This window comes from Dipodomys merriami, unplaced genomic scaffold (genome assembly GCF_024711535.1).
Source record: "Dipodomys merriami isolate MVZ:Mamm:240054 unplaced genomic scaffold, mDipMer1.0.p SCAF_617, whole genome shotgun sequence".
NCBI classification, from domain to species: Eukaryota; Metazoa; Chordata; class Mammalia; order Rodentia; family Heteromyidae; genus Dipodomys; species Dipodomys merriami.
In genome coordinates this window covers 50245-252705 of record NW_027206199.1, presented here as the reverse complement: position 1 = coordinate 252705, position 202461 = coordinate 50245, and the positions used below count along the sequence as shown (strand labels likewise).

General features: G+C 45.6%; 6 protein-coding genes, 2 non-coding genes and 1 pseudogene across 17 annotated transcripts; 5 read left to right on the top strand and 4 right to left on the bottom strand.

The window, feature by feature from the left end:
* The first annotated feature begins 11053 nt into the window (after nucleotides 1–11053).
* Nucleotides 11054–25921, top strand: LOC138814851 (galectin-12-like). Of its 5 annotated transcripts, XM_070003932.1 has the most exons (10): nucleotides 11277–11359; nucleotides 12403–12530; nucleotides 13763–13851; nucleotides 14030–14243; nucleotides 15917–16036; nucleotides 16808–16846; nucleotides 17385–17411; nucleotides 18368–18456; nucleotides 22932–23082; nucleotides 23525–25921. In XM_070003932.1, exons 3-10 carry the CDS (start codon nucleotides 13811–13813, stop codon nucleotides 23669–23671), a joined length of 828 nt encoding a protein of 275 aa, XP_069860033.1. In that variant the 5' UTR covers nucleotides 11277–11359; nucleotides 12403–12530; nucleotides 13763–13810; the 3' UTR covers nucleotides 23672–25921. The 5 variants fall into 5 exon arrangements, with proteins under 5 accessions (XP_069860034.1, XP_069860032.1, XP_069860029.1 ...); XM_070003933.1 differs by lacking the exon at nucleotides 12403–12530 and having other exon boundaries at nucleotides 11054–11359; XM_070003931.1 differs by lacking the exon at nucleotides 12403–12530 and having other exon boundaries at nucleotides 11202–11359; nucleotides 23511–23647.
* Nucleotides 25922–29089: 3168 nt separating this feature from the next.
* LOC138814863 (R3H domain-containing protein 4-like) lies at nucleotides 29090–30394 on the top strand. The gene is made up of 2 exons (XM_070003955.1): nucleotides 29090–29122; nucleotides 29313–30394. The coding sequence occupies exons 1-2, from the start codon at nucleotides 29090–29092 to the stop codon at nucleotides 29886–29888; spliced, it is 609 nt and encodes a 202-aa protein (XP_069860056.1). The 3' UTR covers nucleotides 29889–30394.
* A 1063-nt stretch (nucleotides 30395–31457) lies between these two features.
* LOC138814850 (phospholipase A and acyltransferase 3) lies at nucleotides 31458–52989 on the bottom strand. 2 transcript variants are annotated; one of them, XM_070003927.1, is made up of 5 exons: nucleotides 52884–52989; nucleotides 52423–52504; nucleotides 40170–40272; nucleotides 35919–36187; nucleotides 31458–31705 (listed from the first exon to the last, which is right to left on the bottom strand). In XM_070003927.1, exons 2-5 carry the CDS (start codon nucleotides 52438–52440, stop codon nucleotides 31604–31606), a joined length of 492 nt encoding a protein of 163 aa, XP_069860028.1. In that variant the 5' UTR covers nucleotides 52441–52504; nucleotides 52884–52989; the 3' UTR covers nucleotides 31458–31603. The 2 variants fall into 2 exon arrangements, with proteins under 2 accessions (XP_069860028.1, XP_069860027.1); XM_070003926.1 differs by lacking the exon at nucleotides 52884–52989 and adding an exon at nucleotides 52656–52826.
* Nucleotides 52990–60349: 7360 nt separating this feature from the next.
* LOC138814849 (atlastin-3) lies at nucleotides 60350–136390 on the bottom strand. Of its 4 annotated transcripts, XM_070003924.1 has the most exons (14): nucleotides 122603–122671; nucleotides 122306–122457; nucleotides 103953–104167; nucleotides 102527–102670; nucleotides 96428–96532; nucleotides 95715–95765; nucleotides 85082–85138; nucleotides 80496–80588; nucleotides 79428–79566; nucleotides 71155–71282; nucleotides 70499–70555; nucleotides 67780–67851; nucleotides 66939–67370; nucleotides 60350–65502 (listed from the first exon to the last, which is right to left on the bottom strand). In XM_070003924.1, exons 2-14 carry the CDS (start codon nucleotides 122349–122351, stop codon nucleotides 65416–65418), a joined length of 1626 nt encoding a protein of 541 aa, XP_069860025.1. In that variant the 5' UTR covers nucleotides 122352–122457; nucleotides 122603–122671; the 3' UTR covers nucleotides 60350–65415. The 4 variants fall into 4 exon arrangements, with proteins under 4 accessions (XP_069860025.1, XP_069860026.1, XP_069860024.1 ...); XM_070003925.1 differs by lacking the exons at nucleotides 122306–122457; nucleotides 122603–122671 and adding an exon at nucleotides 136263–136390; XM_070003923.1 differs by lacking the exon at nucleotides 122306–122457 and having other exon boundaries at nucleotides 60350–65472; nucleotides 122603–122861.
* LOC138814867 (U6 spliceosomal RNA) lies at nucleotides 83410–83511 on the top strand. Its single transcript, XR_011368110.1, has one exon. It is a non-coding gene; the product is annotated as a U6 spliceosomal RNA (small nuclear RNA).
* Nucleotides 84186–84292, top strand: LOC138814866 (U6 spliceosomal RNA). The gene has a single exon (XR_011368109.1). It is a non-coding gene; the product is annotated as a U6 spliceosomal RNA (small nuclear RNA).
* Nucleotides 90356–93840, bottom strand: LOC138814846 (etoposide-induced protein 2.4 homolog; annotated as a pseudogene).
* Nucleotides 136391–136967: 577 nt separating the features above from the next.
* Nucleotides 136968–188939, top strand: LOC138814848 (reticulon-3). 2 transcript variants are annotated; one of them, XM_070003920.1, is made up of 9 exons: nucleotides 136968–137307; nucleotides 150574–150630; nucleotides 161590–163722; nucleotides 182404–182611; nucleotides 185565–185703; nucleotides 185929–185998; nucleotides 186397–186443; nucleotides 187544–187602; nucleotides 188803–188939. In XM_070003920.1, the coding sequence occupies exons 1-9, from the start codon at nucleotides 137163–137165 to the stop codon at nucleotides 188846–188848; spliced, it is 2904 nt and encodes a 967-aa protein (XP_069860021.1). In that variant the 5' UTR covers nucleotides 136968–137162; the 3' UTR covers nucleotides 188849–188939. The 2 variants fall into 2 exon arrangements, with proteins under 2 accessions (XP_069860021.1, XP_069860022.1); XM_070003921.1 differs by lacking the exons at nucleotides 150574–150630; nucleotides 161590–163722 and having other exon boundaries at nucleotides 136969–137307.
* Nucleotides 188940–191782: 2843 nt separating this feature from the next.
* On the bottom strand, nucleotides 191783–199757 carry LOC138814847 (zinc finger translocation-associated protein-like). Its single transcript, XM_070003918.1, has 5 exons — nucleotides 199616–199757; nucleotides 196932–197426; nucleotides 196093–196488; nucleotides 195261–195797; nucleotides 191783–195000 (listed from the first exon to the last, which is right to left on the bottom strand). The coding sequence occupies exons 1-5, from the start codon at nucleotides 199755–199757 to the stop codon at nucleotides 194513–194515; spliced, it is 2058 nt and encodes a 685-aa protein (XP_069860019.1). The 3' UTR covers nucleotides 191783–194512.
* Nucleotides 199758–202461: the final 2704 nt, after the last annotated feature.

Here is a 202461-nt window from a genome sequence, read left to right as displayed (position 1 = left end):
GCGGCGGGGGAGGTAGTGAGCGGGGCCGGGCGTGCAGAGGGAGGCCAGAGCGTGCTGTGGGGCCGGGACGCGCGGAGCGGCGGTTTGGCTTGCGTAGGTCCTCCTGCTGAAAGCATCCAGGAACTTCGAGCAGGAAGGGAGCCTGCGGTTCCTGGCTGCTCCCCCGTCCCCAAAGTTACCAAGCATGACAATAAAATTAGGCCTAAGTGCACCACGCTCCCCAGTGTGACACGCACACGCGCACGCGCACGCGCGGCAGGGGCGGCGGCGCCGGGCGTTCAGAGACCGACCCTGGCTGGAGAAGCGCTCGCTGCAAAGCGCGCAGGCGCCGTTTGCTTCTAGCCTTACCACCTCCCCGGAACGCAGTTTAATGGAAAGGAAAAAAAAGGAAAAGGAAGCTCTGTTCCGCCACGGTTGTCCGTGGGCACAGTTAATTAGAGTGCTCCTTAAACTGAGTAAGAATGTCTTCATTTAAAAAGAAAAGAAAAATAAAAAGGAAAAAAATCCTGGAGAACTCTGGGCACCAGTGTTTGCAAAGGAAATACTCATCTCACATCTGCACACCTGTCTTGAAGGAGCCTCTGGCAGAGCTCATGCTTTCTATAAACAGATGCCCAAACGTCTATAACCCAGTAGCCCAAAGTTGAAGGGAGAACAACTTTAAAATCTTTTTTCCCCAATATTTCCCAATATTGAGGCTTGAACTTTACCCTTCTCACTTGGCTTTCTCACTCCAGGCTCACAGAAAAGAGACCGCCAGGGTTCTGGCAGAAGAGGGCTTATTGGGGGAAAGAGCATATTGTTGGGCTGCACCGGGCAAGAGGGAGCAGGAGGTTCAAGTGTCACTGGATAGACTCGGGAAAATGAGGTATGCTCAGCTAATAGCAACTACAGGAGATATTCCTTCGCGAACTTCCCTTAAGATTGAGGTAACAAGTCATTTTGGGGGAAATGAAGCAGATAACATGGAAGCGGAGGCCCGGTGCGGGGAGCTCAGAAGTATGTTACCTAAAAACTTAGAAATGCTTTCTTTGCTTCAAATAAAGGCAACTGAATGCATTCTTTCCCAAGGAGTGCATTTCTCACCCAAGAATTCACAACTGCCTGATAGGATGCCCCAAAATACAGATAGCAGGGTGTCTCCTCCTTTCAATGATAAGGATCTGTTTTATGGCAGGATGCATTCTTACCTGGAACACCAGATGTCCTTAAAGCAAAGACAAAGCACCTAGCTTTGCATAACTTAAAGCCAGACTCCCTTTCCCCCCCACCTTTCCCCTATAAATACTCAACAGCCCAAGGAGCTGGTGTCTCTCTGGGTGTCTCCTTATCTGTGTCTGTGTCTTTATGTCCCTATGAGAGCACCCACACTCTGCTAGAGGGCGCCCCTACCCTTCTGTTTGTCTGCTTTTTTGTCTATTTCCTTGTTTACTTAATAAAGCTCTGCCAAGTTTTCTTACCATTGTGACTTGTCCAGAAATTCTTATTCTGCAATTGAAGTCAAGAACCCTAAGTGAAGAGTTCCCATATTTAAAGGGAAGCTTCACTAAACTTCACCTCTGTCTGGTGACACAAGGAATGTAGGGGAAGTGAAAAGCGGGGTGGGGGTGGGGGGACTAAGGATGGGTGGTGTAGGGGGCAGGGAGGAGGTGTGGGAAGGAGTTGCTGCAGCTTGACCTCAGGGCCTGGGAGACCTCCCACTGCTTCCAGGTGCCAGTCAGGAGGCTTGCAAGTTCTGGGCGGGACTTTTTGGAAAGGGCCACTTGTACAACATGGGAGAACAAAGGGAAGAAGCCATTTTTCCTGGGTAGACCTAACATTCCAGCCTTTTGATAGTTATAAAGGGTGCTGATTTTCTCTTGCTACTTCCTGCAGGCAAGGGACGTTGACATTAGAGGTAAGGCAGCAGTTAAGAGTTCCTTGGTCATGAACATCGTTATGGGTGAAATTTATAAAAGAAGCCTTAGGAGCAGGGGCTGAGCAATAAGAAAAACTATTATTAGAGGGCACACAAAAGGCAGAAGGAAGAGTTCAGAACTAGTTCCTGTTGGCTCATGTCCCTACTTATAACTGATTAACATCTGGCATGTAGGTATGGGAGCATTGGACTAGTTAAGAAAAACTGGTCAGGGATGGGAAGGTGGCTTAGTGGTAGAGTGCTTGCCTTGCATGCATGAGGCCCTGGGTTCAATTCCTCAGCACCACATAAGCAGAAAAAGCCAGAAGTGGCACTGTGGCTAAAGTAGTAGGACACTAACTAGCCTTGTGCTGAAGAGCTGAGGGACAGTGCCCAGGCCCTGAGTTCAGTCCCCGCAACCGACAAAAAAAGAATAACTAGTCAGGGCTGGGAAGGTGGCTCAGTGGTAGAGTGCTTGCCTTGCATGTATGAGGCCCTGGGTTCGATTCCTCAACACCACATAAGAGAAAAAGCTGGAAGTGGCTGTGTGGCTCAAGTGGTAGAGCACTAGCCTTGAGCTGAATAACTGAGGGACGGCGCCCAGACCCAAGTTCAGGCCCCATGACCCACAAAAAAAAAAAAAAAAACTAGTCAGAAGCTGGAGCTGGATTGGAGTGGTTAAGGGACTAGTAGGAGGCCTTGAACATTTCCTGTAGCTGGACTATAGATGTTTGGACTATGGAGTATGTATGGGAGACCCAGGAAGGTACCAAGACACTTAGAAGAAAAACAGGTATGAACATTAGATAGGCATGCTTATTAACTATTTTCTTTTGACTCTTGGCTCTGGTTAATTTTGAAAGGCTAGCACAAAGTGATTTCATTTAAGATCTGACACATCCCCTCTTAACTCCTGTCCATTATCCCTTGTCACCAGGACTAGCTTGTCCCAGGGGTCTAGGTGCTTGTTGCTAGGGAGCTTGACCCAGTTGGCATTTCTTTTGTCAGTTACTGGCCTGAATTCAGGGCCTGGGCACTGTCCCTGAGCTCTTTTGCTCAAGGCTAGCACTCTACCACTTTGAGCCACAGCACCACTTCAACATTCTACTGGTTAGGGAGAGATAAGAATCTCACAGGGACCTTTCTGCCCCGGCCAGGCTGGCTTCAAACCTCAAATCTCAGATCAAAGAAGTCTTTTTGCCACAAGACACTTTTTATTTTCAATTGGAGCAACAAGGAGATTAGTAGAAATAGTTTTTAACCAAGCTTACTTGGAACTTGTTAAAAATAGAAATTTGATCAACAAATACTTGGAAAAGTTATTTATGGAGTTGGGAAGGTAGCTCAGTGGTAGAGTGCTTGCCTTGCATGCATGAGGCCCTCGGTTCAATTCCTCAGCATCACATAAGCAGAAAAAGCCAGAAGTGGGGCTGAGGCTCAAGTGGTAGAGTGCTAGTCTACAGCTGAAGAGCTGAGGGACAGTGCCCAGGCCCAGAGTTCAGGCCCCACAACTGACAAAAAAAAAAAAAAGAAAGAAGAAAGAAAAGTTATTTATACCTCTGTGTGTCTGACTAAATGATGCAGAGGATAAAATTTGTAATGACAAAACTCAATAGTAGATATGATGAGAGTTTTGAAACAGCAACTGATTAACTGAATGCAGTACTTTAAGATATTACTCAAGATTGAAACCATTGTCAGTTCTGTATCCAAGGTGGCTTACATACTTGGGAAACAGACATTTAGACACATTTATCCACACCCAAATCTGATGAGCATCTTTGCGGCTTGAGTTTAAAACAGCCCTTTTTTTTTTTACTTGTGGCCTGTAGAGCCAATTATCGGAAAACATTTAAAATAATTTTGGTGAGAGGACACATTAGCATACAAATTGACCTTTGAATGGTTGTTAGAGGAGTAGGGGGACACAAGAAAACCCACCACATGGCCAAGATGGTGAATTTCTAGAAAAGTCACAATAGTAAGAAAACTTGGTGGAGCTTTACTATGTAAACAAGAAAGCAAACAAACAGACAGACAAGCAGAAAGGCTGGGGTACACTCTAGCAGAGTGTGGGTACCCTGAAGAATAGACAGACAGACAGACAGACAGACAGACAGACAGACAGACAGACAGACAGACAGTTATAGCCAACAGAATTCCAGTCCAGGACAGCTAGTCTTAGAGAGAGAACCTAAAGGGGGTCCCTAGGACCCAGCCTGCATCTCACTCTCAAGGGTACAAGCAGAAAGGCAGGGGGCGGGGGGGGGGGCCAGGAAGGCAGGCAGGCAGGCAGGCAGGCAAGCAAGCAGGCAGGGAAATAGAACATGTGACATAGATACACCATAGGAAGACAATATTTCAATCTTTTCAGTGGACTAAATAGGAAGAATGGGGCCCTTGAAAAATGCTAATGGTGGGTGTCTTTTCTGTTCCTGGTATGGACAGGCACCAAAGATTTAGTGCCACATCCTTACTTTCTCCTTCTTCTGTCCTTTTTACTTCTTTTGTAGCCCCTTACTCCCACTTCAGGTTTTGGTTTATCAGCTTTTCCTGCCATCTGCAAGTTGTACAGACCTTAATTCCCTGCCTGTCTGCTTTTCTACGAACTATCATTTTTTTGTTTCTGTTTTAAGCTTACTCACATCCTTCCTAGATGTTCAAAACCAGAGCTTTTGAAAAAGAAAAAGGCAATCCAATATCTTTCTTTCTTAAACTACAAGCTGTTGAAATAAACTTGGCATTTGGGGAAAAAAGAAGTTTAAAAAATCTTCTATTTTATTTTTCAAGTTTTAGCATGGATTTATTTGGGTAAAACAGGGTTAAAATAGGGAGAAATAGTGAAGAAAGAGTAACATATCCCACTTCTCCATGCAGGAAATTAACGATTCTTAGTTATTCTTGTATTCAAGGCAGAATTGTGACCCTCCAAAAATTATGTGCTAAATCCTCACTGTTTTATATATATATATATATATATATATATATATATATATATATATATGTGTGTGTGTGTACTCTCCAAGAACCACCAGAGTCACAACAACAGACACAAAACAGAATTGTCTCAGCAAGGCAAAATTACTTCTACAGAAAGGTGCGCCACCAGCCAAACTTTTGGCAGGAAAGCACCCAGAGCAGGCAAGCTATTCTCTTTTTATCTCTAACTCAGCAGGCTCCGCCCCTCTGCTCTCATTGGCCCTGCTCATGTTCACAATCTGCTCAAGACTGGCCAGTTGGAAGGAGGTAAGATGCATTTACATAAGGTAACCAAAAGATTAAGATTAACCTTACACAGCAATCTCAAAGCATATCCACAGCCTCGGCTCTTTTTTGAACAATCTGAGGTGTGTCTTTCTACAGTCTCAAGAGTCAGCTTGCCAGTTAGGTCCCCACCCTATGTCCCTACCTGTTTACAAAAAGGTTGCATTTCTATCTCCCCACTGCTATACTGTTTCCCTGGCGTGACCTACAAAATCCTGTCCCCGTTCCAACAGTGTCAGTACACTCCTTTTCCAAACGTGACTCCGCCAATTCCCGTAGTCCATGTAGCACTTCCTTCTCAGAGCTGACTTTCCCTCCAGTTCCTGCAGCCTACCTAACGTAATCTATGACCACCCCCTAAACTTTGTTTACATTTCACTGTCCACTGCTGCTGCCTCCATTCCCACTTGGAACAGCCCGGCAAGTCTGTACCCATAAATCTTGAGCTCCTATCAGTTGCTCCCCTCTCATTTCTTTTTTGTTTTTCTTCTTTTCCATATATATTTTTTTTTAATTGTAAAAATCCCTCTCATTTCTTAGTCTTCTGAGGTATGTCACATTTCCACCTAGGACCCATCAGTTCAGTTAAGATAAAAAACCTTCTACTTCAAAACTCCTTCCTGATCCCAAAGCATTTCCTCTTTTCCTTTCTTGCAGAATAAACAAGAACCAAGCCATCAGGTCAAAGCAAGAACTTTTAAGCAACCTACTTTGATAGAAAAGATGGCTTTTCTTACATCCAAATACATGAGTCCACCAATCCTTACATAAGAAGAGAGAAGCTCACTGTAAAGGTCACTGAAAGGAAACTGCCACTTGGTTCACTTCATGCAGAAAAGAGTTTATTGGGGGAGAGCAAACTGCCAGCATCCGCAAGATGGAGGCCTATGGAGAGCGAAGGGAAGAAAAGAGGGAGGGCCCTGTGTTGAGCGTGATCATATAGGGAAGGTGGGAGGCAGGACCACAGCGCATGTGGAAGTGATCTCAGAGCCTGGGGAACTTCTCATTGTCAGAAGGAGGCGTGGCCAGTGCAGTTCAGGAACTGACCTCAGCAGATGAGGAAATGACCTCAGAGTCTGGGGTTCTTTGCTGACTCACAGTCAGGTGTTTGACAGTCAGGTGATTAGTGGTTTTAGGCAGGTGAAGAGGAATGGGGGAGGGGGCTGTTCTCCTGGCAGACCTACCACTCACAAATACAAAGACCAGAAGCCAGGCACCTGTGGCTCAAGCCTGTAATCCTAGCTACTCAGGAGGCTGAGATCTGAGGACTGTGTTTCAAAGCTAGCCAGGGCAGGAAAGTCTGTGACACTCTGATCTCCAATTAATCATTGAAAAAGCCAGAAAGTGGGGCTGTGGCTCAAGTGGTAGAGTGCTAGCCTTGAGCAAAGGATCTCAGAGACAGCGCCAGACCCAGAGTTCAAGCCCCAGAACTGGCAAAAAGAAAAACACCAGAGACAACCACATCAGGGCACAAAGTGAGCCTTCTGCAAGCCCAAGAAGAGGCCTCGGGGAAATCCAAACCTGCCAGTGCCTTCATCCTGGGCTTCTGCCTCCAGAATAGTGAGAAAACAGATCTCTGCTGCTGTTTCCCTGTGGTCCTCAGTTAAGGCAAGCCTTGCACAGGTACTCCCCTTCCCTTACAGCCCTTGCAGGGCCAGGTCTGAGTAGGGGGCATCACAGGCCTCAGGCCACAGATCTGCCCAGCTCTGGGACTGGGAAGGGCCCCTGATCTAATCCCAGTGCAAGCTTCACACCCCTGCTCAACTGGTCTCTCCACTTTTGGTTTCTCTACTGCCACCCCTACTTAGATTACTCTTCCTAAGCAAGTTACCCTTCACAAGCACCTTATACCACCCAGCTCCATCTACCCAGCAGAATCTCAACAACCGTGGCTCAGCAACCAGTTATGAACTAAGTCAGAGTTTCTCACACATTCTCATTCATCAGCATGTCTGGAGAGCATGTGTAAAGGTAGATTCCTGGTCCTCATCCACAGAGAGCCCTTCTTCCATAGGTAGAGACTCAATTCATATTTTCTTTTCTTTTTTTTTTTTTTTGCCGGTCGTGACCTGAACTCTGGGCCTGGGCGCTGTCCCTCAGCTCTTCAGCTCAAGGCAAGCGCTCTACCGCTTGAGCCACAGTGCCACTTCTGGCTTTTTCTGTTTATGTGATGCTGAGGAATCGAACCCAGGACCTCATGCATGCAAGGCAAGCAGTCTACTACTGAGCCACCTTCCCAGCCCTTCCTTTTTTTTTTGTAATTTTTATTTTGTTGTTGTTATTATAAAGGTGATGTACAGAAGAGTTACAGTTATATAAGTCAGATAATGAGTGCATTTCTTTTTGGACAATGTCACTCCAAACAAATAAATGCAAGGCATTTACTTTACCAGCAATAATTAGTTAGTAGAATACAAAACAAAACCCATAAAACATTTAAAAGAAGTGCAGCCAGGTGCTGGTGGCTCATGCCTGTAATCCTAGTTACTCAGGCAGCTGTCTGAGAATCGTTGATTCAAAGCCAGCCAGGGCAGGAAAGCTGGTGAGACTCCTATCTCCAATTAACCACCAAAAAGCCAGAAGTAGAACTGTGGCTGAAGTGGTAGAGCACTATCCTTGAGCACAAAAGCTCAGGGACATAGCCCTGGCCCTGAGTTTAAGCTCTCTAGGACTGGCACCAAAAAATAAGGAAAAAGAGGTACACTTGAAAATGAGGCCTAGTGAAAGCAACTCAGAAAGAAGGTATTTAGAAACAGAAGCACTATCTTTGCTTCAAAGAGAGACAACAGGACGCATTTCTTCCTCAGAGATGTGTTTCTCACCCCAAGAATTAACATTTGTTTGGCACCATGTATCCCTTCCTGAGAGAAATGTTCCCCCAAAGTAACCTTAGGGTTGACCCAAAATGTAAACAGCTAGAATGGTAAACAAGACCAGGAACTTAGTAAGTGTAACAATGCAAAGTATCTTTTCTTTTTTTGTTTGTTTGTTTGTTTGTTTTTGTTTTTGTTTTTTTGGGTCTGGTTGTGGGGCCTGAACTCTGGGTCTGGGCGCTGTCCCTCAGCTCTTCAGCTCAAGGCTAGCACTCTACCACTTGAGCCACAGCGCCACTTCCAGCTTTTTTCTTTTTGCTTATGTGGTGCTGAGGAATCGAACCCAGGGCCTCAGGCATGCAAGGCAAGCGCTCTACCACTGAGCCACCTTCCCAGCCCCAAAGTATCTTTTCCTATCTTTAAGTCAGACTGAAGTAGGAGATCAAGTCTGGGCTGCCATCTTGACCACAGAGTGGATGGTAGGATCTGTTATCTTGTCTCCATATTGGGGAAAGTTGAGGCCCCACTTCCCAGGTGATGGGCAAGCCCAAATCCCTGAAGGCAGGGGTGGAGACTTGTATGATAGGTTACTAAAGCTGTCAGTCCAATGCCTGGGACTTGAGTTTCCTTTGACCCTGCCCCCTGACTTGACCCTATTAGGTCAGGACAAGCCACATGTCTTTGCGTTTATGTCCGTCTCCTATCTTCTCTGCTCACCACTTCAGCTCTCCATTGGAGCTGAATTGGTTTGTTTGTATTTTTTTGTTGTTCTTTCTTTCCTCTCTGTCCTTCATGGGTTAGTTTCCCACCAGTGTTACATGTATTTGCTGGCTGCTGGTCTTTGAGACAGGAGGAGTCCACCAGCCCTTAATAAAGACTCGAAGATTCGATCCTTCAAAAAGATGGCTTCTCTGTTTTCTCCACATATGGCAAGACCCCTCCCTGCCTTTACCATATAAATACCCCTGAGAGCCAAACAGCTAGGCCTTTCTCTGAAAACTTCCACACTCTGTTAGAGTGTCTCTTCTCCCTTATCTATCCCAAACCCACCTATACTCTCAAATTATGTGTTCCCATTTCCAAATACATACATGGAATTGAATGTCTGTATTCACTCACCTGAGGAACACCTGTCTGACCCTGGTTATGTTGTAGGGATAGAAAAGGGCACCCGAGGCAAAGGCCAATATGGCCAGCTGCAATGGAATAGTACAGATCACCTGTTTTATTCCCATCAGGCTCTGAACAGTGGGTTCTAAAACCTGTACCTATGTGCCTACTGCCCAGACACACAGGAAGGAAAGACTTTCCCACTTCCGCCCTTGGATTCCAAGATGGGAGGAGATTCAATCCACTGTGACCGTGGAACAGCGTGACACAGGGTACAAGCCAAAGAAATGAAAAATGATAGGAACGGTGGGGCGGGAAGTTACAGGTAGGTACTAGGGCATCTATCTAGTGGTTACAACCATTTAGATAAGGTATAGCTTGTGTACAAAGCGATAATTGACTCTCTTATTTTTAGGGAGTCATTGGGGAGCAGAAAGAAGCAATAAACATTGCAACTGTAACACAGACATCCACCTTAGCTCCAAGGTCTTAAGCTTTTAGTGTCCAAACAGCCCTCAGTTAAACACACTCGGGGTAGTAACTTATACCTCTATCTTGCCTGGACTGAGCCTTCTAGGGCTCAGTGCTCATGCTGTTAGAGATGGCTTTCCAAGCTCGTAACCCTTTCCAGGTCTCACAGATCAGCTCTAGAATCCTTCACACTTCCTTGCTCAGATGACCCAAGCAAAAGCTAGGAAAGGCCAAGTAGAAGGCAAACCCTCACCTCTGCCCTTCTGTTCCAAGGTAGGAAGAGTCCAATAAGACAAGAACTTCTGTGCTTGGGGTCCCAGACGGAAGGCATCCGAAGACACTTTCCCCACAAGAATCCAAGGAGGAGAGGACTAATATCTAACAGAACCAGACAAAGATGGGGAGGGAGTTTTCCCTTCACCAGGAAATCCATTCTCAGAGATCTGCTCCCTTAAGCGCTTCTTTCCTTTCACTCTCAAATAAGCTTGCTTTGTTTACTTTCCATCCTTCTTTTGTCCTTTAATTGGCAGTGAAAATGAACCTGAACTCTAGAGATTACCTCCTGCCTCTTTCCATTCATCTGCCCCCCTCCTGTCCCTGAACCTCTCCTGACAAATCACATTTCCGCTTCCTTGGTATTTGTTTTGTTAAGCTTTCTCGTTGGCATTCCTGATTCCTCATTCCAGGACCTTCATACACTCTCGCCTGCATTGACCGTGTGCCCAGCCTGCTCCCTGCCAAGTCCAACAGCATGGTCAGATCCAGAGACCTCCCAAACCCAGGCCAGAGTTGAGAAGTTGTACAACTTTCAAAGACAAAGCCTCACTGGAGCTGGAACCAGAACTGCAAGGACTCTCCCAAGACTCTGATCTTACCCCACTCTCAGCCACAGACCTCCTGAAAGACGTTGTTATGGTTACCCTCTCCACGTGGAGCTACACCAAGGAGGCCAAAGGAGGGAAGCGGCTTGTCCAAGAGTACAAAGTTCATTCAAGCAGAGGCTGAGCATGCCAGCATCCGGGTCTCTTTCCTCTGAAGCCCAGTGATCCCACGGCCCATGGCTTGCCTCTTCTGAGCCTCAGGGGACCCTCCAACCCCCTTTCTGCTCATTCCAGTTTCTTGTGATGCCAGCTGGGCCCTGACATTTCCAACTAATGCTGAAATGGAGCTTCCGGGAACACAAGACAAGAAGGAAGAGGAGGAGGAGGGAAAGGGGAAGGTGACAGGGAAATGAGACAGATTAATGTGAGTAGGAGGATCCCAGAAGCTGGAGGTGTGGTAGTATTTCTCCAGCTCTGACCTACACCACCCCCTGCTCTGATGGGGGGAGGGGGGGGGTCAGGGAAGCCTCTGGAAACACAAATCCCCCTGGCCTTCTGAGGAGCCGGCCCCTGGCTTCCTCCTGCTTTGGCCATGTGCTTCAGTCCCAGAGGAGCCAGTTGGATGGCCAGGGCCAGTGACACGCCCCTGAACACAGAGTTTCTGGAAAGAGCGCCAGTCTCCCCGGAGCTGCTTGCACCCCCGCAGCTGGGGCCTTCCTTGTGTGGGCCTGAGGTGGCAGCTCCCCTCCCAGGTCTCCCGCAAACAGCATTAGGAGCCTTCAGGGCACAGGTCAGGCTAACAGCTGGCAGAGCTGCGCGGGGCGGAGGAGGCTGGCTGGGAAAGGGCGAGTCCAGTGCACGCAGAGCTCCTGGAATTGAGATCCGCAGCCCGAGGCGCAGCTGCCCCACCCCTCATGGCACCTGGAGAAGCCCTGGACCCAATTCCTGACAGCTTCATCCTGCAGCCGCCCGTCTTCCACCCGGTGAGCCGCTGACCCTGCGCTGGGACCCTGAACTGTCTCAGGGCACCCCCCCCTCCGGCCCACAACTTCCTGGGACAGAGACCACTTGAGTCTTGGACCCTGCATTCCTAGGGCTTGCCTGGGGCTCTAGATGATTCTTTTTGAGTTTAGCAAAGTGGCTGATCCGCAAATCCCCACTTAGGTGTGCCTGGATCCTTGGATGTTATTTCATTTTTTCTTTTGTCAGTCATGGGGCTTGAACTCTGGGCCTGGGTGCTGTCCTTGCGCTCCTCAGCTCAAGGATAGTGCTCTACCACTTGAACCACTGCGCCTCTTCCAGGTTTCTGGTGGTTTATTGGAGATAAGAGACTCAGGGACTGACCTGCCCAGGCTGGCTTTGAACCCTGATCCTCAGATCTCAGCCTCCTGAGTAGTTAGGATGACAGGCGTGAGCCACCAGTGCCTGGCTGGGTCCTTGAATTTTATTTAGCCTTAGAAAGAAATCCAGTGCTGTGCTCCTACTACTTTGGGTGGCTGGAAAAATGGGGTTTGGGGTAAGGGGGGTCATTGAGGGGGAACACTGATTATTAAGAAAAGCAGTTTCATCTCTAGCCTGGGAGGGAGGCTTGGGGGAGCCTTCTGATCAGGGATGGGGGAGGGGGTCCACTCTCCCTCCTCCTGTTCTAGTACCTGGGAGATATTCTGAAGGTACAGAGGCTTTACAGAGTACTAAACTCCCAGCACTAGTTCCGCAACTAGTGAGCACTGAAGATCCCTTTCCCTTACTTGGCCCTCTGCTCCCAGAGGCTGCATGAGCCCAGTCAATCACATACTCCGCAAGGAGCAGGGGTGTGGGAAGGGAAAGCCAGGAGCTGCACTGACATATGGAAACCCTAGCCTGGAACCTTTAAGGTTCCTCCTGAAATGCCCTTAGGCCAGGAAAGGTGGATCGGTCTAGTGGGGAGAGAAGGTTCAGGAATCAAGATCCCTAAGAAGGTTCAGGAATCAAGATCCCTGCTGGAAGCTCTCCTGGAAGGCGATGCTGAGATCTCCGTTCTTTCCAGGTGATCTTGGGCTTCTGATTGCCACTGCAGCTTGGCAAGCTTGTGATCCTGTCCAAAGTGTATGTGCTGTTCTACTTACATTCCTTCTGCAAACATCTCCACCAAGCCCATGCTGTGTCAACTGACAGGTGCTGAGCCTACCAAAGGGGAAAAGCAAAGCTCAACCCTTTTTTTTTTTTCAATTTTTAAAAAATCAGTCATGGATTTTGAACTCTAGGCCTGGGCAACTGTCTCTCAGCTCTTCAGCTCAAGGCGAGTGCTCTACCACTTGAGCCACAGAGCCACTTCCAATTTTCTGGTGGTTCATCGGAGCTAAGAGTCTCATGGACGTTCCTGCTTAGACTGGCTTTGAACCATGTGATCCTCCGATCTCAGCCTCTTGAGTAGCTAGGATTATAAGCATGAGCCACCAGCACTGGGCTTTTTAACATTTTTATGTTGTGCTTTTTGCCGGTACTCAGGCTTGAACTCAGGGCCAGTACTCTTGCTTAGCTTTTTGCTCAAGGTTGGTACCCTACCACTTACTTGAGCCACAACTCCACTTCTGGCTTTTTGATAGTTGATTGGTGATAAGACTCTCATGGACTTTCCTGCTCAGGCTGGCTTTAAAGGACGATCCTCAGATCTCAGCCTCCTTCCTGGGTAGTGAGTTCTAGCTTTGAGAGGCAGGTGATCTCACAGGGAAAACAGCCAGCCAGCCCTTCTCTACTGAGGTTCAGGAAAGAGAAGAAAGGTGGGCCAGGTGGGTAGCTGATCAGTGCTAGGTATTTCTCCAAGAGTCCCAGTCAAGGCCAGCTCTCAGTTCCCAGATCCTGATTCTTAAACAGGCCTCAGGAAGCCTCCACACCAAGCCTGTAGGGGACCAGTGTCGCATCCAGGCCGTGCCCGCCTCACTGGCTCACACAGCCCATTGTGCCTAGGACTCGGGAGAGCCAATTGGCTGGCGCTCTAAGCAGGCAGTGGGGATGAACCATGCGTCCTCAGGGCTTTGATATGTGTACATCCCAAAGAAAGGTAATAGGCTGGAGGGGCTGGGAAGGTGGCTCAGTGGTAGAGTGCTTGCCTTGCATGCCAGAGGCCCTGGGTTTGATTCCTCAGCACCACATAAGTGAAAAAAAGAAAGAAAAAAAAAAAAGAAAGGTAATAGGCTGGAGAGACTATCCCAGGGAAAACTGATTTTTTTACATGGTTTATTAAAAAAAAAAATTTCTAATGAAATCCTAGTTTGCATTTTCTTTTTCTTTTTCTATTTGGGGTGAGGACATTGAGTTTCTTGTTCTTCCCTTTCCACATCCCAAACAGCTAGGCCGTGGGTTCTCTCTCCGGCCTGCATGTGGAGGTTTCATTCCTTTTTGTTCAGGTAATTCCTTATGTCACCACAATCTTTGGCGGTCTGTATGCAGGCAAGATGGTCATGCTTCAGGGTGTGGTCCCTCTGCACGCCCGCAGGTAAGGGGGGGTCGCGGGGAAGGGGGATGCGGGGAAGGGAGTGCGGGGAAGGGGGGTGCAGGTGGGCAGTGCTGGAACTCAAAGTGAGAGGGTTTGGGCTGAGGGCTGATCTTTGCCTTGGGGATCTCTGTGGGTTATGAGCAGAGTGGCACAGCCAGATGCCACTCACTGACCCTAGGTTTCAGGTGGACTTTCAGTGTGGCTGCAGCCTGAGTCCCCGGCCAGACATTGCCATCCACTTCAACCCTCGCTTCCACACCACCACGCCCCATGTCATCTGCAACAGCCTGCACAGTGGACAGTGGCAGGCAGAGGTCCGCTGGCCTGGCCTGGACCTGCAGAGAGGGGCCAGCTTCGTCATCCTCTTTCTCTTTGAGAACGAGGAGATGAAGGTGAGTAGACACCATCATTGTTGACTAATCAAGAACTTGAACCCCTCTTCTCTCCCTTCCCTTGGACCATTCAGCTTTGTAGGGAGAGAACCAAGGACCTGCCATACCTTGTTCCAGGCTGGCAGCAAAAGAGCTCTCTGGCTGGGCGCTGGTGGCTCACATCTGTAATCCTAGCTACTCAGGAGACTGAGATCTGAGGATCACAGTTCAAAGCCAGCCTGAAAGAAAGTTCATGAGACTTTTTCCAATTAACCAGCAAAAAGCCAGATGTGGAGCTATGGCTAAAGTGGTAGAGTATTAACCTTGAGCACAAAAGCTCAGGGACAGTGCCCGGGCCCTGAGTTCAAGACCCAGGACTGGTATGTGTGTGTGTGGGCACACACAAAGAGAACTCTATAGTGCTTGACTCTAGAGAGAGATCTAATGTCTTAGTGGTAACAAGCGCTCAGGGTACCTGCCAGTCACTGTTTTAAACCCTTTGCATGCATCAGCTCATTTAGTTCTTACTACACCCTCCAAGGCAGGTGCTCTCATGATTATCTGCCAGCTGAGGCTACAGGGGTCAGAGAAAGAGAACTTGACCTCAACACTCTGACTTCTGATACGAACGTATCAGACATGATGGGACCTTCTGACAGCTCCAGAGGACCAGGCAGCTGGTGAGGGGCCGGCCGGGGGTCTGAGTGAGCCCTCAGCCTCTCGGGCCTCGGTTTCCTCATCTGTAGGTGGGATGATGGGAATGCTTCATGTCTGCTAAGTAAAAGCAATGCTTTGTCATAGATAAAAGGAGGACATGGAGCTGGGTGACTCATGCCTATAATCCCAGCCACTAGGAGGCTGAGATCTGAGGATCCTGGTTCAAAGCCAGATGAGATTCTTATCTCAATTAACCACCAAAAATGCCAGAAGAGGTGCTGTGGCTCAAGTGGTAGAGGGATAGCCATAAGCAAAAATGCTCAAGGAGAGTGCCCAGGCTCTGAGTTCAAGCCCTAGAACAACATTTGCTACCTTAGGTTATTTTTTTAAATGTATTTTTTATTTTATTTTTTTTTATTTTTTTTGTCAGTCATGGGGCTTGAACTCTGGGCCTGGGCGCTGTCCCTACACTCTTCAGCTCAAGGTGAGCACTCTACCACTTGAGCCACAGCACCACTTCCAGTTTTCTAGTGGTTTATTGGAGATAAGAGTCTCACAGGGCTGGGAAGGTGGCTCAGTGGTAGAGCACTTGCCTTGCATGCCTGAGGCCCTGGGTTTGATTCCTCAGCACCACATAAGCAAAAAGAAAAAAGCCGGTAGTGGCACTGTGGCTCAAGTGGTAGAGTGCTAGCCTTGAGCTGAAAAGCTGAGGGACAGCACCCAGGCCCAGAGTTCAGGCCCCACAACCGTACCCAAAAAAAAAAAAAAAGTCTCACAGACTTTCCTGCCCGGGCTGGCTTTGAACCGTGATCCTCAGATCTCAGCCTCCTGAGTAGCTAGGATTACAGTGAGCCAGGAGGGCGGGGGTGGGGGTGAGGTCGCCCAGCTACCTTAGGTTAGTTACTTAAGCTCATCATATGTTTGGTATGAAGCGAAATAGGTACAAAGCCAGGGAGTCATGTTCACTGATGCCTGGCATGAGCTAATGGATCCAGTGAACACTAGACTCCATCAAGCCAAGCCCTCTGCCTCTCCAGGTGAGCGTAAATGGAAAGCACTTTCTCCACTTCCGCTACCGGCTCCCGCTGTGCCGGGTAAATACTCTGGGTATCTATGGCGACATCTTGGTGAAAGCGGTTGGATTCCTTAACATCAATGTAAGTTGGCTTGCGTGCTAATGGCCTTTGACTTCGCCTGATCCCCACACAAGCCTGGGGCCCAATCACCCACCACAGACCACGAGACAAAGGAAACCTTGGACACTAGTAATCACCTAAGAGGAAGAGCCACAGAAGTGTCAGAAGTGAATCGGGGGAGGAGGGAGGCAAGGTGACAGCAGAAAGGTGTGCAGGAGCCACAGGCAGGAGTCTGTCCTGGCTGCAGGGGGGCTGGACAACTTGGAGGAGCTATGGCCAGCCAGGGAAGGACTTGGCTTATTAAAGCCCATGTAGCAAGCTGGGCACCAGTGGCTCACATCTGTCATCCTAGCTACTCAGGAAGCTGAGATCTGAGGATTGCGGTTCAAAGCCAGCCCCAGAGTCAGTAAGACTTTTATCTCCAATTAACCCCCAGAAAAGCGGAAGTAGCTCTGTGGCTCAAAGTAGTAGAGCATTAGCAAAAGTACTCAGTGCCTAGGCCCTGAGTTCAAGCCTCACAATGGACAAAATAAATAAAGCCACATAGCTCCAGCAAGCTGGCTAAGAAAATCCTTCCAAGTTCGGGCGTTTGAGTCAGCCCCTGGAGGTTGTGGTTTGTCCTGTCAGAGACAAGGCCAGGAATCCATAGTTTCAAAATTCCAGATTTAGGACCCACGACAAGCTGTGTGGGCTGGAGGAAGGGAAGGCCAGGGTCAAATAAATGGCTCGTAAGGCTTCCAATAATCCTGAATATTGCCAGTGCTTGTCTTTGTTTTTCCTCTTCCCAAACAGCCATTTGCAGAGGGCAGCAAAGAATATCCAGCCGGACATGTGAGTTTCCTGGCAGCAAGGCTGGTCCTTGCCGTTGAGCATTGGACAACCACACTATTGGGACAGGCGGGTTCTTCTGCCCCTCCACTCTCAGCACCGGGCTCGGCTGACCCTTCTCTCTCTGCTCACATGGCCATGGATCTGCCCAGCTCCCATCAGCCCCTAGAGAACCTGCATTTACCTCTCCCAGCCCCTGTCTGGGACCAGCTTGGGAAAGTAGATGAGGGTGGCTCCCAGAATCTGTGAGTCCCATCAGAAGATGCGTTTCTGTTGGAGTTTGTGGTTCTCAGAACAGCCCTGTACACATGGGTAGATTGGTCTCACCGAAGGGGAGATGAGGCACATGCCCCCCCCCCCACGATGTAATCCAGAGATGTTGGGTCTCTGCATTTAAGAGGACCCTACTGGGGCCCCAAGGACTCTCTCGTTGCTATAAGAAGCTCACACCCCAAGTTTCCCCAGTATGTAAGAATGGCATGAGGAAGTTTTCCCCAAGCAAACACCAATAGCCTCATCCTGCTTCCTTCTTTCCCGACAGCCCTTTCTGCTGTACAGTGCTCGGCTGGTAAGTGACGTTCCTGTGGTCCACTCGTGGCTCCCTCTGTCCCCATGGTTTTCTTTTTTGCTGGTCCTGGGCACTGTCCCTGAGCTTTTGTGCTCAAGACTAGCATGCTACCACTTGAGCCACAGCTGCACTTCTGGCTTAAAAAAAATTATCTTTAAATAGTTAGACAAAGGATTTGCTATTTAACAAAGCAGTTTATGAATAGAGTATATCCTGAACAATGTCACCCCTTTCCCTATACTCACGCATTCCTCCTCTGCCTACCCCTTCCCTCACTCTTCTTAATTTTGTAGGCAATACATTAAATTCTTGTTTGCATTTCCCCCTGCTCCTCTTCATTCATTTTCCCTTTGACCACACCTGACTCCTTTTAAGTACCTGCTTTCTGGTTTTTCACTTCCAACCTTTTGCTGGAAATAAGAGTCTCACCCACTTTCCTGTCTGAACTGGCTTCCAACCATGATCCTCAGATCTCAGCCTCCTGAGCAGCTTGTATTACAGGCATGAGCCACCAGTGCTCAGCAGTTTCCCTTTCTTTTTGGAATACTGCTGCTGTGGGTGGGCTGCACAGCTCCAGGCTCAAGCCCCAAGCAGCCTCAGTTTACCTTCTCTCCATTTACCCTGTGCACAGACCCAGGACCAGGTATTAGAACAGAGGGACACGCCAGCCCTGGCCCTGTAGCTACTCACAGGCTGGGGGAGGGTAAGCCACTGAATAGTTCTGACAATTCAGAGAGCAGTCATGGTGCTCACATACTGAGCTCAGCATGAATGGTTAGAGGGAGCTTCCTGCAGGCATGCAGCAGGTGCTTAAGAGGGCAGAGCTGAATCTCCTAGCTTCAAGCAAACAGGTAAATTTGCCTGCCCTGGTGCTAGCCAGGTCCCCAAGGGTAGCTGGTGGAGCCCATCCTGAACACCTGTAACCGCCCTACTCGGTGATCTCCTATTTTCTCCAGGAATTGCCCTGCTCACGTGCTCTTTCTCGAGGTCTCTGGCCTGGACAAGTCATCATAGTTCGAGGACTGGTCATTCAAGAGCCGAAGGAGTAAGTTATTCAATGAAACATTCCCTTCTTTTCATTTCCCAGCACACCATCTAACTTCTTACAGAAGAGAAAACAAAGCCAGGTGCCAGTGCTCACGCTTGTAATCCTAGCTACTCAGGAGGCTGAGATCTGAGGATCATGGTTCAATTATCTCCAATTAACCACCAGAAAACCAGAAATGGTGCTGTGGCTCAAGTGGTAGAGTGATTGCCTTGAACTGAAGAGCTGAGGGACAGTACCCCTCAAGCCCCATGACTGACCAAAAAAGAAAAAAACAGAAGAGAAAACAGAAAGAAGTACTTTGCCTAAAGTCACAGAGCTTATGAAAGTCAGGCTGAGATTGGGATTAGTAGCTGATCTCTCCTCAGACCAACGAGGCCCACATCCCAGATCCCAGGAAAGAGTTTTGCGGGCACAGGGTGAGGCCCAGAGAGGGTACTGACTTCCTACCATGCTTAATTTAGGGAACAGCCCTAGGGTGAAGGGGCTGGTACCTGGACAATTACTAAATGGGTACTACCTGACGTCTCCTCCAGGGGGTGCTAAAACCAAGACCTGTGGATGAAATCCTGTTAGACCAGATTGCCCCACTGCCTCCTGCTACTTTGTTTTTTGTTTTTTGTTTTTGTTTTTTTTTTGGTCCGGTCATGGGGCCTGAACTCTGGGCCTGGGCGCTGTCCCTCAGCTCTTCAGCTCAAGGCTAGCGCTCTACCACTTGAGCCACAGCGCCACTTCTGGCTTTTTTCTTTTTGCTTATGTGGTGCTGAGGAATCAAACCCAGGGCCTCAAGCATGCAAGGCAAGCGCTCTACCACTGAGCCACCTTCCCAGCCCCCCTCCTGCTACTTTAAAGAAAACTAGTGGACTTTTTTTTTTTTTTCCTTATCTAGGCTAAGTTGACTGGGTTGTCATCTGCTCAGGAAATGTACTGATCTGGGCAACCTGAGGGTAATTGCTTTTCTTCTTTGTGCCTGGGCTTCCTTATCTGAACATTAATGATAATGCTTGTTGGGGGGTGGGAGGTAGTACTCAGGATAGTACCTGGCGGTACACAGTAAGTACTCCACAGTGGGGTGGTATCAGAATTATCTCAGAGAAGACAGGAGAGGAGAGAGTGGGAACAGCACTATGTTCTTCCTGTTTTTGTGTTTTTTTTGCCGGTCCTGGGCCTTGAACTCTGGACCTGGGAGCTGTCCTTTGGCTAAAGGCTAGCATTCTACCACTTGAGCTACAACACCACTTCTGACTTTTTCTGTGATTAATTGGAGATAAGAGTCTCAGGGACTTTTCCTGCCCAGGCTGGCTTCAAACCTGGGTCCTCAGATCTCAGCCTCCTGAGTAGCTAGGATTTCAGGCGTGAGCCAATGGTGCCCGGCACTTTGTTTTGTTTTGTTTGAATGTTTAAGTCACTGACCTCTCTACCCTTTGACTGATCCCTTGTGTGAATTCTGGGGGCAGGCATGAAGCACAGACCTGGATAGCATGATCCTCCAAAACCAGGCATGACTGGTTAGATTCTTGATTTCTTGTAAACTTCACCTGTCTGAGCAAGTGTGGAAGGAGCCATCACATCCATCCCAGGGGACCATGTGGAGGCAGGGAGGCACAGGACAAGATTATTACAAGGTTTATTAGAGGAGCCATACTCCCTCGGAGAGAGAGCGCATGGTGCCCTCTACTATCTAGGTAGCAGCAGGGTCTGGGGGTTGGAAGTGAGGTAGGTGGAAGTTCAGGTGGGTCTGGGCGGAGAGAGGGAGGGGCCAGCTGTATGGCAGGAACTCCTGGGCAGGGAGGAGCTCAGGTCTGGGTGGAGCTGAGCAGCAAAGGTGGGCTTAATGCTTACAAAGTCATGAGGTCTCTCTAAAAGTCTATTTCTGTTTCTCTGTTGGAAAAAGAAATAGGAAAGTAATCCCAATCTGATAAGGGGAAATGAAGAGATGCCAGTGATCAAAAGAACACTTCCCTGCCCTTGTAGCTCAGTGGCATAGTTCACAACGAGGGAATACACACGAACTCAGAGACCACACAGCTCACAGAAATGCTGAGGTGCCAAGTTGGGAAGAAAGAATATTTCCCTGAGTCTGGTCATGTCCCATCGTCTGGTTCTTGTTTGTGCCTGGGTGTTATCCCTGAGCTTTTGTACTTAAGGTTCTGCTCTTTGGTGGTACATTGGAGATAAGTCTCAGACATTCCTCTGGGGTTGACTTTGAACTTTGATTACAGGATTACAGGCAGGAGCCACCAGTGGTTGGCAATTTTTGAAAGAGAAGTTGAAGCCCGGTACTGGTGGCTCACGCCTGTAATCCTAGCTACTCAGGAGGCTGAGATCTGAGGATCTCAGTTCAAGCCAGGGCAGGAAAGTCCGTGAGACTGTTATCTCCAATAAACCACCAGAAAACTGGAAGTGGTGCTGTGGCTCAAGTGGTATTGCGCTCGCCTTGAGCTGAAGAGCTGAGGGACAGTGCCCAGGCCCAGAGTTCAAGCCCCACAACCAACCAAAAAATAAAGAAATAAGAGAGAAGTTGAAAACCATCCTTTAATAACTCAGCTTTTGAATCTGGTGTTGAGATTGAACAGTATTCCTATAGGCCAGTTCAGCTGTGGGCCACAGGCCTGCAGACGCAGCACAATGCCTGGCACTTGGCGAGGCACACCATGAATGCTGCTGCTGTTTTCAGAAACAATACATTGGACTGAGAAAACAAAAGCGGGCTCCCTGGAGCTCATTGGCAGTGCGGGTCTGTCCCTCCCTCCCATTCTAGCCTGAGTGGGACGCCTGGCCACAACCTCCAAGAGCTGCACAGAGTCTGTAGAGCATCTAGAGGGAGTCTTTAGCCAGTCCTGCGGAGTGAGGTGAGGGAGACACTGGGACTGCTCAGAGCTCCCAGGCTGGTGGGAAGACTGTAAGCCCTGTCTGGGATGGGTGCCTGGTGGGACAGGAAGCTGGAGACAGGCCCAGCCACAGTGTAGAAGCCCCGTATGTTCTTATGCATATCCATCTCCATGCATATCCATTCTCCCACAGCCTTACCTTCCAACCTTCCTTCCTACCTGAAAGTCTTGCGGTCTGTCTCCTTTCCAGTGCCGGAAGGGATCCATAGGAGCCACTGAAACCCCCCCCCCCCCACCAGAGTGGGCTTCCCCTCCACTTGGCCCCACTATCTGCATCCTCTGTCTCCACTTATCCTCAGCTGCCTCAAAGAAGGTATCGAGAAGCTTCTGAGACACAGAACAGAGTCTAGGGACCCTACTTGAGAGGTGGATGCCAGGCAGTAGAAAGACCTCCCTCCGTCTAGTCATGAATCTTGGCTCACACACTAGGACAAGCTATTGAGAATAGCAGAAGAAATCATTTAACTTCCTGCCTTCATTAGTTAAATGAGCTGATAAACTTCATGACACCTGAGGTTTTCTGTGAGGATTAAGGATCCTGATTTCTATAACACCCTTATTGTGCACTGGATCCTTCCTATCTTTCACTCCCATTAACTCCTTCATTCCTATTTTTTCCTTGTGGTGGGGGGGCTGGCTTTATAAGATACATATTGCATTATTTTTTAGACACAAGTAGCATCTGTGTGCTTATGATGTCCCAAGCACTGTCCTGCCCAATCACTTTATTTGTACTAATTCATTTAACAACAACCCCACAAGAGAGATGTTGTACTGTTATTACCCCTCAATGACAGCTGAGGAAACCAACACAGAGAAATTAAGTGATTTTTCCCCCCCAGGGTCACAGCAAGTAGCAGAGCCAGAGTCAAACCCTTGGAATCTGATTCTAACCTTTAAATGATGTACAAAATAGTTAAGGCAATATAGTTATCACTTAGTAAATGTTAGCTTAATCATAGCATTCCAGAGGCTGGAGCCAGTCAGCCTGGACTACAAAGTGAAAGAAAGAGAGGGAGGGAGGGAGAGAGGGAAGGAGAAAGAGAGAAAGAAAGAAAAGGAAAAGAAAGAAAGAAAAGAGAGGGAGAGAAAGAAAGAAAGAGAAAGGGAGGGAGGGAGAGAAAGAAAGGGAAGGAGGAAGGACAGAAGGAAGAAAAGAAGAGAGGAAAGGAGAGGAGGGAAGGAGGACAGAAGGAAGAAAGGGAGGGAGAGAGGAAGCGAGGGAGGGAAGAATGGGGCAAGGAAGGAGGGAAGGAGGGGTTAGCTACTATTATCAATATCACAGTTTTCCCTTTCAGGAAGAGAAACTGAGGCTTCAGCTAGATAATGGCCTCCACCATGAGCCTCCAGCCAGCGACACTTGCTCTTTCCACTTCTCTGAGCTAGTATGTGTCCAAGCACCTACCTAGAGCACCTGACTTAGGTGCTGACTTCTCAGGACTTAGGTGCTCCTAAGGACTTAGCACCTAAGTCATTAGCGCTTGGAAACTGCCAGTCCTCCAGCTGCTGTTCTACCTCCCTTGGGCTGTGCACGGGCCGGAGGACAGTGGAGGCTGATCCTCTTCTCTGGCCTGCTTTCTGTAGTTTCACCTTGAGCCTGAGAGATGAGGCTGCCCGCGTGCCTGTGACCCTGAGGGCTTCCTTCGCAGACCGGACGCTGGCCTGGATCTCCTACTGGGGACGCAAGAAGCTCATCCCAGCCCCTTTCCTCTTTTACCCCCAGCGATTCTTCGAGGTAGGCCACATCCTGGGAGAGAGTGCACAGCAGAGTCCCATATTGATCTGGAAGACCAGGGAGCATATCTGGGGAAGGGTGAGCGGGGAAGATGGTATGAAGCTGGATGCCAAAGGGAGCAGAGATCGTCCAGGCATTGGCCCTCAAACCTCCATGTTGATGAAACCCAAGCATAATTAAATGAAGTGGGGGCTCAAGCATCAGCTTTATTATAAAGCTCCCCTATTATAAAGCTCCTATGTACAGCCACTTTCTAATGGGAAGCAACCCCAGTTGCAGGTAAGGAAACTGAGGCCTGCCTGGGGCTGGGAAGATTCAAAGGCCACTGTGGGACCTCTCTCTGTGTCCTCTACGGGGAGGAGGGTCTCCATGAGTAGCACATCAGGCAGTCAGAGGGAGATATGTGTGAAAGCTTGTCACCTCTTCAGACTCTCCTCGCCAGGTGCTGCTTCTATGCCAGGAAGGAGGACTGAAACTGGCACTCAATGGGCAGGGGCTGGGAGCCACCAGCTTGGACCAGCAAGTGCTAGAGCGATTACGGGAGCTCCGAATCAGTGGAAGTGTCCAGCTCTACTGTGTCCACATCTGAGGAAGGGGAGTCCGGCGCTACTCCAACCAGGCAAAAGAAAAACCAGTCTGTGCCAGAACTCCACTGTACAGCCCTAGTCCATTGGCCTTCGTTGAACCACCAACCTGTCTCAGGGCCCAGGTCACTTGTGGGTCACAATCCTGAGGCTGCAGGGAGGTTGGGTCCACACAACAGAGGGAAGATAGCAGGTCCAAAAGTTGCTCCAACTCTTGAGTCCTACTAGGAATGTGGCGTTTATCTGTGCCAACCTTCATGGACCCAGGCTGCACTCACAGGGCCAGCAGGCTGTGTAGGCTGCAGGTGGTATGTGAAAGAACAGCACAGAACTTGCCCTCTGGCTAAAAAGGAAAATGTGCCAATAAGCCCCTCTCCAGTAGGCACTGTGTGACCTCAGTGAAATGCATGACCAACTTCCCAACTGGCTCATAATTTCATAAAGACCCAGAAAGAAAGGATTGCAAGCAACAATGGACTCTTAAGACCTCTCCCTGCTCTGCAAGTATTTCTTTGCTTTTCTTTCTACATATACAAACTTCAGTATTTTGCTCTCACACTTCATCACTGGTGTTTTTGTTTTTTTGGGGGTCCAGTCATGGGGTCTGAACTCTGGACCTGGGCGCTGTCCCTCAGCTCTTCAGCTCAAGGCTAGCGCTCTACCACTTGAGCCATAGCACCACTTCCGGCTTTTTTTCTTTTTGCTTATGTGGTGCTTAGGAATCAAACCCAGGGCCTCAGGCATGCAAGGCAAGCGCTCTACCACTAAGCCACCTTCCCAGCCCCTCACCGGTGATTTTTCATTCATGGAATTCTACAAGACAAAGGATTCTAAACAATACCTGAGCTGAACTGAATCAGTTTGAGACTGAGATAGTTTGTGGCCTTGAAAACAAGAACCAATCATGGCTCAAGGAGACTTGGGACAGACTTGGTCCTCTGGAGTATTTGCTGTCAGACCCATTGAGGGACAACTTTTACAAGTACTTATTTGTCAGACTTAGCTTTTTAATCTTAATGGGCTCTAGGTAAACCCTGCTTAGGAGCTATTTCTAATTGATTTCCCTGTTGCTTGAAATGTCTTATTGGCAGACAGAGTCCCTGACTAGTTACTTCCCTCCAATATGGAATCAGACCAACTGGTTGGGAAATCTTATGTAGCAAAAAGCAAGAATGCCAACTGGGACATTATTCCAGCAACAAGGAGAGAAACAGTGAACTGACTGTTTAGCTAGAGAGGGGTGAAAAAGGGCAGCTGAGGCAAAGGCCAATCTGGTGGGAACAACAGAGCAGCACAAAATACCTTACTTGTTCCTGGTGGGCCTCGGACCATGGGTTCCAAGACTGGAACAGGTGTTAACAAGATACAAAGTGGAACGCGAAGCTGGGTGCTGGTGGCTCATGCCTATAATCCTAGCTACTCAGGAGGCTGAGATCTGAGAATCAAGGTTTAAAGCCAGCCCGGACAGGAAACTCCATGAGACTTTTTTTTTTTTTTTTTTTTGCTGGTTGTGGGGCCTAAACTCTGGGCCTGGGCACTGTCCCTCAGCTCTTCAGCTCAAGGCTAGCACTCTACCACTTGAGCCATAGCACCACTTCCAGCTTTTTCTGCTTATATGGTGCTGAGGAATCGAGCCCAGGGCCTAATGCATACAAGGCAAGCACTCTACCACTGAGCTACCTTCCCAGCCCATCCATGAGACTCTTATCTCCAATAAACCACTCAGAAAACTAGAAGTGGGGCTAAGGCTCAAGTGGTAGAGTGTTTGCCTTGAACTGAAGAGCTGAGGATAGCGCCCAGGCCCAGAGTTCAAGCCCCACAACCAACAAAAACAAAAACAAAAACAAGCTCTCCTGTTTTGAGGTGGAAGGGATCCAATCAGAAGGACCCCTTGCTCAGGAGATCCAATTAGAAAGTGTTTTACAAAGGCCAAGCAGCAGACAAGCCCGCCCCCTTCTCGATTTCTGCTACAAGGTGAGAAAAGTCCAATCAGAAATTTATACCTCTGGTTGGGGGGTGGGGTGGGGGGGATCCAATCAGAAAGTTCTCCAGCAACAAGTGACCACTGCTTACCCAGTCCAACCAAGATACAATCCCCAGGAGGAAGGGTCTATGGACCCAATAGCACAACCAGATAAAAACTCCTTGGTGTTTTCCCCTAGAAAATTCCCCTCTCCATTCTCAGATAGTGTGCTTCCCCCAACTTTTCTTTCTTTCCTTTCACTTTCAAATAAATTTGCACTATTTACTTCAAATATTTTGCTGCCTTTTTTTTTCTTGGTGCCAGTCCTGGAGCTTGATCTCTGGGCCTGGGGCATTGTCCTTAAGCTTTTTTGCTCAAGGCTAGCACTCTTACCACTTGAGCCACAGCACCACTTCCAACTTGTTATTGGCATTTAATTGGAGGAAAGAGGTTTCATGTAGTTTTCTGTGCTAGCTGGCTTCAAACCATGCTCCTCAGATCTCAACCTCCCAGGTAATTAGAATTACAGGCATGCACCACAAGGATAGGCTGCCATGCCTTTTTGTTCTTAAATTGGCAGAGAAAATGAAAATACCCCCAGATAGCATCAACTCTTTTGTCCAAATTACAAAAGACCATAGTCTCTGAGGAATGAGAGGTCTACTTACTGAAAGATCAATTTATACTGATTACTGGCCAGAGATTGGCCTCCCTACCCATCAACGTCATTCTCTGGGGCCATTTCAGAAAACTCTCTTTGTCAGGGAGCTTAGTAGAAATACAATACAGAAAATGATGAGAAACTGCCATAGTAGTAAAAGCTACTGTTATCTCCTGAACTCCAGATATCATGGTTGTAAAACGGAACCTCCGGTGGCTGTAAATTCCTACTGTATGTGTGTTTGTGTGTGCAAGCACACATGCGCATGTACCTGGGGCTTGAACTCAGGGCCTGGGCACTGTCCCTGAGCACTTTTGCTTAAGGCTAGTGCTCTACCACTTGAGTCACAGCTCTGCTTCAGCTTGTTTAGTGTTTAATTGGAGATGAGTCTCAAGTGCTTTCCTGCCCAGGCTGGCTTCAAACCATGATTCTCAGATCTCAACCTCCTGAAGAACTAGGATTACAGGCAAGCGCCACTCGCTCTCAGCCCTGCTGTTGTCTTTTGACCCAGAGTCTGACATGATTTCCCAGAAACTGTGATTGTTGATCCAGCCACAGCCTACATGGCTGCCCTGCTCCTGTATCCTGTAAACCCCTGTCCCAACTGCAGCCTACTTGACTACCCCACATCTACACCCTCCCCAACTTAAACTTGTCTATTAAATCCCTGTGTTTACATCAATGCTCTCTCATTGGAAAGGAACTCCTCTCTGTCCACCAACATCTGGCATGAAATAAACCTGAGTTACTTCTACTATTCCAACTATTTTGCTTGGTTTGTCCATAGTCTGTTCACATTTCCATGATACCTTAGCCTCCACTGGGAAATGGGCCTGACACCACAGAGTGATTCGCTTAATGGGCTGATTGTAAGCAGCTTGTGGCTAAACAGGCTTTCAGATGGACACAACCATGAGATTTGGAGGCTAGGAACCAGTCAAGGCTTAAGGATTTCTGAGTCACTTAACCCCCAAAGGCTGCCAGTACAGGTGGCTGAGATATTGGAGGCAACAATTTCTGCCTGCTGGATCACACAACAGAGGCATCAGTAGACCCAGCCGGGACCCTGAAGGCAAAGGAGTGAGGCAGCTGTCTGTGGCTCCACTCTTTCAGGCTTAAAAAAAAAAAAAAAATCACTTCAAATGACAGGGCCTTTGGGCCCTGTCCAGGGCCTCCCCCACCCCTCCACCCTCTACCCCCCACTGTATGTGCTAACTGCTGAGGGATCTCCCCACCACAGATTAAAATCATGTGATCTCCACAGCCTGCACCCAGCAGAGAAGAGTATGTAAAGATGTACAGAAACACACAGAAAAATCAAACATCTCACATTGTTATTCTTAGGAAAATGGAGGAGAAAGGAAGGAAACAGGCTGGGCTCGATCTTCCACAGGCAAGGACTGTTGAGATAAAGCAGCCTTCCTGGGAGCTTGGAAACTATAAAGAGGTGGGACAGGAGCTGGGTTTCTATGGTCTGAGCAAGGAGGCAGAGGTTAACGAAGAAGCCTTGGGTCTGGGAGGTGGGAGCTGCGGTCTAGGGGGCCTGGGACCTATTGCCGTTTTATTGGTGAATTGGTTAAATCAGTAAGAATTTTAAAACCAAAGTTTCCAAATCTAGGCCAAGGGTGACCATTGTTTAAATGATAGTGAGGCCAGATTGCAGTAGACAAACATGTCAGGTTCTTTTTGTTTTGTTTTTGTTTTTACTGCAAATCAATCAGCCGGAGAGCCTTAAGATTAGACCACAGGCAAGACAATGGGATGTCTCTGGGAACAGACAATTTAGAGTGCATTTTGGAAAATTTGGTAGGACTATGGAGTGGCCTGTCCTGTCGCTTTGGGAAGGCAAATGAACAGACCCTAATAATTAGGAGAAGGCGGGCTGGGAAGGTGGCTCAGTGGTAGAGCACTTACCTTGTATGCATGAGGCCCTGGGTTTGATTCCTCAGCACCACATAAGCAGAAAAAGCCGGAAGTAGTACTGTGGCTCAAGTGGTAGAGAGCTAGCCTTGAGCTGAAGAGCTGAGGGACAGCGCCCAGGCCCAGAGTTCAGGCCCCACGACCGACAAAAATAAAATAAATTCAAAATAATAAAATAATTAGAAGAGGGCATCCCCAGAGTCTTTTTGTTCTTCTCTTTTTTCTTTTGTCAGCTCTTCAGCTAAAGGCTAGTGCTCTGCCGCTTGAGCCACAGGCCCCACGTCCGGTTATCTGGTAGTTAATTGGAGATAAGAGTCTCACAGACTTTCCTGCCCAGGCTGGCTTTGAACCTTGATCCTCAGATCTTAGCCTCCTGATTAGTTAGGATTACAGGCGTGAGCCCCCGGCGCCCGGCTCCCAAAGTCTTAAAAGGTGTCAAGGGGTCAGCAAAGTGTGAGAGGCTCTTGGGAGTCTCGGGGGATCCCCACAGGGAGTGGGGGACTTCTCAGGAGTCCCCCGGTCTGTGTTGGGGTCCCTCCACCACAGACCACAGCTGGTTACCTTTTGGGTGGTGGATGGACTCAGTCATCAAATGGCAAAGAGCCTCCTGCCTGGAGATCGGGAGTCCGGGGTCAAAAGGGAGGTAATAGTAAGAGGAAGATGGAGGGAAAGAGGCACGGGGAGCTCTGTGCTCCCAGTGGAGAGAGGCCTGGGGAAGAGAGTGAGGTGAACGGCTTGATGAGACGCAGGTGGAGGGGCCCAGTTCCTCCTGGCACTTCTTCCCTCTGGGGTTTAGGAAAATGGAGGAGAAAGGAAGGAAACACTAAGTGGCAACTTTTGCACCAAGAGGCTGGGCCAAAGGCACAGCTGATCGGCCTAATGGAAGTCACCTCCCTCAAAGGCAGCCACTGGGTAGGCTGAGCCAGGTAGTACACTGAGCCAATCAAGATTCTCAGAGATAGGCCGGGCGCGGCAGGCCCAGCCGGGCGCAGCTGCGCGGCTGCCCGGGCGGTGATCGCCCTGGAGGACCCGAGGGCGGCCCGGAGGCGGCGGCGGGGGCCCGGCCGGGGCGGCCCGCGGAGGGCCTGTCCCCACTAACCAGCTCCCAGGTGAAGAGACGTCCAGCAAACTCCAGGCGCAAGCAACGAGCCATCAACCAGGCTGTGCGGAATTCAGGCCTTGTGCCCAAAGCCAAGCGGCGGAGAAGCCTGAAGCGCTTGGAGAACGCTCAGCACCTCTCGACCCGGTGGAACCAGATGGAGGTCCACCGGGTCTGGAGGACGGGGACCTGCACCCCCTGCAGCCCCGGGCATCCTTGCCACCCATGTGGAGGCCTGACTTCGTGAACCCACCGCTCAGCGGAGAGCAGGACGAGGGCCAGCGCGAGCCCAGGAGGAGGGGCCGGGCCGCGGGGGGGACCCAGCACACACACCCGAGCGAGATCCGCTTCCCCATGGAGACACTGGAGAGCTGGGAGGAGGCTGCTGACGGCCTTCTCTGTGTCCCCCAGGCTGTATACACAGCCATGCTGGACAGTAGCTTTGAGAGGCTCCTGCTCCGTGCCGTCTGCCAGGACATGGACCTCATCTCAGCCAGTGCTGACCTGGAGGGCCGGCGACACATGAAGGTCAGCAACCGGCATCTGGACTTCCCGCCACCAGGGCTGGAGCAGCAGTGATGTCAGTTCCCTGGTGCCCTGTCTGCTGCCGCCCAGGACCCCCAACATCTCCCACACCATCTGCTCCCATCTTTGATGTTTTTAAAATTTGTCCTTGGAAACCTGTTCTTCCCCTGGGTGGGTTCTTACCCTGGTCCCCTCCGTGCCCAGCTCGCACAGATCAATCCTGGCAGCTGGGACTGCCCAGACTGTCCTTGTACATAGCTTCCCACTCTGGGACTTGTATCTGGGTGGGGAGACCTCACCTGGGCATGTTTCTTTATTCATTGTTTAGCTTGTGTGTGGGGGGAGGGGGTAGCTCAGGTGAGGAGGGGATAGCCTACGGGTTTTTAATCTCTCTTAATGTATTCAGCATGATTTGTTGTAGATTTTTAAACTTCCCCTTTGAAGAGGGAAAAAAAAACCCCACAAACAACCCCCAAACTTGCCCTGCTGGTAAAGCATGGGGCTTCCTGACAGCCTTGGTTTGATCCCTCCCAATTTTTACGTCTGATGGGAGTGGGTGTCCTTTGGGACTCAGACCCTTGTCCCAAGATCATTTTGTCTTGTGCATGTAGGGGTGTGTGTGTGTGTGTGTGTGTGTGTGTGTGTGTGTGTGTGTGTGTGTGTGTGTGTGTGTGTGTGTGTGTGTGTGTGTGTGTGTGTCTTGTGCATGTAGGGGTGTGTGTGTGTGTGTGTGTGTGTGTGTGTGTGTGTGTACGCACATATGTGGGTCCACTACACAGGACAAGCTTCATCTCAAGGGCTGGTTTTATGCTTTTAGTTATGCGTGTCTTGTGGTCTCCCTCCCCCAGCCTGCTCTCCACTTGACCTCCTTCTCCCCCTCTAGCCCTTCTATTCCCTCCCTTTATATGGGGGATCCGGGACTTCCAGCCAGAAGCCTCTGACCTCTGTTACCCCATCCCTTGTGTCCCCAGCCTGGCTCCGACTGCCCTGCTAAGGTGCGGGGGTCCTGTATGGAGAACAGGCCTGCTTGGTGTGCTTGGGGGATGGAAAGTGCTTTAGAAATTCCTGATGCTCTGGCAAAAAAAAAAAAAAAATCTCAGAAATAGAGTTAAGGACAAAGAGAGGATGGAGTTGAGAAGAACAGGTGGGAATGTGGGTTCAGAGACATGGAGTTGTAGCACACAGAAGTGGTAAAGAAGCAGCATGAAGAGAGGGAACATATAAGGCAGAAGACAGACATGGATTAGCAAACTTTTTAGAAAGTTTGGCCAAAGCAAATACTGAATTTATTTATGGCAGAGGATTTTTTTTTCCCAACTCCACTGAATATCTACACACATGAACTTTAGAATCTCAGGCACCTTGATGGATTAAGTTCCATGCCAACAGCCCTTGTTATCTGATGGTTTCTTTTTCCATATACATGGACTGCCTGTCTCCCTGGTGGCCCCAGACATATGCTAATAACCAGAACAGTCTTAAGATAATTTGAGATGACTGGAGTTAGACTCTGTTTTCTGCAGTACAAAGTACACAAACTAGTAAGAGGTTGCGGGGAAGGGGGGGGAGGGGGGGTCACCAGGTACACAGTCTAGTTCCCTTCACAAACATCACACCAGGCAGTTTGTGCTGCATTTCCCCTAATAAAGGCCTCTCTTATTGTGCTTTATTTTATTCTGTGAAAATAAGGCTTATCACAAAACATAATGAAACTTTTTAGCAAAAGAGCCTTCCCACCTCCCCATCAACAAAGATGTCCTTGACAGGATCTATTGCTTTTGCTTCTTGTTTCTTGAGAACATGGCTCCAATGAGGCCCAAGGTGGCCAAACCCAGTCCTGTTATACCTGCAGCCATGATGACATCTCTGACCTGCAATCAAGAAGGCACGGAGTCATACTCTATATCAGGAATCTGAGAACACGCTGTACATTCGGCAGGATCACTGAGCTCAGGATGCCTCCCATGCCTCTTGGCCTCCCCTGGCCAACCTCAGTCAATACATATTGGCAGGGAAGTATGGAGGAGAGGGCTAAATTTGGAAAAGATTCACAGCATGAAGCCATCTGGCCTGGAATTTACATGATGCAACCATAATCCAGGGAAAATGGATTCACCCTGTGGCTATTTAAAGCATGTAACACTCTTAAAGGGCGACCTTGGAAAGAATGGGACAATGATGGCAGGATGGTCAAGATTCTGGGCCAGCCAATGGGAAAGCGTGAAGTCAGGGAGATGTTATTGAGAACTCCATTAGGTGTGATCTCCATGAGAGCAGTGACTCAACTCCTCACTGTACAACCCGCCCCATCCCTCCAGTCATGCTGGGCTCTCTTTGCAGGGATTCTGTTTTGCCATTGTTGTTTTGTTTGTCTTTTGTTTTGGGTTTGGGTTGGGTTGTTTTGTTCTATGCCCATCTTGGGGCTTGAATTCAGGGCATGAGCACTCTCCCTGAGCTTTTTTGCTCTAAGCTAGCCTTTTTTTGGGGGGGATGGGTCCAGTTGGGGGGCCTGAACTCTAGGCCTGGGCACTGTCCTTCAGCTCTTCAGCTCAAGGCTAGCGCTCTACCACTTGAGCCACAGCGCCACTTCCGGCTTTTTTTTCTTTTTTGCTTATGTGGTGCTGGGGAATCAAACCCAGGGCCTCATGCATGCAAGGCAAGTGCTCTACCACTGAGCCACCTTCCCAGCCCTCTAAACTAGCCTTCTACCACTTCTTTTTTTGGGGGGGGGTCCAGTCATGGGGCCTGAACTCTGGGCCTGGGGGCTGTCCCTCAGCTCTTCAGCTCAAGGCTGACACTCTACCACTTGAGCCACAGCCCCACTTCTGGCTTTTTTTTCTTTTTGCTTATGTGGTACTGAGGAATCGAACCCAGGGCCTCAGAGGCATGTGAGGCAAGCGCTCTACCACTGAGCCACCTTCCCAGCTCTACCACTTCTGGTTATAGCTCCACTTCTGGCTTTTTGATATTAGTTGGAGATTAGTTGGAGATAAGCCTGGACTTTCCTGTCCAGGCTAGCTTCTAACCATGATCCTCAGATATCAATCTCCTGAGTAGCTAAGATTGCAGGCATGAGACACTGGCACCTGGCAGGTTTTGTATTTTAAGGATTTTCTGACACAAGATCTCACTAGAGAGCCCAGGCTGACCTTGAACTCATGATCCTCCTGCCCAAAACTTCTCAGTACTAGAATGACAGGTGTGCACCATCACACCTAGATTTCTCTTGGGTTCCCTTTGTGGGGTTTTTTGTTTTTGTTTTCAGTCATGGGGCTTCAACTCTGGGCCTGGGTGCTGTCCCTCAGCTCCAGTTCAAGACAAGCACTCTACCACTAGAGCAACAGAACTACTTCTGGTTTTCTGGTATTTAATTGGAGATAAGTCTCACAGACTTTCCTGCATGAGCTGGCTTTGAACTGTGATCCTCAGACTCAGCCTTCTGAGTAGCTAGGATTACAGGTGTGAGCCATCAGCATCCAGGCTCCCTTTGTGTTTGTTTGTTTGTCGGTCGTGGGGCTTAAACTCTGGGCCTGGATGCTGTCCTTCAGCTCCTCAGCTCAAGGCTAGCACTCTACCACTTGAGCTACAGTGCCACTTCTGGTTTTCTGGTGGTTTATTGGAGATAAGAGTCTCACGGACTTTTCCTGCCCAGGCTGGCTTTGAAACATGATCTTCAGATCTCAGCCTCCTGAGTAGCTAGGATTACAGGCGTGAGCCACCGGCGCCCGGCAGGAACTTTTTCTTAAGGGTTTCACAAAAGGTTCAGATTGATGACCCCAGGTACCTCTAGAAGTAGGACTGGAGGGAGAGCTGTAGTCAGATCCTTGAACCAATCCCTCACCCCAACAGAGTGAAATAGATTTGTGAGCCTACAAAGGGAGAAGGTATAGCAGACCCCAAACAAGAAAAAGTCTTTTAGACTTTTCTCTGTTCACAGAACTTTGCCCTGCCTACAAGAATCTGGTAGAGATTCTGGACATCTCATATAGAAACAAAAATACTAGGCACTGGATGGTCATATGATAAACTCTCCCTGGAACTAAAGTACCTATCTTCTGCATCTCATGCCCTCTTTCCTCACTTCCTCTCTTGTTTATCTGCAAGTTTGCTACTGGTAGCTAGCCTTAAACCTTCCTCTAAAAGGGAATTAGAAGCCAGGCACTGATGACTCACTCCTGTCATCCTAGCTACTCAGGAGGCTGAGATCTGAAGATCACAGTTCAAATCCAGCCTGAGCAGGAAAGTCCATGAGACCCTTGTCTCCAGTTAATCACTAGAAAACTGGAAGTGGAGCTATGACTCAAAGTTGTAGAGCACTAACCTTGAGCAAGGCATATGTCCTGAGTTCAAGCCTCACAACCAACAAATAAAAGGGGGGGGGATTACATAGGGTTTTGTAGTCAACATGTTGGGGCGGGTTACTCTCACTAGGAAACCTACATTAAGTCAGTGTATCCAGTGGTTTCCTTGCTAAGCTCTGTGGTAGGGTAGGGAAAATGGTACAGATAATGGAGGAGAAACAATATGGTCCTAGATCTTTACAGAACCTCACAGCATAAGAAAGAATGCTGAGCCCACTAGTTCACACAAAAGATACTTTGTCAAGGTAAACAATAATCACCTCATTGATGGTGGTCATGCTTTGTATGCAGTCAAAGAGGGCAATCAAATACAAGAAAATGGTATCTAGTTTCAGTCCTGATGGTACAAACTCTTGGGGATAAGCAATCTGTCCAAAAGTTAGTGCTAGCTTGGGAATCTTCTTGTTTTATAACTCATAGATCCAGGATCGCTTCTGTGCTTGTATTATAGGAATTCTGATGGTGAAAGTGGCTACATCATGTGCATCACAGATCTTAAATCAGAATATTGTGGAAAGGGGAAAAAAGTCATTCTTCATTAGAAATGCCAAACTAGGCACCAGAGGCTTATACCTGTAATCCTAACTACTCAAGAAGCTGAGGTGGGAAGATCACAGTTCCAAGCCAGCCAGCGAAAACAAATCCAAGAGACTCTTACCTCTCCACCAAAAAGCTGGAAGTAGAACTGTGACTGAAGTGATACAGCACCAACCTTGAGCAAAAAAGCTCAGGGACAGGTCTCATGTCCTGAGTTCAAGCCCCTGGACTGGCTTTTTTTTTTTAAACTGCAAATGAAAGAAGGGGTGTGCCAGGTGCTGGTGGCTCATACCTATAATCCTAGCTACGTAGGAGACTTAGATCTGAGAATCACAGTTCCAATCCAGGGAGGCAGACAAGTCCCCATGACTCTTATTTCCAATCTGGAAGTGGCACTGTGGCTCAAAGTGGTAGTACTAGCCTGGAGCAAAAGTGCTTAGAGACAGCACCCAGGCCCTGAATTCAAGCCCCACGACTGACAAAGAAGAAAGAAGAAGAAGCAGAAGCAGAAGAAGAAGCAGAAGGAGAAGGAGAAGAAGGAGGAGGAGGAGAAGGAGAAGGAGAAGGAGAAGAAGGAGAAGGAGAAGGAGAAGGAGAAGGAGAAGGAGAAGGAGAAGAAGAAGTGTATGACAAAAAAAATCAGACATAAATTAACAAACTACATTCCCCTGGGGGCTCTGGGATCACTTCTGGGGTCTTGGCAGGGCTGATGATGGTGCTGTTTGTAAACCCCAGAAGCTGGTCAAACACCTGGGCTTTAAATTCCATCTCTGTACTCAGCACAGCTGCGTCTGACACCCAGGAAATAACCAATATAGATGTGAAGGCCAAGATTTGTTGGAGGAAATGAATGGCCACAAATTGCTTCAACTCTGAAAGACTCTCTCAGGGGAGAGAGGGTAGAATAAAGCCTGTGTCCAGAGCCATTGATGGTCATCTAAGAGGTGAGTGGCCAAGGAAGGCTCAACAACAGGCTTGGTCATTGTGGTTGGCTGCCTTTTCTGGCCACTGCTGTGCTAAATACAGTGAGCTGTGCTTCCTCTGACATCCTGGAAGACAGGAAGTGCATCTCTCTACTGCTTTCTCTTGTTTATTCATGCTCTGTCTCCACCCTCACCATGTCTAGCCACTGTCAGGTGGGGGAATGGGCTGGTTCCTGGAAAGAGGACACAATCTGAGAACGTACCTGGTCACTGCGAGCAACTCCATAGCGCAGCCCATTGACAAAGTGCTCACAGTTCTCGCTGGTCAGTTTGTAGGGGACCTCCTGCCCCACTAGCTCCTCTGCCTGCTGGATGATTTTGCTGGGAGGCTGTGGGGTGTACTTGTCATCGTGTTTGTTATTGACCTGGTACTTGTCTCTCCCAGCCACATCACACAGCAGTTCCTTCTTCACAATAGCTTTCTCAGTCAGGGCAGACATGATACTGGTTGCACCAGCTCCTGCCATTTCACCTGTACATCCACAAAGAGAAAACAAAGGAATTGGTCCAGGGCACAGCCTGGGGCTCAGGGCTGTTTCCAGCAAGGTATCCAGCCTGAGTACCATCACAAGTCATTGCTGTGACACACACACACACACACACACACACACACACACACACACACACACACACACACACACACACACACACACACACACAGGTGTGCTCTGCAAATATCCTAGGTGTCTCTCAATCAGATGAAGTTAAAAAGATTATCTCAAAGATCCAATCTGGCTTTCCTTGGCCAATGTGGTAGTCAAAAGCTAGTCTTCCTTTTTTTTTTTTTTTTTTTTTGTTGGGGGGGGGGGTGTCTGGTCGTGGGGCCTGAACTCTGGCCCTGGGCACTGTCCTTCAGTTCTTCAGCTCAAAGCTAGCACTCTACCACTAGAGCCACAATGCCACTTCCGGCTTTTTTTTTCCTGCTTATATGGTGCTGAGGAATCGAACCCAGGGCCTCATGCATGCAAGGCAAGTGCTCTACCACTAAGCCACTTTCCCAGCCCCAAGCTAAGCTTCTTGAAGTCAGGCAAACCTTAGCCTGATCTGGGACCTGTCTTTTGCTAGGTGTATGAGCTTGGAGGATTTAGTCATCTCCCAACTTAGCAATATACAAACGGCATCAAAGGGATCTTGGGGATTTTCATGCATCTTTATGCCTGCATAAAGAACCAACTCAGAAATGAACTTGAGCAAGAAGTGTAAGGGGAAAAAAATAATATTAGTAAAGTTCTCTGATTTGTTGGTTTGTTGTTTTTTGGTTTTGTTTTTTTTTACCCTAGAGAAGCTGATCTACTGCACCCTGTGACACCTGTATCTTTCTTGATTGTGCAAATATAAGCCATGACTGCTTTCCTTAGACATGATGCACAGGAAATCTGAGAGATAGGCCAGCAGCCCTGACCAAGTCCCATTGGCTACAAGCAAGAACAGATATTTTAAATAAATAAATAAACAAACAAACAAAAAGACCTGGAGGTCTAGGAAGGTGGCTCGGTGGTAGAATGCTTGCCTTGCATGCATGAGGCCCTGGGTTCAATTCTTCAGCACCACATAAGCAGAAAAAGCTAGGAGTGGTCTGTGGCTCAAGTGGTAGAGCGCTAGCCTTGAGCTAAAGAGCTGAGGGACAGAGCCCAGGCCCAGAGTTCAGGCCCCATGACTGACAAGATAAACAAACAAACAAACAAACAAACAAACAAACCTGGAATAAAGGAAAAGGAGTCTGGGCTCCAAAGCAGGGCCAGGAGGGCAGTAAAGGAGAGCCAATGTCAGAACAAAGGCTGAGTCTCCCTCCCAGTCCACCTGCAGTCAAGGTAGAGCACATGATGTTTGAAATGGGTACTTAGAACATCATAAAAGAAGGTTCATTATCAGAGGGCCACTGTGCCCTGCCAGAATCAGGACACAGTACCCCAACAGTAATAGCACACCAACACATCAGGCAGGACCAGTCTTCAACTGTGACAGCCAGTAAGCAATGGCAGGGAGGTCAGATTCCAGATCCTGCTTTACCTGGCTTTCTGGAGAGGACTAAAGCCCTCTGCCTCTAGTTAGTTGGAGATATTAGAAAATCAGGGAATTCTGAGTTGCCAGTAATAGGGCTGGTGGTGCTTGACAGAATCATTGAAATAAAAGACAGGCATCCTCTTGTAAGGCCTAAATTCACAGAGTGAGTCCTGAGGCCCATCTACCTGCAGCCCTCAGATAGGGCAGGTGGCAAGGTTGGCCCTAGGGTGAGTCAAGCAAGTTGTCTAGGGCACAAAATTTAAGGACACACCAACTTGCAGCATTGTGCACATGCAGAGTCAACACCTAAGAGTAAGAGCTTCCTTAAGTCTGGTGGAAGGTGCACTGGGCTCAGGTTGACACTCAGAAGGTCAGGGCTCTGGTCATGATTTTATCATGGACCACCTGGAATGGTCCACACATGTCGCTCAACCTTGCTGAGCCAATACTGAAAAATACACATTTTCTTTCTTTTTCTTTTCTTTTTTCCTAGTGGTATTAGGACTTGGGACTCTGTTCTGGCTTGCTTTGGACAATGATTTTCCTACCTCCGCTTCCTAAATGGCAGGGATTACAAATGTGGATTACCATGCCCAACCTGAAATACACATAGTCTATCCAAGAAAATACAAAATACTGTAACCAATCATAGAAAGGACACATGGATATATCAGACAATTTATGATAACACTGGGAAATGTCAGACTAGGTGACAGTGCCATAGTTAAAGGCACAGAATCTATAGTTGGACTGCAGGGCATAAGTTCCCCTCCCCATAAATACACATCAAAAGTTAAGAACCACCCAGTATCAGTCTCATAGTAGTGTGTGTGGTTGTGTGTGTGTGTGTGTGCGCGTGCATGCACACGCATGTGCTGGATCTAGAGCTTGAACTCAGGTCCTGGGGACTATCTCTAAGCTTTCTTTTCCTTTTTCTTTTTCTTTTTGTCGGTCGTGGGGCCTGAACTCTGGGCCTGGGTGCTGTCCCTCAGCTCTTCAGCTCAAAGCTAGTGCTCTACCACTTGGGCCACAACACCACTTCCGGCTTTTTCTGCTTATATGGTGCTAAGGAATTGAACCCAGGGCCTCATGCATGCAAGGCAAGTACTCTACCACTAAACCACCTTCCCAGCCCATCTATGAGACTCTTATCTCCAATAAACCATTCAGAAAACCAGAAGTGGTGCTAAGGCTCAAGTGGTAGAGCGCTTGCCTTGAACTGAAGAGCTGAAGGACAGCACCCAAGTGCAGAGTGCAAGCCCCATAACCAACAACAGGAGGCTGAAATCTGAGGATTGCAAAGCCAGTTCAAAGCCAGTCTGGGCAGGAGAGTCTGTGAGACTCTTATCTCCAATTAACCATCAAAAAAGCCTTTATTGGAGCCGGGCGCTGGTGGCTCACGCCTGTAATCCTAGCTACTCAGGAGGCTGAGATCTGAGGATCGCGGTTCAAAGCCAGCCCGGGCAGGAGAGACCATGAGACTCCTATCTCCAATAAACCACCAGAAAACCGGAAGTGGCGCTGTAGCTCAAGTGGTAGGGCGCTTGCCTTGAGCTGAAGAGCTGAGGGACAGCGCCCAGGCCTGGAGTTCAAGCCCCATGACCAACAACAAAAAAAAAAAAAAAAAAAAAAAAAAAGCCTTTATTGGAGCTGTGGTGAAAGCAGTAGAGTACCAGCCCTGAGCAAAAAAGCTTACGTAGTGTAGCGTGCCTGAGTTCAAGCCTCACAACCAACCAATACACACACATACACACTCACACACACACATACACAGTAAAAGCAGAACTTGAGTGCCCTTGAATACCCACCTCAACCCTTACAAGAACCCACCTGAGGGCTGGGAAGGTGGCTTAGTGGTGGAGTGCTTGCCTTACATGCATGAAGCCCTGGTTCGATTCCTCAGCACCACATAAGCAGAAAAAAAAAGCTAGAAGTGGCACTATGGCTCAGGTGGTAGAGCGCTAGCCTTGAGCTGAAGAGCTGAGGGACAGCACCCAGGCCCAGAGTTCTGGCCCCACAACCGGACCCCCCCCCAAAAAAAAAAGAACCCACCTGGGAGGACTGGGAAGGCGTCTCAGTGACAGAGAGCTTGCCTCGCATGCATGAGGCCCTGGGTTCAATTCTTCAGCACCACATAAGCAGAAAAAGCCGGGAGTGGTGTTGTGGCTCAAGTGGTAGAGAGCTAGCCTTGAGCTGAAGAGCTGAGGGACAGAGCCTAAGTCCAGAGTTCAGGCCCCACGACCAGCAAAAAAAAGAAAAGAAAAGAAAAGAAAAATAACCCACCTGGTGTTCCAAGGAGCAGAATCTGAAAAACATTACCCCATACCACATTCTGTTTGTAAAATTTAAGAACAAATTGCCAGTGGGGAGCATGGGCAAAGTGAGGGCCGCAGTTCACCACCAGTTCCCAGCCTCTGGGTCCAGAACAGCTGGGACCCTATTGCTCTTACTTGGGGGAGCCAAGTGGATCACATATCCATTGCCAACGTAGATGGCCCAGTGTCTGTAGAAAGGGCGGAAAATTTCAATCAGGTCTCCAGGCTTGGGCTCTGGCTGCAAGACCAATAACAAGACTGTTAGAAGCCGTATGAGGCCCAGGGACCAGGGGTAAGAATCTGTTAGGAAACCATCAACTTAGCAATACACAGGCAGACACATGCTCACAAGCCTGTGTTCAGGCCTGCAGGGACCCCATACCTGCCTCCAGTCATTAGGATTGCAAAATACAAACCAAAGAACTTCTTCATGGCCTTATTGTCTCATGCCTGTCATCCTAGCTACTCAGGAGGCTGAGGTCTGAGGATCGTGGTTCAAAGCCAGGCCAGGCAGGAAAGTCCATGAAACTCATATCTCCAATAAACCACTAGAAAACTGGAAGTGATGCTGTGGCTCAAGCGGTAGAGTGCTCGCCTTGAGCTGAAGAGCTGAGGGACAGGGCCTAAACCCAGAGTTCAAGCCCCATGACAGACCAAAAAAAAAAAAAAAAAAGAAATCAGGCTCAGAGAGGTGGATGAATTGGCACAAAGTCCATGGCTCATGAGCAGCAGACCAGAAATCAACATTTGGCTGGCTGATTCCCAGGCCCAGTGCTTTAACTACACCCTGACCATCGACCAGGCAGACCCATAGCATTTAACAGGAGCTGGCAAACCTGGAGGGAATCTCACAGATACCGCCAACCTGGCCTAGCACCTAGCAGATAATTCCTATTACTGTCTGGTAGTAACATGCAGCTATTATTTCAGGACCACAGAAAGGGGTGGGAAGGCAAGTGTGCAAGAGAATGTATAGGGGTGAACTGAGCTGAAGAGGGCACCTGAAAGTATACACGAGTGTGATCCTCCTACCTTAGCCTCTCCAGTGCTGGGATTACAGGTGTGTGCTACCATGACTGGCTATTTGTATCTCGCTTTTTTTTTTTTAATTTACTTTTATTTTTGTCAGTCCTGAGGCTCGAACTCTGGGCCTGGGCACTGTCCTTGAATTCCTTCTTTTTTTGGTCAGTTGTGGGGCCTGAACTCTGGGCCTGGGTGCTGTCCCTCAACTCTTCAGCTCAAGGCTAGCACTCTGCCACTTGAGCCACAGCACCACTTCTGGCTTTTTCTTCTTATGTGGTGCTGAAGAATCAAACCCAGGGCCTCATGCATGCAAGGCAAGCACTCTACCACTGAGCCACCTTCCCAGCTTCTCTTTCTTTCTTCTTTAATGGTACTGAGGATGAGACTCAGGGCATTACACTTGCTAGGCAAATTCTCTACCACTTGAGCCATACCTCTAGCCCCTTTTTGCATTATTTGTATTATTTTTGAGGTGGGTCTCACTTTATACTGGGTCTGACCCGGACTGCAATCCTCCTATACGTGCTTTCCTGTGTCACTGAGGATGACAGGCTTCTGTCATTGCATTAGCTATTGGACTTCTGTGTAGCTGGGATTTAAAAAACAAAAACAAAAAACAAAAAACTACCACGCTCAGCTATTGAGTGAAACAGAGTCTGATGAACTTTTATGCCTGATGATTCTTATTTCCCAAGTAGCCAGAATTACAGCTTGAGTCAGACCTACACAAAAAGGGGGGGTCTTACAAGGACCAGTGAGAATGATAGAGAACCATGAAAGAAGGCTATGATAAATAATTCATACTCTGCCACTAAAATCCAACTAGAAAAGCAATTACTTAATGACAGACATCCTCCAACTCCGCTGGATCAAAACTAAGAATGTAAAAATTCATGTGCCCAATCTACAAACAGGAAAATTATAGTCCATTACTAAAAGACCTACCCGCCTGCTTTTGTCTAGCCTGCTTTCAAATTCAGATTGGATTTTACAAAAGGAAAGTCAAACAAGAATATTTTCTGACACATGAAAATTGTGTGAAATGCAAGTTTCTCTCTCTGTCTCTCTGTCTCTGTCTGTGTCTCTCTGTTTCTGTCTCTCTCTTTTTCCTTTTTGTACCAGTTCTGGGGCTTGATCTCAGAGCCTGGGCACTGTCCCTGGGCTTTTTTTCTCAGGGCTAACACTCTACCACTCGATCCACAGATCCATTTCCAGATTTTTGGTAGTTTTATTGGAGATAGGAGTCTCACAGACTTTTCTGCCTGGGCTGACTCTGAATTGCAATCCCCAGATCTGAGGCTCCTGAGTAGGTAAGATTACAGGTGTGAGCCACCAGTGCCTGGTGAAAATGCAAGTTTCAATGTGCATAAAGTTTGACTGGAACACAGCCAAATTGGTTGTTGCCCTTGTATGCATGCTGTCTATCTACAACAACAGGGTTAAGAAATTGTGACGGAGACCTGCAGAACCTAAAATGTTTACTAGCTGGTCCTTGGCAGAAAAAGTTGGCCATCCCCCTGTCATAAAACCTTGGGTTGGCAGAGAGCCTTCCAACCCCAGCCCCAGCCCCAGCCTCAGCCCCAGCCCCAGCCCCAGCCCCAGGCTACTTCCTCCAGGGCAGGACTGGGACTCAGGAACCCCAGCCAGCACATTAGCCAATCAAGACTCTTACAAAGCACAGGCAGTGACAAATTTATAGCAAGGCTGAAACTTTGTAACCACCCGCCTGTGAGTTTCAGAACAAAAAGCTTTTATCTCCCTACAAAGGCAAGTTACAGAAGGCTGTGTGACACCTTTTTTTCCTTAGCAAGCAAACTGCCAAGCAATTTCTGGCCTCTCAAATTCATGCAAGAAAACAACCCAAACAACCTTAGTGAAACTCATTAAATGGATTAGCCAACATCCATGCATACATACAGTCATTTTCATGTCTCATTACACAAATAGACATGGAAATCACTCCCCTCCCCCCCTAAAAAAGACATCCCTGGGACTGAGAGGTGTTATTCGGTGGTTGAGATTGCTTCGGGAGCCTGGAGCCCTGGACTTGATCCCCAGGACCACTAAAGCAAAAATAAATAAAGAACAAAAAAGCTACACAGCCAGTGCTAGGTTTGTTGTTTTGTTGTTGTTAGTGATCTAAAAGCTGAAGCCCTGCAAGGTAGGAAACACTGAAGGCATTATGCGGACTGGGGTGTGATGAGTTCTCTGTGTGTGCACACCAAGACTGGATGTGATCCATTGTGTGTATGTGTGCTCACGAGGACTGCAGGTGTGATGCATTGTGTGTGCAGTACACAAGGACTGAGGTGTGATGTGTTGTGTGTATGCACACATGAGGACTGGGGTGTGATACGATGTGTGTGTGTGCACATGAAGACTGGGGTGTGATGTGATGTGTGTGCACACACAAGAACTGGGGTGTGATACGATGTGTGTGTGCACATGAGAACTGGGGTGTGATGCAATGTGTGTGTGCACACTAGGACTAGGATGTGATGCATTGTGTATGTGCACACAAGGACTGGGGTGTGATGCGTTATGTGTGTGCTGCAGAGCTACTGAGGATCTGGACTCCAAACCCGCAGCCATCACCCAGCCTCACTTGCAGGACTTGCTGACCATTGTTATTTTAACAATTCCCTTTCCCCACCCCAACAGGATGGGAGAGGGCAAGGGAAACTTCTTGGAAGTCCCCTCACCCCGGGTGGCCCATGGGTCATTCCCTTGATGCTCAGCAGACACTCACTGAGCTGCCTGCCAGGCACCACCTGAGCACCTGAGCTGTTCCTGAACAAAACAAAGGCCGAAATTTTGTTCAATAGCAAGGGAAAAAACCAAATGGTTAAAAAATAAAAAATAACTTAGAGCCTGGCGCTGGTGGCTTATGCCTGTAATCCTAGCTACTCAGGAGGCTGAGATCTGAGGATGGAGGTTCAAAGCCAGCCCGGGCAGGAAAGTCCGTGAAACTCTTATCTCCAATAAACCACCAGAAAACCAGAAGTGGCTCTGTAGCTCAAGTGGTAGAGTACACCTTGAGCTGAAGACCTGAGGGACAGCACTCAGGCCGAGTTCAAGCCCCATGACTGACCCAAAAAAAAAAAAGAAAGAAAGAACATTCCCAATGTTGGGGCTGGAGTGCAGGTAAGGTGGGTGTGAGATGTAATGTTAACTAGGAGGCAAAGAGAAATCAAAGCAGGGGAGGAGGGGAGGCAAGGGAAGTCTAGGTGGTCAGGGAGGGTCTAGGTCAGTGAGGGTCTAGAGGACCTGAGAGGGTCTCACTGGGCCTGAAGGAGATCTGGGAATGAAGTCTGCAGATGTCTAAGGCCTCCTGGCAGAGAGAATCACCCCAGGTGCTCAGGAGCAGCAAGGAAGCCAGCATGGGTGAGGGAGAGAGGACACTGGTAGCTTGAAGGATCAGAGGTTATATGGAAGTGGCGAAGGGCAGCTAGTACAGCACCTGCCACCCTGTATGAGGCCTTTGGCTTTGACTCTGACTAACAGGCATGGCTGCAAGGTGCCCAGCATAGGAGGAACATGATCTCATGTAGGATTTTAAAGGGTCCTTCAGGCTACTACCTGGGAAGAGGTCATGCAAAGGGCACTGAGGGAAGCAGGCTGTTAGGCAATCAGGGCAGGAGAGGTAATGATGGCCCAGACAGGTGGGGAAAGGGTGGTGATGAGAGGTAATGGAAGCTGGACCCACTTTGAAGGTCAGCAGCTTTCACAGATGGAATGAGGAGGGATGTGAAGGCAAGAGGAACTGGGAGGCTGGGATGTAGCAGGCTGCAGGTGAGTGGGCCAGGGATGACCAGACACTCAGGTTAGGCCAGGTTGGACTGAAAGGCACATTAGGCAGTCACATGAAGAGGGCAGGGAGGCACACTGGGGGCCTGAGCTCAAGAGAGTAGTCTGGAATGAGTATGAATTGAATGCTGGAGACTAAGGCCTGGCTGAAATGGATTTAAGAGAGAATTGGAGGCCAGGCACTGGCAGCTCACACCTATAATCCTAGCTACTCAGAAGGCTGAGTAGATTGAAAGCTAGGCCAGGCAGAAAAGTCTCTGAGACTCGTCTCTGATTAACTGGCAAAAAGCCAGCAGTAGACCTATGGCTCAAGTATAGAGCACCAGCCTTGACCAAACAAGCCAAGGGAGAGGACCCTGACCCTGAGTTCAAGCCTAGTACTACCCTCCCCAGAAAAAAAGAGTACTGAGGCAGAAGGCACAGCACATGAGGTTTCTGTTGAGAACCTAAAAGTATAAGGGGAATGAGATATGGCAAAAGAGAACTTGAACCCAGGTTAAAAGATGCCCAAATCCTACACTCTGCACTCCAATCAGAAGTGCTGAGGAAGAAGATGTGGTTAGTAACAGGGCTATGGAGACAGGAATATGGGCAGGAAGGAGAAGGAAGAAGGACAGCAAGCTACAAAGGAGCACTCAGGTGGGCAGACATCTCAGGCTGCTTTTACAGTGTAGTCAGAACAGGATTCCTGGGGTACATCCCAAGTCTGTGTGTTTTCAAAGTTCTTCCATGATTCCATTGTCTGCCCAGCGTGACACCACAGGAAAGAGAGTATCTATAGGGCAAAGAGGCGTCAGAAGCTGGTGGCTCACATCTGAAATCCTAGCTACTGTGGAGGCTGAGACCTAAGGATCAAGGTACATAGCCAGTCCAGGCAGAAAAGTCTGTGAAACTCTTACCTCTACTAGTACTAGCCAGCAAAAAGTCAGATGCAGAGAGGTGTGTCTCAAAGGCTAAAACATCAATCTTGAGCAAAAAAAGGCTAATTGAAAGCACCCTGGCCCTGAGTTCAAGCCCCAATACCAGCATAATAAACAAATTATATTAATAAAAGGCAGAGAGAGTGGCCAGGTGTCAGTGGCTCATGCCTGTAATCCTAGCTACTCAGGAGACAGATCTGAGGATCATGGTTCAAAGCCAACCTAGGCAAAAAAGTCTATGAGACTCTTATCTCCAATAAACCACCAGAAAACCGGAAGTGGCGCTGTGGCTCAAGTGGTAGAGAGCTTGTCTTGAGCTGAAGAGCTCAGGGATAGCACCCAGGCCCAGAGTTCAAGCCCCATGACAAACAAAAATAAATAAGTAAAATAAAAGGCAGAGAGCATCTGGCTGAAAAGTTAGTCTAAGATGTGTGTACATATCTCCTTTTCACAGTGAAAATGAGGCAGTGGAACTGAGGCTAGAGGAGAAGAAGCCACTTGCCCAACATTAGCTTAAGACTAGCAAAGCCGGAATGTGAACAACGGCTCCCTCACTCCTGCCAGGAGGAAGGAGGCAGCCTGGCCCTCCAGGGAGACCTATTACAGAATGATCCCTGACCACACACACACACACACACACACACACACACACACACACACACACACACACACACACACACACACACACACACACACACACACACACACACACACAAAGCCTGGGCACTAGGCAGCACACACACACACACACACAAAGCCTGGGCACTAGGCAGGACCAAGATGGAAAATAAGGCCACTTTGGGAACAGTTTGCAACCCAAAGGTTGAAACAAAACAAAAAACTGTTTTTCTGCACTCAAGGCCACTTTGGAAACCATGCTACCCACCCACGCCCCATTTGTGTCTTCGGCGTTTAAGTTTTTTTCTGTGAAATATTTCAAGACTATCAAAAATACAGGAAGTAGGAGAATGAGCATGACTGTTCTATTTGTTCAATCCAAGATGGACTTCATTGGGGCTGGGCATATGACTCAAGTGGTAGAGTGCTGGCCTAGCAAATCCAAGGCCCTGAGTTCAAACCTCAGTACTAACACACACACACACACACACACACACACACACACACACACACACACACACACACACGAGACAGAGACAGAGAGATAGAGAGACAGAGAGAGAGATACTTTCTTTTTCAGAAACACAATAGTGATTCCATTTTGGACTTGTGTTCAAACCCAGAAGCTATTCACTGTCTAGCCAGTTTACCTAAATTTTCCCAGCCTCAGTTTCCTTATGAAAACAGGATGAACTATAGAGAGTTCCTGATTCATTGTATTATGTTGAGGATCAAATACAACAGCTATGAAATAGCAGGTAAAGCTGGGCACACCTGTAATCCTAGCTATTCAGGAGGCTGAGATATGAGGATCATGGTTCAAAGTCAACCTGAGCAGGAAAGTCCATGAGCCTCTTACCTTCAATTAACTACCCAAAACTGAAAGTGGTAGCTCAAGTGGCAGAGCACTAGCCTTGATCAAAACAGGTCAGGGATAGCACCCAAACCCTGAGTTCAAGTCCCACTACCAGCACAAAAAATAACAATAATGATAATAATAATAATTAAAAAATCATCAACAGCTACAAAATAGCAGACAGGAGGCATTTGGCAAAGGATAGTATCTACTAATTGGGCCTCGTTTTGTTTTGGGTTTTTTTGGTCGGTCGTGGGGCCTGAACTCTGGGCCTGGGTGCTGTCCCTCAGTTCTTCAGCTCAAGGCTAGCGTTCTACCACTTGAGCCACAGCACCATGTCTGGCTTTTTCTGCTTATGTGGTGCTGAGGAATCGAACCCAGGGCCTCATGCATGCAAAGCAAGCACTTTACCACTGAGCCACTTTCCCAGCCCTCCCAATAAAACCCAGCTTCATTTTTTCAGACCCAGACACTGAGCTTCGAAGTGGAAATGAATTTGCTCATGGTCTCAGAGCTGTCTACAAAATAGTGTCAAGTTTCTGCCGTGGATCTGCCTGAATCCTAAGATCTAAAGTGTTGGGATTTATAGACACATGAAAGAAAAACAAAAAGTGAAGCCTGGCTCTTTGGGAAATAAAATGTGCACACACACAATTGGACAGGCAACAGTGGCTCATGCCTATAATTCTAGCTACTCAGGAAGCCAAGATCTGAGGATCATGGTTGGAAGCCAGCCCAGGCAGAAAAGTCTGTGAGACTCTTATCTCCAAATAATCACCAAAAAAAGCCAGAAATGGATCTGTGGCTTAAGTGGTAGAGCATTAGCTTTGTGCAAAAGGTCAGAATCAGCACTCAGGCCCTGAGTTCAAGCCCTAGGACAGCAAAACATGAAAGAAGACAAAACATACAATTGTATCAAGGTAGTCCATTGATTTGGAACCCAAAATATATGGAAGATGAGAAGTTCCCCAAATGGGCCTTTGTGAGACCACAGTCTTAATGGAAGCCCACCGCTCTACACTTGTGTCCCACCTGTACCTCTGTATCTATGACACTGGGAAACACTACCCGTTTTATCCAGCACTTTTTCTCACATGCCTAAAGTGAATAATCATACCACTTCCCTGTAGAATAGCATATATTAACTAAATATTTGAAAATAGCACAAATTGTGGCATATAGGTATACCATTACATTAATTTTCCTTTCTTGATAAAAAAAAAAAAAAAGGTAGTAGAGGTAGAAGGCTTGCCTGGAAAACAGGAAACCCTGGATTCAAACCCTCAGTACCACATATACACAAAAGAGTTCCTGTGTGAAGTCATTCACACGGAGGTACTGGTATCAGAGTATCAGATAACGCTCAGCTCCAGGGCCTCAACATCAAGACTCACCTCTGCCTACTTCTGCCTCAGCTCTGAAAGGCTTTCCTTCAGTGTTAACCTGCAAACCCCTACTCAACCTCAACTCGGGTTCACAGCTAGGGTATAATTCAGTGGTGGAACACATGAAAGAAAAAAAAAATGAAGCCTGACTTTTTGGAAATTAAACATACACACACACTTAGCCGGGTATCTGTGGCTCATGATTGTAATCCTAGGAAGCTAAGATCTGAGGATCAAGGTTCAAAGCCAGTCCAGGCAGGAAAGTCTATGAGATTCTTATCTCCAATTAAAAACCAAAAAAGCACTGGGAGCCAGTGGCTCACGCCTGTAATCCTAGCTACTCAGGAGGCTGAGATCTGAGGATTGCAGTTCAAAGCCAGCCCCGGCAGGAAAGTCCTGAGACTCTTATCTCCAATATACCACCAGAAAACCGGAAGTGGTGTTGTAGCTCAAGTGGTAGAGCGCTCGCCTTGAGCTGAAGAGCTGAGGGACAGCGCTCAGGCCCAGAGTTCAAACCCCATGACCGACAAAAAAAAAAAAAAAAAAAGAACAAAACAAAACAAGCTTCACAATAAAAAACTTACGTAAAAAAAAAAAATAGTTGGAAGTAGAGCTATAGCTGGAGTGGTAGAGCACTAGCCTTGAGCAAAATTAAAGCTCAAGGACAGCACCCAGGCCTGGAGAGAGAGAGAGGAGGGAGGGAGGAAGAAAGGGAGGAAGGAAGGAAGGAAGGAAGGAAGGAAGGAAGGAAGGAAGGAAGGAAGGAAGGAAGGGAGGGAGGGAGGGAGGGAGGGAAGGGAAAGGAAGGCAGGCAGGCAGGAAGGAAAGAAGCCAGGACCCAGTGGCTCACACCTGTAATCCTAGCTACTGGGGAGGCTGAGATCTGAGGATAGTGGTTCAAAACCAGCTGGGGCAGCAAAGTCTGTGAGACTCTTATTGCCAATTAACCACCAGAAAACTGGAATTGGTGCTGTATCTCAAGTGGCAGAGCACTAGCCTTGACCTGAAGAGCTCAGAAACAGTGCCCAGGCCCAGAGTTCAAGCCCCATGACCAACAAGAAGGAAGGAAGGGAAGGAAGGAAGAAAAGGAAGGAAAGAAGGAAGGAAGGAGAGAGACAGAGGAGAGGAGAGGAGGGGAGGGGAGAGAAGGATTCCATGTCAGTGTCAATGTCTGCATTCCTGAATGCCTCCCTGAGCCCCTGAGGCCTCTGCCCCCTGCAGCATGAGTTCTGCTGTTTCAGCAACAACCTGTTGATGAGAGGACCGGAATTTGCAGTTGTTGGGCTGAGCCCACATGGATGCCCCCCACACCCAGCCTGACAGCTAGTCTTGGGCAGCAAACTGAGGACCAGAACAAGGCTAATTCTCCAACATTCAGTGCAGCACATACAACATTCTCAGAAGAGGAATGTGCTGGCTTGTTCCTGGAGTCCTTCTCAGCCTGTGGCCCCTCCAGAGTGAGGAGAAAGCCTCATACGACCTCAAGTCCCGCCTTCTACTGGAGAAAGGTCTTCTTTCTCTTCCCCTTTGCTAGCTACACTAGCTCCCCTAACTAGCTACACTGAGAGTCTCAGGCCCAGAGTTCAAGCCCCACAACCGACAAAAAAAAAAAAAAAAAAAGAACATCTTGTCTTCTGTTCAGTGTCAGCACACTGTTTCAACAGTTCCTTCTCCTAGTGCCAGAAGAAACTGAAAGAAAAACCAGGAACTAGACTTGTTCTAAAAGCAGTGGAGAAAATAAATGTCAAAGTTTACTCTCTATCTGCCATATTCTTAAAGGAAAAGAAAAATTGGGGGAGTTCTGGCAAATGAAACTAAAAAGTACAATGAAGTTTCTCTGTTAGATATTTCCATGAAAATGTTTTGAATGTAGAGATATTTAAAAGCCACTAGAACTGATTTCTTTTAAGACCACAGGCTATATTGTGAATCTGTGCCAAGCTAATCCAAATGCTTTAAGGACTATTCCAAACTATCTTTGTTTTTCGTATGAAAGCAGCTTTCAAAAATAAAATTAGCAATAAGCATTCTCCAATCAAATGAGCAAACAAATACAGACTGGCAAATCTAGCTCTAGTGAATATTAAATATGAATATGAATTGACTTTGTCAATTCTGACAAAGTCATAGACAACTTTTTCAGAAGTCTCCAAAAGAGAAACAGTAGCATTATAATTATTCACTACTATAGATGACCTCCATGTGCATAAAAATTTTCCAAAGTATATTAATGCAATTACAAGCTATGAATACATTACTCTTTGTTTTTACATGATGACATTTATTTTTGCTCAGTTTTGTTAGTTTGAAATAGGATCCCTCCAACTTTGGCTGGCCTTGAATTCTTGATCCTCTTGCTTTCATCTTCCAAATAGCTGAGATTACAGGCACCAAACTCAGCTTCATTTTTATTTTTACTGGCATGATTACATATATTAAGTTCACTGTCTTCATTTCCTTTCTGGACATACTTACTATTCATTCCATTGCTAAGAACAATGTTACCAGATAGAGGAGGGGTATATTGAAAAGTGACCACACTTGGGAGCTTGTGGCTCACACTTGTAATCCTAGCTACTCAGTAGGCTAAGTCTGAGGATCATGGTTCTAAAGCAGCCTAGAAAGGAATGTCCATGAGACTCTTATCTCCAATTAGCCACCAAAGGCCAGATGTGAAACTGTGGCTCAAGTGGGAAGAGTGTAGCCTGCAGCAGAAAAGCTCAAGACAGTGTGCGCAGGCCCTGCCTTCAAGGACTAATACTAGCACAAAAATTAATAAAGACAGCCGGGCGCTGGTGGCTCACGCCTGTAATCCTAGCTACTCAGGAGGCTGAGATCTGAGGATCGCGGTTCAAAGCCAACCCGGGCAGGAAAGACCGCGAGACTCCTATCTCCAATAAACCACCAGAAAACCGGAAGTGGCGCTGTAGCTCAAGTGGTAGAGCGCTCGCCTTGAGCTGAAGAGCTGAGGGACAGCGCCCAGGCCCAGAGTTCAAGCCCCACGACCGACCAAAAAAAAAAAAAATTAATAAAGACAAAGAAAGAAAGAATGGCCACTCCAGATGGCAAATAAGCCATCTGGCACTCTGTGATAAGCTCTTTCAGGGATTGCAATAACAAGGGAAATAAATTACTGTAGAGTGCTCAGTATGGGTGCCCAGTACTGTTTTAAGCACTTCTAAGTTGTAAGTGGCATAATCTTCATTCTGGAGAAGGGAGTGAACTTGAACTTGATCGCACATGGAGATGATCACAGCTTCCATAAGTCTACCTCAACATCCTATACTCGAACCTGTGGTCCTGCCAGGCTGGATAAAGACATTTGCCTAGCCCTCATGATGATGTCTGATCCTCACTGTAGGGTAGAATGAGAAGCCAGAGCTAGGAATTTGCTGGGAGGGCTGGTCATGAGGTGAACCAGTTGACCCCAGAAAAGGCCACACACAGCAGTCCAGCTTCCCACACTGAGCCCCAGGCGCCTTTTGACTCTGGAGGGCAGCATTCTATGGAAAGACCTCTGCCCCTTACTGCCTCTCTCTTCCTGGGGAGCCAGCCTTCTACTGAGCCTGGGTAAGACAGACCTGCCCAGCCTCCGGCTCTGCCCAGGCATGGATGGGTAATGAGACAACTTCCTCCAACAGGTGGTAAGCGACCCACACCAGAGACCCAGCAGCAGCAGGTGGAGATGTGGCGTCAAACTACCTCTCCATAGAGGCTCCAAGGCGACAGCCACCCTTAAAACACGGCCCCGCCCCCGCCCCACCTCTCCCCACACTCACAAAGGGCACGTGCATCATCTTTAGCGAAGGGGGTCCTGGGTGAAGGACAAGCTGGGTCTCACTTTATCCACGGCGTAAATGCCTGAAGCAGGGGGGAAACAGAAAGAGCATTCTTAACACACACACGGCCTCTCCTCCTGGCAAGGAGAATCGGGCACGGACCGCGTTCCCTCCCTGCCCTGCACCGGGCCTGGCACCGGCAAACCCCTTGTAGGAAAGCAAGGATGTCTCACCTGATGCTTCAGCAGTGCGCTCACACTCAGGACCGGCTTCCTGGAGCGCCGCGGGTGACAGGGCGCTCCCCGGGCTCCTCCTCTGTCCCCTCCCCGGTGCCCGGTGGAGGGAGGAGCACCGAGGGCGGGGAGGCCACAGCAGCTCGTCCAGCCTGTTTACCTCCACCCCGCCTCCAACCTCACCTCCCGGGCGCCCTCTGGGACAGCGGGAACACCCCGGAGGCTCACCTGTCCTTAGATCCCAGGAAGAACCTCTGCGCCCACCTGGCGCACCATCTCCGCTCTCGGGCCCGGCTTAATGGCCGCAGCGCCTGGGCCAGCGCCAGGTCGCTCCGCCCCTGCCCCGTGCGACTGGCTGGTGTGGGCCTCCCGCTCCCGCTCCGGGCCACTGGGGACAGCTGGAGGCCTGGCTCCCCCAAGGCCTGCTCCGAGGCCGCGCCCCGGGGCGCTCTGGCTTCGCCTCCTCCTTCACCCCAGCAGGGCGGGCACGGCGATCTTACGGTGATAATATTTAAGAACTCTGTTGGGTTCATTGCATTTGATCTTTGCGTGCACTGTCGCAACGATTGCGATCCATATACTGATTTCCTCCGCCCAAGAGTAAGCTGAGTTGAAAAATTGGGGTTAAAAGATACACCACCTGGCTGGGAAGGTGGCTCAGTAGTAGACTGATGCATGAAGCCCATATGCATGAAGCCCCGGGTTCAATTCCTCAGTATCACATACGCAGAAAAAACCAGAAGTAGCACTGAGGCTCAAGTGGTAGAGTGCTAGCCTTGGGCAAAAAGCAGCTCAGGCACAGTGACCACGCCCTGAGTTCAAGCCCCAGGACTGGGGGGAAAAAACACACCACCCTAGCTTCTTGATAATGAGTATACACACCACTGTGGCATTTTTGATAATGGGCCTTAAAAAAATACCAGGTGCAAGTAAATTATTCTGGTCTTTTTGTTGTTATTCCTTCAAAATGAGAATGAAAATTCCCATCTGAAAATAGCAGGAGACAGGCTTGTCCTTTATACGCTTTTCTCCTGCTGATCTTATTTAATGTCCACTGAATTGTCAAGCCCAATCAGGACCCTGAGATGGTAGAGGTGGTATCTCACTTCTCTCTACAAAACTATCCTAAAACACTTAAAAGTGATTCAAAGTGGGAAGAATGATGAAAAGGGTAGCACTGATCAAGATACATAGTACTCCACAAGCTGACATGTTGAACTGAAATACCTTTGTACAACTACTTAAGATTAAAAAAAAATGTCATTAAAAAAAACATTCAAAGAAAAAGATGGAGTAGGACAGTAGGACATAGGGATTCATGCTTTTTCTTTTTTCTTTTTCTTTTCGTCAGTCATGGGGCTTGAACTCGGCTTGGGTACTATCCCTCAGCTCTTCAGTTCAAGACTAGTGCTCTACCACTTGAGCCACAGCACCACTTCCAGTTTTCTAGTGGTTTATTGGAGATAAGAGTCTCCTGCCCCGGCTGGCTCTGAACCATGATCCTCAGATCTCGGCCTCCTGAGTAGCTAGGATTACAGGTGTGAGCCACCGGCACCAGGCATGGGATCCATGCTTGTAGACCCAGCCACTCACATGACCAAGTGAAGCAGGAAAGTCACTTGAGCCCAAGCCAGCCTGGGAAACATAGAGACCCATGTTCAAAGGGGAAAGGAAAATCAGAAAAGGACCAGGCACCAATGGCTCACATCTACAATTCTAGCTGTTCAGGAGGCTGAGATCCGGAGGATCATCATGGTTAGAAGCTAGCCCAGGTAGAAAATACAAGACTCCATCTCCAATTAGCCAGCAGAAAACCAAGGTAGAGGCAGGGCTCAAGTGGTAGGTCAACAGCCCTGAGTCCAAAACCCTGGAACCAATCAAAAAAAAAAAAAAAAAGGCAAGAGGGTCTAGTAGAAAATACTTCAGGGGCTGGGAAGGTGGCTCAGTGGTAGAGCACTTGTCTTGCATGCATGAGGCCCTGGATTCAATTCCTCGGCACCACATAAGCAGAAAAAAGAAAAGCCGGAAGTGGCACTGTGGCTCAAGTAGTAGAGTGCTAGCTTTGAGCTGAAGAGCTGAGGGACAGCGCCCAGGCCCAGAGTTCAGGCCCCATGACCGGACCCAAAAACAAAAAACAAAACTTCAAACTACTGTTTAAAAGTACTTTTAACAAGTACTTTAAGCTGGGCACCAGTGGCTCATGCCTGTAATCCTAGCTACTCAGGAGGCTGAGATTTGAGGATCACGGTTCAAAGCCAGCCCAGGCAGGAAAGTCCGTGAGACTCTTATCTCCAATAACACTAGAAAACCAGAAGTGGTGCTGTGGCTCAAGCGGTAGAGTGCTCGCCTTGAGCTGAAGAGCTGAGGGACGGTGCCCAGGCCCAGAGTTCAAGCCCCACGACCGACCAAAAAGAAAAAAGAAAGTACTTTAAACCAATAGTTTCCAGCACACCAGGCACACAGCAGGCATTCCACAATGAATGAATAACCAAACACAGGCTCTTCCCCTGTACTGGGCTCCGATTCTGAGTAGAACCTACCTGAGAAGTAGAATCCTCCCTCTATTCCCACCACTCTGTGCCAGTCCTGGGTCTAAGAGTCAGGATGCTTGCTATAGGGTCTATGGTACGTTTCCTCTTCCACGCCTCAATTTACTCATCTTTAAGATGGGGTAATGGTGATATCAGATGATATACAGGAATACACATTCCCCAAAAGGAGAGTAATGATGCTAATAAAATACTGAGCCCAACAGGATGTGTGGGCTGTTAATAGTGTGAGGGGCACATGATCATTATCACATATACACTCATCAGCTTCTGGAAGAGTCAGAGACAATGTAAATACCAGAATTTTACATTCACCATTACTCAACCAACCCATTGCTGAGCTCATTGAGCTAGTGACTGCCTGTAAGGTCATTCAAATCCAAAATGGAGGGCCCATTATTGTGGTGGTACTGGTACTGTGCATGCTAATGCAAGTGCTCTATCGCTGAGTTACATCTCCAGCCCAAGAGGTTCCAGTCTGAGAGCAGAGTGACTTCTGGTTCCCTTCACCCTCTGCTCTCAAATAGGTTCAGGTATTACTTTTCTTACTTTTTCTTAATGCTGTAGTAGACAAAAGCCAAACAAAGCTGGGCGCCGGTGGCTCACGCCTGTAATCCTAGCTACTCAGGAGGCTGAGATCTGAGGATCACAGTTCAAAGCCAGCCCAGGCAGGAAAGTCTGTGAGCCCCACAACCAAAAAAAAAAAAAAAGCCAAACAAAATTGAAAGTATTCTGGAGGGTGGAGTGCAGTGTACAAGCTGTTTTTACTTTCACATTCTCTTTGAAGAGTTCTGTAAGAGAGCCCAGGATATAGAAATTTCCATCTGAGGCCAATACTATATTCCTGTCTTCATCTGTTTTCTGTTGCTTCCTCACAGATACCTAAGATTGAGTAATTTATACAGGAAAACCTTACTAGGTTCACAGTTCTAAAGACTGGGGAGACTAACAAGTTGGCCCTGGCTTAGCATCTGGTAACATGGCAGTAGCATCACATAGCAAGACAAGTATTCTACAGAGAGCTTACTTACATAACAAATTTCCTTCCACAACCTATTAACCTAGGAACAGTTTAACTCATTCTTAAGGACTCTGCTCTTCACCTTCCAGAGTTCCCACCTTAGTCACTCACACCTATAATCCTAGCTACTTAGAAGGCTGAGATCTGCAGATCACTATTTGAAGCCAACCCAGATAGAAAAGTCCTTGACACTCATCTCCAATTAAGCATCCAAAAAAGCTGGGAGTGAAACTGTGGTTCAAGTGGTAGAGCTTTATTAGCCTTAATCACAAAAGGTCAGGGATAGTACCCAGGTTCTGAGTTCAAACCCCAGGACTAGCACCAAATTTCCATCTTTCAAATATCATTAAGATCTAAAGTTTGGGGATATGGTTCTCCCAATTGCATATATGAGAACATAGATAAAGCATAGTACCACATACAAAGGGAGAATTAGGTGAACAGGACCCAATTAGTGTGTGACTCCAAAATCTCTAGGCTTTTCTGCATATCTTAGCTATGGAGCCCCAATCTGAAAGGAGAAAATGTTTTTATGTTTGCTCTCTTTCTTCTCTCTTCCTTCTTCCTTTTTCACTTTTTGTTGGTTATGTGGCTTGAACTCAGGATCTAGGTGCTGTCCCTGAGCTCTTTGTTCAAGGCTAGTGCTCTACTGTTTTGGCCACTTTGAGCCACACCTATTTTCTGGTGGTTAATTGGAGATAAGTCTCATCAACTTTCCTGCCCAGGCTGGCTTTGAACCATGATCCTCAAATCTCAGCCTCCTAAGTAGCTAGGATTACAGGCGTGAGCCACCAGCACCCAGCTCTTCCTTCTTCCTTGAAGGAGAATCCATTGCTTTCCTGAACGAGTGGGAATTAGACACATGGCTAAAGGTCTGTGCAAGCTTTAGAGAGAATCTGAGCAGGTTGGTGGGAAAGGGAAGATGGCGGCCAGGACAAGAGATGGGGAGAGAGAGAGAACTGTGGTTAAGGGGAATCCATCATGCTTCTTTACACCCAAAGAACAAAGAGCACAGATTCCATGATGGCATGGAGGATTCTTGCCTAAATGCAATTCAGGATGGGAGTATTCCTCAAAGGAAGTGTCCTTTCACCAACTGCATACAGGAGTTTGTGTTCGGGCCATTACTCTGATTTATTTTTTTGTCGGTCATGGGGCCTGAACACTAGCCCTGGGCGCTGTCCCTCAGCTCTTCAGCTCAAGGCTAGCGCTCTACCACTTGAGCCACAGCACCACTTCCAGCTTTTTCTGCTTATGTGGTGCTGAGGAAGCAAACCCAGGGCCTTATGCATGCAAGGCAAGCACTCTACCACTGAACTACCTTCCCAGCCCCTATTTTGATTTTATGTGAAGAAAAAAGTGTAACTTTCTTCTGAATCCCCCTCTCAGAAATCCCTGGAGTGTCACTGAAGATGAGAGAAAAAATCCCTGGTGAAATGCTCTGCATAAGTGTGCAGCACAACCTTCTCTACTTGTCCTTAGAAAAGCATAAGAGCCTCTAATCTGGGGAACATCCCCGAGACTCTCAATCCTGTTTACTAAACAAGGCAGTCTTCCATTTGGTAATTCTGAATCTAGTAGAGCTGCTAGTTACAGTATTTCTTATCACACTGGCTATAGGCACCTATGACCTGGACCTGACAGGGTTTCAGTGTCCAGCCCTTGGGCTAGTGCTAATTCCACAAAGGCTATGACTCAAGATACCAATCAGAAGCATCTCTGGGATGGAACTATATTGATAGATCTATATCTATAAATGCAGGTAGATATAGATCTATCTATCTATCTATCCATATATTTTAAGAGGCAGGAGGTTAAAAAAAAGTTTCCATCTCCTGGGGACATTTAAAGGTGATGATGTAAGTCCAGAACCTCTTGTCTGCCCTCCCCTAGGGCATGCAGGAACCCAACTGCAATAGCAATCTGGTCCCTGTACATTAATAAGAGCCCTGTAGACTTTTGAGTTTCTCCAGTGTTTGACACCAGTTTTGTCCCTAGTTACTAGGTACAAAAAAGTTTCCCTCAGTCTTTCGCAATGTCAACAGAATGTTAACACACTGAAAGCCAGGCAACATCTGCTCTACTTCTCAACACTGCAGACCCGCACCTCACACACCTGTCTTTCCTTTCTCCAGATCATGCTGATGAGGGCATCAACACTGCTATCAGCAAGTACTAGATCCTTGTGTGTACCCCTCATCTGCACACATCAACCTTCCGAGTTCACCCTTCCCCTGATGACCTGAGATGAACTGCAGTGCATCACCCAGAATAGTACCTGACATGTGATCACCATCAGGGATGATGGGTGAAGGCTGCTGACCATACCCAGTGAGTCTGAACTAGGGACTTCCTAATGTAGGGACAATGCAACCTATCCTACTGTCTAAAGTCACCAGCAAAAAGGAATTCTCAGCAGAGCTCCACCTTCCCACAGTTGACTAGCTGGTTTCAGTTTCAGACAGGTCACCAAATGAAAGCACAACAAATAAAAAGAAAAAATCCTCCAAGTTGATCTTGAAGTGTTTTTTTTTTTTTTTTTTGCGGGGGGGGGGGGGTGTGGGGTGGGGGTGGGTCCAGTCGTGGGGCCTGAACTCTGGTCCAGGGTGCTGTCCCTCAGCTTTTCAGCCCAAGGATAGCACTCTACCACTTGAGCGACAGCACCACTTCTGGCTTTTTTCTTTTTGCTTATGTGGTACTAAGGAATCGAACCCAGGGCCTCATGCATGCAAGGCAAGCACTCTACCACTGAGCCACCTTCCCAGCCCCTATCTTGAAGTTTTTAATATACTTTTAAGCAGCCCCAACAACACAGCCTTCCCCAGCTGTGTGAACTTGCAGTACTGTTTCATGCAACAAAGTTGGCTGATTTTGAACTACACTGCCTCTACCACCTTAAAGATTTCATTCTCTTTGCCATCAATCTTCCCATACTAAGCAACAGCAAGGAAGGATAGCCAGGGGGGCAGTGGTTCATGCCTATAATCCCAGCTACTCAGGAGGCTGAGATCTAAGGACCATGGTTCAAAGCAAGCCTGGGCAGGGGAAAGTCCAGGTGATTCATCTTCAATTAACCACAAAAAAGCCAGAAATGGAGCTGCAGTTCAAGTGATAAAGTGCTAGCCAAGTGATAAAGTGCTAGCCTTGAGCAAAAAAGCTCTGGGATGGCACCCAGATGAGTTCAAGCCCCAGGACACACACACACACACACACACACACACACACACACACACACACACACACACACACACACACACACACACACACACACACACACACACACACACACACACACACACACACACACACACACACACACACACACACACACACACACACACACACACACAGAGAGAGCAAGGGTGAAGATAGAACAATGAAAACCTCTGCTCTGAAATTGTGTTAGGAATGGGGTGTGTGAATGGGCTGGGAAGGTGGCTCAGTGGTAGAATGCTTGCCTTACATGCCTGAGGCCCTGGGTTCGATTCCTCAGCACCACATAAGCAAAAAAGAAAAAAAGCCAGAAGTGGCGTTGTGGCTCAAGTGGTAGAGTACTAGCCTTGAGCTGAAGAGCTGAGGGACAGCGCCCAGGCCCAGAGTTCAGGCCCCACGACTGGACCCCCCCCCCCCAAAAAAAAAGGAATAGGGTGTGGGATAAGGAAGAGTGATAGAGGATTGACTGGAATCCATCCTCTATGTCACTATGAAATCCCTCCTGGTGCCAGGCACTGTGGCTCATGCCTATAATCCTAGCTACTCAGGAGGCTGAGATCTGAGGATCACAGTTCAATGCCAGCCCAGGCAGGAAAGTCTGTGAGACTCTGATCTCCAATTAATCACCAGAAAACCAGAAGTGGCAAAGTGGCGCAAGAGGTAGAGTGCTTGCCTTGAGCTGGAGAGCGAAGGGAAAGTGTCTAGGCCGAGTTCAAGCCCCAAGACAAAAAAAAAAGAAAAGAAAAGGAAGGAAGGAAGGAAGGAAGGAAGGAAGGAAGGAAGGAAGAAAGAAAGAAAGAAAGAAAGAAAGAAAGAAAGAAAGAAAGAAAGAAAGAAAGAAAGAAAGAAAGAAAAAGAAATCCCTCCTGGTATAGCTAATGTGTGCTGATAACAACAGAAAAACTCACAGATGACATTGTATTGTGATCTTTATTTCATTTACATGTTACAATTAGGACTGGTACAGAAACATGCTTTTAATATACTAATAACATAGTATCATCCCAATGCTCTTTTTAAAAATCTATTATTAAATTTTAAAGCCATTCAAAGGCCAGGGCCTAGCAGAAAGTACTTTTAGCAAATCATTTTAAAAAAGAAAATGAAAGGATACAGAGAAAAAAACTCTATATATTCTAGATTTAACACCTGTAAAGCTCCATCCATGACAGCCTTTAGTCACCTGTATTAGAAAAATTTAGGAATCAATTCACCCTTCTTTTAGCCATAAAACCACTAAATTTAAGCTTTACTTCTGTTACATGAAATCCTTTAAAAACAATTTTTTCCCCAAAACCTTTCTGTTTCCAGAGCTATCTTAAAAAGTTCCTGGTAGGAGGTATGTAAAAGTTATAATCCTATCCTTCCTTTTTAAAAAATCATTACTGGCATTTATGAATTAAGGCTTTTTGCATGGGATTCAAACCACAGTGCTAAATTTACCTTTTCAAAAGAAAAATAGCTATCAAAGTTGTTTTTTAAAAAATCTAATTATACACCTGTTATTAGGACACCTGCTACATTCATTCTTTTAGAGAAGGCACCATGACAATTTGGAAAAGCAGCTCAAAAGCACTTAGACAATCCTCTGGACTGAAGGGACCCTTCTGACTCTGAATGCAGTAAAGTTGGTGACTGTACCTGGCAGAAGACCACCTATTCTGAACCGCAGGCAAAGCTCTCCCCATCTGCAAACAATGCTTACTGGTAGTCCCATCTCATGGGACAGTCTCTCTCCCTGGTCCCTGAATCACCTACAACTTGAGTTACAGAAGTGATGATTCCAGTCACTGTCCAGATAAACTGTGGCATAAACTGGGTATAAAGCTGGGAATCTGACCACTTTCTAAACAACCTCCTTAGGTTGTTTTATGTACTCAAACGTAGCTAAGGCCACTGCTCCAAATATAGCTACAGTACAACTGACTTTAAGAAAAACTATTTCATTGCAAATGTCCACTATTATAATCTTATTTTTAAAAAACTGATCACAAATAATCATAACAAATCTGTCTTCGTCATACTCCTTATCCCTTGACTAGAAGTTTGTTGTAAGCTAGAATAACACAGCCCATACTGACAATCTTTGATGAAAACCTTAAATCTTCCTGAATTACACTTCAAAGTTCTACAGAAAAAAAGAAGAGGTCTATGAATACTCTCATGTAAGTTACACATCATTTTTTTTTTAACATTAAAAAAAAAAACAACCTTTGTATTCTATTGCTTTCTCCTGGGCAGAATTCAACCTGCTTTCTCTAGAAGTCATCCATTCTTACACATTCATCCAAACTCACTCTATTCAAGGCACCATTTTTATAAAGTAAAACACTGTGTGGAACCTGCTAACAAAACTGACTACAAGTACAAAGCAGTGGTTCTGTTCCTGTTGGTCCAAAGTGAGTAAAAGGAAAAAAAGACCAAAGAGAATAAAGCATAAACAATATATTCAGGCAATTTTATAATGTATATAATGTTTGTGTTAAAACAAATTTTGGGCTGTGGGGGTAGTTCAGTGGAAGACCACTTGTCTATCATATGCAGAGCCCTGGGTTCCATTTCTAGCACAAACAACAACAAACCTTTGTTTTGTATACTGCTAAAAAAGAGGATGACTCCACAGATGCTTTATCAACATACATGATAGATTGCTCTCACAGTGTACTAGAAAGGCTTCTCAGAAAAAAACACTCAGAAATTTAATTTCATTACTTTGAAGTATTTTCAAACTTGGCATCATTTAACTTCTTGTAAAATGAGTTAATAGGAGGTTTTGGAAAGTATGTTAACAGGAATGTGCTCTGCATGCCATCTGGAATGTGCAAATTAACAGGGAGGGGAGGGGAAAGGCTGAGCAGAAAGCTGACTCCCACACGTGTGGCTGACCTACAGAAGGCAGGAGAAGGTAACAAGTAAGATATTTTTTGAAACCTGGCCACAAATTTCCCCAGGACTATTTATAGCCAGCAGTAAAAGGCATCTTTTATTGGGGGCGGGGGGGGGGGGGGAACTGACATAAAATCACCAATTTACTATTGAGAGAGAAAAGAGACCAAAGAAAATTAAGAACCCCCAAAGAAATATTTGGACTTCCTCAGGGTAATTAAACCAAAGTGATTCCTTTATAAAATATAAAATCCTAACACTTTATTAACTCATAGAAGAGAGAAACAGAGAGAGAGAGACAGAGAGATCTCACCATGAAAAGCAGTTACTTTGGACAATTATACTGGAATCTATGTATCCACTTGTAAAATGCATTAAAAGCTAAGCATCTCTGTGTCAGTAAGGCCTGTGAGAAGGGTTGAACCCGTAGAGAATATAGGCCACCTTTGAAAATACGCCAAAATTTTGGAAACAAGGCTTCAATTTATTAGTCAAAGCCTGGCATCAATCATAAGCAAGTGAATTGTTTATGAAGCAAGCTAGAATTTTTCTAAAATGTAAGGAAAGGAAATAAAATAGCAAGGACTTAAAAGACAAGATGGTGGGGCTGGGAAGGTGGCTCTAATGGTAGAATGCTTGCCTTGTATACATGAGGCCCTGGGTTCAATTCCTCAGCACCACATAAGCAGAAAAAGCCGGAAGTGGCACTGTGGTTCAAGTGGTAGAGCGTTATGAGCTGAAGAGCTGAGGGGCAGCGCCCAGGCCCAGAGTTCAGGCACAACTGGGGGTGGGGGTGGGGGTGGGGGAACGATAACAAGATGGTACAAAAGTATGTAAAATGTCTGGAATTAATTTGAGACTTAGCAAAATACTTGAGTAGTAAAGTATTAAACAAAAGAAAATTCTCTGATAGAGATCTTAAATGCAAGAAAGGTCTATCTTTCTATCTTCTATTCATACTTCACATGTATAAAATTTTTACTTAGACTGACTAAACTCTACTTCCCTCCAAAATCAAATTATTTCAAATATTAATGTATATATAAATGTATATATAAATACTTGTAGGCACCTTTTAAACTCCAAAATCCATGGTAACTCAAAGGAAAAAGCAACTATTAGATAAAACTTTTCCATCATATAATCAAAGTGAAGTAAAACAAAAGAATTCTTAGGTAATTCTAGATATAGTCTATATTTGGGTAAGCCCTAGTTATTTAAAGCTACACAACTAAACAAAAGAAAAATTAAATAAAGAGTAAATAAAATGAGCAATTTTAGCTTCAATATTATAAACATAAAACAATGCATAGGATACAAACAGTTGGCATAAAGACCCTAAATCAGCTATTTAATTATCAATTGTTGATAGGCCATACAGAATTGAACATGGTGACAGCAATATTCAGGAAGGTTATTAATCCTTAATGAAGTTGTAAAAATGCAAAATCTCAAAAACAGAACTTTTCAAAGAACAATCTGTGAGAGGGTGAGTACTGGCTTACATATCTAGTATATAAACCTCTAGTAAATCTGACCATGACACAAGTTCCAGTGACTTCTCAAAGGTCACATCGTTTATTTAAATTCAGCTTTTTCCTTAAGGTATTCAGCTCAAAGTTTTCCTCTGAGCCACTCTGGCCTTTTAAGGCATATATGCCTCTTTTCTAGAAAGAAGCTATAAGAATTATTAAAAAAAAAAAAGCGGGCACTGGTGCTTTAACGGACATGGTTCAAAGCCAGCTGGGGCAGGAAAGTCCATGAGACTCTTACCTCCAAATTAACCAACAGAAAACCGCAAGTGGCATTGTGGCTCAAATGGTAGATTGCTAGTCTTGAGCAAAAAGCTCAGGGACAGCCCAAGTTCAAGCCCCACAACAGAAAGAAAAGAAATAAAGGAGGATGGGAGGGGAGGGGAGGGAAGGAAGGAAGGAAGGAAGGAAAAAGAAAAGGAAGTTCAGCTGGGTGGGCTTCAGTGGCTCACACCTGTAATCCTAGCTACTCAGGAGGCTGAGATCTGAGGATCGCAGTTCAAAGCCAGCCTGAGCAAGAAAGTCCATGAGATTCTATCTCCAATAAACCACCAAAAAACCAGAAGTAACACTGTGGCTCAAGTGGTAGAGTGCTAGCCTTGAGCTGAAGAGCTGAAGGATAGTGCCCAGGCCCAGAGTTCAAGCCCCACCACCGACAAAAAAAAAGAAAAGAAAAAGAAGTTTGACAAAACCACTGGCCTATCAGGTAAAAGACCTTACATTCCAGAGTATGGCATATTAAATTACATAATTTTTCTAGGTTTTACAGCAAACAATTCAAATACTACAGAAGTTTAATAGCATGATAGCATAATTTTCAGCTGTTCTTTAGTTTTGAAGCTTTCCCAAATTATGTAAACTTTAAAAACAAAGAATCTTTCTGAATAAGGTATAGGCTGAACACTGGTGGCTCACACCTGTAATCCTAGCTACTCAGAGGCTGAGTTCTGAGGATCGCAGTCTGAAGCCGATCTGTAAAGGAAAGTTTGTGAGATTCTCATTTCCAATTAACCACCAAAAAGCCAGCAGTGGAGCTCTGGCTAAACTAATAAGAGTACTAGCCTTGCGCAAAAAGGCTCAGGGTCAGCAATCAGGCCCTGAGTTCAAGCCTTAGAACCAGCATTAAAAAAAGGGGGTGGGGGTGGGGGGGAAGGCAAGCTATAAAGAACTAAGAACTTTTACCCCAGAAGAGCCTCCACTGCACTTCTTCCCCTTCATGTCTGTGAAAGCATAGATTCAATCTTAAAAGGCACTACGTGGCACACAGAAGCCTTACAGGCTACATTTCCATTTTTTCCTGTAGCCTTTCCCCATAAAGTGCACAAAGCAGAAAGTGGTAAGCAATAGACATAGATGTGGAAGTGCTTCCAAGAGGAATGGAAGTGTGCTTAAGAACTTGAAAACACAGGAAAGGTCACATCATTTATTACAGTTCCCTGTTTCAGCTCTTCCCAGACAGTCCCAGACCTGCCATTCCTCTGGACCTGGACCGGTGGTGGCAGTGGCAGAAACCAGAGAACTAGGAGCCAGCAGGGCTCTTGAATCTTGTAGTTAAGATGCTATTGAGATTTTTTATCCACAGGTGGTCGTCCAACAACTGCATCCCTCACAGCAGCCTGAGTAGAATTACCAAAATGAGCAGAAGCCTGCAAAATTCCATTTATTCAACATATTAGTTAATAATATAACAGTACCAAGAAAGCAAGTGCTTGGGAATAATGCTCAAGTATCCTCTCCATCATCATCAGCCCACTATAGAAGCAGAGGCGTGAGAAGGAGGGCTGCAGGAGAGCTGTGGCCGCAGCTGACTAAGAGTCAGTGGGACATCTGCTCACAGGCTTTGCACACTGACCTAACTGATCTTTTCACAGAAAAAGAAATAAACTAGGCTCAAAACTGTAAAACAGGGGATCATATGAATGTTAAAAGCTGTTGGTTTTTTAGAAGACTTAAAATGGAGATGGCATCCATTTTCTAACCCAGTAGGATTAAAATAAAACACTTCATTAAGTTTACTTTTTTTCAAGCTCTTGATGTTCAGGGAAGCAAATAAGCAAGGGGATAGAGATGGGGAGACTAATATCAATATTAAGTGTTAAGAGCATTTAATCAGAAATTTCTCATGAAGAAACATCTGGAACCTCTCTTGCATTTTTAGGGATGTTAACAAGATATTAGGAACAAATATAAATAGTCTAGATAAAATGTAAAGCTCATCAGGATAAAAATAAACAATGTAGGGCTGGGAAGGTGGCTCAGTGGTAGAGCGCTTGCCTTGCATGCCTGAGGCCCTGGGTTCGATTCCTCAGCACCACATAAGCAAAAAGAAAAAAAAGCCGGAAATGGCGCTGTGGTTCAAGTGGTAGAGCACTAGCCTGAACTGAAGAGCTGAGGCACAGTGCCCAGGCCCAGATTCAGGCCCCATGACCGGACCAAAAAAATAAATAAATAAATAAAAAATAAACAATGTAGGGGCTGGGAAGGTGGCTCAGCAGTAGAATGCTTGCTTTGCATGCATGAGGCCCTGGGTTCAATTCCTCAGCACCATAAAAGCAGAGAAAGCCGGAAGTGGCGCTGTGGCTCAAGTGGTAGAGCACTAGTCTTGAGCTGAAGAGCTGATGGACAGCGCCCAGGCCCCACACCACCAATAAATAAATAAAAAATAAACAATGTAAGCTTCTCCTACCTTCTTACACTATAAAATTTTTCCAAACTGATTGGGGTGGGGGGCTGGGAAGGTGGCTCAGTGGTAGAGTGCTTGCCTTGGATGCCTGAGGCCCTGGGTTCGATTCCTCAGCACCACATAAGCAGCAAAAAGCTAGAAGTGGTGCTATGGCTCAAGTGGTAGAGTTCAGTTGAAGAGCTGAGGGACAGTACCCAGGCCCGGAATTCAGGCCCCATGACTGACAAAACAAAACAAAAAACAAACAAACAAATAAAAAACCCCAGGGCTTCATGCAAGCTAGGCAAGTGTTCTATCACTAAGCTACATCCCCTTCCCCAATCTGAGATGTTTTACAACAAAAGCACAAATAAATATCTGCCCATCATCCACCCAGCCTCCTCAACCAGCACCACTTACCTGCTCTAACACATATGCTGCACCAAAATCAATAGCTCCACCCAGTTCACGATATTGACCGGAATATCTGATGTACCCCCAGGTGAGGAGGGCTATTAGCAGTAGGCCAAGCATGAAGTTGAACAGCTGGGCCACAACCTCCAGACCAACGAAACCAGTGAGGCCTGAGGCTATATACAAAGCCACAATGCCTGTGAACAGCACTGCTGGCGTTCGGAAGGTGCTGAAGACATTCTTGCTACCATTGTGCTTGCAGAAGTTCTCAAACAGCTCCTTAATTTCTTCCTCCAGCTCCTGCTGATAACGAAAGCTGAAATCCTTCCCGCCCATCTTTTTGGTCTTCTTAAATTGGTCCAAAGCAAGTTGCCTATATTCACAGTGCTTCTGTTCTAAAATGTCTGGAGACAAATAAGGTTTCTCTCCCCCACAAACCTAAAAATAACAAAGATATGCTATGAGCATCCCCTTCAAGTGCCAAACAAGTAAAAAGATACAGAAAGGGTTAGAATGTTTTAAGATATTAGATGTTAACTAGAGGCACACACACACAGATCCATGCACACACAATCCAAAGATAGCCAAGTCCAATGAAGTCTGAGCTCACTTCCTCTAATAAGCATACTTAAATAACCAGGTTACATTAATCAGAAAATCAGGAACATTCTAAGAAAGCCTGGTTAGAAAGGGTAATCATTAGGAGACTGCAAACAAAAGATAACCTGAAAACACATTGTTACCATATCATCTTCAGATACTTTAAAGAGGATCAAGTTCAGGCTTTTGAAGCCTGCAGCAATGTCAGGTCTACAGGTAAATCAGAGAAAAGGCAGATGCCTCATACCGCTTCCATGTTGTTATAATAAACGTCCTTTGCAGAGGCTGCAGCTGCTAAATTGTTGGCTTCAGCGGTAGCCTTTAAAAAAAAAAAGGAAAACATTTTCCCACAAATAGTGAAGTAAAAACCTTTTCTCAATCTACATTCCATTCATCCTAAAACTTTCTGGCATTTTTCTTTTAGGTTTCCAATAAAGTTCAACAGATTAAACACAATTTTTCTACCAAAACATCTGTTCTCAAACCTTAGAATCTTTAGCAAAAATTAAGTTCCAAAACTTAAGGAAAATACAATTTCCTTGCTTCATTTTTTTTATTTTGGCCAGTCATGGTCTTGAACTCAGGACTGGGCGCTGTCCCTTCAGTCTTCAAGTCAAGGCTAGCGCTCTACCACTTGAGCCACAGCACCACTTCTGGTTTTCTGGTGGTTAACTGGAGATAAGAGTCTCACAGACATTCCTGCCTGGGCTGGCTTTGAACTGCGATCCTCAGATCTCAGCCTCCTGAGTAGCTAGGATGACAGGTGTGAGCCACCAGCACCTGGCTCCTTGCTTCAGTTTTTTTTTTTTTTTTTTTTGGGTCCAGTTGTGGGGCCTGAACTCTGGGCCTGGGCGCTGTCCCTCAGCTTTTCAGCTCAAGACTAGCGCTCTACCACTTGAACCACAGCGCCACTTCCAGCTTTTTTTTTCTTTTTGCTTATGTGGTGCTGAGGAATCAAACCCAGGGCCTCAGGCATGCAAGGCAAGCATTCTACCACTAAGCCACCTTCCCAACCCCTCCTTGCTTCAATTTTAAATGCATAAAATATATGCAAAGTTTTGGCTGGTGATATAGCTCCATGGTAGAATGATTACCTAAGATGTACCAAGCCTTGGCACATTCAATGCCAAGCACCACAAAAGAACCCAAAAACAAAACCTGCCAGTGGCTCACACCTGTAATCCTAACTACTCAGGGTGCTGAGACTGAGGATTGCAGTTTGAAGCCAGCTTGAGCAGAAAAGTCTATGAGACTCTTATCTCCAATAAACTATTCTGGCTCTGTGACTCAAGTGGTACAGTGCTAACCTTGTGCAAAAAGAAGCTCAGGGAGGGGCTGGGAAGGTGGCTCAGTGGTAGAGCGCTTGTCTTGCACACCTGAGGCCTTGGGTTCGATTCCTCAGCACCACATAAGCAAAAAAAAAAAAAAGCCGGAAGTGGCGCTGTGGCTCAAGTGGTAGAATGCTAGTCTTGAGCTGAAGAGCTGAGGGACAGCGCCCAGGCCCAGAGTTTAGGCCCCACGACTGGACCCCTCCCCCCCCCAAAAAAAAGGAGCTCAGGGAAAGCACTCAGGCCCCAGATTCAAGCCTCAGGATATGCAAAAAAAGATGTAAAAATGAGTACATAATTGCCTGCACTGATGGCTCATGCTTTCAATCCTAGCTACTCAGGAGGCTGAGATCTGAGGATCACGGTTCAACCGGGGCAGGAAAGTCCGTGAGACTCTTTTTTTTTTTGTTGTTGGTCGTGGGGCTTGAACTCTGGGCCTGGGCTCAGCTCAAGGCAAGCGCTCTACCACTTGAGCTACAGCGCCACTTCCGGTTTTCTGGTGGTTTATTGGAGATAGGAGTCTCACAGTCTCTCCTGCCCGGGCTGGCTTTGAACCGAGATCCTCAGATCTCAGCCTCCTGAGTAGCTAGGATTACAGGCGTGAGCCACCAGCGCCCGGCCCGTGAGACTCTTATCTCCAATAAACCACCAGAAAACTGGAAGTGATGCTGTGGCTCAAATGGTAGAGCAAATAGCCTTGAGTTGAAGAGCTGAAGGACAGTACCCAGGCCCAGAGTTACAAGCCCCATGACCAACAAAAACAAACAAACAAACAAACAAATAAATAAAAGCAGGGACTGGGAGTGTGTCTTAGTGGTAGAGTGCTTGACAAGCATGCATGAGGCCCTGGGTTTAATTCCTCCATACCACATAAATAAAATAAATTTAAAACAAAACAGAGGTGGGAATTATCTTTATGATCTCAATGCCAGGATCTACTAACTTTGGTGAAAATGTTTTTTTGCTACTAAAGAAATTGTTATTTTGGCAATATATAACCCTCATATTCAGCAAGTCAGAAAGTATGTTTTCATCAAATGAGATGTTTTCGTTGAAAATAAAAAACCTAACCAGTGAATCTAAATAGACATCCTACACTAAAGTAAGTGCAGATGATTGGAAGCTACTGGGATAAATTTCACATAGGTATAATGGAGGCAGTGTTTTCCAAAGTGTGTCTGGAGGCAAGAACAGGCCCAGGGAGGAGAAGCTGTTAAACTACGAGGGGTGCAGGGTGGGAATGTGGCTTAGTGGTAGAGTGTTTGCCTAGCATGCATGAATCCCTGGATTCAATTCCTTAGTACCACATAAACAGAAAAAGCTGGAAGAAGTGCTGTGGCACAAGTGGTAGGGTGGTAGCCTTGAGCAAAAGAAGCTCAGGGGCAGTGCCCAGGCTCTGAGTTTAAGCCCCAGGGAATGGCAAAACAAAACAACAACAAAAAACCCACCCAAAAAAAAAAAAAAAAAAAAAACTATGAGAGGTGCTCCACTGCCACAAAAAGTGTTGAAAGCAAAAGACCTTTGCATAATGAGCAAGGACAGTGAGCTTACTGTCTTCTTAGAGTACTTGGCTTTTTCATATCTGGGTTCAATTCAATTTAAAAAGATTGTCATTTAGGATATCAAAAAACTGATTACCTGAAGCATGGATTTGGGGTGAGGCAGATCTTCTCCTTGGTAAATTTTAATATATGCCTTAAAATATAAACATAAAAATCATTATGAAAATACACTCTAATATACTTTATTCATACTTTAAATTTTGGAAACAGCGGTCATACAATTACATTTTCCAAAGGACCTAAAACAATCGGGAATTAGCAGAAACACAACACACCTTTGAAAAGGGCATGTTAGCATTTTTAGTTATCTAAAATATTCTCAAGCAGCACAAGCCTCCTAAGGCTAGGACTCCCATTAGACTCCCCATGCACACTGGCCTCACCACGACCCGTGGGCAGAGGCTGTCCACCCGGGGTAGTTGTGTCACATCTAGATGCCATCTCTTACTCACAGCAACTTCCTAACCATCTCCTGTCCACACCATCTTCCTTGAGGACCAATCTTCCTTTAGCCACAGTAATCACTCCTCTAAGAGAGTGCAAAAAAACAGCCATTTGCTTCTTAGGCACATACTGCCACCCAGTGGCCCATACTTGGAAGGACACTAAGATCTCACACAAGATGCCTCAAAATATCCCCCAGGAGACTTTGAATAGTGAATTCAGGATGGTTTACAATCTTAACTAGTTTCACCAAAAACCAAACAATTCAAAATTAAGACTCATATTTACCTTAAAATACTCCAGTAGTCCCCGGCAGGTGACTTTGGAGCCATTGATCTCCTTTTCCATTAACTTAGATGGGTTTAGTACATATGGTATCAGTACCTGCAACTGCTCTTTGAATTCACCAGCAATATCTGTTTATAGAATGAAGAGGAAACAAGAAGTCAAACAGTCTTATTCAACCAAGGTCAGCTTAAAAATCAATCCTTACAGTATATACAATTATAACATTTGCTAGTTCAAAGTAGAGGCAGGGAAGTGGGTAGTGCTAGACTATGTTTGGTACTTTCTAGCTCTGACCAGGTTGCTGATAGGTCTCTGTCTTGATGTACCATTGTCTCCTTCCCTCTTATCATACAAAGTCATCTCTAATTTAAAAAAGAATGTGTAGAATATATTATCCTAGGGGCTGGGAAGGTGGCTCAGTGGTAAAGCACTTGCCTTGCATGCTCGAGGCCCTGGGTTCAATTCCTCAGCCCCACATAAGCAAAAAGAAAAAAAAGCCAGAAGTGGCGCTGTGGCTCAAGTGGTAGAGTGCTAGCCTTGAGCTGAAGAACTGAGGGACAGTGCCCAGGCCCAGAGTTCAGGCCCCATGACCGGAGCCCCCCCCCCCCAAAAAAAAGAATATATTATCCTATTTTTCATTCTGAGATATTTAATCTATTACCTAGTCTTTAAAGAAATTTCAATTTTGTTAGCTGTGCACTAGTGGCTCATACCTATAATCCTAATTACTCAGGAAGCTGAGATCTGGAGATTTGCTGTTAGACCCAGCAAATCTACTAGATTCCAGTCTACTAGATTTCATCTCCAAAATAACCAGCAAAAAGTAGGGTTGGAGATATGGCTCAAGTGCTAAGGGTACCACTGAGCAAGCAAGAAAAGTGAATGCACTACTGGTGCTGGGAAAACTGGGCGGCCATATGCAGAAAACTAAAAGTGGACCCCAGCCTGTCACCATGTACTAACATCAACTCAAAATGGATTAAAGACCTTAACATCAAACTTGAATCTCTGAAACTACTGAAGGACAGAGTAGGAGAGACACTTGAACTTATAGGCCCAGGCAGGAACTTCCTGAACAGAGTCCCAGGGTCACAACAAAATGGGAAGAGAATCGACAAATGGAACTACCTTGATTGCTAAAGTCATACCAATCAAGCTAGAAAGACAACCAACTAACTGTAAAAAATATTTACCAGCAATATATCAAGACAAGGGGTTAATATCCAGTATATACAGGGAACTCAAGAAACTAATTGCTCCCGAACCCAACAAACCAATCACTAAATGGGCAAGGGAACTAAAGAGAGACTTCTCAAAAGAAGAGATAAAAATTACAAAGAAACATGAGGAACTGTTCACCATCCGTGGTTGTAAAGGAAATGCACATAAAGACAACCCTGAGTTAGCACCTTACCCCAGTCAGAATGGCCTACATCCTAAAGGCAGCCAATGACAAATGCTGGAGGGGATGCCGAGAAAGAGGAACCCTATTACACTGCTGGTGGGAATGTACACTTATACAACCACTTTGGAAAGCAGTCTGGAGGGTCCTCAGAAAGCCAAATAATGACCTCCTCTATGACCCAGCCATACCACTCCTAGAAATCTATCCTGAACAACAGAAACCCGTATACAAGGACACATGCACTTCCATCGTTATTGCAGCACTTGTTCACAATAGCCAGGATATGAAAACAATCCAGATGCCCCACCACAGGTGAATGGATCCAAAAACTGTGGTATCTATACACAATGGAATATTATGCAGCCATTAGAAAGGACAAAATAATGGAATTTGCAGGGAAATGGATGGAACTAGAAGAAATGTTGAGTGAGGTAAGCCAAGAGCAAAGAGACAAACAGCACATGGTCTCCGATGAGTGGATGTTAAATCCAAAACGTAAGGTGATACGACAAAGTTAACAAGACTTGAGAAACAAAGGGCCTCCAATCCATCTGGTCGAATCACTACTAAATACCCCATGCTGCTGATCACATATATGGTATATATGTGCACACCAGGGGGAACTAGGAGGACACAGAACCAGAGGGAATCAGGGAAAAACATACAACAGTGGGACCCATCAGCTGCACTGGACATTGATCAAAATGAACTAAGCAACTCAGTGATAGCAATGGGAGGGAGGGAATGAGTGGGAAAGAGGGAACAGCTGACTCTATGCAAAAGGAAAGGAATGTACATATCACCCAACTTGGAAGAAATAAATGTATTGTCAAAGCTCATAGAACTCATAAACTTTATAGGCAATTTGCTCCATGAAAGTTAGAATGTTTGTGACTTTAACTAAGCATCACTATCCCACAATACTGTGAAATTCGTGAAATTATGTAATCACTTAATCACAATAAAGAATTTGGGGGAAAGAAAGAAAGAAAGAAAGAAAGAAAGAAAGAAAGAAAGAAAGAAAGAAAGAAAGAAAGAAAGAAAGAAGGAAAGAAAGAAGGAAAGAAAGAAGGAAAGAAAGAAGGAAAGAAAGAAAGAAAGAAAGAAAGAAAGAAAGAAAGAAAGAAAGAAAGAAAGAAAGAAAGAAAGAAAGAAAGGAAGGAAGGAAGGAAGGAAGGAAGGAAGGAAGAAAGAAAGGAAGGAAGAAAGAAAGTGAATGCCAGGTCCTAAGTTCAAACCCCAGGAGCACCACCAAGAAAAAAGAAAATTCAATGAAATTTTGGGGGATAGAATTGGTTTTGCTGGGGAAGGATTTGTTGTTGTTGACTTGTTTCTTTGTTACTTTGTTACCAAGTCTCACTATGTAGTGCAGGCTGTCCTTGAACTTCTAAGTCTCCTATCTGTGTATTCCAAGGAAATTTCACTTTTTAGAGAATGGAAAACACCATTCATTAGCTTTTTGTTTTTGTTTTTGTTTTTTTGCTGGTTCTGGGGCTTGAACTGAGGGTCTGGACTTTGTTCCTGAGTCTCTCAAGGACAGTGCTTCACCATGTGAGCTATAACACCACCTCCAGCTTTTTCTGAGTAGTTTATTGGGGTAAGAGTCTCATGAGAGGGATGAGGGGGGTAAGATGGGAAGGGATGGTAAGGGGAAACAAAGGAGGAGGCAACAATGCTTGGTAAGAAATGTACTCATTACCTTGCCCATGTAATTGTAACCCCTCTGTACAGTATTTTCACAATAAAAAAAAGAAAATTAAAAAAAAAGTCTCATGAACTTTCCTGCCTGGGTGGCTTTGAACCATGAGCTCCACTTCCACTTTTCTGGTGGTTAGTTGAAGATAAGAAACTCAGGGACTTTCCTGCCTAGGCTGACTTTGAACCACAATCCTCAGATCTCAGGATTACAGGCGTGAGCCACCAGCACCCAGCTTGCTTTTTTTTCGCCGGTCATGGGGCTTGAACTCTGGGCTTGGGTACTGTCCTTCAGCTCTTCAGCTCAAGGTGAGCGCTCTACCGCTTGAGCCACAGTGCCACTTCCAGTTTTCTAGTCGTTTATTGGAGATAAGAGTCTCACGGAGGGCTGGGAAGGTGGCTCAGTGGTAGAGCACTTGCCTTGCATGCATGAGGCCCTGGGTTTGATTCCTCAGCACCACATAAGCAGAAAAAAAAAAAAAAAAGGCCAGAAGTGGCGCTGTGGCTCAAATGGTAGAGTGCTAGCCTTGAGCTGAAGAGCTGAGGGACAGTGCTCAGGCCCAGAGTTCAGGCCCCACGGCCAGACTCCCCCCGCCCTCCCCCCAAAAAAAGTCTCACAGACGTTCCTGCCTGGGCTGGCTTTGAGCCTTGATCCTCAGATCTCAGCCTCCTGAGTAGGTTGGATCACAGGCATGAGCCACCAGCACCCAGCTTTGCTTTTTTTTTTTTTTCCCACTAATAGTTGAATGTTAAGAGTAGAGGAACATGTTCCCTCGTGGTATTTATTTCCTGGTAAGTCCTCAAAGGCCTCAAGATGAAGATGAAGATGACAGAAAAAGTGACAGGGTCTAAGCAGGTTCCACAAGAGTTTGAGAGAACCACTATATAAGAGCTCTTTTCTCAATGTAAGAATGAGCAGGTCTAACACAGGAGAACTAAAATACCTGAAAGCTGATTTCTGTATCATCTAACATCTTCCTGGAAAAGTTCTTACTCCTATCAAAGTAAAACTCCTTACACTCCACAAACCTACTTGCATATTAAAAAAAAAAAAACTCATGAAGTATTTTTTTTGGGGGGGTAGCAGGAATGGGCTGGTTGGCTTTTTTTTTTTTTTTTTTTTTGATAGTGTAATAGAGATAAGAGTCTCAGGGGCTGGGAATGTGGCTTAGTGGTAGAGTGCTTGCCTAGCATGCATGAAGCTTGGGTTTGATTCCTCAGCACCACATAAACAGAAAATCCCAGAAGTGGCGCTGTGGCTCAAGTAGTAAGAGTACTAGCCTTAAGCCAAAGAGAAGTTCAGGGACAGTGCCCAGGCCCTGAGTTCAAGCCCCAGGACTGGCAAAAATAAAAAATAAAAAAGAATTTCATGAACCTTCCTGCCCATGCTGACTTTGAACTGCAGTCCTCAGAATTTAGCCTCCTGAATAGCTAGCCTTATAGGCATGAGCCACCAGCAACCAGCTCATAAAATCTCAAAAAAAAAAGTAGAATAAATTCTTTATAACTGTATATTAGAAAAGTATAAAATGGTATATACATAATATTCTGGTTCTAGGGGCTGAGAAGGTGGGTCAGTGGTAGAGTGCTTGCCTTGCATTCATAAGGAGCTGGGTTTGATCCCTCAGCACCACATAAGCAGAAAAAGCCAGAAGTGGTGCTATGGCTCAAGCAGTAGAGTGCTAGCCTTGAGCTGAAGAGCTGAGGGACAGCGCCCAGGCCCAGAGTTCAGGCCCCATGACCGGACCCAAGGAAAAAAAAAAAAACTTCATATAAGCCGGGTGCCGGTGGCTCTTACCTGTAATCCAAGCTATTCAGGAGGTTGAGATCTGAGGATCATGGTTTAAAGCCAGCCCAGGCAGAAAAGTCTGTGAGACTCTTATCTCCAATAAACCACTAGAAAACCAGAAGTGGTGCTGTGGCTCAAGTAATAGAGGGCCAGCCTTGACCTGAAGAGCTGAGGGACAGTGCCCAGGCCCAGAGTTCAAGCCCCACAACCGACCAAGAAGAAAAAAATACCTTATACAGAGAACTAGCAGTACTGGAATTTTAACTTTGGGCATGATAATTTAGCCAATTCCTCATAAACACATTTGGACTATTTCCAATTATTCCATATTATAACACTATCATGCCAAAGTATATATCCTTAGATGTATGTTTTTATCTAGCAATTTAGACAGTTCCTTAGATAAACTCCTAAAAGCAAAATACTTGATCAAAGAATGTAAATATTTTAAATTCTGATACTGCAACATTCTTGTGAAAAAAAAACTTATATCAATATATTTGTGCCTTTTTGGTTATTATAACGCTTCACATATTTTCATTAATATATGCTGACCTTTTTGTTGGTTTCATTGTGATACTAGAAACTGACTCCAGGGCCATGAGAATTCTAGACAAGCATTGTACTACTGAGCTTTATACACTAGACCTGTATTCGTTTTTATATTTGGCTCTTCATGCAAGAAAGAAAGAATTAAACCTTATAAATGGGGGGGGGTTGTTTGTTTTTTTTGATTGTGGAACCTGAACTCTGGGCCTGGGCACTGTCCCCTCAACTCTTCAGCTCAAGATTAGTGCTCTACCACGTAAGCCACAGTGCCACTTCTGGCTTTTTCTGTTTATGTGGTGCTGAGGAATTGAACCCAGGGCATCATGCATGCCAGGCAAGCACTCTACCACTGAGCCACCTTCCCAACTGTTATAAATGTATTTTATAGTTACATCTTGGACAAGGGAACCAAACAGTACATAGTGAAGGGACTAAAGAGTGTAGTCTTGGGCTGGGAAGGTGGCTCAGTGGTAAAGCGCTTGCCTTGCATGCCTGAGGCCCTGGGTTTGATTCCTCAGCACCACATAAGCAAAAAGAAAAAGCCGGAAGTGGCGCTATGGCTCATGTGGTAGAGTGCTAGCCTTGAGCTGAAGAGCTGAGGGACAGCGCCCAGGCCCAGAGTTCAGGCCCCACGACCGGACCCCCCCCCAAAAAAAAAAGAGTGTAGTCTTTAAATGTTATAAGCAAGAAATAGCACACTCCATACTTAGTGACTAAACCATTCACAATCTGTACAGTCAGTTAAACAGTGCCTACATCTCCAAATGTATATCCATATGGAGACTCAGACTGTGACCTTATTTGGAAATAGTCCCTGCAAATGTAATTAGCTAAAGTGAGGTCTTATTGGATTAGAGTGGCCTCACATCCAAAGCCTAGTGAGCTGACTCCATGAAGGGAAAAGACAGAGAACTACACCACAATGAATCAAGATTGGAGTGAAGCCATAAGCAAAAATGCAAAGGATTGCCAGCAACTACCAGAGCCTTGGAGGGAGGCATGACACTTGTTCTCACTCAGAGAACCAACCATGGCTTTGATTTCTTTTTCTGGGGGGGTCTGGTTGTGGGGCCTGAACTCTGGGCCTGAGCGCTATCCCTCAGCTCTTCAGCTCAAGGCTAGCGCTCTACCACTTGAGCCACAGTGCCACTTCTGGCTTTTTTCTTTTTGCTTCTGTGGTGCTGAGGAATCGAACCCAGGGCCTCAGGCATGCAAAGCAAGTGCTCTACCACTGAGCCACCTTCCCAGCCCCATGGCTTTGATTTCTGTCTCATGACCTGTGAGGGAATAATTTCCATTGTCTTGAGCCACCCAATTTGTGGTGACAGAATTGAAAACAAACAAACAAACAAACTATTTTCTGAAAAAATAAAAAAGAACTGAATTTCCAAGCAGAATACTTTGAAATCATTAAAATACTTAAAAATAAGGGAATTGCCTTTTACCTGATAACCTGAGACCATGAGGCAAGGACATGAAAAATCACTCTAATTCATTCTCTCCCAAACATCACCACTGAATGGGTTTGGTAAAGTATGGGTAACAATGGAGCATTATTAACACTCAAAGAACTTATTACCTATGCACATACACATGCAAATTCATACTCAACTTTCTCTTATGAAAAGCTGAAAATTCCCTCATAACTGTTTTTTAGGTGAGAGATTCTAGCTCTACTATTTGCCAAAACAGATTTCTTTCCCCAAACCAGGCCTGTCGTGTATTTTTCAATCATCATAGATCGAGATGGAAGTATCGTCCTCAAGAAAGCTGTCAACCACTTAGAAATATACAAGTGGCACATAGAAGGTAAAGGTTCAGTCTTTCAAACTCCATTTATTCGGCAATACTGAGACCAGTGAAAATATAAATCTTAAATTGGATAAGGAGTTTTATTGAATCAACAGAATCACAGTGAAAATTATATATTTCATATTTAATGAGGCTATGGAAAGCTTCCACTGTGAACAGCAAGATTCCCACTAACAAAACAGTACACATCTTCTAAAAGACTTCCTCCAAACAACAAAGGAACATTTTAGCTTTAGGCTTTAGGGCACTAAGATCTAGATGTGAATCTCCTCACTTCTAACTGAACACTCTGAGTGGGTTACTTAACCTTCCTCATTTTTGACAGTTTCCTCGTCTGTAAGATAAAGGAAATGATATCAACTTCATGAAGATTTCTGGGAACCTAGGTTTGAAAGCAGCTTGGACAACACTGGAACTCAGCTGGGTCTACAAAACTGGCAGCTATTTATTATCTTCATTCTATAGAGAACCTGAGAAACTCGGATAAGCTTATATACAAAGTGCAGCTTAACATACATACCCAGGATCAGCCATCTAATAACTCAAGGAGGAGGAACAAAAATAAGATATGGAACCTAAGAGTCCTAGCTGATTGGTCCCTCCAAATTGAACCATGCTCTCAGCACTTCCTGACAGTAACACATGATCCAGCACCAGGTCTGCTACAATCACACATAAGATGGAAAGAACAGCTAGGCCATACCTCATGGTACCGCTAATTTTACTTGATAAATAGTAGCTAGTTTAGGTTTGGTCTTCCTTTATTTAACAGTTTTAGTCTTGTAAACCAATAACTATAAAATCCCTCTCAAAGATTATGTTGCCTGTTACACATTTTTAGATGGAGAAACAGGTAAGCTAGCTGGTCACAGCAAGTCAGAGAAAAATTTAAACAAGAAACTGTATTATTCTAACAGAATACAACTTCTCTTAAGCATTCATTTGATTCATAATTGATATTTACTGGTTATTATTTAATTTCAAAGATCAACCACATATAGGGTAACAACATATGGGACACACCTTTCAATTTCCCATTAAACTCAGGGCTTGTGGCCACTTGGAGTCCTGGATGTGGTAAGAGAAAACAGGTGACATCCGAGAAACATGAGTGAATATGATTTCGAACATTCTGAATTTCTTCATGTTGATGTTCCTTGACCTGCCAACGAAGACCAACATTTTACCAACCAAAAACTATTTGGTTTTCTTTGGCAGAAATCACTACTATGAGGACAAAGGAAAAACTTTCCAACTCTGATGGGTCACAATGGCCAATGAGAAAACTCAGAACTTCAAGAAGCAATGAATGCGTAGTGTGACTAGCCATGCTTAATTTCCATAGCTAAAATGCACAGGTATTAAAGAATTTGTTTAAAATGTGTATTGCATAATGTTTAAGAACAAGAGAAGGTTTGTGGGCTGGAAGGAAAATATACCCAGTGAGTAGTGACTAACAAAGGACTCTTATGTGAGGCCATATAAATGGGCCTAACCTGTTTATATTCATGCCAAAGAAAGCAAATGAGATTACTGAATAGGAACAGAACTAAAATTCTGAACTGTTCTAAAGGCACACATAAAACCTGGCTTAAAAATGTGAAATGAAAATTATAACCACACTTGGGCTTTACCCAGAATTCTTCTCCGAAGTCCCAGTATTTTACATTTCCAGGTTTTTGTTTTGTTTTTTGTTGGTTGTTGGACTTGATCTCTGGGCCTATGCACTATCCCTGAGCTCTTCAGCTCAAGGCAAGTAGTCTACTATTTGAGCCACAACACCACTTCTGGTTTTATGGTGATTAACTGGAGATATGAGTCTCATGGGCTTTCATACCTGGGCTGGCTTTGAACCACAATCCTCAGATCTCAGCCTCTTGAGTAGCTAGGATTACAGGCGTGAGCCACTGGTGCCCAGCTCCAGGTTTTTAAAATTTGAAATAATAATATTGTAAGTTTATGCTTAAGATTCCTACAAGTTCAATATACTGAGTGTCATCGTCAATAATCTGCCTTAAATTCCATAGCCAAAGGCAAATGAGTAATTTTTACTACTTTTAGAAAATTCCTCTGGATTATTTTCCCACTTACCTGTAAACGTTTCTCCAAAAATGCCATTCCTCCTTGTAGTCCATAGTTATATTCATAAGGGAAACTCCAGTCTCGAATTAGAAACATCAGTGTCTATTTCAGCAAAAAGTAGGACATAATACAGCATAAACATATTTAAAGGTAATAACTGAAATACTTCTTTGCATAATGCCAATTTCTTTAAAGGAGGCAAACACATGTGATGAAGGACTTACCTAAACGACCATGTCTTAGAAACTTTATAAAAAACTCTATGGATGTGTTTAAGTCCAAGATGAGGTCAATAGGCCCACCTGCTACTTGTGGGAATGAATCCCACAAGTTAACAGGAATAGAACAGATTGTTTAGAAAAAAAATTGAAGGGGATGGGTGAGGTTGGGAGAGGTGGAGGAGGACAATGGAAGGGTGACATTACACTTATAAGCTGGTATGTTGAATTAGAAATCCCTTTGTATAACTAAAGATAATATTTAATTTAAATTTTTAAAGTATATTAAAAAGAGGGTTCTACCCTAAAAACAAGCAGGAGCAACGTAGTAAAGGACACGAGAGAAAACATGACACTGTCAAACCATAAGATCACATCTGTTGCCAGGATTACGCCTGTAATCCTAGCTACTCAGGAGGCTGAGATCTGAGGATCGAGGTTCAAAGCCAGCCCAGGCAGGAAAGTCCATGAAACTCTTTTTTTGGGGGGGGATCAGGTCGTGGGGCCTGAACTCGGGGCCTGGGCGTTGTCCCTCAGCTCCACAGCTCAAGGCTAGTGCTCTACCACTTGAGCCACAGCGCCACTTCCGGCTTTTTTCTTTTTTGCTTATGTGGTGCTGAGGAATCGAACCCAGGGCCTCATGCATGCAAGGTAAGCACTCTACCACTGAGCCACTTTCCCAGCCCCTCCATGAAACTCATCTCCAATAAACCACCAGAAAACTGGAAGTCATGCTGTAGCTCAAGTGGTAGAGTGCTAGCCTTGAGCTGTAGAGCTGAGGGACAGCACTCAGGTTCAGAGTTCAAGCCCCATGACCGACCAAAACAAAAAAAAAAAAAACAAAAAAAAAAAACCCACATCTGTTATTCACATTATAAAGCAGAAGATATAGTCAGGCTTGGAGCATGCCTCTAAGTCTCAGAATAGAAAAATAAAAATAAAATATAAATAAAAATAAAAATAAAATGGCTGGGAGAATGGCTCAACTGACTCAAGGCTATGAGTTCAAAAACCTAGGATTCCCCTCCCCCCCAAAAAGTTCACATATTAAGGCACCTCTAAGCTTTACTGAAATCACTATGCTTTTCATCTTCAAGAAATAAGTAAAGCATGAGCCAGTAAATATTTTCTGTACTGAACTAGAGAATAAGAGTTTAAACAGTTCTTCAACTCTGTTGCTGTAGTACAAAGGAAGCCATGGAGCTACATAACTGTATAGCTGGCTGAATAAATGGCTGTATAACTCAGACTTGCTTAGCATGTTTGAGGCCCCTGGCTTGATTGCTAGTTCTGCATAAAGAAAAGAGAGGGAAAAGAGAGGGAAAAAATAGAACTGGGCATGACAACACATACCTGTAATCCTCAAGGTCAGCCTGGGCTACATACATAGCAAGATCCTGTCTTTTTTGTTTTTTAATTCTAAGCCTGGGCTACATACATAGCAAGATCCTGTCTTTTTTTTTTTAATTCTAAGTTATTTATTTCTCTGAAGCACTCTACCACATATATAATATTTTTGTTTGCTTGTTTATGTAGCACTGAAGAATTGAACCCAGGGCCTCATACAAGCTAGGCAAGCACTCTGCCACTAAGTCACATTCCCAGCCCAAGATCCTGTCTTTAAAAAAAAAAAAAAAAAATCACAGGTCACTCACAGGTAGTTCACACCTGTAATCCTAGCTATTCAGGAAGCTAAGGCTGAAATCTGAGGATCTAGCCCCAGCAGAAATATCTGTGAGACTCTTACCTCCAATTAACAACAAAAAAACAAGAAGAAAAAAACAGAAGTAGGTTTGTAGTGGAAATAGAACTGTGGTTCAAGTGGTAGAGTACTAATCTTGAGCAAAAAAAAAAAAAAAAAAAAAAAAAAAAAGCTAAGGGACAGTACTCAGGCCTTGTGATCAAGCCCTGGTACTGACACACACACACACACACACACACACACACACACACACACACACACACACACACACACACACACACACACACACACACACACACACACACACACACACACACACACACACACACACACACACACACACACACACACACACACACACACACTAATCCCAATTACTTCAGAGTTAAGGAGCAATAAAAACCAGGTTAGAGGTGTGGCTCAAGTGGTCAAGTGCTAGCCAAGAGCAAGAAAGCCAAGCAACAACATGGACAGCATTAAGCATGGACTATGTCAAAGCCTCAGATTAAAGAGGGTAAAAAACAAAAACTAGGAGGTGAACATAGCTCAACTGTTCAAGCACTTGCCTAACATATGTGAGGCCCCAGTTTGGCAGTGTCATGTTTTCTCTCGTGTCCTTTACTGCATTGCTCCAGCTTGTTTTTATTTAATATACTTTAAAATTTTTTAATTAAACATTATCTTTAAGTAGTTATACAAAGGGATTTCTAATTCAACATACCAGTTTATGAGTGTAATGTCACCTCTTCCATTGTCCTCCTCCACGTCTCTCAACATGGTAAAAATGATCAAACAATAAAAACATAGGCATACAGCCCTGTGTCAGTGGCTCATACCTATAATCCTAGCTATTTAGAAGGCTGCGATCTGAGAATCACAGTTCAAAGCCAGCCTGGGCAGAAAAGTCCATTAAGATTCTTATTTCATTTAATCAGCAAAAGCCAGAAATGGATATGTAACTCAAGTGGCAGAATGCCAGTGTTGAGCAAAAACATCAAGCAAGAGCATAGTCAAGCCAATATACTAAAATGGAACAACACAGAAAAGATTAGCATGGCCCCTGAGCAAGGATGACATGAAAATCTGTGAAGTGTTCCATATTCAAAAAATAAAATAAAATAAAAGCTGGGTACTGGTGGTTCACACCTGTAATCCTAGCTACTCACGAGGATGAGATCTGAGGACTGTGGTTCAAAATCAGCCTAGGCAGGAAAGTCCCTGAGTTTCTTTTTTTTTTTTTTTGTTGGTCGTGGGGCTTGAACTCTGGGCCTGAGCGCTGTCCCTCAGCTCTTCAGCTCAAGGCGAGCGCTCTACCACTTGAGCTACAGCGCCACTTCCGGTTTTCTGGTGGTTTATTGGAGATAGGAGTCTCACAGTCTCTCCTGCCCGGGCTGGCTTTGAACCGAGATCCTCAGATCTCAGCCTCCTGAGTAGCTAGGATTACAGGCGTGAGCCACCAGCGCCCGGCCTCCCTGAGTTTCTTATCTTTAACTAATCACCAAAAAGTGGAAGAGGAGCTCAAGTGGTATAGTCTTAGCAATGAGTTAAAAAACTCAGGGGCAGCATCCAGGCCCTGCATTACCCACAACAGGCACACAAAGTGTATACATATATGTATATATATATATATATGTGTATATATGTACATGTGCATACAACATCCTGGTCAGACCTAAAGGTGCATGCCTGTAATTCCACCACTAAGAAGGGTGGGGCAGGAGGAGTTTAAAGCCAACCTGTGCTCTACAGTGAGATTCTATCTTACAAAAATAAAAAACAGTGCTCACTTCTGCAGCACATATACTAAAATTGGAACAATACAGAGAAGATTAGCATGGCCCCTGAGCAAGGATGACACACAAATTCATGAAGTGTTCCATATTTTTAGGGATGGCAGGGGAAAAACAAAGGAGGGGGTAATAATGCTCAATAGGAAATGGACTCATTACCTCACTCATGTAACTGTAACCCCTCTGTACAGTATCTTTACAATAATATATATATATATATATATATATATAAAATAAAAAATAAATAAATAAATAAAAAACACTTAACTTGCAGGGTGCCGATGGCTCAGCCCTACAATCCTACTCAGGAGGCTGAGATCTGAGTATCACAGTTTGAAGCCAGCCTGGACAGGAAAGTCCATGAGACTCATCTCCAATTAACCACCAAAAAGCTAGGAGTTAAGCTGTGGTTTTCACAAAGAACAAAGAACAAAAAACAAAAACAAAAACACTCAGGGACAGCACTCAAGCTCTGAGTCCAAGTCCCAGGAACAGTATAAGAAAATAAAATACTCTCTGGGTGCTAGTGGCTCACACCTATAATCCTAGATACTCAGGAGGCTGAGATCTGAGGATCTAGGTTCAAAGCCAGCCCAGGCAGGCAAGTCCATGAGAATGTTATCTCCAATAAACCACCAGAATACCAGAAGTGGTCCTGTGGCTCAAGTGGTAGAGCGCTTGCTTTGGACTGAAGAGCTGAGGGACAGTGTCCAGGCCCAGAGTTCAAGCCCTACAACTGACAAAAAAAACAAAACAAAACAAAAAAAACTCAACTTTCAAGCCATATAAAAATAGGCAGCAGGCCAGGTTTGACCTGTGAGCTATGGTTTGCTGATCTGTGAGCCAAAACCAAGACATGCATTATGTTCAGAGCTAATACATTACCTGGAAGGGTTTTTGGAAAATTTCATCCATTGCCAGACGACCGTATTCTGTAAAGAGCTATAAAAACAACAACAACAAGAGTTATGGTTTGTAAGGAAATTTAGTTAATATAGTTCTGTGCTATTCTTTAGTAAAGTACTTATTTAGCAGACTGGATATTAGTATTAAAAACACAGTTCCATAGCTTAAAAAGCCCACAGGAGCTTAAACTGTCATGAACCTTAAAATCGTCTTGATTATTTCTCTATTTTCCACATCCCAATTCATCAGCAAATCCAGAATCCAACCACTCATCAGTTCCACATAGCCTGGAATACTCAACAGCATCCTAAATGTCCTTACCTCAGCTCTGCCTTCCCACAGACTATTCTCAAGACAGCTACCACAGTGGTTCTGTTACAAAAACATGGTTGCTGGAACACAGCACACTTCTGCTCACAACATTACACACTCATTCAGTCTCCAGCCACTATGGATCACTGTGCCTCAAACAAGTGGACTTGCAGCTGCCTGAGGGCCTTTGTTCTGGCTTCTCCTTCTGCCTATGTAGTGTTCTTCCCAAGAACAGACTTGGAATCAGCTCACTCATTTTCTCACATCTTTATTCAAATGGCTCCTTCTCAATGAACCCTCCCATGACCATCTACTTAAAGGATTACAATTTTCTAGACAGTATTTCCTACCTCCATCATGTTTTAAAGTATTATTAGCATCAACTAGTTAAACACAGGGAATTCATTTTGATATGTCCATTTATGCACACATGTAACTTGGTCAGACTCACCTCCTCAACCCTGTCACCTAATATACTCCCACCTTTACTTGTCGGGACTAGTGTCAATTTTCTCCGTGAGCATTTAAGTCCCACAGGACAAGAACATTTGCCTTTTTATTCACTCTGAGCCCACAATATTTACCCCATCCAGATTCTTGAATGGATTCATTAAGATTATAATGTACATGTATCATCACCTTTTTCTTCATAAACCTCATTAAAAACAAAAAACAAAGCTTAAATGTTACACAATCAAAGGACAAGGAAGAAAGGAAAAGCCACGAATGCTATGAAAGGAAAATGAACAGGCAAGAAATGTCAAGAAACAAGTAAATTCTCTACCAGACATGCTGCTACATACCTGTAATCCCAACACTCAGGAGGCGAGAACAGTAAGGTGACAGAGGTCAGTCTAGATTACAAAGTGATATACTGCCTCAAAGAGAAAGAGGGAAAGAGAGAGAGACAGAAAGAGAGAAAGAGGGAAAGACAGAGAGGCAGAGGCAGAGGTAGAGAGAGAAGTGGGGGGAATGGAATGGAATAGAATAGACCAGAATATAACATTCTCTCAGCAGAATCTCTAAAAGAAGTCTGGGAAATAATAAATGCCCAGTACCCTGCATCATAGGTATGAAAAATGTTTGTGACTCTCTGGGAAGACCACCTGCACCCCCAGGTTCCTAACCTCTCAGCCCTATCTTCTTCTTGCCCTCACAGAAATGTTGGACTAGAAAGACCAAAGAAAAACAAAACACTAAAGCAGGGTACCAGTGACTTGGGTCTGTAATCTGGGAGGCTGAAATAAGAAAGACAAGCTGGGCGTTGGTGGCTCATGCCTGTAATCCTAGCTAATCAGGAGGCTGAGATCTGAGAATCAAAGTTCAAAGACAACCTGGGCAGGAAAGTCCATGAAACTCTTATCTCCAATAAACCACAGAAAACAGGAAGTGGCACTGTGGCTCAAGTGGTAGAGCGCTTGCCTTGAGCTGAAGAGCTGAGAGGGACAGTGCTCAGGCCCAGAGTTCAAGCCCCGCAACCGACCAAAAGAAAAAGAAAAAAAAGAAAGATTGAGGTTGTAGACCAATGCAGTCAAGAAAAGTTTATACACCTGTCCTGTCATCTCAGCAATAAAAAGTAGGCAACTTGAGATAAGTGAGTCTCTAACAACAAAAATAACAGATTGGCACTAATGGCTCATGTCTACAATCCTAAGATACTCAGGGGGGGTGAGGATCCCAGTTCTAACCTCCAATTAACTAGCAACAAAGCCAGAAATGCCAGGTGCTGGTGGCTTATACCTACAATCCTAGCTACTCAGGAGGTTGAGATCTGAAGAGTATGATTTGAAGCAAGCCTAGAGTAGGGAAGTCCATGAGATTCTTATCTCCAATTAACCTCAAAAAAAAAAAAAAAAGAGACCAAATATCCCCATGCTGCTGATCACATATATGGTATATAACATGTGAGCACTGTTATATATTACAGACTGTGATAGACAATTTGCTCCAGGAAAGTTAGAATGAACTTGTGACTTTAAATGAGCATCATTATTCCACAATACTGTGAATTTCCGGAAATTATGCAATCACTTAATCACAATAAAAAAAAGAACCTGGGGAAGGGAGGGAGGGAGGGGATGGTAGGGGGAAAACAATGGAGGGGGTAACAATGTTCAAGAGGAAGTGTACTCATTACCTCACTCATGTAACTGTAACCCTCTGTATAGTATCTTTACAATAAAAAAAAAAAAAAAAGAAATGCAACATTTCACCAAGGAAGAGAAAGGACACTTAGAGAACACATCCCTGACTCTAAAGAAATACAGCTAATAATGAAATAGTAACCCTCCTAAAATTGAAGCCCAGCATTTTTTAGATTGTGTTTATGTTTTATATAGATTATTCAGTTGGGATATATCATGTATCATTTTGTGAAGCATGGTCACTTTTAAATATGTGTTTTTTTAAGTAAAATGTCTAGTGTTACCATTGTTAAAAAAAAAAAGAGAGAAAAAAAAACAAATGGAGCTATGGCTAGAGCAAAAAACTCAAGGACAGCACCCAGGTCTTGAGTTCAAGCTCCAGGCCCAACACACACACACACACACACACACACACACACACACACACACACACACACCCCAGACACACACACACACACATACACACACACACACACACACACACACACCCCAGAAGTGGAGGTGAGGCTCAAATAGAAGAAAGTCAGCACGCACACACACACACACACCCCAGAAGTAGAGGTGAGGCTCAAATAGAAAGTGTGCATGCACGCGCGTGCACACACTCACACACACACACACACACACCAGAAGTGGAGGTGAGGCTCAAATAGAAGAAAGCCAGCCAAAAGTGAAAGAAAAAAGGCTAAGTGGAGAGCAAGAGTGCAAGATTCTTGGTACTGGCATGCACCCACAACCATACATGTACACACTAATACACACACCCACACAGTAAAATCCAGGGTTGGAGACATGGCTCCAGCTATAACAATAGTGAGACCCTGAGTTTAAATCCTAGTACCACAACCAAAACAGTCTCGGCCAGACATGGCAGTGCATTAGTACCATGCCTATAATCCAAGCTCCTTGAGAAGCAAAGCTAGGAGGATCAAGGTTCAAGGCCAGGTAGTAATACCCTTTCTCAAAAACAAGCCAAGCATGATAGTGCAGACCTGTAATCTCAGCTACTTAGTAGGCAAAGGAGGACTGCCATCCCAGGCCAGCTCCAGCAAAAGCTTTAGACAAGCAAAAAACAAAAGGACCAGAGGCAGGACAAGTCTATGGTAGAACATATACATGCCTAGTAAGCATGAGGCCCTGAATTCAATCCCCTCTGATCCCCCCCACACACACCCCCAAAAAGTGAGTACATATATACAAATATAATACAGCCTTGGATACCAAACTCTACTAAGGTTAGATGCCCACTGTCTTTTATTGGAAAGTACTCAAATCCAAGTATACATATTGAACAGCAAGTTCCTTAACTTTCTCACCATGCTTAATTTAAAGAAATATCTGAGCCGGGCGCCGGTGGCTCACGCCTGTAATCCTAGCTACTCAGGAGGCTGAGATCTGAGGATCGCGGTTCAAAGCCAGCCCGGGCAGGAGAGACCGTGAGACTCCTATCTCCAATAAACCACTAGAAAACAGGAAGTGGCGCTGTAGCTCAAGTGGTAGAGCGCTCGCCTTGAGCTGAAGAGCTGAGGGACAAGTGCCCAGGCCCAGAGTTCAAGCCCCACAACCGCCAAAAAAAATAAAGAAAGAAAGAAATATCTGGTGGAAGTGATTGCCCAAGAATAAACTTTTGTGTAAATACTGACATTTAGGAGTTGGTAACAAAATAGACAATCTTTCCCAATCACTACACTCCCCCACACTGGTACATAAGGCCCACCTTTTCTAAGATCTCTTAGCCACTGAAATTGTTTTAAGTAGGGAATAAGAGAAGGAAGAGTGATTATGTGGAAAAACGAACTTTAGGGGCTGGGAAGGTGTCTCAGTGGTAGAGCTCTTGCCTTGCATGCATGAGGCCCTGGGTTCGATTCCTCAGCACCACATAAGCAAAAAGAAAAAAGTCGGAAGTGGCGCTGTGGCTCAAGTGGTAGAGCGCTAGCCTTGAGCTGAAGAGCTGAGGGACAGCACCCAGGCCCAGAGTTCAGGCCCCACGACCGGACCCAAAAAAAACAAAAGAAAAGAAAAACAAACTTTACAACTTTGGCAGGAGGGGGGGGGCAGGAGGGGGGGCGGGAGGGGGGGAGATGGGAAGGGGAAACAAAGGAGGAGGCAACAATGCTTGATAAGGAATGTACTCATTATCTTGCCCATGTAATTGTAACCCCTCTGTATGGTATTTTCACAATTAAAAAAAAAAAAAAAAGTAGGAAGAGTGAGAGAGTAGGTGAGGCTGACTTCAATACATTGTATATATCACAATGAAATCTCATACAACTAATATATATATATATATATTACTATTTTCAAGCAAATAAAATTTTTTAAGAAAGAAAAGATCTTACTACACTGCTCAAGGTGACCTTGAACTGGGGATTCTCCTGACTAAGGCTCCAGAGTAGCTGGGATCACAGCCAGTTCTTACTCAAATTTTTAGTGGCTTTTAAAAAAATTTTGCAGGGCTGGGAAGGTGGCTCAGTGGTAGAGCGCTTGCCTTGCATGCCTGAGTCCCTGGGTTCGATTCCTCAGCACCACATAAGCAGAAAAAAAGCCGGAAGTGGCACTGTGGCTCAAGTGGTAGAGTGCTAGCCTTGAGCTGAAGAGATGAGGGACAGCGCCCAGGCCCAGAGTTCAGGCCCCACGACCAGACCCAAAAAAAATAAATAAATAAAAATAAAATTTTGCAGCACTGAGGACTGAACTGAGGATTGAACAATATATTGATATATATTATGTCAAAATTAGATTGTATTATGTATTATATTGTATATTTTATATACATTAGCATTACAAAACCATTCATTCAAGGATTCTGGAAGGCAGGAAGGAGAGATGGGGCCAGGGGGAGTAAATGGCATAGACAGAAAAATAAAAGCATTCAGATAAGCCCAAGCAGAGGCTAGCAAATGCTATAAAATAGCTGTGGTCCTTTCAGACTCATACCATATACTAGTGTCAAGAAGATTCTGTCTCACATACACCAGAGTCAAAAATTCTAATTCCACAAACAGAAGAGACTATGCAAAGGGCTCTGGGCAGAAGGTGTCCCAACTTCCCTGGCAGGGGAAGGAGAACAGAGAAAAGAGTTGCCTTGTCTTTCATCCAATCCCACTTTCCCTCCTGACAGAACTGCAGGCAACAGACAGCAAGCAGCAGCCTTAAGTTTGGCAGGATATGGATGCAGTGAACTTCTCTGCAGAAGTTGAGCTGACCAGGGCAGACTGCAGGCAGACTATCTTGTGGAAGAGACTGTTGCTTAAGAAGATGAAGAAGAGGCACAACTGGAAAAGGTTCATTTTTCCAGGGTCTTTCCTTCACTGACACTGATAATGAACAAAGGAAAGATGATAGAGAAGAGGCAGCCACGAATAATGTATAAGAACTGCATTGTTGTGAGGAAAAGGCAAGGGCAAACCAAATCTAAAGTAGCACGGCCAGTTCCTTTCTATGTTTGACAATTCCTTTACTGAACCAACCATACTCAAAGCACACAGTGAATAGAGAAGGAACATATGCAGCAGAGTAAGCAGCTGACCAAAAAGATGGATGTAAAAGAGACTTAAATATCCCCTGGATAAGGAAAAGAGACTGTAGCAAAAGGTTGAAGGGCATGTCAGCAATGATTTCACTGACAATAAGGAATGGGTGAGACTTCTTTCTTGATACCTCAAATGTCATCAGCTGTATCTTGAAACCAAATGCCATTCACAACTTCGCTAAGCACAAACACGAAGTGCACTCAAAAAAGCACCCAAGAGGCTGGGAAAGTGGCTCAGTGGTAGAGTGCTTGCCTTGCATGCCTGAGGCCCTGGGTTCCATTCCTCAGCACCACATAAGCAAAAAGAAAAAAGCCGGAAGTGGCGCTGTGGCTCAAGTGGTAGAGTGCTAGCCTTGAGCTGAAGAGCTGAGGGACAGTGCCCAGACCCAGAGTTCAGGCCCCACGACCAGACCCCAAAAAAAAAAAAAGCACCCAAGAATTCCAGACACAACAAACACCTCCATGTAGTGATGGATCACCAATAATTCATGCTGTTACAACTAAAACAAGAGGAGACTGAACCAGAATACTCTGCACTGGAAAAGCCTACCAAGAGTATATGGCTCACTCTCGCTTTCTTTCTATCCTTTATACTTGGGACTCTCTCCAGGGCCAGGATACTATTTGACTTTCTTTGTTGCTATTCCTCTCTCTCTCATGCTAGATTTGAGCATCTAGCTTTAAGATGGTACAAATAGCCCAGATGAGTCTGTTTCCCCCGCCACAATCTTGGAGAAAGGTTTGACCCTGTTAGCCATCTCTTCAGCACACAGAGGAGAGAAAAGTGCCACAAAAATCTTTCAATAAGCAGAACCCTGCAGTCCCCCAATTATGGATTTGGTAGGCCTACCTAGCACTCACGCAACCAGGGCTCGCTCTCCATCTCTGTTTGATGCTCCTCCTTGCCTGGCAGCTAGCTCCATCCCAGGGCCAATGTCCACACTAGACATTCCAATTTATATTTTAACTTTGTCCCTACTGAATTTTCCATTTTTCTGTTAAGAGTTTAAATGCCTAGCTCTTTTCTTATTTTCTGTTTTTTTTTTTTTTTTGGTCCGGTTGTGGGGCCTGAACTCTGGGCCTGAGCACTGTCCCTCAGCTCTTCAGCTCAAGGCCAGTGCTCTACCACTTGAGCCACAGCGCCACTTCCGGCTTTTTTCTTTTTGCTTATGTGGTGCTGAGGAATCGAACCCAGGGCCTCAGGCATGCAAGGCAAGCGCTCTACCACTGAGCCAACTTCCCAGCCCCTCTTATTTTCTGTTTTTAACAGAATCTTGTTATTGCTTAGTCGGAGCATCTTATCTATGAGGAAAGGAGTTTACACAGAATAAGCAAAAAGCCAACACTAAGTCATGAAAAATGCATGCCAAGAATAAGACCTTTAAAGCTTCAGAAACAAAAAGGTTACATAAACAGCATCAGGAATCACAGTGAAAATTCAGCAGCTGTATTGGAAGGTGGACAACAAGGAAGCAATACCTTCAGAATTCTAAAATATTAGTTCCATTCTTTAATCCTAGAATAAAATAAAAATATTCTCAGGGGCTGGGAAGGTGGCTCAGTGGTAGAGCGCTTGCCTTGCATGCCTGAGGCCCTGGGTTCAATTCCTCAGCACCACATAAACAAAAAGAAAAAAGCCACAAGTGGTAGAGCACTAGCCTTGAGCTGAAGAGCTGAGGGACAGCGCCCAGGCCCAGAGTTCAGGCCCCATGACCAGATGCAAAAAAAAAAAAAAAAAAAAAAGCCAGAAGTGGTGCTGTGGCTCAAGTGGTAGAGCGCTAGCCTTGAGCTGAAGAGCTGAGGGACAGTGCCCAGGCCCAGAATTCAGGCCCCATGACTGGACCCAAAAAAAACAAAAACAAAACAAAACAAAAAATTTAAGTCTCCTAGGCATCCTTTCTTAGGAGGCTACTAGAGAATGAGTGAAGGAATGACAAGACAAAAAGAAAAAAACAGTCAATGAGATAATGAGTCAATGAAACAACCAATGAGACTAAGGTGGAAAATGAAAAGAAATGTCAATATGATAGCAAAGGAAGGCTGCTGGATGACAGCTGTGCCTATGCCTTCAAAAACCAATCTAGTCAGACACCAGTAGCTAATGCCTGTAATCCTAACTACTCAGGAGGCTGAGATCTGAGGAGTGTGGCAAAAGAGTCCTTGAGACTCTTACTTTCAATTAACCACCAAAAAGCTAGAAGTGGAGCTGTGGCTCAAGGACAGTGCCCAGTCCATAAGTTCAAACCCCAGGACCAGCACCCAAAAACAAAAACAAAACAAAACATGCTGCAGTTCTAACGTGTATTAAATTATGAATATGACCTTATTTGGAAATAAGATTTTTTACAGATGTAACTAAGTTAAAATGAGGTCATGAAGTATGTCCTTACAAGAAAAACAGAAACACAAGGAGTAAAATGCTATATAAAGACAGACACAGAGAGCAGACGGCCATGTGAAGACAGGCAGAGTTTGAAATGTGCAACTGAACGTCAAAGGATGCCAAGGATTGCCAACAAACCTTGAAATGCTATGAAGAAGCAAGAAGAGATTCTCCCCTCAAGGATTCAAAGAGAGCTTGGCCTGTCAACACTTTGATTTCTGACTTAAGGCCTCCAGAATTATAAAACAATTCTGTTCCTTTAAGCCATTCACCTTGTAGTACCATTACAACAGTCCTAGAGATCTAATATATCACCCAGTTCTGTTGTTATATATCTCACTGTAAAACCTATGATGATGTGAGCCATTACCATCTCAAGCACTTGATATCTCCTATAGCACTTGATCCTCAGTCTGACACAAAGTAGGTATTTGAGGTGGCTCAGTGGTACAGTGCTTGCCTTACATGCATGAAGCCCTGGGTTCGATTCCTTAGCACCACATAAGCGGAAAAAAAAAAAAAAAAGCTGGACGTGGTGCTGTGGCTTAAGTGGTAGAACGCTAGCCTTGAGCTGAAGAGCTGAGAAACGGCGCCCAAGCCCAGAGTTCAAGCCCCACAACCAACCAAAAAAAAAAAGGAGGCATTTGAAAAATTTGAGAAAGAAAGAAGCTTAGAAAGGAATACATTTCAGATTTTTTAAAAAGCTAGGTGCTGGTGGGAGCAGTAATCCTAGCTACTCAGAAGGCTAAAATCTGAGGATCACAGTTTGAACCAGCTCAGGCAAAAAAGTCCCTGTGAAAGTCTTATCTCCAATTAACCACTCAAAACTGGAAGTAGAGTTGTGGCTCAAAGTGGTAGAGTGCTAGCCCTAAGCAAAAGAGCTCAGAGACAAAGCCCAGGCCTTGAGTTCAAACCCCACAACCACAAAAAAAAAAAAAAAAGCCAGACATAGGCTCCCACCTGTAATCCTAGCTACTCAGGAGGCTAAGACTGGAGAATTAACATTCAAAGCCGACCAGGTCAGGAAAATTGATGTGACACTTATCTCCAACCAACAAAAAGCCAGAACTGGAAGTGTGGCTCATATAGTCAAATGTTAAGCATGAGCAAAAAAGCAGAGTGAGAATGTGGCTCAGAGTTGAAGTCCCAATATAAGCACAAAAATAAACATGTAGAACATGGGTTTGATACCTAGCACCTCCAACAAACAAACAAAAAAAAATTGGTGGCATATCCAGATTTTGATATGAGTTAAGCACAGTAACCAATCCCAGCACCCAGGAGGCTAAGGCAGGAGGCTCTCAAGACCAACCTAGGCTGCATAGTAAGACTGGGGCAAGGGAGTCTAGTCAAGTTTGGATAGGAAATGTTCCACAGAACCACTGTGTTCAACCACAGAATCAAATACCAGTACAAAACCATCAATCAGCTGGGCGCTGGTGGCTCACGCCTGTAATCCTAGCTACTCAAGAGGCTGAGATCTTAAGATCGAAGTTCAAAGCCAGCCAGGGCAGGAAAGTCCATGAAACTTTTTTTTTTCTCTCTTTTTTTTTTTGGGTCTGGTCATGGGTCCTGAACTCTGGGCCTGGGTGCTGTCCCTCAGCTCTTCAGCTCAAGGCTAGTGCTCTACCACTTGAGCCATAGCGCCACTTCCAGCTTTTTTCTTTTTGCTTATGTGGTGCTCAGGAATCGAACCCAGGGCCTTATGCATGCAAGGCAAGTGCTCTACCACTGAGCCACCTTCCCAGCGCCTCTATAAAACTTTTTTTTTTTTTTAGCTTTTTTTTTCCATGAAACTCATCTCCAATAAACCACCAGAAAACAGGAAGTGGCGCAGTAGCTCAAGTGGTAGAGTGCTCACCTAAGAGCTGAGGGACAGCGCCCAGGCCCAGAGTTCAGGCCCCACAACCAGACCAAAAAAAAAACAAAAACAAAAAACACCTTGTCCACTTTCTTCCATTCTTTGCTCAAATGACAAAGGCCATTCCCAGCCACCCACCCCTGCTCTACCTCAGCAACAAATACACAGAGTATAGAGAATTACTATGAACAAAAAATCTTTCTCCATATTGCAATCATTTGCTAAAACCTACTCAGCTCTAAAATTTTCCTCTCTTAAAACTTATTTTTATAGTAACCAGGGTCTTGCATATGCTAGGCATATGCAATATACTCAACCTCTTAGACTGAAAACTTTAAATGATGTATTATGATATCAAAATGTCTGTGAAGAATATATACCTGCAGCTGTTGAAGATCATCTTCCTGAATGTTCTGGGACAAATTGTAAATCTAGAAAACAAAAATCCAAATTTATACTGTTCTAGCTTTCGTCAAACAAATCCCAAATAAACCTAACACACTGAACATAAGTTTTATACTACTAAACTATTACATATAAGATTATGGGGAGCCAGGCGCCGGTGGCTCACACCTGTAATCTTAGCTACTCAGGAGGCTGAGATCTGAGGATCACAGTTCAAAGCCAGCCGGGCAGGAAACTCCATGAGACTCTTATCTCCAATAAACCACTAGAAAACCAGAAGTGGTGCTGTGGCTCAAGTGATAGAGCACTAGCCTTGAGCTGAAGAGCTGAGGGACAGTGCCCAAGCCCAGAGTTCAAGCCCCACGACCAACCAAAAAAACAAAAGATTATGGGGGCAGTTTAAACAGTAATATTATCTGTCTTCTGCAAAAATTATGAATATATGGCTGAAATCACAAACTCTTCTTATCAATTTATAATGACTTGAGTTTGCTCAGAATACGTTATATATAATTATAAAAGTAGAAAAATAATTCAGCTCCTTCTGGCCTTCTAACAGCTTAATTACATCAACAATCTGAAAGAAACAGTTCTATAGCATCACAAGAATTTTGCTAACAGAACAATAACTGAAACTAGATGCTTTCCTTTATTGTATTTCTTCTTATGTCCAAGTACAAAGTTTTACCTGAACAGAGCTGGTCATGGTACTTAGAGCGAAGATGGTAGCACAGTCTTTCACAGTTGACTGGCTGTCAAACGCCCCTTGAGTATCCATCAAAATAACTGCAACCTAAAGAAAACCAAGCAAACAGGTTAAAGTGAGGAAGGAGAAAGTGTAAGTGAGAAATTCAAAACTCTGTAAGCTCATAGGTTCTATCAGCATTGTGCTGAGAGGATTTGCTGAAGACAATTATCTTCTCTGACCTGGTAAGACAATACAAAACAAGGGTATACAAACAAAACAGCATAGAAAAACCTAATGTTAGCCAGGCCCTGGTGGCTCATACCTGTAATCCTAGCTACTCAGGAGGTGTAGATCTGAGGATCTAGGTTCAAAGCCAGCCCGGGCAGAAAAGTCCATGAGACTCATATCTCCAATAAACCACTCACAAAACTGGAAGTGGTGCTGTGGCTTAAGTGCTAGAGCGCTCGCCTTGAGCTGAAGAGCTGAGGAACAGCACCCAGGCCCAGAGTTCAATCCCTACAACTGACAAAAAAAAAAAAAAAAAAAGACAGAAAGACAAAGAAAAAAAGGAAGACAGAAAGAAAGAAAAAAAGACCTAATGTGTAGTAGCCATCTAATTCACTCACTACCCGGCTATGGAGTAAAATCCCAGCACCAGAGGTAAAATAAAGGGGAGGAGGAAATGTGTAAAAGAGATTATAGGGGGCTGAGAAGGTGGCTCAGTGGTAGAGTGCTTGCCTTGCATGCATGAGGCCCTGGGTTCGATTCCTCAGCACCACATAAGCAGAAAAGGTTGGAAGTGGCGCTGTGGCTCAAGTGGTAGAGCGCTAGCCTTGAGCTGAAGAGCTTAGGGACAGCGCCCAGACCCAGAGTTCAGGCCCCACGACCAGCAAAAAAAAAAAAAAAAAGAGATTATAGGTCATGGTAGAGCACTTGCCTGGCATGTATAAAGCCTGGATTTGATCCCCCCAACCACTGCAAAAAGAAATGGATTTGGGCTGGGAAGGTGGCTCAGTGGTAGAGTGCTTGCCTTGCATGTATGAGGCCCTGGGTTCGATTCCTCAGCACCACATAAACAGAAAGAAAAAAGCCGGAAGTAGCGCTCTGGCTCAAATGGTAGAGCGCTAGCCTTGAGCTGAAGAGCTGAGGGACAACACCCAGGTCCAGAGTTCAGGCCCCACGACCGAACCCCCCCAAAAAAAGAAATGGATTTATTTCACTAGATAAGTCCTCCCAAGAAGATACGAGTGAGTAGTAAGCAAGTAAAAAGAGACTAGACATCATTAGTCACTCGGAAAATACATTGTATTTTCAAATGTACTTAGTATTTGAACACTCAAACATTGAATACACTCAAATATATTCAAAATCACAAGGAAATATTACTTCATGCCAGGCACCAGTGGCTCACACCTGTAATCCCAAACTACAGAGATTCATTTCAAAGCCAGCTGGGCAGGAAAGTCCATGAGACTCTATCTCCAATAAACCACTCAGAAAAAGCTGGAAGTGGCACTATGGCTAAAGTGGTACAGTACTAGCCTTGGGCACAAAGAGGCTCAGCGACAGCTCCTGGGCTCTGAGTTCAAGCCCTGGGACCGCAAAAAAAAAAAAAAAAAAACAGTATTACTTCACATCTACTAGGTTGGCTATATTAAAAAAGAATGGAGGGCTGGGAAGGTGGCTCAGTGGTAGAGCGCTTGCCTTGAGGCCCTGGGTTCGTTTCCTCAGCACCACATAAGCAAAACAGCACCCAGGCCCAGAGTTCAGGCCCCATAACCGGACCCAAAACACACACACACACACACACACACACACACACACACTGGACACACACTGGACACACACACACACACACTGGAAACAATGATGCACAACTATAATCCTAACACTCAAAAGACTGAAACAAAAGAGTTCAGGCCCCATAACCGGACCCAAAACACACACACACACACACACACACACACACACACACACACACACACACACACACACACACACACACACACACACACACACACACACACACACACACACACACACACACACACACACACACACACACACACACACACACACACACACACACACACACACACACTGGAAACAATGATGCACAACTGTAATCCTAACACTCAAAAGACTGAAACAAAAGAGTTCAGGCCCCATAACCGGACCCAAAACACACACACACACACACACACACACACACACACACACAATGGAAACAATGATGCACAACTGTAATCCTAACACTCAAAAGACTGAAACAAAAGAGTTCAGGCCCCATAACCGGACCCAAAACACACACACACACACACACAGGAAACAATGATGCACAACTGTAATCCTAACACTCAAAAGACTGAAACAAAAAGATCATGGCTTTTGAGGTCAACCTAAACAACATAGTGAGACCCTGTATCAAAACAGATATGATATTAGGTGCTTGCCAGGATGTGGAAACTTGAGCTTTATGCGTGGCTGATAAGAATGTAGGCTGGCCTATAATCCTAGCTACTCTGGATCACAGTTCAAAGACAGTGAGACTTTTTTCTTTTCTTTTTTTTTTTGGTCACTCATGGTGCTTGAACCCTAGGCCTGGGTGCTGTCCCTCAGCTCTTTAGCTCAAGGCTAGCGCTCTACCACTTGAGCCACAGCGCCACTTCCAGCTTTTTCTGTTTATGTGGTGCTGAGGAAGTGAACCCAGGGCCTTATGCATGAGAGGTAAGCACTCTACCACTGAGCCACCTTCCCAGCTCAAGGTTAAGACTCTTATCTCCAATAAACCACCAGAAAACTAGAAGAGGCTCTGTGGATCAAGTAGTAGAGCACTAGCCTTGAGCTGAAGAGCTGAGGGACAGTACTCAGGCCCAGAGTTCATGCACCACAACCGAACCCTTACACCTCCCCCCCCAAAAAAAGAAAAATGTAGGTTGGTTTTAGCAAATTTGTTGTTTCTTGTTTTGTTTCTTGTTGCAGGTCTTAAGGCTTGAATTCAGGGTCTGGGTGTTGACCTTGAGCTTCCTTGTTAGCTTCAAGGCTAACATTCTTTATCACTTTATCTCTAGCTCTACTTTCAGTTTTTTGGTAGTTTATTAAGGTCTCACAGGCTCTCTGCCTGAGCTGGCTTTGAACCACAATCCTCACATCTCAACCTCCTGAGTAGTTAGGATTACAGGTGTGAGCCACCAACACCTAGCGTGTATGTGTATGTGTGTATGTGGGTGTGTGGGTGTGTGCACTCTCATGCGCACATGCGTACACACAATAAAATGTTTAGCTATGAAAGGGAGCCAAGAACTGATGAATGCTACATCACAGATGGGCCATGAGAGCATGGGGCTGATGAGGCCAGATATGGGAGGAAAAAAACCAGCCAGGTGCTTGGTGGATCCACTTCTAGATACTCAGGAGGCTGAGATTACAGGATCACAATTCAAAGCCAACTCAGGCAGCAAAGTACAATTAGCCGCCAAAAAGCCAGAAGTGGAGCTGTGTCAAGTGGTAGAGTGCCAGCCTCGAGCAAAAAAAGCTGTGAGACAGTGCCCATGCCCTGAGTTCAAGTTCCAGTACTAGTACACATGCAATATACATATACACAACACAAAACACACACAGCAACAGAGGAATTATTCTGATTAATATATACATAAGAAAAATACCCTATATTAAAATCTCTTGATACAATTAATATACACTTAAAAAATGGATAGGAGAGTAAAACAGGTTCTATGGTATTAACAGATATGAACAGGAAGAAAGAAGGCTAATGGAGAGAGTGAAAGAGGGTAAATATGGTCAAAATATTTTATATGCATATATGAAAACAGAATAATAAACCAATTGAAATTATTTCAAGAAGTGGAAAGGGGAAAAAAAGGGAGAGTGACAGAAGAGTAAGGTTGATGGGGTATACTATTGCATGTATAGAAATGTCACAGTAAAACGCCCTCCTCATTATACACTTAATACATGCCAATAAAAAAAAAATCTTAAATAAAGAAATTTGGCCACTAGTGGGCTCATTTGGTAATTCTAATTTCTCAGAAGGCTGAGATCTGAGGAAAGAGGTTCAAAATCAGCCTAGGCAACAAAGTCCCCAACACCCTATCTCCAGTTAACTAGCAAAAATGCCAGACTAGCTATGCACTGGTGGCTCACGCCAGTAATCTTAAGTACAAAGGAGTCTGAGGTCTGAGGATCACAGTTTGAAGCTAGCCTAGGCAGGAAAGTCTACAAGACTTTTACTACCAATTAACCATTAAAAAGCCAGAAATAGAGGTATAGCTGCAACCAGTATACACTGGTAAGGCTGTGGGAAATAATTGACTACCTTCCAAACATGAGATCTCTCAGTGCCCAGACTGAGAGCCCAGACTCTGGGAAGTGAAAACTGGGGTGGAGAGAAGACAACCATACTGACAGCTACATTCTGTTAAAATTCTATCACGAAGTATCTGACCTTTTATACTATATTCACATACTACTACTACTACTATTAATATTATTATTATATGTTACCAAGGTTTGGACTCAGGGGCTTTATATTGCCTTGCTTGCTTGCTTGCTTGGCTAGCACTCTACTACTTAAAAACCATGCCTCTAGTCTGACTTTTTTTTTTTGGGGGGGGGGGTACGGTCATGGGACCTGAACTCTGGGCCTGGGCGCTGTCCCTCAGCTCTTCAGCTCAAGGCTAGTGCTCTACCACTTGAGCCACAGCGCCACTACCGGCTTTTTTCTTTTTGCTTATGTGGTGCTGAGGAATCGAACCCAGGGCCTCATGCATGCAAGGCAAGCGCTCTACCATTGAGCCACCTTCCCAGCCCTTTTTGTAAAAAAAAAATGGGTCATGGGGCTTGAACTCTGGGACTGGGCACTGTCCCTGAGCTCTTCAGCTCAAGCACTCTACTACCAGAAACACAGCACTACTTCTGTTTTTTTAAGTGGTTTAGTGAAGATAAGAGTCTCACAGACTTTTCTGCCCAGGCTGGCTTTGAACCATGATGCTCAGATCTCAGCCTCCTGAGTAGCTAGGATTACAGGTGTGAGCCAGCAGTACCTGGCTAGTCTGACTTTTTGATGGTTAACTGGTGATGGAGTCTCATGGACTTTTCTGCCCAAGCTAGCTTCAAACCACAATCTTCAAATTATATATAGCTAGAACCAATTATAGTCATGAGCCACAAGGGCCCAGCTGTCATTCATTGCTTGTTTGGTTTTCTTTTTTTTTTTTGGTCAGAGACAGAGACTTGAACTCAGTATCTAATACTTTCACTCGTTGGCTGATGCTCTGAGCCACTTCTCCAACCCCAACATTTATACACACACACACACACACACACACACACACACACACACACACACACACACACACACACACACACACACACACACACACACACACACACACACACACACACACACACACACACACACATATTTATTTAAAAATATGTATGTTTTTATTCTCCATTCCCTGTTCCCCCTCCCCCCGTTGTGGGGCTTGAACTCTGGTCTGGGCCTGGGCACTGTCCCTGTACTCTTCAGCTCAAGGAGAGGGCTCTATCACTTGAGCCACAGTACCATTTCCTGTTTTCTAGTGGTTTATTGGAGATAAGAGTCTCACGGACTTTTCTTCCAGGGCTGGCTTTGAACCATGATCCACAGAACTCAGCCTCTTGGGTAGCTAGGATTATAGGCATGAGCCACCAGCACCTGGCCCAACATATATTTTTTTAAAACACACATTACTTTTAAACTGCGTGCCTACATCAGCTTGATAAAAATTACTTTTATTAGATTAGCACAGTACACATGAAGATTCTTTTTTTTTTTTTTTTTTTTTTGGGTCCAGTCGTGGGGCCTGAACTCTGGGCCTGGGCGCTGTCCCTCAGCTCTTCAGCTCAAGACTAGCGCTCTACCGCTTGAGCCACAGCGCCACTTCCGGCTTTTTTCTTATATGGTGCTGAGGAATTGAACCCAGGGCCTCATGCATTGCAAGGCAAGCGCTCTACCACTGAGCCACCTTCCCAGCCCCCACATGAAGATTCTTATGGTACGTTCTTGCTATGATTTCTAAGTCTTTTCATCCTTACCTTCTTCCCACCTGGCTTCTCTAGAGTGAAAACTTCACTCCATATCTGAATTCCAGTGGTTTCTGGGTCAGAGCCTCCTCTCCACGAAAATCCTGTTAATGGTTCTTCTGGGTCACCCAACCAGTTTAAATGGCCACCTTCCTTCTACAGAAGAAATGAGACACACTCACTAAATCCTTGGCACTTATTTTTTGTGAAGTACTAGGTATCAAACCACACCTCAAGCATGGTAAGCTCCAAAACAAAGCTACATTCCCAGCTCCCACATTAAATCTTTTTTTTTTTATTTTAATTTTTAAGCAGTTGTACACAGGAGTTGCCATTCAACAAAGCAGTTTATGAATACCATGCATCTGGTCAATGTCACCCCTTTGAACTTTCTTTTTTTTTTTTTTGGGTCCGGTCGTGGGCCTGAACTCTGGGCCTGGGCGCTGTCCCTTAGCTCTTCAGCTCAAGGCTAGCGCTCTACCACTTGAGCCACAATGCCACTTCCAGCTTTTTTTTTCTGCTTATGTGGGGCTGAGGAATCGAACCCAGGGCCTCATGCATGCAAGGCAAGCACTCTACCACTGAGCCACCTTCCCAGCCCCAACCCCTTTGAACTTTCTTACCCCTCCCCGTCTCAATCACCCCAACATTCAATCTTTTTGTTTTTTTTTTTTTGGGGTCTGGTCGTGGGGCCTGAACTCTGGGCCTGGAAGCTGCCCCTCAGCTCTTCAGCTCAAGGCTAGCACTCTACCACTTCCAGCTTTTTTTTCTTTTTGCTTATGTGGTGCTGGGGAATCGAACCCAGGGCCTCATGCATGCAAGGCAAGCGCTCTACCACTGAGTCACCTTCCCAGCCCCCTCACATTCAATCTTAAACAAGCAATTTTATACATCAAGGACAATTCATAAGCTTTTATGCTTTTTCTTTTTTTTTCTTTTTTTTGGGGGGGGGGTGTCCGGTCATGGGGCCTGAACTCTGGGCCTAGGCGCTGTCCCTCAGCTCTTCAGCTCAAGGCTAGCACTCTACCACTTGAGCCACAGCGCCACTTTTGGCTTTTTTCTTTTTGCTTATATGGTGCTGAGGAATCGAACCCAGGGCCTCAGGCATGCAAGGCAAGCACTCTACCACTGAGCCACCTTCCCAGCCCCCTCTTTTCTTCTTTTTCTGCCAGTCTTGGACCTTAAACTCTGGGCCTGGGTGTTGTCCCTAAGCTCCTTTTATTCAAGGCTAGCCCTCTACCATTTGAGTTACACAACCACTTCTGGCTTTTTCTGTGATTAATTGGAGGTAAGAGTTTCTTGCCTTGGCTAGCTTCTGGCTTCAAACCGCAATCCTCAGATCTCACCCTCTTGAGTAGCTAGGATTACAGGAATGAGCCACTAGCACCTGGCTGTTTTTTGCTCTTTTCTACCTTGTAACAAACTCATTCTTCCTTACCTGAGAATACAAGTATCGCAGCATGAAGTCCAGAATAAAGGATTTGCCCTTTCGGAAGGCACCAGCCACTGACACCACCACCACATCAAGATCTCGAATATGTTCCTGTAGAAGGATGCTAGCCAAAGCTTTCTCTTCTAGCTCAAAGGAATGTTGTTCTTTGTGAACCAAAACAACTTGCACTGGACCAGGCTTTCCGTTTTCCATGGCATCACCTGTCAATGTGGAAAGAAAAAACTAATTTCAAAAATATTTTTTATTTTGGTGGTATTGGGGTTTGACTTAGGGCTTTGCATTTGTTAGGCAGGGGCTCTACCATTTTAGCCACATTCCTCATCCCTTTTTGCTTTATTTTTCTGATAGGGTCTCAAGCCTTTTGCCCCAGCAGGTCTGGACCACAATTCTCTTACTCATGCTTCCTACAAAGCTGAGGTAACAGGCAATATTTCCATGCCCAACTATTGTATTGAGGTCAGTCTTGCTTCCTGCTAGGGCTAACTACAATCCTCTGATCTCTGCCTCCTGTGTAGCCAGTTTCACACATTTTATCCAGCTAGTTTTGAACATTTTATGTACTTAACATTTTCTATACTCAACAGTATACAAACACACACACAATTTTTGGTGGTGGTGGTACTAATATTTGAACTCAGGGCCTTGTGCTCACTCAACTTGTTTGCTCAACTGGCACTCAACCATTTAAGCCACTGATTCCAGTCATGCTTTTTGCTAATTATTTTGGAGACAACAGTTTCAAGGACTTTTCTGCCTAGACTAGAACAATCTTCTAAACCTAGGCCTCCTGAATAGTGAGGATTACAGACCTAAATCATCAGCACATGGACTACATTATTTTTGAACATGGAAAAAGCAAAAACCTTCTTTTATTTAAATTACTGTAAATGTGGTATACAGAGGGGTTAAGAAAAGTAATGACTATATTTCTTTTTTTTTTTTTTTTAAACACGTGGTTGGTTGTGTGCCTTTATTTTTTTTTTTGGGGGGGGGGGTGGTCCAGTCATAGGGCCTGAACTCTGGGCCCGGGCATTGTCCCTCAGCTCTTCAGCTCAAGGCTAGCGCTCTACCACTTGAGCCACAGTGCCACTTCTGGCTTTTTTCTTTTTGCTTATGTGGTGCTGAGGAATCGAACCCAGGGCCTCAGGCATGTAAGGCAAGCGCTCTACCACTGAGCCACCTTCCCAGCCCCTAATGACTATATTTCTTTTTGGACAATGTAACCCCTTCCCCTCTCTGTTTTTCTCTCTTGTCCTCACCTACAAGTTGTATAATTAGTAAGTACCACTGCTGCATTTGTTCACCTTTTGTCCCTCTATTTTTGTGCCTGCCCCTTGCCTTCCCAAAGACAGATAAACAAACAAGACAAAAAGAAAACAACAACAAAGGAAAAAAACCTTGTTTCCATTTCCCGGAGTTCATTTTGATTAAGAAAAACCTTTTTTAAATAGAGCACAAATACACTATTAAAGGGGAAAAATACAAATTAGACTTCATTAAAATTAAAAATATCTTTTCATTATAAGATGCCAATGATGGTCTGGAGGTTCCTCAAAAAAAATGAAACATAGATCTTCTCTACAATCCAGCCATACCACTCTTGGGCATCTACCCAGAATGTCATAAGCCAGGATACCATAAAGACACTTGTACATCCATATTTACTGCAGCACTATTCACCATAGCCAAGTTGTGGAAACATCCCAGGTGCCCTACAATAGATAAGTGGATCAAAAAACTGTGGCACTTATACACAATAGAATTTTATACAGCCATTAAAATAATATGTCATTTGCAGGGAAACGAATGGACCTAGGAAAAATCATGTAAAGTGACCTAAGTCAAGCTCAGAGACACACATCTTTTCTTTTATATGTGAAAGCTAGATATAAAATACATTGGTCTCTAGGCATTCACACACTCTAAGACTAAAGGAAAATACTTTTTTTTCCCCATGGGCCTGGGTGCTGTCCCAGAGCTCTTCAGCTCAAGGTTAGAACTCTACCACTTTACAGCGGGCGCTGGTGGCTCATGCCTGTAATTCCAGCTACTCAGGAGGCTGAGATTTGAGGATCGAGGTTCAAAGCCAGCCCAGGCAGAAAAGTCTGTGAGACTCTTATCTTCACTAAACCACTTAAAAAACCAGAAGTAGTGCTGTGTTTCTGGTAGTAGAGTGCTCTCTTGAGCTGAAGAGCTCAGGGACAGTGCCCAGTCCCAGAGTTCAAGCCAGCCGGGGCAGGAAAGACCATGAGACTTCTATCTACAACAAACCACTAGAAAACCAGAAGTGGAGCTGTGGCTCAAGTGATAGAGCAGTCGCCTTTAGCTGAAGAGCTGAGGGACAGTGCCTAGGCCCAGAGTTCAAGCCCCACAACCGACAAAAAAAAAAAAAAAAGAACTCTACCACTTTGAGCCACAGCACCACTTCCAGTTTTCTGTTGGTCAATTGGAGATAAGAGTCTCCAACTTTTCTGCCCCGGCTGGCTTTGAACTGTGATCCTCAGATCTCAGCCTACTGAGTAACTGAGTAACTAGGATTACAGACGTAAGCCACCAGGGCCTGGCCAGCAAGGAAAATACTCTCAAGGGAGAAACCCAAAGGCACAACACCTCTGGAATATTAAGATATTTATCAAAATGAATTCCAGAAAATAGAAACAAGGTTGCTTGTTTTTCCTCTTTGTTTATTTCTTGGTTTTTTGTTTTTTTTTTTTTTTTTTTGTCCTGCTTGTTTATCTATCTTTTGGGGGGAGTGAGAGAGGACATAGAAATGGAGGAACAAAGAGTGAACAAATGCAGCTTTGGTACTCAGTAGACACTATGCTGAAAATGAACTATATATACAATGTGTGAGTAAGAACCAGAAGGGGAAGAAGAGAAAGCAAAAGAAGGGGTGACATTGCCCAAAGAGAAATGTACTCATTACTTGAAATAGTAACTCCTCTATACATCACCTGACTAGTAAGATGACAATGAGTTAAAAGGCAAGCTATAGATTCAGAGAGAATGTTCACAATACCTATTTCCAAAGGACTCACATCCAGAATCAATATAGAAATCTCCAATAGGAGCTAGAAGGGTGGCTCCATGGTAGAGTGCTTGCCTTGCATGCATGAGCCCTTGGGTTCGATTCCTCAGCACCACATAAGCAGAAAAAAGCTGGAAATGGCGCTGTGGCTCAAGTGGTAGAGCACTAGCTTTGAGCTGAAGAGCTGAGGGACAGAGCCCAGGCCGAGAGTTCAGGCCCCAGGACCGACAAAAAAAAAAAAAAAAAGAAGAAGAAGAAATCCCCAAGAGTCAGGCGCCAGTGGCTCACACTTGTAATCCTAGCTACTCGGGAGGCTGAGATCTGAGGCTCATGGTTCAAAGACAGCCTGTAAGACTCTTATCTCCAATAAACTACCAGAAAACCAGAAGTGGCACAGTGGCTCAAGTGGTAGAGTGCTAGAAGTGGTAGAGTGAGGTGAAGAGCTGAGGGACAGCACCCAGGCCCAGGGTTCAGGCTCCACATGAACAAAAAACAAAAAACAAATCCCCAAGAAACAAATAAGCATTCCAAGTTTTAAAATAATGACAGCCAGGAGCCAGTGGTTCACACCTGTAATCCTAACTATTCAGGAAGCTGAGATCGAGGATCAAGGTTCCAAGCCAGCCCAGACAGGAGTCTGTGAGACTCTTATCTCTAGTTAGCCAAGAAAAAGCTGAAAGTAGAGCAGTAGTTCAAGGAGCTGAAGAGCTCAAGGACAGTGCCCAAGCTGAGTTCAAGCCCTCCGACCAACAAAAAATAAAAAAAGAAGCACAAATAAAAGTCCTGAGTGATGGCTGATAATTTTCCAATATTCATTTCTGCTTCCTATTAAGTAATAGGTTTCTAATTGGGCTTTTTTGTTGGTAGTGGTGGTGGTCAAGGATCTTGAACTCAGGGCCCGGGATCACTCAAGATTAATGCTCTACCACTTTGAGCCACAGCACCACTTCCAGTTTTCTGGTAGTTAATTGAAGATAAGAGTCTCCTCCTGGGGCTGGGAAGGTGGCTCAGTGGTAGAGCCCTTGCCTTGCATGCATGAGGCCCTGGGTTCGATTCCTCAGCACCACATAAGCAAAAAAGAAAAAAAGCCAGAAGTGGCGCTGTGGCTCAAGTAGTAGAGAGCTAGCCTTGAGCTGAAGAGCTGAGGGACAGCGCCCAGGCCCAGAGTTCAGGCCCCACGACCGGACCCAAAAAACAAAACAGACAAACAAAAATAAGAGTCTCCTCCTGACCAGGCTGGCTTCCTATTATAATCCTCAAATCTCAGCCTCCTGAGTAGCTAGGATCACAGGTGTAAGCCACAAGGGCACGGCTAGTTAGGCCTATTAACAACCCAATCTTTTTTAGTTTTTTGGTGCCAATCCTAGAGCCTGAACTCAAGACCTGACACTGTACCTGGGCTTGTTTGCTCAAGGCTAGTGCTCTAGCACTCCAGCCACAAGATCTGTGTGGTTAATTGAAGGTAAGAGAGACTCATTGATTTTGCTGCCTGGGCAGGTTTCAAACCTTGATTCTGAGATCTCAGCCTCCCAAGTTGCTAGGATTATAGAGATGAGCCATCAGTACCTGGCTTCCAACACAATCATGTAACTGTAGAATAACCATTGACCAAGTTCTGACCTACATCAATGATTTGAAAAGACATAGGCAACTTTCAGATCAGGCATTTTTTCCCCCTTCGCTGCTGGCTAAGTAAGAGTGAGTCACTCTGCTTCAGGAACATGAGGGCAACACCCTAAACCCACAAAAAAGGCAGGGCATAGGATTTATTGCAGCAGAACTGCCATACTGCTTCACTTTTATATAAATGAAAAATGTCTGCCTACATCAAGTGCCAGCTATAATCCTAGCCACTTAGTAGGCTAAGATCTGAGAATCACTGTTCAAAGCAAGCAGAGTCAGAAAAGTTCATGAGACTCATACCTCTACTAAACTTCCAAAAAGCTGAAAGTAGAGTTGTGGCTCAAGAGGTAGAGCACTAGCCTTGAGCAAAAAATGCTTAGGGACAGCACCTAGATCCTGAGTTCAAGCCCCAGGACTGTCACCAAAAGAAAGAGAAAGAGTTCTGGGAAGGTGGCTTAGTGGTAGAGTGCTTGCCTTGCATGCATGAGGCCCTGGGTTCGATTTCTCAGCACCACATAAGCAGAAAAAGTCAGAAGTAGCGTTATGGTACAGGTGGTAGAGTGCTAGCCTTGAGCTGAAAAATTCAGGGACAGCGCCTAGGCCCAAGAGTTCAGGCCTTAGGACTAACAGAGAGGGAGAGAGGAAGAGAAAGAGAGAGAGAGGGAAGGAAAGAGGGAAAGAGAGAGGGAGAGAGGGAGAGGGAGAGAGAAAGAGACAGTGACAGATTTTGTTTAGCTGAGGGACCTGGGCCTAAATCCTGGCTTTCTCCCCTCCAAATGTAAGTTTAAAAGGACAGGATTTTTTTTTTTTTTTTTGGTCAGTCGTGGGGCTTGAACTCTGAGTCTAGGCGCTGTCCCTCAGCTCTCCAACTCCAACTCAATGCTAATACTCTACCATTTGAGCCACATCACCACTTCCAATTTTCTGAGTAGTTTATTGGAGATAAGAGTCTCACGGAGTTTCCTGCCCGAGCTGGCTTTGAACTGTGATCCTCAGATCTTAGTCTCCTGAGTAGCTAGGATTACAGGTATGAGCCACTGGTGCCCAGCATTTTTGTCATTTTTTTATTCAATAATATATCCTCCATGTTTCCAGAGCAATACCCTCATGAAGTAAACAATAAAAAAAAATGTAGATTAGTCAAATTTCAAAATAGTCACAATGTGACTCTAGAGAAATTTCTAACTACTTTCATCTTCATTTATAAACTTAATACCCATGTCAAAGCACAGCATCTGAGTCATTTCTAGGAACTGAAAGGAAGTTTCTCCTTCCACAAGCTTTTTTTCCCACTGAAACCTGGTACATACTTTTAGCTTTCATCCTAACTATCCTACTGTAATTAGGATTTACCAGCCAGACTTCTTAGTCTGGGATCAGAGAAACTGTCATATTCAGCCCCAGTATCTCATACAAAATGGTTTCTTCCCTTCGTCCTCCCATTTATTCATTGCTAAACTCCTTGAAAGGTATGTCTTCATCCATTCGTTATCTACCCATTCCCTTTACATCTGGAAATTTGGCTTGCCTCTTAATCTCTCTGTTGAAATCATTCCCTAATTTACCACTGACCTCTTTTACCAAAGCCAGTGGCCATTTCGACTCTTACTGAACTCTGCCTTTCTTTGACAAAACTGCCTCTTTTTGACAAAACACAAATTGCCAACTACTTCTAAACCTGGCATATGTTTATAACCTTGTAATTCCAGCAGTGAGAGGAGTTAAGGCAGAAGGAAGGATATACAGTTCAAGGCCAATCTGGGCTACAGAATGAAATACGGTATAGATAGGTGGATAGGTAAGTAGGTTGGTAAGTAGGTAGAGATCAACCAACCTACCTACCAGGTGTATGGTACAGACCTTTAAGCCCAGTTACTCAGAAGACAGAGATGAGGACTGAGGTTTGAGGCCAGCCCAGGCAAAAGAAACATATATGGTCACGCATTATCTGTAATCCTAGTTATTCAGAAGACATAGGTGGTGGTTCATGGTTGAATCTGGCCTGTACAAAAGTATGAGATGCTATAAGAAAAAAATAAAACTAAAAAAAGCAAAAGATGCTAGAGGCTCACATCTGTAATCCTAGCTAAACTGGGGGCTGAGATCTGAGGATCCCGGTTTGAAGCCAACCCAGGTGCCTATGAGACTCTTACTGTCAATCAACCACCAAAAAGCCATTAGTAGAGCTGTGGCTCCAGTGGTAGAATGCTAGCCTTGAGCAAAGAAGGTTAGGGACAGTGCTCAGGCTCTGAGTTCAAGCTCCAGGATTGACACCAAATACAAAAGGTAAAGACTTGGCTCAATTGATAAAGTGACTGCTTAGCATGCACAAGTTCCTAAGTTTAGATCCTAGTACAGCCTAGAACAAAAAAAGGCAATCTAGCCTCCTAGCCCTTCCTTTCACTAGATTTTTCTTCTTCAGCCTCCAGTGGGTGGATATACACTAAGGCTGTGCTTCAGTCTCTTCCAATTCTTACTCACTCCCTTTTTTTTTCAATTTTTATTGTAAAAATACCTTACAGAGAGGTTACAATTACATGGACAAGGTAATAAGTACATTTCTTATCAAGCATTGTTGCCTCCTCCTTTGTTTCCCCTTCCCAGCTCCCACCCCTCCCACCCCTTCCAATTATTCACTCCCTTAATGAGCTCTTATTCTTATCATTGCAACCATACCTCTATTTTTTTGTGTGCTAGTCCTGGGGCTTGAACTCAGGTCCTGGGCACTGTTGCTAAACTTTTTTGCTCAAGGCTAGCACTCTATCACTTGGGCCACAGCTCCAATTCCAGCTTCTTGGTAGTTTGTTAGAGATAAGAGTCTCAAGCAGAGCACCTGGTGGCTCACGCCTGTAATCCTAGCTACTCAGAAGGCTGAGATCTGAGGATCACAGTTCAAAGCCAGCCAGGGCAGAAAAGTCCATGAGACTCTTATCTCCAATTAACCACTAGAAAACTGGAAGTGGCTCTGTGGCTCAAGCGGTAGAGCGCTTGCCTTGAGCTGAAGAGCGCAGGGACAGCGCCCAAGCCGAGTTCAAACCCCATGATCCACAAAAGAGTCTCAAGGAGGGGCTGTGAAGGTGGCTCAGTGGTAGAGTGGCTTGCCTTGCTTGCATGAGGCCCTGGGTTCAATTCCTCAGTACCACATAAACCAGAAGTGGCGCTGTGGCTCAAGTGGTAGAGTGCTAGCCTTGAGCTGAAGAGCTGAGGGACAGCGCCCTGGCCCAGCCTAGAGTTCAAGCCCCACGACCGACAAAAAAAAAAAAAAAACCTCTCAAGGAGCCGAGGGCTGGTGGCTCACACCTGTAATCCTAGCTATACAGGAGGCTGAGATCTGAGGAGTATGGTTCAAAGCCAGCCCAGGCAACAAAGTGTGTGAGACTTATCTCCATTTAACCACCAAAAAACCGAAGTGGAACTGTGGCTCAAGTGGTAGAGTACTAGCCTTGAGCTGAAGAGCTGAGGGACAGCGCCCAGGCCCAGAATTCAAGCCCTACTACCAAAAATAAATAAATAAATAAATAAATAAATAAATAAATAAATAAATAAATAAATAAGTGAAAGTCTCAAGGACTTTCCTACCTCAGCTGGCTTTGAACAGCAATCCTGATTTCAACATCCCGAGTAGCTAGGATTACCGTACAGGCATGAGTCACCAGTACTGGTTAATACCTCTATTTTGATGATAAAACTTTATTAGCTCTCTAACGTGCACTTCAATGTTCAAATGTTTAACTGACAAAGAAGATTCATCCAGATGTTCCACCCACCTCACTCCCAAGAAGGATATTTGGAAATCTACGAACTTGAAGTCAGGAGACAAGTTCCTATTCCAGTTATACCACTTACAGCCTATGTGATCCTGGGCATGTCCAGTCTTCAGTAAAATGAGTCAAGGGTTTAACATTTACAAGTCTACGTTTTGTATTGTCAAAGATATGCTCTCAGTTACTTCTCTCAAATCTCTCAACACTTCTACATTTTCCCAGTTCTATCTATCCTCTCTGTCTCTCTGTCTCTCTGTCTCTCTGTCTCTCTGTCTGTCTCTCTCTCTGTCTCTCTCTCTCTTTTGGTGCTAGTCCTAGGGCTTGAATTCAGGGCCTGGGCTCTGTCCTTGAGCTTTTTGCTCAAGGCTAGTGCTCTACCATTTGAGCCACAGCGCCACTTAACAGCATTTTTATTGTTTAATTGGAGTTAAGAGTCTCATGGAGCCGGGCGCTGGTGGCTCACGCCTGTAATCCTAGCTACTCAGGAGGCTGAGATCTGAGGATCGCGGTTCAAAGCCAGCCCGGGCAGGAGAGACCGTGAAACTCCTATCTCCAATAAACCACCAGAAAACCAGAAGTGGCGCTGTAGCTCAAGTGGTAGAGCGCTCGCCTTGAGCTGAAGAGCTGAGGGACAGCGCCCAGGCCCAGAGTTCAAGCCCCACGACCGACAAAAAAAAAAAGAGTCTCATGGACTTTCCTACCCATTAGATTCAAACTATGATCCTAGGATCTCAGCTTCCTGAATAGCTAAGATTATAGGTGTGAGCCACCAGTACCCAGGTCATTTCTATCTTCTTAGATGCAATAATCCACCCAGTCTACCCTCTTCTTTCCATAATATAAATTCCTGCTTTGGCAAAGCCACTAGTACTCGGCTTCCAGAAATCTTAAAGTCTGAACATTTTACCTAATCTCCAGGGATAGTACCTTTAAATGGCAACCTTACACGCCTTTTTTTCCCCCTAGTCGTAGGGCTTGTACTCTGGGCCTAGGCACTGTCCCTCAGGTCTTCAGCTCAAGGCTAGTGCTCTACTACTTGAGCCACAGTGCCACTTCCAGCATTTTTTGTTTATGTGGTGCTGAGGAATCGAACCCAGGGCCTCATGCATACAAAGGTAAGCACTCTACCATTGAGCCACCTTCCTAGCCCCTACAAGCCTTTTTTCTTTAGGGAAGTAATTATTTTCCCAGATCTGCAACTGCAGACTGAGAAAACAGTTAGTGCTATATCACCTGCATTTAAATGAATATGAATAGGGGCTAGGAAGGTGGCTCAGTGGTACAGCGCTTGCCTTGCATTCCTGAGGCCCTGGGTTCGATTCCTCAGCACCACATAAGCAAAAAGAAAAAAGCTGGAAGTGGCGCTGTGGCTCAAGTGGTAGAGCGCTAGCCTTGAGCTGAAGAGCTGAGGGACAGTGCCCAGGCCGAGTTCAAGCCCACGACCGGACCAAAAAAAAAAAAAAAAAGAATACGAATAACAGATATGACATTTTTACAAATATACAAAGAGTTGGCCTATCTAGAGTTATAGGTAGCATCCATATGCAATAAAATAAACTTTTAAAACGTATGTTTTACTATAACCCTAACTACTGAGGAGGTTAAGATCTACCAGACTATGGCCAGAACTCTAAAATACCCCAACAAAATGCCAGACTGGAGGCATAGCTCAAGTGGTAGAGTGCTAGCAGTGAGAAAGCCTGTGTGAGGAGGCCCAGAGTTCAAGCCCCAGTAGACCAGAAAACAACCACCAAATATATGCTTTTATAAAAAGATGGAAGCCAGGCACCGGTGGCTCACACCTGTAATCCTAGCTACTCAGGAGGCTGAGATCTGAGGATCTCAGTTCAAAGCCAGCCCAGGCAGTTAATGTCGACAAGATTTTTTGTGTGTGCCAGTCCTGGGGCTTAAACTCAGGGCCTGGGCGCTCTCCCTGAGCTTCTTTTGCTCAAGCACTCTACTACTTGAGCCACAGTTCTACTTCAGGTCTTCATTCATACTAGGCAAGCACTCTACCACTAAGCCACCTTTGCAGCCTATCTACAAGATTCTTATCTCCAATTAACCATCAGAAAAACCAAAAGCGGAGCTGTGGCTCAAAGTGGTAAAGTACTAGCCTGAGCTCAGGGACAGCGCCCAAGCCCCAAGTTCAATCCCCACATGCACAAAAAAAAAAAAAAGTAGAAACACTATATTGCTAATTCCTATTACTGTAAATAGTTGGTACAATACTATACTAGCCATCATTTCATCTATTTAGAAAATGTTACAACCATCGGGCGCTGGTGGCTCATGCTTGTAATCCTAGCTACTCAGAATTCTGGCTGAGATCTGAGGATCACAGTTCAAAGCCAGCCTGGGCAGAAAAGTCCATGAGACTCTTTTTGGTCGGTCGTAGGGCTTGAACCCCAGGCTTGGGCGCTGTCCCTGGGCTGTTCAGCTCAAGGCGAGCGCTCTATTGCTTGAGCACAGCACCACTTCCAGTTTTCTAGTAGTTTATTGGAGATAAGAGTCTCATGGACGTTCCTGCCCGGGCTGGCTTTGAACCGATGCCCGGTTTCCGTGAGACCAGAAAACAGGAAGCATCAGAAAACAGGAAGTGGCGCTGTGGCTCAAGTGGTAGAGCACTTGCCTTGAGCTAAAGAGCTGAGGGACAGTGCCCAGGCCCAGAGTTCAAGCCCCACGATCGACAAAAAGAAAGAAAGAGAGAGAGAGGGAAGGAAGGAAGGAAGGAAGGAAGGAAGGAAGGAAGGAAGGAAGGAAGAAAGGAAGAAAATGTTACAACCTTTAGATAATTACAAAACAACCTAACAATTTATGTGGAAACTACAAACTTTTTCCTAATTACTTAAAGTATTGATTCATCCTTTACTTTTGACACATCTTAACCAGACTAACAGGTTTCATATGACTGTTTAAGTAATCGCTACAGTAATTTCATTCCACAGACTAGCTCGACACTAAAATGACAACAACCCAAAGTGAATGAAGTTGAAAGACTAACAACAGATCAAATTGATTACTGGGAAGAATTACAGAGACCATGTGCAAATTACAACATTGATTCTCACTAGAGTTATAGTCCTTTAAAAAAAAAAAAAAAGCCAGCAGTAGAGCACATGATTGAAACGCAAGAAGCCTGGGGTCAATCTCCACAACAGAAAACGGAGCTACCTATACTTGCTGAATAAAAGTGAACTGCACAACTAATTATAGTTGGTCTTTCTGTCTTACACATGAACATAAATCTAGTAAGCTCTGTCATAAAATCATTATGGTGTGGGCTAAAGGTATAGGCTCTGTAGTAAAGTACTTTCCTAGCATGCACAAGGTCCTGGACTCTACCCCAGCATAACACACACACACACACACACACACACACACACACACACACACACACACACACGAAAATGATAAATATCACCTCAAATATTTGAGACCATCCAAACAGTGATGAAAGTAGTTATTATTGTTCCTTTAGAAATTCAGAGCTGCTGGGAAGATGGCTCAGTGGTAGAGTGCTTGCCTCACAAGCCCAAGGCCCTGGGTTCAATTCCTCAGTACCACATAAACAGAAAAAGCTGGAAGCGGCACTGTGGCTCAAGTGGTAGAGCACTAGCCTGGAGCTGAGGGACAGCACCCAGGCCCAGAGTTCAAGCCCCATGGACCAACAAAAAAAAAAAAGAAAGAAAGGAAGGAAGGAAGGAAGGAAAGAAAGAAAGACAGACAGACAGACAGACAGAAAGAAAGAAAGAAAGAAAGAGAGAGAGAAAGAAATTCAGAGTTGGGAATGTAGCTCAATGGTAGACCACTGGCCTCCATCCACAGCACTGCAAACAAGCAAAAAGCAATCCAAAGAGTATTCATTCATTAATTTAACAGTGTGTATCAAGGTTTCAAAACATTGGCATTCTGACATTTAGGGCCACAGAACTCTTTGCTGGGGGGGGGGGGGGCAGGTGGAGAAGGGCACTATAGGATATTTTACAGTCTCCCTGGCCTGTTCCCACTACATACCAAGATATTTAAGCAATGTTCCCTATAGGTCATGACATCCCAAAATGTCTCCAACCATTTCTAAAATCTCATAGGTATAAACACACTGGGTTATGAACCAGCCTCACTGTTCATCCTTACTGTCTATAGAAGTCCCAAAAGCAAAATAACCAAAGTTATAAAAACACTTTATGAAGCAAATTGTATGACTCATGGTAGAATTATGACCTGAGTTTTCCGTCCTCTTTAGAAATACCACAGAGCAAGAACAACATACCCAAAAAGAGAGGCATGCCATTTTCATGCCTGTCTTTTCTGGCAGTCACTGAAGTTCCTAAAGCAAGCCAAGGAAAAACTATCATACTCCAGGATAAGTATACCAAAACCTCTCCCAACTCTCTTGCACTGGTCATGACTCTTTTTGGTGCTGGGGGAATAGGAATTAATATATTCCATTTGGGCTTAGGCAGTAAATGTGCCAGTCGATAACATATTTTTACTAAAAATACTAGTTAAACTCAACTAACCAGAGGAAAACCCTTTAATTAATTAAAGAGTTTAGGAGGAAGATTTCTTTCCAGTTTATCTCTCATAGAAAATCTTGTGCCTTAGCACAAAATGCTGAACAAAATCACACTTTTTCCATTTCGTAGTGCCTCAGTTTATGTTTATGAAGATCAACTATGACCAACCAGTATTCAATATTCAGGATAATGCAGATACAGGATCAAGTTTAAAAATGATTCCTGAGCCGGGCGCTGGTGGCTCACGCCTGTAATCCTAGCTACTCAGGAGGCTAAGAACTGAGGATCGCGGTTCAAAGCCAGCCCGGGCAGGAGAGACCGTGAGACTCCTATCTCAAATAAACCACCAGAAAACCGGAAGTGGTGCTGTAGCTCAAGTGGTAGAGCGCTCGCCCTGAGCTGAAGAGCTGAAGGACAGCGCCCAGGCCCAGAGTTCAAGCCCCACGACCGACAAAAAAAAAAAAAGATTTCAACTCAGGGTCTCATGCCTGCTTGGTTTTATTACTTAGGGCTGAAGGGCTGGCACTCTAAAACTTAAGTCAAATCTTCAGCCCATTTTTTTGGTTAGCCATGTAGTCCTGAGAACTTTTCTGCCCAGACTAACTTCAAACCAAGACCCTCCAGATCTCAGCTTCCTGAGTAGCTAGCACTACTGGCACCAGCCACCTGGTACCCAGATGAGGAGGAAAAAAAAAAAAAAAAGCTTGCCCGCTATACTAATAAAACTTATCTCCTAATTTATAATACTTTAGCAATAAAATATAGCTAGCATGTTCTCATACTCAACATAAATGCAAACAAAAAGCATTTCAAAAATCTGCTCAAGGGCTGGGAAGGTGGCTCAGTGGTAGAGCGCTTGCCTTGCATGCATGAGGCCCTGGGTTCGATTCCTCAGCACCACATAAGCAAAATGAAAAAAGCCGGAAGTGGCACTGTGGCTCAAGTGGTAGAGCGCTAGCCTTGAGCTGAAGAGCTGAGGGACAGAGCCCAGGCCCAGAGTTCAGGCCCCACGACCAGACCCAAAAAAAAAAAAAAAAAAAAATCTGCTCAAGGCTGGGAAGGTGGCTCGGTGGTAGAGTACTTGCCTTCCATGCATGAGGCCTTGGGTTCAATTCCTCAGCACCACATAAGCAGAAAAACCCCAGAAGTGGCACTGTGGCTCAAGTGGTAGAGCACTAGCCTTGAGCTGAAGAGCTAAGGGACAGAGCCCAGACCCAGAGTTCAGGCCCCACGACTGACTAAAAAAAAAAAAATCTGTTCAAAACAGCAATATCCCTCAGGAGGGTAAGGGGGGATACAGAAATGGGAAGGAAAAGGATAAACAAATGCAGCAGCAGTACCCACTAGACACTATGTTGAAAATGAATTGTGGGGGCTGGGAAGGTGGCTCAGTGGTAGAGTGCTTGCCTTGCAAGCCTGAGGCCCTGGGTTCGATTCCTCAGCACCATATAAGCAAAAAGAAAAAAAGACGGAAGTGGCACTGTGGCTCAAGTGGTAGAGCGCTAGCCTTGAGCTGAAGAACTGAGGGACAGCGCCCAGGCCCAGAGTTCAGGCCCCACAACCGGACCCAAAAAAAAAGAAAATGAATTGTGGGGAGAGATGGAAAAAATTGGAAGAGAGCAAGGGAAGGGGTGACACTGCCCAAAAAGAAACGAACTCAGTACCTGACTTATGTAACTGTAATCCCCATGTATATCACCTTTATAATAACAATTAAAACTTTTTAATAAAAAAAGAGCAATATCAAGATGTTGAAAATGAACTTTACAATTTGGGGGGAGGGAAGAGTTGGGGAGGTGAGTAGGGAAGGGATGGTAAGGGAAAACAAAGGAGGAGGTAACAAGGTTGATAGGAAATGTACTTGTTACCTTACTCATGTAACTGTAACCCCTCTGTACAGTATTTTTACAATAAAAAACATAAAAAAGAGCAATATCTTCTCAACATAGATACTTAGCAAATTTTATTTCTCATAAGTCAATCCAAACGTCAGTAATAACTAAGCCAGGCACCAGTGGCTCACACCTGTAATCCTAGCTACTCAGGAGGCCGAGATCTAGGATTGAAGTTCAAAGCCAGCCCGGGCAGGAAAATCCATGAGACTCTTTTTTTTTGGGGGGGGGCCCGGTCGTGGGGCCTGAACTTCTGGGCCTGGGCGCTGACCCTCAGCTCTTCAGCTCAAGGCTAGCACTCTACCACTTGAGCACAGCGCCACTTCCGGCTTTTTTTTTCTTTTTGCTTACATGGTGCTGAGTAATCGAACCCAGGGCCTCAGGCATGCAAGGCAAGCGCTCTACCACTGAGCCACCTTCTCAGCCCCGTGAGACTCTTATCTCCAATAAACCACTCCAAAAACTGGAAGTGGTGCAGTGGCTCAAATGGTAGAGCGCTAGCCTTGAGCTAAAGGGCTGAAGACAGGCCCAGAGTTCAAGCCCCATCCAACAAAAAACAAACCAAAACCAAATGTCAGTAATCACCTATAGGGCAATTTGATTATAGAGAAGTATGGCAAAGCAGAATTACTGCAAAATGTTTTGGGTTTTTTGTTGTTGGTCATGGGGCTTGAACTCTGGGCTTGAGGGCTGTCTCTCAGCTATTCAGCTCAAGGCAAGTGCTCTACCACTTGAGCTATAGCACCACTTCCAGTTTTCTGGTGGTTTATTGGAGACAAGAGTTTCACGGACTTTCCTGCTGGGGCTGGCTTTGAACCTAGATCCTCAGATCTCAGCCTCCTGAGTAGCTAGGATTTCAGGCATGAGCCACCAGTGCCCAGATGCAAAAAAAATTTTTTTGAAAATATTTTTTATACTGTTTCCTGGTCCCTGAATAGAATTAAAACCGAATTGATGACCCCAGCACGGGCAGGTTTTCAAAGTTCCTGGGAACCAGACTGGTAGTTCACACCACTAAATCCCAGTACTTGGGAGGATGAGGCAGAAAGATCTTCTGATCCAAGCCAGCCTGGCTATATAGCAATACCAGCTCAAAAATAAATGAAGCCAAAAGAAAAACACAAGAGCCTCTGGGCAATTCTAATGTATCACAGCTCTAAAGCAACTGAATGATTGTTTTTCTTTATGATTTCTCCTCACATTTTCCCCTTGCTAATTCTTAGTATGCCCCTAACATCTCAAAGACAACTTTGGAAATTATTTTAATATTCAGACAAACTTTTAAGATGTAGATAAAATATTGAATACTTTATATGAAACTCAAGGCCATAATGGACATGCAAGTTATTACAGATAAATCCTTAAATAGTTCTCAAAGAAGTTCACACACATCTAGGATTCCCTAAGGTATTTTATGAAAATCTTAAAAAGAATGTGTGATCAGTCTACTTATGACTACCTTAAGGAGACTGGGGAGGTGGAAAATTTGTATTTCTTGTTCATACAACTCTATTTCATTTTTGTTTTTGTTTGGGTTGGAGGGTTGAAAGAAGAGGGTAGGATAAGACAGATTCTCTATGTAGCTAGGCTGGCCTCTAACTCTGGATCCTCCTTAACTGAGTCTCTCTAGGGCTGGGTGTTAGGATTATAGACATGAAACACCAACACCACACTGAGCTCTATTATTTCCTTTTTAAGTAATTAGTGTTACTATAACTTTTTCTATAAATGCTACCTCCCTCAAAGAAAAACGCACGTTAAACTGAAGAAAATTAACTTTTGTGCCAGTTCTGGGGCTTGAACTCAGGACCTGGGAGCTGTACCTGAGCCATTTTGCTCCAGGCTAGCGCTTTGTCACTTGAGCCACAGCACCATTTCTGGCTTTTCTGTGTTAATTGGAGGTAAGAGTCTGAAGAACTTTACTGTCCTGGGTGGCTTTGAACTACAATACTCAGATCTCAGCCTCCTGAGTAGAGTTAACCACCCATTTCTGGCTTTTCTGTGTTAATTGGAGGTAAGAGTCTGAAGGACTTTACTGTCCTGGGTGGCTTTGAACTACAATACTCAGATCTCAGCCTCCTGAGTAGAGTTAACCACCAGCCCCCAGAGAAAACTTTTTTCTTCTTTTTTTGGCCTGTCCTGGGGCTTAAATTCACAGCCTGGGCACTGTCCCTGAGGCTCTGTGCTCAAGGCTAGCACTCTACCACTTGAGCCACAGCGCCACTTCTGGTTTTTTCTGTTTATGTGATATTGAGGAATTGAACCCAGGGCTTCAAGCACTCTAAGCCACATTCCCAATCCAAAAAACTGACTTTTAAAAAGTTTGTGCTTGGTGGATAGAGCTCATGAATGCAGCATACTGGGTTCAGTCTCTACACCCCAAACAAAAATAAACAGGCCTTCCTGAAAAGTTAAAAAAAAAAAAATTCTAGCACCTATCATTTAAGCTATTTTCTTTTTCTTTAAACTTTGATTACAGGAGAGAGTAAAGCCATAACTAATAAAAAAAAAAAAAAACATGCTGGACTAGCCTAGAGATCTTAGATCTCTCCCAATCAAATGTTTCCTTTACAGGTGTGAACACAGCAACAGGAATTTCTACAATACGAGCTAATGTCTGTGGAAATTGGAAAAAAAGTTTGAATTTTCAGTACAATATCTTGCAATGTCAAATACTTGGCAGGTGTTGCTTAAGTCGGCTTCTCCAAATATCAGAAGGAAAAAAAATACAGCCCGTTAGTTTTCCACAAAACTATTACATCCTCTTTGTATTTAAATTCGAGGGCTTAGCAGATTCTGGAAACACGGTTCACCTTTTTGCTTTTCGATTTCCGAAGAGAAACTTCGCGCAATAAGCAAGAATAGGACAACGAGAATAAAAAGCCGGGAACCCTCGACGTGAATTTATAAGGATGCCCTATTTGATTTTCATTGAGCTTTTTTTTTTTAACCACAGTTTATGCTTTCAAGAACCCAAAAGGACAACGTCCACGATCCCCGAACTACTCGAAGAATTTGCTTAAACGTGGTATTAGGCCAATGCTTTTTCTCTTCAAGCGTGGTCTGAAAATGGACTTTCCAAATACTTGTCGGTGCCTCAAGGTCGTCAAGATAAAAATAAAACTTCAACTCCATCCCAGCCCCGCAGGACTGGCCGCCAAGGCATCCTTCCCCGCCAGCCGAGCCCTTCCGTCCCGGTTTGGCGACGGGGACTTGGCCGCCGCCACCGCCGCCCGCGACGCCCGGGACACCCGGCCCCGCGCAGGGCGGGGCCCACGGGCCGAAACCGCAGGGACACCGGGCTCCCCCCGCAGACCACCGGGCCCCGGGGGCGCGGGCGGCCTGCCCCGGCGCCAGGGCCCCGCCAGGAGCCCCCCCAGCCTCGATTCACGAGCGAGGGATCCGGGTTCCAGCACCAGGAAGAGCAGAGAGCGGCAGGGAACCAAAGCAGGGAAGGCGTCGGGGGCGACCACGGAGCGGGTCGGGGAGTGGGGGGAAGCGGACGCCTCACCTGCTCCTCTCGAGGCCGCCACTACAGGTCGCTGAGGGGACAACATGGAGCCTCTGCCTTCAGCAGAAGGGGCGCAGAGAGGGGCGGGCTGAGGCGGGCGGGAACCGGGCCCTGGAGGCGGGAAACGGGCGTGGCCTGAGCTCTGGAAGAAACTTGGGGAGAAGGAGGGGCTTCGCGGAGCTGCCACCACTGGAGAACCGGGGACGTGTGGACGCGACTTGACAGGCGGCACGGGGCGGGAAAACGCACGCGGCCCGGTCCCGCCACCGCACCGCCGAGTACGCACGCGCAGGCTACCTGTAGCAATGTACTGAAGGCTCCGGTCCGCTGGGAATTGTAGTCCGGAGCTTTCAGGGCGCGGCCCGCGGCCCTCATTCTGCTCACTCATCCGGGGCGGGGAGAGGGTGGGGCTGGGTGGGATGGGCGAGGGTGTCACGCTACTGAACTACAACTCCCACAAGGCCGTGCGGGGAAGGGAGCGGGAAAGGAGGGACCCTTCCTGCAGATAACTCCGCCCGGTGCCTAGCGTAAAGACCAGGCCCGGGCGGAGGCCGGGGGGAGGCTCTTTCCGCGAACCCCCAAACCACCAACGCTAGCCGAAATCATAGATGAGCGACCGGAAGGCTTCAATCCCGGATGACGTGAACGTTTTCGATGATTTTGACTTCACAAGGACCGGCAGCCCTGACTTCATTACCACCATTATCATCGTTGCCTCCTTTTCCTGACTCATGTCAAGCCTGATGTACACTATCACCGCTGAGATAGATAATGTGGGGTGGTGTACACCTGTAATCTCAGCAATGGGGATACCGAGGTAAAAAGGATCGAGAGTTCAAGGCCAGTCTAAACTACACTGCAAGTTGAAAGCCAGCCTGAACTATGTAGCCAGCCTCTCTCTCTTTCCTCTCTCCCTCTCTCTCTTTCCCCCTTCCCTCCTCCTTCTCTGTCTCCCTCCCTTTCTTTCTCTCTCCTTCTCCCTTTCTCTCTTTCTTCCTCCCTCCCAACCCCCCTCATCTTTTGTAAACCTCAAGCTTACCCAGAACCTTGTTTAGAAGCTGTTTTTTCGAACATTCCCAAACGAAGGACAAGATTAGTACAAAATGAAGTTCTCTGAGAAAGATTTTACTGATACTTCATACAAAATAGGGAAGGTATCACTTGCCACTATAGAAAAATGATTTGGGGATGAGGATAGTTTTTGGGTATAAGTACCTGGTGGAAATTATGGGTAACTAAAACATCCCAGGGCCAATACTACATTACTATGACCTCATTCACTCAACAAATGGTTGTACTTTCTTCCTTCAGCCTCAACTTGGAACTATTACAGCCTACAGCCTAACCTGAATCTCATTCAGCTACCTTGAGCCCTTGAGCTATATTTTTTTTTAACTTCCTAAGTGATTGGCCTGAGGTAGAAAAGTAGAAGTAATTCTGCCTTATCCTATCTAAAGAGAACTTGTTTTAGTCCCATCTCCCCACCCTCACCCTCACCCCCTGGCTTTCTGATTATCCTAACACTCTGCAAGATTGTTTGGGAAATCTATGCCAGGCATTGGTGGCTCATACCTGCAATCCTAGTTACTCAGGAGGCTGAGATCTGAGGCTCATAACTTGAAGCCAGCCCAGGCAGGAAAGTCTATGAGACTCTTATCTTCAATTAACCAACAACAACAAAAGCCAGAAGTGGAGTTCAAGCCCTAGGATGAGAATAAATAACTTTTTTTGGTCAGTTGTGGGGCTTGAACTTGGCCTGGGTGCTGTCCCTAAGCATCTTTGTGCTACCACTTGAACCGAAACACTACTTCTGAGTTTTGAGGGGTTTATTGGAGATAAGAGTCTCGGGGAGTTTTTCTCGCACTGGCTTCAAATCACAATCCTTAGATCTCAGCCTCCTGAGTAGCTAGGATTATAGGCGTGAGCTACTGGCACCCAGCAAATAAATAAATTTTTAAAAATTAAATCTAAGTCAGATCTAGGCCAACTAGAGACAACAAGAAACTAGAGAAGTGAATGAACATCAGGGCAAGAGGTTATTGCTGTGTAGAAAGCATTAAGAAATTACACAAATAAAGGGCATGCTCTAAAAGAAAGGCCAAAGGCCAATGACTTGACATAATTACAACTCATTGTATAAGAATTTGAAATTGGGGGCTGGGAAGGTGGCTCAGTGGTAGAGCGCTTGCCTTGCATGCCTGAGGCCCTGGGTTCGATTCCTCAGCACCACATAAGCAAAAAGAAAAAAGCCAGAGTGGTGCTTTGGCTCAAGTTGTAGAGTGCTAGCCTTGAGCTGAAGAGCTGAGGGACAGCACCCAGGCCCAGAGTTCAGGGCCCACAACCAGACCCAAAAAAAAAAAAAAAAGAATTTGAAATTGGGGCTGGGAAGTTGGCTCAGTGGTAGAGTACTTGACTTGCATGCATGCAGCCCTAGGTTCGATTCCTCAGCACCAAATAAGAAGAAAAAACCTGGAAGTGGCACTGTGGCTCAAATGGTAGGGCGCTAGCCTTGAGCTGAAGAGCTGAGGGACAGCGCCCAGGCCCAGAGTTCAGCCTCTATGACCAACAAAAAAAAAAAAAAAAAAGAAGGGCTGGGAAGGTGACTCAGTGGTAGAGTGCTTGCCTTGCATTCATGAAGCCCTGGGTTTGATTCCTCAGCACCACATAAATGGTGCTGTAGCTCAAGTGGTAGAGCACTAGCCTTGAGCTGAAGAGCTGAGGGACAGCGCCCAGGCCCAGAGCTCAGGCCCCATGACAGCAAAAAAAACAAAAAAAGAATTTGAAATTTCTTACATATCCCAGCATTCTCTATTCTCTTTCTCTGCACTACAGTTCTCCATGAGACATTGTGTGTGTGTGTGTGTGTGTGTGTGTGTGTGTGTGTGTGTGTGTTTGCATGCATGCATGGGCTTGCACACGTGTGGCAGTCCTAGGGCTTGAACTCAGGGCCTGGGTACTGTCCCTGAACTTCCACACTCCAAGCTAGTTCTCTACCACTTGAGCCACAGTCCCACCTCTGGCTTTTTTTTTTTTGTCAATCCTGGGGCTTGAACTCTGGGCCTGAGGGCTATCCCTCAGCTCTTCAGCTCAAGGCTAGTGCTCACTTGAGCTACAGCGACAATTCTGGTTTCTGGTGGTTTATTGGAGATGAGTTTCACGACGGGGGGCTGGGAAGGTGGCTCAGTGGTAGAGCGCATGCCTTGCATGCCAGAGGCCCTGGGTTCGATTCCTCAGCACCATATAAGCAAAAAGAAAAAAGCCGGAAGTGGTGCTGTGGCTCAAGTGGTAGAGTGCTAGCCTTGAGCCGAAGAGCTGAGGGACAGCGCCCAGACCCAGAGTTCAGGCCCCATGACCGGACCCAAAAAAAAAAAAAAAGTTTCACGACGCCCGAGCTGGCTTTGAACCATGGTCCTCAGATCTCAGCCTCCTGAGTACTAGGATTACAGGCATGAGCCACCGGCACCTGGCCCTCTGGCTTTTTTTTTTTTTTTTTGGGGGGGGGGTCCGGTCGTGGGCCTGAACTCTGGGCCTGGGCACTGTCCCTCAGCTCTTCAGCTCAAGGCTAGTGCTCTACCACTTGAGCCACACTTCCGGCTTTTTTTTCTGCTTATGTGGTGTTGAGGAATCGAACCCAGGGCCTCACTGAGCCACCTTCCCAGCCCCCTCTGGCTTTTTTGATAGTTACAAGAGTCTCACAAACTTTCCTGTCTGGGCTGGCTTTGAACTGCAATCATCAGATCCCAACCTTCTGAGTAGCTAAGATTACAGGTGTAAGCCACTGGCACCTGGTTTCTCCATGAGATGTTTTACCATCTGACTTAAGAGTTTAGGTTTCCTCTCTCCCCACTAACATGTAAATTCTAAATGGAAAAGAATTATTATCTGCTTTGAATAAAACAGCTATATACCCATAGCCTTAGTGTCCACAGATAGTAGAGGCTAAAATTTCTTCTGAATTGATAGATGAAGAAGTATGGGGGCTGGTAATATGGCTTAGCAGCATAGTGGTTATCTAGCATGCATCTAGCTCTGGGTTCTATTCCTCAGTACCACATAAACAGAAAAGGCCAGAAGTGATGCTGTGACTCAAGTGGTAGAGCACTAGCCTTGAGAGAGGCTCAAGGACAGTGCCCAGGCCCTGAATTCAAGCTCCAGGACCAGCAAAAAACAAACAAATGAAGAAGTGTTAAATCTAACTACTCGCTTTCTGGCTTCTTTAAAATTAAATACCCAACTTTTTCTTCTTTTTTTTTTTGGGGGGGGGGGGGTCCGGTCGTGGCACCCAATCGGCCTGGGCAATGTCCCTCAGCTCTTCAGCTCAAGGCTAGCACTTGAGCCACAGCACTTCCGGCTTTTTAGTTTTTTTGCTATGTGGTGCTGAGGAATCAAACCCAGGGCCTCATGCATGCAAGGCAAGCACTCTACCACTGAGCCACTTTCCCAGCCCAAATACCTAACTTTTTCTATGGAACAATCCTCCCTGTTCTATGTTAAGGACTCCCAATAAAGCTGCACAGGAAGTAAAGAGAAAATACTGGCATTATAGCAGTCTTGGCACAACATCTTCAATGTCACAAGGGGCATCAGCCTTCCTCATACCTGGAAGAAGCTTGTAGCATTTGAAACAATATATTACATTTTAGGTGGATTTTAGGATTAGTCACAGCTTAGAAAGCAACCCCCTCCCACATGAGAAACATATTTTGCTGTTTTTACTTATTTTCAAGTATCCAGAATCATAACAACAAAGGACATTTAAAATGCTAAATATTGATGGGGCTGGGAAGGTGGCTCAGCGGGCGGTAGAGTGCATGCCTTGCAAGCATGAGGCCCTGGGTTCGATTCCTCAGCACCACATAAACAGAAAAAGCTGGAAGTGGCGCTGTGGCTCCAGTGGTAGAGCTCTAGCCTTGAGCTGAAGAGCTGAGGGGCAGCGCCCAGACCCAGAGTTCAGGCCCCATGACTGGCAAAAAACAAAAAACAAACAAATAAAATGCTAAATATTGATTAAATTGATTATAGCTGCCTTCAGCCATCTCATTTTGAATTGGATTCCATGGCATGACCAGGGATTGATCTGTCCTTGTGTTCTACTAAGAGATGACACATAGACACATTTGAATGGGTAAAACTATTGGCTTTGGGTCAGACTAACCTGGAAATGAATTTTGGCTCTAATGCTCATTAGCTGTGCAAGCTTGGATGAGTTAATTAGTCTCTGCTTCGTCATTCACAAAATAACAAATACCCACAAAATTGCACTGATGACTTATGTGCGGATAATGCTGAATAGTTATCATCATGTTCAAAACAAAGCCATAAATAGTCAAACTTCATATTTTATAAAGCACCAAATAGCAAAATTATTTTCTACAATGATGCCCACTGTGACTCAGGTTCCAAAGCTTTCCAAAAACAGAGCATTTATGTCCCAGACACTGTGCTAGGCAATAATGAATCTGCATAAAACACATTCCTGTCCTCCCAAAGACTCAATGTCTTATAACAAGTAAATATCACTCCCCATGATTGTACTGGGACAAAACAACTTAGAACAGAAGTTATCTCCCTGGACACCATTTAAACATCTACCTACAGTTTAGGGTGTACTAGAGCACGTGCTTAGCATGAATAAGGCCCTGTGTCTTACCCCTAGCCTGTGGTTCAAGTGACAGAGTACTATCCTTGAGTGAAAAAGCTAAGGGAAAGGCCCAGGCCATAAGTTCAAGCCCAAGGATGGGCACCAAAAAAAAAAAAGGTGCACTCTCTTATACCAGCAGTTCTTTATGCATCCTGTGTTTATAGATTGCATCAACAGACCACATGGAATGTTCAGTGGAGTTTTATGAAAGTACATTCTAAGCTGTTACCATGAGGATGAAATTGCCTAATGACAGAGTTCTCAAAACATATCCCTATCATTGACTCATCAGTGTATATACACTATTGATTTATTTATATTGGTGCTAAGGATCAAATTAGGACCTTCTGCATGCTAAAAAAAAAAAAAGCACTCTAGCATTGAGCTAGACCCCAGATCTATATGTATATGTTTGTATGTATATAAATTACATGTAAATGTATTTTTTTGGGTGTTTTTGTTTTTGTTTTTGCCAATCCTGGGGCTTGAACTCAGGGCCTAAGCAAGCACTGTCCCTGAGCTTTTTTGCTCACTTAAGCCACAGTGCCACTTCTGGCTTTTTCTGTTTATGTAATGCTGAGGAATTGAACCCAGGGCTTCATGTATGCAAGGCAAGCACTCTACCACTAAGCCACATTCCCAGTCCCTATTCTTTTGTTTTTTAGAAGGATTGTACTATATAGCCTAGGCTGGTCTTGAAGTCACAGTCCTGCCTCAGGTCTCTGGAGTGCTGTGCTTACAGGTCTGTACCATGATGTCAAGCCTCTCATTTTTTATTTTTGTCAACCATGGGGCTTGAACTCAGGGTCTGGGCTCTGTCCCTGGGCTCTTCTGCTCAAAGCTAGCAGTCTGTCACTTTGAGCCTCAGTGGTACTTCTGGTTTTCTAGTTGTTAATTGGAGATAACAGTCTATGAGTGCCATAGACTCTTTTTTTTTTTTTTTTGGTCTGGTCGTGGGGCCTAAACTCTGGGCCTGGGCACTGTCCCTCAGCTCTTCAGCTCAAGGCTAGTGCTCTACCACTTGAGCCACAGCACCACTTTCGGCTTTTGTTTTCCTGCGTATGTGGTACTGAGGAATCGAACCCAGGGCCTCATGCATACAAGGCAAGTGCTCTACCACTAAGCCAACTTCCCAGCCCTGCCATAGACCTTTTTTTTTTTTTTTATTGTGAAAATACTGTACAGAGGGGTTACAATTATATGGGCAAGATAATGAGTACATTTCTTATCAAGCATTGTAGCCTCCTCCTTTGTTTCCCCTTCCAATCCCTTCCCATCCTCCCCCCCCCCCACACTCCCACCCTCCTTGCCATAGACTCTTATCTCATGGACTCTTCTCAAAGTCAGCTGCCAGGGCTGTTTTTTTTGTTTTTGTTTTTGTTTTTTTGGTCGGTCCTGGGCTTGAATTCTGGGCCTGGGCACTCTCCCTGTGCTCTTCAGCTCAAGGCAAGTGCTCTACCACTTGAGCCACAGCGCCACTTCTGGTTTTTTAGTGGTTTATTGGAGATCAGAGTCTTCATGGACTTTCCTGCCCAGGCTAGCTTTGAACTGTGATCCTCAGATTTCAGCCTCCTGAGTAGCTAGGATTATAGATTTAAGCCACTGGCGCCCAGCCAGGGGTGGCTTTCTCAGATCTCTGTTCTCAGATCTCTACCTCCTGAGTAGCTAAGATTACAGGCATGAGCCACCAGTGCTCTGGTATTTGAGATTGAAACCAGGGCTTCAAACATGGGAAACACAGTCAACCGCTATACTATATTCTCAACTGTACTCTCAACTAATTTAATTTTTCAATATATGTCCTTGTTTTCTAAAATGAAGAAGGAGTAGGGGCATAGCTCAGCAGTAGAACATGTGTTTATTATGACAAGGAAAAACACTGGGTTCAATCCCCAAAATAAAAACGTTGAGATGAGAAAATACCTATCGAAATCCTAGTCCCAAAAAAGACAAGATAAGCTGGGCTGTTGACTCACGCCTGCCATCCTAGCTACTCAGAAGGCTGAGATCTGAGGATCAGAATTTGAAGCCAGTGCAGGCAGAAAAAGTCTGTGAAAGTCTTATCTCCAGTAAACTACTCAGAAAAAGCTGGAAGTGGGGCTGTGGTTCAGGTGGTAGAGCATTAGTCTTGGGCACAAAATGGCTCAGGGACAGAGCCCAGACCCTGAGTTCAAGCACCAGGATGGGCAAAAAAAAAAAAAAAGACAAGACACAGGAAGGAAAGGCCTCGTATAATATCTCAGCAGTAAAAGTTAAACTCCTGAGAAATAAGCTCCAGTGAGCACCTTCAAAATCTCTAGTGAAGGATTGAACGTGTAGCTCAGTTGGTAGAGTGGCAGCCAATGAGCAAAATGTCAGGAACTGAGTTTGAGTTTGAGTTCTAGTCTTAGAACAACAACAACAACAAAAAGAACAAAAGTCCATGTGAAGCTGGGCATTGGTGGCTCCTATGTACAATCCTAACTACTCAAGAAGCTCAGATCTGAGGATCATGGTCTAAGACCAGCCTAAGACGCCGGGTGCTGGTGGCTCACGCCTGTAATTCCAGCTACTCAGGAGGCTGAGATCTGAAGATCGCAGTTCAAAGCCAGACTGGGCAGGAAAGTCCATGAAACTCTTATATCCAATAAACCGCCAGAAAACCGGAAGTGGTGCTGTAGCTCAAGTGGTAGAGCACTAGCCTTGAACTGAAGTGCTAAGGGGCAGCTTAGGCCCAGAGTTCAAGCCCAAGAGCGACAAAAAAAAAAAAAAAAAAACAGCCTAAGAAAATAAATATGAAGGCTGGGAAGTTGGCTTAGTGGTAGAGTGCTTGCCTTGCATGCATGAGGTCCTGGGTTCCATTCCTTAGTACCACATAAGCAGAAAAAGCTGGAAGTGGCACTGTGGCTCAAGTGGTAGAGCACTAGTTTTGAGCTGAAGAGCTGAGGGACAGTACCCAGGCACAGAGTTCAGGCCCCACAACTGACAAAATAAAGAAGAAAGAAAGAAAGAAAATAAATATGAGCGTCTCTTTATCTCCAGTTAACCAGCAAAAAACCAGAAATGGAAGTATGATTCAAGTGTGCTTGTTCAAAAAGCCAAGTAGAAGCTTGAGCTTGAGGCCCTGAATTTCGAGCTCCAGTACCGCTCACGCACGCACACACACACACACACACACAGATGTCATGTAAAGGAGCTCAAGAAACTAATCTCCCCCAAAATTAATAACACAATTAACAAATGGGCAAAGAAGTTAAATGGAGACTTCTCAGAAGAAGTAACAAATGCTCAACATCCCTGGCCATAAAAGATATGCAAATCAAAACAATATCATGATTCCCTCATGCCCCAGTAAGATTGTCTAGTATTGATAATTCAAATAACACAAATGCTGGCAGGGATGTGGGGGAAAAGGAGCCCTATTACACTGGTGATGGAAATGTAAACTAGTACAACCACTCTGGAAGATGGTTTGAAGATTCCTCAAAAAACTAAACACAGAACTTTCCTATGGTCCAGCTATACCATACTTGGGCATTTACTTAGACCATTGCAAGTCAGGACATGGTAAAGACATTCGCACATCCATGTTCACTGCTGCACTATTCACAATTGCCAAATTATGGAAACAGCCCAAATGCCCTACAACAAGTATGGTACATATACACAATGGAATTTTGTTCATCCATTTGAATATTATGTCATTTGCAGGGAAATGGATGGACCTAGAACAAATCATGCAAAGTGAGGCAAGCCAAGATCAAAGAGACAAACAGAGCATGTTTTCTTATGTGCAGAAGCTAGATCTAAAATACAACTATGTATGATAACATAAACAGGGCACAATGCATTTACATACAAACAAACTGATTAAAGGACAGTATACTTAGGGAACAAGTCCAAAGGCAAAACATCTCAGAACAACTAAAGTGCTGTTTATCAAAATGAATAACAGGAAACAGAAATACATTTTGAGGGCATGGGCAAAGGGAGGCACAGAAATGGAGGGAGAAAGGGTGAACACTTGCAGTCATATTCAATTTCCATTATGCAAAAATGAACTATGGAACTTAAGGGTAGGGCTAGGAGGGGGGAAAAGAAGGAGAACCTAAAGGAAGGAGTGACATTGACCAAGAAAAATTGTACTCATAACCTGACTAATGGAATTGCAACTCTTCCTTTGTACAACTACTTAATAATAATAAAAAAACAAAAAAAAAGATGTCAGGTGAGCACACATAGGGGAAAGGCAGTCTCTTCAACAAATGGTGAGAAGGGGATATACATATACATAGGAAGAAGAATGAAACTAGATCACTTCTGCTCATCATACATGGAAATCAATGCAGAATAGATCAAAGACCTAAATGAGATTACTACAAGAAAAGAAGCCATACATAATCACCAAATATCAGGAAAATATAAATCAAAACCACAATGAGGGCTGGGAATGTTGCTTAGTGGTAGAGTGCTTGCCTAGCCTGCATGAAGCCCTTGGTTCAATTTCTCAGTATCACATAAACAGAAAAAAAGCCAGAAGTGGTGCTGTGGCTCAAGTAGTAGAGTGTTAGCCTTGAACTGAAGAGCTGAGAGACAGGCCCATAGTTCAAGCCCCATAACTTACCTAAACAATAACAACAACAACAAAAACTGAAAACAGAACTGTATTATGATCTAGCTATCTTACTATTGGCTATATATCCAAAGGATGCAAAATCTAAGACAGCTGCACTCTTATGGTTTGTGCTTGTTGTTGTTATTATTATTATTTTTTGGGTCCGGTGGTGGGGCCTGAACTCTGGGCCTGAGCGCTGTCCCTCAGCTCTTCAGCTCAAGGCTAGTGCTCTACCACTTGAGCCATAGCACCACTTCCAGCTTTTATCTTTTTGCTTATGTGGTGCTGAGGAATCGAACCCAGGGCCTCGAGCATGCAAGGCAAGCGCTCTACCACTGAGCCACCTTCCCAGCCCTATTTATTTATTTTTTGGTCCGGTCGTGGGGCCTGAACTCTAGGCCTGGGTGCTGTCCCTCAGCTCTTCAGCTCAAGGCTAGCACTCTACCACTTGAGCCATAGCACCACTTCCAGCTTTTATCTTTTTGCTTATGTGGTGCTGAGGAATCGAACCCAGGGCCTCGAGCATGCAAGGCAAGCGCTCTACCACTGAGCCACCTTCCCAGCCCTATTTATTTATTTTTTGGTCCGGTCGTGGGGCCTGAACTCTAGGCCTGGGTGCTGTCCCTCAGCTCTTCAGCTCAAGGCTAGCACTCTACCACTTGAGCCACAGCACCACTTCCAGCTTTTTTCTTTTTGCTTATGTGGTGCTGAGGAATCGAACCCAGGGCCTCATACATGCAAGGCAAGCGCTCTACCACTGAGCCACCTTCCCAGCCCCTGGCTTCAAGCTTTCTATTCAGCCCAGGCTAGTGTCACACTCAAGATCCTCCTGCCTCAGCCTCCCGGGTGCTGAGGTTGCAGGTGTGAACTACTCTATCTGGCTTCCCATGTCTCTTTCACTTTTGTTCACAAGAGCTCAGATAAGGAAGGATTTAACCAAGAAGTCCATCAATTAATGAACAGACAAGGAAAATATAGTATATCCCAGGATGTTGGGGCACACTCATAATCTTAGCTACTTAGGAGGGTGAAATTGGGAGAATCATGGTTTTTGGCCAGCCCAGGTAAAAAGTTCAACCAATAGATGAGTATGATGGTATTTCTCTGTCATCCCAGCTACATAGGAGAGGAGGATCTTAGTTACAGGCCAGCCTGAGGGGGAGAGAGAAGAGTCTACAACCTAGAAGCTGGTGTTTTATGCCTATAATCCTAGCTACTCTGGAGGCTGAGATCTGAGGATCCTGGTTACAAGCCAGCATAGGCAGTAAGGTACATGAGACTTACCTCCAATTATCCAGCCAAAAGTCAAAAGTAAAGCTATAGCTCAAATGTTAGAATTTCAGCCTTGAATGAAACTTTTAAAGGATAGGATCCAAGCACTGAGTTCAAGCCCCAATACTGGTGCACACGCAGGCATGAACACACACAAAGCAACCCCCTCATTTGCTTAAAACCATCATGCTTCTTTACCTTTAACAACCTTATTCCTCATTTCTATTCTACTCAGAGCTTCTTCCTAAAACCTCGCCACACTTATCTTGTTTTTTCCCCCCCTGTGGCTATACCCAAGCTAGTTTGTAAGCTCATTGAAGATAGAATAAACATTATAGTATAATTGGGGTTCCTCTAAAGTTCCCAGAATAGTGTCATACACACAACTAGTGACCAAGAAACACTTACCAAACAAGTCATATGTATACATACACAAACATTCCAAGGAAAAATTAATCTCAGGGAAGCTGACAGTACAGCTAGTAAGGGAAGCATGAAGATAAACAGCTTCAAGAATTAGATCTCGGGGCTGGGAAGGTGGCTCAGTGGTAGAGCACTTGCCTTGCATGCTCAAGGCCCTGGGTTCAATTCCTCAGCACCACATAAGAAAAAAGCCGGAAGTGGCGCTGTGGCGCAAGTGGTAGAGTGCTAGCCTTGAGCTGAAGAGCTGAGGGACAGCGCCCAGGCCCAGAGTTCAGGCCCCACGACCGGACCCAAAAAAAAAAAAAAAAAATTAGATCTAGGCCGGGCGCTGGTGGCTCACGCCTGTAATCCTAGCTACTCAGGAGGCTGAGATCTGAGGATCGCGGTTCAAAGCCAGCCCGGGCAGGAGAGACCGTGAGACTCCTATCTCCAATAAACCACCAGGGGCTGGGAAGGTAGCTCAGTGGTAGAGCGCTTGCCTTGCATGCCTGAGGCCCTGGGTTCGATTCCTCAGCACCACATAAGCAAAAAGAAAAAAGCCGGAAGTGGCGCTGTGGCTCAAGTGGTAGAGCGCTAGCCTTGAGCTGAAGAGCTGAGGGACAGCGCCCAGGCCCAGAGTTCAGGCCCCACGACCAGACCCAAAAAAAAAAAAAAAAAAAAAAAAACACCAGAAAACCGGAAGTGGTGCTGTGGCTCAAGTGGTAGAGCGCTAGCCTTGAGCTGAAGAGCTGAGGGACAGCGCCCAGGCCCAGAGTTCAAGCCCCACGACCGACCAAAAAAAAAAAAAAAAGAATTAGATCTAGTACAAAGGCTAGAGATGTGTGTGGATACACACACATATAATTTAAATATATACGGAAAAGCAAATGACATACATTAGAAATAGACACATGTGACATGTATGTATTTTGGTCTGAAGGGATCGCCAGGACCAACAATGCCTCTTGATTTTTTGGCTTTTCTGTTTCTGGGTGTCACAGAAATGGGCTTTCTTTCCAGTGGGGTCTACAGGTTTTCGGGGGGGGGGGGAGGCCTTGAATTCATGGCCCAGGTGCTACCCCTGAGCTTTTGTGTTCAAGGATAATGCTCTACCACTTAAGCTACAGCTCCACTTCTGGCTTCTATGAGGCTAATTGGAGATAAAAATTTCACAGACTTCTCTGCCTGGACTGGCTTCAAAGCACAATCCTTGATCTCAGTCTCCTGAATAGCTAGGATGACAGTCCTAAGCCACTGGTGCTTAATCAAGGGGTCTTCTGTTTTTAAAAAGGGCTGTTAGTTTTAAGTACCAGCATTACTTATTTCCTGATCCAGCACTTAATAACAGATTTTTTAAAAAAGCAAACTCACATCAGAACACAGAGATAATTGACTTGGTTATCATATTGGCTTATATTTTCTTTTGCCATCTAAGGGACAGTTTGCTGCATTATCCACTCATGCTTTAAGTGCCAAGATAAGATATTTGCCATGGAGTTATTTTGGGAAATATCCAGTGCCTTTTGGAGAGCAATGCAATGCCAGGATGTTGTTTGGGCTTCACTTGACCTTAAAAACTGTCAAGGGCAGATGTAGTTGTAGAAGATTTCCACTGATCAGATCACTTTTCCTCTCTGCAGCAGCCTGGCTGACTACCTCCCCCATCCTGAGGCTGCATCTTTGTAGGATTTGCTGAAACCACAACTGCACTTTGGGTCATCCATTGCTGCTTTAACAATAACAAAGCCAAAAGCCTTGATTTTTATTATTTCTAAAACACATCCCCTTAAAAATAAACAATAACAGGATTATGCACCTTTCAGATATTTTAACCGGTTGCAGGGAGGCTCTGACTTTGACAAGCTAACTCAAAAGAAAAAAACAAACAAAACAGAACTCAATATGAGCTAAATTTACTTTTAAATACATTTCCTGCTAAAGACCCCTCTTAGGTTGTGAATAAAATTCAATAATGTGTATTTGTGCCTTGTTCTGAAATTTTTCTTAATATTTCATCACCACAAGAATAATAACCAGGATATTCTTACCTCCAGGTTTTCTTTCCTTATTAATTCAGCATTTTTCCCTCCCTTCGAGGTACGTCTTCTCTATCTCAGAGCTTATTTGGAAGGAAAAGCTAACCTGACCACCCAAGGTGGACCCCTTCTTTGGGAACAGTAGCGAGATAAAAATGTGAAGCCACTGTGTGACTGCATTGCGGTGTGCTCGGAATGAGTAATAGCTTTTCATTCTAACATCATTCTCCACCTCCCAAACTCGGGCCGGTGCCACCTCTGCCTCGCGGTGAGCCGATATTACGACACATCCAGATCAGTTCTGAACGCACCTGGGGCCTAGTCTCCCACGGGGTTTTCACTTTCACAGGAAAGGGGGCACGCGCATCCGACAAAAGTAAAGAGCCTTTCCAGCTAATGGAAGCACAAAGAAACTTCCATTGTTAAAATACGAATTATGCCAACAAGAAAACATTCACATCGCGATCTATGAAAAGAATTCTACCCGCAGCGCCTGGCTTTCGGTCGCAGTGGTGCGCGGTTTTTTGGCGCGTAGCCACGCCCCTTACGTCAGGTTTCCTCCCCCCCCACCCCCCTGGGGCGCGCCCCACCCGGGCCGCCAGAGACCGGCCTTGCCCCTCCCTCTCCACAGAAGCGCAGGGATAGTTCTTGCGTCTGCGCAGTGCGTTATTGCGCGCCCCCGCGGCCGCCGCCCGCCCCTGCCGCGCGCCCGAAAGCTCCTTGTGCGCATGCGCACTTGTGCTCCGTCCCAGTCGCCGTGCTCGGCTCAGTCAGTCAGTCTGCGGGAGTCTGTCCTCGGAGTAGGCACTTGAAGGCGCTACGGAAAGCCAGCGACCCGATTATTCTGTCTTCCCTCCCTCTCTCCCGCCCCACATCTCTCTTCACCCTTCTCCCGCTTTTGCTCGAGCAGCCATGGCGGACTCGTCGGCGGCCACTCAATCCCCGTCAGTCTCCTCGTCGTCCTCCGGGGCCGAGCCGTCCGCGCCCGGCGGCGGCAGCGGGAGCTCGGGAACCTGCCCCACCCTAGGGACCAAGAGCTGCGGCTCCTTCTGTGCGGGTGAGGCGCGTGGGGATCCCCTCCCCCTTTCACCGCGGTGGGAGGGTGAGCGGGTCGGTGGGCCCGGGGTCTGGGCGGGCCGGGGGGGGGACAGCGAGTTTCCCCGGCCGGCCCGGTGGCTTCAGCCCCGGGGCGGGGGTGGGGGGGTGCGGGAAACCGACGTTAGGGAAAAAGTGGGGGTGGGGAAGCGCAAGGCGGTGAGGAAATAACGGGGTGTTAACAAAACAGGTTGGGGGCGGGGAGGTAATGTAGAGAGTGGGCGTTGACGCCGAGCCCCGGCAGGTGGGGGGAACAGCCGCTCGTGGGGAGAGCCGGGTGAAATGGAGAATTTGCTCGACGCCTGGAGACGGGATCGTGTTCGGGGGAGGCTCAGGAGCTGGGGTGATTTAGTAGCTGAGGATTAGCGAGGTTGAGAGGATTGTGACAGGTGGGTCGTGGTGGGGGAGAGAGAGAAAAAAAATGACTCGTCACAATTTTGGGGGGATTGGTGGTGAAAGGGTTGCATTGCAGGTTTGCAAACAGGTATTGACATAACTAGACAGGCCTGATGATCCTTCAAAAAAATGGTTTTTTGTTTGCCTGTGGGGAGGATGAGGAAGTTTAATGGAAGCCTATTACTTTACTATTTTCGGCTAGACTCGGCTTGGGTTTTGGGTGGTTTTTTTTGCGGGGGGTGGGGAGCGGGTAAGGTTTTGAGGTAGAGGAGGCGTGATGAGAATAGCTCAGGAAGGTTTGGGAGGGAGCTGCTGATGGTCCAAGATGGATCCTTGGCTGTATCTGCACCACAGCCGGCTCTTCCTTGGCGCAGCGTGGGGGCTGGGGACACGCATTGCTTATATTGTAGAAGATAATAAAGAGAATCATGCCAAGCCATCCACATGTTTTGATTTCATATTTTCTATGTGCTGGTATTGATATATAACAAAAGAGGGTGTTTACTGCAGAAGCAGGGTGGGGGTGGGAGGGGGAAAGGGGAGAAAAATTCAGACAAAGCCAAAGGCTGGTTGAGCCCCTTTCTTCGATTTCTGAAAAGCTAAGGGGGAAGCTTGGGCCTCCTTTAGTTTCTATTGTATATGCGTCTGCCTGCTGGTGGGAGCTGACTGGCAAGCTCCTTGTGCAGAGCTGCAGTGCAGATGCCTTCTGGAGGAAAAGTATGCACCCCTGGCAGGTGGTGGTTCTTAAAGGAACTGAGCCTTTGAAGGAAAAAAAAAGGGATTTGTCAAAGGAGGGATTTTTAGAGGTTTAAAAATATTTCATTGCCTCCTTTGGCAGAATCTTGGGTTGATCATTGTAAAGAACATAATATTCCTGATCCTACCCTTCAATATATTCTCTACATTTTTGCTTTTCATTTTTTCCAAACAATGGATTGCCACCTGTCTAAGAGCTTCAGTACTCTATTGGATTTTCCAGGGTGGTCATGGCCATTTGTGTAGACATAGTATTAGAGGAAGCTTCTGCAGATGAAGGAATGAGGCAGCAGATTTAGAACCTTCACTCCCTTTAAATCACCAGCATTTCTCCTCCAGATTTTTATATTCTGGACTAAAATCCAACTGAACAGCAGCATCCCTATAACATAATAACTTGGCTTTAATGTTTACTGTCTTTTTAGCCTTTTTATGTGTCTCTTTTGCTCTTTTTGGGGGGAGGGGGAGGTTGGTAGTCAGGCTTGAACTCAGGGCCTTGGCACGGACTGTCCCTGCTCTCTTTTGCTTAAGGCCAGCACTCTGCCACTTTGAGCCACAGCACCACTTCTTGTTCTTGAGTAGTTAATTGGAGATAAGAGGGACTTTTCTGCCAGGGCTGGCTTCGAACCACAATCCTCAGATCTCAGCCTCCTGAGTAGCTAGGTAGGATCATATGCATGAACCACCTGTGCCCAGCTCCTTTTGCTTATTTTTGTTTTTCAATTTTGATTCAGACCTAAGTTTTAGGAATTGGTCTTTTGTGCTCTATCTATGATAGATGTTAAATATTGAAGAGTCTTTTTTTTTTTTTTTTTGTCGGTCGTGGGGCCTGCTATGATAGATGTTAAATATTGAAGAGTCTTTTTTTTTTTTGTCGGTCGTGGGGCCTGAACTCTGGGCCTGGGCACTGTCCCTCAGCTCTTCAGCTCAAGGCTAGTGCTCTACCACTTGAGCCACAGCGCCACTTCCGGCTTTTTTCTTTTTGCTTATGTGGTGCTGAGGAATCGAACCCAGGGCCTTGAGCATGCAAGGCAAGCGCTCTACCACTGAGCCACCTTCCCAGCCCTTTCTTTTTTCTTACGTGGTGCTGAGGAATCAAACCCAGGGCCTCGTGCATCCAAGGCAAGCACTCTACCGCTGAGCCACCTTCCCAGCCCTCTTTTTTTTTTTTTTTTTTTTTTTGGTCAGTCCTGGAGCTTAAACTCAGGGCTTGGGCACTGTCCCTGAGGTTTTTTTTTTTTTGCTCAAGGCTAGCACTCTACACAAGGCAGACTACTTCCAGCCATTTCTGTTTATGTGATACTGAGGAATCAAACCCAGGGCTTCATGTATACTAGGCAAGCACTCTACCACTAAGCCACATTCCCAGCCCCCAAAAAACAATTTTTGTGTGTGTATACCAGTATTGGGTTTGAAGTAGAGTCCTAGGAACTGTCCCTTAGCTTTTTCTCTCAGGACTGGCACTCTACCATTTGAACCACAGCTCTACTTCCAGCTTTTTGGTGGTTAAATTGGAGATGAGAGTCTCATGGACTGTACTGCTAGAGTTGACTTTGAACCGAGATTCTCAGATCTCAGCTTCCTGAGGAGCCAGAATTACAAACATGAGCTATGGGGGTCTGACAATTTGTCTTAATTGACCTATCCAGAAATTAATTTTAGCATGTTAGTTTCAGTGTATAGATAGGAAATGAATGATGGCCCTCTCTGGTCCAGTGTTTTAGGTACTAGTACAAGCTAGCACATAGTATGTATGCTTAGAGACCAAAACTAAAAGGAATCTGACCACCTGCTCAGCATTGACATTGTGCTTTACACATGTCAGATTCTCAGGGGTACTATGATATGGTGATACATGATATCACCTAGATTTCAATCCTAGCCTTGTCTCTTAATAATTGAATGACCTTGTACAAATTCTGAGCCTTCATTTTCTAAGAAAATATTAAAATGGTGATAATTGTTTGAATACAAATTATTAAACATACTTGAAAATCTTTTTTCCATAGAAAATAGTAGTACTAGTAGTATGAAGGAATAAGATACAGATACAATATAGACATTGTCCTTGTATCCTTAAGTCCTGACTTATTAAATAACAATACCTAATTAATAATATTTGCAAGTTAAAAGCTGTTTTCACACAGACACTACATAACAGTTGAATTACAAGCTAGAAAGCACAGTCTTCACAAGAAAATAATTTTTTTTTTTTTGTCGGTCGTGGGGCTTGAACTCTGGGCCTGGGCGCTGTCCCTCAGCTCTTCAGCTCAAGGCGAGCGCTCTACCACTTGAGCTACAGCGCCACTAAGAAAATAATTTTTGGTGATGCTATATATTCAACTCAGTACTTCCCAATTGCTGGGTAAGCACCCTATTACTTGAGCCATGGCTCAAATTCTTTTGCTTTTTGGTTTGCTTTTCAGATGGGGTGTCTTGTTTTTGCCTATGCTAGCCTCAGACCATGATCTTCCTCCCTATGCCTCCCAAATAGCTAAGACTGCTAGCTTTTGCCCAGGTTTTAGCCTGAAACATGTAATCCTTCTATTTCTGCCACCCTAGAATCTGAGACTGCAGGCATGAACCACTGAGCCTGGCCCAAGAAAATTCTTTTTTTTTTTGGTAAGTTGTGGGGCTTGAACTCAGCCTGGACGCCGAACATGAGCTCTTCAGCTCAAGGTGAGCCAGCTCTACCACTTGAGCCACAGAGCCACTTCTGGTTAATTAGAGATAAGACTTTCTTACCTGGGTTGGCTTTCAACTGCAATCCTCAGATCTCACCTCCTGAGTAGCTAGGATTATAGGCCACCAGCTTCCAATAGGCCTGGAATTTGAACTCAGGGCCTGGGCTCTGTCCCTAAGCCTCTCTGTGCTCAAGGCTGGCACTCTACCACTTGAGCCACAGTACCACAGTACCACTTCTGGCTTTTTCCGTTTATGTGGTACTGAGGAATGGAACCCAGGGCTTCATGCATACTAGGCAAGCTCTCTACCACTAAGCTATATTCCCAGCCAATTTTTTTTTAAATTTAAATTTTATTTTATTTTATTTGAGAACATACTGTACAGAGGGGTTACAATTACATTGGCAGGATAATGCATACATTTCTTACCAAGCATTGCAGCCTCCTCCTTTGTTTACCCTTCACCTCCCTTCCCAGCCTCCCCCCTCCCCCCCCACAATTTTTTTTTTTTTTTTTTTTTTTTTTTTTGTTGGTCGTGGGGCTTGAACTCTGGGCCTGGGCTCTGTCCCTCAGCTCTTCAGCTCAAGGCTAGCACTCTACCACTTGAGCCATGACTCCACTTCTGGTTTTCTGGTGGTTATTGGAGATTAAAGTCTCATGGACTTTCCTGCCTGGGCTGGCTTTGAACCTCGATTCTCAGGTCTCAGCCTCCGGAGTAGCTAGGATTATAGACATGAGCCACTAGCGCCCAGCCATTGGTTTCTTTGAGGTAGGATTCTCCTACTTGTGTCTTCCAAGCATTACAGAAATAACTAGTAGGTGCTACAGTGCCCAGCCATTTGTTGAAATGAAGTCTCGCTTTTATACCAGTGCTATCTTCAAATCACTTGTCCTCCATCCCACCTTCCAAATAAAATTAAGATTGCCGGCCTGAGCCATTGTACCTGGCTAATACTGCTTTTTATTAAATTCTGCTGTAGGAGTCTCCTGTGTTTACACCTGCGCATGTTTAAAGCACTTATAAAATGAAGTTTGGTTCAGCACTGATGGTTCAGAACCTCAGGAGGTTGTGAGGATCATGGTTAGAAATCAGCCAGAGCAGACAAATCTTTGAAATTCTGATCTCCAATTAAATAGTAAAAAAGCTATTAGTGGAAGTGTAGCTTGTTTATAGTGCCAGTTTTGAGCAAAAAGCTAATCAAGAACATGAGTCCCTGTATTCAGCCCCAGTACTGTCATGCACATACAAAAAATGAAAAAAATGAAATTTGGTAATGAAAGGGTCTGTTGTATTCTTTTCTTTTTAGATTAGCTTATATTTCTAGAATTTACTTACTGTTTTCCAAGAGGAACTTAAATGGCTCCAAATTAAGTTTGTTTTTTTGTTTTTGTTTTTGTTTTTGTTTTTTGCTTATGTGGTGCTGAGGAATCGAACCCAGGGCCTCAGGCATGCAAGGCAAGTGCTCTACCACTGAGCCACCTTCCCAGCCCCCAAATTAAGTTTTGTAATGTTATTAAATATGCATGTTAATGTGTGTATTTAGCTTATGTTCTGTATTCAGCTTTATTGGATGTTTTTGTTTGGTTTTAGTGCCCATCCTAGGGCTTAACTCAGGGCCTGGGCACTGTCCCTAGAGCTTTTGTGCTAAAGGCTAGAGCTTTACCACTTTGAGCCACAGCAACATTTTTGGCTTTTTGGTAGTTAATTGGAGTTAAGAATCTCACAGACTTAGCCGGGTGCTGGTAGCTCAAGCCTGTAATCCTAGCTACTCAGGAAACTGAGATCTGAGGATCAGTTTCAAATCCAACCCTGGCTAGAAAATCTGTGAGACTCTTATCTCCAGTTAACCACCAAAAAACCAGAAGTGACGCTTTGGCTCAAGTGGTAGGGTGCTAGCCTTGAGCTGAAGAGCTAACTTTTTAGATAAATTGTCAAGTTGAAATTTGCTTATCTAATGAACTCATTCAGAAGTTACCAGAGAACTGATTTATATTTTTTCTGTTCACTTATAATAGTGAATACTAATTCTGGAGTTGTTTTAGATCATAGGATATATTATAGATGTTTTGAAAGAGTGTACATGCTACAGTAAGTTTAGCTATAGTCCCTGTCCCATGATAATGATAGCATCATTGAAGTCTTTACTGGGTATGAGTGAATTACCTAAGTCACTTAACTAGGTTATCATATTGCAACCTCAGGGAAAATTAAAATAATGTATTAGGTTTGTATTTTGATTTTACATTGTGAGAAGGTAAATTATCAGCAGAAGGCCTGTTGTGATACTTAAATTTTTAATTTTGATTATTGGTTCTGGGGCTTGAACTTAGGGCTTGGGCACTGTTCCTGAGCCTCTTTCTGTTCAAGGCTAGCACTCTACCACTTGAGCCACAGCACCACTTCTGGCTTTTTCTGAGTAATTTATTGGAGATAAGAGTCACAGATGTTGAAGCCCAGGCTGGCTTCAAACTTTGATACTTAGATCTCAGCCTCTTGAGTAGCTAGGATTGCATGAGTCACCAGTGCTTGGTTTTAATTCTTTGGTTTTTGTTTTTTTCAATTTCAAAGCAGTATTTGTATTTTTTTTTTTTCAAATCAACTGACTTACTACTTCCTATAAGCACACCTTCATAACCTAACCAGGAGAGCAAGTAAGCTTTTTAACATAGTCCTCATCAACACCTTGCTTTTCAGGATGTATGAACAGGTATGTTGGAAACTTTATGTAAGCAAAATTACTTTAGAAGTCCTTTGAATCTGTCTTCAAAATGTATCTGAAGTCTGACCAGTTCTCCCAATCTCCCCTCTGGTGGAGGCCATGGCAGCTCTTTGGAGAGACTGTTGTCTCTCCCATATGAGAACTGGTTTTTCCATTTCTTCTTTGCATCTCTTTGATCTGTCCTCCATATGGCAGCTGGTATAAGCTAGTATGACACTCATGGATAAAATGCTCCAGTGAGTGCTGGGAAGGTGGCTCAGTGGTAGAACGCTTGCCTTGCATGCATGAGGCCCTGGGTTCGATTCCTCAGCACCACATAAGCAAAAAGAAAAAATCCGGAAGTGGTGCTGTGGCTCAAGTGGTAGAGCACTAGCCTTGAGCTGAAGAGCTGAGGGACAGCACCCAGGCCCAGAGTTCAGGCCCCATGACCAGACCTCCCCGCCCCCCCCCAAAAAAAAAAAAAATGTTCCAATGGCTTCCTGTCACACTCAGAAAATGCCAAAAAAATACATTGGCTTTCTTGTGTTTCATGTCAGGAACACCCCCCCCCCCCCCCAACATACACATACCACCTTAGTACTTGATTTGCTGGTCACTCTGCCTGGAATACTCTTGCTGTGCTACAGTGGACTAAATGTTTATGTCCCAATTCAAATTCATACAGTAAAATGTAGCACCTAAGGTGATGGCCTTAGGAAGGAAGGCTTTTTTTTTTTTTTTTTTTGTCGGTCATGGGGCTTGAACTCTGGGCCTGGGTGCTGTCCCTCAGCTCTTCAGCTCAAAGTGAGCGCTCTACCACTTGAGCTACAGCGCCACTTCCATTTTTCTGGTGGTTTATTGGAGATAGGAGTCTCAAGGTCTCTCTTGCCCGGGCTGGCTTTGAACCGCGATCCTCAGATCTCAGCCTCCTGAGTAGCTAGGATTACAGGCGTGAGCCACCAGCGCCCGGCCAGAAGGCTTTTTTTTTTTCTTTTTTTTTTTTTTAATTGTGAAAATACTGTACAGAGGGGTTACAATTACATGGGCAAGATAATGAGTACATTATCAAGCATTGTAGCCGCCTCCTTTGTTTCCCCTTCCCATCCCTTCCTATCCTCCCCTCCCCCGCCCCCCCCTTTTTTAATATATATGTTGGTCGTGGGGCTTAAACTCTGGGCCTGAGCGCTGTCCCTCAGCTCTTGAGCTCAAGCCTAGTACTCTACCTCTTGAACCATGGTTCCACTTTCAGTTTTTCTGTTGGTTTAATGGAGATAAGAATCTCATGGACTTTCCTGCCTGGGCTGCTTTGAACTGTAATCCTCAGATCTCAGTCTCCTGAGTAGCTTGGATTACAGGCGTGAGCCAGTGGCACCCAGGTGAGATTAGTGTTCTTATAGTAGAGACCCAGCAAGCTCAGCCCCTTCATGTGAGAACATAGCTAGAAGGTGCTCACCATGAACCAGATTTCCCTCAAGAATATAAGTTCCATTAGAGTGGTAATGCTGTTTCCCTTACTGCATTAATTCCTGTTAGTACCTGGCTTGAAGAAGTCCCTCATAAGCTTTAAGTGAGTAATAGAAGAGACTTTACTGGTTTTGTTCAGCAAATAAAACAAGTTCTTGGCTCATAAAATAAGTATTTATGGAATGAATAAATGAATGGAGAAACTCTTCCCAGAAAAATATACATATAGACAAAGTATTGCATGAACTTTTACAGAGTTCATGAACCTCAAGTTAAGAGTATTTGGTTTGCTCCAGTGGCTCACACCTGTAATCCTAGCTACTCAGGACAGTGAGATCATGGTTCAAAGCCAGCCCAAACAGGAAAATCTGTGAGAGACTTATCTTCAGTTAACCCCCAGAAAACTGAAAGTGGAACTGTGGCTTAAAAGTGGTAGAGTACTATCCTTGGACAAAAAAGTTCAGGGAAGGAAGTGGTGTTGTAGCTGAAGTGGTAGAGCGCTAGCCTTGAGCTGAAGAACTGAGGGACAGCGCTCAGGCCCAGAGTTCAAGCACCACGACCGACCAAAAAAGAAAAAAAAAAAAGTTCAGGGATGAGTTCAGGCCATGAGTTCAAGCCCCATGACCAAAAATACAAAAAACAAAAGGAACGACAGTTGTTGTGTAAGCCTTCAAAACTGTATCAATATATCTCTGTTGGAGATTGGCTGTCTCTCTTTTTTAATGGTATTGGGGATTTGAACTCAGGACCTCAAGTTTGGTAGGCTGGCATGATACCATTCAGCCACCCCTGTAGCCCTTTTTTTTAACTGATCTTCTTTAGGATAGGGTCTTGCCTCCTACCCAAGTTTTCATCTGAGCCATTGTCTGCCTACTTTTAAGCTTCTTGTCATCACTGGGATGATAGACATGTGCCACTTTATCTAGTGTCCCTTCCATGGAAACAGAGTCTCACAGACTTTTGAGCCTGGTCTGGCACACCATCTTCCCAATCTCAGTTCCCATGTAGCTTGAGATGAGAGGTATGTGCCATTGTGGTCTCTCAAACTTTTTTGCTTAAGCTGATCTCAAACCACAATCCTTTAGTTGTCAGACTCCCAAGTAGCTAGGATTGTAGGCATGAGCAGAGGTGTTACTTGAGCTCAGAAGTTCAGTACCAGGGGCTGGGAAGGTGGTTCAGTGGTAGAGCGCTTGCCTTGCATGCCTGAGGCCCTGGGTTCGATTCCTCAGCACCACATAAGCAAAAAGAAAAAAGCCGGAAGTGGTGCTGTGGCTCAAGTGGTAGAGCGCTAGCCTTGAGCTGAAGAGCTGAGGGACAGCGTCCAGGCCCAGAGTTCAGGCCCCACAACCGGACCAAAAAAAAAAAAAAAAGAAGTTCACTACCAACCTGGAAAATATAGCAAGATAACGGTTGTTTCTTTAAAAATAAGAAGATAAGCCGGGCGCTGGTGGCTCACGCCTGTAATCCTAGCTACTCAGGAGGCTGAGATCTGAGGATCGCGGTTCAAAGGGGCAGGAGAGACCGTGAGACTCCTATCTCCAATAAACCACCAGAAAACCGGAAGTGGCGCTGTAGCTCAAGTGGTAGAGCACTCGCCTTGAGCTGAAGAGCTGAGGGACAGCGCCCAGGCCCAGAGTTCAAGCCCCACGACCGACAAAAAAAAAAAAAAAAAAAGAAGATAGGCCTGGTGGCATACTCCTGTAACCTTAATACTTAGGAGCTGATTTATAATGATCACTAAGTCAACCTGGGGTACATAGCAAGACCCTGTCAGACACACACAAAAAAGGCATTATAAAGAGTATTATGATGAAGAGTTTAATAGCTACATTTTTGCCCATGAGTGCTTATAAATTTTGAGGTCTACTCATAAATTTTGGTCCCTTCTAGCAATTTCTAGCAAATACTGTTTCTTTTTAGCATCTTCAATTTTTTCTTCTAACTGGCTTTTTCCTTTCTCTGCAAATATGATTAATTCTCATTTCTATTCCTAAAAACCCTTCCATAAGCCAGACATAGTGGATCACTCCTGTAATCCTAGCTACTTAGGAGGTAAGGACCAGGAAGATCACAGTTGAAGCCAACTGGGCAACAAGTTCAAGACTTCATCACAGTCAATAGTTGCTGGGTATGAATGCATACACTTGTTGTCCTATCTGAGGAGGGAAAGAATTGCAGTCCAAGCCAGCCTGGGCAAAAAAAGCAAAACTCTGTCTCAAAAATAACCAACACAAAAAGGCTAGAGGTCAGTCATCTGTCCAGTAAGCATGAGCCTCTGAGTTCAGTCCCCCAGTACCACCTATTGATAGAAAACAAAGCCCACTACCACCTTTTTTTCCTCTAAATGCCAAAAACCTTCCCTCAATTCTACCTCTCTTTCTGGCTGTTGCTCAGGTTTTAGTATTTTTGGTTTTTTTATGTGAGTTCTGGGTCTTGAACTCAGGGTCTGGCCACTGTTCTAAGCTCTCTTTTGCTTAAGGCTAACATTGCTCAAAGCTACCACTTAAGCTACAGCTCCACTTCTGGCTTTTTGGTAGTTTATTTTTTGTTTTTTTGTTTTTTGGGTCCGGTCATGGGGCCTGAACTCTGGGTTTGGGCGCTGTCCCTCAGCTCTTCAGCTCAAGGCTAGCTCTCTACCACTTGAGCCATAGCACTACTTCCGGCTTTTTTCTTTTTGCTTATGTGGTGCTGAGGAATTGAACCCAGGGCCTCATGCATGCAAGGCAAGTGCTCTACCACTGAGCCACCTTCCCAGCCCCTTTTTGGTAGTTTATTAAAGATAAGAGTCTCTTGGACTTTTCTGTCCCTGCTGGCTTTGAACCATGATCCTCAGATCTCAGCTTCCTGAGTAGCTGGGATCACAGGTATGAGCCACGGGTGCCCGGCTTCCTATTTATTTCTTAGTCTTCAGTATCTGTACCTCTATCACTATTTATTTTGGGGGAGGGTGCAGGGTTTAGTTGTGGGGCTTGAACTCTGGGCCTGGGCACTATGCCTCAGCTTTTCAGCTCAAGGCTCTACCACTTGACACTTCCGGCTTTTTCTGTTTATGTGGCGCTGAGGAATCCAACCCAGGGCCTCATGCATGCGAGGCAAGCACTCTACCACTGAGCCACCTTATCACTCTTATAGAATTGTCAATGCCAAATTGCCTGGTTATTAATTCTTGTGGCTTTTTTCATAAGTTTTAATACCTTAACCAATCAATGACTTTGGCTTCTTTCTGTCTCCTTTGCTAGTTCATTATTTCTCTCTTTTAAATAGTTATTTAGGCCAGGTGCCAGTGGATAAGGCCTATAATCCTAGCTACTCAGGAGGCTGAGATCTGAGGATCGCTCAAGCCCAGGCAGGGAAGTCCGTGAGACTGTTACCTCCAATTAACCATCAGAAAACCGGAAGTAGTGCTGTGGCTCAAGTGGTAGAGCACTAGCCTTGAGCACAGAAAGGTCAAGGACAGTGCCCAGGCCCTGAATTCAAGCTCCAGGACTGGGAAAAAAAAAACAAAAACAAAAAACTCAGGGACAGTGCCTAGGACCTGAGATTGGCACAAAGGAAAAACAAACACATATGATAGTATTATTATTTTACCAAAAAACTTTCAGTAGTTTTTCTCACTGCATAGAGAATATCATCCAGCTTTTACTCCAAAACATTTAAGCCATTTGGAAATCTGGTTAGTTTTTTTTGTTTGTTTGTTTTCTTTTTATCGGTCATGGAGTTTGAATTCTGGGCCTGGGGGCTGTCCCTAGCTCTTCAGCTCAAGGCTCCCCTCTACAGCTTGAACTACAGCACCATTTCTGGTTTTCTGGTGGTGAATTGGAGATAAGAGTCATGGACTTTCCTGCCCAGGCTGCTTTGAACCATGGTCCTCAGATCTCAGCCTCTTGAGTAGCTAGGTATACAGGCGTGAGCCATTGGCACCCGGCTGGTTAGTACTTTCTCTAGAGTGCCTTCCCTTACCTTGTTCCCTGACCAGGCCTACATCTGTTCCATTTGCCATGGTGGCTGCCTCTGCTGCATCCCCACAGCTCACTGCACCATTTGTAGTTACTCTTCAGCTACTTTGGGGCACCATGATTGAGTAGACCTACCTACTTAACAAAATTTTCATTATTCGCATTTGAGAAATATGGAGTATCAGTACCATGTGGAAACTCCTGCAATCTTGTTGCAAACATTTGGCTATCTATACTCTATATCAGAATAGATACCATGCATAAAAACTAGCATGTTGAAATTTTCCATTTGGAGGGGGTGTTAGGGTGAAAAGAAGGCACACAGCTGGCAGGTGCAGAAGATCTTTTCTGGCATTGAGCTTAAAGGCATTTGGTTTTTCAGGTTTGTTCAGATTTAAACTCAGCAGTTCACAGATTTAGTGTTGATAGTAAATGCATCTAGAAATAAACACATCTGGAAACATTAAAGAGGTAAGTAAACGTTTCTTTTTTTTAAAGGAAAGAAAAGGAGAGCTGTTTAGAAATTTGTAAAAGTATAATGCTTCATTTTAAATAACTTAAAAGCAGTACTCTTTTTTTTTTTTTTTTTTGGTGGGGGTAGATAACTGGGGCTTGAGCTCAGGGCCTGGACACTGTTACTTAGCTTTTTTGCTTAAAAACTGGTGCTCTACCACTTGAGCCACAGCTCCATCTTAGTAGTTAATTGGAGATAGGAGTCTCATGGACTTTGCTGCTCAGGCTGGCTTCAAACTTCGATTCCTGTATCTCCATCTCATGAGTAGCTAGTATTACAGGTGTGAGCCACCAGCTGTGATTTTTTTTTTAAGTAGAAAAGGCCATCCTTGCATATTTGCTAGTTAAATAATGTTGACTTAAAGCTTCAAAATGAAGTTAAAAATGTGTAAAAGCAAAAATTAAATTAGTGTTTAGATTCCTGCTTTCCCTTTCTCATAGCAGAGCAGCAGAGTAGTGGCATCTATTAAGGTTGTAGCTCTTGGGAAATGCTAGGAATTTCCCTTCTTCCTCTGAAAGTGATCATGTTTAGCTTAATAAGGCTGAGTCAGTTAACTTGTAGAAATACACCTTGGAAATGAAATGAGGTTTTATGGCAGGTGAGTGAAAATTATTGGAAATAAAGATTTTGAGTTTTCCTCTTGCTAAGCCCAATGACATTTGTAATGCTTGTCTTCCCTTCCCACCACCAAAATAAAAAGTTAAAGTTAAAATTCCTGTGTGAGATTGTCAAATTCTCATGCTGTATATTTTCTTTCAGATTCCTTTGTTTCTTCCTCTTCCTCTCAGCCTGTATCTCTATTTTCGACCTCACAAGGCAAGTCTGTAACTTTTTTTGCACATTTTAAAAGAAAAATGTTGAGAAAGAGGCTGTAACTGGGGATATGGGGTAAAAGTCTATTGCCCCACATCTCTTAAAACAAAAACTAATTGTAAACCAGTCCTTTTTAGTTAGCAGTTGCCTATGGGTTTTCTGTAAAGCTTAAAATAGAGGCTGGGTGGATAATTTAACATAGTGTAAACTTTAAATGTAATTTTGAATGTATCTTTAAAAATGAGAACTTGCCTACAGAATTTACAGCAGATAGAATACCCTCAATTCATTTAAACGGTATTACAGTATACTTCCATCAATTACAAAAATACTAATGTAGGCAGTAGAGTTTAATGTGAGATTTGTCTCAAGGCTAGTTCCAGAGTGCCTAGGAACATAGAACAGGTTATTTGGCTTTTGGTAATTAAGGCTCCTTGTCTTAGAGATTAAGTTGTGGCTTTTTCCCCCCCTGGAGAAAGGCATATAAGTTTGCAGGTCGTGAGTCTGGTGGAAAGTGCACTGTATGTTTCATTGGTTTATACTATTTATGAAGCATTATTCCATTTGTATTATGGTCCTAGACCCCAAATGGTGGGAAAAAACTTTTTTAAGAAGGAAGGAAAGGAGGGACAGAATTACTGGGGTTAGCTCAGTATAGAGCTCTTGACTAGCATGTGTGAAGCACTGGGTTCCCTAGCCTAGCACTACAGAAAAAAAAATAATAAAGATTATTAGACAGTTGTGAAAGCTCTATATAAACAATTTATTGTCCCAGCTAGAATTCTCTTAACTTCCAAGTCTAGATGCTGATTAGGAAGACTTTGACCCTGCAAAAAAATAAAAACCTAGGGTTAGGATATAGCTCAGTGTTAGAACATTTATCTAGTAACATGTGTGAGGCCCTATGTTCAATATCTCAGTACCCCACTCACAACAAATAACCAAAACAAATAAATACAACTGAACTAAATAAGTAAGCTAGCAAGCCAGACTAATGGGATAAAACAAATGAGTAAAACTTTTCCTCTGACACAATTTCCTTCTTAGGAAACATGTTCTGTTTTGTTTTGGTTTTGTGCCTGTCCTGGGCTTGAACTCAGGGCCTAGCCTTTGTCTCAACGCTTTTTTGCTCAAGGCTAGTGTTTTACCACCTGATCCACAGCTCCACTTGTGGCATTTTGGTGGTTACCTGCATTGGGCTGGCTTTGAACCTGATCATCAGATCTCAGCCTTCTGAATAGCTAGGATTGCAGGCAAGAGCCACCAGCTCCCAATAACTTACTACTACTACTACTACTACTACTACTACTATCATTATCATTTTGTCGGTCATGGGGCTTGAACTCTGGGCCTCGGTGCTGTCCCACAGCTCTTCAGTTCAAAGCAAGCCCTCTACCACTTGAGCCACAGTGCCACTTCCGGTTTTATGAGTGGTTTATTGGAAATAAAAGTCTCACGGACTTTCCTTCCTGGGCTGCCTTTGAACCATGATCCTCAGATATCTGCCTCCTGAGTAGCTAAGATTACAGGTGTGAACCTCTAGCACCTGATCAGATTTTATGTTTTTAAGGATTTTTTTTTCCACTTCATGAGAAATGTAATCATTTAGAAAATAGGTGTTAACATTTATTCTGCTCTGCAAGAAAGGATAAATATAAACAGAATATGCAACTATCTGCTGTTGTATTTCAGATATTTAAAAATCTGTGTTAGCCAGGCACACTGGCTCACGCCTATAATCCTAGCTACTTAGGAGGCTGAGATCTGAGAATCAAGGTTCAAAGCCAGCCCAGGCAGAAAAGTCCGTGAGACTCTGATCTCCAATAAACCATGAGAAAACTGAAGTGACGCTGTGGCTCAAGAGGTAGAGCACTTGCCTTGAGCTGAAGAGCGCAGGGACAGCTCCCAGGCCCAGAGTTCAAGCCCCACAACCGACCAAAAAAAAAATCTATTTAAGTTTTCATATAGAAAGGGGATAGTTGATAACCTAAATCTTAATAAGGAAACCCATGCACAACATATCTAATACAGATAATGTCAAAAAGATAAAATGGATTGAATTTTGTTTTAATTCCTGCTGGCAAAAATTACACTAGCGCTCAAGGAAAACAGATTAAAAAAAGGGTTTTTCTAATCAAGGACAGCATATATGTCCTGAGTTTAAATCCTATGAGCAGCATACACACTCCTCCTCTGCCCACCCCCAATACAAAAATAAAGTGTTCCCCCCCTTTTTTTTTTTTTTTTTTTGGTATTTTCCAGTATTGGGGATTGAGCCCAGCCCCTTGTACATGCTTCTGGGCAAGTGATCTACCTACCACTGAGCTACCTCCCTGGCCTGAAAGTCATTCTTTTTTTTTTTGATCCATTGTGGGGCTTGAACTCTGGCCTTGGACGCTGTCCCTGTGCTCTTCAGCTCAGGCAAGCCCTCTACTACTTGAGCCATAGCACTACTTCCAGTTTTTGAGTGGTTTATTGGAGATAAGAGTCTCTGGGACTTTCCTGCCCCGGCTGGCTTTCAAGCAAGATCCTCAGATCTCAGCCTCCTGAGTAGCTAGGATTACAGGCGTAAGCCACCGGCGCCTGGCAAGTCATTCTTAAATCTGTCGTTCTCCAATTAATGTTAGAGCTGAGCACTCATAGCTCAAGCCTATAATCTTAGATACTCAGGAGATTAAGATGTATTGTTGTTAGAAGTTAACACAGGTAGGAAAGTTTGCTAAACTCCCATCTTCAAAGTAACCAGAAAAAAGCAGGTCTGAAGATTGGTTCAAGTAGTAGAGTGCCAGCCTAGCCATCATTCAATGGCCTCCATTCAAACCTTAATACCCCACTCCCCAAAATATCTGTTGGCCTGGAGGCATAGCTGAAGCAATAAAACACCTGCCTAGCCATGAACTCAAATTCCAGTACAGTGTTTTTAAAGAACATTTATCATTCTAAGTTGTTGCTTACAAGAAAAAATATTTTGATTAGTGCAGATTCAGGATAGTGTTATCACAAAGACACAGTTAAAAATGCTATAACCTTTAAAATGTTCCAATTTAACCTCTATTAGTACCATTTTCTCTTAGGGGGAAATCTTGAAGGAAAATTAGTCCTGAAGGGTTCTGCTTCATTGGCAGTTTGAAAATCAACTTACTCAGTTACTTAAAGGAACACCTTGGCAGATGGTTAGGTGGGTTCGCGTGTAGCCAAGATTAACAGCTTCTGGTTTGTCTGAGTTAAAAATAAAGGAAGAGGAAGTTGGTATGTTTGGTTAATTGTATGAAAATTTCAGGGAAGGGGGTGGGATATTTGGACCAGTTGTGCCCCATATAGGTTTTTCATGCTGCCACCAGCATGAATCTTGAGATCATAAACTTCCACTAACCCAGCTAATCTCTTCCATTATCTCTCATCAGTTATACCTTTGTTTACCTATACCATACTAAGCGATGTGTAGTAATAATTAAAAAGGACATTTTAGATTTCAGAATTAAGTGTAGGCTGGAGATGTAACTCAGTGATAGAGTATTTGCCTTAGAAGCATGTGCAAGGTTCCTGGGTTCAGTCCCCTACAGTGAAAAGTACAAAAAAAAAAGGAAATTTTATTTATTTGTGTATGGTGAGAAGGGGGGTGGTCTGGGATTTAAACTTAGGGCCTAGGTACTGTCCTTGAGCTTTTTTGCTCAAGATTAGTACTCTACCACTTGTGCCGCAGCTCCACTTTGGAATTTTTGCTGGTTAATTGGGGATAAGTCTCACAGACTTTCTACCCATGCTAGATCCTCAGATCTCAACCTCCTGAGTAACTAGGATTATAGGCATGAGCCACTGGTACCCTGCTGGGTTTTTGTTTGTTTGTTTTTGAGGGGGCTTAAACTTGCGGTCTGGGCACTGTCCCTGAGCTCTTTTTTGCTCAAGACTAGCTCTCTACCACTCATAGTTGAGCCATAATTTCACTTCCAGTTTTTGGTGGTTGATTGGAGATAAAGGTCTCAAAGACTCTCCTGCCTAGACTGGCTTTGAACCACAATCCTCAGATCTCATTCCACGGATTAGCTAGGATTATGGGTATGAGCCCCTGGCACCGGCTGAAACTTATTTTTGGCCAGTCCTGGGGCTTGAACTCAGGGCCTAGGCATTGTCCCCGAGCTTATTTTTATCCAAGGCTGGCACTCTACCACTTGAACCAACAGCGCCACTTCCAGCCTTTTCTGTTTATATGGTACTGAGGAATTGAACCCAGGCCTTCATGCATGCTATAGCAGTCAAGCACTCTACCACTAAACCACATTCCCAGCTTCATGGAACTTGTATTTTTAATCCTAAAATATATGTTTACCATTATTGGGTTTCAGGAAAATGCATGTGTAAAAACTGGATTAGACTGAGTAAAAGGTAGTCACATTTTTCAAAAGTAAATTGTGTGATAGTTATATTAAATAACTTCTAGGTAGTACTATTGTAACATACAGGTAGGAAGTTAAACTTTTTTGTTTTTCTTTTTTTTTTTAACTTATAAAGGTGATGTACAGAGGGGTTACAATTACAAAAATCAAGCAAAAAGTACATTTCTTTTTGGGCAGTCACTCTTTCCCTGGCTCTCCAGTTTTTTTCTTCCCATCCTCATCCAAAGTTGTATAGTTTCTGTGTAGATAAGCTTTTTATATGAAATTGTGAGTGGAATTATCAGCTTCTTAAGTAAGTTATACTCTGAAGTAGTCCTTAGAATCTTTTGCTTAGGAATTCCTTTTCCACTAAGCAAAGTCATATTTCAACCGAATCCCTGAGAGAATAACTTCAATGTCTTCCTGTGTAATAGAAGGCATAAACATTGCCAGAGATCTTGAATGTGGCTAATTTTTATTGAGCTTTTACTATGCTTAGTACTTCATGTGAATCATCTCATTTAATCCTCACAGCCTGTTTTGTGGAGGAAAAATATTAGTTCTTTTACCAGTTGAGGAAACATTTAAATGAAATGACTTATTCAGGGTGACAGTAAATGACAGACCAAGGACTCCAAAGTCCATGCATATGACTGTGTACCTGTAATCTATACCATTGGATAGAACAGCTATATTTTAGAGTTTAGAGATTTTCTTAGAGATACTATTTTGAAGCATGAAAGCAAATAGATAGAAATGACTGGACCATATGTACAATTTACGTCTTCTGGGTCTGTGCTCCCTTTGTTAGACATAAATCAAAGTGGGGCTGGGAAGGTGGCTCAGTAGTAGAGCGCTTGCCTTGCATGCATGAGGCCCTGGGTTCAATTCCTCAGCACCACATAAGCAAAAAGAAAAAAGCCGGAAAGTGGCGCTGTGGCACAAGTGGAAGAGCGCTAGCCTTGAGCTGAAGAACTGAGGGACAGCGCCCAGGCCCAGAGTTCCTGCCACGACCAGACCCCCCCCCCAAAAAAAAAAAAAAAAGACATAAATCAAAGTGAAATTTGGTTTCTCTTTTTGAAATCTTTAAAAAGGCTGGAAAATATTTGATTTCCTTCAGAAAACATGTTAAGTAGGAAAAAGCCAGGTGCTGGTGGCTCATGCCTGTAATCGTAGCTACTCAGGAGGCTGAGATCCGAAGGTCATGGTTTGAAGCCAGCCTGGGCAGCAAAGTCCATAAGACTTAAACCACTCAGTAGTATAGCCTTGAGCAAAAAATAAACTCAGGGACAACACTTGGCCCTGAGTTCAGGCCCCAGGACTTGGGGGGAGGGGGAGAAAAAATTAGATTGGAAAGGGGATCCACCCACCATCTGGAATTGGAAGCACATTTTCATTAATGAATGTTTGCATTCAATTTGATTAATGCAGTTGGCATCTAGAATAGGAAGTTACAACACTGAACTTTGGGGCAAGCATTGAGAAAAAAATTTGCCAGTTACAGCCTTTTTAAAAAAAAAAAGTAAAACATTTTTCTTTGTACAAAAAGAAACTGTTTAGAACCTAGCTTGGCTGCAAATTGTCTGCTGGCTAACTTCCTATTTTGATGCTGTGGCTGAGTTGCTGATGCTGTTTTGCACGATAATTTGTCTCTTTTTGTTTTGTGAACATGAGAAAATTCAAGTGTAGGGAAACCTATACCTGAATATTCCAAGCCTTGTATAACTATACATAGTATTTATGTGAAAAAGTGAATGGCTACTATAATCTCTCATTTTTTCTTCCTTTGATAGTGTAGTTTTCCATGTTACAGGTCTCCTTTTAATTACATGTATTGAATTGGCCTGAGCTAAGTTGCAGCTCTTAACATAATTTTAAGTTAATTTAACATATTAATTCACTCTTTAGGAAGAACTCTGATACTAGATATAATATTCATTGTTGCTTATTTATTTCTGAATCACATGTTTTCAGTAACTAAGTGAGAAATACATAGAAAAATACTAAATCGTTACACCTTCAGAGTTTGGGTAGATAAAAAGTGAAGAGAAGCTGGGCACCGGTGGTCACGCCTGTAATCCTAGCTACTCAGGAGGCTGAGATCTGAAGATTTAGGTTCAAAGCCAGCCCAGGCAGGAAAGTCCGTGAGACTCTTATCTTCAATAAACCACTAGAAATCCGAAAGTGGTGCTGTTACTCAAGCGGTAGAGCGCTCGCCTTGAACTGAAGAGCACAGGGACAGCGCTCAAGCCCAGAGTTCAAGCCCCACGACTGACCAAAAAAAAAAAAGTGAAGAGATATTATTTTGAAGGATATAGTAAATGGTAGATGAAAGATTCTTTTTCCCAATTCAAAGCTATTTACTTGATAAGTTCATTGAATTCACGTCAAAATTGCTTTTCATCATTCTTGGTTTTGTTGTTATTGTTTAGTGGGGGGTTTTGGGGTTTTTTTGGTCCAATCCTGAGCTTGAACCCAGGACACAGGTGCTGTTCTTAGGCTGGCTTGCTTACTTGTTCGTTTATTTATTTATTTAGTCAATCATGGGGCTTGAACTCAGGGCCTAGGCTCTGTCCCTGAACTCTTTTGCTCAAGAAGGCTAGTGCTCTACCATGTTGAGCCACACCTCCACTTGTTTTTGAGGGGTTAATTGGAGATAAGAGCCTCATGGGGAATTAACTGCCCAGTCTGGCTTTGAACCTTTGCTCCTCAGATTTTAGCCTCCTGAGCAGCTAGGATTACAGGTGTGAGCTACAAACACCTAGCTTCATCATTCCATTTTAACTCCTTGTAAGACAAAATATTCTAAGAATAAAATAGAGAAAAATCTTCCTCAGTTTCCATACCAGATTCCCTAGTCAGTTGATTCCAATCAATTACTGTATTTTAAAGTTAGTCTTAAAAGTGGTTTGGTTTAGTTTTGCTTGCAGTGCTGGGTATGGGAATGGAACCAAGTGCCTAATGCATGCTAGTCAAGTTCTCTACCAGTAAGATACACATCCGGGCCCTATGGGAGTATTAAAGCAGATTCTAAAGGACTGTCCTTGCCTTGCTACTGCAGAATTGTGTTGCTAGATGGAATGATCTATGGAGAAGAGTGGCAGCCTCCTCTTAAAAGATTCTTACAGAGCTAGAGTTCTGAAATATGATTCTGTCTTTCTACCCTTCCAAAACATCAAATATGGTAAAGCTGTGGACTATGAAACTTACAGTACTGATCTGAGCTCTATTCTTGGGGATTCTGTATTAGTAGGTCAGAGATTAAAACCTATGAAATAGTAGTAGTTTTCCTGAAGAGTGAAGAGGATTGTATAAGTTAAAAGACCTGTTGGTATTCTGAGATAAGGACTTCTAACTTAGTCTCATAGCTTTACCTTAAGTTATTATACCTCTAATTCAAAACTAGAGTTCATTTCTTGAAGGAAGGGGTTCCCAGACAGTTTTACTTTAACCCAGATTTTGATCCATTGGATGGTTTCGGATAGAAACAATGACCAGTAAATCCAATAGCAGGCCAGTTTTAGAATATTTATGATTTTGGGGTAGTCTACAGTAATTACATCTTTCACCCCAAAAGTGCTGGGCCTTTTTATTTATCTTGTACCCTTAATCTAGTCATGCTGAATATCTCAACTATATAATGATGGATACAAGCAATAGTCACTAATAACTGCATTAGAATTAAATGAGTTACAGCTTGCTTCAATTGGTTTTCTCTCCTAATAATAGTTTACAACCAGACTTTAACAACTTGAGTTCATCTACTAAAAGGTGTTTTTGTTTGTTTACAATAACCATGTTATAGTTTTATTATTCAAAAGCTTAGATCCTATCATGTCACTTTTCAGTGATGTGTCAAAATCTAATTTTACATGACATATGGAAACTTTATTTTTTTTAATTGTTATATAAGATAATGTTTAGAGCTGGGGGCTCGAGGCTCACCCCTGTAATCCTAGCTACTCAGGAGGCTGAGATCTGAGGATCAAGGTTTGAAGCCAGCAACGGAAGGAAAGTCCATGAGATTCTTATCTCCAATAAACCACTCAGAAAACCGGAAGTGGCACTGTGGCTCAAGTGGTAGAGCACTTGCCTTGAGCTGAAGAGCTCAGGGACAGCACCCAGGCCCAGAGTTCAGCCCCACGGCCGACGCCCCCCCCCCCAAAAAAAAAAAATAAAATAAAAAAGATGATGTACAGAGAGGTTGCAGTTACACAAGCCAGGCAGAGTATATTTCCTTTTAGACAGTGTCACCCCTTCCCTTGCTCTCTCCCAGTTTTTCCCTCCTATCCCCATCCACAAGTTGTACAGTTCATTTTCAACATAATATGTATAGTGAGTACAGCTGCTTATTGTAATAACATAAGTTGTTATTGCTTGTTTTTGAAAAATACTTCTGAATCAGGCGCCAGTGGCTCACATCTGTAATCCCAGCTACTCAGGAGACTGAAATCTGAAGATCACAGTTTTAAGCCAGCTCAGCCAGGAAAATCTGTGAAACTCATCTCCAATTAACCACCAAAAAAGCCTGAAATGGATCTGAGGCTCAAGTGGTAGAGTACTAGCTTTGAGTAAAAAAGTTAAGGAATAGGGTCAGGACAAGTACAAAAAAAAGATACATTTGAATGAAGTTATAAATTTGCTTTTATCTATTGTGGTTATTATTCAGCTCTCACATAAAAAAGAGAACAGATACTAAGGAAAGACACTTCCCACCCAGCAAGGAACATTTCTTTGCATCTTCCCAATGACTCATTTGTACTCAAGGCAGTTATCCTGAGCTTGCTTAGGTTTCGTCTGACCTGAATAACTGATTGTTTGATTGATTTGGGACTATTTAAGATCAGCTTTTTTCCAGCTTCAGACATATAACCATGTGCTTTCCCTTGAGATGGTGGTTTTAATCTTTTCCCTATTAAAGTTTGTTAGGTTGGAAAACTAGAGAATAATGTAATAAATTAATGAGTACTGTAGTATTCATAACTGATAAGACTTAGCTATTTTGGGGGAAGAGGGGGGTCTGGTTGTGGGGCCTGAACTCTGAGCCTGGGCGCTGTCCCTCAGCTCTTCAGCTCAAGGCTAGCGCTCTACCACTTGAGCCACAGTGCCACTTCTGGCTTTTTTCTTTTTGCTTATGTGGTGATGAGGAATCAAACCCAGGGCCTCATGCATGCAAGGCAAGTGCTCTACCACTGAGCCACCTTCCCAGCCCAGACTTAGCTATTTTAAAAGGAATTATATCTTAACCAGAGAAGCCAGTTTGCATCATTCAGTTTTTTTTTATTTTATTTATTTATTTTTTTGTCGGTCGTGGGGCTTGAACTCTGGGCCTGGGCGCTGTCCCTCAGCTCTTCAGCTCAAAAGCGAGCGCTCTACCACTTGAGCTACAGCGCCACTTCCGGTTTTCTGGTGGTTTATTGGAGATAGGAGTCTCACGGTCTCTCCTGCCCGGGCTGGCTTTGAACCTCGATCCTCAGATCTCAGCCTCCTGAGTAGCTAGGATTATAGGCGTGAGCCACCAGTGCCCGGCTTCAGTTTTTTTTTAAATGACACCTTAGGACAAGATTTTGGAGCAGGCTACCTTTACCTTTTTTTTTTTCTTTTGAAGTAGGGAGTATTGGGCTCTTAACTCAGGGCCTCTTGCTCTCTTGGCTTCCTTGCTTGCTTGACTGGTGTTCTACCACTTGAGCTACACCTCCGCCTCCCAATTATTTTATTAGAGATGAAGTTGAACAGACTTTTCTGCTCTAGCTGCCGCAAACGGTAGTCCTCGGGACCTCAGATCTCAGCCTTTGAAGTAGCTAGGATTATAGGTGTGAGCCACCAGTGCTCAACTTCTGGCTACCTCTTCTTGACTAACAGTGGGTTTAAGAGCCATTGTGTACTGGAGTTTCCCCTTGCACAGGTGTCAAGGTGCTTCATAGTAACTTGTTTATTTTATATGGAGTATTTCTGTGTAACAGCTCCTAGGGGGGAAAAAAAGGGCAGGGAGAGGAACTCCCTCAAATTTCCCAGTACCACTACCCTTCCACTTGAGCCACAGCTTCACTTCTGGCTTTTTGGTAGTTATGGGCTCTCCTGCCCTACAGGCTTAAACTATGATCCTCAAGTCTCAGCCTCCTTAGTATCTAGGAGCATCTAGTATGTAATATCTGGCCCAACTATCCTTGTTTATTCTTTAGCTTTACAATGGAAAAAGTAGACCATTTAATCTATCCTTATGTTTTCTTTGTTATTTGCAATTTGTGGCATGATATGGCTTCTCTAGTTTACTGTTGGCAGTTTTATGCATGTCTTATAGGAACTTTTGATTACTATTTTGTTACATATTTATGTGTGTATATGTGTGAGATATATATACATATATGTATATATGCACACATCCTGTGTGTATATGTGTATAATTTTAAAATGTAAAGCATGCTGCTTGGCCTGACTAGCTAATGTGCAATTGTATCTGGTAAACAAGTTCTCTTTCAAATTCTGACCATAGAGGGACTGAGCTCCCTTAGCTCTCATGAGCCACCTTCAGAAATTATGACTTCCTCTTTTCTTTCATCCTCTGAAATACATAACCCTGACCTTTCAGCACTGCATGGAGAAAAAAGCCAAGTGTTAGGCAGCCAGCCTGTTATAGCCAAAGAAGGAAAAGACCATTTGACTCTTCTAGATATGAAAGAGGTGGGAAAGCTTCAGGGAACCAGCAAGGATGGAGCAGACTCCCTGGTTTCTCTTGCAGCAGGAATTCCTTGCATTTGCCCCTCCATTCCAACCAGCAAGGAAGCTGCTCCAGTAGAAGAGCTAATAAAAACACACCTGGAGCCCAGGAACCCAAGTGAGGCACCAAATAGGGAGGATAGAACTGCACTGGATGTTGGATACAGGCCTACTTTGCTGCCAGCACAGAAGTCACCCATTAAGCCACCTAATGCAGAAGTCACTGGTGCATACTTCTTGTCCCCATCTGACACTTCAGGAGGGGCTAGCACAGAAAAAGATTCCCCTGAATCACCATTTGAAGTGATTATTGACAAAGCAGCATTTGACAGAGAATTCAAGGACTCCTATAAGGAGAGCACAGATAATTTGGGTGGTTGGGCGGTACACACAGATGGAGAATCATCTGCAGATATGACAGAGACTAATGACAAAGTGTTTCCACTGAGAAGTAAAGAGGCTGGGCGTTACCCAACCTCTGCATTGCTCACTAGACAGTTTTCACATACCACTGCAGCATTGGAAGAGGTGTCCAGATGTGTGAATGATATGCATAACTTTACTAATGAAATACTGACTTGGGATTTGGTTCCCCAACCGAAACAACAGACCAGTAAGTCTTCTGACTACACCCCAAAAGGTACAGGACTTGGTAGGAGCGAGTATCATTCAGAAATTCCAGTTATAAATCTTAAAACGAGTAATCATCAGAAGGTCCCTGTATGTTCTGTTAGTGGGAACACTACCATCACCAAATCCACAGGTGATGGGGCAGAGACATCTGTCCCACAAGACAATGTTCTCATTGGGAAGGCTGGAAGAGATTCTCCCACAAAAGAAGTCAGTGTCAAAGGGGTGCAAGGTGATACAGAGAAACAAGAGGATATGCTTTCAGAGTTAGAGAAAGATGTCTCCATGGTTTCCAGAATGGCCACAGTGAACGTAGCTTTACCTGATGAGCACTTGAAGTATGATGTGAACTGGCAGAGCTCTGCGCTGGGAGAAATCACAGAGGCTGATAGTTCTGGTGAATCTGATGACACAGTCATAGAAGACATCACAACAGATTTAACACTAGAAAATAACAAAATTCAAGCTGAAAAGCCTGTTTCCATTCCAAGTGCTACAAATATGGGTGAGAAGGAAATCAAAGAGATTCCCAGTTGTGAAACAGTGGAAAAGAAAATATGTGCAAACTCTGAAGAGCCAGTCAATGACTTTGAGCCACGTCAGGTTCAGTCTGATACTCTTGAAAGAAGTCCAGATACCAGTGTGTCAGAAGTTGCTCCTGAAAAGCCTGTTACAATTGATGGTGACTCCAAAGTTCCTTCAGCAGTACCTCCTAGTGTTTTCAATAGAACAGAATTTTCACTAAATACAACAGCTTTTGCCAACTTGAAGTCATTACAAGGCAATGTTGGAGATACAGATGATTCCTCCCCAGAGGACTTGATGGCTGCCTTTACAGAGACCACACAGAAAGGTATAGTAGACAAAGGGGAAGGAAATGTCTCTGAAGCCATGTTAGAACAGACAACTGACTATAAAAGAATTTTTTCTGTGGAAACAGTCTTAGGTGAAAGTAAGGCAAATGAGCCTGAACATAAAGACATTAAAAGCAAATGCAGTGAACCAAGCAAAGAAATCAATGGAAGGGAGCTTCTAGAAGCCTATTCTTCCCAGGGACCTCCTGTGGCATCTCTTGATTTAGAACAAGAGCAACTCACAATCAGAGCCCTCACAGAATTAGGTGAAAGACAGACGGAGAAGTCCACCTTTGTGCAGGCTGAAGGAGAATCTCCTGAAGGAAGATTTGAACAAACATGCACTCCACAGCAGTCATCTGGCACTTTGGAACACACAGATGCCAAAACTGGATCTGATCTTGGGATTTCCAAAGAGCCCACTATTATCAGAGAAAATAGGGTAGATACTCTTCCCAACCTTAGCAAGACTGACCTGGTAACCAAGCATGCCCTAGCAAGACTCCTCACAGACTTCTCAGGTAACCCTTTATGTTAGAAATGCTGCATGTGGTTAGTTCTGCTGTGATTACTTAGCAGTGCTATTTTTTGTCTCTGGGTTTTAGCTATAAATTTATAGCTATACAAAAACACTATATGATGGGGACAGGCAAATTCCTTTTATTTCTTTAACTTTATTTATTTTTATTGTGAAAATACTGTACAGAGGGGTAACAATTACATAGGCAAGATAATGAGTACATTTTTTATCAAGCATTGTAGCCGCCTTTATTTCCCCTTCTATATCCCCCTTTTATTTTTTTTTTTTTTTTTTTTTTTGGGGGGGGGTCCGGTCGTGGGGCCTGAACTCTGGGCCTGGGCTCTGTCCCTCAACTCTTCAGCTCAAGGCTAGCACTCTACCACTTGAGCCACAGCGCCACTTCCGGCATTTTTCTTTTTGCTTATGTGGTGCTGAGGAATCGAACCCAGGGCTGCAGGCATGCAAGGCAAGCACTCTACCACTGAGCCACCTTCCCAGCCCCCCCTTTTATCTTTTTTTAATGATTGCCTGATTTGGCTTCCTTATATCAGTATTTTCCAAACAGGCCACTTTATAAAATTAATCTCCTAAAATTTGTTTAATGTTTCAATTATATTTCAAGATCCTTATAGGTTAGCATGAGGGTGGGACTGGTTTAAAATAAATCATGATACTTATTTTTTTTAATTTTTTTACATAATTACCGTCCTGGATTTTTTTGATAGGGACTTTGTGAAATCTACTTAACAGTCAAAGATACAGAATTCCTTCTGGGAAACACAGTAAATGAAACTTATAATTAATTTGATCATATTCCACAGAGAACTTAATGCTCTGAAAGTAGGTAACCAGTATTATTAGAGTACTATTTTGGAATGATACTTAAGAGAAACTCACACATTTTTCTGCTTTGAACCTTATTTAATAATCTTTAGGCCACAGCTCATTAGGTGGTACCAGACATCCTTCCTGTTCTTTTTATTTAAAATTATCACTTTCCTTGCATTGACTCTTAGTAAGACTACTTCAAATGCTGTCTATTCTGGGCCCTTGGAAAAATACATGGAAATAGCATGTTCACAGCCCTCCACAAATCCCCCTCTCCTACCTCACCCCTCCCCTCCCTTATTGTATAAGGATAATCAGATGTTTCGTGTGTGTGTGTGTGTGTGTGTGTGTGTGTGTGTGTGTGTGTGTGTGTGTGTGTGTGTGTCTGTGTGTCTGTGTGTGTCTGTGTGTGTGTCTGTGTGTCTGTGTGTTTTGGTCATGGGGGTTTGAACTCTGGGCCTGGGCACTGTCCCTGAGCTCTTCAGCTCAAGGCTAGCTAGCCCTCTACCATTTGAGCCACAGTGCCACTTCCACTTTTCTGGCAATTTATTGGAAATAAGAGTTTCATGGACTTTCCTGCCCGGGCTGGCTTTGAACTGTGATCCTCAGATCTCAGCCTCCTGAGTAGCTAGGGTTACTAGTGTGAGCCACCCGTGCTGGGCTCAGGTTTATTTTTTATTGTTATTATAAAAGTGATATACAGGGCTGAGAAGGTGGTTCAGTGGTAGAGTGCTTGCCTTGCATACATGAGACCCTGGGTTTGATTCCTCAGCATCACATAAGCAGAAAAGGCCAGAAGTGGTGCTGTGGCTCAGGTGGTAGAGCGCTAGCCTTGAGCTAAAGAGCTGAGGGACAGTGCCCAGGCCCAGAGTTCAGGCCCCACAACCGACCAAATAAATAAATAAATAAAATAAAAGTGATGTACAGAGACATTACAGTTACTTAAGTCAGGTAAAGAGTACCTTTCTTTCTGGACAATGTCATCTCTTCCCTTGCTGTTCAGTTTTTCCCTTCTGTCCTCCCCCACAAGTTGTGTAGTTCATTTGCAATATAGTGTCTAGTGAACTCAGATGTTTCTCATGGTCCTTTTTTCCTAATGAAATCATAACATGGTATGGTGATATTTACAATTAAAATATTTTAGTTAATGTGAACTTTTTTTTTTTAAGTTTTTTGTTTGTTGTTTTTGTTGGTCCTGGGGCTTGAACTCTGGGCCTGGGCGCTGTCCCTGCACTCTTCAGCTCAAGGCAGTGCTCTACCTCTTGAGCCACAGTACCACTTTGGTTTTCTAGTGGTTTATTGGAGATCAGAGTCTCACAGACTTTTCTGCCTAGGCTAGCTTTGAACCATGACCTCAGCCTCCTGAGTAGGTAGGATTTTTTTTGGGGGGGGGGGGATGTCCGGTCGTGGGGCCTGAACTCTGAGCCTGGGCGCTGTCCCTCAGCTCTTCAGTTCAAGGCTAGTGCTCTACCACTTGAGCCACAGCGCCACTTCTGGCTTTTTTCTTTTTGCTTATGTGGTACTGAGGAATCTAACCCAGGGCCTCATGCATGCAAGGCAAGCGCTCTACCACTGAGCCATCTTCCCAGCCCCTGAGTAGCTAGGATTATAGGTGTGAGCCACTGGTGCATGGCTGAACTTTTTCTTTTGGAGCTATTGGGATTTGAACTCAGGTCATACTTGATAGGCTGTCAAAACTACCACTGGAGCCACTTTTGCCAGCCTTTTTTTTTTTTTTGGTCAGTTATGGGACTTGAACTCTGTGCCTGGGCACTGTCCCTGAGCTCTTCAGCTCAAAGCTAGCACTCTACCACTTAAGCCACAATGCCCCCTTCGGTTTTCTGGTAGATAATTGGAGGTAAGATTCTTACGGACTTTCCTGCCTGGGTTGGCTTTGAACTGTGATGCTCAGATCTCAGCCTCCTGAATAGATAGGATTAACAGGTGTGAGCCTGGCTTGCCAGCCTTTTTGTATTGGTTGTTTTGAAATAGAATTCTCACTTCATGCTCAGGCCAGCCTTGACTTCAATCCTTATTTATGCTTCCTTCACTGGAATGATAATTATACACCATTGTGCTCTTATTGGTCAAAATGGACTCTTGCAAACCTCTTTCCCCTCAAACAAGTGCTGTACTACCAAACTACATCCTCAGCCCTCTCCCACAATTTAAATAATTAAGAATAACATAATAGGGCTGGGAAGGTTAGCTCAGAGGTAGAGCGCTTGCCTTGCATGCATGAGGCCCTGGGTTTGATTCCTCAGCATCACATAAGTAGAAAAAGCCGGAAGTGGCGCTATGGCTCACATGGTAGAGCACTAGCCTTGAACTGAAGAGCTGAGGGACAGCACCCAGGCCCAGAGTTCAAGTCCCACTACTGACCAAAAAAAAAAAAAAAAAAGAGTAACATAACATAATAATTGAAGATTGTGGAGCTTGGATTAAGGAATACTAGGTTCTAATTCTGGTGATAACTGCACATTAAAGTAGTATTTTCTTTTTTTTTTTTTTTTTTTTTGGGGGGGGGGTCCGGTCGTGGGGCCTGAACTCTGGGCCTGGGTGCTGTCCCTCAGCTCTTCAGCTCAAGGCTAGCGCTCTACCACTTGAGCCACAGCACCACTTCCAGCTTTTATCTTTTTGCTTATGTGGTGCTGAGGAATCGAACCCAGGACCTCGAGCATGCAAGGCAAGCGCTCTACCACTGAGCCACCTTCCCAGCCCCTTAAAGTAGTATTTTGAACAATTAGTTCACTAAACTTCTGGAGTGTTTTCATTATCTGTAAGTTTAAGATGCTTGAAGTTGATTCTCATTTTTATAATTCTCTGATACATTCTAGATTTCTTCCTAAGTTGTAATAATTCTTAAAGATAGTTACTTTTGAGTCATGAGGTATATAGGAATGACTACAAAGCCTCCAGGGTGAAATCCCAGTGCTCTGGGGTATTAGTGTGAGCTGAGACAACTAGCCTAACTGGTTCAGCATCTTCTTTTGTTAATGGGATGATGGTGGTTGTTTTGCATGTTTTTTTATAGTGTTGTTGAAGCAAAGAAGAATATAAGTACTAATTACTAGTCATCCCTAACTACATTATTTTATTTAGTATGAAAGATGAAAAGGGCCAGGAGGTTCTGTATATTCATCACTGACCAAATTCTATTAGAAGGTATTTTTAGAGAATAATTAAAGAAGATTGATATTATTAAGCATAAGCCGAAGGTTTTTCTTCACAAGTTTCAAACAGCTTTTTAAAATTATCTTTCTCTGTGACTAAATCTTTAAAAATGTAAAATATTTCAGTAAATAACATCCTTCTCACTTAAAATAAAGTTCCATAGTTATGTTTTGCCTAACATTGTTGGGTGGAAATAAGCAAAAACAAAAAACTGATGGTATTTTGTTTTTCTGCTGCCTAGTATTATGTACCAGTATATAATGAGGTCTTCATGTTGATATTATAGGTTACTGAAAAATTATGGTACAGTATTCTCTAATAGTTTGGGAGGAAATTAGATTCCTACCTCTCACACTTAATAGTTTTTGAGTATTCAGATCAGGAAGAATGCAACCAGATGGACAGGCATATAGCTTGGTGACTGGTATGTAAATTGAACTGCCCTAGCAATTTAAGAAATTTATGTACAAGGAAATTGTTCATTGTAGTCCTGTTTATAATAATGGCAGATTGGTTGAGTACATGATGACATAACAATGCATTACACTATTATGCAGTCATTGATGTTGTTAAATGTATTTGTTTTTGAGAAATGGAAAAAGTATAATTGGGTATGGCAGCATACATCTTTTGCCCAGAGACACAAACACAGATGGAAGATTGGAGTTTGAAGCCAGCCCCTACAAAAAAACTTAGTGAGACCATATCTCAGCAATAACAACAACAAAAAGCCAGGCCAATCAGGAGCTGCTGATGGCTCATATCTATAATCTTAGCTACTCAGGAAGCTGAGATCTGAGGATCATGGTTCAAAGCCAGCCGAGGCAGACAAAACCTTGACTCCTAGTTCCAATAACCAGCAAATAGCCAAAACTGGAAGTGTGGCTCAAGTAGCTCAAGTGGTTAGGTACCAGCTGTAAGCAAAAAATATCTGAGCCAGAGAGTAAAGTCCTGATGAGTTCAAACCTCAGTGTGTACACACATGTGCACCCATGCGCAGAGCCAGGCTAGTCATTGTGAACCTCTGTGAACCTAGGTACTTGGGACATAGAGATTGGGAGAATCATGGTTTGATAACCACCCGGACAAAAAGTTGGTGAGACACTATCTCACCCAATCAACTGGATATGACAGTATGGATCTGTGATCCCAGCTATGCAGGAGGATACTACTTATAAGTAGTATCCATGATCCAAGATTGGCCCTGGGCAAAAGCTGTGAGGCCCTACCTGAAAAATAATTGAAACAAAAAGAGCTGAGGCACTGCTCAAGTGGTAAAGCACCTGCCTAGCAAGCATGAGGACCAGAGTTCAAACTTCAGTACCACCAAATACAAGTATATATTTTTCATAGATGCACACTTGTATTCATAAAAAGTAATTTCTAGTACTTGTTAACCCTGGAAGTCAGGTTTATTTCCAGCTAAAGGCCCTTCATCACCGCTATTTAGCCTGCTGGCTTTTCCTCCCCGTTCTCCAGCACTAACCACCATCATGACCCAGGTTCATCTTTCTACTTTACATAGATATGTGCTTCTAGTATTTTAGGTTTTTCAGTGTTTTACTTTGTATTCTTTTTTTCAGGGGCGGGGAGGCGTGTCATGGGGCCTGAACTCTGGGCCTGGGCACTTCCCTCAGCTCTTCAGCTCAAGGCTAGCTAGCACTCTACCATTTGAGCCACAGCACCACTTTGGCTTTTTCTGCTTATGTGGTACTTTGGAATGGAAGCCAGAGCCTCATGAATGCAAGGCAAGCACTCTACCATTGAGCCATCTTCCCAGCCTTTTTACTTTGCATTCTACAATGGGAATTAAACCTAAGGCTTGTGCATGTTGAGCAAGGAACATACCTCTGAGCTTCACTTAACTTCCCTGTATTCCCCTTGTCTTTATTATACAACTTTTCAGTTTGTTTTTAATCGGCCACGGGGCTTGAAATCTGGGCCTGGTTACTGCCCCTGAGCTCTTCAGCTCAAGGCTAACACTCTACCACAGCGCCACTTCGGTTTTTCTGGTGGTTAATTGAAGATGAAATTCTCACAGGGGGCTGGCAATGTGGCTTAGTGGTAGAGTGCCTGCCTAGCCTGCACCCTGGGTTCAATTCCTCAGTACTACATACACAGAAAAGACCAGAAGTGGCATTGTGGCTTACGTGGTAGAGTGCTAGCCTTGAGCAAAAAAAGCTCAGGGATAGTGCCCAGGCCCTGAGTTCAAGCCCCAGGACAGGCCAAAAAAAAAAAAAAGATTCTCATAGACTTTCTGCCCAAGCTAGATTTGAACAACGATCCTCAGATCTCAGCCTCTTGAATAGCTAGTATTACAGGCGTGAGCCACCAGTGCCTAGCTCAAATCCTTTTATATTGAAATACACACAGCTTATATATCTAATAGCAGTATAGTAATCCATTTATGTACATTACTATTTACTTCTGATAAAGATTTAGTTTATTTTCTATTTGTATAGATCCTGGGGCTCAAGCTTCCTACCACTTGAGCCCTGAGCCCAAAGGTCTACTTCTAGATTTTTTTTGGGGGGGGGGTTGTGGGGCTTGAACTCTGGGTTTGGGCGCTGTCCCTGCACTCTTCAGCTCAAGGCTAGCGCTCTACCACTTGAGCCACAGTGCCACTTATGGTTTTCTAGTGGTTTATTGGAGATCAGAGTCTCACAGAGTTTCTTGCCCAGGCTGGCTTTGAACCTCAATCCTCACATCTCAGCCTCCTGAGTAGCTAGGATTATAGGCGTGAGCCACTGGGCTGGCCTAGGTTGTTATCTTAATTATACCATTTAGATAACTGAGGTCAAAAGTTCACATTTTCAGATCCACCCTCTATTCATTTGGCAGGATAGGCAATGCTGTTTTGTTTTCTGTGTTTTATAAATCAAAAAATTCAGGGCAAAGGTGATGTTAGGTTATTTTAATGAATGAAAAACTATTTTTTCTGAAAGCCTGAGAGAAATGTTACTTTGAAAGGAGTTCCTACAAATTTCTTTGACTTACTGCCAGACTTGTCTGTGGCCAAAAGCCTGTGTCTGTTTGACAGTGACTGCTTTGTATTGTATCAGTGATCTTTCTGTGCCATTTTGGGGGGAATTTTGTTAGTTAAGAGTAAATCGGGGGGCTGGGAAGGTGGCTCAGTGGTAGAGTGCTTGCCTTGCGTACATGAGGCTCTGGGTTCGATTCCTCAGCACCATATAAGCAGAAAAAGCCAGAGTGGCACTGTAGCTCAAGTGGTAGAGCACTAGCCTTGAGCTGAAGAGCTGAGGGACAGCGCCCAGGCCCAGAGTTCAGCCCCCACGACCAGCAAAAAAAAAAAAAAAGTCTGTAGCAAAGCAGACTATTAACCCATTTCAGTAGTCATAAAATTGGGACTTGAATTTTGCAAATCAAACAAAAGGCTTTGTGCTGGGAGCCAGTGGCTCACCTCAAGCAGGCTTCATGAGACTCTTATCTCCCAATTAACTACCAGAAAGCTGAAATGAAGCCTGTGACTCAAGTAGTAGAGCACTAAACCCAGGGGGAGTGGGGGGGCTTAAAGCCAGTGTCCATACAGGCAAGGTGGCACATGAACAATTCCAGCACTAGGAGGCTAAAAGAGGAGGATAGTGAGCTCCAAGCCAGCCTAGGTGGGCCAAATAATGAGGCCCTGTTACACCTTGAACCCCTCCCCAAAAAGGGGCCAGTGGCTCATGCTTTTTTTTTTTTTTTTTTTTTTTTTTTTGTCGGTCATGGGGCTTGAACTCCGGGCCTGGGCGCTGTCCCTCAGCTCTTCAGCTCAAGGCGAGCGCTCTACCACTTGAGCTACAGCGCCACTTCTGGTTTTCTGGTGGTTTATTGGAGATAAGAGTCTCACGGTCTCTCCTGCCCGGGCTGGCTTTGAACCGCGATCCTCAGATCTCAGCCTCCTGAGTAGCTAGGATTACAGGCGTGAGCCACCAGCGCCTGGCTGGCTCATGCTTTTAAACCTAGCTACTCAGGAGGCTGAGATCTGAGGATCACAGTTCAAAGCCAGCCCAGGAGGAAAGTCTGTGAGACTCTTTTCTCCAATTAACCAACAGAAAACAGGAAATGGAGCTGTTGCTCAAGTGGTAGAACGCTTGCCTTCAGCTAAAGAGCTCAGCTGCCCAGGCCCAGCTCAAGCCCCACAATGACAAACAAAAGAAGAAAGAAAGGGTAAACTAAGAAGAATCCATGTGAAATGTTAGTTTTCTCACAGATTAATCATTCATATTTTAAAAGCCTAGTTCACATTTTAAAATTTTTGTTTTTGTTTTTAATGTGCTGGGATATCAGTGCTTGTATGTCAGACACAGACTGTACCACTGAGCTACATCCCTGATCCTCCCCTACAATTTTCCCTTTTGTAGGGAAAGTCTGGTATGGTCCTAGGACTTGGGGAGTGGACAGGTTACATGGATGATCACAAGCTGGTCTAGCAAATTTTGAAAAAAAAATACTTAGCAGGCAGAGATATGAAGATCGCAGTTGAAAGCCAGCCCAGGCAAGAAAGTCCATGAGACTCTAATCTCCAGTAAACCACCAAAAAACCAGAAGTGGCTTTGTGGCTCAAATGGTGGAGCACTTGCCTTGAGCTGAAGAGCTGAGTGACAGCACCTAGGCCCAGAGTTCAAGCCCCAAGACCGACAAAATAATAGTAATAATAGCTAGGCACTGGTGGCTCAAATTTGTAATCCTAGCATCTCAGGAGGCTAAGATCTGAGGATCTCTATTCAAAGCCAGCCCAGGTAGGCAAATCTGTGAGACTCTTTCTTACCTTCAATTAACTACTGAAAAACTGAAAATGTAGTGTGGCTCAAAGTGGTAGAGCACTAGCCTTAGCAGAAATGTTCAGTTGACAGTGTGCAGGTTCTGAGTGCAAGCCTAAGACAGACACAAAATAATAATAATAACAACTAAATCAAGCCTGGCTTTTGTTTATTTTAGTTATTTCAAATGTATTTAAATGTTCATACATGTGTTAAATATTAACAAATAAAATGTATTGTGCACATAAATTCAGAAAAAGAAATGTACTTCCTATCTGGGCGCCAGTGGCTCACACCTATAATCCTAGCTACTCAGGAAGCTGAGCTCTGAGGATCTTGGTTCAAAGCCAGCCTGGGCAGGAAAGTCCATGAGACTCTTATCTCCAATAAAAACCACTTGAAAACCGGAATTGGTGCTGTGGCTCAAGTGGTAGAGCACTCGCCTTGAGCTGAAGAGCGGGAGGACCCAGAGTTCAAGTCCCACGACCAACCAAAAAAAAAAAAAGAAATATACTTCCTAACTGACTTATAAAGTGGTAACCCCTCTGTACATCATCTTAATAATAACAGGCTGGGAAGGTGGCTCAGTGGTAGAGTGCTTGCCTTGCATGCATGAGGACCTGGGTTCAATTCCTCAGCACCATATAAGCAGAAAAAGCCAGAAGTGAGGCTGAGGCTCAAGTGCTAGAGTGCTTAGCCTACAGCTGAAGAGCTGAGGGACAGAGCCCAGGCCCAGAGTTCAGACCCCACGACTGACCCAAAAAAAAAAAAAAAAAAAAAGAAAAGAAAAGAAAAAGAAAGTGCAAAAAAAAAAAAAAAAACCAGTAAGTTTTATTTTTTTAATTAAGTTTGGTGGGCTGGGAAAGTGGCTTAGTAGTAGAGTGTTTGCCTAACATTCATGAAGCCCATGGCTCAATTCCTCAGTACCACATACACAAAATCCAGAAATGGTGCTGTGGCTCAAGTGGTAAAGGGCTCACCTGGAGCTGAAAAACTGAGGGACAGCGCCCAGGCCCAGAGTTCAGGCCCAAGGACTGACCAAAAAAAAAAGCTCAGGGACAGTGCCCAGGTCCTGAGTTCAAGCCCAAGGACTAACAAGGGAAAAGAAAGAAGTACTAAGTTTGGTGAGGGAAGGTATGACATCCAAAAAGGAATGTACTCTTTACCTGACTTACATAACTGTAACCCCTCTGTTCACCACCTTTATAACAAAAGAATTTTTTAAATTAAGTTTGGTTAAACATGGCATAGTGCATGCTTATAATCCCACTGGTCAGGAGGCAGAAATAGGAAGGTTGCAATCCAAAGAGTCTTGGGGAAGAAAAGCAAAAGGCACTATCGATAAAAACAAATAGGCTAGATAAAGCCTGGCTCAAGTGGTAGAACCCCTGTCTAGCAAATATATAAAGCCCTGAGTTCAAACCCCAGTTAACATTCCTCTCCAAATAGCAAAAAGGACTGAGGGCATGACTTGAGTGATAAAATGTTTGAGGCCCAGAGTTCAATCCCCAGTAGTGCCACAAACATATTAAAAATGAAGTTAAATCCTGCCTCTGCTTCTCAGGTGCTGGTATTACAGGTATAAACTACATATCTAACTGGTTTTTTGCGCCGCCGCGCGCCCCCCCCCCCCCCCATTGAATCACTTGAGGCCCAGTAGTATACTGAGTTCTGGTCAGGAGCACAGGGACCATAGAGAAGCAGCTGTCTGGGATGATAGATACTGATGCTAGAAGGTTGACTAAGATGTAAAACAGACTGGATTGTGGCATAAAGGGTATGGGGACTCTGATTCTCCATCCCCTTTGTCATTCCTCCCTGGAACCAGTTATATCAGGAGTCAGTGAGCTCCCTGATACTCACTGATTGAAGCTAGAATACATCACAGAGGTGGTAGCAGTGAGGAGCATGAATGCTATGGTTGAAGTTTATCTGCTTGAAACCAGTTGAAATGTGTTAGAGTTTTTTTTTGGGGGGGGCGGAAACCAGTGGGGTAAGGGAGATGTGGAGGAGATGAGGCTGATCAGATACATCTTATACATGTGTGTGTTACAATGGGGCCACCTAATTGTGCCTAATAAAAAATTAATGAAGCCTAACTTGAATACTAAATCTTAAAGATTCGTTCAAGTTATTTCTTTTCAGAATAAGCATTTGAACAACTTTTGAGAGAGAAGATTAATTCTTTGTGAATGATTGAGCTTAGGATCAAACCAAGTTCTTTTCCCTAAGTGCAGTAATAAATGGGTAGGGTGTCCACAGGTTCACTGCTGTTCTAGAATTGGCACATAGGGATTTTATTCTAAGATTGTCTATGAATGTGCTAATGCCCTCTTGTGGTGCATTGTGGCTGCTGCAACTGCAAATTAAGGCTTATTAGCCTTAAATGTTTTTACAATAAGTAATTTGCCGCATTAAAGACTACTTGAAAAACAAGGACAAGGAATTATTTGCTATTTTGCCAGCATATACGTATAAAAACTTGGCAAATACAGGCCCTCTATGTTAGAATTTTCATCTGCCATTAGCAAAATAAGGTAACAAATTCCTGATTTTGCCAGACACCAGGTGGCTCACACCTGTAATCCTAGCTCCTAAGGAGGCTGAGATCTGAGGACCACGGTTCAAAGCCAGCCTGGGCAGGAAAGTCCGTGAGACTCATCTCCAATTAACCACCAGAAAACCATAAGTGGCGCTGTGGCTCAAGTGGTAGACTGCTAGCCTTGAGCTAAAGAGCTGAGGGACAGCACCCAGGCCCAGAGTTCAAGCCCCAGGACCGACCAAAAAAAAAATTACTGGGGCTGAGAAGGTGGCTCTGTGGTAGAGCGTTTGCCTTGCATGCAGCATGCATGAGGCCCTGGGTTCGATTCCTCAGTACCACATAAGAAAAAAAAAAAAAGCCGAAGTGGTGTTGTGGCTCAAGTGGTAGAGCGCTAGCCCTGAGCTGAAATGCTGAGGGACAGCGCCCAAGCCCAGAGTTCAAGCCCCACAACCAGACCCCCCCCCCAAAAAAATTACTGATTTTACTTGTAAAATATTAAATGTTGAAATGGACTTTAAGACAAGGCATTATTTGTACAGTACACTAATTTGTTGCAACATATTATGGTACAATTAGGAAAAAGGTCTTTCAGCTGAAAAAAATATATAATATGGTATTGAAGATAAAGCTAGTTATAGCCGGGCACCAGTGGCTCATGCCTATAATCCTAGCTACTCAGGAGGCTGAGATCTGAGGATCTCGGTTCAAAGCCATCCCAGGCAGGAAAGTCCTTAAGACTCATCTCCAATTAACCACCAGAAAACCGGAAGTGGTGCTGTGGCTCTAGTGATAGAGCGCAAGCCTTGAGCTGAAGAGCTGTGGGACAGTGCCCAGGCCCAGAGTTCAGACCCCACAACCTACAAAAAAGAAAAAGAAAAGCATGAGCCACCAGCATCCAATATGATAAGTGTTTTGATAATGTAGAATCTTAGTTGTAACCTAAAAGATCAGAGCAAGACCTAGAGGGTCAAAGCTCGAAACCAGCCCAGGCAGAAAAATTTTCAAGACTCCATTTACTCAAAAATGCCCAATGAAAGTATGGCTCAAGTGGTAAAGCAGTAGCTGTGAGCAAGAAAGCCAAGCCAAGAGCATGAGGCCTTGAGTTTAAGCCACAGCACTGGAGTACGCGTACACATGTGCATAGGCACACACACAGGAGTGCAAATAGTACTATACTACTGTTGTACCAGGAACAGATGAATGAAAGTAGAATACAAAAATTTATGGACACAATCTTTTATAATCATTTTGTGCTTACGAAATAAACACTAATTGTTCAATATTGTTCAGTGGTTCAAGCTCAAGAGCTTAGGGACAGTGTCTAAGCCCAGAGTTCAAGCCCCAGGACACGGACACACACACACACACACACACACACACACTCTCTCTCTCTCTCTCTCTCTCTCTCTCTCTCTCTCTCTCTCTCTCTAGTGGTTTTACATTTTAAACTTTTGGCAACTATCCCATTTCTTGCTTTTTTTTTTTTTTCTTTTCCTCCTCATTTCCCCAGGGATTAGAGAAGGAGAAGTTTCCACATTCCATGCCAATTTCCTTCCTTTGCTACTTCGTGCTTCCTCTACTGTTCCATCTCTCCTGCCCAGGGCTGATTGATGTGCATGCAGCACTGTGCAGACAGAAGTGGAAGATGTACTTATGCCATCTTGGCAGATAGGCCCATGGTGGAACATTCACTTAGAGATACGAGAAGCCTCTTACATATCACTAAAATGGTTGGTGCTGTGAAAAGAAATAAGGCTGCTTAAGGGATGTCAGGTAGGATGAGCAGAGGAGGAAATAACCTCTGAGCAAGGATTCAAGATTTGATGCATTGGGCCATTTTGCCCAAGCTCTTTCTCTACTCTTCCCCCTTTCAACCAGTATGTACCCTTTCAGTTGAAAATACATTATTTCACTGTTTAATTTAAAGCTGGGAGGGGCGCTTCTTGGTGCAGGTTGTGTACTGCTCTCTTGTAGGCACATGAGTTAGCATTGTAGACTTGACTATTGTCATAGTTTTCCAGCAGGTGACAGTAGAGTTCATGAGGACAACTTGCACATGAATGAAATTTCTAATTTGTTTTCACATTGTTCACCCTTCTCCATCTCTGATGCATAAAGTTCCTTTCTGTGTAGGCCTTAGCCTTGTCCTCTAGCTTGCTTCACACACACACACACACACACACACACACAAACACACACACACACACACACACACACCCCTCAGATATTTAAGACTTAAAAACTAAGGGCATAGGGCAAGAAACTTGCACATGACTTGGCTTGTTCACTGTTAACATTTGGTTGTATGTGCTTTGGTGTTCCCTCCTTCTCTGTCCACATACATGTTTTTTCCCTGAACCATTCATAGTTGATACATATTCCTTGAAATAGGAACCTTTTCTTTTCCTTTTTTTTTTTTTTGGTCAGTTGAGGGGCTTGAACTCAGGGCCTGGGTGCTGTCCCTGAGCTCTTTTGCTCTATCACTTTCAGCCTCAGCTCCACTTCGGGTTTTTGAGTGATTAATTAGAGGTAAGAGTCTTTGAACCATGATCCTCAGATCTCAGGCTCCTGAGTAGTTAGAATTATTGGTATGAGCTGCTGGTTTCTGGCTTTAACTTTTTTTTTTTTTTTTTGTCCTGGGGCCTGGGCACTGTCCCTGAGCTTCTTTTGCTCAAGGCTAGCATACCACTCCACTCAAGCCACAGAACCACTTCTGGCTTTTTCTGTTTATGTAGTACTGAGGAATGGAACCCAGGGCTTCATGCATGCTTGGCAAGTACTCTACCATTAAGCCACATTCCCAGCCCTTCTTTAATCGCATAAAACCAAGTGCAGGCTGGGCACCATTGCTCATGCCTGTAATCCTAGTTACTCAGGAGGCTGAGATCTGAGGATCGCGGTTCAAAGCCAGCCCTGGCAGGTAAGTCCATGAAACTCTTATCTCCAACAAACCACTAGAAAACTGGAAGTGGTGCTGTAGCTCAAGCAGTAGAACACTCACCTTGAGCTGAAAAGCTGAGGGACAGCGCTGAGGCTCAGAGTTCAAGCCCTACAACCGACCAAAAAAAAAAAAAAATGCAGTACTCTAGTCTATTCACATTTGGATTTTGTCATTTGTGCAGAGTGAAGATTTGGTTGGTTAGATGATTGGTTGCTTTTTTGTTTTTTGAGGAGGATCTTGCTATGTGTAGCCCAGTCTGGCTTTGAACTCTTACAGCCTTAGCCTCCTAAGGCTTTAGATTATAGGAATGGGCTACCACTTTCAGCCTAATGGTGTCTTTAATGATTTTTACCCCTATTTGCAGCATCTAGTCCAAGATCACACTTAGCATTTATGCACTGACATGTCTCGCCATTGATAGTATTAGAAATAGGTCTTCTTGACTTTGCATGGTGTCTTCTCTTTAGAATCAAGTTGTATTTGAGGCAGGAATACCATAGATACAACACTCTCCTCCATGCATTCCATTCTGAGGCTTGTGGCATCTGTTTGTTTCTCTGTCAGTGACACTTAGTTCCTCTTGTAGCATATGAACTCCAGCCCTGACTCCTACTTAGCACTCATTCTCTAGTAGGCTCTGTTTGGTTTTCCTGTTCAGTCAGGTGAGTCTGAGTGCCTTCCACTTGTCTTTTACCTTTGCAACAATGCTTAGTTTTCCATTGGGAATCAGGATGCTGCTTCTGAACCAGCAGTTATTTCTTCTATACATTCAGCATATTTTTAGTGTTTTCTTTTAGATTTTGGCAAAATCTGGTTTTAGGTTGGGTCCAGAGGAGAGTATTACAGATGACCATGGGGAAGAACTGGGTGCCATCTGGTCAGTTGGGATCAGTTTCAAATTCACTTTATTTAAAATCATAGTCTTTTAGGCTAACCATATTTTGAGTACTACTAAAATTTTAATGTCTACAGTGTAACCTCCCTGTATTAGCTTTATGTAGTCCTAGAAACATCTTTTCTTCATAAAGGTAAAAATATGGATGCTTTTAGAAAGGTTAAAGTAAGATGCTTAGAAATTACCAGGATTGGGGCTGGGAAGGTGGCTCAGTGGTAGAGCGCTTGCCTTGCATGCCTGAGGCCCTGGGTTTGATTCCTCAGCACCACATAAGAAAAAAGAAAAAAGCCGGAAGTGGCTCTGTGGCTCAAGTGGTAGAGCGCTAGCCTTGAGCTGAAGAGCTGAGGGACAGCACCCAGGCCCAGAGTTCAGACCCCACGACTGGACCCAAAAAGAAAAAGAAATTACCAGGATTCACACTCTACCTTCCTTCCCCCCTTCAGTTGTGGGGCTTCAACTCAGGGCCTGGGCTCAGTCCCTGAGCTCTTTTGTTCAAGGCTAGCAGTCTACCATTTTGAACTACACTTCCACTTCTGGGTTTTTTTGTTTTGTTTTGTTCTTTGTCTTTTTTTTTTTTTTTTTCCGGTTGGTCATGGGGCTTGAACTCTGGGCCTGGGCACTGTCCCTGAACTCTTCAGCTCAAGGCGAGTGCTCTACCGCTTGAGCCACAGCACCACTATGGGGTTTATTGGAGATAAGAGTCTCAGGGACTTTCCTGCCCTGGCTGGATTTGAACCGCGGTCTTCAGATCTTAGCCTCCTGAGTAGCTAGGATTATAGGCATGAGCCCCTGGTGCCCGGCCAATTTTGTTTTTTGTTTTTTTTATTTTATTTTATTTTATTTGAGAACATACTGTACAGAGGGGCTACAATTACATGGGCAGGATAATGCATACATTTCTTACCAAGCATTGCAGCCTCCTCCTTTGTTTACCCTTCACCTCCCTTCCCAGCCTCCCCCCTCCCCCCACCCCAATTTTGGTTTTTGAGTGGTTAATTGGAGATGGGAATCTGAGGGGAACTTTTCTTTTCTTTTCTTTTCTTTTTTTTTTTATTTTTTGTCGGTCATGGTGCTTGAACTCGGCCTGGGCGCTGTCCCTCAGCTCTTCAGCTCAAGGCAAGCACTCTACCACTTGAGCTACAGCGCCACTTCCAGTTTTCTAGTGGTTTATTGGAGATAGGAGTCTCACTGTCTCTCCTGCCCTGCCCAGGCTGGCTTTGAACCGTGATCCTCAGATCTCAGCCTCCTGAGTAGCTAGGATTACAGGCGTGAGCCACCAGCGCCCAGCTGAGGGGAACTTTTCTAACCCGAGCTGGCTTCCCACTGTAATGACCAGATTTCAGCTTCCTGAGTTAGCTAGGATTACAGGCATGAGCCCCCCGCACCTAGTTCTCAAACTTTGTCTCTCCAACTCAGAGCCTTGCTCTTTATGTGAGCCTGTCCTGAAGCTTTGGTAGTTAATTTGAGATGAGAGTATCGGACTTTCCTACCCAGCCTGGTTCCGAACTGCAATGCAAAGGTATCAGCCTCCTTAGAAGCTAGGTTTATGGGCGTAAGTCACCAGTACCTTGCTCTTTTTTGTGAGCAGAGAGTAGAGGGAGAGTCTCACTGGAGCGACAAGTGTTAAGTGTTGGTCTTTAGAAGTTGAAATGCACATTTGGTGTCTCGATTGGAAGTGCTTGTCAACATATGCCATCCAGTTGTTGAGGCAGAGGAAAGAAAAGATTTTTTTTCTACTTTAGATAGCCCAGCCATAAAAAACCCTGTTTCCTCAATGGTCTGCTTTACACGTGCTTTCTAACACAATCATTGTTAATAGTGCCCTACTTACTTTGAAAGTATTGTGGAAGCCGGGCACTAGTGACTCACACCTACTCAGGAGGCTGAGATCTGAGGATCTAGGTTCAAAGCCAGCCCGGGCAGGAGAGTCCGTGAGACTCTTTATCTCCAATAAAACCACCAGAAAACCGGAAGTGGCACTGTAGCTCAAGTGGTAGAGCACTTGCCTTGAGCTGAATAGCTGAGGGACAGCGCCCAGGCCCAGAGTTCAAGCCCCACGACCGACCAAAAAAAAAAAAGTATTGTGGATGGCCAGAATGTTCTGGTTCCTGTCTATGGTCCCAGCTGCCTAGGCGCTGAGTTAGAAGCATCCCTTGAATAGTTCTATGCCAGCCTGGACAACATAGTGAGACCCAGGCTCTTAAAAATTAGCTGGCATGGTAGCCCATTCTTATAATCCAAGCTACTGGGTAGGCAAAAGAATTAGAATTTTGAGGCTAGCCTAGGCAGTTTAACTAGACCTTTTCTCAAAAGGCAAATCGGATGCCAGTAGCTGCAATCCAAGCTGCTCAGGAGGCTGAGATCTGAGGACCTAGGTTAGAAACCAGCCTAGACAGAAAAGTCCATAAGATTCTTATTTTCAGTTAACCAGCAAAAAGATGAAAGTGAAATAGTAGAGCCTCTCAGCCTTGAGTGAGAAAGCTAAGTATAGAGTACTCTAGCCCTGAGTTCAGGCCCCAGTACAATCACAAAAATAAAACAAAGCACCAGGTAAAGGAGGGGGTGGGTTAGTCATGAATCACTTGCACAGGCTCTGACTTCAATTTCTACACACGCACGCACGCACGCACGCACGCGCGCGCGCGCGCGCGCGTATTACAGTTTGCATAACAGTACCGCCTCCTAAGCATAATCCTTGAGTTCTCCAGATTATAATAGACTGACATCATTATAACTAGCACTTATGGGTATTGGCTAGCTTTTATTGCTACTTTCTTTGCCCTCGTTCCATTTTGTACATTTCCATTTAGCTTTGGGTTTATAGTCTAAATCAATTTATAACCCTTCTGTACTTTCACTTTTTTTTTTAATTTAGCAAGGATTTATTTTTGCAAAATGAGATTAAATGAGAAATGGAAAAAAAGAAAAATATTTCCTGTTCACCATGCAGGAAATGGGAGCTAAAGATTTACTTTCACGAGTTGGAAATGTGCCTTAATGGTAGAGTACTTGCCTAGCATGCATGAATACCTGGGTTTGATTCCACAGTATCACATAAACAGAAAATGCCAGAAGTTGGCGCTGTGGCTCAAGTGGTAGAGTACTAACCTTGAGCAAAAGAAGCTCAGGGACAGTGCCGAGGCCCGGAGTTCAAGCACCAGGACTGGCAAAAAAAAAAAAAAAAAATTACTTTCACTTGGAAAAAAAAAAGTACAGTTCTGTTTTTCAGGCCAGTCTGTAACTCTTGGGATCCTCCAGCCTGTGCTTCCACAATGCTGGTGCTTCAGGCATAAGCCATTGTCGTTGATTTGATTGTAGTTTTAGTCAGCAGTTACAAAGATATTGTATTGTCAGCTGTAATCCTTTCTGCCAAAGACACTTTACCTATATGGACTTCAGTAGCCAAAATAAACTCTTTAAGTATCAGATACTCTTGAAATGGGTTGTAGCCATGTCTGTGCTAGTGGGGTACATGCAAGACACAATAGAGAGCAGTCTTGGCTTCTATACCTTAAAATCCCCCTCCCCTCTCTTGGCAGTGCACGATCTGATTTTCTGGCGAGACGTGAAGAAGACTGGCTTTGTCTTTGGCGCCACGCTGATCATGCTGCTCTCCCTGGCAGCTTTCAGTGTCATCAGTGTGGTTTCTTACCTCATCCTGGCCCTTCTTTCTGTCACCATCAGCTTCAGAGTCTACAAATCTGTCATCCAAGCTGTGCAGAAGTCAGAAGAAGGCCATCCATTCAAGTAAGTTAAAATGATAGTCCACATTTTAGTTGGAAGGGTTTTCTGGGTCTGATCAGCTCTAAAAAAAAAAAAAAAAAATCAGCCCTAGCCAGGCACAGGTGGCTCACACCTGTAATCCTAGCTACTCAGGAGGCTGAGATCTGAGTACCACAGTTCAACGCCAGCCCAGGCGGGAAAGGTCATGAGACTCTTCGCTCCAGTTAACCACAAGAAAATCAGAAGTGGAGCTGTGGTTCAAAGTGGTAGAGCACTAGCCTTGAACAAAAGAGCTCAGGGACAATGCCCAGGCCCCAAGTTCAAACCCCATGACTGACCAAAAAAAAAAAGAATGATGATACAAACCAGCCCATACAGACTTTACAGTCAGTCACCCTAAGAAGTGGCCAGGTTAGGATCTGAGAACTTTTCAACAAACTAGAGGCTCACACTGTGAACCCTGGGTGGGGTTCACACCACATACCCAGAGCACCTAGTCAGACAGCCATGTTCATGTTGAAACTGCATTTTGGGGGCAATAATAGCATGTGAACCGAGAGCCTTTGCTTATTAGCCCTGTACCTGTACTACTGACCCACGCTCCCAGTGCTGGAAGTGGCTTTGAAATCCTGGCATTGGGGCTGTGCTCTGTGTTTTCTCTTAGCTTTATTTCTGATTTCCTTCTTAGCTGTCATTTAGTTTTCATAATCTCAGAGGATTTTTTTTCTTAGTTTATATTAATTATGCCAGGGGTGGGCAGAGGTATTTTTACATGTCTACATAGTTTATAATATATTCTAATCAATATCACCTCCTCTGTTACTGTCCCTGCCTCCTTTCCAAAATAATATCAACAGGTTTTATTGTTCCGATTTTTTGTTGTTGTTGTTGTTGTTTGGGTCCGGTTGTGGGGCCTGAACTCTGAGCCTGGGCGCTGTCCCTCAGCTCTTCAGCTCAAGGCTAGCGCTCTACCACTTGAGCCACAGCACCACTTCTGGACTTCTGGATTTTTTCTTTTTGCTTATGTGGTGCTGAGGAATTGAACCCAGGGCCTCATCCATGCAAGGCAAGCGCTCTACCACTGAGCCATCTTCCCAGCCCCCTATTGTTCAGTTTTTATAGGCACAGTCTACTTTGACCATATTCATTGTCTTTCATCCTTCTTCCCCACAGGCAAATCTTAATAAATGAGGTCATACACTCTAGGGTCTGATTTCTATTTTTTCTGATTATAATGTAACTTTAACAAATGCTTTCTTCACATTTTTACTCTTTTAACATTTTTAACCCACACTTAGTGGGTTAATAAATGCCAGGGTTCTTCATTTTATTTTACTTATTTTTATTTATTTGGCGGGGGGGTGGGGGGCAGTCCTAGGTCTTGAACTCAGGGCCTGGGCACTGTCCCTGAGCTTCTTTTGCTCAAGGCTAGCACTCTACCACTTGAGCCACAGCGCCACTTCCAGCTTTTTCTGTGTATGTGGTGCTGAAGAATCAAACCCAGGCCTTCATGCATGCTAATAAAGCACTCTGCCACTGAGTCACATTCCCAGCCAGAATTCTTAAATTTTTTATGTTTCTTGTGATCCTCTCAGGCTTGCAATAGAACAGGCTCTGGCTGTCAGGCTGGAGCTATTCTTTCTCTTGGTGAAATAAAACAGTTAAAATCATATGTAGTTTGAAATTTTATGCAAATTATGGACTGGTTTGATAATAAGAGTGCTTGCCTAGCATTCATGAGGCCCCTAGGTCTAATACCCAACACCACCAAAAAAAAAAAAGTTGTAGTATAAACAAAATATGACTTGAGAAAATTCATAATGTGCTGGGCACAAAGGAAAAAAAGAAAATCAGAATAAGGGCAAATTGAGGCTGTCGCATACTTTTAATCCCATCAAGCCAGGAGACAGATACCTGGGTGATTCTGGTTCAAAGCCAGCCCAGGTAAACAGGCATGAGTGGTATATGTCTCTGATTCCCAGATACTAAAGATGCCATAGGCAAGAGGATCTCAGTCTAAGACCAGACCCAGGGAAAGAATTTTGAGACCTTAACTAAAAAAATAACTAAAGCCAAAAAAGGGCTCAGGGCATGGCTGAAATGGTAGAGAAACTGCCTAACAAACTGAAAGTCCTGAATTCAAGCCTCATTACCACCAAAAGATAAAGAGAGATTCGGGACTGTTAAAAATTGTTGGGAGCCAGGGGCTGAGACGGTGGCTCAGTGGTAGAGTGCTTGCCTTGCATGCAAAAATTGTTGGGAGCCTGTCATCAGTGGCTGACTGTCATCCTAGCTATTCAGGAGGCTGAGATCTGAGGATTGCGGTTCAAAGCCAGCCTAGGCAGGAAAGTCTGTAAGACTCTAAATCTCCAGTTGATGACCAAAAAGCCAGAAATGGAGCTGTGGCTCAAAGTGGTAGAGTTCTAGCCTTGAGTAAAAAGAAGCTTGGGGACAGTGTCCAGGCCCTGAGTTCAAGCCCCGGGACTGGGTAAAATAAATTAAATAAATAAATACAAACAAGTATATAACATGTGTATACATGCATACATATATACAACAATGGAATAAAAGTTATGCAGGAGCCAGACACCAACGACTCACACCTATAATCCTAGCTACTCAGGGGACTGAGATTTGAGGGTCATGTGGTTTGAAGCCCAGGCAAAGAAGTTTGTGAGACTCTTCCTCCAAGAAACTGTCAGAAAAAGCTCAAGGACAACACCCCGGCCCTGAGTTCAAGTCCCAGGACTGGGTAAAAAAATTTTTTTTAATTATGTAGGACTATAAGACAATTTTTTCTTGTGACAATCCTACACTTTGCAGCCACCTGACATCTTTGCCTCTGCCCATTACATGATCGTAAAAAAAAATTCCCCTATAAATTCCTAAAATGCATTCAGGGGCCAGTTTCACCCTTGTGCTGACAGAATCTTCCCTCCTGTGTGACATGTGTGACTGTTGTTTCTTCCTCTGGAAGAGCGTACCTGGACTTGGACATTACCCTGTCCTCAGAAGCTTTCCACAACTACATGAATGCAGCCATGGTGCACGTCAACAAGGCCCTGAAGTTCATTATTCGTCTCTTTCTCGTGGAAGATCTGGTTGACTCCTTGAAGGTTAGTTGTTTCTGTAGCTTTTGGGGGTGAGTCTGACGTGGAGTATGGTTCAGAGTGACAACACTGTGTTAGGGTTTTATCTGTGCACTTACTAGTCCATCTTGGACCTAAGAGGTGGGCAGAATTCTCTTCACCCTAGTTCAAGTGGGAATGTTCATCACCCATTTATAGTATGAGTGACCTGAAGTCTGCATTACTTTGATTCCTGCTCGTTCTCCTTCACAGCTCGCTGTCTTCATGTGGCTGATGACCTATGTGGGTGCGGTTTTTAATGGAATCACCCTTCTGATTCTTGGTAAGGTGGCAAGGAAAGTGTCCCAGCTTCTTGAGTAAAAGTATAGAGATGCCCAGCATGGTTCCCCTCACTTGGCAGCCATCAGTGATGCGCTCTGGACATGGAGGAACCAGACAGCTGCAAGGGAGAGTTGTATAGGTTGAATACAGGAAACTTACTTCGAGAAACCATTTTTTTTTTATTTGGAAATGGGTGTATGTGGTACAAAGAATGCAGCCTGTGTACCAGAAGAGGTCTTTGGGTTGTTAGACTACCCTAATTGTCCTTTGTTGAGACCGTTAGCCAGGATTCCTCATTTTTAAGGAAAATCTGCTTCATGGGGACAAAATTGCACTTCTTGAATCTTGAGACTTGTTCTCACACTTGCTCTTTTCTTGTCTTTTCCTTCTGTCTTCCAGCCGATCTGCTGGTGTTCAGTGTCCCAATTGTGTATGAGAAGTACAAGGTAGGCTATTTGTTTCCAATCAGATGTGCTGGCTAGTTTGACTAGTTTAGTTCATTTTGAGTCAAGTGCCTGTAAGAATGTAGTAACTGGGGCTGGGAAGGTGGCTCAGTGGTAGAGCACGTGCCTTGCATGCTCGAGGCCCTGGGTTCGATTCCTTAGCACCACATAAGAAAAAAGCCGGAAGTGGCACAGTGGCTCAGGTGGTAGAGTGCTAGCCTTGAGCTGAAGAGCTGAGGGACAGCGCCCAGGCCCAGAGTTCAGGCCCCACGACTGGACCCAAAAAAAAACAAAAAACAAAAAAGAATGTAGTAACTGGTTTCCTCCAGCAAGAGAAATTAGATATATAGAACAGATCAAGGAGGAAAGAGATATTTGATGCCTTATTATATGCATTTTGGCTTTTTACCATATGTATGATCTGTTCCAGTAAAAGTTCAAAAATGAGCCGGGCGCTGGTGGCTCACGCCTGTAATCCTAGCTACTCAGGAGGCTGAGATCTGAGGATCGAGGTTCAAAGCCAGCCCGGGCAGGAGAGACTGTGAGACTCCTATCTCCAATAAACCACCAGAAAACCGGAAGTGGCGCTGTAGCTCAAGTGGTAGAGCGCTCGCCTTGAGCTGAAGAGCTGAGGGACAGCGCCCAGGCCCAGAGTTCAAGCCCCACGACCGACAAAAAAAAAAAAAAAAAGTTCAAAAATGCTTAATGAATAAAAGTTAAGTGCCTAAATAAAAGCTTAAACTGTGGGCTGGGAAGGAAATGGTGTGTGCAGTGTACTTTCTTTGTGGATTAAGCAAACATCACAGATCTCTAGTTCTTCTGCTATTAAAGACTTAGCCAGGAGCTATAACAAAACTACAGAATACAGATTAATATTCAGAAAACGCTGTACATCAGGGTCTCTAAGTAAGGCTTACCTCTGCAAAAGATTAAGTCTAAAATCAGAAGTTGATACAATACTTTGAAAAACTAGGCTTTGTTTTTTATTTTCCAGCATATTCATAATGTTTTTAAAAATGGGTAAAATACATAAAGGAAAGTGCCTTCGGGAAAGTTATTCATCTGTGTATGGCCACAACTGAGTCTTCTTTCCTTCCTTACAGACACAGATTGATCACTATGTTGGCATTGTCCGGGATCAGACCAAGTCCATTGTTGAAAAGTATGTATACTCAGGCCATTTTCAGCACTATTTTCATGTGATTTCTTTTCCCCTCCAATTATTTTAAACCCCCACAGAAAATGCTAAAGCCAAAGGTAAGTAATTTTCATGCTGAAAAAGAAAAAAAATTTTTGACTTTTTTGTTAGTCGCAGGGAGGCTTGAACTCTGGGCCAGGGCGCTGTCCCTGCATTCTTCAATTCAAGGCAAGCGCTCTACTGCTTGAGTCACAGCACCACTTCCAGTTTTCTAGTGGTTTATTGGAGATAAGAGTCTCACAGACTTTCCTGCCTGGGCTGGCTTTGAACCGTGATTCTCAGATCTCAGCCTCCTGGGTAGCTAGGATTACAGGCGTGAGCCACTGATGCCTGGTTATTTCTATTAATTTGCAAAATATGCTCGTAGATCAGTTTTGGACTTGGTGTCTTCTTGATCACTAGTGTTAGTTGACATGAATCATCTGCTGTTAGATGTGGAAGGTAGCCTTGACATCCTGAGGGAGTTTGAATGACCTGTCTAGTATTAGTGAGGGACCTGGCATTCATTTTTCTGTGCCTGCCAGAGCCAGAGAAATGGGCTGTGGCATCCTGCGTCATCAGCAGGCACTATGCCTTATACCTTCATTCCTCTCTGGAACCCCAGTGAGGGGCCAAGAGGCTCTGGCAGAGGAGAGAAGCAGGCAGGTAAAGTGGGCTTTGTGGACCCTGGGCTTGTGCCAGGCATAGAACAGAACAGCTCATACCCCTGCCTCTGGCTGTCTTCACCCATCCTTGTGAAAACAGGAATGTGTTCCATGTGATTTAAGCAGTCCATGATGGACTGCTGGCATTATTGTGAAATTTAAAACCTAGCGCCGGGCGCTGGTGGCTCACGCCTGTAATCCTAGCTACTCAGGAGGCTGAGATCTGAGGATCGCGGTTCAAAGCCAGCCCGGGCAGGAGAGACTGTGAGACTCCTATCTCCAATAAACCACCAGAAAACCGGAAGTGGCGCTGTAGCTCAAGTGGTAGAGCACTCGCCTTGAGCTGAAGAGCTGAGGGACAGCGCCCAGGCCCAGAGTTCAAGCCCCACGACCCACCAAAAAAAAAAAAAAAAAAAAAAAAAAAAAAAAAAACTTAAAAAAAAAAATTTAAAACCTAGCAATTGTTCCTCATACCTTTACTCACCTTTTTTTTTTTTTTTTTTTTTTCTTTCCCCAATAGGATCCAAGCAAAAGTCCCTGGAATCGCCAAAAAAAAGGCAGAATAAGCATATGGAAACCAGAAACACAACAGTTACTAAAACACCATTTAATAGTTATAAAATAATGTTGTTACTTGTACCGTGAAGGCACATGCTCAGTGTCGGCTTGAGCCTGCATTCCAAGCTTTTTTTAATTTGGTGTTTTCTCCTCTCCTTCCCCCTTACCCTCAGTATCAAGCACAAGAAGTGTTGGACTGAAGGAAAAAAAAAAAAAAAAACTGCTCTAAGAACCCAAAAGAATAAAGAATCAAATTGGTAGGGTCAGTCCCTAGTGGTGGTGGAGCTCTTACCTGGGGGAAGGCACTGAAGAAGGCGAGTGGTTGAACACATGTCGGGTCCACTCTCCGTATTCAAGGACAAGTCTCACCCAGCTCCCATTATACTTTTATCCCTATTTTTTAAGTTAAATAATGAGTAACTTGTGAAGAAGAAATTGTTTGGGGCAGAAGTGGGATTCCTTCCTCTAATTCCACCTTCCTGCCCTGCACCATAAGCAGCTATTCCTAATATTCCTCTTTGAATCGAGTAACTTATAGAGGTGATTCCTAGTGCTCAGAACACCATCCAAGAAAGGAGAGTGGGAACGGAGGGTGGGATGGAGAGGGTGTAGAGGGAGCACGCCTGGCTGCCAGCCCTCTGCCACCCATGCTAGCAAAGGAAGTCAGCAAGGGCTCCGCAGGCTGGAGGGAGTGTCCTACCCAGCTGTCTTGGACACCAGTTTGAGCATTGGTTTGGGAATTCATTCCAGAATGTGCTTCCCCTCTTCCTGCCCACCTTACCTCAAGTTTAATAAATATGGTTGTACTTTTATTATGAAATAAATGTCTGTAACTGCTGTACACTGCTGCAAACTTGTTAGAGAAAACATAACCTGCATGTGGGCTCCTCAGTAATTGAGTAATTGTAATCCTACCTGTCTGTGGGGGGGAGGGAACGTCCTCAAGAGGTGAACTCCAGAAATACAGAGGCCCATTTTCTTTATCTTCTCTTCACATGCTGCATCTTTAACCTGCACTCATCCATTTAGCCTGCGGACCCAGGCTGCACTAGCTTGAGAGGCTGCACCACCTGTGGTGAAGGGAAATGTGTCTCCTGGCTTATGTGGAGTTGAGCTGCTTGGAGGCTGGCTTGTGGCTGTGTTTAAGACAGGTAAACTGGCTCAACACCTGGTTGTGGCCCAGGGTGCTCCTGTGGAGAGCACTTTAGGTAAGCTCGAGTAAGCAGGGCCACATTGTATTGATGGGCTGTGTGCTGGAGAGTGAGTGATAAGGAATCTCCAAGTCCAAGTCTACATGAAGTGGGTGGGAATCCAATCATTGGGAAAGCAAGCAGAAATGAGTCCCACCCCTCAAGGAGGAATGTGAGCTGGCGACTTTGAAGTACAAGTTGTGGTGTTTCATGCACCTTCTTACAAGTAGGGAGAGGAACTTTATTTCTACTCTGGAAAATTACTTGCATTTAGATAGGTAAAAGAGGCTGTAACCTTTCTCCATTTTCTTTTCTCTATTTTCCTCTTCCCTTCTAATTTTTTAACTCACTTTGTCATCCACGTCCTTTGTCTTACGAGGTCAGCACATTGACAGTCACAGGCATCTCCGCCAACGGGCCCCTTTCTGCACTGGAAGCCTCCGCGTCTGGCTCTTTTCTTTTGTGTTGCTGCTGTGTTTAAATAATTGGATTTTTTTTTTTTAATGTGTGCCAGGATCTTTTTTTTTTTTTAAGAAAAATATAGATGAAAAAATTACTAATGAAACTGTGTACGTGTCTGTGCGTGCAACATAAAAAATACAGTAGCGCCCAAGGAGCTTGAATCCTGGTTCCTGTAAAACTGCAAATTGATGTGGTATTAATTAAATAAAGAACGCAATGACTGTGGTATCGTTCTGCTAACTTTATTCTTTCTACATAGTATGGGTAAAGTAAGAACCAGACAAGGTTTTCTGACCCTTGGTCTACTTGGGGACTTTCAAAAACAAAATACATGGCAGGGGCTCATGCCTGTAATCCTAGCTACTCAGGAGGCTGAGATCTGAGGATGGAGGCTCAAAGCCAGCCCGGGCAGGAAACTCCGTGAGACTTTTTTTTTTTTCTGGGGGGGGGGGGTCCGGTTCTGGAGCCTGAATTCTGGGCCTGGGCACTGTCCCTCAACTCTTCAGCTCAAGGCTAGCACTCTTACCACTTGAGCCACATCACCACTTCCAGCTTTTTTTTTTTCTGTTTATGTGGTGCTGAGGAATTGAACCCAGGACCTCAGGCATGCAAGGCAAGTACTGTACCACTGAGCCACCTTCCCAGCCCCCTGTGAGACTCTTATCTCCAATAAACCACTAGAAAGCCAGAAGTAGTGCTGTGGCTCAAGCAGTAGAGCGCTTGCCTTGAGCTGAAGAGCGCAGGTACAACGCCCAAGCCCAGAGTTCAAGCCCCACGACCGACAAAAAAAAAAAAATGTATGGCTGGGGAATGTGGCTTAGTGGTAGAGTGTTTGCCTAGCATGCATGAAGCCTGGGGTTCAATTCCTCAGTACCACAGAAACAAAAGGCCAGAAGTGGTGCTGTGGCTCAAGTGGTAGAGCCGCTAGTCTTGAGCAAAAGAAGCTCAGGGACAGTGTCCAGGCCTTGAGTTCAAGCCTCAGGACTGCTGCCACCACCAAAAAAAAAAAATCAGTTCCCAAGACCGTGGGATTTCCATAGCATAAGGCACAGCTGTGCAGGAACTGAGACACACCCCAAGAGGGGATCCTTGCAGGAGCATGGGAAGGTCCTGGGCAACCCATCAACCCTGGAGGTTCCCGGCTTGAAGCAGCCTATCTACCTACCATCACCTGCAGCCACAGCCACAAATGCTGAAATTCAGAGTTGATCACATGCACCAGGTCTCTGCTCCAAGACCCCTTCCTCTGAATTATCCCCCCCCACACACGAAGGCTGCTGGGACTTGATCTGAAGTTTAAAATTTTATTCAACATACCTCTTAGAAAACTTAGGCTGAAATATTTTTTTAATGACTGAATGCATACAACTTCACAAATACGCATACAAATGTTTGAATAATGTCACTAAGTAACATGGCATATAAATATGTATTCATAGTAACATTTACATATTGGCCATAATAGCAAGCATACCATTAACAAAAAAAAAAAAAAATCATGAAGAAACTTCACCTGTTAATGACGATCTGAGACTAGGAGGCATGGCAGGGATGAGGACTGGTCACCATGGGAATCCCCACAGTGATATCAGACCTTGGCTGGGGACCTCAGCTGCATCAGGACCCTTGGGGGCTTACTTCAAAATGCATGGCTGGCCCCATCCCAACACTAATTCTGGAAACCTAAATGTATATGGGCCTAGGAATGTTTAGATTTAGCAAGTTCCTAAGATTGCTGCTGCTGGTTCACACTGTAGGCCACTGAAGTGCTTGAGCTGTCTCCATGAAGACAGTGCTTCCTGTCCTACCAAAAGGTAGAATCATTCCTAAACTGCTCTGTCCCACTTAACCTGAACTTCAGGTGGGGGTGGGGAGGGAGTGGAACACTCATTCTGGGTTTGAGAATGTGCATGAAGGAAAATAATACTAGTACCCATTTGGGTACCATTCATAATCTCTGTCCTCATTATTTTAATACTGTCTTAGAAACCCTGAAAGGTGAAAAGTCACTGGAAGTTCATCTTAGTAAATTGAATGCCGGGTCCTGAACTCCTGATGGCCTCAAAAGTAAAGAATGCAAAGCCAGAGCTCTGCCTGCTGGGAGAGCTTGGGCATCACAGATAAAGCAGGCACTGCTCCTTTCCAACTGAGGCCCCGTGGCAAGGGCTGCCCCAAAGAAGAGCCCAGCATCCTCATCCGAGGAAGTCAAGTCTTTCCATGCTCACAAGTTACAGATGCACCTTGATGGCCTGCAGTGCCCAGCACATGCCACTGCTTGGCAGAACTAACACATAAGAGAAATCTCAATAATTTCCCAGACACTGGGAGGCAGTGTGGTATAGTGCAAAAATCGATGAATTGGAAGTTGACATTTTTATGCTACTTTTTGTCCTGTTCTAGTTGGCTGTGTAATCAATCTCAGTTTCTGGCCTTGAGAAGTTTCCTAGTGATGGAGGAGGTATGGTACTACTAGTGATCTCCAGGGTGTCTTCCCACTCAAGACAATTTGGAATTATATAAAAATGATACAAAATCCGTGGTATAAAATCCAACTCCCAATCAGGAGTCAAGGAGACTGGGCCTGAGGCACTTGAACCTTGGGTTCTGGCCTGAGGGAGGAAGTGGAGGGAGGCAGGGAAGGCCTTAGGCATTGTTCTCACCCACCAAGGCAGCAGCACCGGCCCCAAGTGGCAGGTCTGCTCCCCTGACCTCTCCACCTGACTCTAAACTGAGGGCCCTGTTCTCCCAATGGCTTCTCTTGATGAAGAGCAGATCCTGGGGCCAGGAGAGGAGAGGAGGTTTTGTGTCCTCCCATCCCTGCATGTCTGTCCTCCATTCTTTCGGGTCCTTCCTCCACCACCTCACAGCTTATCTCTGATACACGCATAATAAATAAGACATTTTGCACATGAGGGTGATTGGGTCAGCTCTCTCCCCGCCCCTCCCCCTTTCATATAAAAGCATTAAATACAGTTTCAAAATAAAATACAAAGAGCAAAAATCGGGCCTGATCTCGGGGCCACCAGTTCTCCACGGGAGAATGAATCTACACATCCCTCTCGGACCTGCCTGGGAGATCTCGTGGGGCTGCGGGGGGCTGGGGGGGCGGCTTCCCCACCCCCACAGAGCCTGGAAAGAGAAGGGGAGGCCAAGGCTCGGCCCAGGCCCTGGGAGCAGAGAACGTGGCCATCCACCCTGCATCCACCAAGGACGTAAGCGGCCTGGGGAGGAGGCGGGATTCTAAGCCAACTGCCGGGACCGCCAGTGTCCCGGGGCGGGCCAGGGGCTCCTCGCTCCGCTTAGGGGTAAATGGGGAGGGTGCCTTCCGGGCAGGAGAGGAGCAAAGGAAAAAAAAGTGCTAATCCCTCTCCGCTACCCGATCTGCCTGGGCGGGCATGACAGTGGCCCAGGAGGCTGGCACAGCTGGCCCGGGCCCGGCCTCGCTCGCTCCGCCCGCGGTTGGCTCAGCGCTTCCGCCCCACCGCAGGGCCGCCCGCCTCCCCGCCTCCCGCGCCCGGGGCCTCCGAGAGGCCAAGGAATACCAATGGGGACCGGGCAGCCTAGCCCTCCCCTCCTCCCCCGAGCGCGGGGCCGCGCCCGCTGGCGCAGAGACCTGGGCTCCACCAGGGCAAGGGGCCGGCGCGGCCTCCGGGCCCCGCCTTCGGCCTAATACTGACAGACGGCGCCCGAGCCCGCCCAGCAGCCGAGCGCCTCCCCGGGCGCGGCCGGGGACTGGTAGCGCGGCTCGGAGCGAGCTCCCGGGACGCGGCTTTGGCTCGTCGGGAGACGTGGGGGCCCCGCGCGAGGCGAGCAGGGCGCCGCGCACGATGCACCCACTGGCGCGCACGTGGAAATGGCACCGGGCCCCACCCAGCCCCGAGCCCGCGCCCGGCCCCGCCTGCGGGGGAGCGGGCAAGGCTGTGCCGCGGGCCCAGGGTGGTGGGACCCGGGGCTCCACCACCCCACCGCCCCGCGATCCCCAGTCGGGCCGAGCACAGGGCGGGGAGGCCCGCAAGTCCGCTATGCCCGACACACGGCGCCCGGCTTGAGCTCAGCGCCGCCGTCACGCGGCGCCGGGGCCGGTGGCCCGAAGCCCTCGTGGCCGTAACAGCGCAGCGCCGCCTCCTCGTAGGCCTCCAGGATGGTCTGGCGCTCCTCGGGGGTGAAGTCCATGGAGAAGGGGTGCACCTGCAGGATGTGCCGCTTGATGGTGCTCACCTTGAGCGTGGCCAGCGCGCCCCCGCACACCATGCACACCAGGCCGCGCCGGCTGCCGTCGTAGTCCATCAGGTACTCGCCCCGCCAGCGCGGCTGGTAGTTCCGCCGTTGCTCCCGGCTGCGGGGCGGCGGCGGCGGCGGCGGCGGCGGCGGGGGTGGCGGCGGAGGCGGCGGCGGAGGCGGGGGCAGCGGTGGGAAAGCTAAGCCCCCCGGCTCCTGGCCGTCCTCTTCATCCTCCTCTTCCTCGGCCGGCCGCTCCAACGGGGTCCCCGGGGACGGCGGGACGTCGCCTAGGGAGGGACAAAGGAGCAAAAGTGGGGGGTAGCAATCAGGCTGGGTGCCACCTGGCATCTCCATCGTCCCGGTCCCCTTTGTCCTCTGACCCCGACCTCCCCTATCTCCCATCCATCCATCCGTCCGTCCGTCCTTCCTTCCTTGCATCCCACCCACCCATCCGCGCCAGGCCCGGCCCCGGACCTCGCTCCCTGCCTGCCGGGGTGGGGGGGCCCCTGACCCGTCTCCCTCGCCACGCTGGCCCTCCACGGCTCACCCCACCACTCCTCCTCTGGCTCCGCCTCCTCTGCCCCTCCCCCCTGCTCCGAGGCGGCGGCGGCAGCGGCGGCTGGGCCCCTGGGGGACTCGGGGCCGGGCAGCCGCAGGGCCAGCAGGCGGGCGGCCTTCTCGCTCCACTCCCGGGCGATGAGGGCCTTCACAGGCCCGCTGAGGCGCGTGGAGCCCGGGTGGTGCTGGCGGATGTGCCGCTGGACGGTGCTCATCTTGAGCGAGGCCAGCGCGCCCCCGCACACCATGCACACCAGGCCGCGCCGGCAGCCGTCCAGCTCCACGAGGTACTCCAGCCGCCAGCGCTCCTGGTAGTGGCGGCGCGGGCGGCCCCCAGGCGACCGGCCCGGGACCCCTGCCCTCTCGCCCTCGCCCTCCTCCTCCTCTGCGGACCCGGGCCCCTCAGGGACCCAGCCAGCCTCTTCCTTTACGTCTGGGGGGCTGAGGTCCTGAGAGGAGGGGGCGCCAGCGTTGGGGGCGGAGTCCCGGCTCTTTCTGGTCAGGTCCTGGGGGATGAGGTCATCGTCTGTTGGGGAAGGGGTGGAGAGGGGCTCAGCCCGCTGGCGGGGTTGCCCTTACCCACGTAGGGGGAAGAGGGGGGCATCCATCCTTGCTCCACACCCCAGCCCCAAACTAGCAGCCCCAGCCATCGTGTGCGTGTGCGTGTGTGTGTGCGTGTGTGCGCGCGCGTGCAGGAGTGGAAGGTGAGCAGGCCTTGAGCACTCAACCAGGAGTCCCTGCCTTGCCTCCCAGGGTGGCAGAGACCACGCGCTGCAGCCCTTCGGTGGGGGGATCTCAGCCCTGGGAAGAGAGCCTCGCACCTGGTGGGGCCTGGGTGAGCTCGGACAGCGACAGCGCCTCAGGCTGGTCACCCCAGGCCTGCAGCAAGGCACTGCGCTGGGGGCCGCTGAGCCCCAGGGAGCTGGGGTGCACCTCCAGCACGTGGGCACGGATGTCGTCCAGGTGCAGGCTGGGCAGTGCCTGGCCACAGGCCATGCACACCAGCCGGTTCCCCCGCGGGTCATAATCCATGAGACACTCAGCGCGGAACCAGTTCTGCAGGGACTCCTTCAGCCTCCGCTCCAGGCGCCGGGCCCCCAGCCCCCTGCTGCCCCCAGCCCTTCGGGAGGCTGAGAGGCGCCGGCGCCAGGGTGCCACTGGGCCCCCTCGCACCCCTCGATGCTGGCGCCGGCAGCCCCCACCAGCTGAGGCTTTGCCTGAAAGGGTTGGAGGGAAGCAACTAAGGTGCTGGGCCCTGTGGGCAGCCCCACCGCCACGGCCAGGCTCTCCACAGCCTCGCCCTTGACCTTTGCCCTTCTCTTCTCCCCCTCACATCTTCTAGCACACAGTCTAAGTCTCCCCAGGCTCAGATTCAGGAAAGCTGCCAGCCATCCTTCAAGCCCTCGGATCCCCACACCAGCCCCAGCTCCTCCAAGCCTATGGCTGCTATCAAGGATGCTGGAGACCACCCCCAGCCAACCCACCCCCCCCACACACACACACCCACAACCAGACAGGAAGGCAATTAACAGACCCCACTGGAAGGAGCAGTGACATCCTCCAGAAAACCATCATCTAAGGGGGCTGAAAGCTTTGCTGGCCCCAGCCTCCCCACCGCACCCCCCGAACCAACTCCTGCCTCTGGCCTGCCCTGCATTACCTGGGGCCTTGGGTGGGCACGCTTGGAGGCTGCCTGCCTCCTCCTCCTCCTCCTCTTCCTCTTCCTCCTCCTCAGCCCCCTGGGCCCCTAGGCCCTCAGCCTCACCACAGGCCCCCAGCCCCAGGTGGGCGTCCCAGCTGTTGCTGATGACTTCCTTCTCCCGGGGACTCCAGTGCAGGGAATAGGGGTGCTTCTGGCGAATGTGCCGCTTGATAGTGCTGAGCTTGAGGGTGGCCAGGGAGCTGCCGCACACCATGCACACCATGCCGTGCCGGGCGGGGTTGAAATCCATCAGGTACTCCAGCCGCCAGTGGTCGTGGTAGTAGCGCCGGTGATCACGGCCAGGGATGCGGCTCTTTCCAGGCCTGGAGGCCCGGGCCTCACAATGGTCTGAGTATTTCCTGCCTGAAGATGCTGGTCCCCTGGCCCTGGGAGAGGGGAGGGGGTTACTCCCCCAGGACCCCAAGGCACCCCCTTCCAGCTGAAGATCTTGTCCTGAAGAAGGGGAAAGGGAGACAGTTGTTCAATCTCCTGTGTCCAGGGAAAAGAACCTGGGGCTTTGATTTGGAAGCATGAGAAAGCCAAATGAAAGGATGCATGGCAGCGAGGGAAGGGCAGTGACAAGGGATGTGGGAGAAGCAGGGAGTCAAAGCACCCTTTACCAAGAGCAAGGACCCAGTGAGAAAGGCTCAAGAACAAAAGGACACAGGACGCTGCACGGACTAGCTGTGACTTTTGAGAAATAAGGTGAGGGCCAAGGAGGCCGCCAGCTCTGCAAGGTGCCCTTTTTGGATGAAAGCGGTAGGGATAAAGCCAGGCGAGCAGCAGCAGACTGGAGCGGTTACAACCAGAGCAGAACAGGCAGTGGGGTGAGAGGAACAAAGGGGGCATCTGTCTGCAGCCAGAGCTGGGCCCAGGATCCACCCACCTGGGGCTCAAGCCAGGAAGGCCCCCACCCAAAGGTCTTCTCTCTTTTCCAATAATGCTTCAAATACATACTGAGGGTCTATTTTGAAGGTAGGGTATGCAGTTAGTTCCCCCAAATAAAGGTCCCCCACTAGAGGGACCCTCAAGAAGAAGCTGTCACTACCTCCAGGGAAAAGGAGTTTCTGAGACCTGGCCTTCCCCAGAATCTGGGAGGGTCAGTGACCCTGAAAAGGGATGGCAAGGGGCTGGCCCCGGAACATACAGCATCAAGGAGCTACCACCCACAGGAGCCGGTGAAGTCTTTCTGGGCATTTATTTTCTGCTGTGGCAGGGAGCGGACTGCTGCCTGGCAATCAGAAGGGTGGGCACACTGGAGGAGCCCTTTGACCATCCCTTTGTCACACAGACACCCACCCTCCCTACAGTTCTGAGCAAATGGCCAGGAGACCTGGCCATAGAGACGGAACTGGCACATTTTGGCCATCCTCCTAGTAGAGAATCCCAGGGTCAGGCAAACAAAAGGCAGGATCTGAGAGGGCTCCGGTGACATTGGTGGAGTTTTGCTTGTTTGCTTTAGTTTTCTTTTCCTTCTGTTATAAGGAGATCCATGGGTGGGGGAGTGCTGGTTTCACTGATCATTTGCTCTGTGACCTTTGGTAGGTCACGTCTGCTCTCTGGGCTTGAGAGTCTTTGTCTGGCAAGGCACAGGGTAGCTAGTGGGGGTCTCTCTAAGCATCCTTCCAGCGCTGAAATTAGGCTTGTCTAAGGCAGACTGGCCCTTTAAGAGCCGAAAAAAAAAGGGAGGAGGAGGAGCTGAGATTTTTTTAAAAACAAAAGGGGATGGGGAGTTTCTGGGAAGAGATCCCAGAGAGGTGCAGGCAGGTCTCCCCGACCCGGGACAGGACCTTTCCAGGGTCCTAAGGCGTGGACCCTACAAGCAGGCAAATGATGAAAGCCTCTGATTTCGGTGCCAAGAAGCCTAGCTGGTCCCGTGAACAGCTGACAAATTGGGGTCCAAATAAACCGAGAAAGGGACGAGAAGGCACCGGGCAGGCGCGAGGAGGCGTCCGCCTTTGTGGGCAAACCCATCCCTTATTTAAAACCTGCCCGCGGTAGGGGATGTGGGTAGTAGTGGCCCCCGGGGGGGAGGGGGAGAAGAGAGAGAGAAAGAGAGAGAGAGAGAGAGAGCGCGAGAGAGCGCTATCCCCTTCCCAAGGGAAACGTGGGGAAGAGTTCCTGTCTTCCACCAGGCCACGACAAGGGGCAGCCCGCCCGAGACCAGCGGGATGCCGAAATCCATTGGGGGGGGGACCCTGAGGGGAAGGGGCTGGGGGTCAGCGCGGCCCTTCAGAAGACGGCTGGATAAGAAAGACCACCAGGATGTCTGGAAGAGAAGGGGCGGCGGCGGGGGCGGGGGCGCAAGTCCAATCGCCCCGAGCCCCGTGGCGCTGGCGCGGGGCCCCACCACCGGGGCCCCCCAAACCGGGGCGCCCGCCGTGGGGCCCTTTAAGCGGACGGGGATCCGCCCGAGCCCCCGCGGGCGGGCCGGCCCCGGGAGCTGGGCGGGGGGCTCTCCCGCTAGCCCTGCGATCGCGGCCCGCGCCCGCCAGGTGGCGCCCCCGGCCGCCCTGCCCACGTCCCCCCCTTTGTTCGGCGGCGGAGAGGGGCCCGGAGCCCGGAGCCCGGAGCCCGGAGCCGCAGCCTCCCCTCCCCCACGCCGGGGCCCCCGCCCGGGCCCACCGGCCCCCAGCTCTTACCGCCGTCGTCCTCCTCGGGCTCCGCGCCGCCGCTGGATGCCGCCAGGGGCAGCCGTCGGCTCCGTGCCGAGGCCGCTGCTGGCCCGGGGCCGCCCCTGCCGCCGCCGCCGCTCCGGCTCCGGTGGTCTCCGCCGGGCTCCATGAGCTGCGCTGCGGAGCGGGGCCCCGGGGCGGCGGGGCGCGGGGCCGCGGGGGCCGGCGGCGGCCCGCGCGGGGCGCTCGGGGCGCGGGGCTCCGGGGCGCGGGGCGCATGCACGGGGCGGCCGGCCGCACGGACGGCTGGCTGCTCGCTCGGCGGCGCGGGCTGGACCGGGGTGGGGATTCCTGTCTGGGGCCCCTGGGGCTCCTTTAAGGGCTCCTGGGTAAATTTAAAGGGGCCGCGTGCTATTTCCTCCTGCCAGCTCGCGGGGGGCTGGGGGGGAAAGAGGCAGGAGGCGACGAGCGCGCAGCTGGCGCTCGCCACCGACGCTTGGAGCAGGGCCCTCGCCGCCCGGCGGGCCCGCACCGCCGCCTCCGCGCCTCGGCTCCCGGCTCCCGAGGGGTCTCCGAGGTGGCGAGGGGCGCCCGTGTCCGCTGCGACGCGCTCCCGCTCGGGCTGGGCTCGCGGCCACCGCCCCTTCGGGGCATCCCAGTGCGGGGCTCTCGGCGGCGGCGCGGGCCGGGGGCCGTCCGGTGAGGCGCCCGGCGCTGCGGACCGGGAGCTCTGCCTCCTTCTGCTCGAGGTCGGCGCGGGCCCCGGAGCCCCAGCGACTGGCCGGAGCCCCAGATGGCTGCGGCCCCGCAGAGAGGGTGGAGCCGCGGGGGCGGCCGCGCCCCCTCCCGCGGGAGCCGCCGCGGAGCGCGGGGAGCCCGGGCCTCTCCTCGGGAGGGGCGCACGGGCGAGGCTCCGCCGGAGCCGGCCCCGGGGTGAGGGCGGCGGCCGCGGAGGCGCCGGCGGGGAAGGGAGGGGGAGCGCCCGGTACGCGGGGCCGAAAGCGGGCTGCGCCCAGGCCGGCCCTGCGAAGCGGAGGTGGCCCCGGGGTGGCAGCCGTGACTCAGGCCCCGGGTCCCGCGGGCCGGGGTGCCGGACGAGGTCCCGGGCGCAGCCCTCGGCCCCCCCCCACACACAGTCCGAAGGGACAAAGAATGCTGGCCCCGGCCGGGGACATCTGGGGACACGCACGTTCCCGCGGCTGGGAACTGCCGGGGCGGACCCTGGCTGCGGGCCCGGGGGCGCCTCCCGGTTCCCAAGATCCCGGGAAGCGCAGCACAGGGTCCCCGAAAGGCAGCGGGGTCACGCCGGCGGGAGGTCCTCCTTTCGAGGACCAGCTGGAGAAGCAGGTGCTTGCTTTGCCTGTGGTTGGTCGCCCACAACAAAGGCGATTCCTGGAGATCCAAATTACAGGGTGCAGAAAGCCATGCAGGGTCTTATTAGCTAGCGGTGTGTGTGTAGCGTATTCCTCTCTCGGGGCGGTACTGTGATCGAAGTCGCTCACTGGTGACAGATTGCCTCCAGAACACAGTACCTACTATGTGCCAGCCTGCATTTAATACGCTGGACTTAACTACGGGTGACTTAGGTGCCAATAACTTATAAACATGAAACAACTCCAGCCCTTTGGTGTCCATGGGAAAACATGGAAGTGCACAGAACACAGGAAAGCTTTCCCAGGAGACAGGAAGTAAGCTCGACCCAAGCACACAAGGTCTCTGTCATTGTTGAGAGAACGGCCCATCCCTTCCTCAATCTCAGGGATGACTTGAAAGAGACATCACCTGAGGGAAACAGAGTCCCGGGCCCACAGCTCTGCTCTCTCCAGGGCTGGCCTTGCTCTCAGCTCTCAGAGCTGCTGTCTTTCCTTTTATCTGTTCTGATGGGCCCAGAGTGGGGATGCTCCAGGTGTGGGTGTCAAATGGGGCTCTGAGGTGGAGGGTTGCCAAGCCCAGGGATACCAAGAGAAAATAACAGGGACTGGTCTTTACATGTGCTTCTAGGGTGTACCAAGCCTTTATCCCAGCATTTAGGAAGCTGAGACAAAAGGATCCGAGTGTTGGAGGACATAGACTTTCTCAAAAGGAACAGGGAGGCCTGGCACTGGTGCCTCCCGCCTGTAATCCCAGCTACTCAGGAGGCTGAGCTGTGAGATCACAGTTCAAAGTCAGCCCAGGCAGGAAAGTCCATGAGACTCATATCTCCACATAACCACCAGAAAACCTGAAGTGGCACTGTGGCTCAAGTGTTAGAGCACTTGGTTGCCTTGAGCTAAAGTGCTCAGGTGGAGTTCAAGTCCAACAAAAGACACCCCCCCCCAAAAAAAAAAAAAAGGAAGAGAGGAGAAAAAGAGGGAGGGAGGGAGGTAGAAGAGAGGAAAGGGTAGAGTTCAATAGTAGTAGAGCACTTGCCTAGCAAGTATGAGGTCTTATCCCCTTGAAAAGGCAAAGGCAAAAGCAACCCAACTACCCAGAGTGAAAGAAATCTGTTCCTCTAGAACTAAGGAACTTTACATTTCATCTCAATTTACTATCTAGTTGTGCATATTAGGCACACAGGGCCAGCCACTGTGAGACTAGGTACCTGTCCATCAATATAGTTATTTTAGCCAGGTCATTTTAGCCAGGTGCCAGCGGCTCAAACCTATTCTAAGGACTCAGGAGGCTGAGATCAGAGGACCAGTGTTTGAAACCAGCCAGGGTAGAAAAATCCTGGGCTTTTAGAGACTCCATCTCAAATTAACCAGGCTAGAGGCTTGACTCAGTGCTAGCCATGAACAAGCACCCAGTGAGGGCAAATTCATGAGTCTGGATTTTTATTGTTACTGTTTTGGGAGGAGAAAGGGCTTGAACTTGGCTTAGGCGCTGTCTTTTTC

Bases quoted from the DNA above. Each gene is read 5' to 3' on its own strand.
- LOC138814850 (XM_070003927.1), bottom strand. The intron at 36,188-40,169 runs GTAAGAGCAATA...GTGGATGTACAG, and splicing joins GATCCACTTGGCTCCCCCAA to GTGAAATGGCAGGAGCTGGT. The intron at 31,706-35,918 runs GTACGTTCTCAG...TCTTGATTGCAG, and splicing joins GAGTTGCTCGCAGTGACCAG to GTCAGAGATGTCATCATGGC.
- LOC138814847 (XM_070003918.1), bottom strand. From the start codon at position 199,757: ATGGAGCCCGGCGGAGACCACCGGAGCCGGAGCGGCGGCGGCGGCAGG. The intron at 196,489-196,931 runs GTAATGCAGGGC...CAACCCTTTCAG, and splicing joins GTGCCCACCCAAGGCCCCAG to GCAAAGCCTCAGCTGGTGGG. The intron at 195,001-195,260 runs GTGAGCCGTGGA...GTCCCTCCCTAG, and splicing joins GCCAGAGGAGGAGTGGTGGG to GCGACGTCCCGCCGTCCCCG.
- LOC138814851 (XM_070003933.1), top strand. From the start codon at position 11,291: ATGGCACCTGGAGAAGCCCTGGACCCAATTCCTGACAGCTTCATCCTG. The intron at 13,852-14,029 runs GTAAGGGGGGGT...CACTGACCCTAG, and splicing joins GTCCCTCTGCACGCCCGCAG to GTTTCAGGTGGACTTTCAGT. The intron at 18,457-22,931 runs GTAAGTTATTCA...TGCTTTCTGTAG, and splicing joins GTCATTCAAGAGCCGAAGGA to TTTCACCTTGAGCCTGAGAG.
- LOC138814848 (XM_070003920.1), top strand. From the start codon at position 137,163: ATGGCGGACTCGTCGGCGGCCACTCAATCCCCGTCAGTCTCCTCGTCG. The intron at 185,704-185,928 runs GTTAGTTGTTTC...TCTCCTTCACAG, and splicing joins ATCTGGTTGACTCCTTGAAG to CTCGCTGTCTTCATGTGGCT. The intron at 186,444-187,543 runs GTAGGCTATTTG...CCTTCCTTACAG, and splicing joins TTGTGTATGAGAAGTACAAG to ACACAGATTGATCACTATGT.
- LOC138814863 (XM_070003955.1), top strand. From the start codon at position 29,090: ATGGAAGTCACCTCCCTCAAAGGCAGCCACTGG. The intron at 29,123-29,312 runs GTAGGCTGAGCC...CCCACTAACCAG, and splicing joins CCCTCAAAGGCAGCCACTGG to CTCCCAGGTGAAGAGACGTC.
- LOC138814849 (XM_070003922.1), bottom strand. From the start codon at position 122,693: ATGAGTGAGCAGAATGAGGGCCGCGGGCCGCGCCCTGAAAGCTCCGGA. The intron at 80,589-85,081 runs GTAATGTATTAG...TTGCTGAAATAG, and splicing joins TTTTCCAAAAACCCTTCCAG to ACACTGATGTTTCTAATTCG. The intron at 67,852-70,498 runs GTAATCAGTTTT...TTTTTTTTAAAG, and splicing joins ACCCCAAATCCATGCTTCAG to GCTACCGCTGAAGCCAACAA.